At 38.7% G+C, this 288,358-nt stretch overlaps 3 protein-coding genes across 5 annotated transcripts; 2 read left to right on the top strand and 1 right to left on the bottom strand.

Moving 5' to 3' along the window:
- The first annotated feature begins 68,557 nt into the window (after positions 1 to 68,557).
- STT3B (STT3 oligosaccharyltransferase complex catalytic subunit B) lies at positions 68,558 to 121,148 on the top strand. The gene is made up of 16 exons (XM_050333877.1): positions 68,558 to 69,013; positions 91,798 to 91,906; positions 93,574 to 93,861; positions 95,538 to 95,603; positions 99,199 to 99,298; positions 103,689 to 103,787; positions 104,842 to 104,988; positions 108,170 to 108,218; positions 109,828 to 109,982; positions 111,435 to 111,646; positions 111,744 to 111,931; positions 112,447 to 112,618; positions 115,034 to 115,207; positions 116,182 to 116,295; positions 117,329 to 117,541; positions 119,480 to 121,148. Exons 1-16 carry the CDS (start codon positions 68,781 to 68,783, stop codon positions 119,558 to 119,560), a joined length of 2,400 nt encoding a protein of 799 aa, XP_050189834.1. The 5' UTR covers positions 68,558 to 68,780; the 3' UTR covers positions 119,561 to 121,148.
- A 2,064-nt stretch (positions 121,149 to 123,212) lies between these two features.
- On the bottom strand, positions 123,213 to 240,034 carry OSBPL10 (oxysterol binding protein like 10). Of its 2 annotated transcripts, XM_050333892.1 has the most exons (13): positions 239,715 to 240,034; positions 208,128 to 208,303; positions 206,290 to 206,369; positions 194,081 to 194,272; positions 174,658 to 174,691; positions 174,303 to 174,533; positions 165,113 to 165,267; positions 146,612 to 146,758; positions 139,299 to 139,782; positions 130,625 to 130,811; positions 129,028 to 129,210; positions 127,078 to 127,231; positions 123,213 to 126,317 (listed from the first exon to the last, which is right to left on the bottom strand). In XM_050333892.1, the coding sequence occupies exons 1-13, from the start codon at positions 240,017 to 240,019 to the stop codon at positions 126,273 to 126,275; spliced, it is 2,373 nt and encodes a 790-aa protein (XP_050189849.1). In that variant the 5' UTR covers positions 240,020 to 240,034; the 3' UTR covers positions 123,213 to 126,272. The 2 variants fall into 2 exon arrangements, with proteins under 2 accessions (XP_050189849.1, XP_050189857.1); XM_050333900.1 differs by lacking the exon at positions 174,658 to 174,691 and having other exon boundaries at positions 174,303 to 174,513.
- A 22,832-nt stretch (positions 240,035 to 262,866) lies between these two features.
- On the top strand, positions 262,867 to 287,735 carry GPD1L (glycerol-3-phosphate dehydrogenase 1 like). Of its 2 annotated transcripts, none has more exons than XM_050327190.1 (8): positions 262,867 to 262,980; positions 267,623 to 267,800; positions 268,612 to 268,752; positions 272,311 to 272,449; positions 273,628 to 273,740; positions 281,069 to 281,302; positions 281,663 to 281,769; positions 284,774 to 287,735. In XM_050327190.1, exons 1-8 carry the CDS (start codon positions 262,928 to 262,930, stop codon positions 284,868 to 284,870), a joined length of 1,062 nt encoding a protein of 353 aa, XP_050183147.1. In that variant the 5' UTR covers positions 262,867 to 262,927; the 3' UTR covers positions 284,871 to 287,735. The 2 variants fall into 2 exon arrangements, with proteins under 2 accessions (XP_050183147.1, XP_050183219.1); XM_050327262.1 differs by having other exon boundaries at positions 262,937 to 262,954.
- The last annotated feature ends 623 nt before the right edge of the window (positions 287,736 to 288,358 follow it).

The raw sequence follows: 288,358 nt of genomic DNA, 5'->3' as shown, positions 1-288,358 counted from the left end.
TTTTCACTCATAGTGGAAATGAGTAAGAACACGGTTTTACAATGAAGAAAAGCCGCTCCCCACCACCAGTAGACTATTCTTTTTGAGCACCCCGACAGGTCTACATACACTTTACACTTCAGCAATAACACAGCTGTTCCCCAAATATGTCCAACAACTGTTCTCTAATGCCATCAGTTTCACAGTGTAAATGGGTCCTAAAATAGCCAGAACATTATGTCCTTTACCATTAGATCTTCCCGCCTGGCTGCCAGATTGCTCTCTTTTCCTATTTTGATGGATTGAGTAGAACCACAGCAATTTGTTGATTTGAAAACTAAGCAATCTCTTTAAACTGTCTCTGTGCTCCTTCACTGCTGTCACTGACTCTACCTGAATTCATTTTGGAGCCTGTATTAAAAAAGCTTTATTCATGAGGGATTTGCATATGCAAGCAGGGTTGATTTATCCAATAAAATAGATTCATTCCGTATCTAGAGACATCTTTAAAGATTTACTTTCTGGCTCAGCTGCTGACACTGGTTCCCTTCAATTTTTCTTCTTACCTATCTTTTTAGGGGCATATGTTGACTCTGCATCATTTGGAAATGATGTCCTTTCACAGGTATCTCTCTCACTAGGCAGTGCAGAAATGCCAGCAATTATTCTACCTTTGCCCTCTTCCAAGCTTTGTCAGTAGAAACAGTACTCTATTCAAACACCAGTGTGATTTTTCTAGAAACCAGCAAGAAAAATACGCCTAATTCCATTGTCAGAAGCCAGGAACAAATTAATTAACAGGAGACTTGACATTAGAAATATATTCTGCTCTGTAATTTAAGAGCTACCTTCTCCATGGAGGGGTGAGTGGGACAACAGTAGAGCTGTTAAGGTTTGGCTATGACAGCTTTTCACTCAGAGGGCATAACTACAGTTATGTTGCATTCTCTCCCAGAGAAAGATGAAAAAAGCCCACTTTTGTTACCCCAAAACCTCAAAATGAGCAAATCTTTCACCCGTACGGTAGGTACCATCAGCAAGGTCAGATCACTCTGCCTCTTCCCCTCGTTCACCAATAGATGGTGGCAAAGGCCCCCTGTGAAGCTGCCACTGGACTTGTTACTGTTTTTTTAAATCCCGCTAATAACATAGAAAATGGGTAAGGCAGATGCAGGCGTCTCCTTTGCAACAATCACCTATAAACAATAATTTTTTTATTTCTAAAATACCTGTACATAATTACTCTGTTAATGCCATCTTTCTTTGTCTTCGGATATGAACGTATTTTTTTCTTCTTTTGTAAAGTAACAATGGTGTTTGGTTTTAATGTCAGGCAACAAAGCATTGAGAGGAATATCAAAGAAAGCTCTTCTAAAATAGGTTAAGAAATTATGCTTGTTCCTAAGAACTCAGCACACCTCTGCCTGAAAGAGAGGAGGGACCAGAGAAGAAAGGCTCATAGGAAGTGATTTCAAACTCACTGTTACATTATTTAGCATTTTGAAGAGTGGGCTGCTCTTTTCCGAATTGCCAATAATCACGGCAAATCCACATCATTTCAAGAGGCTCCACATAGCTGCCTGCCTCTATTCACCACCCGTGTCAGGCTCAGCAGGGTTTTGATGGCTAGGGGAGTGAAGTCTCAGTGCCTTGCTAGGCAGTATTTTGCAGTAAAATTAGCAAATATTAGTTATTTTCTATTCCAAGGCTTTTTAAGCATCATTCTCGTGTTTCAGGAAGTTGCGCAAGAAACCTACTTCTGCCTCACTCAGGAAAAGAGCAGTAGAAATAGAGTACTAACAGTGGTTGGATGTGTAAAAGAAGAGCTGTGGATGTTAGCAAAGAACCCACCAAAATACCATCTGAAGTAAACCAGACATGTTGGCCCAATTACATAGCACACAATCATATCCTGCCTATCCTAATATGACGTGGTTTGCAGTTCATGATGATATTCACCTCTTCATTTCATGTTCATGCCAGCAAATTTCATGCTGTCAGCAAATGACTGTCACATTCTACATCATCTGTGGAGAGACAGACAAGCTTTGTTTATCTTTTATTTGAGAACGAAGACTTTTGAGGTACTTAGGGTCAAATTTGTAAAAAAATATTATTTCAGTCTATTTGTTATCAGGTTCACCTGAGAGTTTCTTTAATCATGTACCTTTGCAGAGCACTTCACAAAGATTCTTTGTATTTATATAACTCACACAGATGCCTTATAATTCTTGGCTTTTTTGCAGTAACTCATCTCCAAACTAGGGATCTCTGGTCACCTTATTTGCTTATTTGTATAAGTACCTGTCTGTCAGTTTAAATCACCCACTGTGCATCAAGCTTTCTGTCTGGAAAATAAGAACAATGCAGTGTCATCTGCATTATGCCAAATGTTCATTCCATTCTGCCTCCTAAAAGGGTCTTGTTTCCTGATGGTATTGTGATTTAATAGCTAAGATTAAGTAAAAGTAGATACCATGGAGAAAACACATAGCACTCAGCAGTAACAAAATACAGCAGCAGGTTGTTATTTCCTGCCCATGTACTGCAAACTTGTGGATAACTCCATACTTGTTAAGCACCCTGGATTCAATTCACAGGGAAAAAGAGCCAAAGAAACCCACTGACTCAAGCTGTCTGGACAAGTAACACCTGCCACCTGCAATGGCACTGATTGTTTGCTTTTTAATTTTTGAATTTTCTGTTTACTTGAGGTGTAATACACCCAGACCTAACACCATTGTCTATAGGGGGGAGCATAGCACGAGCAGACAAGTAAATGAGAAATGCAGTTTACCAACCTGTCACTGCTGGACTAGACTACAAAATACAGATGGTTGCCAGTTCATTTACCTGCCATTGCACCACTGGAATAGAAATACTCAAAACTAAGCAGTCCTTCTGCAGCATGATGCCTCATAACAGCTAGAAAAAACCATTATTATTTCTTATAAATACAGAGAATTAGTAGGTCAACATTTCCAGATGCAGCTCTGTTACTTACAAGTCTGCATGCTGATGAATATTGTTTTCATTGAAACACAAAATGCAGTGTTTAAAAGGAAAACTTTGAACTGTAGGATAACAAGATTTTCAGAAACACTGACAGTGTTGCTGAAAATGAAACGTGGAAAATGAGAAAATTTCAGATAACACTGCCTTTCAGTTCCCCTGTGCTTCATGAGGCAACAGTGACTCATAGCACAATGACCTTAGTGATAACAGCACTCTGCTGACACAGCAGTATCATGATTCAAAAAATACACCATATCACCTAATTGGAAACTTAATAGCTTCTGGTACTGCCATAATGTCTCTATTCAGTGCTACCTGTGTTTCTGCCCTTGTTTTCTGCCCATGTGAGCTTGGAATAGTACTGCCAGATCAGTTCCCCTGCCCCAGCAGCAAAGAGCTGGAGGAACTGGGATGGCTCTGCCTCCCTGTTAGCTAGACACTCACCTTCCCCCACCCAGGATGAACACCAGTGCTGCCATCCTTGTGAACCTGGGAAGAGCTAAAGGTCTGGGGAAGAGAGGAGAGAAGGGAGAGATCTAACATTTGTGAATCTTGTAAGCTTCTGGTGTTCTATGAATTTCTCTGTTGACAAGTCCAAGCTCCCTAATTTTTCTCCCCAAGGCAACTAATTCCTAGACTGAAATCAACTGCATTGCAATAATTTGTGGCAGAATATTCTTTCTGTTATCAGTATCATTTTATTGTAAGTAGGCATTGCCCCCACTAAGCCAACTATCTACTTCCTATACCAGTAGCAAATGAAGAAAAATGTAGAGTACAGGACTCCGCCTCAGGAAGGGTGTTGGCAGGTGGGACACATGCAACACAAAACACCCTTTTTGTTATTCGTAAAAGAGAATACTAATTCATTTTTAATTAAATCGTGAGGCTTTCTACTTAACTGAATCACAGCTTTTTGCTGATGCTCTCACTACTCACCATGTCTAGAGTTTCTGATTTTCCATCTGGGTATTTAGCAAACAACATAATTTGCCTCATAAATCTTTGTTAAGATTTTTTGAATGCTGGCTACTTCCCTATGCACAGGCACACAAATGCACTCCCATTTTCACAGTAGAGCACCACATTTCACAGCAGGAGAATGAAGGGAAAGGAAACCAAGAAAGCAAAACCCAGCTGTAGCACAGTCTCGCGAAAACGAATGTTACCAAAGACTTCCCTTTAATTTTCTGATTTCTCGAAATGAAACCAGCTCTACCTCCCTTGTCAAGAAGTAAAGAATTCACGGCATTGCTCTTATTTACAAGCTGTTGCAAACTATTCCCGAACTGCATATATTTGCTCTCTTCCTCAATCCCACCCTTCCATGTTATCACTATTAAAATCAATCACGATGCACTCTCTTACCACAAAAGTTAAAATTGTGGCCTTCATGGTTTTCCCCACCAATGAGAGGCAGCCATAGTTTTTAGGCAAAACTCTCAGGGTGTGCTTACAATAGTACCTAAACAAACTAAGGATTACAAGCTCCTAATGAGGTCTTTGAGGCTTTAGAGATCAGGCATCTCAAATTGCTGTTCCCTGAACAAAGGAGTCTCTCTAATCATTGGATTTGTGTTTTACAATTTTGAGAAGATTGCAACATTGTTGAAATGATATTATCTGCTTTTAGATTTCTTTCTTAAGGAGCTTAACAGAACTATCTGTCCCTTCTCTTGGCTCCGATCCAGGAAAATATTTGGTCACATAGTAAGTCAGCTCTTATTCATAAATTCATAGGAATGAGTTTAAAAACATTGCATAGAAATCCCAATGGAGTTTCAGTATGCATTCTCTGAAAAGTAAATTTTCCCAAACAAAGCTTTGAGAATGGATTCAATGACTGAAAAAATGATTTTGTAGAATATGGAGAATTCTACCTGCGGGGTAGGCAGCTAAAAAGATGTTATTTCGAAGGGTTTGTCTTTCCCTATGTTTAGTTTCCTCCCCTGAGTTCAGATATGCTGAGGTAGCAGGTCTCTAACTTGCTGTCTAGAGAGCCAAAGAAATCTCTTATTCTTGCTCTGCTTTGACCTCATCTCATTTCATTTACATATTCTGCAGATTTTCAGCATGGTCTGTCAAATTTGCCTGATATATGACAAACTCTCATCCTGACTTCTCTTCCAAAGGTTTTATCATTCCTGTTTATTTCAGTGCACCTATTCTCAACAACAGTTTAGTTCTTATGCAGAAAAAGTCTGTTCTTTCCTTGCTTCTTCTCTTCGTCCCAGCTGCCCTCCATAGGCATGGGTGCTCACAATTGCATGTGAATTTGCCTTTCACCAGAGGAGGTTTCTTTACAACAAAAAACACCACAAAGTGTGAATCCAACCCGAAGGGTGTTTGGCTGAGAATTTAGAAACTTAAACTGATGAAATATGTAGTTTGTAATTAAAGTACTGAGAAAACCTTTACAGAAGAATCGCTAGAGCAACACTATAATTATACTGTCCTTCATATCCTGCCATTAACATTTCTAGAAGTGACATAATAATAATGTGGTCTTTTTTCTCTTTAAAAACTGTCAGCTCTCTTTACAGAATTCCAGTAAGTTTAGAAAGAATATAAAGTTCTTAAATGGAAAATGCAAATGATGATTTTTGTGTAAAAGACATGACAGTCATATTAGTAAGCTCATGAAATTCATGACCATATATGTTTCAAGTCAGTAGAGTAGAATACCTTTTTCCTTTTCCTTTCCCCCCCACCCCCACCTCTTCAGGGTTCAATAAAATAAAATAAATAAATTTTAAAAATATATCTCTTTTGAGCTCTCCTGTTAACTGCTCAAACCTCATATTTCTGTAGGAACACAGACTGCCTGTGCTTCCAGGAGCACACAGAGAGCCCATTAAATTCAATTAGAATCATTGCATTATCAAGCTTAGAAAAGACCACCTAAAATCATCCAGTTCAAGCATACGTAAGGGAGATTCCAATCCCAGACACCATAAAGACTCCTTGCAGGTAGCAACCAAGCTTGCAATAATAGATGCATTTTGGGAGATGTCCCAAGGACGTCTTTTAGGTTGCTGTTGTCAGCAATGTTTCTGCCCTGTAGCAAGGAAAACACTGCAGTACCAGCTGCAGCTACTGAGTGCCTGCAAGCCTAATTGGGCATGTATCCTCTGACAACTACATCCCTCACGAGATGTCATTTGATTGGCATTCTAACACGCTCAGAAGAGGTAAAAGGAAGTGTGTGGCTCTGTGTTACTACTTTGGGTATTCTAGTGACACCACTGATTCTGAAGGAGAGCTGACACACATTCAAAGCTCAAACTCTCAGGAGTTGTGGCTCACAACGGGACGAGAGGCCTTGGCAGCCAGTTCTGTTCTGTTGATTCTCAGTCAATCATAAGTGTTGAAAAATAGAGTTGAAATGAGATATTTCAATGCTTTAAATCTCTCGTGGAGTGTGGATGAGAAATAAGTGCTAAAACAAATATAAACTCATTCTCTAATTTCAATTACCAATCTCTAGATTTTAATTACTGACTGCTTGAAAACAGATTTTATTCAAAAATAAACTATTTGATATTTTGACAAAATTGCATTAAATTCTATGGTTAGGATATTTCAAGATCATCAAGTGTTACACTGAGAGCAAATAGATCTCCTTGTAACAATTATTTTCCACCTATTTCCAGATCCCACACTTCTAAGCCGCATTAGCTCTTACCCCTCAGCTGTCCTCTTTCATTTGACTGGCATCCAGGGCATACTCCTGCACCCCAAGTGCCCTGTGTAAGGCTTCATACTACAAAGCAACAGAGGATAAGTTCGAAACCTAAGGATCAGTTGTGGATTAATCAGACTTTGGTAAACCTTGGTACCTTCTGTTTCAAGTGCCAGGTAAAATCCTTTGATCTTTCCTTTTCTACATATTTACACTGAATCACGTAAATTGAAAGAGCAAACAAATAAATAAAATGCCTCAGGTCCACCAAAATAAGAGACCTAGCTGGACAAGTTTTTGCTCCTAGAAGGAGAATCTGAGAATAAGTATGTAACAGATACATAAGATATAGAGCTTTACGCACTAACAGAAGGTTCTCATGTGCCACGGGGATGAATCTACTCTAACAGCCTAGAGAAAATGGAATTTTCCTTAGTAGCACAACTGAAAAAGTTATCTTTTGACATATACTATAGGCATATACACTGTATATTTTATATTCATACATATATATGTCTGTTTCCTCCTTCTTCTGATTAAAGGTATGATTTTTCAAAATTGCCTCAGCGACTTTCCCACTTTAATTTAATTGAATTGCATAATTACTGAACCTGACAGTATAAGGCCAAATACTGCCCTTGAAATCATTCCCTTCTGTGGGAATTTTTTATGCCTAGAAGACCAAAGGCTTTTGCAGCAACTGAATCTGCAAACTGTGTAATCGTAGCAGCCTTGTCTGGCCTTTTTGGGATTGTCATTGGAATTATGCCTGCCCAGGGACTGTTGATAAAGACTTCAATATATACAGCATCTGAAAAAAAAATATCCTTAACAGAAATGGTCCATTCTTCTCCAGATACCTGTGCCAGGCTTTCCCCCAGCACTTCTCTGTCGTGAGTGCCATGAACTATTATAGGGCAGGTGTTCCTCTGAAAACCAGCTGAAATTCTTGATGCCTCTACCTTTCCTGTCACAGAAAATCCCAGTCAATGACACTGGAGAAAAACTGCCATGGTCTGTCACTGTTATATTTCTAAGAAAGATTACTGAGTATTTCCTTCTGACCATCCATTCAGGTGGCTTAAACAGGTTTCTATCCAGAAGGCTTTTTTGAGAAAAACGGATGCCTTGTGATAGCTGGATCAATTTTTTTCTGAAGTTGCTTTATTGAGTTGGGAAAAACTGGGTGGAAAACCATCAGCTTTGATTAGGAAAGGATAGTAATGCGGTCATGGTAACAGAATCCAACAGAAAGAGAGAAGCAAGCAGATTCTGCCTTGCTTGTGGAGGGTACCCTGTATCTATTTGTTTATACATTCTTTAACCTGCTTTGGCCACAATACCCACCTGAACATAAACAGTTTATGTCATAAATGTAGATAGACTGGGTTCATTTTGATAGAAGAGGGTCAGGCATTGCTGGTAGCCCCAAATGAGTGATACTGTCTCATACCACAAAGGGTGGCGATAAGCAGATGTGACATGAACTTCTGATGGTACCTGCTCCTTAATGCGAGCAGAACACAGCATTTCTCTGTAGGTTTCAGGGTTAACCTGTATAAAACTGGAAAAACAGCGATAATGATTTATTTTTTTAATGTGAAATGTCAGAGCACAAAACTGATGGCCACACTCTTGTAAGCCAGTGGTATTAGAATGAAGTGCAAATCCCCAGGTTATGTTACATTCTTATGTGCCACGAAGATGGGGAGAAGTGATTCCAGCTTCTGAAGCATCTGGTAATAGCATCTGTGGAGTTTGAATTGGGAACCAAATCCCAGCCTCCTTTACTCGTGTGAGTAGTTTTGTGCTGATCTATCCTTAAAATAATCATCAATTCCTGCTCAGCACTTTCGCCCATAAATTAGTTCCTATGATGTATAACAGCCACTGAAAGAAGAATTGAGCAGAGGAAATTAACTTGCTTTTCAGTAACAGAAATTTATCAAGGCCCCACTTTTTACTGGGACAAAAACAATTCATTTAAGCCTTGTCAAGATTTCTAATTAAAAATCCTCTACTCCTGATTGCAACTCACAAATACTGTGCTTAATTTTGGAAGTTAATAATATTTGTGTGCATTTCTGCTACATTCCACTATTGCAGCTATGACTCTAATCTGATAAAAAGAGCACTGTACCCAAGCCAGCAGTAAATGACTTTCCTTATTTCTGTGTAAAAACGAAGCTTTCTTTGTAGAAGGGGAATGGGGAGGTTTGACATCGTATTCATTGTCTGAATTTCTGCTTATTGTACGAGATAAGAAAGATTTTTCTCCTTTAGCTGTAGGTTAACACATCAGATGTTTGCAGGCCTAGGAAGTTTTGACTTTTCATTTTGAACCAATCAGCCACCTTCTGCCTGGCAGGTCCCTCCATCCATTGTGTGAACAGCTTGGACCACAGATCACACTAAAGGAAGACCAAGCCTTCAACCAACTAGCCCATGAGTAGAGCTCAACTCTGTTTTTCATTCGTGAGTTGGAAGAGGTCTCTTCCTTCAAAGACTTTGGTAATGTAGACGTTCAGCATGTCTAAGAACCAATTTTCTGTTCTAGCAGAATACAAGTAAGATTATTGTGTTCTGTGATTAGCAATTATGATTCCATAGGTAATATAATTTCACAGGTAATTCAAGCCTATAGTACTTTGAATGGAATTTTTTTTATGCTCAGTACCATACAAACTTGAAACAAAAGTAACTCTCAATCTTCACCAACACACAGCAGTTCATCTTCACCTACTTATAGAGGCCTACTACAACAAGAACTTGACATGTGACAAATCTCCAATAAGTCAAAACTCAATACTTCTCTCATATGTCCCAAAAATGTTTAACTTTGAAGCAATTCATATTCTGTCCTCACTATAAATGAGTAACATCATGTCCCTACACCATCTTATCATTGTTTACCAGTTGCATCCTTACTTACAGTCTGTGAGACAAGAATGTGCACAAGGATGTTTGCTGATCATACAGTGAGAGTTCCATACATTTATTTTTCTCTGCACTAGTTCATTACCTCGGTAGCCAGTACACTGCCAGAGCTTTTAGGGGATATTGCTTAAAAATAAACTCTTTTAAGGAGAGATCTGAGAGAAAAACAGTAGGTGTTTTCTGATATTTATTTGGAACAGTTTTCTAATCATCAGAAACAGAAACAACAGAAGCTGTGAATTTAAAAAGTCAGAGTAGATGTAAGGTAGGATGTGATTCCCGTGTTACCACAACGCCATCATAAAGTTTGACCTAAACCATATCTTCCAATATAACAACTGAAAAGCAGGTCTGACTTTCCCAACCTTAAAAAAAAGATGCATGAAAAAAACCTCTTAAAAGGTGGACCAGTCTTTCTGTTCTTGGTTTTATATAAGTTGGATATAAATATATGCAACAGTCAAAAAACAACTAAAGAAACAGCAGTATAAAGATTAAGGAAAAAAGCCCCAATACAAAGATTTTGTCCTGCTGTGGTTTTTTTAGACAAATTTAAATATTATCTGTCTTTGAAGTTTCAGAGGAATTTTATTGTACACCTCTCAGTCGAACCACCTTAAGAATCATTAAGAGCAAAAATCAAGGTAAAACTAGGTATTAGTGAGACATTTTTTTCTTTAATCATTGAAGTCTGGCATGGACACCAATTTGTGAACTCAGAGTTGCAATATACAAATCACCTGACAGACAGAGAAGCTAGGTCCTAGCTAATATTGTTAACTCTCTCTTTAAAAGTCATTAACAAGCAAGACAAGAAAACTGCTCCTCGTGTTGTTAGAATCTGGTCTGAAGCCATTAGAGCCAATATTAGTCTTTCCAACGGTTTCAGGTCAGGCTGTAAGTCCTGAGACAGCACCATCTCTTGAGTGTGATGAACTAGGATTCCTCAGCACTGGTGGCAACACACTGTCACTGGCAAGGTCACATCCACCAGGAACCCAGGTAGTGCTAGCAGTCAGCCTGCCTTTGGTGACATAAGAGAAAATACTATGGGCTATGTGTTTTTTCCTGTTATTAGTTTGCCCTTAAGGAACAGGGAAAGAGAGAAAAAAGAATAAGTCTCTGCTCTGATACTCTACCTGATACTCTCTGGCTTTTTTTTTCTCAAATTTAACTATAGTACACCTCATATGGCAGTTATTTTTTCTTATTCAAATTCTAAGATGCATTTTTTTCCCACTCTCTAAATGAAAAAAAAAAAGGTGTCCTCGCCTACTGAGCTGGTATTGCTTTTATAAATAGGCTGATGTCGGAAGACCACAGTTCAACATTCTGTATTGCTATGTTGTTCTTAGGGATGTAGCTTTGTTAGATAAAGCGAGTTAGACAGTTTTTATGAAAAAAAATTATTGCTGACAGAAATAGCAGAACTAACTTAGTGAAGAGTATTTACGTAGAAACTCACTAAAACACTGAAAGAGCAAAAGCTCACAACAGTCCTTCAGCCACGAAGTTCAAGGAATCTGGAATATGCTCTCCACCTCATAAAACTCATCCATGTCGGTCCAAAGAGGCTGCAGCACAACTCTGCCTCTGGGGATACCTGACCTTGGGGATTCAGATCATGCAGCCCAAACCGGCACACTTGGTGCTTTGCTCCTTCTCCTGGTATGGACAACTGCTGCTCAGGTGAGCAACTAAAGGGGAAGTAAAGGCAATGCCATTTCTGTTAACTTTGTAGTTTTCTAGTCATTAATAATCACTGTTTCAAAGAGACAATAAATATCCAAAGTTCTTCCTACAGATCTAATTATTGCATATGATTTGACAAGTGAGTTCCGTCCATCCTGACCTAAACCACAATCATAGGAAATGCATTTTGAAACTCAATAGTCTCACTGAATTCATATTAATCCTGAGGAACAGGAAAATAAGCAGGACTGCTGCATAAGGTTCAGAAAGTCTAGAAAGAATTTCATTATCATTAACAGCTATTGTAAAACATTAAATTAATAAATGCAAACCTTCTTCCTGCATATGAGATCACATTAAAAAGCTCTGAAAGTCACCACTTCCTCTCCTACTGCTGTTATGGGGCTGTCGTCACAAACGTGGTTTCTCTGGAGATACAGGTTTACCTTCTTGCCAGAGATGAAAGACTTATTGATACTGAAACAGATTTAAATAAAATAGTTTTGCTCAGAAATTATATTCAAACTTCCATGTATAAAACCAGCAAAAAGACCTAGTTGCCATAAATTTTGTGACAATAATAACAACAAAAATAATAATAAATTTTCTGCTTTTAGACTTAAATCTGTATCTAACCACTACTCAGGAGGGCACCTAATGGAAAGAACACATTAGCCTCATTTCTATATGAAGCAGGTGGTTTCTTCCACCTTTCCTCTGAAACATCTGGTGCTGGCTACATTCAGAGACAAGTTTGTAGTGCAGATTGATATGAAGTCTAATTTGATATGGCAAATCCTTCTGAGACAAATTCCACCATAGTGTGCAGATGTACCATGACTCTGAAGTCAACAATTTTGCATAATTTATATCATTATAGATTTTTCCCAGGTTGGTTGGTTATAGGTCTTGAGATTTTATTGGAGTCCTTCTTCACCTTTTTAAGCAGGACTTTAACGGACTTTAACAAAATAAAAAAAATATATATACACACAAAATTGTGTTTTCTTTAGTGCATTAACTCCTGAATATACAGAGGGGTTTTATGTAAAGATAGTGAATTCAAACAGGGAAAAAAGTCCCCTGTTTCCTCAGATGATCCCATTAGTCATGTTGAGCAGTATGAGGCAGTACGGTGCCAAGTGATCTTATATATACAAGTGCCTATTCTTTAGATCTAACTGCACAGTTGTTGCTCCTTCTCCACGTGCTGTCAGGATCTACAAACAAAACTGATCGTATTGTCTCCATCTCTATTACTCGACAAAAGGAACACTTCATCACTGAGTGCTTTTGACCACCTGCAGCAGTTCTTTTCCTTCCTTTCTTCCTTCACAAATGCATATATAAGTGAATTTTAAATCAGAAACAGACATTTTTTACCTGGAAACAATTTGAGAGCTTGTGACCCATGCATAGAAGTAACGCACAGATGGTCCAATAGGTCCTGGAAACAAAGGAAGAAATGAGAGGAATGAATAGCCTTGTCCCCATCCTCCTATTTTCTGCCTCTTCAGAAGATACCTGTAGACCATTTAATTTCTTTCCCAATGAGAAGTGATTTATTTTTACTCATTGCCTGCTAGAGAAGTTTGTTTTCATGTTAGAATTAGTGAATACTTCTTTTTCCATGAGAACTACAATCCTGTTTCTCACATTGTACTAAATAATATTTTTTCCAGAACCTGGGAAAGGATTAATGGTCACACAACTATTTTCTCTGCACGTCTTGGGTTATATGTACATCAGGCAATGACAACACCACAAAAAGGCTGTTGTACAAAGGTAAACCTAAAACATAAAATATCTGTAAAGTGGGTGACAGACCTCTCATAACTGATAGCAGGCCTCCATTAATTCAGTTGCAAGCTGTAGATACAATAACCTATATTTTACTTTTTTTTCTGGATTTAATATGGATTCCTCCACACATCCTGCATACAGCAAACACCAAGTGTTCATTACAATCAGTAGAGTGTATTTTATCATGACCTCTCGGCCGTATGAAGATCTTTCACCCAGCAGAAACCATTCCATGTGAAGGGCCCTTGAGCACAAATTAAATGAAAGTAGACTGCAATTGAGCGAAATTACAGTCATAACGGCTGTAGAAAGGAAGTCAACTCTTTCTCTGCATGATCACAGCAAACAGTGCAGATGCTCTCCGCTACCAGCATTGATGTAGGTGCCAACATTTCTTCCTGCTAAAAGAGTTTTAATAAAATGCCTTTATCCTAAAGGGATGTGTCATCACTACTACACAAAAACAAAGAAAAAAGCAACCCTTGAAAATACAGTAGGAGCCCAGGAACCAATTTGTTCTACTAGTGTTATTATAATATAAATGAGTCTAATGACAGATATTACACTTCAGTTGCAAATAAGAATCCATACATTGCCTGCCTAAGTGATACTTGTGAAGTTGTAACTAAGCACAGTTAAAGGTCCCCTGTCCCTAGAAGTTTGACAGAATCCCACTCCGAGAAAGCCAAAACATATACTTATTTAGGAATTGAATGTTTTCTTTCTCCTTCCAAGTGCTCCTTCAGCATAGATTTTACTGCATATAATTTTTTTCTCTACAAAGCTTATAAAAGCAAGTCATGGATCCTACAAAGTAGTAAATTACCAGAATCCAAGTTAGCTTGACAATAGCCAAAAAGTTAAGAACACATAATGGAATCTGCTTGTAAACAACTTCCAATTGAAAACACAAAATTTTATTATTTATGACCATATAAATCAGAGAGAACTCACTAGCTGGTAAAATGTACTACAGTCAATAAAGGTTCATAAAAAGGGCAGAGATATTGTTCTTTTGAGCAATTTTCAGACACCAATTTCAGGACTCTAAGCCTTTAAACAGAAGATCCAGTTTAGCACATATTTTGAGCAGTCTAGGAGAATAAATAGGCCTTTCATGAACACAGAAATCTCTCAGTTTTCCTTAATAAATGAATGCAAAACGCAAAATTCTCCTTTAGGACTCACAGGCATAAAGTATACATCCCTGAAGGAGCACAGGTCACTTTATTTCAAAGACACCCGTGAATAAGTTAAAAAAATGGTAGAAACTTTAGGAAATGGTGAAAAAATATTTAAGGATACTTCCTCTTTAAAAATATTTTTCACACAACGTATCAACTAAAAGAATCCTCCTTATAAATGGTTAAACTCCTAGTGTGTCTTAAATATTAATTTACAGGACTGACTTCTCAAAGAGAAAAATGCAAATAAAAACAAAACATGTTGTCTTAATTGAACTGCTTGCAGGAAACATACACATTTCCATCAATAAGAAACAGCATGCTCTGGGGATCAGGACAGATGGGTGACAGGCAAATGGTGAGAAGTCTGAAATGATCAGCTCTAACATCACTTTAGGATTCCCTTCTCTTTCCCCTCTGAAACTGTTAAAAGCTGAGAAGGGGGGGAAATAGCAGAGGAGGGGAAACACGTTTTTGCCTATGAAAAAATAAATGCCAAAACATACTATCTTTTTTATTTATGGCCTCAGCTATCTATTGATTCAGTAAATATTTGCATATATATAAATTTTTTCCCATTAAAGATTTTGGAAAAATGTAAAGGAAAGTCAAATTATTATTTATCTTATCCTGGCTGAGTCCCTTTCATAGAGAATCATCAATCTGCTGTAACTGGATCTAAGAGTTGCATCCCACACTTTTCCAAGCCAGTTGAATCTGGCAAGATTACAAATACTGTCTTTACTCTGGGTCTCTCCAGCAAATTTCTGGATATAGAAATCCTGCCTGAAACCCTCTGCAGGGGATTCTTTAGTCGTACTGCCCAGGGCCAGAAATCAGTGGTAAAACCTGAGTCAATTCTGCTGTTAGGTGCATTCTCCCAGAATTACCCCTTGCTGTAGCTGTTCTGCTTCATATTAAAACCCCAATCAGACATTCAATAGAATTTCGTACAAACATGCACTTTAATTTTAGCTAGTGCTAGGGCATTGCAATGTTTGTAAAAAAACCCATAAATAGCAGAAAAACATTTTCCTTTGGAGCACTGATGCCTTCTTTTCCAGAAGCAGGTTGGACATACCTCCTTTACTCTTACACATATTTCTCCTTTACAGTATTGGAGCACTATCCTTTTTCCTCTTCATCTACTTGAAATTTTCCCATGTCTGCCCCATCTCCCCTTCTTTATCAGCATCTTAGCAGGGATGGCATAAAAATCAGTGATTCTGCTAGTAGAAACCCTCTTATTCTACCACAGTGAAAGCGTCTGCTGAGACCTTGACTGGCCTCTTACTGCTTCCCAGGTGCATTCACCTCTACCATAAAATGGATATTCTTCTCTACACTGAAGGTCACAGTCAAAAACTATGTTCATAATACAAAGAAGAATTCTTGTCCTGGCAGGGGCATATTCCCCAGCCTGTCATGCTATTGCTCTTATCTTTATGTACCAGAGAATCAACAGACTCTGTTGAAGGAGAGCTACGGCAGCAGGGTATAAATAGGCTGCCTCGGCAGAGCCCAGACTGTGTGTTGTACTAATGCAACCAAGCTGCTCCCAGTCCTCGTGTTAGCGACCTGCGGTACACCTTGGTGATGCTGCCCTGGTGGATTCTGACCATCAAACCGCTGCTCCTCTTCGCTTTTGCTAATTGGCATTTATGTGAGCAGGATGTGTCGCTGAATGCAGTCACAGAAGCATCTCTACCTAAGGGCTTGCAATTTAAAACAATCAGGCTGTGCTAATGTTTCTTTACAAAGGGCCTCGTCACATACAACAGTTCATCAGCACAACAATATAAACATGAAATTAAGGCATTAGGAGCCTCTCTAACATAATGATCCATGAAGCAGATAACTTCACAAAATTTTGTTACAGGCTTTCAGATACTCCTTCTTAAAACAAGAAGTCAATACTTATCCTTAGGCTCTTCATTTATCAATTTCCTTCACAAATCTCTGTGCAGCCATAATGTGGGTCCAGGCTAATTTTAAAACATCTTGTAGACTAAAACTTGTCTCAAACTGAGCACTCCAGATTGGGCAGTGAGGTCAACTCACCAAACATGCAAGCCCCCAGCTATACAATCAATCAAGAAGTCAGGATTTCAGGCTGTGTGTATTTTAAAGTGTATTTTAAATAAAACAGTACTGAAACACTCTTAGCCACCTGACCTGTTGGTACTAATAATAAATAGATCCACTCAGCCAAACCCTGCTGTCACAAAGAGATTCATGTAAATTAAAATAACCCTTTCTTCCTCTTCTCGTCAGTAACCACCTAATAGATCAGCTTATAAGACATAAACCAAAGAGCAAGTCAGAAGCAATTAAGGAAGATGTTGTGCATGCTCAGAGGTGGTCACACATGAGATCTGAGAATAAAATTCTGAAAGACTGATTGCACCACAACTCAGGAAAGCTGTAATCTTAACATCATAATTTCTTTTCCCTCCCTACTAACACATCCGTTTCTTCAGATTAAGAATTAAATCTTTGTTTATGAATTACATAGAAAGAATTTGCACCCTCCGTGCATTATCTTCTGAGCTACACCTTTTCATTAGCTTCTTTCAGATTGCTCAATATTTGCACTGATTGCCTCCCTTCCCTGCTGCTGAGTCTCATGACACTTGCCATTAATTTGTTGCCTAAAGAAATCATTCTGGAAACCTCCTGAAATAACTCACTTGTTCAGTGCATAAAATTAGGCACTTCTACAATAAAGGCTGCAGCTTCATCAAACAGCCAAGTTCTAAACAGGATTACTTGAGACTTGATTTGATGCCTTTAGGCTCTACACTGTCATGTACAGGAATCATTAATAAAGCAAGTATAATTTTTACACCTAGAACAATTCACTCTTCAGTTGGGAAAAAGACATACCAATATTTGAGCTAAATTCCTAAGAATCCCTGAGAAAAAGGGCCAAGTAGCAAAAAAACCCCATTTCAGCACAAGACCAAAGAAAGTAAAGTAGAACAGGTTTTTGATCTTATCCTCTAGAAAACTGTTGACGTCCAGTAAAACAAATTATAATCACATCTAACTAATCAAATTGCTGCCTTTTGCATTCTTACTCTTTCTTTATCTATGGAAATAAAAGGAGTTGATGTAACATTGGATTCTTTATTGTGGTTACCTTATTCCACAAATTCAGAAAGAATACAACAACATTTTTTTCAAATGCAATTAACAAATCAATGTTATCTGGGAATAAATGTTTACCTTTACCTTAGGTCAGGAGAAATTTCATTCTACCTTGTCCACAACGGAGTTAGCAAATTCCTTCAGCTATCTGAGAAGCTTTGCTAGCTGAATAAAGGACAGTTTGCAATTTTCTTAAATGGAGTACAAACTTATTATGCAGTTTCTTTAGACTATCTATAATGTTAACAGACTACCAAGTAAATGCACTAATATGCCAAGTACTTCAATTTGGAAGATGGGGTATAGGAGGTGTCAGAGAGAAATTATATATATTCAGTTATTAGTATTTTTCATTCCAAGAAGCTGCTGAAAGGATCCTGTTAATATGTAAACATTTTTACTTGGAATGAATTTCAGCCTCTTCTCTCTCCTGAAGCACTGGGGTTTTTTTCTGGGGAATAGGAAGAAGAGGTCTATAAACGTCCTTCCAGGCTGAACAGCAAAAACAGCAGCTGCAGGAGGTATGAGTGGCTTTCTGGCAGAAAAGCATCAGACCCCCACACATTAGTAGCAGTGAGCACTGCTGCAGTCAGAATTAACTGTTATGCACAGGACTCAAGAATATTTTAGCTCCAGAGAATGAGACAGTATATGTATTTTTACATTAGAAGTAATGGTGGCATCAGCTTAGCTGCAATTCTAATTCTTTTGAGTAGCATGCAAAACTAATGCCCTCCTGCTAGCTTAGTTGAAGACTTCCAAAATATTAAATAGAAAATATAACACAGTATTGTAAAGGGATAAAATAAAGAAAAAGCTGGTGTGAAGAAAAAATAAAAAGCATCCTTATTTGGACCTGTTTCTGCACAGTACTGAGCACAGACTGAACATTAATATTTAGCATTACTAAGCATTAAGAATTCTCGTTACCATTCAGGTAACACCTAACAGAATCATGTCTTTTATGAGGAGATAGTAGCTACAGAAGAGGTCATAATAGCATTTTTAAACTGTACATCTCAAAGAACCACAGAAAAAAATGCTGGAGTCAATACACCTGCTTTACAGAGTAGGAGACTGATGCAAAAATGCTTAAAAAAAATCTTCATCGAGATTTGTTAAGCTACTATGAGAGCTAAAAACAGAATCCTGTTCTCTTAAATCCTCATCTAGTCTAGTCACGAGCTTACCAGGAGAAAAAATTGTTCTTGGACAATGATAAAGACCTGACTTTCCAGTGGTGCAGTCAGCAAGGGAAACAAACACTTAAAGCCTACAGAAAAAAAAACCTCCCTTCTTTAAGCCAACACAGTCACCAGATCAATAAGCAGCCTTGAGTGCTAACACCATGTTTCTTTGTCTGGTTTCAGATGGTATTCGGGACAAACAAATCCAGACAAACAAATTCTGGCAGAAAAGTTGTATGCACAGGAGAAGTTATAGGAGAAAGACATAATAGCAAGATGAATTATTAATTTCAAAATATTTAAAATTGCAACATCACTTTAAATATGAACAATTTCCTACATCGTCTTGACAGTACTCTCATTACATGCTAATAGATGTTTCCTTAATAAACAGAACCTTAAAAATTAATCACATTTATATACATTGAGAGTCATGAGTAACTGTTTTGCAAATTAGGAGTGAGGAGAATCTTTTTTCTATGTGGCATTGACATCTTCTTGGTGTTGAACAACACTTCATAATATCTTACATTATAAATTTTTTTATTTTGCATCAAAATTTGCAGCTATTCTATAAATTTCAAATGTTGTATAATTGTCTTTTATGAGGATGCAAGAAAGTGTCTTCAGATTCACCTTTTTTTAACATATGCAGAACAATTTGTGTGCCATAACAATGACAAACCTAAGATATTTTTCTTCAGAAATCAAAGTGATACAACAGTCCCCTCATTAGAAATGTAAACATTTCGATTGAAGAGAAGAACTATAATCAAGCAATGTTCTCAGAAGCTCATATTTCTCATTACTGTCTTATCCTTCTCTAGGTGCATAGACCATAATCTATTTCAAGCAAAGCTGCTGGGAATGTTGAACTGGTGGTTAATTAAATATGTTGTTCTAAAACATTTTGAGATCCTTCAGTTGGAGGCAACATGCAATTTCAAAAACTATTACATTCAGAAATCACAGTTTACAACTACTATAATAATATAAATTACAGTAATACAAGTGACAGGCCTACAGGTGGAAATAAACTTGGATATCAGAGGAGTCCTAAAATGAGATTGTGGGGTTGGGACAGAGGCAAATTACTCAGCCATTAAAAAGACAGTACTGTCTCAGGTATTTTTTTCTTTGGAACAAAACCTTGGAGCCACGCTATAGGGTACATCTCAATTCTGACACAAAAGAAACAAAGTCAACAACTGTTTTTCACTGCTATTCACACACTTCCAAGCTCATCATAGCCACTTGCTGGGGAAACCACATGATTTCTGCACATTCATGGTATTGGTATTCAAACTGGATATAATAGCAGGGTAAAACAAAAGGTCTGAAATCAGTTTTATATTTGGAAATACCACAGGAAAGAAAATGAGATGAGAACCAAGTTATTTACTTAGGTACAAAAGGATATGTGCAGAGATCCAATTTTGGCAATAAGGTAGGTTACTAACATTGGTTGTGAAAAAATGCAGAAAAGCATATCGTGTAAGCTCTGCAGTTTAGTGGCAATGTTGGTTTTAATGTAACAATGATTAATAACCTGATTTAATTATTAGTAGCTACTTTGAATGCAGGGCTACAGCACAAATATGAACCAGAGGACTAAAATCTCCAATTTCTTTATATCCACATGTTCTAAGTTTGTCTACTGTGGAGTTTTACACAGTTATGACACAAGTGTTATAGCTAGCTATGACAATAACTGGATCAAATTACTTATTTGTTTGCTCATCTAGATTTTAAGAACTGGCAAAACCCAAGTTTAATAATAACTATCAAATAAGGTACGTCAGTGTAAACTCCTAGATGTATGTGGGCACGCATTGTGGTGCAAAGCAAGGTATGTATTGAGAGGTGTACTAACCTGATAAAAGGATTAAAACAGTGTAACTTAATTTGGGTATGTGCATGTCAGCAGAGGAAAATAGCTCCCATTTAATTCAGGCTAAAATTTTAAAGTGATTTACTCAGGTACACAGAATAGTCTGCCTGGAAATTCTCAGAAACTGCCACACAGACAAATTACAATAAGGTAATAGGCTACTGCATATCAGCTGACCCATGGCTACAATCCATGTCAGCTTTCTTAAACTGTAGTAAGTAGTGAGATAATTAAAGTTAGCCTGGCCATCTTTCTATGAAGCCTAAACTAATTCACCTAATTTCTCATCTGCCTTGGAGAGATGCACAGTCACTGTGGATCAGCTGACTTGCAATATCTTGTAAAGGTGCAGCACTGGATAAGGAATCGGAGAAGAGAATAAAATTGGTCTGGCCTTGCACAAGAAAAATGGTTAAATGACGAAACTAAAATGGGATAAACTGCTTTTAGTTTCAATTGCTACATTTCTCAGGGACCTGTGTTGGCATAAACTAACTGGTACTGGAGCAAATTTTCTTCATCTCGATGGAAACTTAGAGAGACATCTATAAAACCAGTTTGAAAAAGTGTGCATTTAAAATTACTGAATGTAACTCTGTTCAAACATTTAAACTAGGTTTATTTTAATTTGCCTTAAATTGATTGGGAATGTGTTTAAATTAAACCAATGTATTCTTAAATCAGAATTCTGGATCAGAATACCACAGCTACACAGACCTTTTGAAATACTTTCTTACCCTCTCCTCAGACAGGCCAAAATTAATGCTGGTAAAGGTAGTGGAAGGTCCAGCTAAGACCTCCATTTATTGCCAAGTTCTCAACTGCATTAGTCTTTTGTAACTGCAAATGACCCAAAAGTGGAAATATTTGCATATGCAAGATTATTATCGATAACTGGCTGAACTTTAATTGTACGTGAGAAAATACTCTCAGGTAACCCAGAAAGAGTTAATTATCATCCTTGGAAGAAATTAAGCATTTCCTCCGCTTTAGCAATTCAAATTAGAAATATAAAACTTTTTGCTCCACAGACTCAAGAGCTAGAGCTAATTAGGCTGAATCATAATACTCCTTTAAAACCAATACATATTAAAAGAAGTGTATTTAAAAGACTAGGAAAAAAAACCAACATAAAGTAAGGAAATCTGTAAATTGTTCATAATTCTGCAAATCAGTATCAAAGGATTTACTGTCATCCTCTTTTAACGTCAAACTGTATAAAAGAGAATTTCTCTACGTGTTTTGACACTGGAACATCTCAAAAGAGATTTACCAGGTTTATTGCTTTGGTTGGAAGTGCCAAAACATACAGAAAAAATATTACTGTCCAAGATGTCCAATTCGATTTGTAAATAAAAGACCTAATAGCCTGAGCTTCATCCACTACAGGAATCCCAATGGTTTGGGAATCACTCACACTAAAACAACAGAGCAAAACATCTCAGCACACACACAACAAATAAACAAGGCCTTGATCCAGGAAACTGCTTCCTGTTGAGACTACTTGATATCAATTAGGATTGAAAAGGGACATGGCTTATTCAGAGAAGTTTGCCAGAGTCAGGCTAAAAATCTGAAATAAAACTAATAGAAATTCTTCTCACTGCCCCTTCTGCCTCTTTTTACTTTTCTGTTTTTGTTATTCCTTCTATTCAGTAAGGAATCTCAAAACAAATTTTATCTTAACATTTTTCTTTAGTAAAAAGGAATATTATAAAATTACAAAGACATTTGAAATAAATAATTTCCCATGTACTACTAATATTCAGCGATTACTTCATAGGATGACAAAATGTCTCTAAAGCTCTAAGAAATTTTGTGGGGAGGTATCCCCAAAGCCAGCTCATAAATTCCTCTCCTCTCCTACCGGCAAACTTCCAAACATCTTTCATTTTCATTAAAAAGTTTCTCAGCTCATCCTTGTGAGTATAGGTATTGTAAACCAGTAGTAATGGAGAAAGTTCATTCTGAACTGTTGTGATTCAAGCGCTGGCACTGGTTCTAAAATAAAGCAACCTTCTCAGTAGATGTGATAAAGACTGAAACTTCAACATTTCTGGTTTAGCTGATGCACAAGGTTAGTTATTCTCAGCATAATGCCCTTGGAAAATTTGGAAATAAAATTGAGATATGTCCCACTGTACTTAAAAATTCACAGTATATCTACAGTTTCAATCCATTAGCTCAATAAAATTTAATTTATTCCAAAGAAATCTGCTTCAGCATAGAGTTTGTATGATTCTCCTATTTTCACTGCATAAAGCAAAATGCAAAAGGCAGACACTTACCCCAGCAGGGAACACCACTGGGATATTTCATGGCTTTGTAAAGTTTTAGATCAAAGGAGACCATGAGACCATCCCATATGCTTAAGATACATCATAATCTATTATGTTTCATCTGGTCACCTCTGCACTGAGCCTCCTCTAACTGTGTTCATTGAATCCCTGTCTACCAAAGTAGACACCTGGGGTGCTGCTTCAGTCATTACTGGTTAAAGTGCGGCTCTGTGGCCCCTGCTGCAGCTGCAAATGAATCCTGGACATCCAAAACAGCAGAGTTTTGTGTGGCACTCTCTGCCAGGCACTTCACACATATCTCAATTCTGCATGTTCATGCGTGAAGGCAAAGTTGATGTAAGGATATTCCTCACAGTTCATGGCACTTGATGATTCTGACAGTAGGAGTGGCAGTTGTATTGTGGTGTCATGACAAAATCTGAAAAGACAGTTATTCTCCCTCTGCTGGTGTAGATGCCATTCTGGGTGACCGGCCACCAGACTCTTTCCTGAAAGACATGTATGAGGTGGTCCAGGACAGATGTCCAGAAAAAGAGTCCCATGTGATTCCTTCAACCAATGAAACCTTTCAGTCATAAGACAGACAATAGCAAAAAAGTAGAACCACCTTATAGTTTCACTTTCTAGTTCTCTTCTGCAACATGGTAACTGCACTGCCTGCAAACAAAACCAGGAGACCCTCTTCCTCTTTATTTTTTTCCTGTAGTCAGTCATTTCTCCCTTTCCTTGAGGTGCCACAGAATTCTAAATCTCAAGGAAGAATTCAGCCAGCATAAAAGAAAGAAGAGGGAAGAGAAGGCAAACAAGTCAAACCAAACAAGTGAAGGATTCTATTGCACCAATATCAAAGCAGCAAAAGCCACAATGGCTGAGAACCTGAGGCTGATGTGATTTACTTGCATGCCTTAGGACATTCCATTCCACATAATCCACTGTCAAAGTCAATTATATATATTACAGTATCTGCTACTGGAACGTATCCAATTCATTCAGAAGAAAATATCAAATGCTGCCTGTAAGGTACAGGAGCACTTAATGACAAGGATTTATACCAAGATACAATCAAAACGAACAAGTTGTACAGAAGAGTAAACCAAAGCTAGGCTGCTTGTGTCTCTCTGTTTTTAATATCTGCACTTGATTTCTCAAGGGATTATTTTAAACTAACTTTCCTCAAACATAACAGCATCAGGAAACAAAGGACCAAAGGTTTTTATTTTTTTTTAACACTAGCCCATAAAATTACTTTCCTAAGTCTATGCTAATATATCAAACCAGACACAATTATTAGATTTTTCACATACTCAGAGCCAGGCACCTTCTGCTGAAATCAGTAACACCATCTATCTCTCACCACATGACTTTACCACTACTGTGAGGATGATCCACTCTTGACTATGATGAAGTAATTCTATTTGGAGAAAGGAACTGTGCTGGTAGGAATAAGGAAATGATTTGAAGCATTTGAAATCAAAGCACAGTATCTTTTTGTCAAAGATATACCAGCAGAACTGTTTATTTAGGACTGGAACTGCTCCATGCATTTTTCCCTATTTTTAGGGCAGACAGTGAATAACAATTTTTACTATATCTGCTTGGTCAAAACCACCATCCCATTCTGGCAAAAGAGGACCTTGGCCACATTTATTTCTGTCTTTGACTTTGCTTGACTTCTGTGCAATCTCCATGTACTTCAGCATAAAGCCTCTAACATTTTTGAAAATCCAGCTAGCACAGAGCAGAGCAGAATGTGCCCTCTAAAACCCATGCTGCTGTAAGCACATCAAATCCATTCTCCTCAACTGAAAGTGGCTTCTCAACAGGCAACAAAAGAAATCCTAGTTCTACCAGATGTCAGGGTGTCTAAAAGATCAACAAAACCTCCAAAATTAACATTATGATCAACACAAACCCATGGTCCAAGACTGCACTCTGCGAGCAGTCCAAACCTCAACATACAAGTGCAAACTGACTTTGTCTCAACTTCTCTTCCTCTAGCATTAACACACAAGAGCAGGAATAATGTATATTTTAACCTTAAATTCTATTGCACATACTCTTCCTCAAGAAATAAGAGAATGTACCTGGTGCCTTGACATAGGACCAAGAGGCATAAATACCATACCGCATGGTGAAATGGAAAAGACTAGGGGATTGCTTAGCACACACTCATGTAGTGTGTAAACTCAACAGAAGTAAACAGAGGTAAAATGGTTGGACTTGATGGTCTGAAAGGTCTTTTCCAGCCTTAGATCTGATTCTATGACATTTGCTAGGAGGTGCACAGAAGTGCACTCATTAGAGAGAAGAATCATTCAACCCTACTGGAAAAATCAGAGGGTAAGACAGCAGACTGGATCAGATTTTCATTTCTAACTTCCAACACCTCAAGGAGCCAGGTCTGGACAATGATGATGCACTGCTGAAAGAGTAGCATGTGGGAAGCTGGTTTACCAGATACGCTTTATTAGGAGACAAACTGTGCTGTGGCACAGCCAGGCTTGGGGGAAACAAAGACCACAAGAACAGAGAGAATCCTCCAAAGTGATATTCCAATCAACTGTGGATATCCCTTATAAAGAAAAATTATGCTTTTACTCCTCTTATAGAAAACAGATGCAAGGTTTCCAGGCCTTTCATTTGCCTTCTCCTGAGTATGTCAATAACTTATTCCTGTGTTTCTCATTTCCCTTTAAAAGGAGGATTCCACTGAAAATTCTGGATAACACAAGAGAATAGTTTTAGTCCACCTTTTAGCACAAATCTTTCTATACTATGTAACTTCATTGGTACAATGAATCATCATAAAGTCAGCTGAAGTTCAAGATAACATATCTTAGGAACCTTAAAAGAGAAAAAAAAGGTATCTACCTAATTATACATCAAAGAGTACTTTTGGAATAAATTCTGTTATCTGCAATGTTAGATTTTTTTTTAAGTGTTCTACTTTAGTAATAAGACCAGTACTGCTTGAAATAACTATTCTGCATAACTGTGCTCAGATATCAGTGGTGTCCAAATTTACTTTTATATGTCCACTCTATTATTATCATTAGAGTTTCTCATTTCATATTTCCTACCAAAAAAAATTCAATTCCTAACGCAGAAGTACTTCTACTGTGGTCCTTTTTAATAACTTCAGTCTTGTCACAGTTCAGCATAATATTTTATAAAGCTTCCTTTTGAGTTAAAGGGCATGAAGTTCCAGTAATGCCAGTAATGTATATTGCATTTGTATTTCAGTTTTCAATTATTTTCACATTATTATCATTTTCTGCACAAAAATGTTTATATGGGGGCAGTCTCATTTTCCACACAAGAATATATCTAATTCTGACATCCATCTGTCTGGAAATTTTTTTTATTATATTTGTCACAGCATATTTAGAGGTAAACTTACTCTGTGACATTTCAAGATATAACAGCATTTTCTCATGCACACTAATGAAAGTCCTAAAAATCTCCTATACTATGCTGAAAATATGCCCCAAATCATAGATATTATGGGGTTTTTAAGGTATTTTGAATATTCATGCTCATTTTCATTTAAAACACTTCATCAGAATTGAGATTGGAAGGGGACTCTGGAGATTATCTTGTCCAAGTCCCTAAAACAAGCAGGGCCATCTAGAGTTTGTTGCCAAGAACCATATACAGGTGGCTTTTGACTATCTCCAAAGTGGGAGACTCCATAATTTCCCTGGGCAACCTGTGCCACTGCTCAGTCAGCCTCACTGAAAAAGGGCTTCCTGATGTTCAGAGGGAAACTCCAGTGTTTCAGTTTTTGCCCATCAACCCTGATCTTGTCATTGGGCATCACTGGAAAGGGCCTCTTTGCACTCTCCCCTCAGTTATTTGTATACACTGGTGAGATCCCCCTGAGCCTTCTCTTCTCTGGGCTGAACAGTGTCAGCTCTCTCAGTCTTTAATCATAGGGGAGATGCTCCATTCATTAATTGTTTTCATGGCACTTCGTTGGATTCTCCCCAGTATGTCCATGTCTCTCTTGTACTGGGGAGCCCGGGACTGGATGCACTGGTGTGTCCTCACCAGTGCTGAGTAGAGAGGAAGGATCACCTCCCTTGAGCAGCCTAATGCATCCCAACAATACACTGGCCTTTTTTCTGCTGCAAGGGCACATAGCTGGCTCATGTTTAATTTGGATACCACCAGAATTCCCAGGCCTTTTTCTCCCAAGCTGCTTTCCAGCTGGGTGGCCCCCAGCATTTTTTGGTTGTTCAGCTCCACATTCAAAATAAGCCAGAAGTGTGCCCTTGCAGAAAAAAAACCAAAACCCAAAAACCAACCAACCAAACAAAACAAAACAAAAAAACAACCACACTCCACAAACAAACAGAAAAACAAAACCACAGTTACAGTATCTTGTGCTGAATTAGTGTATTGCCAGCAGGTCAAGAGACAAATATAAACACCTGAACAGAGGGTATTGGATCCGGTATTAATTACTGGGGTACGTTACTTTTACTGTCCTCCAACTAGATCTTGTGCCACTGACCACAACATTCTGGGCTCAGCTCTTCACTCAGTTTTCAATCCCCCACATTGCCTGCTGGTTTAGCCCACACTTCATCTTCCCTGTGAGCGTCTTTGGGGAGGCAGTGCTGAATGCCTCACTGAAGTCAAGGTATACAATATCTGCCACTCTTAAGTTTACGGGATCCATGATTCCTCCCACATTCTTTTATTTTTTATTAATACATCAATATTCCTGATCTGCTGTGGTTAATATTTGTAATAGAGAGTAGGTTAGACATTTGGCATTTAACAGTTGGTTCGTTGCTCCTGAAATGAACAATACATTACTGCTTTCACACTTGACCAGGAATCGGCCTTTAATGCTGAGAAGAGAGAGCAAGTAAAACAGAGAAGAAACAAAGATAATGTTCTCTTTTTTGTTTCGTTAACCTTTTTACTTTCTAAATTCACTTCTTTGAGGTAGCCTTGAGAATGTGTCTGTGAGATGTCTGAAAGAACAGAGAATTATGGTCTCGTAATTGGAATAGAAGAATGTCCTGTACCCTCAGTCCTTGAAAAAAAAGGAAACAGAAGAGCAAGACATGAAAAGATAGAATCACTAATAGAACAATAGAAGGAGTGTTGACAGAATAGAAGACTATTCAGAGACAACAGACTCCATTGCACCTCAGCTTTGATTAAACCCCAGAGCAGACCAATCTTGTGCACTTAATGAACCAAGAGATCCTTTGGAAAAAAAAAATGGGAAAGCCTTGGTGACACAGAACTAATTAAAAACTAATGGAAATCATATATCAAATGAGAAATCATGAAGAACCACTTAAAATGAGAGATTCCTTTCACAGATTATCGCAGTGCAGTTTCCTTCTTGCAGACAAACTTCATATTTAAATTTATGTATGTTTCCAAATTATTCGCCTCTTTACATGCAACATCCAAAATCTTTTAAATAATCTCCCTTAAAAAAAAGAGTTAAATTCCTTCTTTTTTTAAGATGTTAATTATCAGAGCAGAGGTGTCACAGGAGACAATTATGAAATCTCAAAGTAAAATCCATTTTTCAAAGGGTAAAAAGTAGTACAGTTACATAATTCAAAAGGTAGAGTAATAAAATAATAATAACACCGGTAACTCCTTTCTAAAGATCTCAGAAAGCTGTACAAATATTGATGTAGATGTAAGCATTATAATTTATCTGGAAACTGGAAATAGTTCTGTTTCATTTCAGAAATAAAAAAGGCAAAAAAAGGTTAACTATTTAGCTCAGGGCCACTGTTTTAAAAATATAACTGAAAATTGTTCGAGTCACATGCCTGCTTTCTGGATTACATTCCGTTCAGGAGTACTATCTATTCAGAAAATAGATCACCTTGTACCTTACGCTGGCAAACAAAAGAAGTTACAGATCTGCCAATACAGTATCTCAGTAATCGAGCACATATAACAAACGAAAAGGCAAAGTTCACAAGATGGGGGGGGTGTTTCATTTTCTTACCCACTTTTATTACTGGAGACAAGTGTGAACAGGTGAAGAAAGACTAAATTATTTGAAGAAATGCAAAACCTGGATAAAATTAAATTCTAGTATAAAAATGTGACTGATAATGAAGTGGAAGGAAGAAGGTGCATGCTTACATGTACTCATTTTTCTTTTTTTTTTTTTTTTTGTCAGTGCAGGACTGAGACTAATCTACAGCATTACATCCCAAGGTGAGAAATAATCAAATTCCAATCCAGATCTCTAATAATGTGGTAATGTACACAAGGAGCAATATTGCAAAACAATAAGCGACATCCTATACTGGCTTCTCCAAAGAGGAACCATCAAGAATGTAATTCATTGGCATTATACTGAGATATTTCAACAGAATTTCACAAGAGAAATCAAATAAAAAATGAAAGGTGAAATTCTTGCTTGATACGGTATTAGTCACTGATTTTATCTTTGAAATAGGGAATAAGGGATGAGTATACCTAATGTTTAATAATCTGCTTGTTACCATTACACTGAATTTAACAGCCAAAGAAATTCAACGATCAAAGAATTTTAATCTCATTTGAATGTGACTCCTAAACCTAACCTGGTACTTGTAGGAATCCAATCTGTTGCTGAAGAAATACTGCCTGTTCAGGTGACATTTGGGTGGAAGTAGCTTTAAATTTGCAATTCTGCTATTTCCAAAATGTCATGTACTTCTAAGCAACAAGAAGAATACTAGCTCCAGGTAATTGTACATCTTTGCCCAATTACCAGACCAAAACACAGTGGGAAAGACAAGAGATGCTTGGGACAACCTGAACACTGAATATCCCAGGGCAATTCTGATTCTATTGCTTGAATGGTTTTACCTACCATCAATCAACACATCTTTCTAACCCTATATATCAAGATTCCTGGTTGCCATTTTGTATTGCCACAGGGCTAGATAGTATTAGATTGATTCAATGGAAAATGTTTTGATTTGTTTTACTGGTAATGTAAAGTTTTGACAGAACTCAAAATAAAAAGGGTCTATATTTTAAAAAGCTACACCAAATTTTTATTTGTACTAATGTCAGTTTGGTAATCTTTATATCAATTCTTCATTTCTGCAAAACATGCAGAAGATTAGCACACACACATACATTCCTTTCCTGTAATTTTTTAGCAGTCGCCTAACCAAAAGGACAGATCCTGAAGTGTACAATAGTTGGAATTCTATGGATCTTAAGACATCTAGAAGCATATTTTGATGGGCAAATAATATGAATAGGTAATAAGGAATTAGAAAACAGAACTATAAAGGCTATCAATGTAGACGTTTGAAAATGGAGAAGTTTTGTTAAGGCTTTATCTGGAACTATCTGATTATTTTTTTTTATTTTGCCCATACTAGAAGAGGTGAATTTGTATCTTTAAAAAATAAAAAACAATTCAAAGTGCATTTTCAAAGTTCATTACACTAAATATTTTCCTCAGTGTGTTCTAAATCCTGTACAGATTCCCCATTGTCCTGTGTTTTCTCAGTTCTCTTCTTTATTCCTCAGCAGAACAGTGTCAAGGCAAATCATATCAAGGCACTTCTACAGAAAAAAATACTAAGTATATTCAGAAGATATTAATAAATTTTGCAACCTTGATTTATAAAAGGCAGTGGCAGGGGTTTTTTACATTTTGCACACAAAATTGCAGTTTATTTTTAAAAGTCCAACTGCTTTTGATCTTATGACAGCAAAACCTTTCTCATCTTTTGAGTAAAATCTTAAAAAGATATCTCAATGTATTCCTTTTTATAAGCAGTTTATAATACTAAGGCAAGAATATTCTTATTTCATTACAATTCAAAAATAATTTGGATCATGTAGGACTCAAAACCCGCACAGTCTAGTAAGAGAAAAATCATATGAGAAAACATAAGATTGGAAACTTTATCAGAGCTAAAATAGGTGATCTTTAGAAACATAAAAAAATCAGGTGGTTTATCAGGTTTGGAATTCATGGAAGTGGATTTTTGTTCTGCGCAGGTTACATCATCACTAATTTACACAATATTCAGAAGCCAGTATACTGAAATGAAGTATGTAAGAACACTTTCCAGTCAACATCCTGCCAATGGAGGTAAGAGAACTTTTACCACAGCTTACAACTCTATAGAGCTGATAATTAAACCAAATTATGCCCCTGAACTGTTAGTCTTTCACATCTCAGATAAGTGCCAGCAACTGCATCACGATAGAAGAGCTAAGTCTTTGTCTCTGCACCTGGAAAGCTTTCACCCATCAGACATTTCATGAAAGTGAGTGCATTTCTACAGAAAATTTTAGTTTTACTAAGTGATCTTTTTTTTTCCAAAAGAATGTTTCATCAGAAAATTCATTATCTGAATTCTTGAGCATCCTCTTGGAGATGAATATATTTTTCTGATACCATTTTTCATTAGTTTCCTTCCACAGAAAGATTGTAATATATTCTTAATAAAACAATCACCCAAGAAAGTCAGAAAGACAGATACTTAAAGGATTATGAAAGCAGTGCACAAAGAGGACTTAAGAACCTCCTAAGGAATCTATATTGAGGAATAATCAATTATCCACGGTATGTATTGTCCACAGTCTGTAGAGTAGTGCTTGATTTTGTCATCTATGGTTCCAAACCAGAGCTCTCAGTTTTTTGAGTAGGTTGCACTGAAAAACAAGTCTGGCAGTCTTGAACGGTATGCACTGAATCTGTCATAACTTTCTCATTGTTAAAGGTCCACCATATGCGTCCAAATCCTTTTTTAGGCACCTAATCAGAATGGTTAAGAGTATAATGTTAATAAAACAGTCCAGAGATTATTCTCTGGCTGCACACCCCATAGCATTTGATTCTGAACCCTTTGGGCCCCATGGATTGCCCCTCTGACCACAAGACATAATTTTTTTTTACTGTGTTTTCTTTTCAATTCAAATCACCTGAAATAACATGTACAGCACCTCTAGCTTTGGTTATTCTCTGTCTGCATAGTTTTAAACCTAAAAGTAGGAACTTAAATACTCCTTCCATAATGATGACACTAAAACACCAGGCAAAAAAATGAGTATGTATTACCATATAGTACTGGTGTTACTGGTAGCTGTACTGTAATTAAAAATTGTTAATGGTTCTATTGTGTCTAATTCATAGATTTTATCATTTAGCCTTGAAAGATAATGGCTTCATTTTACTTCATTTACTTGAGTGAGTAATCCTGACTTGTGAAAAGACTCCTGTAGTGAGTCACATCAATAAAGATGCAGAATTGGTCCCAAAATGAGAATAACTTTTACAGTGTAAACTTTATTTGAAAGCTACATTTCTTTCTTTTCCTCCCTCTACCTCGAAACAAAAAGGAACAGCATCAGCCAAACCAAAATGAAAACATGTAGACATTTTCTGTTAACCCTGGATCCATTTTCAGAATGAAACAGAAAATGTATCAAGTGAGCAGTCATTCCAGGATTATGACTTCTTTTGAAAAAACTCTTTGAAATGCATTTCAGGTGCTTATCTTTGCTCACAATCAATGGTCAGGCTCTTCCAAAGCAAAATCCAGAGAGTCTTACTGCTAATCACTTATGAGATGCTGAGTTTATACTCACTTCACACACAGTACAAGCCCACAGTCACTTCAAATCCAGCAGTAATTAGTCAGATCCAAAAGAAATGCTTATTCTTGGATAATGTCTATGTATCATAACTTCTTGTTGGCAAATACAACGCTTTTATATGTCGTATGAATGTCTGTTTGACCACCTAAGATCTGGGGTTTTTTACCACAACTATCAGTCCATCTCAGTACAAAAAAAATTCAGTCATTTTGGTTGAGATCTTATCTGCATTTTTATGCAGTGTCTCTGTTGTGGAATTACTCAGATCCAGGAGTTACCCCTTGCAATTAACACTTCACATTCTGTAACACTATTTTTTTACCACAACATTATTATTTCAGTCACTGCGTCAAATGACGTGCCAGTGCACCAACAGAGATCCTGTATCACTTAGGATAACATCACACAGAAGAGTTAAATCACAGCGAAAAATGTTTCTTTGAGGGACATGAACTCCAGAGCTACCAAGGCAAATAAAACAACCCAGTTTCTCTTGCTAAGAATGAGAGATGTGAATGCATATAGCAGAAGCTAGGAAAAGTTTATGCATCAAAACTGGTGACACAAGAGCACAACATTCAAGGTACTAACGGTGTTGTAGGACTGATGCAAAGGCAGCCAAGCCAATGAGGATTTTGATGATTTATCTTTCATTTAACTGCTTATTTTAACAGGGATATTGAACTCATAAAACTAGAACAGGTTTTTAAAAGGCAAAGCGTGAGCCTGATGAGCTAAAATCCTGCTCATAAGACAGTCCCCCAGATCAGTCCTTTTAGTAGTGCAGGAAAATGCTCTTATCCACATACCAATTTCAAACCACAAAAAACTTTCAAGACAGAAGGTAAATATTAAAAACGCACAAGAAACTACAGATAACACCTCAGTAATAGAATACAATAAAAACAACATGAAGGAAAGTTTGACTTACAGCTCAGTGGAAGGGGCCAAGAGCAGAATGAACAAAAGTTCTTCAGTGTGCCAGCAGGTGAAGCTGTGTTCGAGACAGCAGCCATGGTTTAAAAAAAAAACTAGGTTAGGCATGTCTTTGAAAAGCACACCCATCTTTTAAATTCCAATAGGTGATTAAAAAAAAAAAAAATAAAATCAAGAGGCCTCTGCTGAGACTCACAGGAATTGAGGAATTAATTTTATTCATATATGCGTATACAGATATATGCACTGAGCACTTCAGAGGCCTTGACAAAAAGCTAAAGAGTGTTGGCTAGAATAACTGGAAATTATTCTTGGTGCAAAGATTTTCTTCCAAGCCTTCAATTACATGAAATGTTCTCAGAACTACCATATGATGAGACAATGCACCAGTGGGGTGGATCCTTTGGAACAGCTTTGAAAGTCCCAAAGGTTAGAAGCTTCCCTGATTTGTGGCATGAGTGAAAAAACAAGATGAGCAGGTCCAAAACTAAATTTATGCTTCCTCAGGCTACAGAAAGTTCAATAATTTTGACCTGGGAGCAAAGAAAAGCTGGATATTGGGAATGCAAGTGTGGGATAGTACTGACCGCAGAGGAGGTGGAAATAAAATTCAAGGGGCTTTCTAAAGTATCCATCAATTTTCAAGCTGGTATTCTGAAAAGCTTAGTGCATGTACTCATGTGAAAATACTTCTAATAAATGTCTCAAATTGTCATAAAAAGAGGTAGTAGCAATTATTGAGCTCGTGTTTATGAGGCAGTGAGACAAAAGAAGTGATCCAAATAGTTACTGCACTATTTGGACCTCAGAGGAACACAGTCCTTTCAAACTGATGATGCTGATAGACAGAAATAAATGCAAAATTAATTCAAAGGTAGATAAGTCCAGACTAAACTTGACAGCATTCTTTTTTAAAGAGAGTTGGCTTTAAAAGAAAATCCTTAGATGTCTTCTGTCCAGACTTCAGTAAAACAGCTGATACAGGGCTACATGGGAAGTTAATAAATAATGCTAGAGAATAAAGAGGTAAAAGAGGAACTGTTAGATGGAAAGGAAAAATGGAAATAGAGTGTTGGATAGCTGACAGTTTGAAAAGAGTAATTTGACAGTGGAGGGAGTTTAATGGTACTTACCGAAGGATCAGTGCTGGGGCCAATTCTTTTTAAATTTTCTTTCCTGGTCATGGTATAAAAATGAGTGGTATGATGACTCAAAGCAAAAAAGCATTGTCAATACAAAACAAGATCACTACAGAGAAAAAACTGGAATGATCTGAGGACCGGAATGATGGAAAGAAGAGTTTGAACTGTAATACTATTTACTTGGGGACCTAATTGAAAGCCTTTCTGCAGTAAATTTAGGTAATTACTAGTGCAAAATAACTGAAGAAAAGGACCTATCTTGGCTATGAGACACAGATTTACTAGGAAACCAGAATATCCTTCCTCTCTTGCACCACCATTTATCTGAGGATAAATGTATAAGTAGAGCACAAACTCTCACTGCACACGATGCAATTTCAGATATTCAGCTGCCTAGACTCCCAGTCTGTGACAAGGATGATGACAAAATCAGTGTGTATTTTTTTGAGGTATTTTCTGTCAACATAAAGAACCATGCGTGCCATTATAGAAGGCACTGGTAACCAGTGAAAATTCCAGATAGCCATGATATAAAAGGAAGACCAGATGGAGAGAGGCTGCTAGGAAAAATAAAAGAGTTATGGTTGGTGCAATAGCAGAGCTCTGAAGTTGCAGAAGATCTTACTGTGCACAGTGTGGTAGTTGGTAGATTTGCCAATTCCTTCCTATGGGGAGTTTAAAAACATTTCATTGTCTCGTGTAATAAACATGGGAATATACTTCTAAAACAATTCTGCACTGTAGGTGTCCTTTTCCTTGAAATATGTTATCAGTCTCCTATTTGCATGCTGCTAGACAATTTTCGTTTCTCTTTTCCATCAAGGACTTCATTGCTGTTCAACAGTGGGAGGTACAACCGCACTTGGACTACTAGAAATTCTAACAAATAACATACCATTGGAGGAGGGGTTCTTATGGACAATATGTACTCACTTCACTGACTTCAGAAAGGCTTTACTATTTTTCATGCTTGGTAGACACCCTTCTTATCAGCTTCAGCTCTCTGCTGGTACTACAATGCAGCTGGAATGTAATTGGTTGCCAGTCTAATAACATAGTTTCAAACATTATTTGACATGAATATATCATGCTAGTTTGGGGACCACTAACACGTGGCATACATCTCTTCTACAGGCTTCTTTTATTACCCATACTGCTGCTTACCACAAGGATGCTCGTTTCAGGTTTGGATCAGAAGTATTTCTGCTCCTTACAAATGCCCACAGACTGGACGCTTGTTTTTTCCGCCTTTCATACTATTTTCTAATGCAAGCTCTAAATGACAGCATCAGCTTCAATGTCTCCTAATTCCTCAGTTTCTTTACTGTGAGTCAGTAGATCAGTCTGGGCTTTTTTCCTAGTATCCACTACTACTTTGAGACCTTCCCAGGATAATGCAACAATCATGGTTAGTGGAAGCAATGCTGTTGCACTGGATGTATGCCTCTTGACAGTCTTTCCTGTGAGAAACTTGTCTGCCACATAAAAATCTGTCAAAACAAGGAATCTTTAATGTTTCCATAGTTTCTGGGGCTAAAGGAGTTCTCAGTTTTGTTATAATTATTTCCTCCTCTACTTGGCTCTAAGTACTAAAAAACAGCACAACAGCCTCCTGTCTGTGATCTCCTTCTGTGGGGTCATATTACTCAATAAGCATTTTTATCAGTCTTCCCAATGTTTGAGATACCACAGCATCTTATTTTCTTCCCTTATATCTTTCCCCAAAAGGATAGCAACAAAAACCTTTACTGTCATTTTCTCATCCTTATTTCTATGTGAATACACTCAATTATTTTTTTAACCACTTCCTTGTTTGTGTAGGATTTTTTCTGGAAATCCACCATCACATTTTTAAAAGTCCCTCCAGGCCATCTCTTTACTCATAACTTTATTTTCCATTTAATAATATTTGAAGGGGAAGGTGTGTCTCTCTGGAATTATTGTTGCTGACATGTCTCTGCACCATGTACTAGAAAATAATATAAGAAGACTACATGTTTATAACACTAACCTGGCCTCTTAATAAAGTGTTAGTGAAGATGTTGAGACTGCAATTAGCACCAAAGTCACGTGCAAGCAGATTAGCTTATGTGTGGTCTTTCTCCTTGCAACCTGTGTTCTTCCCCCTGGTTTCACACAGACTGCTGCACTCAATTTTTATTTACTTTTCCAGCCTGAGGAATTGTATGTGATTTAACAGCAGCTAGAGAAGTCAGATGCTGAGCACTGATCAGTAGTTGTGGCAGCTGTTAGTCCACTAAATCTGCCTTTTCCAGCTTGGTTCTATATTTAGGTACTCACTTAAACAAGACTGAAACTATGTTAAACAGAATTCCATTCAAACAAGGAAATTTTAAGTATTAGCTCTCACAACTTTATTTACTGAGAAAGCAAAATTTCTAAACTTTGGGCTCATGTTGCACATATAATGCAGACATACGCAAATAAAAGAAGTGATTTTGAAAACTGATGAGCTTTACTTAAATCCACCACTGCTCTTGTACATCTTATCACACTTGAACTGTGTCAACCATAGAGGATACCTGAAAAGACTGTGCTTAATAAAACAGTATATTATGCTGATAAAAAAACCTTTAGCATACTGAAATTTACTCTTTGATCATACACTATGTAGTATTGCCAAGAGAAGGATAAAACGAACATTTAAATTACTTTAGGTTAAATATTTAAACATTACTGTCTCTAAACTGAAGTGCATATAGAGATGTTCTGAAACATATGAGCTGCTAAAAATAAACTCTAAGCTCTTCCTATAGTTTTTTACTCAAGCAGCTAAACATGGCAAAACGTATCACAATATTTTGATAAGACATTAAAACATGACCATTAAAATGTGTTTTCTACTGTGGAGAGCTCTTTAGTCAATAACTCCTGTGTTAATCTAGAACATTCTGTAATAATTCAGGCAAACCTGAGAAATAAATGGCACTTCAGATGTTGTGCTTAAAACATTGTGTTCTTTAGTGTAAGCCAGCCATTGAAGATTAATTTCACATTTAAAAATTAAAGAAACCGTTATGAATACATTATATGGCACCAATTACAAAATAATAATAAATAATAATAAATAATAATAAACTGGCTTTAAGAAAATCCAGCTATTTTTCATTCATCCAAATATGTTACATCTTACATAAAAATTAATATCTATGTAGAGGCATATTGCATTTTCCAGGAGAAAAGACATAGTATATTTTCTTACTTCACATTGCAGTAGAAGTGGTCACATCTGCTCATCTCAGAGAGCATATGGATGTTCAAACACTGTATCAAGGTATATATTTCAAGGAGAAAATTTAACTGCCTGGGTGTCACACTTTAATTCAATATAGCTGAAGCAGGAAGATGAGAATTTTAAAAAAATTTCTGAGTTAATTGATTGATGAATAACAGCTTCCAAGAGCAGACCTTTTATTCATCTCATTTTATACACCCTGATCTGAAATTCACTCAGATTACCTCAGGTCATAAAAAAATGATAACTAAGGACACACTGAAGTGTGCACTGCACACTGCACACTTGCAGTTTCTATTTTCCAGCATTTTTCTGGGATTTTAATTTACTGGAGATACGTGATCAGAATACCTATTTCTGTAAAACTGCTTTTAGAACTTGAGTCAAGAAATATTAGGAGTAACTGCTTGCCCTCAGTGTTTCTGTGAAAGACAGTAATGACCTGGTACCATTTCCCTCTCTTAGGAGAAACTATTTACAACTCATTGCCATAAATAAACATGAAAGCTTCTCAGCTCCAATGATAAACTTTTTTATACAGATGGTTATTGATGCAAATGATTCCATGTTTTCTGACAGATTAGCTTTTCTGCCCGACATCTTATGCAATTGAAGAGGTGTTTGCTAAAATGATAGCTATATAGGTACAAACAACTTAACCATAAAAGAACACCAGCATGAAGTCTGAAACGTGAAATCTATACACATCATAAGTTATTGTGAATTTATCCAATTTTATCACTGTTGAATGGCTTTAAAACATTGAATTCCTTTCATTTGTGCAACTCCAGCAAGCATATAAATGTCAACTCTTCCAGTTATAGATACCTAACAGCAGGCAGCCAAATGGTTTAATAGTAAAAGGGAAATTTAAGAGATTTGGGTTTTGAGATAGCAAGAGTCAATTAGAAGCATAATAAAAAGCATAAAGCTTTGGAACACAGTTCAAAGTGTATCTTCTTAAAGAATGATCTATCAGGCATTGTATTCAGCAGTTCCATAGCTTGCAGTATACCTCGTCTGAACTGGGTACAGTCCTGTACAGAACATGAAAGTTTTTCATAGGGACGTACATGTTCCACACTGAAGAGGCATGACACACACTGACTACAGTTTGCCCTTCACTGGGCAATGAAGGGAAGACAAGGAAAAATTGCTTCCTAGTCACCCAGACCGGGTGAATGAACAAACATTCAATCTGAGAATAAGGAGAGGAAAAAGTAAAATTCATGGAAAACTTGGGGTTGTTTGTTTAGCGTAATGCTAAATTGTGTGCTGTCCATACAAATTTAGATCAAAAAACGAACATTTGTTCTTCAAAATAAATAAATGCTTTGCAATAGAACTCCATTATCTCCAGTGTTGGCCACAGTGGTTTCCTTTTGTCATGAGAATGAGCGAGTATGAGCAGTTATAAGCAGGCCATATCATGCCATTATTATCAACATCCATATATATTCAATAGGTAATTTTTCTTTCTCACTGATCCTGACTTCCATCAGCTCTATGAATAGGTAATTTTTTGTGTCTTCTGGAATGTCCATAATACTATTGGGAAATTGATTTCTTAATTATAAACAAGGTAGGATCATTTATAATAAATAGTAAGTTTTAAAAGCTCAGGTTTTTGGAAGTCAGTTTCTAACATTAATGGGAACTGTCTTGCAAGGGTTTTGCTGGGTACAGCTAGAGCAAACACGATGAGCAAAGTACAGAACAGTAACATCATAGAAGAAGACATTACTGAACAGAAGACAAAAAATGGAATGCCAAAAAGAATTATGGTGAGAGGAATCAGAAGGTTTAAAAAACTATGAACTTGAAAATTATTGTTTCGCTTATAGCTTGGTGCTGATAATATGTTGTCAAATAACTGGTATCGTCTGAACAAGTGGCTAGCTGAATTTATTAGCTGTGCATAGGCAACTGTGTAGAAACAGCCTAAAGCTCAGACTCAAGCTGAATTTGTCACTTCTTCACAGTACTTTTCTGCAAAAGCCTGCTCAAGGGTCAGCTCTAAAGCAACCCAGCTGGCTCACCTGGCAGAGAAACCCCGTGTACTTTTGAAACCACATAAGCTTATGCTTACTTGGTACAGGAATGTGCTGCAGGATACTGTGACTGATTTGCCCTCAGGATGCCTCACACCATAAGGTCAGCAAAATGAGGTGGCTGAAGGTTCTTCCTTCTGAGGCCCTCTGAGCCCTACTGCAAAAAGTTTGTGTGGGCTCAAGCTCCAGCTCAAGGAAAACTGCTTCTAACAGAGGCATACAGTTTCAAGGTTTTGAAGCATTTGGGGGACCATGCAGCTCACATGAAACGTGTAGGTACACCCAGGGGCTCTTAGCACTTGTAATATCTTTATATCTGCCTGCTAAGTTATAATAAGGTCACATGGCCAAACACCACTCACTTGTTCCAATGACTGTTACCCACACATTTGTCCTTCCTTAGCTTGTTGCTTTTCGATATTTAGGCCCAGTTTTGCAAAGAATTCTAGGGCCTTATTACGGGGATGCTAGTCAATACTCAAGATCTTATTTTCAAAACTGTTTGGAAAAGAGACTGTCTTGTGACACAGGTCTATAATAATGTCCAAGGTTTGAGGGTGCTTGAATTTGCTGAAATTAACAAACAAAAAAACCAACAAAAAAACCACCACCACAACAAAACAAACTACAAAAACACCCACAAAATAAAGCAACACAAAGCCAGTAGAAGGTTACATTGTCTACAGAAGATTACTTCCACGTATTAAACTAGTGAGATTACTTGGAATTAGCTGGTCTGTACCTCTAGCTCCTACTCTATTCCTTTATCCTGTTTTCTTCTTTGGAGTTGGGAAAGTGCTCAGAAATGAGCTCTTGCCCACTTTAATTACATCTTCACTTCAGAATCAACCAACACAGTCAGCACTATTGGCAAAGAAAAGAATATAACATTTCAAGAGAGAGCAATCTTAACTGCAAACCTTCATCAATCTCATTTCTGTTTCATTATTTTTTCTGTAAAAAATACTTTTTTGATTGCTTGCAGCAATCATCACTCTGAGAAGTCTTTATTTTTGTAAACCAATGCTTTTCATTCATAAATAAAAGTGGGATTGAATAAAAATTGCTGGCAAAGTTAGCAAAAAAAAAAAAAAGCCTTTGAAGTAAGAGCATTCTGGTCACTGTTATTTAAGACATGGTACTAAAGTCTTTCTCCTATATTCATCTTCACTGGACGCAAGAGGTAACTGCTTCCAGAGAGCAGCGGAAAGAAGGTGCCACAATATTAGCAGTATCACAGCAAGTAACAGACAGGCTCTGGTGTGACAAAATAATAACAGCAAATACATCGATTTCACAGAGGAAATACACAAATTTGTAGTCAACTCCACTCTGTGGAGAGATGCTGAAAACAACTCCTTAAACTGGCTTTCTAAGATGGTGTATTATTAGCTTACTGCTTTTCGCAAGAGAAACAAGTCCGCTACACAGAAGAATGATGAATGCTAGTTTTGGAAAATGGTATTTAACTATTTCTTCTAATACTAATACCACTAGGCTCTTCAGCTCACCTGCATCTCACAGCACTTTGTGAAAGTTGCATTTTATAGTCCCTTTCAGCAAGGGAATTCAAAACCTAAGCTTTTGCCAAAATGGGGATGCCTCTGAGGAACCACCACAGGAGGAAAAAGCACGCCCAAAGTGTTTCTCTTACTGCCAAGAACGCTGATCTCCTTCTTAGTCCACACTTGTAATAGGTTGCATACCGGAGTTATAGAGAGAAGGGCAAAGGCAAGCAAGCTGATTGGAAGGAAGTAGTGAGGGGAAAATAAGGAAAATCGTGGAGGAAATACAGTTTGATAGAACAGCAGGTGGAAATCTTGCACAGTTGGGAGGGCCTGGACCCAAGGGTAGAGAAAGTTCATTAACATTTACATTGCCTGTCAGCCACCTTGTGAAGAAGACCACAGATATGACAACCTGTATTGCACTACAAAGTTAGTTATAGTGGGGAATACTGCACAATGTTGCACAATGAGTAACATTTCACCACAACCTAGGGGACAAAATAAAGAAGTACCTAACTGAAGCGACTAGGAAATTTATTAGACAATGGATAATTCCCTACCCTACAGGCTGGGGTTTGCTTTTCCCACAACTGCTAAAGGAGAAAAGGCTCTATTAGGCTCCCAGTTAGTGGAAGAGTTGTGGTCCACCTGTTTATAAACAGAAGTGTATTTCCTTCCCTTATGTCATTATTTTTCTACAGAGGTCAAGGAATGCAAGAAAAATTCTCTGCTGTTCAATTCACTGCAGCAAATAGTTCCTCTTCCAAAACTCCTTTAAGCAACACCTTTGCTTTGTATCCATTGCTAGTAAAATCTATCATCTACCATATGGAACTCACAGTAGACACTGCATTGGCTCAATTCCAGCAGTTATCTGAAAAGCACTTTGTCGACACTAAATCAACTTAAAACCCCAAATAATTCTCACCAGTAAGCTATTGCACTCCTCAGTGTTTAGGCCTCATGGAAACAGTGATTGCATTTGTCACGCCAAAAAAGCTACTGACCCTTAGACAGTCCTTCACCATCCCTAGAGTCAGACTTAACACTTAAAATTCATCCGTCTGAATTTATAAAAGATTTTAAATATGGAACAGCTCCCCAGTTGTTGCTTATTTGGACCAGAATTCCTGTGAAACATAAATTACAGTGTTTGAGACAAAACCATTCATGAATGCTTATCTGTATCATCTGACTCATAGTTTTTCCACAGAATTTCATACTGCTGCTATGATACGTTTCATGGGAACCCTTTTAATACAATTTAACTTCTTGGCTACCACTTCTTTCATACCATGAAGAAAAAATGAAAAAGCTGAAAAAAAGGGTAGGGATCTTAGCAGTGCAATTTTCAGATAACCCTATTGTTTAAATGAACAATGATAAAAACATTTATTTCTAAGATCTTTAATTCTAACCATCCTTGAGCCTTTCAAAATAAATTGCACATTAGAGAGAATGCAAAATACAGTTGATCAGTTCACCTTTTCTATACTAGATCTCTATTCTGTGCACTGCTCCTGCCTGTTTAGTAATGTAGGAAGGAGTACCATTTCCTATTGTTTCAGTCCCAAGGAACACAAGCCCCTGCTAAGAAATGCAAATATCTGGCAAAAATCCCTGTAAGAAATATGACCTTTAGAGCAATGGTGTGCAACAGGCTTGAAGGGTTTAGTTACTGCTTAGCCATGTGGAACATAGCATATAACTTTGAAAACAGCCGTCTTTTCACAAGACATTAATCCTATCACCTTGTATTAATCCTATCACCACATATTTAACTCCATCTGTCCAGGCTTCCCTATGTCTTTTCCTTGCACAAGTATTTGCACTTATTCTAATTTGGAATAAAGACCACATAAGGTGGTCATTCAATGCTGATGGGACATATAGCATCTTATTTGCAATAGCACAAGATCCTCTGCATTAAAAAATTATTTAAAATAACCAAATTCTGAAATATTGGTAAATATCACAAAAACCTAGTTAGAGACAAATATTTTTGCCCCAGCAAACTGCAGATTTAATCTAGAAGAAGTATGAAGCTCATTGCTAAAAACAACATTTCCAGAACAGACATAAACATTCAAGTAAATTTCTCATTATTTTAGTATTGTTTAATCACTGTTGTCACCAAGAGCCACAGTCATGGGCCATGAAGTCACATCGCCTTAACTACTGAAAAATTTTTTTTACTATATATTTGAGCTTACTTGTACATTGTCAAAGGTAATTATTAAAAGCATTAAAGAAGCAAACTGAACACTTGATGTATCAAAAGTGAGATAAATATCTGGTGTCTGCCCATAATATAGTATAACTGTGCCATGCATCTGCAGTTAACAATTCTGTGAAGAAAGGAAACCATATTTCCCCTAGAATTGTGCTGTATCTCCCATATCATCACTTTCTTTCCTTGTTTGCACACTTCTGTTGCATTGTATAAATACATTATCTCTACATCTTTATTTTTCTAAGGAGAATACATTTGGGGTTTATTGCCTTCCCATCAGGTCTGAACAATCTTTGGTTTGGTAGAGTTAAGATGCATGTGTGGAAAAAAAAAAAAAAAGAAAAAATTAAAAAGAAAAGCCTCTACACTGTTCAACGGTGGTTTACAGGACTACAAAACTGGGAAAAAACCATATCTTTAAAGTACATGTGTTATCATACTGTGACATTATATTACCAGGTGGTGATAAAACATGACTCTATGTGAAATGATGATACACTTTTGTCAGAGAGAATTTAGCTGCTTTGGAACAGTATCACTTGCTGTTTTGAGAAAGAAAAAATCTAAGTTATCAGGAAACTTACAGGATGGCTGCATCCAACACTGAAGAAAATTACTTGAAAATAGTTTCAACTTCACTGCCCAGAGCATACATTAAATGCATTATCTGTATTGAGCTCTGCTGCAGCTCTAAATTTAGTGAAATGTGGTTTTCACTGAGGCTAATGAAACTGGTAATCCCTATGGAGAGTAAAATTTCAGCATTTTCCTTATTCAGTGGCTTCTCATTTTCCAGCTAGACCACCTCTGGCTATGATTTATCAGAGCTCAGAAGCTAAGGTTTGAGGGGCTTTTAAATATGTGGACAAGAAACCTTTTTGGAAAACCTGGTGTTGAAGGAAAGAACAACGATACTATTGCACTATTATAAACTCAGAACCAGTAGGTAACCAGCCACTGAAATTGCCTTCTTCTGACAAAGAAAGATCTAAAAGAAAAGTGTAATCATCAGAAGACTTTCAAAAGATTATTGGGGTAGAGGGGTTTTGGTTGTTTTTCTGGTTTGGTTTGGGTTTTTTTTCCACAAAAGGAACTGTCTGCATTCCTATTTCAGTCACCCCTAAAACTGGGGTGATACAGATTATCCATACCCAACTAGCATAATGTCAGCAGGAGCAAACCTACTCCACCAAAAAATTTCAGAGAAGTCTAACTTAGACATGTGAGTGGGGTTTTATCCTGTGGCCAGTGTGGCTTCCATCCAAGACCAGGAGTTCTAATGTGGGGTTTACTGCATCAACATGTTTGTAAAACATTATGAGGACAGGACTTACCTCTGGATTAAGATATCTAAAGATCTGATTATACATGTGAGCTAGATATTCTCACTGACACTGTAGCTAGTGGAGAATTGATCAATATAGTTGATAGAATCCAAAAGCAATTCAGCTCAAAAGTCTGTTCTGAATTTGGCAGCTCACAAGGTCAGCATTGTTAAGAGCATGGTTTCTGTGGCCAATTTTATACAAATGAATGATGCATCTGTCCACCCATTTCATTATGCTCAACTACTCAACCCAGATGACCAAGGACCCATGCTGTCATGGGGTGACCTCAGTCGGCAACTTACCCGCTTGTTCATTCCCCCCTTGTGGGATGGGGGAGAAAATCAGAGGAGTAGAAGTGAGAAAACCCATGGGCTGAGATAAAGACAGATTAGTAAGATAAAGCAAAACAGGGAATTCAATCACTGCTTTCCATAGAGAGGCAGGTGTTCCACCATCCCCAGGAAAGCAGGGCTCCATCACATCTAACATTTACTTGCGAAGACAAGTTCCATCACCCTAAATGTCTTCACCTTTCTTCTTCTTCCCTCAGGTTTATATGCTGAGTGTGATGCCATATGGCAGGGGGCAGCTGTCCCAGCTGTGCTCCCTCCCCACTTCTTGTGCACCCCAGCCTGCTTGCTGGCAGGACAGTACGAGAAGCAGAAATGGCCTTGACTTTGTACAAGCCCTGCTCAGCAATAACAAAAACGTCTCTATATTATCAACTCTCTTCTCATAGGAAATCCAAAAAGAGCCCCGTATTAGCACTGTAGGATCAATCATAGGGTTTGGTCACGAGGCTGAAAATCCCATCTCTACATACCATAAAGGCTACTCTAATTCCACAGTGTCATCACATTTGTGGGTCTTTGTGACATCTCTGGGTCTTTACTTAAAAGTTCCACCTATAAGCAAACAAATCAGAAGCCTAATGGTTCAGATTTGGTTTAATAACACAGTTCAAATGGGTGATTTCCTATCAGCATTAAGTCCTTTTGGAGAAATATATAACGGCATAGTCTGTGCAAAGCTCCCAAAATTACCTAACTGCCTGAGGTACTGAGCTTCCTGCTGAAAATATACTGATTTTATACATCTTCTAGGCAGCCTTTGCTGACTGATACCTCTGAAATCCAGTATGGAATTTAAATCTCCCCCTACATGGACTTCTCAAGCTCTGTACAACAATTGCACCTTGTCATTACAGCATTGTAATGACAATTACAATGTTCATTGCATCGAACATTGCATCCTTTCACACGTGACATTTATCTGAAAATGGCTCATCCTGCAGGGAAAGTCTGGATGAAGATGCTAAAGATATATCCTGCAGATCAGCTTAAAAGCTTTTTAGCTTGGATAATAGATGGAAGTCTAATTGTATTAGTATCAGCTAACTGATTTGGGGAACAAAAACATCTTACCTTAGGTTCAGCCTGCCTTGCAACTGTCCTGTAGTTTGCTGGTAAAATGAATAGTCAGAGGCTGAGTCTTACCAGACGCAGCAGAGACTGGAAATTGGATGCCTTCCAACACAGGAATTGGTACAGACACTATCTGGATTATGCAGTCCCCTATTAAGTAGTGTCAAGGATTAGCCAGAACTAAAAACACTTGTGGGATTAGGGATTTATTTATATGGGGACAATCCAGAAAGTGTATTAACTAAAAATGTTACTTTAAAGAGAAGCTGTAAAACTGCATTAAACACTAATGTGGAAGTTCTCCTTTAGAACTTCATTTGAATGATCTAACTTCACTGATGAAGTAAATTAAATTAAATTAGGACCACTTGAATTCTGGATAAGAAGGTCCTTAGGGGTTTTAATGATGTTTAACTGATCTATTTCTAAGTCACATCTTTAGTTGACTCACATTAATTTTCATGAATTGCTCCATGTAGATAAGTCTCAAGTTCTGAAATGAGGAAAACCCATAAAAAGAAAAGTGACTGTTAAATTAATGGCAACAAAACATTTCTAAAAACAGTTGCAACACAGCTTGTTCCTCTTTAAAGGCAATAGTAATCACAGTGACTCTGGATCTGCATGATGAAGGACAAGATTTAGTAACAGGCTCTCAAATAAGTCTTCCTGCGACAATGCCCAAGTGACACTCCTTCATTACTTCTCACATTGAAAACTGCTTGCTCTGCAATTGTTGTTTAGCCAGTCCTACACCAAAATTTTAGATTTTAGGAAACTCTAAACATTTTAGAAGGCATTTAGGCCAAAGTTAAAATTTATAATTAGAGCTTACTGATGTGTCAAGAGAGCAGCTTTTCTTCCTTTTGTTTTTTTTTTTTTTTTGTTCCAAGTTTAACTGCTGGAGGTAAAAAGAAGAAAAAACCCTTCAAAACTCTGTTCTTTTTTTTTCCCTATTTCTGTAATCTGTGTAATCCATGGTTGACAACTTCAATCTATTTCTTGTATGGTATTAGAAAGCCAATGGGACAAATGGCACTACTGACCTTTCTGCTTTTTGTTCAATATCCCATTTCCAGAGGGGAAGAAATTGTGTAGTTCTATAACATTACTGATATTTGAGGCAAATTGTGTAACAATTCCTTTGTTGTAAATTCAACTAATTTATCATTGTCATCCTACTGTGCATCTAGAGTTCTTTCTGTGATTTTTCTGCCTATGAAACAATTGCTATTACACAGATATTCATGTTCAGAGTGTGCATAAGACTTCATTCCCTCCTAGAAGGCTTCCTTTTCCTCAAGTGGGGTAATATAAGAACATGTAATTAAATTTTAATCCCAGGCATCATAAATAGTTTTTCCTTACAAAGACATAGTTTTTTGAATCCCTCTCATGACATGTGCAGTAATGAGCATCTTAACACTGTAGATGGGTTATAGTTATTGCTGTTCAGAGAGTATCTCTATACTTAAAGAGATAAAAATTGCTGTAACCAGGCTAAAATATGCTGAACCACTGGTTCCGTTTCTTTTGTCTTCACCACTGTCTGTAGCTAAAGGTAAAAACACCCATATTATGCCTCAAAAAAGCGAACTCACTGATTTTCCTTGTGCACGGGACAATCTGTGAAGGTCTGACCTTTGTAGCTAATAGCAAACACATGTTTAGATTAAAATGCAGGTCTTAAAATATCCTACTCTTGAACACATGCACTTACAAGGATGTTATGTCTAATTTTGGCCTTTTGGAAGGCTAACTGTTTTCAGAACACATTTTACTGAAGTCTCAGGATAGTTGCAGGAAGAAAGCACTACATGTTGATTCAGTAACAACTGTGTTTCAGAAATCAAGATTGATATGGTGCTTTCTCCTCACTTAATGAAAGAAAAAGATACTTAGCACCAAAACCCAAAGACCTTTAATTATTGTCATTAAGTATGATCTGAAAAAACATTCACCCTAACACAATTGTTAAAGGAGTAGAAAACCTGAAAAGCTATAGTAGCACTTTTAATTTTTTCTGGTTTGAGTTTAGAACTTTTAATTTTTTTCTGTTATGGGTTGAAGACTTCAGCATTTCAGTTAATAATTCCTGGTGTTTTACCCACTACATCATCATTTTCAATAGAAAGGAAATATAACGTGCCTATTACAGAGCACTGAAAAAAAAAAAAGAACATGGGGAAAAGGTTGTATTTACAAACAAGGTAGAGAATGCAATCTGTCTGAACTTTCTGGAAAACACAAGGGGCTAAAAGCAGAGAGATTAAGGGGAGGAAAGTTTGCCAGTTTTGAAACTGAAGGGGAAGTCAATTTAACCTTGACTTTGTCAGTGTTTGTGAAATCCTAGCATCCATGCAGACCTTTAAATAAAAAACCCAACACTCAGTTACTCAACTTCTCAATTACTCTGGGGTGACAGGGACTGCAGAAATACAGACAGCATCATTCCATGGTTCTGGTATGCTATTTTCCATAAAAATATCCTAGTTTTATTTTCCACTGGAAAAGATAATTAATTGTTTCATTTTGGTGCTTTGAACTAGTAATGGCTTAAGCACACAAGTAAATTCTTCTGATTTCTGAAATACCATATGTTTTTCAGGACTGTGATTGTCTCTTTTTATATTTTGTACACACTTTTCCAAGACAAATACAACAAGTAAAATTGCAAAAGCCTGCCTGGTTCAGGAAAAAACACTCTGTGTTTTGCTTACTTAATGAGCTGAACAAGTAATAGTAGCTATAAAAAAGAGGTTGGACCAAGAGGCAGAAGTAAGAGAGAGAGTGGAAGAGGAAGCAGGGGATAACAGAACCTGAAATCCTGCTTTTGGTAGTATCAAACTATTAGATGTGCTCAGAGATCTCAGCTCTTTGCAGGTTTACAGACCCAAGTACAAGATCTGAAAATAGGCAAGCCTCTCTGCCTTTTTCTCTTCCCTTGCTTCCCAGTTCTGCTAAATTTGCAAAAAGAGCTATTTGGTCTTACAAGATTTAACAAACCCTTATTTTTTGTTTTTAATTGATGTTCAAGCATTTCTAGTATCTCCAGTGCACTGAACGCAATCTTATAGGGAAAGATCTATCTACTTAATAATAACTGCAATGCTTTCTCATGCTAGTCAGGAGTAAGTCTTGATCTAAGTTCTGAGTCTCCAGACAAGATATTTCTATACTGTTTATCAAAAGCAAAATTTTTTTTCTGTAAAATTTTAAAACAATTTCTTTTCAGTTTCCATCCTCTCAAAAAACCAGTTTGTGCAGTTAAACTTGAGTCCTTTCCAAGTACCTTTTTTTGACTACACATCACACTTTAAAATTTAAAAGAGAAACATTTTCCTCTATGGAAGTCAACATTAAAAGCTTTTAATTAAAAAAATGTTTTACAACTTTAACCATAAAATTGCTACTGGAAGAAGTACATTCTCAACATGCAAAATATTTTTAGGGAGAGACACAGAAATTTATTTGGATTTTTCTGAATATAATTATCATCATACACTAGTAGACTGTGCTGGAATGCACAAAATGCAGTAAAAGAAAAAATGTTGCACTTTTCTATCTATATTTAAATTAGACCTTTGTTCAAAAGCCCATTTCAGATCAGATTTTTTTCTTCTTAAACCAATATTGGAAGAGATAAACTATTTTAAAAAAAAAGAAATTCCCCTAAATGAAAAAGAGGATTATCCAATTTTATGTTCTATCCAGATTTGATAAAACCTCAGTGATAAAAGCTCTCATATGTTATCCTACATAAAACATGCATATATAGGCAGCATGTGAAAAAAGCCTAAAAATACAAGAATCTTTTAATGTATATTAAATATCACACACTAAAGTCATCAGCCTTATAGTGTAAAATAATACAAGTACAGGGACCACAAAGTCCCACATGACAGTCTTTCATGCTGTCTTCTGCTCTTTTCCTAGACTAGAAATAATCTCATGGTAGGTTCTTTTACATAAACTTAAGATAAACAGATAAAATTGATGATATTTTCGGTTTCAATGTTGCATCTAGAGATCCACAAATATAACTGTAGTTTTATTTAAGCAGCTAAATCTTACTATTGATTGGAGAAAGGAAAACAGATGTGTGTGTGTGTGTGTAGAAAATGTAAGTGTAGGAGGGAAGGAAAGCAGAACCAAATGTGAACTCCTTGTATACAAAAGATGGTGGTAGAAAGTGTGGGGTGTAACATATGTTGGAACAATGCTCTTAATTTTAACATTCTTTTGGACCGGTAAATTCATCACAATTACGCCACTAAGATTCTTCAGCCATTTGCAAGCAAGGATAGGAATGTAAGAACAGAAGGAATGTGGTAAGAGAATGTGCAAGTAGAGAGAATGCATGGGCAAATCAGAAGATAACATGCAGGAATATCAAGATGATTGATTGATTGATGGAAAGTGAGAAGGAACAGTAGAGTGACTAAAGACTCTCTAGGGGCTGAGGTTTGCCTGCTGAGGTCTGCAGCGGTGGGACGGTGACCGCAAGACGGGCGGAGCATATGCTGGGTATGGTATGAAACAGCAGGAAACTGAAGGAAAGAATGCACTATGAGGAAATGCCACTTAAGTCAAACACAGACACCCTGTCAGTTATCCTCCTCGGTTCCTATTCTCAGAGTAATTATTGATTCCTCTGTTGAAGGTAACAGAAGAGACAGGTGTGCCACGAACCTTATACAAAAAAAGAATTCAAAGTGCAACAATTATGGATACTTTTCAAATGGTAGCTGTTAAAGATCTTCCATCTCAGGTTATTTCTAAAATGGAGATCTCTAGCTAGTCTACAGAAGATACTGAGTTGGTGGCAGCAAAGCTCTTTTTAATACATGGGGTACTATAAGTGTTAAGTATTATTATCATTACTACTACTAAGAAAAAACAATAAAACACAGTATTGAACAAAGGGCAACACACCGTAATATTGTTACATCCTGCTGTAAAATAGATATTTTTCTATCACTGGTAATAAAAATATACTATAAAAATGGAAACTTGTAAAAATAAATCTCAGATAAGCAATCTAAGGAGGGTGGGAGTAATACGAGAATTTGGCATTGGTTTGCTTGATTGCTTTTATGCTAAATGACTTGGGGATTGGGTTGAATACTCTAGATTGGAAGATTTCCTATTAAGGTTGGTTTGTTCAAATCTATTGCTCTTGTCAGAATTTGGTTATTTTTGCATCTGTTGGGGGGAGAAATCAAATGTTATAAACTCTCAAGGCAATGACTAAATCCTGTACTGTATTTTTTACAGTTTGAAGCTCCTGCAGACCACTTAGATGTTGCAAATCCCTTTATTCCCTCTGCAGGGGTCTGGACACTCTGACCTTTCTTTATCCTATGCAACTTTGAGCAAAATAATGAATATGCTGGTCTGCCACTAGGCAGGGTAGTTTGAGTGTACATATGCAAGTTCACTTAACTGAGTTTTTTTGGGGACCAACCTAAGTTCATCCCAAGGCAGGATGAGCCCAAATACATCAAACAGCCTAAATGGAATTCCAGGTCCTTGTCTGGCTACACTATGCTAGGCACCCCAGCTGGCAGTTTTAAAGCCAGCTCAGGTGTATCCTGAGGAGCTATAGCTGCACTGCTAGACTGCAGTGTAGATGTATGATATGAGAAATGACTGCAGATATTCATCAGCTTTACAAATAAAAAAATGATCAGGAAAAAAGCAGGAAAGAGACAAAGACAAATTTTTAAAGGAAATAAGATTTTACTTTCTGGAAATTGCATTTGGACATAAAACCTGATTATTGAAAATTTAGAAATTTTTTTAGAATCTAATCACATTTACTCAGAGAGGTTTTGGTTCTCACCAGTGCTGGTTATCCAGGAAACTCCTAATCAATGAAATACCTGATGTTTCTTCAGTTATCTGAAGCTTTGGTGGGAAAATTTCTTGCAAGAAACTGATACTAGTCCAAGAGGTTCCTTAGGAATGCAAAAATTCGGAAGATTTCTATTTTTAAGTTCCTGGGCAACAAGCTTGCTCATTTGCTTACTTTGCTCAGCAACTTCAACAACCAAAAGGAGCAAAAGCCTCCTCAGATGGGAGCACTACTTTCTTGTGGATTCATTTCTACCTCATTTCTTGGTTTTTTTTGAGCAAAGTATCTCCACAGGCATCCTATGTTTAAAGCTAAAATCCTTAGAAAAGAAGGCATACAAAATGCAGACACAACTTATTTTAAAGGTCATTAAGGCTTTAAACATTTTAGCATGGGCATAAGTCCAACAATATTTTTTGGGAAGGGAGAGCAACAGACCTGCTTCTTAAGACCTTACTTTTGAGGGAAAACATCAGAAACTTGCTGCGTGGAATTAAGGGATGAAGGCAACAGCGTTTCAAATCCCTTTTTTGGTCATGAACTAATCTACAGCTATATAGCAATCATGTTATTTCATTAAGATAGAATTCATTGAGGATCTTAAACTTGCCAAATTGTGTCCATGAATGATTCTATTACCAAGACTAGAAATATTGGAAGACCTTTGTCTATTTGAATTCTACTTATTCATAAAAGGAATAAAAATATTATTTAAAAACTTCAAATATTAAAGATAAATATAATTGTTAAATGAGAAAGAGTGTTAAATTAGAAAGAAGTTTGGTATGAGCTGCTTTAGGAAGCTATATTTTTAGGCTTATTTTCTTGAACTGACCTGTCTTCTGCTTTGAAATTCCTATTAATCATCCCCTCGTTGTACACTCTTACACTGTAAGTCATTGTTATCACATAAGTTTTCCCAAAGAGGTAACAAATCATTATACTTATGGACAAATAGACGTGCTACAAAAACACTTCTAGCAGGAACAGTTACAGTTTCATTAAAGGGTGAAGCAAAATGAAAGTGAACACTAGCTTTTTGTGTCTCTATAATGTTTTTCTTTACTTGATCTTTAATCTTTTAAGAGATTAAAAGAACAAGACCTATGCAATTTGTTTCAACAATAACACTGTTAGTTCAGAAGGAATGCCTACGAGGATCTGCAGTGCCTGGCAGGAAGAATTATTAAGGACAGTAGCAAAGACATGTAGTGCTGAATTTAAAATAAAGAGATATAATTTACAAATCTCATTTTGTTTACCTGTCATTGCAATTAGCAGTACACTAAATGGTTGTGATATGTAATCATGGCAACAGGGGACACTTTTTTTTGAAGTCAGGATGTATTTGAAAGTATTTTTTTCAATAGTATATCCTCTCTCTCTTCGGGGAACCCTTACTGCAACAAAATATATGTGAAAATGTATTTGCAAACCCTCAACATTTGCTAAGGTATTTGGGTATATATAGCATTGGACTGGAAAATACTTGAATATTTTTTTCTCTACCTAGCCCAGAAAATATCAGATAATAAATTGCTGTCTTTTGAAAGATACCTATATCCATCTACCTATCTATACATGTATGCTAAATATAAAGTAAAATATAATGAAATGGTTCGGGGGGAAAAAAAAAAAAAGTGTTCAACTTACCTAGGGAAGCAGTGAAAATCCTGTTATTTGCAGAGATATTTAAAACTAAATTGCCCAAAGCACTAGAAAAGTTTATGGTAGATAATCATTTTGCAGAGGCAAGGCAAGGGGCTACCTAAAGTAATAGGTCTTTCCTATCTCTAGATTCCACGATTCATATAGTACTTTTTTTTTTGTTAACTAATAAAACCAGCATCTTTTGAAAACACTGTCCTTCATTATTCTAGGAGATACTAGGGTTGAGAAGTCTGACAAGTCCACTAACAGTTCTAAAATTGCAAGAAAATAAAATCAATTATTTAGAATTAAGCAGCATTTCACAAGTACTGTATCATACTTAGGTTTCTCAAACATGATTCCTTCTGACACATTTACTTTTTACTGTGGTCCAAAACAACTTTCTGTGTATGCCCAGGGCAAAGTGAAACAGCAAAGACACACAGGTAAACAAAGGATACACAACAGGTATTTAAGACCAATTTGAGCTGTAAATCTACTAGTCAAGTTACAGCAATAAATGATTGATCACATCAGTGAGAATTCCTGAAATGACACAGTGGCCCAGAGTCTTTCCAGCCTCACTTGGGATATTTACCAAAATGACTAAAATTAACACTGTCACCTTGAGCTTCACCTACAGCCACTTATGAGGCAGCTGCTCTGCCATGCAATTCTGGCCACCTACATCGCAGAGGAAAAGGAGACTGAACAGGGAGCCTCAGTTACTGACCCCTGTTCCAAAAGGGAGTGCAGTCTGAATGACTCCTGAGGACCCAACTGCAAATCCTTCCACGGATATGTTAGCAGGTACTGATCTGCATGACCTCCTCTACTCAACTTTTGCAACAGAGAGCTACGACACTCGGACCCAGCTATTGCTTCCTCCTCTCCACAGGGAATGGAAGGATTGTATACTGGAACCATACAGTTTCCCATAGGACAGGAAGGGTAGTAACTGGGCTGTGCACTGGCTATGCCTATCAGCTACTCTTTATTACAGTTCGGTGAGCCTTGAGCAACCTTGGGTTCCTCACACACTCATCTCCCTCAGGATACATCCCATGCACCTGCTTGAGAGCATATACACCCCAGTCACCAAAAATAAAAATCTGAGATCCACTCCTCTGGGCTGATTCCTCCTAAACAAATTATGAATAACTCTTATTGACAACAGTGGTTTAATCCTCTTTTTAGAGTGATAACAGTTTTTTGAGCACAAAGATCAATATTATACTGGATTAGAGTAGAAGAGTGAGTGGTCTTGCACTTTCTCTGTGCTTAAGGAACAGTATGGAACAGTGCAAAAAAGTATCTTATCCAGAATTTTATAAATTCCTTATAAAATAGTAACATCAATATGTAGCAACTTTAGGAGAGGGAAGGAAGGAGGGAGGGAAGGGTAAGATATTAATGGCATGTTTCTTGCATCTGGGTTGCTGAATAGCAAAATCATATTCAAATTGCATTCAAGGGAAACTTAAAATAAGAAATACATATAGAAAGTAAAAATATTTCTACCAAACCTGGGAACAATGCTTATATATTTAGGTATATTTCTGTTTGCATGCATTAAATCCTCTAGGGACTTGATTCAGCAAAACACTTCAGCATAAGATTAGCTCTATGCACTTTAATGGGGTTATTCATGTGCTCAAAGAGAAATACTAGCTTAAGTGCTCAACTTAAGAAATACACATTGTAATGACTTTAAAGTTACAGTCTTTAAATAAAACATGCCAAAATAGATTTTATAAAAATAGATCCTAAAAAAATATTCCCAAATCACAAGCAACTTTTCTCCCATCATCCAGAATCTGCACTTATCCTCACCTCATCCATTGCTAGAGAGAATCCTCACATCTGTCTCTTTTGTTATATTCAGATAGATAACCAAAATGCTATTGTCCAAGTCATCCCAATCTCTAGAGTAACCACAGCAATTTTTTTCACAGTTCATCTGTTAAGTATCCTCGGTGGGGGAAACAAACAAACAAACAAAAAACATCCAAAAAATCAACCAAAACACAACCACTTAGAAAATTTTCAAGGAGGGTGCTTTCTTGACCCAATAACTAAACCAAAGTGCTTCTGCAAGAGGTTATCAGTCTGATCCTGGCCAATCGTCAGTAGCAGCAGCATCTTCCTGGCTTCTAGCAAGGACATGACATAGCAGACACAAGTCCAACACATACATCACCATAAGTGTGTTCTGGCAGCACTTCACCACACCTAGATAGAAATCTTCTGATTTTTCTCCTCTCATAGTCCAAGTTCTTCTGTCATGGATACAGCCTGGTCAGAATCCAAGCAACTCTATCTTCAAAAGAATTTGAAAACTCACAGAAGAAATGCTTAACTCTATTACTGTAGGCAAGTTCTTAGATTAACCAGGTAGCTAAGCATCAAGAATGCTCCTGTTAATTAGGATTTCATATGTGCACCTTAAGGCACAGGCATTTTTCTTTTCCCTTCACCACAGGCACAGGATAAAAGTTTTGGATTAAAAATATTTCTTACATTTCTCTACAACTGAAGTAAAGTCTTCCAAAGCTGTCATCATAGTTTTCTTCCTTTCTGTACAATCAGTACTCTTGCAACACATCTCAAGTGCAGGAAATTCAGGTCTATTTAGTATTAATGGTTTAAGAATAGAAATTCATCTCCCATCAAATTTTGCACATTTGTCAATCTGCAGCACTCTTCTTCAGAGCCCCAGATTTTACTAGGTTTAGGGACAGACATTTAAAACAGAGTCTAAAAAGCAGAATACCCTATCACATTCTTATGGTTCTTTGTGTGTAAATTCTATTCGTCAGCAGACACGACTGGGGCAGCTCCTTGCTCACAGTAGGGTACCCTGCACTAGACCAAGAGCATAAACATGGCAACAGAATAGCTGTTTTCAGTTCTTTTCATTGTTTGTTTTCCAATGAAGATGTGTTTCTCCAGTCTATCTAAGGTCATTGGTATTGGGCTTCCTTCTGCAAACTTTTGTAGGCAGCCATGATGAGGGGTCACTGACACACTTTGAAAACAGTAAACAGCATTGTTACCAAAAGAACTGACCTCTGTAACTATATTCCTCCAGTAGGAAAAGCTCTGCTACATGTAAGTTAGGCCTCAGAAACTGTATTTTTCCAAAAACTTAGAGTTGACTATATGTAGGTAGAAACACACAGAGTTTGTTTGCTCATGACATACATACGCTGATGAGTTTGTTTTGAACACTTACCACCTCAACTCTGCTACCAGTGTATTATTTATAACTCCAATCCTTGAAGATGGTTGAAAATAAGGACTACATAAGCATAGGAAAGAAGGCAATGCCAGTAACTACGTACTAAGAGGCTCAGAAGAGCCATTATACCATTCTGGTCTATTCAAATATTCATTCTTTCCTTGTTAACATAAAGCCTCTCTATGTTCAGCTTCTCAATTAAACAAGAGGAGAAGTGGTTTACATAGCAGTGCTTTAGTGAGATGAAATCTGATTACAGTTAATCTCCCAACACACAAAAGGGTGGTTTCCCAAGAGTTAATAAAAAGTGATGGTTCGGAATTATGAGAGTACTGCTTCCAAAATGAACTAAAGATCAAGCACAGGAATTGAGACATACTCATTTCTCAAGCATGGATAGGTGGAAAAAATTATGATTATATCTCTTATCCTCTACCATATACATTTCTTACAGACCTACCTTGCACTGGTGCTTAGGGAGCTGAATGTTTCTGCTTGCTTATGAAGAAATTAGGTGCTGTAATGTTGGGTGTATGAGCAAAAGGATGATAATACCATAGGGAAGCAGGGGAACTAAAATACTGATAGTTTGGTTTTTTCACCCTACTGGGCATCTGTCATTCTTCAGATTGTTCTGGTATGTAACAGACAGAGAAAACTTTTTGCCATCATAAATTTATATGAGTCAGGTTTGCACACCTAAAAGCACTCAGAGTTTGACCTTGCTTTTCTGAATTTTTAGGAGTCTCTATAGTACTCCAAAACATAACTGTGTTATGCTGACAGACAAGGCTTATAATACTCTGGAGACCCTGGCTGATATTCAGAAGCATATCTCATTCTCAACTAAAATGGAGAATTAAGTAAAATATGGCCAGTCTTCCTACTTAGTATTCACAGTTTTTCTAGTTTCTAGCTATGAGAACCAGTGCTGACTCTACTCATAAAAATTTTCTCCTATCACATTAGAAGAAACCACGTACAACTTTTACTTGACAGTGCAGGTTAAGACAGGGCACACTAAGATACAGGCCACAGTAGGGTGGCAGGACTACAATGAAATGATATTGCATTTTTCCCAAACCTGGCAGAATTACTTTTAATGCTGTTAAAAGAGCATTTCAAAACAGTCTTCTCCTTGTTGTTACCTAACATAATGAGTTAATGAAGAAAACAAGAAAGTCATAAATACAAGTTATATTTCTCTCCAGAAGAAGGATAATTGTTGCAGAAATAAGAAAAGATTAGCATAATTCAATACTAATAAATTAAATGCCAGTAATTAACACCTCAATAAAAATTGTCTAGGATTCCCACACAAATCTTGCCATCTGCCTGCAATAAAAACCATGAAGTGTATCTCTGCTTCAAGTGGAAGTCATATGAAGGAGATGTAAGTAGGACCAATTCAGCAAATTAAAGAACCTTGTAAATCAAGGTAAGGGGGTATTTTCTCTAAAAAAAAGGCCCATTATCTTAAAAGTTCCTGCCTTTATTATCAATATTAAGAAATAATACTGTCTCAGAAATTGTGTGACTCCATAAATACATACAGCCTCCAAATATAATATTCAATGTGTGACATATAAATAAGAACAGTGTGCAACAAAAAGACCTATGAGTAAAGTAAAAAATTCCTGGTAACCAGCAAAAAGATATCATGTTGCAGATAGCTCAGTCACATTCCCTATCCAGCTTGCCCATGTGGACTTGGAAATGTGTAGTGGGTATATGTGGGGAGACTGCAGGGGCAGCCTCTGTGAGAAGAGGTCAGGAGCTGCCCTATGCCAGTCACAAATTGTTTCAGGTGGCTTTGCACTTGATTCAGTGCAGGTCAAGGCTGAGCCCAACAGCCAAACTGAAACATGTCTAAGAAAGATGAGAAAACACCAGCTAGAGAAAGAAGGAGGGAAAGTCAGAAAAGAGAAACAACACAGGGTACACCAAGGTCTGAGGAGGAAGAAGGGGAAGAAGGGATCCATGACAGATACTCCTGCAGCCCATGAAATACTAACTTTATCATCATCATTATCATGGCTAGGCTTCGCGAACGAAGATTTGAGAAGGGCTCTACCCACGCTTGCTACAAGCGCGCTGATGGCTAAAAAGGCCAATGCGAGATAGACAAGTCCGGTTGCAGAAGGCACAGCAGAAAGACTCCCCAGGTGATACAGACGAGATGCAATTCTTTCTGCGTTGTCTTTTCTCCTCGAGACTGATCCTGCGTGTGTTCTCAAAAGCAGCAGCAGCGTTATAGATGGTGTGTCTCCAGGCCTCCCGATTGGAGGCCAGGGTAGACCAATGGTGGCGATCGATATGGCCAAGGCTGAGGGATTGTTTCAGACAGTCCTTGTATCTCCTCTTCGGGGCTCCTCTCTTGCAGTAGCCAGTGGCAAGTTCCCCATAGAGCACGATCTTAGGGAGGCGGTAGTCCTGCATCCTGGAGATGTGCCCTGCCCAGCGCAGCTGTGTTCTCAGCAGCATGGCCTCAATGCTCGTGACTGCTGCCTGTTCAAGGACAGACGTGTTGGTCACATATTCAGTCCAGTGGATGTTTAGAATTGTATGGAGGCAGCACTGATGGAAGTGTTCTAAGAGACGCAAGTGGTGCCGGTAAATGACCCATGATTCAGACCCATATAGAAGAGTAGACAGTACAACGGCTCTGTAAACGCTGATCTTTGTACTTTTCTTCAGGTGTTTGTTTTGCCACACTCTTTTATGGAGTTTACCGAAAGCTCTGTATGCCTTTGCTAACCTGTTGTCTATTTCTGCATCAATCTTACCGTCTGAGGAGATGATGCTACCCAGGTAACTAAACTGCTGGACTGATTTGAGTTCTGTTTCACCAATGGTGATATGGGGATGATGGGAGACTTCCTGAGGTGCAGGCTGATATAAAACTTCTGTCTTCTTCAAGCTGACTTCCAGTCCAAACAGCTCAGCAGCCTCTGCAAAGCAGGATGTTAGACGCTGCAGAGCTACTTCTGTGTGGGCAACGAGAGCGGCATCATCAGCGTAAAGCAGCTCACGGATAAGATAATTTAAGGTCTTAGTGTGGGCCTTCAGTCGCCTTAGGTTGAACAGGCTCCTGTCAGTACGATATCGAATGTAGACACTGTTTTCATCATCGAGGTCTGCCGTGGCCCTTTGGAGCATCATGCTGAAGAAGATTGTGAATAAAGTTGGTGCAAGAACGCAGCCTTGCTTCACACCATTGGCTATTGGAAACGGCTCAGAAAGTGCGTCACCATGTCTCACTTGGCCGCGCTGGTCCTCATGAAGCGAGATGATCATTTTGAGGAACTTGGGAGGACATCCTAAACGTTCCAAAATCTGCCACAGACCTTTTCTGCTCACAGTGTCGAAAGCCTTGGTGAGATCAACAAAGGTAACTAACTTTATACCACACTCTTGAAAGACTGAAACTACACTCACAAAACACGCCTCTCTCAAATTAATCTTGATAAACTCTTCATGACATTGTCTGTTTATTAGATGACAGAGGACAACAGCAGGCATGGAAGCTGCTGTAAAGTTTGGATGCCACTGCTATCCTATCCACACTCTCACCTCCACTCCCTCTTAACAGTGTATGTCTGATACAGCAGGTTACAGGACTGAAAAGTTCTCAGGATGAATCTTGAATACTGTACTTAATGCTCCACACTTTAGGCATCAGCACAGGAAACAGTTGGAAGATTTGTTCAATCTCTCACCGCTGTAATTTTGAAGGTCAATAGTTCGTCACAAAATCCATGGCACAAAGAAGCCAAAGCAATACTGACCAGAGTCCTTCATGTAAAACCAAAGTGTTCTAGTTCAGAAAAGAGAAATACTGAGATTAGGTCTACCACATAGTTCTTGGCAATTTTGGGTGATCTCAAGCAACACTGGCTCCATGCAAAAATGAAGTATAATAACAAACAGGGTGGGAGAAGGGAGGGGGCAGGCAGGTTGTATGCAATGTGTCAGGGGAGCAGAGTTATTAAATCAGCATTTGTAAGGCAATTTTGTATCTTTGTCTTAAAGACAACTTCATGCAACACCCCACCACCCAAGTGTTTTTAAGTGCAGAAGTACAGAGAGTATAAGAGGAAAAAATAAGAACAAGTTCTAGAGGACAGAATTCATACCAGAAAAAACAAAAAGAAGCTTTAAAAAGTTATGACATGGCTTGTTACATTAAAGGTATATTACTCTGGCTGATTGCCATATGAAGGAAAGAGAAGAGGGCATGTAATGGTCAAATAACCTGCCCAATATGCCCTGTCTTGAACAGTGGCCTGGGTGCTTTGGCAGAAGAGCCTGTCCTCTGGTCCTATTCTTGCAGTAGCATTTCAGCTATAGTCAAATAAGAAAAGAATCTTTATTTTTCCATCAGATTTATGTGGCTGCTTTCTTTTAGCAATTATAAATTATCTTTTAAGAAATTAATTTAAAATACTAACTGGGTTTTTTAAGTCTGGGGGCATGTATCAGTAACTAACTGGGAACATGTATCAGCAAATGGCATAGAGTATCAATTGGGATTACAACGTCCTAAGACATATAAAGTGAAACAAAAAAGGAGGGAAGCACAGAGAGGATTAATTACCGTGGGATCAGTTTCCTCAGGATAGGATTTTAAGCATTAAGATTCATTGTTTCAGAACACAAATGATAAGGAAAAGAAAAAACAAACACATGTACCAGAAATTCAGCTGGATAACAACTCTGGGATTCAAGTACTACAGTCATTTACAAAGCGAAATTCCTGGGATAAGAACTGAAGACCTACAGATCAGATATCACAGAACATGGTGTCTCAATTCACATGTGGACAGAAGGCAGTAAAAGCCTCTTAGTAACTTTGCTGCAATACAGCAGTTTTTCTCTTCTGAAGCCTCTAAACATTTGATCCACTGCAGCAGCCAAAATATTCAAGTCATATATAGTCAGAAAGTAGTCATTGCTGAATTCTCTTCTTGACGATGGAGTACTCACTTCAGATCTGTATGAGGGGATGGGTTGAAATTACACTACCCTAAAACACCCATAAGCTCCTGTTTTGTATTGAATCATGCATTTTGGCACAGTTTATTCCACAAAAAACTCACTTAAATTCTTTTGTAATTCTGATGCAGTTATTACCGCATCAGCTGACCAGAAGAATACCTATAAGTAGTCTAGAAAACAGCAAGGAGAGAATTAGACTGAATTGTTATCAAGAGAAAAGCACTAGAAAAAAATCCATTGTAAACTTTTCTTTCCTCAAGGCTATGCACATTTAGACTACAACCCAATTATGGAAAAATACTGCACAATACTTACAGTGAAATTTTCAGGCATGGAGAATTCTTTGCTGATATTGTACCACACGGCCTTTTTTTTTTTTTTCCACTGAATAAGTTAATACACTGAAGTATTCTTTGATTCTGTAGAACTTCCCAACTCAAACAAGATGTTCAAACTTATCAGTTGAACTACAACCAGAAGAGTTATTCTCTGATGAACTGTGGCAATAGACAATGTGCAAACAAAACCCTCTTCCCCTTCCCTACAATTGCTACCAGGAGCTGTGTGGAATGTTCTGGTGCAGGAAGCAATGAAGAAAAACACAACTCAAAGGTAATCAAAATCCCACCAAGAAAAAACTTCCACTGATTTCAACAGGCTTTAAACAACAACAAAACATAATTTTGTTTCCTCTCTGCCTCTCTGTTCTTTGCTGCTTCCACATATCTTACCTGATGCTGTAATAGCAGCTGGTGTTACAGCCAACAGCAAAATGCCTCTTTCCTGTATTCTGCTCTCTCCTCTCACTTCAATCTAGTGACAAAATTCACCTTAATTGCAACTAAGCAGCACAAGATTTCATATACTTAAAATGGATATAACTCTCTCTCTACTCCCCAGAGTTAGGCTTTACCCGCCAGCTGGTTCCCTTAGCAGCTTTGCTGTTCCAACAAAACATTTTAATAAGACCCAGTATCTACAACATCTAGGTACCTAGCATTTACATGTTAAACATCACACTTCAGATGCGCCATTTAATGGTCTCCCTGAAGAAAATGGCCTTTTTTAAAACTTAATTTTTTTTGGTTGATCATCCCCAAGGCAGCACTTTCCTTATTACCAGAAGGAATAAAATGAAAGTTTTGCAAAAACACTTGACTGCAGCATTTGCCAGGAACAACCAAGCTCTGCTTAAGGTGCTTCCTAACACTACATATGACAAAACACTCTTCAAGAAAGGTATTCTGGAGGTCCACGGGTTTTAAATGTTGCACAGTGCTTATGCACATGGGCTAGAAAATACACATGTAGAATGTTGAGTATGGCATTTTTTAATTTATTTAAAGAAAGGCCCAGTGTGTGCCTCTTCCTCAGCTTTTCTAACAAGAGATGAAGACATAGAAGGGCTGGCACCAGTCCACCAGATCAAAAAGCCCCATTTCTTCATAAGTAGAGACAGGCTGATGCAAAAGGTTACGGTGGCAAAAGAATATGCCAGGGATTGGCTTGGGAGAGAAAAAAGCATTGTGATTCCTGTCAGGCCCGTGCATGCAAACTGGAGTGATTTTTACTACTGTGCAGGTCATGGGAAAGGAAAATTAAGCAGGATAATTAAGACATGAGAAGCAGAAAAGCAACATCAACATATGTTTAAACTAGTGGAACAGAAGAGGAGAAATTACCAGTAGAACATTGTAAAGTTTATCCTCTACTGTTATTGAATTAAATGCTAGACGAAGGCCTTGTCTAAACACCCAAGTTGTGCCATTTCTGTTCAAATCAATCACAAACCTCATTGTAGTTACACAGGTGCAAAGCTCTTTGTAGACAATCTTTTATCAATTTACAACAGGCTAAAGTGATTTAAACACATACACAAAGGGTTGCAGCTGCTGAATTAAACCAATTAAAAATTATTTTAAACTCATGTCATTTTGTCTATACAGAGACTAATAGACAGTGAATTTTTAAATGTATTAAACCTCAGATTCCCAAAGATAATTATGGGCAATAGTGTTATGTTTTCTCTCATTTAAACATCATCACACATTTTTAAACAATGATCATCTGAGCACTGATAGCTGAAAACAAGCATCCTCCACCACTTCAAGTTATGACAGACTGTGCTACTCTAATATTCTTCAGTTCAGGAAGTATTTTATGGTTAATTTCCAAAGCCATCCTCAAAAAATCTTAATACAAAGCTTTATAACTTGCTGAGCTGCAGGACCACAAAGTTGGAAAGATTGTTTAAGAGACTTGTTTATTCACCTCAAACCTGAACTGCTCTTCAAATGGTTTTCTAAAAGAAGGTGTCTATTCCTGTTAATAAACACTGCTGAATTAGCGCTAATGAAGTTTGGTGAAAAGTATGAATTGTTCCCAACAACCACGACTTTGTACTTCTGATTAGTGATTTATTACCTGGGTGTGTCCACAAGCAAATTTTTCTGCAATAATTTTGTTTGCCATTATTTCAGTAGAAGACAGAACATCAGTGACGCGTGGTAGCTGTGTTGAGGAATGAGGAGCTTTCATCTGACATTTTGTTATATGCAGCTCACAACTTTCAAGATGTTCTAGTTTGTACAACCATAACATGAATTCTGCATTTGGAATTATCCCCTGTACAATTCCATTATTAAGGAATCTTGGAAGTGAATTTTTTTTTTCCTCAAGGCATTTGGCTATTATTTTACATGCTCAGAATGGGAAAGTGATTTTCTGTATGCAAAGTGATTCATAATCACTATGCAAAGTCAACTCCTCAGTCACTAACATGGACATTTTTGTGGGGTTTTGTGTTCAAAGAATGCACCAGCACACACAGTGGAACAAATCAAACTGAATTACCTTGAAACAAATCAAAGAACACAAGAGGATAGGATGGGGGGAGAGGGGAAAATAAATAATAAAATGAAATAAAATAAATAAAACAGGTGGAAAATGTCTTTCCTTGTCAAGTTATTAGTATGGGTTGAATGCAGTTTCCAGTAGGCACATTTTGCCTCTCCTCCACAGAAATGTACTTTCCCTTGCTGTCGTGGTAGTATTGTATCAAACCCACCAAATCCTTCCATCCAGCTATAGGAGTCTCTCATTTTCTTCCATCTGCGTGCATTTGTTTGACTGATTTTAAAGTAAGACTATTAAACCTTATTTTATATAAAAATTCAAACAATATATTTACAGAAACATTAATAAAAGCTGTTATTAGAACTGTGCTTTTGCTGCCACTAAATTTCATTGCCCAAGCTCTGAGATATTCAACAGTACAGACTTTTGAATGGTTTGAAAATGAATAGGTAAAAATATCATTTGTTACCAATGACAAAGAAACACTTTACCATTAGTCAGTGTTCAAATAAATCACATTGTCTGGGCTTGTCTATGCTCAAAAAATTGTCTGATCTAACTCTGACAGTATAGTCAGAATGATATAGCCTCCCTGTTGCAAGTAGAAGTTATAGCACAGAAATTTAAAGTAAACACCATATAACCTCATCCACACCATGACATGCAATAATTTTTAAATAAATCAGATTTCCAATCAAGGAAAGTTAACACTGGTAGTAAATTTTACATTAAAAGAAGCTCTGATGTACACATTTTTTTCCCAGCTAATATGAATCATCAGTCCCTTTTGGCTCTTTAACATGTAGAAAAATGGTCGCGGAGGGAGGAAAATACAAAGGTATTATATGTATCACACTGCCATTTAAAGCAGTTCCTATGCTGCATCATTAAGCTTGAACTGCTGTTACCAAAACCAAGATCCCAGGTGGGAGAATGGAAATTCAGAAAAGTAGACCAAGACTGACCCTGCTGTAAAATCAGCCAGTAGCTCTTAGAAAACACTTGATAGCTGCAAATTTCTGGTCACGTTTGCTCTGTGTTCATGAGCCAATTAAAAAAAAAATCCTTTATTTGAAATGTCAGTTGGTCAGCTCATTAAAAAAAGCTTCACTGACAATACTAGAAAAAGGGCAAATGCCTAACTTGGTCTATCTTAGAATACGAACACAGGTATTAAAAGCAACAACAACAAACAAACAAATCACAACCAACACAAACAAACACCCACCAAATAAAAATGTAGCCTTTTAAGAGCCACATTCAGCAAAACTGAATCTCAAAATGTGCTGCAAGATTTCCTAAGCCTCATGCTATAAGAGTATGTGAAATGGAGTCCTTTAGGAGCAACAATGCATCAAAATGTTCATATTAAAACACATGCACACACCTTACAATACAGTAGCTCTGCTTTCAAATAAAGTGACCAAGTCATAGATGTTGAGCAACGCAGGGACTGAGAAAAAAAGTTGCATTCTCTACAGATTGTTAAACAGAGCTTTCCACTAAAGCAATAAGTTTCATGGAGTGCTGCATCCAGCTGTGGGATCCCCAGCACAGGAAGGGCATTGACACGTTGGAAAGAGTCCAGAGGTGGGTCATGAAAATGATCAGAGGGCTGGAGCAGCTCTCCTGTGGAGACAGGCTGAGAGAGTCAGGGTTGTTCAGCCTGGAGAAGAGAAGGCTCTTCTCCTTATAGCACCTTCCTGTACGTAAAGGAGGCCTACAGAAAAGCTGGAGAGGGACTTTTTACATGGGTGTGGAGTGACAGGACAAGGAGTAATGGCTTCAGACTAACAGAAGGTAGGGTTATATTGGCTGTTAGGAGGAAATTCTTTGCTGTGAAGGTGGTGAGGCACTGGAACAGGTTGCTCAGGGAAGTTGTGGATGCCCCATCCCTGAAGGTGTCCAAGGTCCGGTTGGATGGGGTTTGGAGCAACCTGGTCTGGTGGAAGGATCCCTGTCCACGGCAGGAGGGTTTATCTTTAAGGTATCTTTCAACCCAAACCATTCTACAGTTCTCTAATAGAAAGGTTTCCACTTTGCTTACAAAGAAACATACTGTTTTCTTCCTCTGGCAAACAAAGTAAAACTCAGGACAACAGCAAGAACTAATTAGAAATATATTAGTCAACTAAGGCCCCGTGTAGTCCCAATCCATATTAGTGAAATTGAACTGCATGTCTTCAGGACCTCTGAAGAGCCACGTTTGTGTACCCAAGGGAGTGCCCAGACCTCAGACAACAAAACCCAAGCTATTTAATTTCAAAAATGCAGCCCTATATAAAAGCCACAAAATGAGCTGTTGGTGTAAACTGCACAAACAGCCAGGCACTTTTTTTTATTCTGCCTGTGATAGGTATCACACCTTTTCTAAAAGCAGGCTGTCCCCTGCCATCTCGGAGAAGAGGGAAGGTCAGCATGACCACTCAAACACACAAACAGTGCAACCTCTGTAGCCTTCAGTTTTCTCCACCCTCTTGTAACTGCAGGTTTTACAAAATATTTGAGGAAGTTATAAGCCTTCCAAATAGCACCTCAATGTGAAAACTCCTAAAAGAGAAGTAAATGGGAAAAAAAAAAAAAAAAATTGCCCCCTTGCACAAAAGCCAAGGTTTCCATGTGCTGGTCTCCATGCCTGACCAAGGCAATGGAGTCACTATCCCTGGAGTTGTTTAAGGAAAGCCTGGACACGGCACTCAGTGCCATGGTCCAGTTGACATGGTGGCGCTGGGTCACAGGTTGGACTCGATGATCTCAGAGCTATTTTCCAACCTAAGTGATTCGCTGATTGACTCTGTGAAAGCGCTCCCACCAGAGTCAGGTGGCGCACCCAGGGCTCTCTCCCTGACCTTGCCCTCAGCTACTCCGCCCAGCTGCCCGAGGGAGAAGCTCTCCCACGTTCCTTGGCGCCGCCAACGCGGTTTCCACCGGGACGGTCAAACATTCGCAACGAGCGGAGTCACCGCCAGCGCTCCGGGGCGCTCGCCACGCCCCCGCCCGGCGGACTACAGCTCCCGACGTGCCCTGGGGCGGCGCGGAACATGCCGGGAGCGGGAGCGGCACCGCCCCGCCGGCCCGCCGGCCCGCCAGCACCGCAGCGCCCTGGCGCGGCGCCGGGGGGGCGCCTGAGGGCGCCCACGTGACTCAGACGCCGCGCTCCGATTGGCGCAAGCAGCTGTCAGTCACTCAGCCAACGTCTGGCAACGGGTATAACGTCCCCCGGCGCGTGCTGCCGCGCCGCTCCGATTGGCTACTCGGGGCCGGCCCCGCCCCTTTTAAATACCTGTCGCTCCGTGACAGGCCGTCCCCGGAGTTCCTGTTAGAGGGGCGCTACTGGCAGGGTCCGGCCCTTCCCCTCGCCTTCTCATGGGAGCCCCGCCCTCCCCCTGTAACTCCTCCCACTCCGGTGAGGGGCGGCAATGTCAAACCTCCGGCTCGGGAGGGAGGGAAAGAGGCCCCGATCCGCCCCGGTCCCGTCCGGTGCCCCTCCCCTGCAGAGCCCCCCGCCCCGCCGCTCTGCCCCCGGGAGCCGCACGCGCCCGCCGCCTCCAGCCCCGCCCCTTCGCCTCCAGGCCCCGCCCCCCTGGTCACCGCTGGCCCCGCCCCCCGGGCTCGCGCGCGCCGCGCTGTGTTCCCGCCCGCGGCGGGGGATGGGGACGGTGGCGGCGGGAGGAGCGGGAGGAGGCAGAGCCCGGGTGCGCCAGGAGGCGGCGGGCAGTCCGTGAGGAGCGCCGAGAGAGAACGGGCGGGCTCCGCCCCTCACCGAGCCTCCCTCCCCCTGCCCTTCCTCCCTCCCTCCCCTCCCCTCCTCCGCCTCCTCCTCCCCGCACGCGCCGGGCGGAGGGAGAGGCTGCGAGGGAGCCCCGGGTACAACATGGCGGAGCACTCGGCCCCCGACCACAAGCACAGATCCGCCGCCAACTCCGCGGCGCCGCTCCACAGCCGCGCCGGGGCCGCCGGCGGCCTGTCGGGGGGCCTGTCGCAGCCGGCGGGCTGGCAGTCGCTGCTCTCCTTCACCATCCTCTTCCTGGCCTGGCTGGCCGGGTTCAGCTCCCGGCTCTTCGCCGTCATCCGCTTCGAGAGCATCATCCACGAGTTCGACCCCTGGTGAGTGCCCACCGCCGCCGCCGGGCGGGACGGGGCGGCGGGAAAGCGGCGCGCCATGAGCGGGGCGGGGGGGACATCCGCACCTTCCCCCGCCGCGGGCCCCTCCGCCCCCCGCTCCGCCAAGTTGCGCCCTGCGGAGGGAGCCGAGAGCCGCGGCCGCGCTGGGAGCCGGGAGGGAGGGAGGAGGGCAAGAGGGAGGAAGGGAGGCGGTGCGGACGGGACACGCTGTGGCAGGTCGGAGGGAGCGTGAGGGGTCGGCGCCGCGGGGCGGGAGAAGGGGAGCGGTGCCTGGCGCTTGGGTGTCCCCCGCGGCGGAGACCGCGGGAACGGGGAGGCGGCAGTTCCCTCCGGATCCCTCGGAGTTGCGGCAGGACTCTCCGAGGGGCGCGGGGAAAGTTGTGGCGCTGGCGGGGAATCGGGAGCAGGGCGGGAGTCGCGGGTTGGTGGCGGAGCAGTTGTGCCAGACGTGACCCGCGTCCCGGTCGCGGTCCTGCTGTCGCGGCGCCGGTCCCAGATGTGCCGTGCGGCTTCCCGGAGCGATCTTTCCTAGAGTCCTTGTCGGCCGGGGAGGGAGGAGGGTGAGGAATGCACTGCAGGAAGTAATCTTCATAAAAGTGACTTGAGGGATTACAGCGAAATGGGTGACATTGATTTACTGCCAGGTGTTTGGAAGCTGCGTTTCTGAGCCCAAGGACTTTTGCTCTTTCCCGCACATCTTAATTTTTCCAAAGATTACTTTGCCTCCTAAAGAATCTTTCTGTTCTCTTTCCCTGTTGAAGGGGATTGAAACCATTTTATATATGAGATCAAGAAATGCTCTACTCGTTCCTTGCAGCAAGGCGAAGTGAAAGATGACGAGACTTGTGGGGCAGGTTTTTTGGTGGTGTTTTTTTTTGTTTTTTTAGTGCAAAAACGTGACAATGAATTCTTATGCTAGTGGCTACTTCATCCTGGGAATCCGTGGGTTTTTTAGAACTTTAAGTAGGATAAGCGGCAAATAACTTCAGAATAATGAATTCTCAGGTTTTAATTTAAAATTTTATGTCTTGGGTGTTAATTGCATGAAGGAAGGAGATGCATCATTTTGCAATGCACGGTAGATACTCTGTGTTAAGCTTAATCCGAAATCGTTGCTGAAATGGTACTTCTCTGCAAAGCACGCACTCCACTTTCATAGTTTCAAAAGCACAACTTCCTCTTTTCTTGCTAGCTTTTCCCCTCTCGTTTCTCTTCTCCCCCGCCCCCCAGTGCAATCCATTCACAAATCATGGCTCAGAATAGTGGATAGGGAACAAGGAATTGCTTTGTTTTTAAATGCTGTCTGAAGTAATAAAGCTTTGTGATGTGAAAGCCAAGTATCTCAAAATATCTTCAAACTGTCAAGTAATTGCCCATGATTTAAGTGCTTTTCTGCAAACACAAATGAATAGAAGGAATGCAAATCTTCAGTTAAAGAAGTTAACAACGTGTGGGGGGGAGCATAAGTGAAACAAATCTACAGTGAGACTGTGAACCTGAGATTATATCCTGTGGACTGGTTCTCAGGCTCTTCTATCTAAATTTAAGCATAAAGACTTTCCTTTCTATCACAGAGGAAACTTTTAAGCATGCAACCTACGTTTTTGTGCAGCTTTATCAGATTTTTATAGGCAAAGCTCATTCTTGTTGGATAAATGGAAATTTTACAGTGTTGAGTTGCGTAACTTTAGTTATTAAGCCCTGAAGGACACTAAAATGGTGCTATGGAAGTTAAGTTCATAGTCATGATACGGCTGTAAAGATAAACTCCTGGTTTAAAGCAATGTGTAAATTGATGCAAAGTCATCTTCCTGAGTACACAAACAGAAGGCATTGCTGCCCGTGCTCCTCTGTGTACCTTTGTTAATTAGAGAATAGATGAAGTTGACAAAACTCATTGATTTTAATGCAGGTCTGTGAGAAGCAGTTGAAATGTCAAGACTCATGCCAGTGTTGTGTTGCTGCATGCCAGAAATGGTAGAGGCAAATGCACTTAAGTTAATTAGTAGGAAAGCAAACCTAAAATGGTAGAAACTGAGGGAAAACAAAGGGCTGTCTCTATTGCAGCAGCATTATTGGTGGAACGAGTAAAAAATTGTGATGCTCTCTTAAATAGTGGCAAGTAGCTAGGTAGGAATGGTTTTTCATAGTTGGAAGGATCTTACAAGTCTGAGTGTAATGTGGGAAAGGAGCTTATGAAAACAGATTAAAAGCAGTGCTCTATTTTCATTTTTTTAGCTGCTTCTTTAGCAGCTTCTCCAGGTAAAGTGGATTTTTTTTTTTCCAGGTCAGTGACTGTAGTCTTTCCTGGTAGAACAGTTTAATATTTTTCTCAATTCCTTTGGCTTTTTTTTGTCAAGCTTGCGTAGGATATCTTACAATGTGTTGATAAGTCAGTCACCTATTCTCTAGTATTCGTTTTGTGATCCAAAAGGATCACAAAAGGGAAGCTGAGGTGTATCTGGTAAAATGAGAAGCATTGGGCAAATCATTTATTCTTTTGAAAGGAAAAAAAATATTGTTGCCTCTAAGGTGTAGAAAGCATTCCCATTTACTTAGGTATCAGTTTTCTGGTATGGACATATGAAACAGGATGTCTGGGGTGGAAAGAAGGGCAGAATTGCCTTGGATTTTCCACATATTAATTGAATCAAATGTAACTTCCCCCCCCCCCCAACATCCCTTTCAAACTGTCTTTCTGACAAAAAAAATTAAGGTTTGATTTGGAGTGGAGGGGCGGTTTACTTGTTGTATAAAATCAGCCACTGAGACTCACTCAGGTTGGCATTTCTTCCAGAAATGACTCAAATGTAGTACAATAGGCCAAGGCAGTAGAGAGAGGACAGTTTTTGGTTTTGATCTCCATTAAAATACAATGCCTGTGCAAGGAAGAAACAAACTGGTTTAGAGGTCCCCATGCTGTCACTTAAGAAACTGTGACCTGTTCATCATGACCAGGATTACTATTTGTTTGAGTTTTTTTTCTCCCTACTGAATACCTCTTTCATGTAGTATGCCACTTTATTTTGGTTTATTTCTCATGTCTTGTTTACTTTCCATACCTGAGCTGGTCCAAAGACTTTTAAAAATGTGTGTGTTTTTTGGCAGCTTCTAGGTCAGGTGAGCTGATACATGAAGTCAGGCAGCAATGACATTAAGCTATGCCGTTGACAGGCCAAGAACTTGAAACATGGATAGTGATGGTACATTGGAATAGACGGGTTTTGTGTCTGAAATTTGGTTCATCTGTTGTCTGTTTTGGCAGCTGGATGGACCAGGAGCTTAATTTCTGTTATGTACGCACAAGTTCATAGTGAAAGCTTTTCATGAAAGTACAACAGTGTATTTAACTCAGTTGCCAAGTGAGAGCATTCCTTCTGTCAGATGTTGCCTTAAATGCCAGCATGGCTGCTGAACCAATGCAACCAAAATTACGGAACGCCAGCAGGGGCTACTTTCCATGTGCTGGTTTTCTAAAGTACAGCTCCAGCATGTCCATATGCTATTTCATTTGGCTGCTTGTATCATGTATATGTATATAGAATAATCTATATGTGTAGTATATGTGTACATATGACGTATATATATCTAGTGGGACTGTTACATTCTGATACTGCTACTCACTGAAATTGTAACAACTTTTAGTACATGAGTAGTCTTCAGGGAGTGCTGTCAAAATAGCAGCATTCATTCTGTTTACACAGTTCTTACCATTAAGTCACGCATGTGAGAACTGTATCTGAATCATTAATTTTATCCCATGACGTTAGACTTAACTTGTGTCTTTCCCTGAGAATTTTAACATCTTGCTAAAAGCCAGATTAATACCAGATACTTTAGGGAAAGTTTTCTTAAGCTGGACTGCAGAAGCTGGTATGTTTGAGCATGGGACCATCTCTCTACCGGTTTGCATGTGCAGGCAGGATGGCACACACCAGTGTGGCCTTTGTCAGTTACATTTGCCTACTTATTCCTGCCGGGAATGTTATCTCCTACTGCCCTGCCAGTTCCTGGCACTGAACAGCACTACTACATCTTTGCCTCTTCCAAACCAGCAGCATTGATTGCTCAAACCACCAGCTATTTACCTGCCATTAGGGTGACCACTGTTTATTGTACCTCACTGAGGTCATGTAATTGTGCTGGTGGCAAGTGTAGGGTTTAGGTATGATAGCAGTGCACTTCCTCGTCACTGATACCATCATCTACCGTTAGTGGGCTTTGCTGAATGGGGAGGAACTGGTGAAAATAAACATAAGGTCAGTGTCGTTGCTTGCATTTCAGAGGCAGACAGGTTAAAGGAAGTTGAGATTTTTATCTTAGGCACTGTCAGAAAGATAGGGTTTGCTGCGTTCAAATCATGTTTGCCAGATGGATTCTTGAGCTGTTATGAACTTCTTTCATTAATGAAAACATAATTTAACACCTATAAATATGACATGAGAGCTTCGTTAAAATACAAAGTGTGACTCGAGTGAACATTAGAAGTGGTATATGGAATTGATCGACCACTGGGGGTTGTGTGAATGTACTGTTGTAGCTGGGAAGAGAGTAAGGTTGTGGCTTTATGTTGTAGTTAGCTGATCTGATGGTTGCCTTCTGTAGTAGTTTTCCTCTGTCACCCACTGGGCAGTCCTGCTTTTTTCTTTGTGCTTTCTATAAAGAAGTCATAGTAAGTTGATTCAATGAGGTAAATTGTAAAAATACTGTAACATTTTAGTTCCCTGAGCTGTTCACCCCCAGTTTTTCATATTACAATTTAGCCTCTTATTTTTGAGAAAGCATACAAACGTTGGGAAGGAATGTAAATAGTGACTGACTTTAGAGGGTAAACTGGGATTCAGTGATAGAGTGAAGGAATGTATACTTAAAAAAACAGTGTATTAAGACACTGGAGCAACAGGAGTGATGAAAGAGGTGAATGAGAGTAGTTAAGCTGGTATTCATGAGGAGAGGGGGAACAATCATGTAAAGAGGATGATAGTGTTGATAATGTCAGTTAACAGTGCCCACCCAGATAATTCATCTGACCATTGCTTACCTGCTAATGACTCTTCTTGCTGGGCAAAGAGTCAGCAAGATTGTCTAGTAAATGTGTTCTTGAGGGGTGACAGCCATTTTTGTCTCTAAACTGCTGTCTTTCTGGAGCTTTCAACCCATCCCACAGTCCTGTTGAAGGGGAGTACATGAACGTGGATCTGTTTAGAAAGTATTTCCCACAGATTTTAAGATTCTTTTCCAAAACAATTCCCTTTGTTTATAATCTTAGACAACTTCCAGACCTCAGGAAAGCATTTGATTCCAATGCAGTTTGAATATAATCACTTTGAATTGATTTTGAGATGTTGCAAATGTCATGAGATTAATATTAAAAACTTACTATACTGTCTTCATTTACATTTTTTTGATTCTATGAAATAAAAAGTACTCTATTAGTATTTTATTGGAATATGTTTTTTAACAGAGTAGCTCAAACTAGTTTCTACCACTTTATTTTAGTAGGAAAAATATTCTAGCATAGTCTCCAAATCTGATTCGGCAGGGCCTGTGTGTTCATGGAAGGGAAGGTTGGAGATTTTTATGTGAAAATAGTCTGCCAGGTTTCACCCCCCACCACCACCCTTTAATGAGGAAGATCCAGATCAGGCATCTTTTTTGATCACTTATTGCAGTATGACATGGATTGAGAAACTCTGTTAGCACAGGTTAGTCTAGCTCTTGGGTTTCTAGATTGTAAGATATTGTTTAGCTACTTGGAGGGAGCTGGTTTGCAGCCAAGTAAATTTTTCTATAAGATTGATACAGCATTAACAGTCAAGATGATGCGCCGAACTTCTCTGCTGCTTGTGAAATTGGTAAATATTAGAAATTTAATGGAAGGAGGATAATATGGAAAAAGAACATTGGACAGAGTTGAAGGCACAGCTGAGACTGCTTTGTGAGTGGGGAGACCTCAGGCTAGATTTGTTCAGTTAGATTGATGTAGCTGAAAAGCAGTTCACTGTGTGGCCTCATAAAATAGCAGTCATGTACGAATCAAACCTCTGCTCTATATCTACTATTGTCTTCTGTCATCTTTATTTAGCAGGTAGTGTTTCTCTCCTCACTTGCACAACTTGTTATTGGGGTGAAAACCTCTTCAGATTTCATATGGGTGCAGTAATGGGGTTATGCAGGGCAGGTAGGAGAGGTGATGCTCATAAAACACATGCAGAGTATGGTTGAGTACAGAGACTGTCCCTAGTTTCTGTACAGTCTTCTTTTGGAAAACATAAGTGGTGAGATAAAATGCTTGCAAAGTGTTGACCCCTTTATTGATTTATGGATAGCGGTGTGAAACATGAAAAGGAAAAGATATCCAAATGTTTTATGTAGGCTGGGTTACCTGAACCATCAGATTTAGCTTTTAATGCCATGATTTTTTTTCCTAAATGGTCTTCAAACACTCACACTTGACTAACTAGAGCAAATGCTACAATGAAAATCCTTGAATGGGCTTTTTTTGGCAGATACCCTATGATTTGAACAGCTTAATATGTTCTTGTTTTAAAACAGAAATTTGATTTGATTACATAGGGTTAGGGTGGTTTATGAATGTTACCTTTTGCTTCCCATCATGACTCTCTCTCTAATAGTGTCTGTTTTTGGCAGCCTTTAATCCTAATACTCATGTTTTTAAATCTGTCTCATGTTGAACTGGTGGGGGAAGGGGAGAATAAAAATGTTGACCAGTAGAGTTATCAGGAAAATTCAAAATCGTGTAGGAATTAATAGGTTTTGAGTGGGTTGGGGCTAGACTGAGGTTAGGGAGGTGTCTTTGCTGTTCCACAAGAATCTCTGCTGATCTAGTCAGGTTATTTTCCATTTAATGTCTATCTGTATATGTGTTGCGGACTTTCCTCCTTATTTTTTGAAAATTCCCCTCTTTGAGCCCTTTGAGGTATATTTGTAGTGACATTTAGGGCTGATCCTGAGGGCTTCTTTCTACTTAGCAAAGCCATTAAAGCGGCTGCTTTTGGAGCCTGTGGAGCCTGGACCCTGTAGCAGGATGTGTGCTGATATTTTTATTATTATTAACTCTTTTAGCAGAACTTTTTCTAGCCATCAGTCTTACTACTTGCTTGGAGAACAAAGTGAACTTAGGACAAGTCTTGCTATTAGTCTTTTTATAGTTATGTCCGACACACAGACTTCATTTCTGGCCCCAGAGCTGAGCAGAGTTTGTGGTCTTCATCTGAGCTGTTACAGGGAATCAAACTGAGGTGCTTTTAATGTGGGTGCTGCTAGGCCTGGGCTTGAGGGGTACTCTAATGCTGCACCACCCCTTACATAAGTTGAAGCAGCCCAAGGAATGAATTTAAGGACATGGATACAAACAACATAGATCAGCTTCTGTATTTTGCAACTTAGTGCTGCTTTCCCAGGGTAAAAGCTAATTTGGCGTACAGAGAATTAAGTGCTTCCTATACTTCAAAAGTTCTTGCTGTTATGTGCAGCGGTATTCCTGTGATTCAGAAAAAGAATTAAACAAGGAATAACTGAGTGTTTTTCATGAGCACTTCTAAGAGCAGGATGTTTCCTGCTCTTCCTATATTTAAAATGTCTGTCTGCTATAGGACACCTAAGTCCAGTATCACGTGCTACATTTTTTAAGAGCCCATCTAACATAAATAACTGGAGTATGTGGACTGTAATGATAATTACTTCCAGGTGTTACAATGCTCATCGTATAATTTCCTATGGCAGTTGGTTTATATGGCTTATGTTAATTTGTTAGGTAAAGAGCACATTCATGTTCTCTTCAGTTGATAATCCACGAAGAATTGCAAAACACCTTTTCAAAATTCTCTCACTTAAGACAAACAAGCAAAATCCTTGGGGAAACTACATTGCAGTGGAGGATGTGAGTTTGACTTGATTATTGATTTTTGGTGGTGTTCTTAGTGAGATTGCTATTATCTTCTAGACTGTTTAATACAGTATTATTTACATTTATTTAAAATAATGGCTCACTGTATACATGGGCACCGTCTGTCCTGTTGTTTTAATATGGATTTTGCAGAAGGGAAAAATAGGATGTAATTATGTAATTTTAAACTGTTTAGCACATGTAGCCGGGCAGCCCACATTTTTTTGTGAGTTCTGCATTCTCTTTTTGTGACTATTATACATAAATATTAGCCAACTTATTTAAATCCAAGAAGTGTAACTTTATTAATTTTTATTCCTATTTTCCCAATAGATGGATATATTAAAAAATTCTAGGTATGGAAAGTACATTTTTGAGGATGCAGCTGACTGGGAGGAATACATGTGGAATAGAATATGTGTGTGCCATAGCCAAAGGATTTGAAAATACAGCAGTGCATTTTCTTGATTTAGAAGCAAAACAACAAAACAAGCCTTCTTGTCCAGAATACTTTTCTATATTTATCCAGGGGGGGTTTTTTGTGGTTTGTTTTTTTTTTTTTTTAATGATCTATTGCATATGTAGAATGTGTTTCCTTCATATTCTAAACTTATCCCAAGCAGCATTTGGGAACTCAGTTAAGTAACTTAGAATTTCATAAATATTGTTTGAAATATTTATCTTGTAAAAGGCAGCTTCATCTTCATGGTTGAAATATTTGAGGTTGATCATTAAAGTATTAAAGGTCTTTAAAATGTCTTTAATTCATTCTCTGGCAATAGATAAAATACCTAAAGTTGCAATTCTTCCAATTTAGAAGGACAACGAAACAAAATTGGAGCTTTGGCATTATATCGATGTTAACAATGTAAGTAAATGGGTGTCTCTTTGGCTCACTTTACTATAGAATGAGAGTCATGAAAGCCAATGCAGTGTTTGAGTTTTCCAAGAAGTTGTGTAATGCTACTGTGTTTTGACTATTTTATTCTTACTCAGATTATGAGAATGATTTATCTAATGTCAGATGTCTGAAGTAACATTTGAAAAACTATTGCATGTGTCTCACAATTCATTTTACTCTGTAAGAGTTTTAATCTTTCACTTGCCAAATATAAAATGGATTATGACCCTGGAGAGACTACCTTAAATATTTGCAATGGTGTCTTAATTTGTGATATCTCAGGTCATCTAGTGATAACAAATGTAATTATTCTCCTATGGCTAAACATGTTTAGGAGCCAAGGAATTTTTAGTGCTTTAGTTTTGTATTCTACCACTACTTCATCAACTCTCGCCCCACCCTCCCACGGTAAAGCCCAGTTTTTGCTTGGCAGAAGGCTGGGTGATTTGTTCTGCATGAAATACGTTGTGCTTGTAATAGTTTCATCACTGTTTTATATTCTAGCTTTTGCTTTTGTAAGCCAACTTCAGGGTCCTTTTATCTTTATACTTCCATTGTACTCTAGTTTCGACACAATATACTTGGCTGTGCTCATCGCAGTTTTGCTTTGTGAGAGTATGTTCCATACGGTACCATCTGCTGTCTTCTTTCGGGGCTACCTTCAAGCTGCAGAACAGCTTTAAATGTTAGCTGAAAGGTGCTTTCACCTGGGAAGTTAAGCAGGGTTGTCCTCTCTCTCATTACCTAATGTGCTGTGCTGGAGTACCCATGGGTATCATTTGTGCATTGGAAAACACATGGAAGATAATTCCACAGGTTCCTTTGAGAACCTCCAGAAAGCTGCTATGGCTGATAAGATGGGGGTTCAGAGTGTTTTGAGTCAAGACTAACTGAACAGCTACAGTACATCCAGGTGCTGCTGAGCTTGTCTTAACCAGTATAAATTTGCCATGTTTGCATCTAATCAAGAGAACCAGTTATCAGGAATTTCCCAGCATCTGTTGGCCATTTCCTGGGATAGTTTTCTGCTGCATTATCAAGTTAAGGCAACTTGCAGAATTCCGGTAAGCGCAAGTGTCAGATCTTCAACTGCAAGCAGGGAGAGGAGAAACTCCCCCTTTCCAATGGTATCGAGCTATTGTATTGGCACATCTTGTACCTTGATCCTATCTCAAGTATCCATGAGTTCTCTGACCAGCAGATCATGGGTTATTGAGGGGTGAACATATCAACAGTTTCTGCTAAAGCTCTTTACTGTGCTGTAAGTGTTCAAAAGTTTTGTTCAGCATTAAGACTTAAATAGTTGTATGGGATATTTGGGATCCAGAGCTGAATCCCTTTTCTCTACAGGAAGGCTAACTCTAGTTTTCTAATTTAAATGCACATTTGTGGAGAGAGTTGAGAGGACATACAATCTGGTGGGGATTGAAGCTTGAAAGGTCCTGGAACAGCCCAATTTAATTCATGTCTGGAGAACAAGGAGAGAGAAGATTTAGGATTATGTGACCTAATAACTGTCCCTCGAGAACTTCTGCTGGGCCCTTCCCAACAGCTCTCACACATCCTGTGCATTACACCACTTTCCAACCCCACCTGAACTGTAACCGAACCTCTTACTTTAGTATCCTCCTTCCCCCATTTTCATGGGCAACTAGGCATTCCTTTTACCTTATGCTGTTTCATGTGGCAATGGGGGAGCAGGGAAAGGCATGGTACCTCAAGTCATTACTTATGATTTAATAAAATGGCATTAGAAATGAAACTCATCCTTTTACTGTTAGAGAGGCTGTAGCTTGCGAACTGTATATACCTCTGTAGCAGGCTGGTCAAAGAGGTGATTTGGTTTTGAAAGGGCGTGTTTTTGGATGTGTGATAGAGGCAATGGTGGGTGTAGTCTGTGAATATTTCTATAATAACACTTGTGATAGCTTCAAAGCATATGTGTGGAAACTGAGAGGAGAACTCATTGCAGTCTACAACTTTCTTATGAGGGAAAGTGGAGGAGCAGACAGTGATCTCTTCTCGGAGATGACCAGTGACAGGACCCAAGGGAATGGTCTGAAGTTGAGTCATGGGAGGTTTAGGTTGGATATTAGTAAAAGGCTCTTCACACGCAGAGTGTGGTTGGGCATTGGAACAGGCTCCCCAGGGAAGTGGTCACAGCACCAAGCCTGACAGTTCAAGAAGCATTTCCGTGATACTCTCAGGCATGATACTTGGGGATGGTCCTGTGCAGGGCTAAGGGTTGGACTTGATGATCCTTGTGGGTCCCTTCCAACTCAGCATATTCTGTGATTCTGTGTGTAACAGTAAGCCTAGCTCATCTTGAGTGTTCTACCACCTTCACATTCTAAGGTCACTTCTAAACTTGAATTGGATTTTACTGAAGTGACAAAGGAGCACAGTGAGATAGTTCAATAGCTACAATATAGTAAGACTAAGCAATACTAGAAATTCCATCATGTAATGAGAAAATAAACATGTAACTTTAATTTCACATTGTACATGGCAGGAGTTTAGAGATACTATCTTAAATGCTTAGCACTGTAGTCATTGCAGTACAGTTAATCTTTAGCATTTCTGTGTGAATACCTAAAGAGCAAATAATGTTTTGTTATTGCACTTTTGTGTTTCTTGTGCATAGTTTTTAAGGAAGCACTGGTAACCATTAGGTACAATTGTTAACTGGTTGAATTAAATTCAGTGAAAACTTTGTTTGTTTGTTTTTAATTTGTAGTTACTTAAAACAGTATGAAAGATATAAAATAGAAGGAGTGGATAGCTGATTTTAAATTCTGCTTGCCACACTTATTTGATAATAAATCAGACATTGAAAGTGGATCAAGAAGACAAAATATTATTAGGAAAGTAAACTCCACTCTGTGTATTGTAGGGAAGAATGAAGGCCACTTTCTGTTTTCAGCTACTTTCCAGGTCTTTATTTATTTTATTGGTGACATCCTATTCCCACACCAATTTTCTTCAGTGTGAGTGGATATATAGTCACTTTGCAAACAACTGGAACTGTTTCTGCCCTCAGCTGGAGGCCAGCATCCCTTCAGTTGGATTGTATTAATAGATCATGTGGGTACTCTTAATCTGCTTCGGAGAAAAATCAGTTGAAATCGTTGAGATCATAGAATCATTTAGGTTGGAAAAGACCTCTACCGTTGTTGAGTCTAACCATTAACCCAGCACTGCCAACTCCAACACTAAAACATGTCCCTAAGTGCCACATCTACAGCTCTTTTAAATACTTCAGGGGTTAGTGAGTCAACCACTTCCCTGAGCAGCCTGTTCCAATGCTTAATAACCCTTTCAGTGAAGAAATTTTTTCATATACCTGATCTAAACCTCCCCTGGCGCAACTCAAGGCCATTTCCTCTTGTCCTATCACTTCTTACCTGGGAGAAGAGCCCAACCCCCAACCTCACTACAACCTTTTTTTTCAGGTAGTCGTAGAGAGCATTAAGTTTCCCCATGAGCTTCCTTTTCTCCAGAATAAACAACCTTCAGCTCCATTAAACTACTCCTCATCAGACTTGTGCTCCAGACTCTTCACCAGCTCTGTTGCCCTTCTCTGGACACGCTTCAGCACCTCAATGTCTTTCTTGCAGTGAGGGGTCCAAAACTGGACACAGGATTCGAGGTGCGGCCTCACCAGTGCCATGTACAGAGAGACAATCACTGCCCTGGTCCTGCTGGCCACACTATTCCTGATCCAAACCAGGATGCCATTGGCCTTCTTGGCCACCTGGACACACTGCTGGCTGTCAACCAGCACCCCCAGGTCCTTTACTACCAGGCAGCTTTCCAGCCACTCTTCCCCAAGCCTGTAGCACTGCATGGGGCTGCTGTGATCCAAGTGCAGGACCTGTCACTTCACCTTGTTGAACATCATACAATTGACCTTGGCCCTTTGATCCAGCCTGTCCACATCCCTCTGTAGAGTCTTCCTAAGCTCCAACAGTTCAAAACTCCCATCCAAATTGGTGTCATCTGCAACCTGGCTGAGGGTGCATTTGATCCCCTCATCCAGATCATCAATAAAGATATTAAACAGGACTGACCCCAGTGCTGATTCCTGAGGAACACCACTTTGTCTGCCATCAACTAGATGCAACTTCATTCACCACCACTCTCTGGGCTTGGCCGTCCAACCAGTTTTTTACCCAACAAAGAGTACACCTGTCCAGGCCATGAGAAGCCAGTTTCTCCTGGAGAATGCTGTGGGAAACAGTGTCAAAGGCTTTGTTAGAGCCCAGGTAGACAACATCCACAGCCTTTCTCTCGTCCACTAAGCAAGTCACCCTGTCATGGAAGAAGATCAGGTTGGACAAGTGGGATGTGCCTTTCATAAACCCATCCTGACTGGGTCTGATCCCCAGTTGTCCTGTATTTGCTGTAGGGTTTTGCTCTAGATGATCCCATGCAGCCCCATAGACTTGTGTGTGTTTCTAAGTGGTGTAATAGGTTGCTGACCATTTCCCCTTGGATTATGATGGCTTCTTTCTGCTCCCCATCCCAGTCTTCTTTCTGAGGGGGCTGGAACAACAGCTGGTGTTACTGTTAAGGACTGAGGCAAAGAAGGCATTAGGCACCTCATCTTTTGTCACTGCTTCCTCCTGGATGCAATGAAGGATAGAGGTTCTCCTTAGCCCTCCTTTATTGCTGATATATTTATAGAAGCATTTTTGTTGTCTTTTACAACATCTCTGGAGTGGTTTGCTTTTTAGCTGTGATTCAAGCTAATTTGTCTGATTTGCACAAAGAAGCGGATTAGGAGTACTTTGCACTCCTTTTACCTAGCAAAGGTTAGTTGAAGGATAACTCTCATAGTTAAATTTGTGACTGTGTAATTCAGTACAAGGCATCCTAGAGTTAGGAATACTTTTTTTTTTCCTTACCCATGCACTTTGAGTTGTATTCATGCCTTTTCCTTTCAGCTATAATTGATAATAATTTGATAATAATAAGGGCATAATTAGATCTATCTCTATGTCCCTGCAAACCCTGGTTGTATTGTTTGGTTTGTTCTGCAGGTAGCTCTATCTATATGTGTACATACCCACAGGTAAAAATTGCCCAATCCCTGCTACATTCCTGGTGAATGCAATACTTCATAGAATCATAGAATTAACTGGGTTGGAAGAGACCTCCGAGATCATCAAGTCCAACCCTTGATCCAACCCCACTGTGATTTCTAGATCATGGCACTCAGTGCCACATCCAGCCTCATCTTAAAAACCTCCAGGGACAGTGAATCCACCACCTCTCTGGGCAGACCATTCCAATGCCTGATCACTCTCTCTGTAAAGAACTTCTTTCTAATATCCAACCTAAACCTTCCCTGGCAGAGCTCAAACCCGTGTCTGTTTCTGCCAGGTTACTGAAGGGTTAAGCAGAATTTGAGCACGCATTTAATTTAGATAAAATTAGGTCTTTAACCTGTCTGGTGTTAATCACCGGGCAGAAATTGTTCAAGTTAGAATGTCTGTTCTGCTCTAATGATGCTTTGTATTATTCACTCTGAAACGTTAATTTTTATTTTCTCAGCAGTCACTGTAGTAAAAAGTCAGTAAGTCAGTATTGCAACAGATGGAGCTCAACAGGTGCTCTATGAGAGATCCAGCTTCTTGGACTAAACATGATCCAGATACAGAAAGAACAATTGAAAGAAAGCATAGTCAGGAAATTCAGGCAACAGAGGCCTGCAGGAGGAAAAATAGCAGGTGTGTTCAGAAATGCGCTAAAGAACAAGTATTTTGGGTGAAACGCTACCTTATTTTAACTTGCTAAACTGACTTAGATGTGCAATCACAACACGTAGATACTTTTAATTTCTGTGAGCTTAAAAAACCTATGTTGCCATGATTTATAGAGTGGTTTGATATCTAATGTCTGATTCTGGCTGGACTTACTCTGTGTCATGTTACACAGAAGTTCTGGTAATAGGCTCTTGGTTATTGAGGAGTGGACAAAATAATTTCTGCTAAAACTCTTCTGCAGTGCTGTTAAGTGTTTAAATGTTCTGCCTGAAATAAGATTGTCACTGCTTAAATATCATCTGTGATGTTGGGGATCTGGAGCCTTTTAAAGGGTCCTGTTTACTTTTTACCATGTCTTGTATTTTACAGAGTAGAAGTGGTCTGCCAGGCCACCTGGCATCCAGGCTGATTTCTTAAATTTCACTTAATGGGAAGTGATTGTGAAGTTGGTTCAACTGCATTTTGATGTAGATGGTACTTACTCAGCTGCCACTGCATTGTAGGATATAGGTGAACTTATTATGTAATAGAGATGAAGACTGTGCCACATACTCCCAAATAGTTAAAATATAATTAAAGTACCTGTAACAAATAATAAATTTCCTTTATTTTACTCTGTGTTTTGGGCTATTACAAAAATTAGTATTCTCTTCTGTGCACGTATTAGATCTTGCTGCAGGATAGCAGGTAGTATATTTGAGACCAGTTTAATAATAGTTGTTTAGGTGTTACACGTTGCTTTTCTATACTACAAGACCATGAAAAAAGTGGCTTGGGAGCTAGATGTCCTCTGTTCCCAGTCAATTCTTGTGAAGCAGTCATTTCACTTCATTGATTTCTCCTGTCAGATTTTTCACAGAAACAATACTTTACATGTTAAAATATATTGTTCATCTAATTGCCTTTTTAATTCCTTCCTACCAACCAGATCCTCATGTACCAGCCTTTAACTTAGAAGATCTTGAAGTTAACTGCCTCCATCATTTTAGAAACAAGTCTAGCACAAATCTGTTTGATCTGGAAGAAACATTGGTCTTGGAACATTGTCTTGAATTCTGTGCAAAAGCTTCAGAGTTGCAAGATTCAAGGCTAATTGCCACAGAGTAGCCCAATAGCACTTAGAAAGATACAGACATAGCACTGTGGGGCCTTTGGAGTTTGTGGTAGTTTATACTGTATTGAACAGAGACTTGATGCCTCTTGAGAACCTGATGCTGTCAGAAGATACAGACCCAATATTGCCATCCATATTGATGCTGGTTGTAGTGTAGTATCTGTTGTAAAGTGTCTGCCTGGTAGAAAAGAAAATGAGCATTCAGTTTTCCCCTGTAGCAATTTCAGATGGTTCTGTTTGCATCTTATCTTTGAAATCCCTTGGGAACTTTGACTGTTCCAAGAAAAATGTCATCATCACTTTCTTTTTAGGTCTAAAATGTTGTTAAATGTTATGAATGGCAAAATTCACTGGCAAAATATGCCTTTTAATATTGATAAAACTAACTCTTTTCATAATAATTTGCCTTGAGACATTGAATAGTTCAAAAGCAAGACAAAAAAAGTAATGAAAAAGCGAATAGGCATCAGAGGAAGTGTCTGATATACACCCACTACAGTGATGATGGGAAACATATCGTGGCTTCAGATGGTGGTATATTGTGTGAAAAAATATAAGTTGTGGTCATGGAGTGCTTTAAAAAGCTTGCAGTTCTTTAGCAAAAATATTGGAGATGCCCTGGGTTCTCTGAAGAAGTTAGTGACTGTATACTCCCTGTAGAATTTCATATCATTACGCCACTGGCAGCATGCAGTTCCCGATTTCAGCATTTGCTAAACGTGACATCTTATTGCAGGCGGTGAAAATAGCATGCCAAGTAGTGGCAGCAGGAATGCTGTAATCCTTCTTAAACACATTGGGGACATTCTGATATTCTTAATGATAATTCTTAATGGTTCTTCTATAACCATTCTTCAGGATTTCCATTGATCGTAGTTGAATGTTGGACCTGAAAAAATAGGTGCCCTGCCCTGCTGATTTTTTTTTTCTGCATCCAACTTTTTTTTCTGTCTTGGCTTTCTACTGTTTTACCCATCTGGGATCATTCTAATAGTATTGCAGAAAATGCTTGATATTAGTTGAGGCTTGTCTCAGAATGCAAAGAGTAATTACATATTCACATAGTGATATAAACAATCAAAAATTCTGTATTTAACCCCCAAAAACATCATAATTAGGACAATATTAAACTCCACATCTGTCAAAGCTTTTATCTTTTTTTTTTCTAATGGACTTTACTTAATAGTTGTCTTTCAATCAACTTTACTAAGAACTGTGCAAACATGTTCCATGTCCCTTGTGAAAGACTGGGTAGAGTTCCTGTGCTCATGACTCCTGGGTGTTTGTTGTCCAGTGAGGTGCAGAAGTTGAGTGTGCAAAGTGATAACAGCTTCTACATAAAACCGTGGTATCTGTGTACCTAGACAGATTCTAGAAGAAAGATTTGTGGACACTTAAGGACTTAAATTCTATATAAATGTGCTAATTAGGGACAAAATTCATGCAGTATATGTTTGTATTAGATTTAGGACCTAATAAAACCATTCCACTGACATGAGGTTAAGAAAGGAGATTACTCTGAAATAAAATTGCCTGGTTGCTCTTCCATTTTGCAGATTTATGTCAGTTTTGACTCAGATAAATTAATTCACCACCCTCCATCTCATGGGTTCTTACACAGGTAGATCTTGGTGTACGTTTTCTTCATTCTTACTGTGAGGTCTAACACCTTGGGTTTGGGTCACTAGGAAAGGCTCTTTACCTGTCATGAGTACTTTTGCCTGTAGATATTGCTGCTCCAAAATTCTGATCCTGATTAGTTGAAAGTGGCTTAAATGTCCATACATACTTACCAAGGTTATAGACACAACACAAGTAAGGATTTTCCTGATGAGAAATACTGCTGTAGTGTGTTGAATTCATTATGTGATTGATGGGGTACTATACTGCCATTTTAAAAACCAGAACTCATTGTGGTAATTGCTTATTCATAGATACAGAGTTCAGAATAAGACTTGCAGGATGTTGTAACCATAGTATAATATGTAGGCAAGCAGGTGCTTTAAAATTTAATATGGAATACTGTATATACTTTTCTTGGTTTCAATGGAAGCTACTGAAGTTTCTCATTAGATTTTCCATAGTGTTGCGCTGAATAAATTCTTCCTTTGGTTGCAAAGAATATGTCGGATATGGAGTCAATCCACAACAATCTTTTTCAAGAATCTAGACTTGCCGTCTCTAATTAGATACTGTATGGCAGAATTGATTCTGTAATCTACATTTGCATTAAAAACTGACTCCTAGAATTGCTCAGATAGCTTGTAACGTTCACAGTTTGTATCATGTCATTTTACTGAGTTTGCAGATGTGAAAATTTTGTGCATCTGCAGATGAAGACTTTTAGAGCACAGAAGCCTTTATAATTGCAGGCTTAGAAATTTTTCAACAGATTCTGCCTGTAAGGAGATTACATATTCTCAGATGGCTATAAAATGCTGGATAAAAACTCTAGATGATGGGGCAGTAATAGCATGAAATTGATTGGGGTTTAAACAGTCACCATTCCCACAAGAAGCAACACACTGATCTTGTGCTCTGTTGGAATAGAGGGGTTGAATGAATTCCATCGCTGTCAGTATAATTTACCTTAAGTGTTGTTAAAGTCTGGATGAAGTAACTGCTCTACATGTGCTCTTATTTTCTTTTCTCAGTAAGCTAAATTTTATTTTAATGTTTATCTTAAGTAGTACTTTGTCAAGGAAATACTTAGAACATCAAAACCAAAGATGTCTCTTTATAAATACAGCAGTAATTGTTGCTGTGAAGTGCTGGAGAATTCTGTAGCTCCTGGATAGAGAGTGATTGCTGTGACTAGCATTAAGTAATCATCTTACAGTATTACCTTGTGTCATCAAAAAAACAGTTCATAGGATGAAATAAAAATCAAACCTAAGCATGAACAGATAGTTAAGATTATGTATTAAGAGTACATAATGTATAAGTGAAAACTTTACAGGCTTTACTTTATAAGTTGCCTAGTTAAGCTTTCTAAATTAATGTTGCTACTAAAAAAAAATTATACCTCTGTTGAGTTACTTTGTTGTTGCTGCTTGTACTGTGTTCTCTGGTAAAATAAGCTTTAAAAATGAGAACCTCATCTTTATTAACTTATCTCCAGTTGTCTACTGAACTGACTATAACACAGGTATTTCCAGTAGTGCCACAAAATTAATGGTACCATGCATAGAGTGCATTTATGATCACTAGAGCATCTCCCCAAAGATTCAAACTATAATACCAGCCTAATTTGGCAACTGGGACTTAGAATTCTGACTTAAAAAAAAGACTTAAGAATGTTTGATTATTCCTCTAAAGCTTAGCTTGGAGGAGGAGACAGTTCAAACTACAGACCTGACAGAAAGAGGCAAGGAGAGCAACAGAACATCACTTCTCCTCATAGAATGTCAACTAAAATAAGAAACATCAACGCTTACTAATGTTAGTCTGGCCCTTACTTGAATATTGGCAAGTGTATCTTCTTCACAGCATGGGCTGAGAACTTGAGTATTTGTCTCAGTCTTGCTAGTTAAGTATTTAATTAGGCATGTGCTTCACATAATTTTGTTCTTTATTCTCAGGTCTGTCTCAAATTTATTTGCCTCAAAGGGATGAGGGAGGATAAAAAGGGAATCTTGGTAGATGGGTAAACTGTTCACATACCTCAAGATGAGATGGCTGTGAGGGTTGAGGGCGGGAGAAAAGGGATCCTTTTCTTCACTCTGGTTCTGTCACATAGTACTGCATACTATTTAGTCAGTGTAACCAGCAGTGTACTCCAGTACATTGGTTAAGGTATAGCAGGTCAGAAAAGGGACTAGATAAAAACCCTAAATATCACCTATTCTTGCTGCTGATGATGGTGGAAGAACAAGGGCAGGCAGTGACACCCAAGCCTGAAATGCAACCCCTACCCAGCACTGGTTGTTCTCGCCTCTGTTCCGATTCTCCCTCAGTTGCAGCCCCTAAATGTCCCAGTTGCAGGCATAGGCAAAGGTGGCAGTTTTTCTAATATTTTCCAGGGCTGTTTTGTACCCCTGTGAAACCTATAGATAGTTGCAGGTACTGTAGAAATACAACACCACAGTACTGTGTTTCAAGCATAGTTTGAAAAGTACCAAGGTAGTAAGAAGGTTGTGTGACTGTGGTTTGTGATGTGATACCGTTTGTTAGCAGCTATCTCCATTCTGACCAAAAAGGAAACAGCTTCTCAAGGTTCAGGCTTGTCCCTAACAAAGAGTACTATAAAGTGGATGATACCAGACGTAATACTGGCATCATCATGTGGTTGCCAGACCATACTCTTTTCTGATGCAGTGCCCATTGCTGCCACTTTTTCAGTGCCTGAAGATGGCTTTGATATGCAGTATCACTCATTAAGCTTCTTCTGATGGGCCTATATGTTTATATTGACATTTTAACAAAAATTTTGGTTACAGGTTACCTAGTGGGAGGTGAAATGGACTTTTTTTTTTTTTTTTGTTAATGTCAAAGTGAGGTGCTGAATTAAGCTTCTAAATAATTTTTTAGGGTTTTGTGTCCAGAAGGTTATTTCTTGTTGTCACTTACAGGTCTTCTCACATTGAAAAATTAATGTACCTATAATATTGCCAATAATTTGTACTGTAAAGACATTCCTAGTTGTCTCTGCATGCTTTCATTTGTGGCAAAAAATCAATTGCTTTTTTGAAAGAAGAGTTAATAGATTTGTATCTGTCTAAAAGTACACTAGGAGGGAAGATTAAATTCTTACCTCTCAAGTGGTAGAATTAAAGTGCTGTTATGTTCCATCTCAATTCTGAATTATTCTTATTAAAGACTTAATGGGATGCTGCCAAAGCACAGAAGAGTTGTTCACGTCCTTCTGAAGTCAGTTATGAAGCTTTACTGGTTCAAAACATGAGGAGAATGCCAGTATGTGTTCTTGGCTATTTAATTTGTTTAACTAATCTTTTAATGCTCTAAAAGTAAACATTAGTCATACTTTTGTAGCCTCTGAGTTTGAGTCATGATCTAAAAATTCAAAAGTAATCCATGTTAGTAAACATCTTTCATGTTTCCTTTTTAAAGTTCTAGGATGACAATATTGGCTGGGTTTTCAGTGTGTTTTATGTCTGGTCCATAGCTGGCTGGATCTTGTGCATCCTCTGCAATGTGAAACTCCTGATTTGTTTCACACTGTACTAAGATAAGAGGCTAATTTCACAGGTACACCATTTCATAAATCACACTATAGTTGACAGTTCAGAAATGGAGAATTAATTAATATTTAGAAATCTAGTCAAATGGGAATAGTTGTAGGCTTATTAGAAACCAATGTCACATTGCTGTTTGAATCAAAGATTTCTAGGTCAGAACGACTGATGTTCATATGAATTTCCTTACATAAACATGACTAATAACTCTTCAAAGTCCACAATTTTATCAGGTAATGTATCCTGTATAATTGCTTAGTTAACATGTAAGAGACTGCTCCTGAAAATACTTCACTGTATTTTTTATTTACTTATTTTTAATGTCACTTGACCGCTGCTGTTATAGTTCAGTCAGTTGAAATGTGCAAATTTGCTGACATCTGAACTTGAATTTCAATTCTTTTTGTTCTATCACTGTGTAGATGAATAAAACTGCTCATGACCTCAGTGTGGTTTTACTTCAGATATTAGACTTGTACTGATTAAACAGTTAGGAACTTGGTGGGTTTTGCAGTCTTGAATGACAGCAGCTTGATTCTGTTGATTTAGTTCAAGGTAAACCTGTAATGTTTTGGGAATCCTAAATATGCAAGAGAATTTGCTGTAACTGTAAAATCTGTGTTAGAAGTGATGCATGTTACTGATACAAGTGGAGGCTTTCATAAAATAGACAAAATGAAAAACACACCTAAGATTTTCTAGTTGTGAATACTAGCAGTGTCTATGGAAGTCTTTCATGGTGGTTTGGTCATCTAACCTGCTGTGGTATTCCATGTACTCACCTGAACTTCTACTTAAGTAATGAATATAATCTTTAATACTTCTTTAACTAATGAATTTCACATTGTTGACTGAATTGCAATTAGAGAATCTATTAGAAGGGTTGGCTTTGTGGATGTTGCTTGTTGCAGACCTTGTGTTCACCCAGGCACCTCTAAGCATAAACTTTCTCTGGAAAACTTCCCATTATCAACACTTGTAGCCCTTTTAGTTTGGCTTTTGAATGATCATGAAAGAGTTTGCTCTTTTGGGCTAACATGCATTGTAATTCTTTTCACAGCCTGATACCTAATTTCTACAATTAATGGACTTCTTAATAGTTGAGAAGTTTTGTTATCAGAAGTTTGGGATATATTGTGCTGGGAAAGTGAAAGATTAGTGCCATAATGGCTGTCTGTTGATGGTTTTTCATGGTTTGTAGACTGAACTGAAGGTATTCACGGGAGAGCTTTTGTTCTACCAGAAATTTTCTGCAGCAGAGAATGTACAAACTTTGAAGGTGAAACTTCATCTATAAAGAATCTGTATTGTATACATTCTTATTTGATTGAAGGGAAAGGGAATTGAAAGAAGGGAATATGTGAAGGCCATTAGTTTGATAGTGTGAATAATCAGACTGATTCCCATTGCATAGGACATTAGTCACCTCTCAATTTTACATGATAGAGCAGCCGCAAATGTACCCCATAACTGTCCTGTCTCAGAATGGGAGTCTTGCGTTGATTCTTCCATGATCTTAATTCTACCTAAGTGATGTTCTGGATGTGAGAGGCTATATTTGAAAATTAGTAGCTTTAAAAAGGAATACCAGAAATGACCAGAGTGTTTTTCAAAGTGATAGAAAACCTTTTAATGCTTACACACATAAAAACCTCCACCACAGACCATAACATATCATGCGTAAATACACTGGCTGTAGAAATGAAGAAAATATAGTCGTTAGTAACTGAGAACTTAATAATTTACTTTAGAATGCTATAGATTTAGAGAGGACCATTGTACTTCTATACTAAGTGAGACACTGAAGTTCTTGATTTCTATCTTAACAGGTTTTTGATTTTTATCTTACCCCCTCATCTTTTCTTCCGTTTCTTTCTAGGTTTAACTATAGATCAACACATCATCTTGCATCTCATGGGTTTTATGAATTTTTAAATTGGTTTGATGAAAGAGCATGGTATCCACTAGGAAGAATAGTAGGTGGAACTGTAAGTATTGTAATAATAACTTAAAGGTGACTTTGCAGTAAATTTTTTGAACTTTCAGTACAAAGTTGACATTGGTAAAAGGAGACTCTTAATAAAATATGCTTTTAGTTGTCAAATTGTTGCAGAGGGAATATCAAGATGTTTTTAATTTTTAGCTGCAGAAACTGAGAGTATGTCAACATGCTTTAGTTTTTAATCCAACACCATATTGTGAACAAGAAATACAGAGCTCCCTTACGTATGAAGTTCTTATGGTAATAAAAAAGGGTATTACTCCTGTCATTTTTGTACATGAAATCAAAAAAGGAAAACCAAAATTTTTTTTTTATTTTTTTTTTCAAAACTGTAAACTAAATCTCTTAAGGTACAAGTTTTAATCCAGTGGTATATGTTGAGTAGACTTCATGTATGTATGGAAAAAAGTTAGGATTTCCATGGGAAAAGACCTTGTGAAATTAAATCACTGATTTAATGAATGAATGTGTGAAGCATCAGGACTAGTTAAGATGGGTGTTGATGCTAGTTACAAGACAGGAAAGATGTACAAAACAATATTACCAAATCAGAATACAAATGTTGTTCATTGGAATACCTTTAGCAACACTTACGTTACTAACACAGATTAAAGCTTTTTAATTATAGTACATTCCAATTAAAGGCATTAACAAGGGTTTTTTGTAACACATCACCATTTGATTTGGTATCTTGGAGATACCAAAGTAAAGAAGGTAAAGTCTTGAGACTCCTTATGTAAGATAAATGTGTGTTTTCCATACCTATCTTATATGAAATAAAACCCCTTAGGAAAGAACATTGAAATATATGCAGGGGAACATTCTGTCATTTGTTAATTTAATTTCCTACAATGCCCTTCTTTGTTTTTGAAAGAAACTAAGGCAGGTGAAGTTCATATTAACTTTTCTAGTATGTATTGATTTTTCTAATGTTGATAAATGTGGGAAGGTAGAATTCCTATTAAGAATATTTTAAAGTTCTCCAATATTTTGTGATGGGTTCAATAGATTTCGTACTTTTCCTGGAGAGCATCTTAATTGAATTTTACAGGGCTTTATTTTAATCTTTCATATCCAAAGATCTCTACTGATGTCTTGCAAATATATAACACTCAACTGACTGACCATCAACTTTTCAACTTTAAAAAAATTAGTTTTTGTTGATGACCATTTTTTTCCCTATTGGTACCAAGAAGTGAAAGAAGGTCATGGTATGTTTTGAAGGAAAATGGATAGGGCTGGGAAATTTTGGATTTCTTCTTGTTGTCTTGGACTTTTTTTTTTAAAACTGTTAGCTTGCTTGAAATTCTATTGCAAACTTTAGCTTCTGCTTCCATACCTTAATGGCAAATTAACATTATATGTTAAATGTCAAACAAGGTAGGATATTACCTGTATGCTGCTTATTCATTTATTAAATAGATTATATGTTATTGTTAGCATTTGGATAAAATTTAAAGAACTCTTGTATTCAGTGATGTTGTCAAAACGTGATTAAAGTAGTATTAAAATAATTCTATTATCTTATGCTAATGTTCACTCCTTATATCAGCTTAAGAAATTACTATTTCATTGCAAATGATATGTAAACAAACCTACCGTAGTAGTTTTCTGCAATAATGTTTTGGTTTGTTCGGTTTTTTCTCCTTGTAGGTATACCCAGGACTGATGGTGACAGCAGGCCTTATACATTGGATTTTAAATATGCTTAATGTCACAGTCCATATAAGAGATGTATGTGTGTTTCTAGCACCAGTCTTCAGTGGCCTTACAGCTATTTCTACTTTCCTGCTCACCAGAGAACTGTGGAACCAGGGAGCAGGGCTTTTAGCTGCCTGTTTCATCGCCATAGTTCCAGGTTACATATCCCGATCAGTAGCAGGATCATTTGACAATGAAGGCATAGCTATTTTTGCACTGCAGTTCACATACTATTTATGGGTAAGTAATTGCTGAGTCTTTTGCTTTGGAAAGGCTTTTTGGTTCCTCCTCCAACCCAGTGACTGATTTTTCTTAGAATCCATTGAATTCTTATTTTCCTCCCTCTCATCCCTCTTCCCCTTGGCTCTTGATCAGGCAAGTACTGAGAAGTCACATGATCTGAACCACTCCACAATCATTCTCTTTAGTTCACTATGTAGAAGTACTGTTCTGCTGAAGTATGTGTGTCCTATAGTAATAATAAAAATTATGATGAGTCTATAAATTTAAACAAATAGAGGGATTGTTTTTCAGTGTGGAGGGATTAACATTATGTGTGCATCAAACTTTTAGCCTCCTTACATACCTGGTGAAAAGCAGTGGACTGAATATGGAGTGCTTTGAATTGTCTTCTGGAGAAGCTTTTGACTGTGTGGACTGTCAGGGCTTTGACTTAAGTATCCAAATTAAATACTTGAAGTTGTCTAGAGCAAGATATTAATGTTACTTGCCTGCTTAAAAAAATAGTCTTATGTCTTTTAATTAACCTGCTTGCTAAAACTGCTTGTCAGTCACTCCTTAATCTGTATGTGGAATTTCATCTGTAATGCAGTTTTGCATGAAGGAGTTTAGGCAAGCTGTATCTTTTCTGGACCATTAAATCTAGTTTGGAAATAGCACAAAGAGCATAACTATATTGTTAATTCAGCATAGACACTGTAGCGTAGTGTCCCTTGTGTGTTCCTGGAGTGCATATTCCTCTCAGTTTGAGTGTCTGCACATGAGTATGTGGTCATTACACCTTTTCTCATAATTTTGTATTCACAGATATTTTTAGCTTTAGAATGTGTCAAACTTGGGATGTGGTTGGTAGGAATATAATGGAGGGGAATTGAATTTTTTCATGACTGAGTGACTGGTGTTACTCTAAATGCAGGTTTTTTTAAATCTGGTCTTAAAATAAGCTGCAACTGTAAAGGTGTACTATGTTTGATAACAGTAATAGAATCAACCTACATTGTGATTTCAGAGTAACTGAGACATAATAGCAGTTCTGTTCCTAGGAAATTCATATTTAACTAAACTGCATATGCAGTAATATTTGCATGACCTCCTGTAGAATTATGTGTGAATCAAATATATTTTATTGAAAACTTTCTAGCTTTATTTAATGTCTTTTCTTCATTCCTATTTTCCCACACCACAGTCACCACCATCAGTTTCAGAGAAATTCATGCTACTGGGCAGTTTATGGATCCAGCTAAACCTTTGGTAGTATCTGGATGCTCTCATTAACACTGAGTTTGTCAAAATTACGGAATAGCTCTTATGTCTGTGATTGCAGAGTTGGGTCAGATGCCAGCCAAAGTAAGGCATGGATAGTCAACACTTAGAATTCTGAAGTGGTCTAATGTCTCAGAGAAAGTAGCACAGAGGTGTTGCTACTACCATTCTACATCAGATCATGAAGCAGAGAGTTGGGTCATATGCTGCCTCTGCTTTTGCTAGAGAAATACGTCTAAGCTCCTTTTCTGTGTGAAAGCATTGTGTTTGGGGTACGATTCTATGGACATCAATTCAGAAACATACAAATATAACTTGATGTGGGCTAAAGAACTCTTGACAGTTGTGTTGTAATGAGATCTTGGAATACTATCCTGTATTTGTCATTCATAAATATTTGGTTATTTTTCCAGGTGAAGTCTGTGAAAACTGGGTCAGTCTTTTGGACAATCTGCTGCTGTCTATCCTACTTTTACATGGTAAGGCTTTTATCTATATAATAGCTAAACTATTTGAGTAGGGATTACATAATCCATATGTTAATAAAGAACTGAATGATATTATAATCTTTGTTGAAGCCATAATATGAAGTTGTTGCTTCATATTTCTATTAAAACCTTAAATATATGACTAAAAGACGTAATAAATAATTGAAATTGAAAGTATTTAAATAAACACAAAAAAAATTTTTAAGTGTTGAAGTATAATAACTTATACATTTTTCCTGTGCTGTGAGTAGGTAGTCTGATTCAGTCAGGTTTTTATTTGGGTACGAGTAAATTAAGGTGTAATTTTAATATTCATGTGTCTGTTTGTCATTATTGTGAAAATGAAATAATCAGAATATTTAGAACGTAAGGACAAAGTTACATTTTTATAAGTTTGAAAACTATTTCTTTGGATATAATTATGCCATAAAACTTACCACTAGGGTTGATGAATGATTTCAATATCATAGTAAATAATCATAAATACTCTTTTCATTCTTGATCTGTGAAGATGGAGGTTATTGCAGAGATGTTCCTAAGGGCTAACAGAGGGGAAGAACTGTAGTAAAACTGAGGAGATAAAACTAATAGAAAAATTGAGGAAATTGGTTTTCACCCTCCTCCCATCTTCTGAAGCCTTAGACTTGAAGAATTTTCCTGTATGGATCAGTCAAAGGTCCTTTTTCTATGTGGCTATATAAAAATAAATTATCCTCAAAATAGGCAGTGGTGGGACCGCCAGGCTAATTGCTTGGTGACAGTTAAGATTGAGGTCTCAAATACTGCTTTTCTACCGTCAGGTAGGTTTGCAAGAAAAAGGAACTTATGGACTGGTTTATGTGCCTTAAAGTACAGGGTTAATTCAAAGGTTGTCTGCACGCTGCCTAGTTTTCCTCTAGCTTTAATGCGCATTTGGTTTCCTGGGAAACTTTTGCTGTTAATATAGGAAATAGTAGCCCTGTGTTTGTCATCAAAGAGGATAGGATAGCTAATTCTTGTTAAGAGCACATTTATTTCATCCCCTATTTATCCTCCCTTTGGCCAAGTCATTAAATAAACAGCTGCTTCTTTATGCACAGCATTGCTGTTTATAAAGCATGACAGTGAAGAGATCCTGCAGGTTTGGTACATGCTCTAGTGCAGTACAAAAGCAGGCAAGTAAGTTCTTGAGTTGTTATATTTGTACGCTGTAGTCTTTTTTATATTGTGCCAGTGTATTGGCAAGATTCTCTAAAAATGCTTTTCCTAAACATGCAGGTAACAAAAATAATACTTTCACAATTCTACTGCTGAAAAATCACACAATATCCACTTCTACTGTGTTGGTCTGTGGGACTGTGTGAGAGGGAGGGGATGTGATCCAGGGTGTGCAGGGTGACAGAGCTTATGGAATCAATGTCATCGTGACATTGAGTCCTTCAGTGAAAAAGTGGGATTTTTTATTTTCCTTTAAAGTGCTATCAGCTCGTGAAAGGTTAAGATTTGTCCATAGCTTAGCCTCAAATCTCAGTGATTAGGTAATAGAATGTTATTGCTTACAGAGTGCACATGCTTTATCCCAAGTAGGTGGTGGCTTTCCATGTATTGTATTTCCCTTTTGGAAAGAATTTTAAGATGCACTTATGGACATTTTGCCTAGGTAAATTTTTAGGACAAAGCGTAATTCTGCTATTTGTTACATAGTAATATTTTGTCATACTCTGATTAATTAGTTGCTTTCAGTGTAAGTTAAAAGTTAAATCACAGTTTTGAGGTAGTAAGAGTCAGTTCTTGCGTGGGAAATTTGGGGAACAGTTTCTTGAAAGGTGAATGGATATTGCATGAATTGACAAATTTTTCATGATCACTAAATCTGCTTAAAATATATACCTAATTCACTGTGGTAATTTGATTCATATCAGTGCATTCAATATAGAGAAGCAGTTTTTTCCTTGCATTTCTATTTTTAGCATTTATTTTACTTGAACAGCTTTTGCTTCATACAGCTTTTCATGACAGGGAGGTAAAATAAAACAAAGCTGTACGTTGAAGCAATCCTTGTAGCAGTAATAGCATGTTTTCACTCTTTTTGCCAAAATATGAGGATGCCTCAATTTTGTTTGAAAAGTTCCAATGTGCATCCATTTCAGTATAATCTTCAGTGCTTAGATTTGGTTTAATATTTTGGTAATTAGAGATGCAGGTGTCTGGTCCATACAAAGTGTTTGCTACCTGCTTCATTCAAACCTTTCCCTAAATATAATAGTGTTCTAACTGCACATTTGTACTTACTCTATTCTGTCTTACATGTCTTCATGTTTTCTCCCATTAAATAAACTTACCTGTGTAAACCATGATACTTCATGCTGTAACTTGGCAATAGGATCATGATAATCTGAAATGAGTTTCTAAAAAACTTACATGATTTCTATTCTACTTATTTCACACTGCCTGAATGGGTTACCCCAAGTTTTGAAATGCTGGGTTTTGTAATATTAGTGTCAAAACCCAGTAATGCTTGGCCTCATCCTTATTTTAGGATCTCTTCTATAGAACATAGTAATTTGGGTTTCTTTTGGAGTTCTAGGGCTTTAAAAATATCTACTTGAATCTCAACCCTAAAGTACAATTCAAGTGAAAACCACATTAGCTACTGCATTCTAAAAATGAAGACCTAGGATAGGCAATGGTGCATATGGGAGAAGTCTAGACTGTAATTTGACAAGAGGACGTTACAAAACAGATTGTCTAGTCAGCATTAGCCCTTTTAAATACATTAGAAATTTAGATAACACATGGTAATGATAGCTCATTAAATCCTTATCTGAACGAGCAATCAGTGATGTGTTAATACCATGGTAGTGTTTCAGTTCTAAGCACAACACAGTTATTCTTCTCAAGAGCTCTTGTTGCTACAGATTTGCAATATCCATGTATCATGGATATTGTTGTCTACCACTCCGTAGTGTTCAGTCCCGCTTGTGTGTGCATCCACAATCTTGCTTTTATTTCTTTCCTTACACGGCAACTTGTATCGGCTGCTCTGCCCAGCAGTTCTGCTCCTGGAGTTGTACGTTGCTCCCTTTCTCTTCTGTGCCAGGAGATAGTGTTCCCTGTCCTCAGCAAAAGGTGCAGAGCATGGTGCTAAATTTGTATATCAAAAGAAAATTTTGGGTCCTCCAGGGGATCATAGAATATCCCGAGTTGAAAGGGACCCACAAGTATCATCAAAGTCCAGCTTGTGGCCCTAGGGATCCTACTGCTGCCTTGTGCTGCAGCCTTCACCATGGGGAAAAGCTTTTCCCCAGCATCCCATTCATGTTTGGAAGTATGACCAGATTAGCTTGGAAGGAGGAGATTCAGGAAGGATGACCTTGAAAATCCATCAGTCCATTTCCAAATCCTTTGATACATGGGCTTTTGTTGTGTTTTTCTTTGATAATAATTATTGAGAAAGATTCTGGTGGTATTACTAGTAGTGCTCACTGCCTGTCTAGATGGACTTTGTGTTTTCTTATTAGACCATCACAATATTTAAATCCAGCATTTGCTATCTTAAGAATTCGCAGATAATTTCAGATCTAATTTCCTATTCCATTTGTCATAGGTCTCTGCATGGGGTGGTTATGTTTTCATCATCAACCTTATTCCACTGCATGTCTTTGTTCTGTTGCTGATGCAGAGATACAGCAGGAGGGTCTACATTGGTAAGTTTTTTTTTCACTGAACAGTCATTGTGAAATGCTTAAATGTGAGATACGAAGTTAACCGTGCTGATGTGTTTTGTATCAAGTGGGTATTAAGTAACTGCGTATCAGACTGAACTTTCTTCATTTGATTACTGATTATAGTCAGTTATTTTCTACAACATGTATTTTCTACTACATGTATGTAGCTGCTAATTAATTTTTTCCTTTCTAGTGTACGGCAAAAAAAATTGGATGGTTTGATATAGAAGAATTCTTGAAATATTTTTTAAATATATATTACATGTGTGCCTTTAGTAATGTGTCATATTTTTCTCCTTTCCTGGTATGCAAAACAACTGGCATTTTTAAAAGTTATACAGCAGAAATTGTGAAAAAATATAGTTAAAGACTTAGGAAATTTTAAGCAGCCATGTATGTTTTATATAATGGACTAGGACTGGATGCTCCATGTAAATTTGTTTAATTTTATTGGGCCAATTTTATTCAACCTTCCTTCAAGCTCCTGGAAAATGTGAATAGGGATATTAGGTTACTAACATTTTAGTTGATTTGCCTGACATTTAAATACTCTGTAAACTGTTTTTACAGACACTTTACCAATAAAATCAGTTGGCCATCATGTAGGTGTGAATGAAATAATTGATAAGCCATTTAGATATTCAAAGGTTTATAAGTTGGCTTCACATTAAAAGTGTTCTAGCTTTAACAGTAGGTAGTTGGAGAACATAATGTGAGCTGCAGTGTAATCATAAGGCATTTCCTATTTGTAAATATATTTTTGTTACTCATTTTAATACTGTTTTATCTTTATATTTTTAATTTTTTTAATGCCATTTTTAGTGCCTGCTAAAGAAATTACTGTATGTGCATGTCTAGATGAACTGATGTATGCTACAATAATTACTCAATTTAGTCAAGTTCAGTTTTGAATTTTTGTTATCAAAACTATAAATACTGGTTTCATATTGCTTTGTTATCCTATATATGTAAAAGAACTGGAAATTCTTCAAAAAAAAAGGGAAGGAAAAATCTCTAGCCCATTTTTAATTTTAAATGTTTGTATTTCTTAACTTCTTCATTAACTACTTCATAACTTAAGAGGAAAGTAATTTATCTCATTTTGCTTTTAAAATTGTTTTATTGAATATTTTCATTTTCCAATTTCTATGAGTTATGCAAGAGAAAATTAAACCAACTAATTATAAAATCCTGAAGCAGTGTGTGGCAGCCAGAAACAATAAAGAATAACTACTCTTGCTTCTTCCGCTTTCAATGAACTAGTCTTTGAAATTGTGTGGAGAATATAATACTGCAGGTTCGTGTGAGTTAAAGGTTTTGGCAGATGTTTGTTTTGCAAATTGCTGCAGTGTTTTGAAATGTTATTGCCCTTCAGCAGTGAGGGATATATACTGCCATGAAGTTGTCAGAATGAAAATGTGATCGCTGCTCTGCTGTTTCATTGCAACTGCTGGCTTAATTTAAGCTTTCATGGGAAGCCTTAGAGAAGTCTGTACCTCTCACATTACGATGTCATTTCTAGATTTGTTTAACAGGATGTTTTTGTGAAACAGGTAAGAGTGTTCAAGCACTTCTGAGAGGAAATTCAAGTATGCTTTACTTCCAAACTATTCAGATAGGGAGAGTAAAGATATTTGGGGAGTTTCTGTGAAATGCAGTTGCTGGTGTGCCTACTGCAGTCTCATAATTCTTAAAAAACTACCAGTGTACTGGTACTTCTGTAAAATATTGTCAGCTGACCATAGCTAGTAAAATCTGCATCCATTTTACTTATTATTGAGAATTTTGGGGGGTTTAATCTCTAGGTCAGTTGCTTAAGTTTATTTTAAGCTAGCATGAGCCATTTGGTGAAGGTTATTTTATGTTCAATCAAACATAGTAACATAAATGTAGAGGACAATATTTGGCAGCACCAAGTTTTTAGAAATAATGATTCTTTCCTGGTATATGTTTTTCATATGGACGTTCATACACCAAGGAAAAGATTAATGGAACATGATCTGATATACCTGGGAGTGTAATTCAGAACCATTTAATGAGTAAAAAAATTTCCCAGAATGTGAGGGTTTTGCCAATTTTAAAATATTTTAGGGCTTGCAGGCAGATGACTTTATCAGCCACATAGCTTCTGACCCACTTGGCATCGATGGTGATGATGCTACCTACATTTGAAAGCTCAAGCTGTGCTTTTATTTTTTCATTGTGACAGTGATCAGTACCTTTCAGTCAGATTCTACTAGTGTAATCATTACAAACAAGTGCTTACAACTGCAATGTATTAGCAGCACTTGTAGAAGTGAATAACCTCTTTATACAGATACAGCAACCATTGATACGATTTTCTATTGTTGTACTTAGTTTTTCTTTAAATCATGCTTGCACATGTGAAAGACTTGATAATTTTCACTTCAATTTTATTTTTTACCGTACAATTTTTTAAATTCTGTACACTTATCAGAATATTTAATAACAAAACACTTGAATATCTTCTAGAATTTAAAACTAAATTTCAATAATTCCTTGTTCTTTGTTTTGGATTTTGTAATTCAAACAGCGAACAGTTGATTTACATCAACTACTTCAATATTCTAAAACTTCAAATTGAATGTTTATTTCTAGTGATTGTAATCCATTAATTAAAAGTATGAGCATGTGGGCAAGTGTATGATCATACTCTCTGGAAAAACTTTTCAGTAAGTCTTTCCTATGTTTGTGGTGTATGGCAATGGCAGCTTAAATTGTTTGTAAAATTAGTTTATCCACAGTAGGACAGGATGTTTTTGTTCTGGACTTGGTCAAAGTTATAGCTGTGAGAGTAGCCTGCAGGAATCAAAATTAACTTCTTTTTGCAAAGACTGTGCAAACAGTAGACTGTAAAGGAACATGGAAAGTTTGTAATCATATATCAATCACCTTGATGTTTTAAAGTTCTTAGAAAAATTGTGTTGTTGTGTAAATTACTGTAAAATCTTTTCAGTACCAGGCAATATGTAGCTCTCTGGAAGAACTGGGAGTGAGGGATTGGGAGGTGGGGGACAGTGCATATAGAAAGTAAATCAGTTACAGGACTGGACTTAAAAACAATGACTTACAGTGGTCTAACAAATGTGAAATGTGGTGATTTATGCCAATCATTGAACTTCCACAGGATGGCAGTGTTGTAACAGTTGCTTGGTAGAGTAAATGATTTATGTTGTAGTGAATTCTTCAAAAATTGAGCTTCCTACAGGAAAAATGTATTTCAGTGACATAAGAGGGCATAGATCAGTAGCAAGGCCAAGTCGTGCAATACGAGTGCTTGAAAGAATACACCAAGTGCTTGGAAATACCATCACTGTCACTTCTGACCATTTTGGAACACATGCAGTACCCTGGGAGTGTGATCCCTCACTGAGACCACGCAGGTGCTGTGGAAACAATACTCCAATGGTGCACTCCCCAAAACTGATCTCATGCAGGTTAGTAAAGGATTATATGAGAACAGGGATCTCTTCATAAGATCCAAACCATAACAGACAGTGGTTTAGGATCTGTAGGAGTGTTTAAAGATCTGAAAGGTGCATTGTTACCACTGAAGGAGCAGAACTTCATTTGGTCTTTAAGCTGTCTGGTTAGTTCAAACGTAATCAGACTTGTGGCAGTTCAGAGTTGGTATTTTTTTTCTTCCCCTCCCATCTCTTTCTCATGCTGTAATACTGAGGATCAAAATCCCTTCCAAAATAAAGTATATGAATGGTAGCGCATGTGTAATAATAATTTATGTTTTTAATACTACTCTTAATATTAATTATGATCCTGTCCTCTATTTTCCGGATCCCTATGGTTGATACAGATCTATCAATAGATACACTTAATTTTTAATCCTATTGCTTTTAAGTTTCTTGGCATCCCTCTACTCTTGTGTTTAAAAAAAGAACAAGTGTAGCTCTTTGCATTTTTCTAAATATGTAGTGGACATGTTTTGATTTTTTGAGCTCTGATCCCTTCAGTTCCTCCTCATATAGAAAGCTTCTTTTGTCACTTTTTGTGAGAGAGCTCTTTCCCCATCCATGACCCTCAAAAACAGGGAAGCTAGAACATTTTAGATAGATGGCTTAATTCCCTAGGAGGAGAAGAACCAGTGCAATTAAGAATAACAGTACTCTGCTTCTTCCCCTAAAATTGGAAGCAATAGACAAGTTTATTCTAGTCAAAGGATGAAAAGTAATTAGGATGGCTGAAATATTCAGAATGATACAGTTCTGTTTCAGTGTCACTGAAATTAAGGGGAAAGATGGACTTCACTACAGAACCAATTCTTTTTCAAACGTATATTAATTTTGTTCTTGCCTTTCTCTTCTTCCCCTCTCCTCACATTTTTCTTTTCTAGCATATAGCACTTTCTACATTGTGGGGTTAATATTATCGATGCAGATACCTTTTGTGGGATTTCAGCCAATTAGGACAAGTGAACACATGGCAGCTGCAGGTAAGAAAATTAGACTTTTGCTTCCAAGAGGCTTCTTAGCACAAGAAAACCTCAAACCCTTGTGGCTTTGTTTCCTTGGATTAGAAAGAGCACATACTAACAAACCAAGTTGTTAAAGAAAAAGAGGTACAATTTACTGTCTGTAGGGAAGTTTTCTTTCTAATTGACACATTATCCTCTTTTTGTGTGAGCTAATGGAGGTAAAATGCCTCTATAACACTGGATCAATTAGCATTCTGACAAGCGCTTACTTTACACGTTGATTATCTCTCCTGTTTTGCAGTGCAACGTTGCCTTCAAGCATTGTACTATTGAAACATTCCTTACTGGTAACACAGTTTTTACTGAGCAATTTGGTTTTAGAGTTGATAGTATTCTGTAATTTTTCGAAGTGGGTTAAATACACATTACTTAAGTTACTAATCACAAGGCTGATTTTTAAATAACTGATTTCAATCTTGTTTCGGGATTTTTTTAAATTTTTGTTGATTTTCAGTAGTTATTGACAGTCAGATATCATGATTTCTTGAGAGCAAGAACCTCTGCTAACACTGAGTTTAACTGCATGTGCTGTTTGTCCAATGCAGTTTAGTTTGTTCAGTTCCTTAGGGTTTTTTCTTATGTGTAGTCACTTATCAAAATGTATTTGGGACAGTGATTGGAATATCATTAAAATTTAACACAAAAATACTTTTAAAATTGACACTTCTTTTTCAACAATCTGAGTGTAGTGGAAAAGAAAAAAATTATCAAAGCACATTTTGTTTCTGAAGAATTTTACATTTATTTAGTGAGTAGAATTGTCTTTCTCTAGAAGATTAGAACTAGTGAATTTCATTATGCACCTCAAATTCATTGTAATTTGAAGAAAGACTGGACACTTAAGCTTTATTTTATTCTTCTGCCAGCTACCAGTGAATTTTCGCTTTTGAATGGACTCATCACTGGATTGGTTTATTATTGTGTTTGTTTTTCTAATTTGAATATAGCCAAAGTATGTTGGTTGCTGTTACTGCTTTTGAGTATTTAAACAAAACCTTTCCTCTCTCTTTAGGTGTTTTTGCACTGTTGCAGGCATATGCATTTTTGCAGTATCTGAGAGACAGATTAACAAAGCAGGAATTTCAGACATTGTTCTTCTTGGGTGTCTCACTAGCTGCTGGTACTGTATTCCTCAGTGTCATCTATTTGACATACACAGGTAAATAAATGTGAAACTAATTTATCTTTAGAGCAGGTAAACCAGATGGTCAACATTTGATTTAGCCTCAAGTAGTTGTTGGCATTGTCACAGCAAACCAGTGCTCATGTTACTGTATGTTTCTTTGTGTTGGAATTCACTCTGCTTTCTGGGCTGCAGGGTCAAAAAATACAACTTTGTAGCATCATTCCAATATTTTGGGCTAATGTACTATACACATGATGATGTAAGAAATCAGAGTGGATGAGGAACATAACTATAACCAAAGCATGTTATGAAGATACATACAGCTAAGCTGTTCTGGGTAACATTGATAGGTCAAGGTCAAATTAATTCCTTTCTGAAATACTTGAGTCTGATTCCTGTTCAAGGCAGTTCTGCCTCATCTCACAAGACCAAGCTTGTCTTTGCTTAGTTTCCATCCTCAGATGCCTCACTGCAGCATTTTGATTCCATGACATACTTCCTTTGGTGATCTGATACCATACTTGCTTCCCCTGATGAAGAGAAGCAGTCTTATTTTCCTGTAATTATGTTACCCAGGCAAAAATTGACTTCTGTTTGGTTTAAATTCTATGATCTTAATATTACACCTCAAATACAGTTTTGTTTTGTCAAAGTTTTATTTCAAAAACAAAGAAAAAGAAACCAAAACAACCCCCCCACTTTCTTGAGATAAAACTTGTTTTTGTTTTAACTGATGTCTTTCTTGCACTTCTTTTTAGTGATGTTTTTGGCATAATTTTTTTTTATAACTGTTTAACATTTTGGACTATTTAATAGCAGTGTTATTTTTGTCAATTATGATACCATTATTCCAAAAGAATTCTTAACATCTCTATTTGTTTGAAAGTCTTGTAAAACTTGATAGTTTGATTTGCTTTTCAACGCCTATGAGCAGGTCCTTAGCAAAAGTTTTCTGACTGGCATATCAAAACAAAACTTGGCTTCTAATCTCAGTGTGCTGCAAAATATGTTTTCTGTTGCAATTCTTAGGAAGTGTTGGTTTTAACTTCTGAAATTCACTGATTAGTATCACTACTTCATCAGTTGGAACCACCCTCATTCCCTCAGCTTCTGATGTGCTGTGCTATGCGGACTCCTGACCACCTCACAGCACTCTAATCCCTCTCTATTTTCTTAACAAACCTCTTGCGGAAGGGTGCCTGCATATGGACCCCATATCCCAGGTGCAGCAACTGGAAGAAGGGGCTTCAGGTTTTGAAGTCCTGCCTGCCATGAGGCATGTCATCTGCTTTTTTCAATTTAGCGCAGTTCATTAGCCACCAACTGGATCCTGACCCACTGAGTACTACTTGGAGCTTGTCACGACAGCCAATTTTCAACCCATCAAATGGTCCGTTTGTCCAGCCCATTCTTCTTCAACTGTGAATGAGAAATGAGGAAAATGGTTCAGAAAACATGGAATAATGTATTTCAGGAAGCTGTGCTCCTCGATCCTTTCAGCAACTCAGGTTACTGGCCTGTAGCTTCCTGCACAGAACTTCTTGCCTTGCCCAGAGGTGTAGCATTAGCCATTTCCCAGGCATCAGGCACCCTTTATCCCCCAGATGAAAATGGGGGGTAGCTAACATGTGGACAAACTCTTTCAGCACCCTCAGGTGAATACTGTCTAATCCCATTTCTTGGATACATTCAGAGAAGATCACAATCAGTAATTCCCTATCTGCTGGTATCTCTTTCATGTATATGCAGTGGATTGGGAAAAAGCTTTTCATCTGAAGACTAAAGGGAAAAATATATCTTGTCATAGAACGTTAACCGCAGTATTTAAATGTCTAAACTAGATACTAAACTAAACATTTCAGTCAGATTATTATGCTAGTTTTAAATATCAGATAGAAGGAAGACTTACTGAGCCATGCACAAAGACTTAGGTAATAAATAAAAGGATAAATTGAGTATGAGTCAGCAGTGCCCTGGCAGCTAGGATAGCCAACGATGTCCTGGGGGTCATCAGACAAAGCATCTCCAGCCGGTCAAGGGAGGTGATTGTCCTGCTCTACTCTGCACTGGGACAACCTCACATTGAATTCTGTGTGCAGTTTGGGGTACACAATATGAAAAACATACTAAGCTATTAGAGAGTGTCCAGAGAAGGGCAACAAAGATGGTGCAGGGTCTGGAGGGGAAGCTGTATGAAGAGTGGCTGAGGTCACTTGGTTTGCTCAGCCTGGAGGAGACTGAGGGGAGACCTCATTGTGGTCTGCAACATCCCCACAAGGGGAAACGGATTTCTTCACTCTTGTAACCAGTGACAGGACCCGAGGCACTAGAACGGGCTCCCCAGGGAAGTGGTCACAGCACCAAGCCTGACAGAGTTAAAGAAGTGTTTGGACAGTGCTCTCAAGCACATGGTGTGATTCTTGGGGTGTCCTGGGCAGGACCAGGAGTTGGATTTTGATGATCTTGATGGGTCCCTTCCAACTCAGCATATTCTGTATTTAACTTTCTCTTTTTTACCTTGTCTGTATCTGTCTTCAGAAGGATCTGAAACAGTTGCAGGAAAAGTGGAAATAAAATTTAAGAAGAATCTTTCTAATAATTCTTAATAATAATTTTTATCTGTCATCTCATAATTATACTGTCTCTTTTCATCTTATGATATTCAAGTATCTAAAGGCCTTGTTTTAAAAAACAGTATGTAAAGCATATCTAGTGTCTAGTAGCAGCTTTTATATTCCATGCCCTATGTAGATCCATCAGCAAAGAAATAATAGGAAACCAGTGTTTCCTTGAGTGTTAGTGTTTTGGCTGTAGATCTTTCCCAGTTTCCTCTGGCATTTCAGAAAAATGAAATACTTTCTAATTAGTTATGTTTTGTTTTTCTTATACACCTTTACAGAGTATAGGTTGCTATCTGTCCTATTCTTTGAGAAATATTTATTATTGCACTGCTTTGACTTTTGGAGGTGTGCATGTCTTGATACTCACATTGTGCTCAACAGGTACAATATGATGTTGTAAATGTGTTCTGAAACTAGCTTGCTTCATGGTTGGTAGATTTTATAGCCTGCCTAATGCAGTAGGTCTGGTTCACATATATCACAAGTTCAGTGAAATTCATTTGGTTTTGAGCTATAACTTTAGGGAGTAGAATAATTATTGCATTTAAGTACTCAGGCAGCAAAAGGTTTTTTTCCTCCCTTCTCTTTTTCAGGTTATATTGCTCCTTGGAGTGGCAGATTTTATTCATTGTGGGACACTGGGTAAGTAAGGATATGAGATTTAGATATCAATAGCATTCTACTGAAAACTAATAATCATTTGCTCTCCTCATTCCCAAATCCATTTAGTATTTTAGTCAAGGAGAATATAGTGGGCTTAAATCAGTTGTCTAAAGAGAGCATTTGTAGTAACCGCCTCATGAGCTTTACAACCATTTCACTAATTTGTCTATTAAATTTCTTGCTTCTCTGGAAGTCTTTGAATATGTAATGGTGTGTTTTTTCTATATGAAACTGTAGTGTGTGTCAGCATAAAGTAACCAAAGCTGTACCAACACTTGAGTACACATTTAAAAATTACTAAGAGCCTTAGACTATTTTCATTGTGCAACATTGCACAAAATCACAAAGATGTTGCACATATGACCTTACATGTTACCTCAGTATTATGTCCATACATATGTTTTGTGTGTACAGATGTCTACTGTGAACAATTCTGGTTTATAAATGTGTTTTCACAGGTTAAAAACCTTGTTAGTATTTTGTTTTGGTTAACCTTTAAAGATGCAATGTTAGATTCTCTAGCCAGCCAGGAGAATAGGAATAAAATGGAAAGTATTTTTCTCAGGTAAATATTTTAAGGTGAAATTCAACTGGTAGATTTTTTTGAAGTTTAAAAGCAGGGATAGGAGAACTTCAAACTTTGTGCAGTTCAGGTTTTTTTCAGGCTCCAAAGTCCAGCTCTTACAGGGTTCTGTACCAACTCTGTAATAAAAGCAGTAGAACAGATGTCAGTAAAGAACCCTTAGATTTATTTGAAGAATATCTAGATGTTGTTCTTTGCCTATAATGAAGTGGTCTATATATACAAAGCATTAAACTTTTGAGGGCTTGTCTACATTAGAAAAACATACTGTGTTGTAACACACAGTGCAGTTTTGAATGAGAACTAGATCTCAGTGAAGAAAAGGACATGTGTTTGATACCTCACCATTCAATCATATAGCACCCTAGATTAGACCCATATGTATAGCTGTCTGTAATACAGAGCATGGTTTTGTCCTTGTCTGCACTGAGTGTTTGACACGTTGTTTAGATGACATGTGTTTCCAAGTGTAGACAAGGCCTGATTTTTTTTTTTTCAGCATCTAAAAGAATCTGGGTGCATCAGTAACTGATCTGGTATTTAATACTGTAACTTCCTTTACTAAGAAAATGAAGGTATTCTGTGTAGAGGAGAGTTCTTGAAGTACAGTGTAGAAAATTCAGGAGACTTACTGGCAGTGATGACAAACTCTTCAAAAATGTAACAATGGAGCTTCCATAGCTGTATGTTTTCATTTTGGTGAATTTGGCTTCATATGTAGCCATAAACAAACAAAACATCATCATTTTCATTGCCTTAAATAGTATGGAAATAATCTCTTATATTGTTGTTTTAAATTACTCTATATTCCAAATGCTTCCTAGATACAGTAAGACCTCGCGACTTTTTTGGTATAAAGGTTTCATCAGATTTCTGCTGAATAGAGCACTTGCCATTTTAAATTGAAATGCTTCCTTTGAAATGAAGTTCAGAATTCCTAATGTTTACAAGTTTTAATAATTTTATCTTTTCAAAATAATTTGAACTGAATTTTTTTTAAAAAAGGTATGCGAAAATTCACATCCCGATCATTGCCTCTGTGTCTGAGCATCAGCCTACAACATGGGTTTCCTTCTTTTTTGATCTGCATATTCTCGTGTGTACTTTCCCAGCAGGGCTGTGGTTCTGTATCAAAAACATCAATGATGAAAGAGTCTTTGGTAAGAGAAAATATTTAAAAATTATTTTGAAAAATCTTGCCTTCAACTTGATTCTGTTTTGGTTTTGTTTGCTCAAAGCTGATATATGGCTTGTTCTAAATAAAAGGTTTAAAAGTGACGTGTTTAAAGGTGATTAATAAAAGTTGCCTGCATACAGCAGTATTTAAAACTGTTTATAAAATTACAGAGGTTGCTGAGATGGTGATGGAATGTAGTTCCAAGAGGTGAGATTGAATTATGTGTCGCTACAGTTCAGTTCTGCACCAGGAGTTCCACGCTGCTCTCCAGGCTGATGTTTCACGCCTTGCGTCGGGGGCGCGGTTCCGCAGTGCGGGTCAGCCAGGGGAGCAGCTCAGTGTCAGTGGAGGAGGGAAGATCACTCAGGTCTTGGAGTTTTACATGAACAGGAGACTCCAGACTAATGTAGCTGCCTCTTAAATTAAATTACCTAGGAGGTGTGTGGGGCATTGGCAACGTTTACTGGGTTAAATCCAGTGACTCTGGGGTATTCTATGTTCTGTGGCTTACAATTAATCCTTGTCAAGACCAGTGCTGGGCAACTTGCTTTCAGCCTCCTACTGCTGCATCATCCGTTTAGGAGAGCTTAGAGAGACCTATGAGTGAGGGTGGAGAGCCATACTGCCTCAGTACAAAGTAGAAGATATTTGCATAAGATAATCTGATAAATTGGTGCCCCGTGATGATTTCTGTGGCAAATCTTTCACATAGACTAAACTGTTAAACTGTAGCAGACAAGGAATCCATCAGGAGGAAACCTCTGAGATGTTCCTGATCAGTGCATACAGCATTGTGTGGGTTTTTTTCCTTCCAAGGAAAGTGTTCTGAATATTCCTTACTATTCTGAAAACGTTGATTTGTGTTTTATGGGAGACAAAGTGGAGATAGTACTGTTCAGAAAAACTTCCTTCGGAATAGGGCTCACAACATATTATTCATCTGTAGGGAATTATAATGTAGACAAGCCCCCAATTTGTCCACAGATATCTCTAGCTTAAATTAGAATTTAATATTTACATTAAGTTGATACACTTCCTTTTGGTTTTTCAGTTCCAATAACTTCTTTGGTCTAGGGCTGTTTAACCTTTTTAATCAAATGAAGCTACATATTACTCTAGTAGTATTTTTGGTGTGTAATATTAAATTTCACTAATAATGTATGTTCTGACACATTATTAATGAGATGAAAATGGGGTTGTGTTATTGTTAACAGTTATCAAGGTGCACCTCAAGAAATATTTGAGGCTTAACAAGGGATAAGTGTTAATTCAACCGTATGTTGTAAATTAAAAAGCAATGAAATGCAAGATGCACACTTGAGTATATACACAGATGCTCAACTCACTTCCAGAAGTAGTTTTATGGAGAGCATGTATGTGTGCAGTCAGTGAGTATTATTTTCTAAGTGTCATCAGTAAGTTTGTTTCTTTGCAGTTGCTCTGTATGCAATCAGCGCCGTTTACTTTGCTGGAGTGATGGTTCGACTGATGCTCACTTTGACTCCAGTGGTCTGTATGCTGTCAGCAATCGCTTTCTCCAATGTCTTTGAGCGTTATTTGGGTGATGATATGAAGAGGGAAAACCCACCAATAGAGGATAGCAGTGATGAGGATGATAAAAGGAACCCTGGCAACCTGTATGATAAGGTGAGGGGAGAAAGCAAGAGTTAGAAGTCAGAAAACATGGGTTCCATTGTCAAGGGTGATAAAAGTTGCCATAACAGATAAATTTGTGTTTGTTTAGGCAGGCAAAGTGAGGAAACATGTATCTGAACAGGAAAAAACAGAAGAAGGACTGGGTCCCAATATCAAAAACATTGTGACTATGCTGATGCTGATGTTGTTGATGATGTTTGCCGTTCACTGTACCTGGGTAACCAGCAATGCATACTCCAGCCCCAGCGTGGTTCTTGCCTCCTATAACCATGATGGGTAAGTAAGGGCTGTGGGTCTGAAAGTGATTAAAGGGCAAAAACCTTTCTACTGCAGTTGCATTAACAATTTGCTTTACTTTCTTTAATCACTTCTTATTATATTAAGGCAGAATTGTCACCTAATAAAAAATTGTTAATACTCTAATTTTCAAAAAGATACAGCATTTTCTGAAATATTTAATGTCAATATATAAAAATAATCCCACCCAAAGCCAATAAAGATGATGGCTAAAAAAAAAAAACCCCAAAACCAACAGCTTTCAAGTCAGCTCGGAAAACCTGTTTAAGAATATATATTTGACTGGAAATGCACTTAGTCATGTCTTCAAAAGCAGTTCAGGTTCTGACCATTCAGCTGTCAGAGGGTTCAAACTTATGGCTGCTGGTGACCAAATCCCTCAAAGAGAGTTGAACTCATAAGAAAACCCTTATTTGTTAGCTGAGATTTATCGTGGTGCAGTTGGTTTGCTGCTAGTATTTGTTCTGATGATAAAAAAATAAACTGTTTTCTAGTACCCGAAATATCCTAGATGACTTCAGAGAAGCCTATTACTGGCTCAGACAAAACACAGACGAGCATGCCAGAGTGATGTCGTGGTGGGATTATGGTTATCAGATAGCAGGAATGGCCAACCGAACAACCTTGGTTGACAACAACACTTGGAACAACAGCCACATCGCCCTGGTAAGGATGGCAGTTTTCTGTGGAGTAGAAACACCAAAATGTTTCCATTTGCAGTCCAGTGTGAAATTGCAAATGTCTCCTGATAGGCGGTGTGATATTAAGGAGAAATTCCATAGAGTGGGAAACACAAATGTGGAAGGAACATATTTCTTTTGCATTTATTAGAACTCAAGTCTAGGGATCGATTTGTGCTTTGGAGTTTGTTTTGTTTACTTGGTGCTTCCAAAAATTCCTTTTCAGTTTCTCTTTTTTTCTTAATGGGAGGATAGACAAAACCTAATGTAATCATTTTCCTTGCGATTGGTGCTACAACAGCTTGCCTGGTACTGCTGCTTTACTGACCTGTCCAAGAAGGGGGTCTTTTCAGTTCAGCAGTGTCATTGCTGAGTGGATTTTTGGATGGCATGGGAAAACTGACCACAAAGATTAACAAATTGTCAGGCATCTTGGAAATGAGAGAAAGTTTGACAAGCAGTGGAATTGTAGCAGATTTGACGCAATTCTGTCTTCTTAAATTTGCAGTTATACAAAAGCTTCTGCACATTTAATTTCCTTCACTTCTGAAGAGTAAGCTTAAGCTTTATATGTACATGGGCTTAAGGCAGGATGTTAGCACTGCCTGTGGTTACAGGGGCACCGCCTTGGGCAGCTTACACTGTTTTCAGAAACCAAAGAAAGCTCCACATTGTAACTGGGTTGCAGCCTTACTAGGTGCTGTGTAATGACTCATCATCACTGTGTGGTGCCATCAGTCATCACTCAGTGCCTGTTTCTTCCCAGAATGTCATGCTAAAGGGACAGAGTGGAGGTAGGGCTTGAGGAATGTATTAGGATAGTTTCTTGTCTTGTGTCAGTAGCGAGTACAGCAATTGGACCAGATCTGCCAATAAGCAGCGTACAAAGGCAACAAATGAATGAAGTTGTGCTCTGAGCTTAGAGAGCCCTGAAAAAACGTGTACTGGGGAAGGGGAGAATCACATGTACATGCTTTTGACAGGGACAGGGAAGTCGCAGCAGCCTAAAGCAAGCTTGGGAAATTGTACTGTTGGTGCTAATATCAGTCAACAGGCATTGCCATGTACTCTGAGGCACTTTTAATTTGGTTGTTGACCTGACAGCATTAGTGTATCTTGATGGATATTGAGCTCTGGTAGCTCTATGTGCCTCCCTCTTCTCCAAGAGGTAGAGGTGAAGATACTATATCTAAACCCACAGATCCTTGAAGGACAAGGTGCATCATGTGAATAGAGAGACTGTGGAAGTCATCTCTATGGCCTAAGCACAGTAACCATCCACATTGCAGCAATTAGCAATGATGGTTTTCAATAAAGAATTCTCTCCAGTACTAGTGCTGGTGCTGTCAAGTTCCATTTCGGAATGAATGCTCCATAAAGGGGGACCCAAGCAATAAATGTGCATTGTGGCGAATACCTGATCTTGTGCTGTAAATGAGGCATGCCCCGGAGACATGTCCAGATGATTTCCTCCTGCACAGAGATGGAAATCTGCCAAATATCTTCACATTAATTAGGATAATGGCCAAGAAGCTGAGGTTCTTGATCTTTTTGACAGCTTGCAGCCAAAGCTTAGCATTCTCTAATTACAGTCTTAGCTGAATGTTACCAGTTTGGATGCAAAACTATTTATATTGTAGTTACTCCCTTTTACTACAATAAGTTATTATGTCCTAAGTACAGGAGCTTCAGCAGCAAAGCTGCTAAACTGAATTCCACTTGCTGACCAAAGGGAATTCTTTAAGTATGAGAAGTGACCAGGATGGAAGAGGTGCTGGATACAGCTTTAAAAAGTTTTATTCTGACATTTTGTCTGTGTAAATTTACCTTGACTTCAGTGCTGAGGGTGCCTGTGTGCTACTGAGTGCAGTGCAGCATGGCTGCTTCGTTAATGAAGGAGAGAGCTCAAGGGGAAAAAAAAAGAAATCACTAAGATTTCAAATAATTTACACACTTTGGCTTGTGTCCAAAGCTCTGAAAATTATTTGTAAGGAGGTATTTTCTGCAACACTAAGTTTTTGGCAATACAGCTATGAGTGGAAAAATCTGCAGGTGCCACAAAAGAAAAACTCTTGTTGCTACATTTTATACTCAAAACACTCCTTTCAACAGGCAGCACTCCTCTTACAGAGGAAAAAATAGTACAGTTTAGGTTGTGCTTTTGAGTTTCTAAATATTCTCAATGGGTTCTATTTATCTAGAATGAAAATGTCGGCTTTGGTTGGCAAGTATGTATTACAGAATCACAGAATGGGTCATCTGGTCCAAACTCCTTGCTCAGGCAGGGTCATCCTAGAGCACATTGCACAGGATTCTTGGGCTTTGGTCTGTCAATATTGATCTGTGGAGGTGTTTGATAGGCAGCTATGCAGATATTTAAGATATTTTTGCCATGATACAGGTGGGAAAGGCAATGTCATCAAATGAGTCAGCAGCATATGAGATCATGAGAAGCCTGGATGTGGATTATGTTTTGATTATTTTTGGTGGTGTGATTGGCTACTCTGGTGATGATATTAATAAGTTCTTGTGGATGGTGAGAATAGCAGAGGGGGAACATCCTAAAGATATTCGGGTAAGTGGAACTGCTACTTTTTTTTTTTTTTTACCTTTTATTTGTTATTACTTTTCTAGTATTGCTCTGTACAGTGGGGAGAAATCTCTACTGCTTATTGCAAATTTATTTGAAAAATGTGGTAGGGTTGTTTTCCTAGAACAGTAGGGGTGCAGAGGCCTGTAGCCTGGTTTCTTTCAATATTTATGATTTTGAAAGGTCAGTAACCTCAAAAGCTTTTAAATTTTTTACATGATGCTGAAAGTACAGGATCTCTTTTGTAGTTCTTGTGTGTCTGTCTCACTGTGCACCATCACATACTTAACAAAAAAATGAGTGTTCAGCCTGTTTAAATAGTCAGCTTTACAAATTTCTTCAGACTCTGTAATAGTAGGAGACAAGTGAAAGTGTTAATATTGACTCATGTAGAGTTTAAGCTGTTCAAACACCTCTGAGATTGCAGAAGTCTGTAGTAATATTTTCTTAAGCCTAACAAAAACTTTCAGATATTGAGCACAGGCTTAAGGGAGTAGTCCATGTGCATAGTTTCATCTTGTACTGGAGATGAAAATGGCAGAAATTATTTGTTTAAACACCGTGCACATATGAAGTTTTTGGTAACCTCGCAGACCTTGTATATTATCAATGCAGGGCTTTTTATCTTTCTGAAGAATAATTTTGATAGGTGCCCAACTAACTTTTACAGTTTGAGATCAGTTTTCCAGCACCACTTATTGTGAAGTGACATAAATTGTAGCAGCACAATAATAGGATTTAAGGAGACTGATCCTTTGAGGTCTGGGTTACAAGCAGGTAGTTTGTAGCTATTTTACCTTTAATGAACACCATCATTTTCATTTTACGGTTGCCTTAAATCAGCTTTTAAACTGTAAAAGTCAGTTGAGATTCTTAGGGGGTTTTTTGTGAAGAAGGGAATAAGAAATTACCTTGAGATTTTAGTTTATATTGACTCTTTGTATCTTTTCTTTTTAAAGGAAAGTGATTACTTCACCCCTCAGGGAGAATTCCGAGTAGACAAGGCAGGTTCTCCAACTTTGCTGAACTGCCTCATGTATAAGATGTCCTATTACAGATTTGGAGAGATGCAGGTTAGTGCTGCAACTTCTACGGAATCGTAATTGAAATGTGAAAAAGGAAATGTTATTTCGATGTATTTTCTATCTTTTAGATTAAGCATTGCTTGTAGTGGCAGAATCAGCAGTAAGAGTCAGCTTTACAAATTGAAACACATCCAGGCATGGTCTGCTAAATATAACTGTTAGCAGGAAGCATTTCTGCTGCTCACCTACATTTGTACTTTGCTGCCAACCTACACCTGTACTTAGTTTTTTTGCTGTCCTTCACATTGCCCCAGATGAGTATCCTGATTCCACTGTGCTGTGCACTCGCTAAAGCATTAGCTGTCACGTGTAGAGCTTTAGATTTGTTTCTTGTAATAGCAACACTCAAGTGGAACTGCTGACTATTTAATCAGAAACTACATGATTTCTGTCCAAGTCACATCAGTATATTAAGCGACACTACACTTTTATAGTAAAGGCAGCAGTTGTCACTCTGCTTTGGGAGCATCAAACACATGGATGTAACTAAACCTGTTTGGCTTTTTAGCTTCCCTTTCTTCCTTCCCTGCCCCCCCCAAACAACGGCCCTTCCTTCTGATGTGTTAGCACATGAATCCTTTATTCAGCAAATCTTATTTGTAACACCGGGGGGCCAGATTTAACTGATAATTGCCAACGATTTCCAAATCGTATGGAAAACCATGAAAGTGCAAATTACTGCACTAAAGGAGAGAGCACTATGCTGAAAACCCCTGTAGGCTGCCACACCTCTGACTGTCACTTGAGTTGTTTCATCTCTGAATGCAGACATGGTATTTTTGTTGAGATATTCAGTGCTGTCTGCCATGACATCGGTAGGAGTCAGAATGAACTTTTCCCTTTCACAGTTGTAAAAAGGATCTGAGAGTTTTTTCTGTGTAGCAATAACCAATGCAAGAGAAGTGTTGTCCTTTGACTGGGGCCAGCTGAAGAAGTGGCCTTGCAGTACGAAGTTCCACAGTTTGCAGTGACCAGTGTTTTGGGCTTTGTCTTGAACTAATATGAGCTTTAATTTTTATAGCTGGATTTTCGGACACCCCCAGGATTCGATCGTACACGCAATGCGGAGATAGGCAACAAAGACATTAAATTTAAACATCTGGAGGAAGCCTTTACCTCAGAGCACTGGCTTGTTAGAATATACAAGGTCAAACAACTAGACAACAGAGAGACATTGGATCATAAACCTAGAGTAACCAACATTGTACCGAAACAGAAGTATTTGTCAAAGAAGGTGGGTTCCTAGTGAAGTAACTGAAAGGGGGTTGGAGTTTATTTTTAAAAGTCAATCACAAAGCTGGTGAATTATGTATTTCCACTAGCCAGAATGTTACGGATACTGTTCATGTTAGTGTCCAATATCAGACCTGCCTGCTGGTAATAATTGTTTATTTACTGTTTGCTTAACTTAAAAGCATGTGAAGACACAAGGCTAGATTATTTTTAGGCAGAATGCTAACTGGAAATAGTGTGTCACTGGCTGTTACAACTCTTAAGTCTTCATGTAATTGGAAGTATAATCTCTAAAGTACATCAATTCATGTTTCAGTAACTGGCTCACTAAGTAAATAATGTGGAAGTTGCTTTCTGACTTTGTTTGAAAGTAGTGATGCCTAGAAGTTTAAAAATGGCAATTTTGTATGAAATAAATTAAATACGAAACTTTTGTTGATGGAACTTTAGTGTCTGTCTGCTTACTGTTTGAAGTCATCTTCATGGTTTTAAAAGTCTTTGTTGTGCTACTTTAGCCTGTTAAGAAAAATCTGATACCAGGGGAGCTGGGGAGACTCTTACAGCCCTCTCCTTCACAACATCAAATAGATGTTGCAAAAGGAATTCCAGAAGTTGGCCTAACAAACTAAATTAGTATAGGCAGTAAACTTACACTTCCAGGTTTCATGGAGATACAAGTAAAGAATATTCTCTACAAGTAGAGGATGTTAAATGTCAAGATGTTTATTTTTCTGATTTGATGAAAGTACATAAAATAAGGCATTTGGGAGTTGCCACTAAAGCTAGACATGTTGAAAGGAAATTATAAGCTTTATTGTGCCGATCATACACTTAAAACTAAGTTTTGATCTTAAGTGACAAGCAAAGCTATATTTATCCATGATAGATGCACTGACCCCACTTAAACCATAGATGGGTCAATTCTCTGTCTAAAGATGATGATAAAAGCTGATGCAATTTCTGATCCATCACCAACTCTTGCAGTACCAACAGGCTTTACTTCCCACTAAGAAATCAGAGAACCGGGGGAGAGCATGGAGCAAATGTCTAAACTAGGATTTCTTAAATGCATTCTGAGGGCTCCTTAGCAGCCAGTTTTTCAGCAGTTGCTTCCTTACTAGAAATTCAGTCCATCTCCTGTTACGTTAGGAATGACATTGCTCAAGCTCAGAGATGCAAACTAATGTGCAATTCTCAGACACGTATCTATCTCACCTTATCATAATAATGTTGTTGTTATTTTTAAAAATTGTATTTAATTGACACAGTAGAGCCTGCTGGTAAGCACAGCAAAGTGCAGCAGGTGTGGGAGCTGCCTCCTGGCAGGCACATTCAGTGTACAATTCTACCTGTCACAAACCTAACCATGTATACAAATTTGAAGTTAATTTCACCTATAAACAACATTAATGCTTCCCCCCATTATTACCTTAAAAAATATCTAAAACTTGCTAAGTACCCTACAAACCAGCAGCAGAGCACTGAAGACTTAAGTGAGATTATTCAGGGTTTTTTCTTTTTAAAAATGCTGCTTTGAGTAAATATTTCTACCTAACTTCCAAGAGAATCAAATAGTGCAAAATTTGCATAACGGTATTTCCAAATAAAACTAACACTCTACACCAATTGTGCTCTTTGGGCATATTAGAGTTTTATGATGTTGGTTAATTATTAATTCTGCCTCAGCACAAGCTTTGAAAACAATTCTACAGATCTGGTAGACAGGCCTTGCAAAAGCACATCTTGTGCAAAAGCAACTGTTGGGCAGGAATTAACAATCCTAACATCAAAAATAATAACTGGATAAACGTCCAGGTGAGGACTTAGCGTTTAAGCTCTTTAAAATCAACCTAAAGATCAGGCACTGAAATGCACATCATTAAACTGCGGTCAAGACTAAATCATTAACTAATTCATGTTATTCTGTTTTTCTTTTTAGACCTCCAAAAGGAAGCGTGGCTACATTAAGAATAAACTAATTTTAAAGAAAGGCAAGAGACCCAACAGGAAGACAGTTTAAATACACTGTTCTGATTGCTAATACGAAGCAGTTGTCCTTGAGATAACCAGTCTTTGCCTTTAGCTCAAATCATGTTTCACAGCAACATGAGGGTACAGAACCATCATTGGTCCAGATTATTGTACAAAATTTTCAGGCAATGTCTGATTAAAAATATTGGCTTATTGAGAACAGCTGTTTTAGATTTGTAATGTGAAGCAAGACAGAGCTGCTATCCAAGTCTAGCAGCAATTTTTTTTTTTATTGGTACATATTATCCTTCAAATCTGTTGAGAATTTGGACTGACTTTACCAAAGAACCCTGTAATTTGGTCCTTGGCACATGCATACTTGTCAATCTTTTTTGGACAACACTGTTCAGCTGAATAGCAGCAGTATATAAACTGGAATAGTGACATCTGACAATGACTCTTTTTTTTTTTTTCAACAAAAAAGAGGTGGCAGAGCTCTCTCAAATTCAACTTTTAAAACAAGTTACTCCCATGATTATTTTTCAATGGTTTCTTTCGATGTCCTTTTACTATTGCTGCAGGCTGGTTTTGAGCTGGAGTGTAAGAAGCAAAGCTGCAGTTTTCACAAGAGGAGACAGGACAGATTAATTGGACAAGCTGCTTTTGTTCAACACGGGATTGCAGTATTGCTGCCTTACACTGTCATTTCACAAGGTAGACAAGGCAAATCTTGCACACCATAGATACAAGGGCTAAATTTGTAACCTCCTGAACGATTCGAAACGACAGTAATGAATGCTATAGTAACACACAACTGAGCACTGTGTAGCAGCTGGTGCTTCAGAACAGAAATTAAACTACTCTAGGTGAATGTTTACATTGGTAAAAGAAGTACAGCCTGTTTATTGGGGGAAAGAAGGTTGACAGGTATACAAAACCCCTTTTCTGTGGCTATTGGAGGTAGAAGATTTGCAAACCTCTGCCCCCCCCTCGCTGCCTTTTTTGTGAGGGTAGAAGTTTTTCTGGAAATCTGTTTCTCTGCATTTTTATTTAGAGTGCTTATATCAACTGAAGAAATTCCTGCTATAGTGCTATTTGCTTTGTCTGTCTTTTATACTGTTTGTTTTTTGGTTTTTTTTTTAGTGGTGAAAACTGTCAGATTAAATGCACTAAAATATAAATGGAGACTGAACATGTTCACTTTCCAGCTCTTGGAGAACTTTATACAGACTTGAAAATTTTCTTTAATTAAAATGAAAGGGTTTTGCAGTTTTGTTTTCCTGCCACAGGTTGTAACTTTTTATAGAAACAAAATTTGCATCAATAACTTGATGTAAAATGCAGAATAGTATGTACCTTTCATGAAGAAAATGTAAATTTAAAGTGTTCTGTGAGAATGTTACTGCTGACTTCTTTCTCAAGGTGTAGAATATTTTTTTGATTTATGAACTCATTTTTGACTCTGATGGTTTATACAGACCAATATCACAGCTGCAACATTTTCACAAAGGTAATTAAATCTGGATTTCTGGCCCCCTGTCGTTTGGAGATTTCATTTTATTTTGTTGCTTTAAAGCTCAATGCAGACCAGTTGTTGACTGTAGGGGAAAATAAAGTTAATTCAAGTTTTGTGTTAAGGCTGTTGTGTCAGTTTTGTTGTGCTTAACTTTTTTTTTTGCTTACAGTCCTAGTCGTAAATTAAGTTATTGGAACTCCATAATGCAAATCTCCTGACTTCATGAAGCTGCTGAATGAAGCCACAACAGCTCCTTAATATCCCTCCAGCTTAAACTTACTCAGACAAATATAGGGCCTGTGCTGTGTTATATTTAAGGTGGCTGTTGTATTTTCAGGGAACAGCAGCCATTTTTCCCTACCACTCATGTTGCAGCAAATCCTTCCAGCATCTGGAGAAGCTCCAGCTGTTACAGCTGCTTACCCACCAGCAGAAGAGGTGATTATGTGATGCATGATTTCTCGTATCTTGCTGCTCCCAAATCTGGATCCTGCCCTGTCACCATTGGTCAAGAAATAAAGGGATCTAACATTTGGGAGAACACCTGAAAGGAAGCAGAACAGATCCTGCCAGTCAGGCTCCGGCTTGGCAGTAACTCAGCCTTGTTTTAAAAAAGAAAATACAACACTGCCCTCCCATCTTTAGGGATCTTTACAGTTCATCAGATTGTTTTCCACCTTAGCTGACAGTGTTCTCTTTAACAGCAAAAATAAGTGAATCCAAGTTACGTGAAATAAAAATAAACCAACTACAGGAATCCCAGCCAGCCTCGGGCTACAGTTGCCTACCACTTACCTGAGCTTTCTTAACTCTAACCTGACTTAAAGGCTTCTGCCAAGGTTCAGCAGTTAAAATGAAATGAAAGGGTGGAGTCATCGAGGTAGCCACTTAGAAAAAGCAACATTACAAAGAAGAATGGGCAGGCATTGTCTCACCTTCCTTGGTTCCTCAGGAATTCGCACACCATGTAGGTTTACACCTGCATCCAAGAACTACAGCAGTTAACTAACTCCTACCTCTTCTGGGGAGAACTGAACAGCACTTTTACCAGCAAAGACTACAGCCATATTGCATCATCATCATCCACTCCTCCATTGTTTATTTCCTTAGCTACAGCCATCCTTTTGCTGTTCTGCTAGGTCAAATTTTAAAGCATAATTGCCATAAACCAGTAAAATCTCAATTAAAAAAAAAAACTTATGCCAAGCTTGAATTGCTAAGGAACTAAAACTACAAGTGTCTACAAGCCAGTGTTGCGTAAGTTCTTTATCTGTTAATCATTACTGTTGAGAGCAGTGAGGCAGACAGTGCTGTTGGTAATCCCAGAAGAAATATTTTGACTTGTAGAAGTAATTTTGTAACAGAGGGGGAGAAAAGTCATTAATTAAACATCTTGATAGATTTACTTTTGAAAACACAGTTGAATGCTTTGACTGAGCCTTCTGTACATATCAGTCCCACTGAAAACAAATCATATTTGGCTGTGACTTAACCCAAGTGTATAAACTGCTCCAAGATGTGGCCTTGAAGCAATGCCATGGAAAGGCAAGGAACATGACTGGGTAGTTTTCCTGCCCTATTTACAGCCAGTTTTGTTTTCCATTTTGCATAAAAACAAAGTGTTCCAGCACAGGAGTTTCCAACATTGGACGAATGTTTAAAGAAAACCAGGAGGGCGTTAGATAACACTTGAAAAATGCTGACCAGGACCCATGTGAAGCCTCTAAGCATATTTTTCCTCCCATGGCAAGTGTCCAGTGCTGCAATAATGTAGAATTTTGGTTTAAGAGGTATCTAGTCCAGAATCTTTGTTAGTGACAAAGATTAAATGAAATAGGATTTTCAGAAACAAGGGGACACCTTAATATTTTTACTTGTCAAAATAAGGCATATGTTCCCCACCCCTTCTTAAAGCCATGATGCTGCCCAGTCCCGTTTTCCCTGGGGAGAGCTGTCCAGTTTCAACAACTTACCTACAGAGTGTCTGGCAGAATGAACAGGGCAGAAAACCCCTAGAACACACCAGGATTCAGCTGGCAAATCGCTTCTCTCAGAACCCTGCACCCTGCACAGGGGCCTGAGTGCTGTACACCTGTACTGGGTGCTGTACCGAGCTCCAGGACAGCTCAGTGACTGGAACTGCTTAACTAATGCTTCCGTGGAAAGAGAAAGGGCATCCCACTACTAAATGAAACAAATCTTTTATTCATGAGCATTCTCATTTTAAATTCACAAATTATGAAAGGAAGGCAAATCAGAAGAGACTGCCAGAGCATCTTTTAAATGATAAAGGTATAAATTTTCCTTCTGAACATTTCTAATTTAGGAAAGAAAAAGGTTGCATAGGCTTTCTACAGGTGTGCACACAAAAAAATTGAAGTACATGGAGGTTTTTACATTACAATTCAGTGTACATTGGCTACTTGAAAAGGAAAGTATTTACTTGCAATTCCAAGACAGCTATTGGAACAACCTACAGAATAAGGCTTATGAATATTTACTTTTCAGTCCTGTAAAATATACCAAACACGTAGCTATCAGAAAAATAAAATGACAGTTGTGAATCCTATTCTGGAATCTCTCGCTGATGGGATCTTTTCAGAAAGGACTGTTTTTATGTTTGTGTCTCCCAAGTTCTTTCTTTGGGAAATAAACAGGGGTAATGGCATCAGGGGACTCTCCACAGCATCAGAATGGAACAAAACATTGATCAGAGCACAAGTGGAATGTTCTTGGCATGCAGAAACAACCAACCATGCAGACAGAAAAAATCTTCAATAAATTACAAGCAGAAAATTACTCAGATTTCTCCTTAAAAGAAAGGCTACAGCATCTCTGTAGCCTCGACAGTCACACCATCAAAGCTGAAAGAGGTTACTCCTTCAGTGGCAAAGGCCTGCATGCCTGACACACAGAGGTTTGCAATGGCTATTTTAGTGAGTATGTGTCTTGTTCTTTGGTGTGTGAAAGAGTTTTGGGAGGATGTTCCATGTGTTTAATTCTGCTTTTTCGATTGTTCTTTGTGATATTACAAACTGTAGGAATACTTCTAGGTACTTATCAGACTAACCTCTAGAAAATGAGTGGATCCGTTACAAAGTGAATTCCTGCAGGTGATAAAGTACACATTTTCCTGATGATACTTGGTTCAGTAAATACTACAACAGCATCATTTTGGTTTTGTTACAGAAAACTATTACATCAACTATTCCTAAAAAATAATTTTTTTTCCTTTAAAAAAAAAGTGTCAGTTACAAAACCAAGCTCATACAGTCCACTTCTTTTAAAAAACAGGATTTAAATAATTTAGAACATGAGTTTTTCTAATGTGCAAAAAAAAAGGACAGACAAGCAGACAAAATAGGATTTAGGAGAAAAAAGTAGCCACACCTTCATTAAACAGGGATCTGAAGCTCAAATGTAAAGATCTATTACATATTATGTCCAAAGGAACAATTAATGGCATGTTTCCTTGTGTACACACCTCTGCTCAGCCTTTTGAGTCGCTCAAAGGATTTTGACATCTACCAAAAAACCAAAACGCAGGATGCACAAGGACAGATGTGAGCAGTGCTTTGACCTAAGTATCTTTGTGTAACACCTATAAAGCGTAAGTTAGTGTATTAAGAAAGCAGACAAAAGGCACAAAATCAATCAGTACTACAGACAGGTAGGCATCCATGCTACTGTGTGTTGGAAATACAGTGGTTTCTTTAGGGGCACTGTGGAAAGAAGCACTGAGCAGAAGTCAGCACATTGTACATGTGCCTTTTGCTGCCACCTCTCTCAAAAACATCTTCACTTTCAACAAATATGAACTAAAAATCAACAAAGCCTTAACAGACCTTTAGAACCCACTTTGTCAGTGTCACAGTGGTTACCTTACAAAGCAAGATCAAGCTACAGGATTTTTTTACCTTTTTGATCTACAAAACAAATTGTATTCCATTTGTTTAATTAAAAAAGTTATTGTCTCCGTGTAATAATGTACTAAATTGTTACTTTTTCATCAGAAAATCATTTCTCTGAGAAGGCTAGTTATATCATCTCATCCGAGTGTTTCATCCAGAAGCAATCCCCTGGGTTAAAAGCCAAAGAAACTGAAATATAGGGCTGCTTGGAGCCCTAAGAGGGTTTAAAGGCTCTGAGCAGAGCAGCTCTGTTTCTCCAGAGCAGTGAACAGAACCCACCTTGGGGCCGGTGGGGAAAGCTTATGCCCATCACAGCCACACACAAGGACAGGGCTCCTGCCTGCACAGCCCAGACATCAGCAGTGGTTTCACTGGAAAGGCAAAGGCTGTGACCAGGGTGTCCCCAGCAGAGCCCAGTGGTGTGCCAAGCCTCTCTTACAGGACGTGGAGAGCTGAGGCAAGAGTGAGCTGGAACACCGCAGTTACATCTGCCAGGAGGGATTTAGCGGAACATGTAAGCCAGAAGTGCTGGCATGACAGTGGCCAGAAAACATTACACAGCAAGATCAAAGTTACCAGAGCAGCTGGTCACGGGTGACCAGAGGTCAATTAAACAGCTGAAATACGAACAGACAAAAGAGTGAGGACACAACAGGTTAGTGCGAACAACGTTCTTGAGAAGGTATTGCTACTTCTTACAGGATGGCAGAAAATTCACACTGGTAAGTGACAGGAAACATGCCCTTAAATCGGCATCCCAGGGAGCGAACACACGGTCAGTGTATCATTCTTATGTCAAAGTGAGTTACTCGGTGACTTTAGACAGAACAACTGCCAGTAAGAGACACGTCACATTTTAAGTGCAAAACATTTTTGGCAAAAGTGAAAAATAGAAAAACCTTAACCAGTACTAAAAAAGTATTTTCTTAAATACTAGCATAGGGCCTGATCCTGCAAGCACACAACTCGGGGAACCCCAGCTGAGTCCAGCTGGAGTTCTGTGCCCTAACACTTAGAGGAAAAGGTCTTTGAATCGCTGTTAGTGTTTATACCTGTTTACATGTAGTGTAAATAATACACACACAAACACATACACACTGTGTGTACATACGTGTGTATTCATGGGTGTGTGCATGTGTGTCTGTGTATCCGTACACACAAAATGGCTCCTGAATAAACTCGAGCTCATGGTTATTTTGAGATGCATCATTCACAGTACATAGCTTCCTGTGGGGATCTTCTGATTACAGGACCTATCCAATGACATCCTGAAGCTACATACTGTAACATTTTAATGCCTTTCAGGTAAAGTTATGAGCAACTGCTCTCTGCCATCAATGGGTCTTCCAGAGAGGATTCAAGTACAGCCAGCCATCACCCTGCAAGAAAATTAAGGAGAGTTTACAAACAAGATTTATAAATACTGGATCTATGTACATCCATATAAAAGCTGAAATAAGACTAAACAACAAGAAGTCACCCCTGTCATCTGAAAATTCTGTGTTTAATGAATTGACAAGTAATCCGGGTGGGAAGGAAAAAAACTTCCAGGGGGAAAGAAAAGCAATGGGAAGGTATAACAGATGAACTGCTGGTTTAAATAACTGCACATACTGGCTAAGGTAACAATTCCCCCAGTCTGTTATTTCCCTTCTGCCTTTCCTGAAGAAAGGGCAAAGACGAACTTAGTAAAATGTGTTGCCTTTCACACAGATGAAACCCAAGACTGTGCTTAAGATGCCCATGCTGAGTTACACTGGATAAATATCCCTAGACTGTGTTCACTTTAGTGTGCTGAGATCAGGATTAGTAGGGGATGTGAGTACGTAGCATTTGTAAAGTACGGGTTGGATTGTACAGAAAAACACATTGCTTTAAGTGCCTAACATTAGGTACCAAAAATCCACATCAAAATAAATGTAACTGAAGAAAAGTGAACAAGTTTATAATATAGACATGAAAAAATCCCTTGCTCTCCTTCAAGAGCCAGACTCTGTCAAAAAGAGAATTTAAAGCACTGAGTGGTACACAACAACACTAGCCCACAGTAAAAGCCACAGACATTCGTACACTTGTACCAGCATCCTCCCCTGTGCAGAAACACACTAAAGGGTCCCTAAAACAAGAGACTCAAAGTACCTCTTTGACAAAATACTTGGGTTTCCAGGGTGTGGTGAGAGCCGCACGCTGCCTCTCCTCTGCCCGCTGCCTCTCTTCCAGGCGGTGCTTGTGTTCCGTGGCTGCATCGATGTTCCCTTCCTTCAGAGAGTTGGTGACGTTCTGCCACAGGCGCCTGGTGATGGAGGAGCACAAGCCACAGAATGAGAACACCTCTGCCACAGCCCAGTGCCGCTGGACACCAATCTGGTGAGCTGCTGCCGTGCTCTCCATGCTGTTCTTTCAGGTCACGCAGCTTGGGAGCCATCGCTGTCCTGGGACATTCATCACGTTTGTGGACCAGATTTTCAGATTTGCTCAACTCCCAGTATTTTGCCATGCAACCTAATTTTCTCACCAGTTTCTGTTTGTGTTCCTGACTCTTGACCATCTGAGCTTTTTTTCTCAAAGAATTTGAGGATTTATTGTATCGTTTCCGGTTCACAGTCTTTACTGATGATCCACCCCCAAATGACAGGCATTTATCCTGTGTTTATTTGTGGTTAAATTTTTCATTTTAAGGGAGTGTCAGCCAAAAGCTGAGAGTGTGTTCAGTTGGGACACTGACTGTTCCCACCAGGCCAGTAACAGAGGAACTGATGCACTGATTCCAGGGAGCCCTTCTAGGTCTTGCTCTACATTCCCAGTTACAATAATTATCAGTACATAGCCAAACGTATTTCTCACACGACTGACCACATTTGAATGCAATGCCTTTTATCAGCCTAGCAGAAACTTTGCCCAGAAAAACACTGAAAAGAATCACAGAATCATAGAATGGCCTGGGTTGGAAGAGGCCTTAAAGATCTCATCTAGTTCGAACTCCTCTACCTTAGGGAAGGACTCCTTTCACTAGACCAGGCTGCTCAGAGCCACATCCAACCTGGTCTTGAACACTTTCAGGGATGGAGCATCCACAGCTTTTCCAGGCAACCTGTTTCAGTGCCTCACCACCCTCACAGTAAAGAATTTTTTCCTAATATCCAATCTAGACCTGCTCTCTTTCTGAAACCAACCACAGTTTTCATAAATTTCCAGGAATGTTTAAATGCATTTCTGTTCACAGTCTGATAAGCTGCAAATCCTGCAGAAACACTGGATGGTTGCAATTTGCTTACTAGTATCTAAAAAATACAATAAATACACTGAAGAGCTACTCGGTTCTTTATCTACTACAATCTCTGTGTTCCAAACTACAGGGGGAAAATGAGTTTGCGGATAAGCAAGCAGTCTTAAAAGTAGAAAAACTATCTGGCCCTGCACAATGACTCAAGACACCTTTGTACAATAAAGAGAAAATATTTACAGATAATAAGTGTAACTCATGTTTTTAAATCCTCCAATAAAATGTTCCTAAATTCAATAAAAGTATTGATTTTTCTGAAGATAAACATTTACAGTTATTGACAGTGAATAACAGAATATGTTTCTTCCTAATGTACCTAGTCAGAGTTAGGCATATGATGTGGGTGCCAAGAGCTTTAAAACCATGAGTTTTTAGTATATTTATAGCTCACATTGCACCACATTTTACATACTTTTATACATATATATATACATATTCTAAAATACATAAAACATTAAATACCAGTTTAAATTGTATTATGCAACATTACTTGCAACAAACTGACTAATTTGCCTACCACGTTGCAATCACCCAAAGAAGCAGGTGAAAACACTGCATTACCACTTTCCAGATACTCATTAACAAATCTGTGCATCTTCCCCATCTATAAAATTTATGTACTCGTCGCTGCAGCGTAATTTATGCTCCGAGGAATCAACACACAGCTCCAGCTCTCTGTGCCCAGAGTAACGTGCTGTGGGAAGGGAGGCATTTTTGAACCACACCATTTATAACTGCAGTTTGCTTCCCTGCTCTGTTCCTGCCCGAGGGTCAGAAGCAGAACACTGTAGTGCCCCTCCCCTTACCTCGATTCCAGCGGGCCTTGCTTCGCGATCGGCCTGATCTTTTTCCTGACAACAGGCAGTTTGTTGGTGTCAATCACTTTGGTGTCTCCATTGCTGTAAGTAAATTCCAGTGTACCATTCCATTCTCCCTGTGCCTTGCACACAATGGTGTTTGTGGGATTGTGTTTCACTTCGGCTGTAACCCTAACTCAAGAGGAAAAAACACCACAGAAATAACTGGTACCATTTATTATCAGCACATGAAAGCGCTACCACAGCTAAGGTTACAAGCAGCTTTCTGCATTTACAAAGCAATTTCTCAAGCAAAGTAGTGACTCTGTCCCTAAAAATGAAAGCCTCATCCCAGGAAAGTTCTTCTAACACAGCAATAGCTTAGGGATGACATTCTCTTAAAGTACAGCAGTAACCCAGCTTAAAACTCTCATACTCTGCTTTAACCCAGAGATGGTTACCTCAGCGACCTGAAAAAAGGGCTCCTGACATTCATGTGATAATTTCAATACACGTTATTTTCACACCTGACCATAATGCTGTCAGAGATCAATGTCAAAGACTTCAGGTACCTTTGTTTTCCTCCTTAGCTCTGCTAGTTTACTTTTCAGCTGCTAAGAGGCAATGATTAAAACTACCTCAGTGGTCCAAGAATTGGTCTCAGAGTCAGCAAAATAGACAAGTAGGACTGGAAAACCAAAATGCAGGGAGTTTTGTATATATGTCTACAAACATGACACATGTGCTTTGGCAAGCCATGTCAAGTAATCTGTAAACTAAATTACCAAACTAACACCACACAACTTTCCCAAATTTTCACTCACCCTGATGGCATGAATTTACACCTTTTAGGAAAAAAAATCTGTCAAAAGAGTCCATGTGGAAATTTGGCTGAACACAACATTGAAATGGTAGACACATGCACAGAAGGATAATTAGACCAACTGAACTAATACAGGGGTAACCATTCAAATGCACAGTCTTCCCATGGACACTGCAGCAGTCCACAGCAGAACAAGAAAGGAGTCTGTGTATGTTAATGACTGGGACATCAACTTGAGCATGGAAGCAAGACAGGAAGCTGTCTTGCACGGTGCCTTTTCACACCCTTAATAAAGGGGAACAAAAGACACCTAAGTAACAGTTTCATCATCTGGAACTTCAGTGTATAAGTGGGAGTCCCCAGGAGGCAGCTACCACTGTGGGCAGTGACACTTTAGCTTCTCTCCAGGAGCTCCACCTGGAATACCAGTTCACCTACAATACTCACACAAAAGCAGCAGCTGATGTAGCAGAAATATCGCCTTTTCCACATGCATTTTTCTAATCCTGCACTTACAACAGCTTTTACAAGCAACAAAGCTTGGAGAGATACATTCACTTTATTTTAATGAGAGAAATACATCCCATTCAGTTAAACATCATAATACGTATAAGTACAATAAACTGTGCTGTAAAGCTGTAAGTCATCTCCAACACTAATAGGAAAAGAAAGTCAGATATCCTTCTATAAAATATTCCACCAGAGGATCTGAAAAGATGCCTTAGAGTCTTTGCATTGAAATCCAGTAGCAGGCAAACAAGAGTAAGACAGTAATTCCCGCACCTGTGGACCTTCCCTCCATAGAACGGCTTGGTGTGGAACGTGACAGTGGCAGAATAGCCTGTTCTGGCACAATTGATGTTGACTTTCCCTCCAAGCTCCACCCATGGGATGGTAAGTATTGAACGAGCATAGGCACTGGGCAGGGTGAAAACATACTCTTCTTCGTGTTCCAGCAAGTAAAGAACACCTGTGTGGGAAGAGGTTAAAAGTGAAGTGATAAACTGATAAAGACCTGACAGTCACTGACCAATTACTGTCATCAGAAGGCACATCCACAGAGAGCACAAGGTGCACCTCTCCTTGGAGGAGGGTAGTGCCTGCTAAGAAGGAAACTCTGCCCTCTGGAACAAACATTTTCCAACAAACTTTTTCAAAAGCATCCCATTTGAATGTGTGCCTTGGGGTCCCATGTGGTACCAAATGGCTTATCAGGAAATCTGGCTGGATCACTCGCTTTGTGTTACAGGCAAGCAATAAACTGTTAAAAGCTGGAAAAATGTAGCATTTTCATGCAAAAAGTCATAGTGAAAAATCAGATCCTCACACAGTGTCACATCATAATCTCTCTCCAGAAAAAAACACGGGCATGCCCAAAGGACTCTTCACTTCTCCATTCAGTTAGACACGACCATGTCCTCTCCATTAATTTCCTACTGATGCACTTGTGGGTGCGAGTGAAATTCTCTCCCTAGGTCTGCGTGGGAAACGTGCCATTTAGCAATTTCCCATTAAGGTTGCTCCCTAATTTTCGAATGTCTGGTCTCCCACACAGCCTTTGCAAAAATCTTACATAACCAAAGAGGGGCCCAACAGGGTCACTGCTCTACTACCACCAACACCAATGTCTCCATTGGGCACAGAAAATTACTGGCAATTCTATCTCATTCTGTAAAGGTTCCTCCATCCTCAGCACGATGAGACTGTAACTAAAAATAACGTGCAACAGCAATAACTTTTCAACGTTATTTGGAACCACAAAGAAAGTTGCGTGCCTTATCAGACCTTAGCTTCCCCTGGGGTTAAGGATACAACTCTATCCCTGCCATAACTGTAGTTTGGTCTTTATGAGGACAGGGCATTGGACCAGGTAAAGAGCACCATAAACCTTGCACACGGAATTAGATCATGCCAAATGTCTGTAGTGTATTTTTTATTAGAGTTTTATAGTCTTTTGTGTCCCATTTATTAAGTGCTTAAAGGCAAAAATGACAGCTTTGATAATATTTTTTCACAACAGGAGCTGAAAATAATCCATCACAGGAAGCACTCAGAACCCAGAAATATTTGAAAAAGAAGAGCAGGAAAGTTAGCTTGACAGAGTATCTGTTTTAGAAACAGGATGAGTTTGAGCCCATTTGCCTTCACCCTGGGGCAGATGGGAAAAACACATTGGTAGTGGTATTGATTAATCTATCTGTTTGAGGGAATAATGGTACTACTTTTCAAAGTGATCTCACATTTAATGATGAAAAAGCACTAAACAGGAACACTATACTACTACTGCCCACACGAAAATACGCCTTTAAAATGCTGTATAAAAACACAAACCTGAAAAAGACATTCAAAATGCAAAAGCACAGAGCTCTAACAGAACCATGATCTTAAATACTGGCTTCTGTTCACAAAACTTAATGCAGGCACTGGAAGGTCTGCAACTTGTCACTTCTGCCTTCTTAAATGGTTCCACAGGAAAACATTTGCAAACCAAGAATGGTTTTATGCAGTTGTTCTCAGAACTTCTGCAACCTCAGCCTGCCAGCAGTGACACAGCCAGCACTCCTACTCCAGCAAGTTCGACACAGATGAGCTGGGGAGCGCAAAAGCACAAACACAGAAAAGTCGTGTCTTAGAAGGACCTTGAATCATTTCACCTTGGCAAGTTACAAGTTCCTCGTGTCATGTGCTGAACCCTCACCAGCAGGGAACAGTCAGGAGGACACAGCTGGAACACACACACATTTTGCCTCAAGCTTCTTTGGCACCCTATCTGCAGGCAAATACAAGCTGAACACAATGCAGGAAGGCTGAACCACACAATTCCATCTGGATACCTTTCACTGGATCAGGTCGCTCAGAGCCACATCCAACCTAGCCTTGCACACTTCCAAGGACAGGGCATTCACAACTTCTCTGGGCAACCTGTTGCAGTGCCTCACCACCCTCACAGTAAAGAATTTTTTCCTAATATCCAATCTAAATCAGTTTTCTTCCATTTAAAGCCATTCCCCCTTGTCTTCTCACTACATGCCCTTGTAAAAGTTATCTTCTCATCTTTCTTGCAGGCTCCTTTCAGGTACTGCCTGTGGTGCCACCCATGAGGTCATGTCTCCCCAGTATTAATAGTTTGAGCACAGTCCTCACACCATGAAAAGTCACTGTCTGCCCAAAAGTATCAGCTTCTGACATGATGATTTTGTTGTTGCAACGTTTGTGTTTGTTGTTTTTTTAAAGACAAAAGGTCTAATAGCAGTGCTGTGGGCAAATGTGACACTCACTTCTGGGGGAGAACCTCACTGCATTTATGAACCACACTTTCACAGGAACTTCTCCAGAGCCTCCTACTTCCTTGGGCCCTGCCATCCTCCTCTGACCATCACTGCATGTCCCCACGTGAGAGGAGACCGGTATGATTAACACAATTTCCTTTTGGGTGAGTATAGGTTTGCTTTTGTCGCTCTGATGGGATCAATAGCTTTTTCCTCCCTACTTGAGTGGGAGGGATGCAGAGCTGTAATGTACACTGCCAAGCACATTAAAAGTGAAGAGCAAACAGCAGCAGTGACCTTCAATGTAAATATTTAACCACCACAGCAGGTTGGATATTAAAAACTGAATCCAGCTCTCTTGGCAGTATTTTTAGCACCTGGTGGCATATTTTTTTAATTCCTTAAACACCTGAATACATACATTTTTAAATGCAGTGCTATCTCACTTGAAATACGACTCCAGCTCAACAATTCTAATGAAAAAGAGATTAAAGGGCAGATATGAAATACCCACAACTTGCTAATACTTCTAGTATTAACCTGACTGTTAGCTTTGCATTCCACTGTTTGCAGAGTTCACATGCAAAACCCTCTTTAACTGAAGCACCATGAACACTGTGGCTGCACCACATTGTCTGAACGGTGACCTGTGGGGAAGAGGAAGCCAAATTCTCACTGAGAGGTAACACTTATAACCAGTGCCACAAGAATTCACACCCTACCCTGCTGCATTTTAATCTTTAGAATTTAAAAGCAGAAGAACTAAAACCTAACAGCTGCTTTAAAAAATGTCTAATTTTAACATCTGCTGCTAAGTGTCACTACATTGCAACTGTAGTCGCGATCTTTAAAAGTATCTGCTGGAAAATACACAGGCTCTTTTTTTCCCCTTTGCTTCCCTGTGGTAAGGGATTATTCATGTTTAGTTTAAAATTGGTTGTAAGTAAATACACGGAAAAAGTTGTAGAAGATTATCCCATTTTCAGTTTTCTCCTCTCACATTGAAGAATTCTTTGGAAATCTGCAAATTCTTTTAAAAAAATCTGAAGTATTTATAGGCAGCTATTATGCTTAGAAGAATGCACCAGATCAGTACTCTGGGAGGAACAGTGGATTTCATAGTCTAGTTTATTAGAAATAAATGCACAGAGAAGAGTGAATTTTTTATAAACAAGTGCAGATTTTGCATTTCCCCCTTGATATGTCCTCAACACTATTTACCCCTCCTTTTGAGGGGTGTGTATTCAGAGTCACACTCCTTTCCGTGACTCCTCAGCCTGCATTAAAGGAAGAGATGATCCCGGCATATCATTTTCCCAGTTTGACTCTTATATGTCCCTCAGTGATGCTGCAGCTTTGTGAATTGATTTTCCAGTAACACATATTGACAAAAAAAACCCAGAGGAGGCTCTGGGTCAATAAGCTGCAGAAGAGGCATGTGAAATTTAATGCTTCCCACTGACTGTATGGAGATCAATCCAAACAGCAAATAGTACGTGGGACAAAAACGGCCCAGGGCAGTTTCCTGATTTAAGAAGCTCTTCACTCTCTCTGCACTATTCATAGCAGGGCACTAAGAGGAGTAAGTTCCATTTGGGATGAGCCCCACATGGGAGCAGTGCATCACTCCTGTGCAGAGTCACATAGGAAAAAAGGAGATGCCAGAACTGGGCTCTTATCATCTCATAAACATTCCAGCCAGATGTGTTGCACTGCTCATTTGTCAAAGACTGGGGCCATTTGCTAAATTAAGTAATGAGGGTCATGCTATATGGAAACTGTTCTGAAACCACTGGCCTAAAAAATATTAACTCAAAAATGAGTACTTAGGGAAATAGCTCTAGTTGCACGGAGCAATTAATCTTTGGGACTGGTAAATTAAAAAGCCACTAATTTCTCAGGACTAGAAATTATAGACCTGTACATCTATGAATACATACATATCCATACATTTGTACAGAAGGGGAAAAAAAAGAAATAAAACCCCATACATTGCTTTCTTTGAGATTTGCCTTGTAAAGAGCATTGAAGCTTTTCCCTACCCATCAAATCTTTTCAGGGTTGATTTCAATTTAGAAAATAATTTTTAGAAGCCTATACCTCACTAGTTTTTAAAACATTTAAAATAGCAGGAGCAAAAACACCAGACATAACTGGTCACTTGATAATACAGAGCAATCCACTTAAATGTACTTTATGTTCTCTGCAAAATTAACCCATGAATCAAAGATGACACTTTTTGTTGGATTTTGCTGCTTTGGAACAAAACCGAAGAGCAGAAAAGGAACAGGCACAGCCCACACTGAGGTGTGCTCACCATGGTTGTTTCCAGTAAAGCATCCTTGCCCTACAACCACAGCATGTGTTTGAAGATTCTATGGAACACATAAAAAAACCTATTAAATATTTACATTGACTCTCCTATCCCTTGCTAATTTAAATCTTAATGTGATCCTATTCGTTACAGCCTCTTCTCCCCCCTCACACTCTCATTAGGATATAATTAACATTAACCAGAATTAGGGACTGTGCAGGCAACATGAAGTCTTTTATGCAAAATAACCCCTTTTCTATTCAGGGTAGCTTTCTCATGAGGAAACGCAGTGCTGACTGCTCTGAAGAATGGGGGTTTTGTTATATAGTGAAGAAAAAGTTGAGACATTTCATTAGCAAGCCAGATTTAGACCCCTCATAACCAGAGATGAAGAAAGGTTAGCATATAAATCAGCTAAAACATGGATTTCCAGCAGTGTTCTCCTACTCATTCTGCATCTCTGCAACTGATACTTATTCTGAATCAACAACAAAAAACAAGAAAGAAAAAAAAGGTGAGTCACTTTGAGGTACAATATACACAAAAAATCATATGAATAAGATACTGAGCTGTACCCTTTGTATGACAACACCATACTGTCCTTAAATACCCGAATTCTTTAAATTCCTTTAGAAATCTTTGTATTGCCATGACTCCCTATGTCAGCTTCCAGTAACAAAGCACAAAAAGCAACTTGCTCTATACGTCTAAGGACATTCTAAAAAAGTATCATTAAAAACCACTACAGAAACATTACCAGCATATTCCTTATACACTATGGGTCCAAAAATTCCATTCTACTTTATTTCTGTAAATAACCACCTGCAGCAGAAAAGGCTTCATTTAAATGTTTGAAGGACACACACATACACAACATTATTCAGTAGGGAGGAAAGTTTCAAAACACACCACAGTTGTTTGTACTCAGCATTAAGGTCACAATGAAGTTTCAGGTCATCATCACAGCATCATCATAGAATGGTTTGGGTTGGAAGGGACCTTAAAGATCACCTAGTTCCAACCCTGCTGCCATGGGCAGGGACACCTCCCACTAGAGCAGGTTGCTCAGAGCTTCATCCAGCCTGGCCTTGAACACTTCCAGGGATGAGGCACCCACAACCTCTCTGGGCAACCTAGTCAAACAAAATTGTTCTGATACATATCTGACTAGCAAAAGATGGTCACTCTCTAACACTGAATTATCCAAAACATTAGTTGCAGCTCTGTTTGGAAGGAATTTACCCAACAATAGCATATGACTAGTTTGGCCATCCAATGCACACTAGGCGGAGGAAAAAAAAAAAAAAAACAAATAAACAAAACCCAGGATTTTCTATGATTCATGAGATGTTACTTTGTCTCTTATCAAAAGCAGGATCAATCATACTTCATTCCCAGAAAACTCAATCTGCTTCTAACACTTTAAAGTAAGATTCTATAAGCTTACCACCCTACCTTGGTGTGAGAAAGTTTCTCCTAAGAGCTAACTTTAGTTTTTACCTACCTTAACCAGCTTCATATACCTTCTGACTCACAATGTGTCTTTCCACAGTCTAGATCACTAACTTTGGTAGACTAACTGACCCTACATGAAATGCTGCAAGCCTAAAGTGTCCCTAAATACAAGGAAAAATCTCCAAATTATATCTTCCATTAAAAAATTAGGCCTTGCATTACCCAACATGGTTTTCCACATTTTTAGTCTAGTAGTTACTTTTTTTCAGTTCAGCAATCTATTCTCCAGTACTGACGCTGACCTCAATCTACTACAGAATTTATACTTATGCAGCCCACGAAAAAGAAGCATCTGCAGTAGAGCCTAATTTTTGCACAGCTTGACAAATCTGCACACCAACTTAATTAGGAAGACTTCCGTGGGACTAAAATAAACAAACAAAAAAATTAAAGGAAGTGCAGTTTCAAGTGAAGAAACTGCACTGCAAAAGCAAGGATTTTGAACTGAGGCTGTCAGGCTTAGGCTGGTTGTTTTCAGATGATAGAAGAGCTTCAGCAGTACCACTTCTTGTTGCCCACTGCCAGTCCTCAACACACACCAAAAATGCTTGGGCTGCATTGGATTTTCTCCACCACTTCCCAGAAATGCTGTCATTGTGGAGTTGCATGCTTCTGTGCTGCTTCCATGAATAAAAAAGATGAATGATAACTACAAACTGGTGAACCCAAACTTCCTCCCAGAACGTCCATCATAAAGACAGCAGCAAACCTTGCAATAAAACAGTTCACCATTGCAGATGTTCCCCAAAGCCTGGCCTCCACTCCTGGGATATCTCCAGGATCAGGAAAAAAAAAAACCAAAAAGGGGGACAGGGAAGAACTTATTCTCACAAGCACACATTAAATAATCCTTGGTGTAGCAAAGTGGTTAATTCTTAGACCCTTTTTCTCTCAAAACTGGGACACATCAGGACTTTGAAGTCTTAAATAATCCCCACAGTAGACACCCTCAGTCCCAGGGAACTGTGTGTGCTAGCAGAGAGAAAAAGAAATTTCCCTACTCCTACATAATTATAAGTGACTTTATGTTTAATTTTATTTCCATTAAATAGTTCCCTTCACTGAGCACTAGCAAAAGAGTACTAGAAACGAACATGTAGCAGAAAAATGGAGCAAGCTAAGCCAATGACTCAGGCTGGCAGTAGTACAGATAGGAGACTGACAGAAAGACCAATTTCCTTTCTGACACTCCCTTTAACTCTGCATTAAATGCAAAATACCTAAATCACAGGAAGAAGGAAACAGCCATGCTATTACAGACTTTATCACAATTATATCAAATCCAGTAGTAGGGAAGTTTCATATCTCTTCTACAAAAAAGGGAGTATATTGCCATCAGGACAGAAACTACTGTCGTTCTTTTTGCTGTTTGAGTTTGTTCATTAGTTCTAGTTGGTAGAAACAGCAGAATATACCTGTATGTTTTCACCATAATTGTTTCGTTGTTATGAATCAGCAAAACCAAATCACTGCATTTTCCACTCACTTTTTTACTACCTTTTAAGATCATAGTATTTAGCATAATGGTGGCAAAAAGAAGCATTTACTGTAAGCTGTCCTTGTACTTCTGAGACTACAGCCTAAAAACTGATTAAGACAAAACAGCGAAAAACCACACATAGGATCTTACCCTCAAAGAGATTTAGTCTCTTAGCCAGAGACTAAATTGCCTAGAAACACATTCCTGCTGATGCATTAACAGTCAGTAAGGACACTAGTACAGGTGTGTTTATCAGTTCACATCATCCATTAAGTATTTGCTGATTCCCTGTATTTTTGAATTCAAGCTGAACAAGGACTTGTCACAAAGCAGAATAAATATGTGGGATACAGAAAATCACGATTGGGACATCTACTACCTGACTTTCCAGAAGGCTTGAAAGAATATCCTAACCTTGCAAACACTACAGCAATCATGATTCTTTGCTGAAACTATGAAAATGAATGCTAGGCTTATGTAAAAATGTGAGGTTTTCCCATTGGTTTGTTCCAGTTGGGAATACCAAATCCCATGTTATTTTAGAAGTAAGACAAATAAAAATATTCTTAGAGAATACACTGTCAGTAGCCATTTGCTACTGCAACTTAGTACAGCCATATATGTATAAATCCATTAACAGACTCATCAATATAAGCACACATTTATACACATAATGTGAAGTTCACATTCTGTCTGGATAGAATAAGGTTATATGAACCCTTTATGAAGTTTTAATTCCAAACTTCACAAAAGCAAACAGTCATAAGATTAAAATGAAAGGTCAGAGGGAGAGGAAGCAAGAAAACATATGGACTTGTGTGGTGTTGAAACCCATAATATCAGCTCAAAAAAAAAAAATAATAAAAGTACATTTCTTACCTTCACCTACCATAGAAACACCTATTGACATGCCCATAAACTTGCTTTTGGTCCATACGTGAGCATTCACACACATTTTCTTCTCTTTGCATTCACAATAAAAGCAAGATACCGGCGGATGATGGGACACTTGTTCAGCTACAAACCTCAGCTTGTAGCACGCGGACTGGTCCTGGCCAAACTCCTTGGTTGGGTCCTTAGAAACCGTGGAGGTACCATTAGTTCTGAATGCTTTCACTTTATCTTTAGGCACATCCCACGAGCAATGAAAGGTTTCACCAATTATAGGGTTATAGGGTTTCTTGGCAACTGCTCCCTTTCGGCCTTCGTGAAAAGCTGTTAGATAATACTCCACAAAGCAGATAATTCTTTCCTCGGGAGTGGTTCCAGCTGCAATTGACAAAAACAGGTCTGGATGGGCCATGAAATTTGCATACATCTCCAGCAGGGATCTTTTCTCCAAAATAAATGTTGGAAGCACTACCTGTATGCAAAGCAGACAAAGGCAGATATGATTTCCCCATCATCACACTACCAGGGGGGAAAGGGGGATAACAGTTAGGAGAGCTGCAAATTCTGGCCCTGCCACGTTTTGGGACAATGTATTTTCTTCCCATGCCACAGCAATTTAATTTCCTTTGCAGTGTAAATAATGAGTGAAGGAAAAAGCAGTGGCCTTGATACCCATGCAGGCTGCTTCCTATTTCATTATGATCTCAAGAGTAGCTCACACAACAGGGATGGGCTATTCCGCTCACATGGAAATCTGCCTTTTCCTCTCCTCTCAAGTGAACAAACCAGCCATTGTTTTCCTTGTTTACAGAACACAAAAACATACTTTGATATAAACTAATTTACTTCAAACATCAACAAAACAAACAAATCAGAACCCTCTGAAATAGGAGGGACACACCCTCCCAAACTAACAGAAGATTAGTATTTTACATAAACATGCACATCACCAACCTCTAAGTGGAGGAGAGTGTAAGGAGTACATCTATCCATTCTGTCTAACATTTGGGTTCCACATTTCACTCCTGGGTCCCTGACTACCCACTACATACGTATTAGGTCCCTTCCAGCCTAACTAACAAACCAAGCCAAGGAGATCCAACCAAAACCAAATCTCAACTGTATTTCCAAGGATAAAACCATTCCAAGGAACCTTCCCAAGAGGCTACTACAGGCAAGAAAATGCTGCCCTTTCAACTCCCTCTGCCCTACACTGTCATGCCTCCTCTCCAAGTCAAATTCCCTGTCACCCCTAAGGTCTCCTGTCACCCCCAGGCCCACCGCACATCCCCTCAGTCTGAGATGGTATCATGTTACTGTGGTAGGCCCCTGCATGGCTTCCTCTTATTTCAGACAAGTTGAAACAAAACCTGCACAAACTGTTACATTCATATCCTGGTACTAGAGAGGCTCCAGAGGGCCCAGAAAAAAAACAGGGACTGAGCACACTATTCAGCCTGCCCTGGAGGACGCCGGCCCCAAGTGACTTGGAGTCTGGAGTGCCTCCTCTGGCAACGCAGATGTTGCCAAAGTCACTCACTTGACAATAACACTTTGTTAGCAGTTTCCAGCGAAACATCCTGGAGGGCACTGCAAGACAAACAAGGGCTACAGGACACAATTTATTTCTCTCCCATGCCTCACACTTTATGCAGGACTGTCCCAGGGGAACTGAGTGGCTGCTGCCACTGGCAGCACTGCATGGTAAGATACACAGGCATCCCCAGAAATGCTAAGGCAGTGGAGAGAATTCAAAAAAAGTTTATTTAGAAGGCCAGAACAAAAAACCTACTGCGGTCTGCACACCGGGCCTCGGGGAACGAAAGGCAAGCTCCCACCCCCTCAGGGCCCTTTTTATCCTGTTTCTCCCTTGCCTTCCCAAGGCCTCGGTGTATGTCTGTTAGGGCTATCTCTGTCTTCTCATGTACCAGAGTGCAAAGCTGTGCAGGGGTGGGGGGGAAGGCATTGAAAGTCCCTTTAAGAAAGAGTAACCATTTAGGCAGAAAGCCTTCCTAGCGAAAATCGAGTTCTACCTTTCTGTTCTAAATTTTTCCAAAATTGTATCTATTCCCACACACACACAAATTTATCTTTAATCAAAGTGGTTCAATGATGACAGATGCAGACCAACAGTTATCCTCTATTAAAGCAGTTCTTCTGCTTTCCTCTTTAATTCTTCATTGCATTTACTTTTTCCCTTTCCCAAAAGCAAGGGTTTTTTTACAGCAGGCAGGGAGCCACCCTTCACTACAAACACATTTGCTTTCCCCCTTGCTGTCCCAGCTTGCTATTCTAAGCGGGACCAAAGCACAGATCAGTCCTTTTGGATCCTGTGGATCATGAAATAGAAGCTGTCAAACTTTTATTAATCATTCAGTTCTTTTCAAAGAGAACTCAAACACTGAAAAAGAATTCCAGTCACAACAGCTTGAACACAGACTTTACAGCTACACAGTAAGTCACTGTACCTCCAGTGCAAAGAGAGAACTGCTCTGTTTGGTAACATACAGAGAGAGCTCATTCGCTCTCTCCTTCTGTATATTATATTTACACACAGTCTTTTATAGGCTAATAATTTTTTACAAGTTTAGACATAAATCAAGCAATGTTCCATCTGTAATATTCCTCTGACTCTACTCTGTAAGCCTTAAGGACTCTACATTGTTTCTGCTACCAACCTAATGAGGCCTCAGAAGATGGAAGATCTTAATTTTACACTACATGTGGCAAATTACTGAGTGCCAAAGACAGCCTACAGTCCTTAGGGTGGTGTGACAGCAAGGGGCCAAGGAGATTGGTTTTTAGGAGTGAGATCCAAAACTCTGGAAGGCAAAGCAGAAAGACAGTAGTTTTTCTTATTTTTAGCACTTTAAACAATTCCATCTTATTTGCAGCATTCTCATTCTGACCAAATATTCATTACCCAATATAATCTTCGAAAAAATGCAATTCAGCAATTGAGATCCTCAATTCAGCATCTCATTTTAATATAAATTGTACACTAAAAGATCAGGTTATCAGAGGGGAAAGTGACAGCAAAACATGTAAAGAACTCCCCATCACTTCTGTCTAGAAATACCAGTAGTGCCTATCATGAGTTCACGGCAGAGACTTGAAAGGGCAAACTCATTTGAATAAACAGCACTCTGCATCTCGTTATGTCCAAGTGCCTCTCCCTAAAGACAGTGACCTTTATTAGCACAAAGAGAAGAAAACTGCAGACCATACTTAAGATTATGCAAATGTTACGGTACAACATCAAGACTGCTGTGGTTTCATCCTGTTGACTTGGTCACAGAGTCTTAGTATCTACTCTCTCAAGTCCTAGCTGTGTGCTTTGCAGTTAAGTGCTTAACACAGCTACACCAACACAGTCACTAAATCAGACATTACAAATCACTAGACTTTTATTATTGAGTTTCAAGAATCTATTTAAAATCTGAATAAAGCTTGAATCCAGCTCAAATGATCTTGTCTTAAAAGCCCAATGTAGCTGGAAACTACATGCTTAATTGTAATGGGAAAGGACTGAATTGTTTCCACACACAGAGGTAGAACTACACATTAAAAATACTTGAGTTTTAAAGCTTACACAACTCCAGTATTCCAAAATATGCCTACAAAACTCTGCCTTTTACTGAATAACTGATAGCCTCAAAGTTTCAGTGTGCAACACCATCACTCAATAACATACTAAAACCCTAAAAAAACCTACTCCAGTCTTTTTTAATTGGCCCTATCTTGATTTCTGCAGAAATAAGAAAGCTGGAAATAAACAAATTTGGAAGTATACAGCATTATTCTTGCCAGCACTGGACTCCCATGCACTTGTGCTAGCACTTCAGCTTCCAAAGGCATGAGGTTTTCAACTCTTTTGCAGCCAGACAGAATTCACTGTCCAGAAAAATACACTTAGGACCTATATTCTTTATACAGGCTTTGGACTGGACTAAAAATTTTTTTTTTTTTGTAACTGCATAAGAAGTCAGAAGTGCCTAATATTTTCCTCTGAGAAAAAGCCAGCATGACAATCAATGGGGAAAAAAACCCTCTCTACAATAAATATCAAGTTGCTGAGCTCTGAAGCAAAAAATCTCCTGACTGCATTTTAAAATTTTAGAATAATCTCTGTTCATATTATTTCTCAGGCTTCAGGTGAAAAGGAAGCAGTTTAAGAGGCATTCCTCTGTTTTCATTGAGGTTAAGAAGGTGATATTGGCTCAAAACTTGACTATACCTCCTAGGTTTGAATTCACCTATACTTAATTAGGTCTGAATGCAACTGAGAAAAAGAGCACTACTTCTTACGAACAGAGATATTTATCCCCACTGCCATTTACCGTGAGGTAAAACCTGGGTGTCAGCACCACTCCCTACCCTTTTCAGAAATCTGACCAAGGTACCTCATGCTGAGATATTCTCTTGGAAGTATAAAAGCTTTCCACTGTCATCTGTGTCACTGTGGGAATAAAATAAGCTATTTTCACGATACTTATATTTTTAAATTACAAGGTAAAAGTATATTAGCAAGCAAAGTAAAAACTTCTGACATCACGAACATACTACAGTGTTAACAGTAGTTGATATTCTGCAGAATTACTGGCAGCCCTTTTAGACAGAACGGTAACCCTTTATTTTTAGCACATATTAACTGCGTAGGGAAGGTGAGAGAATGCAGGGAAGTGATCATCCATCTGTACAAACTGTTAGCATTAACTGCAATCCATTAGATGCCATTTGCCAACAAATCTATTAGGCTGTTAGTGGGTTTTGGTATTACTTTCCATTTTTTAGAAGTCTTAAGAATAAATCACTTAAAAACTTAAATTTTTTCCCCAGCAATTCCAATTTTAAATGAGGTTTAAAGTCCTAGCCTAGTCCGAGGCATCTGTTCTGTACTACGTTCTGTTGCTGTGAACTGTTCCCCCACCCAACTCTCTCTAGCAGCTGTTGACGTCTATTTGGCCACACAGATTTGATACTTCATTGCAAGTGTTTTCCTTCACAGTAGTTTTTACTGTTTAACTCCTCATTAAAAGGTGCAGTAGCATGACATATTCCAGAAGTGAAGCACCTCCACAACACTAAATGTGGCTCTCATCACTGGGAAACTGCCGTCAGCAGAGGCAGGACCAAGGCCAACATGAGCCATCACCCTGTTGGAAATGGAAAAGATGCCATTTCCTCTGATACAGAACATGAAGGTAATGATCCTGCCTGCATCCAGAACTCAAAGCTACCAAGGGCTCAGAAAGGCAGTTCATTTATTCATCACGTAGCAATCCACAGCTCACAAAATCACCCAAAGAAAGAGCCCTAAGGAAGAAGGCAAAGGAAAACGGAAACATGTAAAACATCCTCTGATACTAGGTAAGCACTGTGCTACAACCACTTCCAGCAGAAGCTGATGAGCATCAAGGTGATCTAAAATCTGACTTTCAGAGGAATAATGAAAAAATGAGGAGAGGTGCAGCCAACAAACCCAGCTTTATCGTCACATGTCTGTGGCCCTAAGGGCCTCATGCCAGTAAGCAAAGTTGATAAAAAAAAGCAGCCAGCTGTCCTGTATTTTTTTTTTAATCCTCAAAATGGGCAGAAAAGTGATGTGCACATGTGACATGTCTCATTAATACTTATCATATGTGTATTCGTGCATCACCCAGACTACAGATAGATCTAACTCCGCCATATGCCTGTTTCACTTTTCAGAGTGTGGATATTATACACAGACATTTATGCATGCTAATATTCTGCCACACTGTGCATCTAATAACATTTACCACTATCCTTAAAAACTGTGCTCTAAGAACACTATATAAGAAATAGGTTATCATATATATATTTACATTAACTCTGTGCCTTTGGGGTTTTTGTGACAAAAGGATGACATTGGAAATCAGGAAAGAAAAAACTTGTTCATTACCAAAGACAAAATGTTTTGAAGACACAAGAACTATGGATAAGAAATCTTGGTCTAGTTTGAACATTATGGACTCAGACAGCCTTAGCAAACCAACACAGAAAAGAGGGACAGCTAAGAAAAACAAAACCAAAAATGAACAGTATATAACCCCAGACATACTAAGTGACAGGTATATGAACAAGTGAAATTATGAAATTTATGTTCTATTTAGGACAAAACATTAATTTCTGTGCAGCTGTTCGATAGCTATACTTAGCAAGAGAACAAGGGATTGCTCAGTCTTAAAAATTTAGGTATTTTTAAACACCGTCAATTGTTCCAGAGGAAGACTATATTGAGAAAACCTTATTTTGTAAGAAAGTTATAGTAAAAATAGATTTTGAATAATATGGAAGATGAAAAGGAAAGCAGATGAACTCTTTGGAATATCAAAACGCCCATGAGAACAACTTCCTGCAAAGCTACTTCATGTGCAAGGGAAATTCTCTGGTCATTCCAAAACATTATATTATTTGTGGAGAGTGTGTCAGAATCAACTCTTCTTCTTTGTGCCAAGTGGGTTATAGAAGTTTTATCTGGGGGTTTTTAAGTAGAAAACCCTTGTGGAAGGAAAGGGTATTCCATATCTGTACAAAAATCCACTTGATTATTTTTTAAGCCCATGAGATTTCACCGGAATGCAGGACTATTCAAAAAGAAGCATCCTCTACTTTCAGAACATCTACCTTATTTCCAAAACTTTAAGGACTTCAGGGAAAATTTTTCAGACACTGTAACTTCTCTGATCACATTACTATGGATAAGCTCATGACAAAACTGGTTCCAGGACCAGGGGGATGTACAGAAGGGTTAACTAGTGAGCTACTTAGCACAGACAAAAACAGTGACAGACTGGAGACAGTAATTTCTTTACCATCATGTGGGGTTTTTTTGAAGCTGACATGTAATTAAATGGAATCCAATCCACAAAACAATAACATAAGCACGTATCTCCTTCATCCATACAACTGCCATAATTGTTCCTCAAACCCTCAGTGCACCCTGACTTAACACACATGTGGGATATATACATGACATACGGTTGCTCTGAAAGACTTGCAAAATAATAAGCAGGAGTCTGAGAGGTTTTTTAATTCTTCTTTTTTTCTTTCCCTCACCCTTCATCTCTAAACATTTGATGTGGTCACTTTATGTAAAAGCCTGCCTTGGAAGAGACAGCACTCCAAAGCTCTCTGGAACCACAGATTTATAAAGGTGAAATTCCTCATCCATAGGGGCAAAACACTCTCACAGGAACTGGACATGCACACACACACAGAAGGACGAGAAGAAGAAATAATACTAATAAACAAACATAAGAGAGATACAGTGTTCGTACCCTGGTAAGGTCCATGCCAAGTTTGAGCTGAGAGATAAGATGGAGAATTACACTGCGTTGATCATCCATGACTCCTAAATCCTCCTCTTCATTATCTTCAGTATCTGTCATTTCATCTTCAACTAGGATCAACTCAGAAGCTGAATGCTGAAATGAAAAGAAACGTCACAATCTGCACAAAATGATACAGATGAGGGTTTTCCCCCACTACATATGTTTAAAAATGGACCTGTCTCAATGGAACTAAAGGCAGCCCCTGTTAAAACCAAGAAAACATACAAATTCAAAATAAACAAAAAAATCCAGTGATAGCTTCATAAAGCATTTTGACCCTTTCTTCAGAATGAGACTAGTAAATGGCCAGTCTTCGCGAGCGAAGATCCAGGGAAGGTCTTTACACCTTCCAGCCTGCGCATTGGATTTTTTAGGTGAGACACAGTGTGCGCGGAACTGAGCCCACCCTTTAATCCTAAGGTTCATCTGCTGGGGCCAGGTGAGCTTGGACGGTGGCAGCGAGGTCCTTAGGACGTAGGTGGGTTGCCTACAGGGCTAATGAGCTCCATCTGCCCGGGAGTGGCCCTGAACGGGAATCGAACCCGGGTCTCGGCAGTGACAGCGCCGCGCCCTTACCACTAGACCACCAGGGGCTCCATGAGAGTAGTATCAGATGCTAATTTACACATTATCTTCTCATATTTATATTGCAGTGATGCCTGATAAAAAGCATAGCATATAAAAGTAATGAGTCTTTTTATTAAACAGAAGTACACAGCTGAAAATGAGTTTCCAAGTTTGTTTCATAAATCTCTCCAGCAAATATCTGCATGTCATACATAGATGTTGCATGACCTGATTTCACACTTTTTTTTTTAATTTTCTCTATCCAACTTACAAGTTAGATATCTAAGAAAGTCGAGACTATTAACTGAAGGAAATAAAAAGACAACTATAATCAAAGAACACACCTTTGCAAAAAACCCAAAGACATTAGATTTTGGGGGGATAGGGCAATGCTATAAGCCTTTATGACATTCTCAACGCTTTGCCACTTCACAGCACAGCGCCAATACTGTCAAGTTTCCAGAAATACAAGGTGAAGATCAAGAGAGAGATACACTATGTCATCCCCTTCAGGAGGAGTTTTATAGCAGAAAGGGATCATAACTTGTGATATTTTCATTTTCCTCAGGTTTTACAAAGCATTACTAAGAATAATCCGAACAGGTGGTAGTTACTTTGTTCAATCCATTGAAACCATTCTGCAAGCCTTCCAGCTATGTATTCAAGTAAGCTTCTTGTACTTCAAGGGGAAAAAAAAAAAAAGTTGGGTTATGTAGCTGAAAAATTACAGCCTGGCATTTCATTATCGCCCAAGGATTCCGTGCTGCAAATGAGACAACAGTCCCTGCAAAAGTTAGCATTCTGTCATGCTGAACAGCGTTTCTGCAGAAACAGCCAGTTCATTACATAAAATGACAAATTTTTCATCTCGCTGAGAAAGTCCACGCAACTGAAAAGTTTCACTAAAACCGGCTGATACCCAGAACTAGGTTTTAAAGAAATATTTCTGAATGGTCACATTAAAGACTCTTACACAGCAGCTTTTGTAAGGAGAGTTTCTCTGAAATTTAGTTACTACAGATGTTTCCAAGATTTGAATGAAGTATTTTCTTTCTCTCCTTTTTTTTTTTTTTTTAATTACATAAAGGTTTAGGTAGCTATTCCCAAAAGAATAGCTATTTGGTGAAACTCAAGGACATCTGCAAGATACTTTGCAGTTGCTTTATTTAGAAAATAGAATATGTAGATTACATAAAACAGAATCTGGTGAGCTGTAACCTCAACAGCTTGGAGCTTTTCAAAAGGACAAAACCCCACTTTCTTCTTCCCACTCCCTCAGAAAATAAAAGGAGAGAACGATAAGCCCTTTTCTCCCAAAATGCACAGCATTATTATCCAAGTGACGCCTCACTGACAAGTTCAATTAGCATAAAACCTGACAACCTCGTACAAAACTATCAGTCAGGGAGGCATAAGGCACCGAAGCCTGGCTCAGTCGTACATTCATTTGGAGGGAGCGTGGAAAAAGAAGTATCAGAACTTACAGTAGATGCTTCCACAGGAGGCTTCCCTTTGATCCAGCTTGACCTCATTGAGAGCACTGAGCTACCGAATAAGCTCTACTGCTTCTGCTACTGCCATGAACTGAGCTTGCGGCAAACAAGCTCCAGCAGGAATTAACAGCGCTAGGAAAAAAAAAAAAGCCAGGGAACCTCCCCTTCTCATTCCCACCCCCTCTTTTTTTTTTTTTTTTTTCCCTTTTTTTGCTATCCAACGGGTTGGAGAGTGTGCACCAGATAGCAATCTGCTCCTTGAATTTCCAGTCACATGGCATTGAGATCAGTGAGCTTAACTGCACACAGCTCCAACTGGGAAATGGTGCTGCTGTTCCCAGAGGATATCCTGGTCAGCTGTTCTCCGGGAGGGAGGGGAAGGCGCAGGAGTGTGCATGAGTGTGCACAAGTGTGAGAATGAAAGAGAACGTGCTAGCGGGTAACATACTTTACAGCAAACATATAACGGTTGCATAACCTTTAGTTGTTAATAGCTTCAGAAAACAAACAAATCACCCATTCACAAGTCTGCAAAATACATCATATACTGAAAATTTTCTTTTTTGCCTCAAGACTGCATAGTCACCCAGGGACAGAAAATCTTTCTTTCCTGCTAAAATAGGTATTAGATTTTCCTTTCAAATGTTACTAACAAAACAGCAACTGCCTCTCATTGCTACCCTACAAAAGGTCCATGGTCAGGGCAAGCCATCCTTTAAACAGTTTAGGAACAGCTCAGGAAAGTAGCATTTGCATTGTTGTAAATGAAAGACTTTCTGCTGATCAGGGAGGATTAAGTACAATGTAACATTAGACTCAATCATGTATAATGACCATACTACCAGGACTAAAATTTTAATTACCTTTACTATCCCTATTTTAAGGACATGTGCAAGGGCACCCAAAAACCCACAAGTCTACTGTTATATAGTGTGTTATCAACATTCGAGTGACCTTCAGTGAACGACAGCAGTTGTCTGCATATTTTAACACTTCACAAGAAAAAGAATTTAAAGAAGCAGTTTACAATTTATGCCACAGGAACTGAAGAGTCATCTTCAGCAAGCAATATCCTTTCTGCATTTTCCTCTCTCCTCATTAGTTTTTCTAGGTAACTACTAAAATGCTTTTTAGGAGCACATACAATACATTTCTTTAACTAACACATATTTTCTTTAAAAAAAACCCAAACATGTAAGCAACACATGGGGTGAGGTGACATACAGTCACAAAATACAAACCTAGTGTACCTTTAAAGTGTCATAAAAGTCTTTAATTCTTTTTCTTTCTATGAAAATAGCGCGCAGTTTAGTAGTATCCAGTGCGTAAGCATTCAACAGAATGTAAAAGATTACATGGAGTGATTATCCTTTAATGGCAGCTTTTCTGAATTATCAGACACAAACATACTTTTTTTTTTTCTCCCCTGTTCCTGTAGAACACAATTGCAAAACCGACCTAGGAAAGCAGCGATCTGCTCCATTCCTGCATGGTCAGAGCATAATGCAAAAGCCATTGAGCTGCCCAGCCTGGGAATGAACAGCACGGCCTCGCTTAGGTGCTGACCCTGAGAAATCCAATACTGACCCAGTTACAAACAAGCACCAAAAAGGGGTTTACATTTAAAATCATTTTTATCAAAATCAGTTTGCAATACTGGGCTGGAGCACCAGGATTTTTCAGAAAAATCTGAATAGAAAACAAAGGATAATTTCTAGAAATGCCACGAAGGAATGCACTTCAAAGTTTAAATGCCAAAGATGCTGGCAGAGAGCTATTTTAAACAGGTCACCTCATTAGAACCAGGATCGATGAATTTAGAGAGGTCATCTGCTGGGATACAAAACGGATGTTCTAGTCAGCAGTCTCCATCAGAAAACATGCTGATTCTTTTTTAACAGATGAAACCTGTAAGGGAAAGAAACTGTTTCCGAAGCAAACATTCTGCATTTTAAAAAAAAATGTCTTCAAGAAAATGATACTTGGACAAGCCTGGGACAGAATCACAGAGTTAAAAGCTACGCTCCTGCAAAATATGCCTCTGCTCTTCTAAAGCCTCTTCCAGAAGTTAATTTTCAAATTAACTGCTGTAGTGGATATTAACTTTTAGGTAATTAATACACATATATGGGTCAGAGCTTGGTTTTCCAACATACTTCACAAACCATATCATGGAATAATACTGTAAAGAATAACTGGATCTCATCACTTATTTGCTGGGGGGAGAGAAAGGAACACACAGTCTCATTTAGGTTGGAACAGAACTCTTGCGATCATCTTGTCCCACACCCTGCTTAAGCAGACACACGTAGAAACAGTTGCCCAGGATTGTGTCCAGCTAAGTTTGAATATCTCCAAGGATGGAGATTCCACAACTTATCTGGGCAACCCATGCCAGTGTTCAACTATCTTCACAGCAAAAGCACATTTTCTGATGTTCAGATTGACTTTCATGTGTCCCCTGCCTCCTGTCCTGTCACAGGGCACTACTGAGAAAAATCTGCCTTCACCCCAGGAGTGCATCGATGGCTCATGGTCAGCTTCTTGTCCCCCCAAATCCCAAGGTCTTGTTCCCTGCAGAACTGCTTTCCAGTCAGATGGCCTGCACTCTGTACTGGTGCAGAGGGGCTTACCCTCAGATATCCCTGGACATAGGACTTGGCATTTCTCTGTGCTGAACTTGACATGATTCCTATCTGTCCAGATTGTCAGGGTCCCTCTTATGGCAGCCCAACCCTCTGGCTCATCAGCCACTCCTCACAGGTTTTTCATCACCTACAAACTTGTCAAAGGTGCACTCTGCCCCATCATCCAGGTCATTAATAAAGATGCTGAACAGCCAGCCACAGTGTTGACCCTGGGGTGCACCACCAGTGACTGGCCTCCACTGGACCTTGTACCACTGATCACAACCCTCTGGGCCTGGTCGTTCAAACAGTTTTTAATCCATCTCACTGCCCAGTGATCTAATCCATACCCTGCCAGTTTGTCTATTAGGATGTTAAGGAAGACAGGGTCAAAAGCCTTACCAAGGTCAAAGCAAACAACATCCACTACTTTCCCCACATGCACCGAGCTAGTCGCTTCATTGTAGAGGGCTACCATGTCAGTTAAGCATGACTTCCCTTGTAAATCCATTATGACTTCTGATTGCTTTCTTGTCCTTCATGTGTTTGGAAATGCTTTCCAGAGTTAGTTGCTCCTCCAACTTCCCAGGGACTGAGGAAAGGCTGACAAACCTGCAGCTGCCCAGAGGTTACCAGAGCATCCGTAGATGTTCCTTCTTGAAGACAGGAGTGACATTCACTTTCCTCTAGCCTTCATGAACCCCTCCCAAACTCCATAACTCTTTACAGACAGTATATGGTCAGTTTGCAGTGACACTGGCAATAACTCCCTCCATGCTCATAGGTGTATCCCATTAAGCCTCCTGAAGTTATGCATGCACAGCTTAAGTGCTGCCTAATCTGTTTCTCCTCCACCTAGAGTCAGTCCTCCTCCAGACTTTTCCTCTGATCTTAGAGGTCTGGGATTCCTGATGGCTGCTGTTAGCAGTAAAGACCGAGGTAAAGAAGTCATTAAATAGCTCAGACTTTTCTCCATTGTAGTAGTAAGCAGAGACCATGTATACACTGATAGTGACACACTGAGGACTTGTATAGAACTCATAAGCCAATTTCTCATATAATTACACAATAATGCTCTAAGAATCTTCATTCAGGCATGAAAAAGTTTTTATGTATTACAAAGGGGATTATAGTCAGGATCAAGAGGATGAATCTTAGGAACTTAAAACATCAACGTAAAAATACATCATTTTATAATATTCCAAGGAAAATATACTATATATAGTCCTTCTACACTCAAAAAATTGCAAAAGTTTGTAAAAAAAAACCAACAAAAAAACCAACAAACCATTGTGTGAAACATTTCTGCATCAAGAGGAAGAGTTAAATTAAGTTAGAAGCAATATTAAAGAGAATTAGCATTTTCAGACTAGGCAAGGATTGTCATATTTTCTGTAGAGTCCTCTAATTATCATTGGCTCTACTAGTCCACATAAAAGTCAAAGGCTTCATTTTGATTTTCAGATTCCCTTCAATAATGATATAGGTTTGCAAGCATCATTTACACTTGCATTTGTGCAACTTGAGAGCTTGCAAACAGGTTTTCCGTGGGTGTAAGATTAAATATAACTCTGTAAGGTCAGGGAGCTTTAGCACATTTATAGTACTGTGAGAAACTGGTCCCATAAGATTTTCTGCAGTTTCAATACCAAAGTTAGAATTCTTTTTGTAAAGCAGATACAGTAAGAATATCCAAAAGTAGTAACATATAATTAGCTGTTAGCTGCTTGCAGGGCTTGTTACTGTAACAGAACTGACAAAATTGCACTAACTTGAGAGCGCCACTTGTCCTCCCATCAGGTACACACAAATATTTAACTGCACTTACTACCAGCTGTAGCACGCACCTAATAGAAAAGCACACAAGCTTACTGCACCCATCCCTCATTAGCAGTGATTTGACTCTCAAATGTAGTTTGTCCAATAGGTTGTACTTACGTTAAACCGTTTTATACAAAGACATATTAACATGCTGTTGTGGTGGGCTGACCTTGGCTGGGAGGTAGATGCCCACCAAAGCTGCTCTATCACTGCCCTCCTCAGCTGGACAGGACAGAGAAAATATAATGGAAGGTTCATGAGTCAAGTTAAGGAAGAGATCACTCACCCATTACCTCACAGCCAACACAGACTCAACTTGAGGAAACTAGTTTATTACCAATCAAATCAAACTAGCGTAACGAGAACATAAAATCAAATCTTAAAAACACCATCCCCCCTCCTCACCCTTTATTTCCAGGTTTAATTTTACTACCTCCTACACCTTGCCCACAGTGGTGCAGGTGGACACGGAATCAGTTGCAGTCAGTACTTCACACCTTGCCTCTGTTGCTTCTTCCTCCTCAGAGGAGCAACAACTCAAGACTCTTCCCCTGCTTCAGCATGGGGTCAGTCCCACAGGGGACAGTCATCCACTAACTTCTCCAGTGTGAGTCCTACCCCTGGGCTGCAGTTCTTCACAAACTACTCCTCCCTGGGTCCCTTCCACAGGGTGCAGTCCTTCAGAAACAGACTGCTCCAGCACAGGTCCCCTGTGGGGTCACAGGTCCTGCCAGCAAACCTGCTCCATCATGAGGCTCCTCTCTGCACTGGTCCACTGGTACCAGGAACCTACTCTAGTGTGGGTTTCCACAAGGTCATAACCTTCTGCTCCAGCACGGGATCCTCCACAGGCTTCACTGTGGACCTCCACAGGCTACAAGGGGACAGTCTGACTCACCATGGTCTGCACCACGAGCTGCAGGGGAATCTGTGCTCCAGTGCCTGAAGAACCTCCTCCCTCTCCTTCTTCACTGACCTTGGTGTCTGCAGTTGCTTCCTCACATAGTCTCAACTCCTCCCTCTGCTGCTATTCTGCAGGTTTGGCTTTTCTTTTCCCCTTCTGAAATCTGTTATTCCAGAGGCACTACTGCCACTGCTGACGGGCTTGGCCATGGCCAGCAGAAGGTCCATCCTGGAGCCAGCTGGCTTTGGCTCTGTAGAACACTGAGGAAGCTTCCAGAAGCTTCTCATAGAAACCACCCCTGTAGCCCTCCCACTACCAAAATCTGGCCACGCTAGCTAAATTTTGAAACATAACAAACAAAAACTGAAACACATTTACTTCAAACCCACCCACTTTAAAGACGGATATCTGAAATCATCATCATCCATGCATCATCCATCTCTAACTTCCAAATGCATTGACATTTACTTATTATTGACCTTAAACTTAACTGTAAGGTACTAACACTTTTTTATATCCAACAAGATACTGTATCTCTTCATATAAGGTTTTCTACTCTTCAAGAAAAGTTCAAATAAAACAAAATAGAAAATAGTCTTCTCAATATTTACCACCACACAATGTAAGCAGCGGAAAGACAAAAATAGAGTAGGACAACCAGTGGTGGAATGAACACAGGTCTTTACTTGAGCCCTGGCCTCTATCTTGCTGTAGTTTCATTTATGTTTTGCTCCTGGTGGCCCTGTGACTGATCACTGCAAAGAATAAGATTAAAGACAAAACCTCACACACAACAACATACCATATGCCATGGTATGCCACCTGGACACCAAAGTTATAACAAGAATTAAGGTGTTAAGCCCAGTGTTCAAGGTTTGATGTTTTTTAAAGACACCTAATGAGCTCAGAACCAAAGCAGAGTTTAAATGGAGAATAAACAGAGCAAAGCTTATCACCCCTGCCCACCTCCATTTCATCCTGAAAAAGGTTTCTTAAAGGTAACAAAATAGGCAAGCTCAGCTCAGCTGCATTTGTTTCATTTACTCTGGACATTTCATAGAACTGTTTCCTCTACTGCTTTTGTCAGTAGCTTTTGCTTTAATTGCTGAGAAAAATTTTGCCATGGTATTAACATGAAAAAAGCCTGCCAACCTCAAGGGGCAATCCAGGCCCCTGAAACCCCAAAACACACCCACAGTGACCCTTCTCCTAGCATTCAGTTGTTATAGTTTACATACAAAAATGATGAACCAAAATTAGAGTTGACTTTTAAAACATCAAAGCCAGTACCAGGAAACGACAACCAAAGGAGAAGGATTTTACAATTAAAAAGTGAACACACTATAACTTACAGACAACCAAGCTATGGCAAGCAAAAATATCACTGTCTTTTTGTTATCTACATACAGAACCAATTGGCAAGACAACTACTTTCTCCTTCAGACAACTGGATGAAGGAAAAATGGCATAATAGGAAGATTTTCTACTTACCTTAAACTATGCACACCAAGAAAAACAATCCAGGCATATATATCTGGATAGACAAGTGACTGCTGCATCTGAATTCATGTTCTGACAGTGTGGGGTCAAAGCTTTTATGTAATCCTAGATACATCATTCAGCACTGACAGGTCAAACCAGATATTATTTGGTAGAAAAAGCTTATGTCAGGAAAGAAGGTCTACAGAGTGCCCAGAAATTAATTTCTGACCAAATCTGTTATTTATGTTTGGTAATTCAGGTCTCCAGAGAAAATAAAATTCTTCAAACTAGGACTATCAATGATTAAAACATCCCCTTTTTGTGTGTGTGTGTGTGTATAATTTGTGCTTTGTGGCTTGTAGCTTGTTCCTTTTTCACTGAATATGCTAAAAACACTTGATGTTCAGAAGATCTCTCCAGTTGGGGACAAGTGCAAGGATCAAAGTGTAGCAATGTGAGCAATCTGTCTATCACACAACATTAATTGGATACAGCATGTAATAGCAGAGACATCCACTGAACCAAGAAATACCTACCCCTCCTTTAAGAGACAATTCCATCACTGCAAAGCAACCAAGCAAAATAGAAACACATCTTGATACCAATACTGTGTAAATATAGACAGGCTGACATACAGACAATGCAAGCAAAGAAAATGATCACAAACCATGTACCTTAGGTGACAAATAGGTCTGCAATCTTCTTCCTTCTCAACAAAAACAATCTGCCAGGCATCTGGAGGCAAGCACATTATCTAGATGCTCACCATTTAGAGAGCTCTACTAATGCCTTTTTGTTCCTATTTTGCAGTAGTATCTCTGGGAACAGAAATCTTTTCATCATTAAAGAGCAAGCTCAGAAAGCTTCCTTTTCCTACACTGCAGATGTGTTTCACTCTGATCTGTGACCATATTTAGCAATAACATAACAATACAGCAGTGATGAGGACCAGATAACCTAAGAGATGTCAAAAGAAAAAGGGCTGGTTTCTTGTTTAAAGAATAGGAACAAATGCGTGTAACATGAAACAAAGAGCATCTCTGTTTACGTTGCAGTATAGCCTGTGCAAGGCTATTCAGAAAATAAATATTTGAAATTAACTGTGAAAGTGATTATGTTTAAAAATAAAGGATCAATCAATGACTAGACAATCCTGTTAAACAGAGATCTTCATCTGGGTTACCTACAGCATTGTAATCCTGTTACACACCAAATAATGTTTGCTGGACAACTTTTTTGCTACACATCCATCTCTTCTTCACAAAAAAATTCCTCTCGCTAAAAAACACTTTTCATAAACTTAACACAGTCAGTTCTGAAAACAGGTTGAAAAGCAGCTGATTCCCAAGCACAGACTCCACAGGAAAAGATTAGGTACCAAGTACTAGTCCACACATCCTGTGAGCACCTTTCATAAAATGAGGGATACTGAAGTACAGCACTGTTTAATCTGAATCCTAAAACACAAGAGGACTCTGCAGTATTGCATAAATTCAATAAGAACTAGGAATAAATATATTTTATCATCACACAGGAAAAAAAAAATCCTGCACAGAGAAAAGCCCCATGGACTTGTCCTAAATTGAAGCAAAAAAAACCTTGCAGGCTATCATAAATCACCACCATAAAATACTTAGTATCACATCATAAAAAATTTTAATAAAACCTATTCCTAATGCACTACAGATACTAGTGAAGAAAAATTTCCTTAAAAGACATTCAGTTTTATTTGGAGAATTAAATTTTTTAGAAGCAAGATGGCTATAAATACAGCATCTGACACTATCCAAAATAAGTTACTTGGAATGTACAAGCTTACAAACCACACGGTGTAGCAGGACAAGTTCCAGTCACTGGCCAGGCACCACTTCAGAGACTACAAGGGGTCTGAAAGTCACAATGCTTATAACTTTTGGGGAGCCAAAGACAGAAGACTGCACTGAGCTGCAGGTTGGTGAGAGGACTAACGTGGGGGAAAGGATGGCAGGCATCCCCCTGTATTAAAAGGCATCCTCTCTAGCATGTAATCCTTGGGGAGAAACCTGAAGAACTAGGTTCTTCAGGCCTCATATTCCCACAAAGGCAAAGATAAACACTTTTTGGAAAGGGAACTAGAAGGTGGGTCTCTTTTAGTCACTCATCAGACAGTACAGCACACTGACAAGAAAAGGCATCCTACTCAAACAGACCTTTGCTCCCATTGACAAAATCCCTAGAGAAACTGTAATACTTTGTGCAGGGAGTTTGTGGGACCTCCACTGTTGGAGGTGTTCAAGATTTGACTGAACATGATTCCTGAGCAAGCTGACCTGATTAGCTCTGCTTTGGGCACAGTGCTGAGGTGCAGGACCTTCAGAGGTCCCTTCCAACCCAGAGTATTCTGTGATTCCATTATGATTTTGCTTGCAAAGCCCAGTAACTAAAAAGTTTGGAAGTAACAGAGTTTAAGTCATTCAGCCAGCTGTAATTCTCTTTTATGTCACTTTGGATGTCAGCTAAGGAAATTTATGGCAGAAAACTACTGCCACATTAGTCAATAATATACCATTCACGTCTGCAAAGAGGGTACAAAAAGATGGACAACTACAAATTTAACCTTTACAATCTTCTGGTCCTGCAATACTAATCTATATGTAAATCCAGTTCGCACAGTGCTATTTCTTGTATGCAATATCATGTCAGCATATTTATAAGAGGACAGAAATGGTAAAGACACGTTAGTACAGGCAGTATTAACAATCTTTCCTCGAGACAACACATTTATTAAACCACCCTGATTCTTTCTACAATTTCTTGTCTCATCCACGATACACATTCACATTGCTGCAACAAAACAAAATTTTAAAAAAAAAAAGGTTCAGATTTGCTAAAAGAAAACCAGATCATTACAAACCATACCAAGAGAAGATTTCATGTACATGTGAAACAAAGTGAGCTTAGAAGACTGTCATCTTTTATACAGTTAACCAGAGGCTAGTGGAACTCTGCTTGAAAAGCTTCTAGGAATCATTTTCAGTCTGATGAATCGCTTGGTCCATCTCAGACTGTGAAGACAACTGTGTACATTCCCTACACTACAGTGTAGAAATCCCACCTCTTTCATCTTCTCCTTCCAACTCCTTCCTCTGAAGCAAAGTTCTATAACTATATACTTTTGTCCCAGCTGTCTCCACACTTGCAGTTTTTCAAATAAGGAAATCCCTAGAATACATCACCACAAGCTGAAAACCATATTTTTTTCCTAGCAAGACCAGATGGAACAGCTGAAGCCAGTTTGGATGACGCTTCACTCAGCAAGATAAACCTGAGCTAAACACTCGCTGTAGAAGAGTTTCAGCCCAACTTACTGAAGTCTGGTTAAGCAACTGACAGTCCTAACGAGATGGGTAAGCTTACCAATGGGCAGTACTGCCAAACCCACACATATAAAAACACACTAAGAAATAAAACTAAGAGCACAAGACAAATCAACTGGCACATAACAAATCAGCACACAATCCTGAAATAAAATTAACCTTGGCTTCAGAGTTCCTTTTGCAGAGGGTACAGGTTTTATAATGAACAGAGTAAGCAACTGATCCATTTTAATTTTTAAGCCTTACTGCAAGGGTTCCCAAGTTCTTTATATTGCAATGATTAGTTTTCACTGACTTTCACTAGTAATTATGGAATGCCACATGAATCAGAGCCTCATGTTTATTCAAATTAGATGCAATTTTATATTAAAGCTTCATATTTTTATTTTACATAAAACATTACTCTCAATTATATAGATAGCAGCTGGAAAACATGCATTTTGGAGGTGGGAGTGACTCAACAATATGCAGTGGTTTTGACTGGAGGCAAATTTTCATTAATTATTTGCATAAACAGTTTTACTAGAGGACTGTTTGCTGACACAGTAGCTATTGCAGAAGGCTAGCAAAAAAAATAAAATCAACATTAGCTGGATTATCTTAGTCATTGTCAGGGCTGCTGTAGCAGGTTTAGGGTCATTTAATTCTACTTTTAGTGTAATTGTACATTTAATCCCTAAATATACGTTCCCTTGATTATCCTCAAATATACCTTCAATTGATTACCTCAGATTTCATTTTTTAGATGGTCTGCGTAGTGAATGGATTAACTGGTACCATCTCTGCCTAGAGATTAATTTAGGTATCTAAGTCATCACAGGGCATCCACTGTGTTCTTCGGCCTAAAAAACACTTAATCATGCACAGGACAAAAAGCAGAGCACATGCAGAAATCCTGTAATGCCTGTACAGTGAAATGGGACTCTCTGTAATACTGCAAATGTTACTTTCCCATCCTGATCTGTTCTCTTTCCAATGCTGCATTTGTGGCTAGCACTGTATGTTCAGGGCTAAGCTCATCTCACAGCATCAATTATGTAGATTTATGGTAAGTACAAAAAGGAACTAGGAAACACTAGGAACAGATTATACAGACCTGGGCAAGACACAAATAAATAGAGAATTAAATAAATAAATACTGAATTAGAGATAATTTCTTTCATCTAGCTTAGTTTCTAAAATTACGGGAGCATTTTTAAAATATTTTTTTTTAGCATCTCTAACATATTCTGTAACAGCCCTAAAGTCCAAAAGTCTAAACTCATATTAGGATATATACTAACCTAGAGATAAAAAACAGCTTGAAAGAAAGTACCACCTGAAGAAATGGAACAAAACCACGAACTTTTAAAATTAAAAACGTAACAGTACAGCACCTCCTTTAAATAGCACAGTTCCCTCTTGCAGTTGAAAACATCAAGGTTCAGATCATCTAGGGCACCAAAATATCTTTAATAACCTGGACTTGACTGCCCTTGCGATCGCTATCACAATTAAAACCTGGTTTAGCAGTTAGATAATCAGAGCTAAAGGCTCCTACAGAGCTAAAACTTCAATCCTATTAAAAGGACACTTTGATACGGAGCACGCGTACAGCTGCTCACGCAACACAGGCAAGGGAAAGTTCGGAAAGCAGAGAAACTGCACAGATACCAGATCCACAGGATGGAAAGAATCAGCTGGTATGGTATTTTAAGGCATAAAAATCACATGAAAAGAGCTATACTGTAGATGTAGCTAAAGCACAATTTTTTTTTTAATAATTCTTAACTAAATTGATAGATACAAAGAAAATGATTCCTTCCCTTTCAGACCTCACATAAGAACAGCCTGTTATCCATTTATATTTAGCTGTCAGGGGAAGCATTTGGCCTGCAGCTACATTCTGTCAGCTCAAAGTGGGAATTCTGACACCTAAAATGATAATTCGTGGAATTGAAACAGTAGCTCACACATGGAAGCGATTCACACCTTTATTCTACTTTGGCACTGAGTTTATTACAACTGAATTTACTATGAGATTCAAACTAATCAATTTCAGCATTTCCTGAAAGGAATTTCAAAAGTATTAACCCTTAAATGAAGGAAGCAAAGTCTCTTTTATGGCAGACCAAACAGAGACCAAATTCACATCATACACACTGAAGAGTGTACCCTGGTATATTCCACAGCAGTTTTGTCCTGCTCCGCTTTAAGGGAAAACCCTAAAAAATAACTTGAAATTATAATTACAGCTTATGCCAAAAAGTCCAAAGCGGTTCACTATTGGATGCACAGAAGAATTTTATATCGATTTGGGCTTATAACAATTTTTTTTAAAAGTATAGAAAATAAAACACAAAAGTTCTTGATCTGGCTGGGTTGTTTCTTTCAGTGAGGATAACAGCCTAGAACCTCATGCTGCCCTATATCACAGCCCTAAAAGAAAAGTGATCTGGGCAAATGAAGCAGCAACATCAAGAAAGTACATGGTAAAATAGGCAAGGAGCACATAAGAAAATAATCTCTGCCACAAAATCTTCTCTTTTCTGAACTAGTTAAAACAATATTTCTAATGATATTCCTGCATTTGGAAGCCAGAAACAACCTAAATAACCAAAGCAAGTAAACACCAACATATTATTTAAAGATAGTCATTACCTGCTATCTTATCTCACCAGGGAAGAAACTCTGCATTCCTGAAACCCTAACAATATGACAGACCAAAAAGAAAGGTTTTACTTTAGTTACCTACAGCATCAAAACTCAGCTCCAGAACTTACCACATCTCTCAAGAATGCTTGAGCATTCAAAGCAAACTGCATTAGGTGAACCTTCTTATTTCAGAGGAGAATTGCAAAGATCCACACTTCTTCACAAACATATAAAAACCACGGCAGAAAACAAGTCATGGGTTTGTTAATGATGCCGCTCAACACGCAGCCGCAAAGTGTCTGGATGTTGTGCTGAGAACTGGCACAGTTACCACCAACCACACTCAGCCACCTGGTCATGCTGCCAGGAAACCACTGCCACTGGCAGCTGGCTATGAAGGAGAGATTCCTCAGCAGTCACCCACAACCCCCAGCTTTGCCCCAGCACAACATCTCTGTTTTCTTTTTAAAATCACTCCTGATCCACATACCTAAAATTACCTTTTACTCAGAAATAACATTCCTTAATGTAAACAGCCGAGCCTATTGCTCCTCAAGGGTAACCATTTAATGGCTTTTTCTATTTCAGACTACAGGTCAGTTCACAATTTGTTTGGTCTGTACATCTACTACACTGCATTGAGAGTTAGTGGTTCTCTCCTACTTCTTTGGGTAATAGCTTCTGACCAAGAGGTTATATCACAAAAAGTACAGATTTTTTAAAATAAAAACCTAGGCCTGCTCAAAGAAGATACTTTGATAGCACTGATCCAGGAACTAGCACTCTCTTCACATAACTTCTGCAAAAGCAAGGTTCATTTGTTTCGGCAGGTACATTTTGAAAGTTGAGCCCCATTAATGCACCATCAGCTTCTACAAGAAATAAGATTATCTAGTGCCTAGAAAATCATTAAGAGAAATAAGCTTTTGAGTGTATTCCTCTTTTTTCCTACATCTAAAAGAAGCTACCAGATAAATAAAAAAGAAATAGGGGCCTTCAATGTCAAAAAAAAGTCAACCAACAGCATCTAGAAGCATTTCCTCATTCTCTGCTGATGCCACCACTCTTACTTACAACAAAGTATCGGGACTACAAAATAAGCACAGTCAGTGCCTTTCATACCTTTGAAAATGAACTAGCTACTCAGTGCCAGGACACACTGAAGGTCATAATATATTTAAAAACATCATTAAATCCTGCACACAGGATTGCTAAAGTGTGTTGAGTCAAACACCTCTGACAACTTTGGGGGTGTCAGACATCATCTTCTAGGTGACTACCTGGCTCAGGGAGCATCCTTAGCAGGGTAACAGTTAAGTTTCTCAAAAACATTTCTCCTCTTGAAAACCTGTTCTCCCACTCTCTTTTCTCTAGTCACAGCAACAAGAAGCTCCAGCTTCCTGTTCCGCTCAGACAGCTGGGTAAAACCTACAGCACTGTAGGAAAACTTCAGGTCCTCTCCTAGAAAAGAATCTGAGGTGTAGCCTCTTTAAGAGAGCATGACAACTTGCTTGATCTGAACACGAGTATAAAAACACAAAAGCTCCAATTTGTGTTCGATGTAACTGTTCATATCTTCCATAATACTGGTTTTGTGCCTCCCAACAGAGCACTGGTATCTTGGTCAAAATGATCAAAACTGAGAAATATATCAGCTACATTCAAAAAAGCACTTCAAACTCTGAGCCAACAGTATCAAACTCGGACATCACACACTCAGAGACCCGGTGTAAGGGAAGATGCAGATCTGGAAAGAGCTTCCAGGAATGAGTCTCAATTTAGGCCACTTTCTTCAGGCTAAACCGAATTCCTGCTTAATAAACTGTAGTACTATATAACAAAAACTACACACCTGAGTTCAACTGTTTCTCACTGCTCCATCAATCCACAAACTTCAACTTACTGCTTCTACCAAAAACACCATCTTGAGTTGAGATTTTTGTAACTCAAAAATCTTACTCTCTTTCTTCTCCCCCTCCCCCCCCCCATTTTTTTCTTCTTTTTTAAGGGCTAGTGTCCCAAAGCTTCTAAATGCAGGCTGCTGATTTCAGGAAGATTGTCCACAAAGCACTGAGGATTCTGTACTACAGTGTGCTAAATTTCCTTGCTTATAAGTTCCACAAGTAAAGCAGTACTCAAGCCACACACACAACTCAGTGTCTTTCATCAGCAAGTGAAGGGGAGGAGATTGGACTTGAAAAAACAATGGTCATTTAAAACAAGTCACAAATGCAACTGTAAAATGATATCTTGACACAAGTCAAATCAGCTGCTCCTCTTTATGTTCTTGCTGCAAAGCCCATGCCTCTACATCCCATTTGGCTTTACTGGGTAATCAAGAACAAAAGAAAAAAAAAAAAAAAAACTGAAACAAATTTCAATGGTTCAGTAACTCCCAAAACAACACTCTTAAATAGCTCATCTTAGAAACACACTACAAAAACTACAGTTGGCTTATCTGAAAAAGAAATTAGACAACTTCCTAATAAAAATCAATTACAGGTAACTTACACATTATGATTAACAGACAGTAGGAGTAACAGAATTTGAAATTACTTTGTAAGGAAGAGGACCACAGTAACATGTAATAGTAAAAAAAGAGAGATCTGGTTTATCCTTGAATTTTTTTGAGCTATATTCAACTCACAATACCACAAAAGAGCTGGAAAAACAGCTTTATTGATGTTCTCAGCCATTACATATTTTATTAAAGGCCATATAATTTAACTTAAGCCATTCCAGTTGCCAAGGGCACTCATTAGTAGAAAAGGGTTTCTTCAGCTCTTTCAAAAACTTCTTCCCAGTTCTCCAGGTCTCACGAGCTCCAGTCACCCTATAATCTGTAGGGTCTCAGAGAGAAATGTTTTCCTGGTGGGCAGCACTGGTAACCGAAGCTGAAGAAGCTTGTCATGGTGAGAGATTTTCAGTGCATGAGATGTCTGACACGCAGCTGTGAGTCTCCTCAAAGAGTCGAAGCTTCAGAACTGCCCTTTACCAAGTAAACGCCACAAAAGCGCAAATCAATTTGCTAGTGCAGGATGATGTGAGTAAGTTCTGCCTGTAATCACTTAACAGGAAAAGGTATCAGAAAATAATATAGTTCTTCAAAAAAACCTCAAAAAATAATAGTTTTTCAACTCAAAGAATCTCTACACTCAAGAGATGCCCAAGAGCAACCTGGAAGAACAAGTAGCAAGCAAATGTCATGGTCCTAGTGCCTCCTATCTATCTCAAACCAGGACGGAAAGCAAACAGCTTTTTTTTGCCACCAGTAGAAAGAAATGTGTCCCAACAATCTGTTGACTGCTTTTACAACTAGGAAAGAAACTGTACACTTGCCAAAGTTCACTGACCTAAGTACCTCAGAGAAGCAAAAGCCCAGAGCAATATTGTCAAATAACACATTTCAAGTGCGCTTTTGCACGAAACTTCACATTTTCACAACTAATTTCAAACAAAGAGGATACTACAAAGACAAAAGTACAATAATTAATTATAAAAGTATCCACCATTATACACGGTTTCCATCTAACTAATGACCCACAGAGGCCAAGCATGCTTACCTCTGTATTTGGTTGTAGCGCCTGTCCGTCCTGGGAGGCAGATGGTACTATTGCCCATGTAATGTTGGCACTGGCAGATGATAAGGAGCTGAGGGCACCATTTTTCAGTTGCTCTTGGGAGTGTGACTTGGGCCCAGGCCATCCCAGGATACCTTCTGAAGCAGAAAAGAGGTGTCAGCTTACAAGAGACAGATTACAGATTTCTTCCATTCACATAATCATTCTACTAATCTAAATGAACTGTTTTCTCTGCTTCCAGGCACAGTTTTACTTCAGTAACAAAAAATCATGCACTTACTGAATTAGCTTAAGGAATTTCTCAAATGATACCCCTGCATTTGGAAGCAAGAAACACCATAAATAACCAAAGTAAGCATCTCATACGCCAACTTAAATGTGATTATTTTTTAAAAGTCAATTAATGTTCCTCCTCCCACCAGACTGTATAACCCTTACGTATAATTCTATCTTGCAAACCTTGGTAATTAAGCAAGTATTCTCTACCTGCTATTTTCATAGATATGAAGTTAATCCAAGTAACCCCTCCATTTTTTTCTGCCTGAAATCAGAGTTTTAAGCCTAGCAGCTGTATTTTATTTCTGTCTGTACTACTAAAAGCTTTTGCTAGATTAAGTACTAAAGTGCTTCAGTGGTCCCAAGACGAAGAGATCTCACTAGAAAGATGCACATTAAATATGAATCAAACAGAACTTGACATCAGAACAACCCTTATTTCTGGGGGCACTTGATTTCCCAGATGGCTCTGTATTTAAGGATGCCATGACTGAAAGAAACATCAGCCAAGGCAACTGTACAGTTGTTCCTTCCTTACTGCTCTAAAATATAGGATCAACAGTCAAATCAGTAGCCCTCAGCACAGGACTCAAATTTCAGCTATTAATTACACGCTGCTATAAAATGCACAGATATGGACAAAAAAAAATTGCAGCTCTTCAGTCATTACCATAATTTGTATATGAATTAGTGCCACAGGGAGGATCTCCTCTCATCACTGACAAGTTTACAAGATGACACAAAGCGACACTAAGCACATTAAAGAACACGCGATTTCTCTTCTCCGTATCACCAGGGTTACCAGAGATTGCCTCCTAACTAAAGTAAATGGTTTGATATGGTGAGGCAATGCCATGCAGTATTACATTAACACTTCCATTATTAAAAAAATGGGCCACGAATCCTACAGCTGAACTCTTAGCAAATTCTAAAGATAAAACAGTTACAGAACATTCCTCTCATCTAAAAGGGCACTGAGTTATGATGACACGACAAAACTTCAGATCTACTTGCTTAGCATGCTTTTGTGGCACCATCTTTTGCTGAAGAAAGCATGAAGAAAGTATAAGTAAATAGTTAAGTATAAAATGATTTTCAAAGATCTAAATAATCAACAGGGAAAAACATCCAGCTTTTTTTTTTTTTTTTAAATGTATATTTCATACAATTACAAAAATCTCCCCTTGCCAAAAGAACATTTCTGTGGCTCTGCTGTCAGGAGATATCATCCATGTGAGAGAAAATGAAAGTATCAAAACAAAAGGTCATTTTCTTGGATTGACTCTACGTATCGGTCTACCCATGAGGAAGCCAACACATGCCCCCATTCCAAAGGTGGGAGATAAATCACTACTTGATGTTGGTATACACAGCAAAGAACGAAGACCACAGTAGTCATAGTATCCTCAGGAGTCATTGTTTCTCAGGTCTTGAGTAGTTTGCTGCTAGGGACAAAGGATAAACCCATATCCCTCAACACAAGCTATGACTGAGAGGATAATTTGAAGGTTGTTTTGGCAGATCCAAAATGGGCTCTCACTGCATGGGAAGAAGGAAGCTTTCCATCAGCATTAAAAGTCAACTGGAGAAATTAAAATAAAAATGTTGGTTTCTTGGAAGAAATTCACCTATCTGAAAACCATTAAATTTTTTTACTCTGTTTCATGTTAATTAGTACAGATTTCAAAGAGGAAAAAAGCAAATTAAAATAAATTCTTTTCACTTTTGAATAGCCCCAGTTTTATGGAGCGTGCCTATGCTTCTCCACACTTCATTACTTTGCAGTAACAGATCTCTATCAATTTTTCTGTTTCTCCCTGTCAAGCAAACAGCTTAATATTGGACTACTGCTGCTATTCTTGAATTAGAAAAACACTAAGAACAATTGAACTGATTTCTCTTTATGCCAGCCTTTGAAAATTTGATCACTTTCTTAGGTTATCCATTTTCTCTTTGCATACACAATGTATTTGGCCTTCACTGTAAACAGCTGCTTTTAAATTTTTTTTAATCTAATTTATGTAAATAAACACAATAAAAAGCTCCCATTTGAATAAATACCTTGCTTCAGGTGAAATTTTTAAGTGTGAACATTTACTTCACCATCACTTACATGTTTTTAAAAACACTATCCTAGTTTTCCTCTTCAGTACAAACACACTGTAAAAAAACCTAATTGCTTCATCTTTCTCTGCACACTTTAGAGTATCTTAGAGAAACAGAAACTTAGAATTAGGCAAGCATGTTTTTCCTCCTGTCCCAAGGGCAATGCTGCCCCCATAAAATAAGAAATCCTGTCAGCTTAATCAATTGTTAAACAGATCTTAAAAACACATTATGACCTAGTCAACACCAGCAGGATGCCAAGAGTTAAGGTATAAAGGATAATAAAACACATGTGTTCCCTGAACACCTCTCCATATCAGAAAAACTGTTTTGTTAAACTGTCTGCCTGGAACATGACTTCTTTGCAGAAGAGAAATATGCAGTAAAAGGTGTTAGTCATAGACCACAGGAATCTAAATAAATAAAAACTCATCTCTCTGAACAAGTTGATAAAATTCATGCCTAGTTTCAGAGGCCCATCAGGGAACCTTTGATGATCTTTAATCTACAAGTCTTACTCTGAGATGTCACCTTTCTTGTATCATCCCATGGGAGGTGCCATATACCTACTATAGCAGCCAACTTTTCAGGCAAAAGCAATGTATGATGAGAGAACTCATCAGAAATAATCTTAAAATCAACTAAGACTGAAAAACAATCTCTGTGTAGAAAGTGAAAGGCCACAACAACATGGCTCCCACTTCACTTACATTAGCAGTTTTCTAAAACATTTCAGTACAGTTTCTCAGCCTTTTTTTTTCAGTACATCCAAAATGTTCTTATCTCCACTAGTACAAATTATTCTTACCACAAAATAGTATGGGCAGCTGTTGTCCCTGCCAGATCAAATCAAATTCTTTTATTGGAATTTACTTTCCGCAGACTAAGTTGCCATCTGTAAATCCACTCTAATGGAGTTGCCATCTTTGCCAGTTTGTGGGACTCAAAAATTCCTATCACAAGTTCAATCCCTGTTCTTATAAAAACTTCAAGAAAAAAATATATAAAAACTAAACATATTATGAGAAAGTTTATCTTCAGAGTTGGATAAGAATAAAAAGAAACTGCTGTCATGCTTTTTTTTTAAGCCAGACTTTTTTTCCTCTGTTCTGAATCATAGCCAAAGACAGTTGACAGAAAGATAAATTCAAATCTATTTTGACACATTTCAGAGTTCTAAACGAATTCTCCAAAAAGGCAGTCACAAATGATACAAAAGCATTCACAGCTACATAGCTACTTTACTATTTGCTTTAAGCCTATGCAAAGCACTACACTAACTAAAACAAAACATCTGTTTCTGCAGTAAATGATGTAAATTCAGAAAGGACCTACCAAATACACAACTAGTAAAATCAGCCAGATCTCTTCTACCTGCACGGTGCTGGTTCTGTAGTTCCAGAAGTGAAAACTCAGGTCTGATTCCTCTGAAAGTTCAGTGCATATGTACATACAAAACAAAAGCTCTTATAGAAAATACCCAAAAATTAGATTCTTTCCCTCTTTCCCTCAACATAAATTTCCACTGTGACAAGCATGCAGCAGACAAATCCAAGGCACATGAGGATGCTTCTACATAAACAAAGTACAAACCCCAAACACAACCTACTATCCTTTCCCTACAGCAATGCTGTAGTTCACAAACACCTATTTCAGAGAGCACAACAGGCTGTATCCTGCATAAGTGCCCTCAGGAGCAATGTGTTTCCCTTCTACAGGTGCACACCACAGGAGGGAGGGAAATTCTCTCCAAAGAGAAGGCTTACAGGACATTTTTCCATTAGGCAATCTTGATAATCTTCTTTTGTTGGTCCTGATTTTCTAGGTACCTGATATACCTTCAAACTCACTCTTGCATGATAATTGATGCATGAAATATGCTTAATACCTACCTAAATTCTATAACAAAAACTTTTCTAATTTTAAGTCCTCTGATCTTGATTTACAGACTACCAAAAAAAAAATTCTGCTGGTACAATGGCAAACTAATGTCTATTGATAACACTCTTACAATATAGTGTAATTATATTCTAACAAATATCCCCTTAACAGTGCAATGGTATCCCTTGAATTAGTATTAGGTCTGGATTTCTTCCCCTGCTGGGGATGGATGCGACAGTTTAGTCTCTCCGCTGAATCCCTAAGGCACACTGAACCAGCAACAGCAAGTGGCAGCTGCCTATGTGCTTTTCAGATTAGAAAGACAACATTATATTTGCTAATGCTGTGCGGGGGCTAGAAAGTAATGTTATCTTCAAGTGGAAGAAGAACATGTAAGGAATAATGTATTTGCCTTTAGACAGAAGAGCAAATTGTTCTGGTTATTCTGGTGATGCAATTAAGGGAGAACTGACTGACCATGCCAAATTTAGTAAAATACACCAGTAACAACGAGTACGTTTTTCCCTGTCTTCTTTCCTCACAGCATTCGGAGGGCAGGAGATGGTTAAGCACAAACAAGGACTTATCTGCTCATTTTTCTCTCTTGTCATCTCAGCTGCAAGAGAATTTCTAGTTGTCATCTGTCACCAAATGGAAAGCATCTAGACTGTCTTTCCTGTCCATTTATTTTCTCAAAAAAGGCAGCAGTAGAGAATATAAAGTTCAAGTCTATCCCCCCACACACCTTCAGAATCATCTTCAATCCATTTGCCGCCACTGGAGCAAAAATTAGTAGCATTTGCATGTTCAAACAAACTTCAGAAAATCCATAGTAAGGATCAGTTTGGCTTTTGTTTTTAAAAATCTTCAGAAAAATGAAACATTCTATTCTATACTTTGGAAAAGTGGGCAAGGGAGAAACAGAAAAATATAGGAGGGAATTCCTATCAGGGAGATATTTATCCAGTAAATAAATGGCTAATGTGAAGCACAGGCTAAAAGAATGGATTGATCTGTGCATGCTACTACTACAAGAGAGAATTCTGTCTGCCAAAACACTAAAATAAAAAACCAGACTTAAAACTCAACATAAGCTGGTAAAGCTACATTAAAACAAAGATTCAAGTTTGCTCTGTTCACAGTTGGAAGGAAGAATGTTAACCACAGCAGTCAACAGGTTCTGGAGATAACTCCTCTGCCAAAGGCTACAGAGGTGGAAAAAAAATCACACCAGAACTTTTAAAGGCTGAAGTGAAGACAAAAGTTTCTTCTCCACATTTTTATTTTAGAAGGCACCTGCTACCTGTCTGCATGCCAAATGAACTCAAGCTCGTCACAAGGCACTAAATGCTGATCAGCAGATGTACGTGTACTGAAGTGGTGACATTCTTGGCCAAAAAAGTAAATCCTTGATGTTTTTCTCCCTCCTACGGAACAACCAAAATTCTAAAACCCAAAGAAACCTGTATGCAATTCCTCATCCTCAATTCACACACTATGGGTAACCAACACTTCCAGCTAATAATACACTTCTCCAGTATCTTTTTCAATGAAAGAAAAAAAAATTACAAAGAATTTAGCCAGTGATCAATGCACATACCTTTAATAATGACAGCTAGAAATTAATTTGGCATTATTTGACATTCTTTTGACTCAAAAGCAGAAACACAGACAGGATTTTGCTTCACTAACTGTTCTTGTTGATGGACTTCCAAAATTAAGCTTTAATAAAAAAGACAATGACAAAAACTCTTCTGTGAAGCTCTAGAGTAGAAGTAAAACACGTATCGACTAGACTTCAAAACAAGACTGAAGCCTTCAGTTTAATCTTCATGTCTGCTTGTAGGCTTGAGGTCTAAGACTGACAACTCGTGAGAAACATGAAGTGGAAAAATCGTGTCATCCTTAAATTATTCCATTACAAAGGATGCTATAAAAATATTTTAAGTCATGACCTACACAATTGCAGATCCTGGACAAGATTTCACTAGAGTGAATGCCAAGCTGCTTTCTTTCTACTCAAGTTACTGGAAAACAAAGCAATAAAAACATTTACATCAAAGAAAGGAGATGGGTTTTTTCCTGTTTAAAATAATAAAGGTCTGTAAATCTGTTTAAAATAGATGCTATTTAATTATAATTTCCATAAGTACATTCCATAAGTACTAGGTCAGAATTCTCAGTTGCATTAAGTCCTTGCTCTAGAAGTAGTAAGGTTGTGAGGCCTTCAGTGCACAGGGAAGTCAGCAAAACTTGTGTAATCAGCCAAAGACCTCAAGGACACAACCAGAGCAAAGGTACAGAGAACACAGAGAAAGCAGATATAGGTCTACTTTTAAAGCAGTTCTTTCTCTTTATGGCATAATAGTGAGAGCTTTTGATGCTGAAGGAAAGCAAACTCAACGCTAAGTCCAAACCACTCAAGCTAAGCCATTGATTGTTTCTCACTACCCTCATGAGCAGGATTGTGCTGCCTGGCTGCACCAGGCTGCTTTCATGAAGCATAGGCTAGAACCCACAGAGCAAGTTACTAAATTCCTATCTTGTCTCTCTCTTTAAAATTCTGTGGATCCTGGCCCACAATGCCTACTAGCATCTTTACACCATGCAGCAGATAATGAGACAGCACTAGGATGGAAGCATTAGGCAATAAATTGCACAGAGCCATGACATCTCACAGGAAAGGTGTTTGAGACTTTCTGCCAGAGGAGTATATGGCTTTTAAACTAACAGGAGTCATTTCCACCTGACAATGATAGTAAAGGTCATCTTTTGTTTGCACCTTCTGCGTACGAAATTAAAAAAATTCACCTGGAGGACACAGTCAAAATGAAATATATCATCTCTCAGAATTAAGAGTTTGCTAGAGGATTACTTAAAGGCATTAGCCTGAATAGGTATGAGTTTACGCAGCTTTGATGACTCTGAATCTCTTCCGACTCAGTAGAAACGTTAAGTCTATCAAAGTATGCCTGGAAAAGATTAAGTGTGTAAGAAAATCAGTAATCAAGACTTGTAGGCCAGGTTCTTTCAGGCAACTGTGTTGCATAACAAGGCCTAGGGAAAAAAAATCGTTTCACAGACTTTCAGTCAGGGAGAAGAGACTAAATATTTCAGCAGCTTTTAGTTCCCTTCTTATTTCTGTTTGTTTGGGTTTTTTTAACTTCTATACCAAAGAATAAGACCATGTACACACTAAAGAATTAACTGCTTGCATTCAGATTCTCACAGTTACACAAAAGATGCTGGTGTAAACCAGCAAAATTCAGTGCTACTGAATTTTGATTCCTGAAAGAATTCTTGTACAAGTCTGCCGTCTTAGAAGGAACAAACAAAAACACTTACTAAGTTTTATTAAGTATCTCAGTCTTGACTTTCCTTTCTTGTTTTTTTTTTATTCCTCCAAAAGACTGGGGATTCCCTTCCAGCAATTCCTAATGCTATATTTCCTTTTCTCTGTTCTTGTCCACATATCCTCAAAAATCATTACCAAGTCAAAATAGAGACACTAGTTTAACAGATTACTTGGACACAGATTCAAGGACAGGTACAACTCATCTATGTCTTGACAGTTTGCTTAGAACACATAGATGTGAGGAACAACCTTCAGGGACTTTGAAACTAGAAAGTGACTTTTCTTTGAAGGATGCTTTTCATCTTTGTTCCAAACCATTCTCTTTTGGAATGAAATTATATTAAAGAATTTAATTAAATGCACTTTATCATTAATATTTAGATAAGTGCAAGGGTTTTTTTCATTTTATACAAGAAAAACCAAAATACAGAAAACAAGACCTTTTTTAAAATTATGTTCCTTCATGAAACATCAAAATCTGGATGTGGGAAAGTCACAATATACCATAGCATAGGTGTCAAAAGTTTAAACACTGTTTTTTCCCAGAACCATTTTTACACCATTTGCCTACTTCTCAGCTAACCCTCTCACATTTGTCTTCTCTTCACAATGGGGATTGTGAGGAGGGTGTCTAACCTAGCAGTCTCAGCAGCCCTGAGGACATATCCTGCCCTGTAGTAAACCTACTGCAAGTAAAGACAGGTCAGGGTTTGCTGTGGAAGCACCTGAAATAAAACACAAAAACCACCCTATACCCAGAGTTCTATTGCTGCTGTTTTACTTACATCAACTCCTGCTCCTATTCTTAGGACCTGGTAGTGTAGATTATGCATGGGAAAATGCTAACCACCATTTCAGAAAACTAAAGGTCCAGCTTCCAATATTACAGACAGATGTAGGACTGGATGGACTGAAAAAATAGGGACTACATAGGGACTCAGAGGTTCATGCCTGCAGAGGTCAATGCAGAATCACACTGACATTTCAGGCTCATAAAAATTTGCCACAGGTTTGTTTTTTTTAAATAGCAGCATGGAAAACTCTTTGCTGATTTAAAGAAAACCACAGACTCAAATAAATCTACCTCAGTAGCATCCTTCCACATAGAAAACTAAAAAAACTACTTTCACTATAGCACTGCATAATATTACATGTATTTTTATCAAACAAATCTGTATTGAGATTTCAATCAAGAAAAAAGAAGGGGGAGGGTAAACTAGGGGAAGCAAAACAATCAAGACAGTTCCACACTGCCATTAAGAATATTGGTTAATCTACCTCTTCTTGATGCCAGCTTCTTTTTTGTGCTGCTCTCTTCAGGACCTGATTTCTCAAAGAAGATACAGGACAAGATCTTTTCCTTCTCTCTTCTGATTTTAATACATTTTGCATCTCTTTTTTTTAAGCAAAGAGTTATGATGCTTGACGCTGTAGCAGCTCACAAGTTGCTCACCTCAACCTGTCTCCCTGAGGAATGGGTAATTTTGCCCGCTTCAAATCATAATATAAAACCTCAAGATATATAAAATAATACCCAAGAGAGCTTGTGCTCACCTGATGACAGTGTTCTATTATGATGATGGCCCACTTGATGCATGCTTTGCTGTAATAGACTCAGGCATTCTCCAAGGCAGCTCAGGGTGGCAGCAGAGGTAGCTTTTAAAAGTAGCAAGTCCTGATCCAAGGCAGAAAGGGGCCCAGAACTTGGGAGAGCTTCAATGGCTTGTACAAGGTTCTTTTGTTGTCCTTCAACTTGGCTCATTATCTGTAAAGGTCCAAAAACATCTGCTGTCATAGGAAATATCACTGTGCAGCTGCTGAACTCTTATGGATTGAAATAGTGACTAAATGTGAAGAACTACCACAAATGGATGTTTAATGTTCTGATCCAAACACACCATATACTTACCCACAAAAACGATGGGCTTGAGACTACCAAAGGCCTGTAAAAATGTCAAGACTATGTTAGAGAAAATTGTCTCTTAAAATAGTAGGTTCACAGTAGGTTTAATAGTGACTCATACTTTCTGAAAGTCTTCATAGGGAAAAGTGTGAAAATTCTACTTCCTTCTCCATTATTAATTTAGGTTTAGATTTTCTTGCCTTTGTATGTGATCTGAGACACCCAAAGAAGTTACAGTGTCTCTCCTTCTTCCTTCCTACATGAAATATCTAATCACAGTTTATGAACAGACATCATTCCTTTCTCAAGCATCAGTAAGGAACTGTTTTTTACAAAATAGATAATTTGTACATTTACAGACATTACATAGGATGCAACTTAGAGTAGTTATTTAATATCAGATATGAATACCAGAGGGAGAAAGTTAACCTGTTTCTAGATTTGGACCATTCAGATGAAATTGGAGCTTGTATAGCAGACAAAAGCATTATTTGAGCAGGTTGCTCTTTAAGGAAATTGGCAAGTTTTCAAAATCCTAAAGCCAAAAGAAAAAGGAGATGTTCAAAACTTCTCTCTTCGTTTTTACAGCTTGTAGGAAATTGTACATGCACATGAGAAGCCTCTTATACTTACCTTGAAAAAACTTCCTGCAAAAAACTTACAAGTTTATACTTGAGGTATCCAAAGCTTTCAGAAAAATATATCTGAAGACATCATAATAAACAAAGATCCAAGCTCCATTTGCCCACATTACTATACTGTAAAAATGTATTATGAACTTCATGCCGTTTTTATTATCATTTTTATATTTTCAAAGTATAGTGTGCTTCCTGTAGCCTCCCTACTCTGTCATCAACAGACTGATTAAAAAAGTATATGTTGAGTGCACTGAAAAGCTACAAAGGAAGTTGAACTCAGAGATGCAAATAACCATTCTTGCAAAAAAAAGAGTAGAATTACATGAAAAGCTGTTGTTGCAGTTCATAAGGAAATCTAGACAAATGCCTTGAAGGTTACAATGACATTTTAATAGTCAACATTTAAAACAGAGGCCAAAGCTTCAATAGAAGCCACAGACAATTTCAATTCCCTTTGACAGAAAACAAGATCAGTCAGAAGGTGACACAGATGCCCTCAATAAGCAGCTTTAGGGAACCACTAGAATCCCAGGCAATGCTGTTTTCAAAAGTCACACACTGTACCTGAGCTCCACAGCATGGAAAGGGAGTTGCTTCAAAGCTAAAACAAAACCAAAAGCACCACAGACACACACTCATGCAAATATTCCTCCCTCAGGAAAAGAGAACAAGGAGGTAAATTGACAAAACAACTAGGAGAAAAAAGATGACCATCTCCCTGTAAGATTAAATAATATAATTCTATGGGAAACTGCTTCTCTCCTTTTCCTATCCTGCATAAGAGTGTGACATTGAAAAGCTGTCACTCATGTTTCACAGCAACAGAAATTTTCTGTTTTCATTTCTAAGTGACTATTTCCCTACTTTCCTTTTTTTTTTTTTTTTTTTTTCTTGTGAGAAACAGCCTATATTTTCAAGATTTGCTTCCACAGGAAATAAAATCAAAGATAAAATTTCCAAAACTTCAAATATTTCAATTATCCCCTCCCCCTTAATAAAGGACAACTATATTCTTCTGCAGATAAGACAGGAGAATAAGATAAACTGGTCAGAGAACTGGGGAAACATTTGGAAAATTAACTGAATGTTTGCCCTTATCACCTAGCCCAAAACTTTACAAGCTTTTATCAGCCATATTTTTCCTGAATTAGGTGAAATTTCAATAAAATCAATGATTTATTCAAACCAAGGTGTTGCTCTGAGCCTTACTGCTCTGTAGCTGACCTGAGGCAGCTTTAAAGCAGCCTTTTGATTTATCCTTTCCAGGCTACTTCGTTTCATGTTACAGCTGTGATACCAGCAGCTGTTCTACAGACCTGACACAGCAGAAGACAAGGCAAATTCTGTGTAGCATTCAAATTATTAGAACTTGCTGAACATTTATTGCTCAAGCACTGATCAAAACCATACTGTTTAAGGTGCTGAATGACCAGAACAAAGATGAAGAATAACCCCTATTCTAGAGAGTGACAGAACAACTCTGTGGTCAAAAGAGTAAAGATATAACATATATTACTGAAATAACTGGATGACAGCTCAAACGAGTGCCTCCTTTGGGCATCCATTTGCTCTGCATAGGGTCCTCCATGGGCTGCAGGTGGATATCTGCTTATTGTAGACTTCAGTGGACTGTACGAGGACCAGCCTGCCTCACCACAGTCTTCACCATGGGCTGCAGGGGAATCTCTGCTCCACCATCTGGAGTACCACCTTCCCCTCCTTCTTCACTGACCTTGGTGTCTGCAGTTGCTTCTCTCACATATTCTCACTCCTCTCTTCTCTGGCTTCCATTGAGCAGCAGTTATCTCCCCCTTCTTAAATCTGTTATCCCAGAGCCACTACCACCATGACTGATGGGCTCGGCCTCGGCCAGCAGCAGATCTTGGAGCTGGCTGGCATTGGTGCTGTCAGACATAGGGAAGCTTCTGGCAGCTTCTCACAGAAGCCACCTCTGTAGCCTTTCTGCTGCCAAAACCTTCCTGTGCAAACCCAATACAATTCTTCTGAATGACACTACACTCAAAGAAACCTGTCATCCAATGACACCTTCACAAGTGATTGAATGCAACAGGAAACATCTCTGATGTTTTCCTTGGTAGGTCACCCTCTCCCTACCACTTGCTCCAAACCAGTCAATTCACAGCTTCCGTTGCTGCCTGCTTCCTCCTCTTCCAAGTTATCCTGAAATCCTGGGTGATTGCTTTCCCTACTTGCCACAGCAACTGCTAACTACTCCTTCACAGGTGGATCTTCATATTGTGATCCTGGATCTTCCTATTGTGAACACAGAGCCAACCACTATGGAAGAGACCAAACACTTACGAGACAAGATCCCAATGAAAAGGTAAGTAGAAACTACTCCAACTCTCAGAGTCACGGCCACAGTATGTGGAAGATTAGCAGAAAAAGCCATGAGATACTTTAGGTTTGCAAAGAAATGTTTCAGACATAATAAAAAGAAAGAACATCCTTTCATACAGTAAATAAACTAAAATTTTTTCTTACAAAATAATTTAGCTAGTAATAATGAAAAATTGACGTGCTGTTTTCTGTGCTAAGAGAAAAAAATACAGTAATTCAATATTTTTTTTAAGTACTAAATGATATATTAATCTTTTCCATGTGGAGAAACCATTTACAAAACCTGAATGTCATTTTTGATTTAAGGATTCAATTTGTTGCTGAGACTCCCAATTATTAAATATAATAAGCTCTCTATTCAAGATTTTTCCTCCCATCTTTCAACAAAAATAAATAGAAACTTCAAAGGAAGAAAACTGAATAGCCATACCTGAATGTAAGAGCACACAACTGCTCTTGACATGATTTTACTTTAAATGCTCTTGTTATCCAGACTCCAGGACTAACGGCCCTAAGTCTGTTTGTCAAGGCCAGGTGTGTATTATGATAACCAGAACATCTTTCTAGAATTATTGATCCTACAGTATTTCACCCAATTAACACAGTGCATCACAACAACCTAAAGCAAACACCAACTTCATGCCTTCTATACAACTACCCAAACCACAGCTGCCTCAGGGACATCTCCCGAGACAATGACTTCAAGTTCCCCAAAGCAAAGGAAGAACCATATCAGCCACATTAACTCAAAGGGTAAACAGACATTCTTCCCTTTGTCACACAGGTCATGTGGAGCTGGCCGAGAAAATAAGTAGTGTCACCAATCCTTCTATACAATGATTTAAATAATTCAGATAATCCTACCCTTCTTTTAGAATATAAAATGTGAAGATTTTCCAGACCGCCCCAGCCACAACCTGATGCATACATGAGCAATTTCAATTTTAATTTAGTTTGAATTTTAGTATTGATCACATGTATTGAATCCTTTTATAGTCGGCATTAAGATATGCCTACCCATGTGTACAAAAAAAATCCAAAACACTCCAGAGAAAAAGGAAAACGTGCTTTTAGCACTGAAAACCTACAGAAATTCTGTATCATCAAGCTCTCTGTGATGTGCTAGCAATCATTTATCAAGGGGACATTTTGCTTTATCAGTTAACTCTTTTTCGCTACGGTAGTGATCTCTGCATACAAGCAGTAGCAGCACATTGTCGGATGACTTATCTCTAGGCAATTCCTCTGGAAGATTTAATGGAGTGATTTTTACTTCTAAATCCTTTTCATTACTGACTGCATGCAAGTTGAAAACAATTATTTAAAACGGGAAAATAAACAACACAATAAAAAATGCTTATATGAAAAAAATAGAGCATCTGTGAAAATAAACAGTTGGGTGGAAAAATCTTTTAAAAATTTAAATAGTAATAGAAAGGTAACATGCATCACTTCCTTGCAACTAAGTCAAGCTGTTCTTGTGAGAAGTTTACTGCTTTCAAAGGCTGGGAAAGAGCCAATTTACTGCTTCGTGCTTTTTTGGCAGGATTTGGTTAATTGGTTGCTTTGTTTGGGTTTTTTTTAATGAAGTGTAATATGAAAACACAGTCTCTCTCTCACACACGGAGGCACACACACACACATTTTCTGGAAATACTAGTTTCTTGCTTTTTAGGCAATCGTACTAGAAAAAAAACATTTCACAAAGCACTGGGAGAGAACAGGAGGTGAGACCAGCTTTTCAAACTACCCTAGAGTAATATCACAAGTGATATGTATGAGGATCTTGGCTCTCATTGTTAAACATGCATATACCACAGGGGGTTGGGTTTTTTTCTTTTATTTAATATAAAGCACTGCTTTTCTTAAAAGTAAAAGCAAATGAAGGACAGAAGAGAAAAAGTGCACACACAAAAAATAAAAAACCTTCTAAGCCATTGTAAACCCGATACACTGGGTTGCCAATGTGAACCTAATACACTCATCAATTCTGACCTTGAGCAAGAACTCCTCCTGCAATTTTGACCTGTATTTCATCAACACCACAAACTGTCATATCGTAAATATCAAAAGTTAAAACAGACAACCAGTATATGTAGAAGTAAAATGCACACACACACACATATACATATACACACACACATAGGGACAATATATCGAAATGCAAGATATCAATACTTGGAACTCCAATGTCACTAAGGCAATCACACCAGTCACTAACTGGACTCATTAGCTACCTATTAAGCTCAAGTTCACAATTCCATTAAAATTTTCCACTTTCAACTACTTATTCTGAAAAAGGAAAGAGTATATCCATGCATGCAAAATGACTACCGTAAACGCTGTTAATCACAAGTTCAAAGGATATACCTCACCTGACAAGTCTGACAAACTAAGGTAACTTCTACAAATGCAGTGAAAGTGTGTGGGGGTTCCTATTTAATGCATTTTTGCATTCACTCACTGCAGAGTGAGTGAACTTTTGCCTTGACTTAACTTCTGAAAAGCATTCTCAGACTACTCAAGGTCACTTGCTATGTGCATCTTACTACTTGATGAAAGTCCTTCTGACAAGGATTTATAGACTTCTCTCTTTTCCTCTGTAAAGTCACGTAATAGATCTTTTAAGGAAATTCCATCCATATTATGGATGGAAGGCAAAATTACAACTTAATATGTAACTAAAGTGAAAGAGCTATATATAGAGATTGCTGTGGAAGTTCTGTAATATCTAACAAAAGTCTCTTACCATGACAATTTTGCATTTCAGCTTTAAAACTGTCTAGTGTACAAGACCAGATAACTACAAACATGCTTAATTTCCACAAGCAACATATCTGTACACTTTACTTAAAATAATACCTGAGCTCTGGACCAAAAAGAGCCTCCTTGAGCTGCAAACAGGAGAGAATTCTACCCACAAAGCTTAAATCTGGATGAAGACTTGCAGTAGCCTCTGCAAATATTACTATGCTAATGAGAGAAAATATTTTAAGAAAGGATTTGAGTGAAATACAAAAACATCTTGGAAAGATGGAACCAGATAATGACACCCGTATCAGCTGTCTTTTCTTGATTACTCCTTCCCTCCCAATACAGAGAATAAGCACTAAATTCTCCATTATTGTCACCTCAGGGTAGCAGTCAGCTTGACCTCAATTATCTTAACTAAGCAAACAATGAACAGTAAAATTGGAATGACTTGTTATATAATAGTTATTAAGGCTTAGACACATACATCCTATCAATAAAGCTTTAAAGGAGCAAGTTAATTTTCACTTGGCATGTAATTTGCAGACAGAGACACAAAAAATGACAGAAAAACCAGAACTATACCTCTGACAATCAGGATGGAAGTTAATCACCAGGGCATGCTTCTTCTTTTCAGTCCTTGCCTCTACTTTTGTAATTCAATTTCTTTCCTCAAAGGAGAATGAAAACAAGCTCCCCGCACCCCCATCCATTATTTTGTTCTCTTTTCTCTAACCAGGAATCCACATAATCTCTGTTACAGGAAAAATTGAGAAGCCAGTTGCTGCATATCTTTATTGTCTCATCTAACAAAACATTATTTCCTTTGGGGTTTTGTTTTGGCTTTCTGTGCTCTGCCTTCTCACCACTTGCTCAGTAGGATAGCTCCTTGCAAGGAAAGCCTTACAAAGATCAAATGGCATTAGGACCGAGTCTAAAAGCCAAGTCTAAGATAACCAGGAAAACAAGGAATGGAGGAGGCAGACCAGCTCAATTGTTTCCTGTTCTTAGCTACTCTTTGCAACATGCTGCTTCCACTGACACTGCTGCTGTTCCACTGGTCACCATCAGCACCTCCAGGGACCTCACTACACGATTTACTCTTCAGGGAGTCGCTGTTATTTACCTAATCTTGTCACAAACTTTTAAAATTGGCTAGTTAATTTATTCATATACTAAACATGATCCTATGCTCCAGACTTTACACATTCAATTCCTATTTTATATCTTCAAATTCTGTAACTCAGACACTTGCTGCATATCCTTACAACATAGAATCATAGAATCATAGAATAGATTGGGTTGGAAAAGACCTCCAAGATCATCAAGTCCAACCCCTGATCCAACTCTAATTACTATATCATGGCACTAAGGGCCATGTCCAATCTCTTTTTAAAAACTTCCAGGGATGGTGAATCCACCACCTCTCTGGGCAGGCCGTTCCAATGCCTGATCACCCTCTCTGTAAAGAATTTCTTCCTAACATCTAACCTAAACTTCCCCTGGCAGAGCTTGAGCCCATGTCCCCTTGTCCTGTTGTTGGTTGCCTGGGAGAAGAGACCAACCCCCATCTGGCTATAACTTCCCTTCAGGTAGTTGAAGAGAGTGATGAGGTCACCTCTAAGCCTTCTCTTCTCTAGACTAAACAATCCCAGCTCCCTCAGCCTCTCCTCATAGGACTTGTGCTCAAGTCCCTTCACCAGCCTGGTTGCTCTTCTCTGGACCCGCTCCAGCACCTCAATGTCCTTCCTGAACTGAGGGGCCCAGAGCTGAACACAATACTCAAGGTGCGGCCTCACCAACGCAGAGTACAGGGGAAGGATCACTTCCCTGCTCCTGCTGGCCACACTGTTCTTGATGCAGGCCAGGATGCCATTGGCCTTCTTGGCCACCTGGGCACACTGCTGGCTCATGTTCAGCTTCCTGTTGATCAGCACCCCCAGGTCCCTTTCCACCTGGCTGCTCTCCAGCCACTCTGTCCCCAGCCTGTAGCGCTGCAGGGTTGTTGTGGCCAAAGTGCAGGACCCGGCACTTGGCCTTGTTGAACTTCATCCCATTGGAGTCAGCCCATCTCTCCAGTCTATCCAGATCCCTCTGTGGAGCCCTCCTGCCTTCTGGTAGGTTGACACTCCCTCCCAACTTGGTGTCATCAGCAAATTTGCTGATGATGGACTCAATCCCCTCATCTAGATCATCGATAAAGATGTTAAACAGGACTGGGCCCATGCTGATCCCTGGGGGACACCACTGGTGACCGGCCGCCAGCTGGAGGCAGCCCCGTTCACCAGCACTCTCTGGGCCCGGCCCTCCAGCCAGTTCTTAACCCAGCAAAGAGTGCCTCTGTCCAAGCCATGAGCTGCCAGCTTTTCCAGGAGTATATTATGGGAGACAGTGTCAAAGGCTTTGCTGAAGTCCAGATAGACCACATCCACAGCCTTCCCCTCATCCACCAGGTGAGTCACCTGATCGTAAAAAGAGATCAGGTTGGTCAAACAGGATCTGCCTCTCCTAAACCCGTGCTGGCTGGGTCTGATCCCTTGTCCATCCTGTAGCTGCTGTGTGATTGCACACAGGATGATCTGCTCCATAACTCTGCCAGGCACCGAGGTCAGGCTGACAGGCCTGTAGTTACCAGGGTCAGCCTTGCAGCCTTTTTTATGGATTGGGGTGATATTTGCCAACTTCCAATCATGTGGGACCTCCCCAGTGAGCCAGGACTGTTGGAACATACTATCATTCTATTTTGTGAAGACAACATTCATAATTCATTTGATTAATTACAGGTTCCTGCTCACTAGCCTACAATCCAGTAGCTTATTCATCACATTCCAAGCTCCCTTGCTATTAGTTGTACAGTTAAAATAATCAGACTTTGTATTTTCTAGGTCTGCATACTATTGCTTTAATTCACAAGGTTGCTGGACTTGTAAGGAAGGAAGAAAAAGGGGAGACAGGTGGTTTTTTGCTGAGGGTTCTGGAAGCCTTAAACACTCCTTGCAGTAGCAGAGGAAGAAAATTAATCTACCTTTCAAAGAAATTCTTAGTTTGTTGCAACTCAGGTATATGAGAGGAAGGTCCTCCTTTCCTTCAACGCTTTAAAAGATGCAGAAGCTCAGCAAGAAAACAAGCCGACCTAACTACCTGTTTTACAAAAGCATATCTCTGCTCAGAAGAATGAAAGACAAGATACACTTAGAAGATCTATCTTTAAATACCAAAGAGTGTATGACGTCTGAGAGTCAACGTTCTCCAGAACTTTATGCACTTTATTTGTATGCAAAACACTCCCAAGGACAACCTGAGTGTTCTCTGTGGGTTTCTAGAGAACTCTGCTTTTTACATCAGGAAATAGAGACACCAGAGAGAACTTCACAGCCTTTGCAACACATATGCCAGTTACTAAAGAGGATTTAAGCAGTTCTGGTAGGATCCCTGAGAATGTCTCCAGAAATCTCCACAAAACAGCTCACCTGCTTTAGGCCAAAACAAACCAGAAGCTTCCCTTCACTACTTCACAACAACTCCTTATCTGACTTCCTTATGACCATAGTTCCAGACTTAAGGTTAAATGCATGCTTTCTATATTCAATCTATTTCTCCTCACCTAAGAAATGAGCTACTGAATGACAAACACAGCTGGGGGCAAGGATGAGGAAAACACCTTTGTGTCCACACAGACTATGCTAAAAGGTCAAATTTTGCCAGAGAATTTTTCAGCAGACAATCTTGAATTTTCTAAACTAGAGTATGTTAGTAATTGCAATCAATACTCTGAGATATTCAGCTTCCCTTGAATGCCTTCATATTTATAGCTAGGGGGAAAAAAATGGGGGGGGGGGGGCCCACAGACGACACACACACTTTTCCTGTCATACTCCCAAAATCTGCTAGTTATTCTGAGGATCCCTGCTTTTTCCCTCCCAAACCAACAAAAACTTCATGTTCTTTTCCCTGTGGAAGAGGAAGATTTACAAACAAAGCAAAGTACTACAGCTCAAATAGTGTCAGCTCTCTTAAGAATGCTTCATGGAGCTACTCCACAAGACTTTGAGAAGTGAAATCTTTTTTAGTAAGAGCTGCCTGCCATAATAAATACACAAGTAAAAGGACATGATTCAGACAAATTGTATCAATGAGCACTGATTCTCTCCACAAATCAGAGTGAGTGGGCTATTCTTCTGCAAAATTATCAGTATCAGGCTACCACTGGTCACTTTGCCACTGGAGTGAGGTGTCTGGGAATCAGGGCATATTGCAGGAGACATTATAGGTTTTCTTTTTTGCCTGTTGTGTTAGAGCTCCCTGCAAATATTCCACACATCTAAGGTAACACATGACATTTGCTACCAGTTTGTATAAAAACACAACTACTAAGCGCTGGGTTCCCCCACTGTGATCCTTTTTCTTGAGTATTTCCTAATCTACCTGCTATGTTAACCACATACTACTAATAGTCACCTATTGAGATTTACCATTTACTGTCAAAGACAACTTAAAGAGAACACTGTTGGGATCTTGAGGAAAAACTACAGAGAAGAGAAAAAGCAGACAGTTGCCCCCAAGGTCATTCCTCCACCTCAAGTTGCTTTTAGTGATCCAGAACCAAAAATCAGAGAAGAAAACAGAAGAAGTCTACAAGTTCAAGTAAATCTTCGATGGCAACTGGCTGCCATCTAGACAAGCAGGAAGTACACTCTTCTATTTTAATCACAGAATGCAGCACTGAGAGCACGGTTTATAAAAAGCACCTTGTGGGAAATTACTCTTACGCAATTTTACCATAAAAGTTACCTTGCTAAGTCATTATTTTTAGTGATTAAACGTTACTCATGAGCAGATGTTATTCTATGGGCTCTTCTGAGTAGCAGTTTTTCTTACACAGTTCAGAAGGATCACTTTGCTGAAGTCACCAGCTACAGCACAGAGCTGGAAAGTATATTTTGATTACCAGCAATTAAGGCACATTTGTGAATTTCAAGCATTCCAAAGAGTACTAAAAAGGTTGCTGCTAGCCATTAAGTCAACATCAGCAATCACAAGAAAATTCTATTAGTTTACCACTTTATAGCATATTATCTGGACTTTAAGTGAAATTAGTCTTCAGAAGAGAAAAGGCCATGTTGAACATAAATTATACATTTCATCATGAGTAGCTTCAAAGATTATGAGGTTTCTCTCAGAACACTTGGTGATAGAAAATGTAACTCTGAACCTTTTAAAATTTTTATTATTATTCCATTCCAGCTGGGAATACATAAACACACATACTCAGGGTAGTCCAAAATCCCATACAGTATTTATGCACATTTCTGATGGACAATTCCAGTGCTTCTTCCCTTTCCCAAGACTGCTTATATATGCTTTCACCTCTCCTCCCAATTAGCCACCTAGCTTGTAGTGTCCAAGCACAAAATAAAATTTTGTTTCTGACACTTAAAAAACTCTCATGTGCGCATATAGACTGGAATAACTTCCGAAATACATACTCCTTCCCCATCTTATAGTCAACTCACCTCATGTTTTCTGAAAAGCAAGTGAGCTGACATTATCAAGGCTATCTAATCTTGCCATTCCTGAGTCTTGAATAAAGTGTACCTCTACAGCCTGTGACAAAGCATCCCAAATCCATACTTCTGACTTTCCAACACCGTCCCAAAGTTAACTGTCAACTGGTTTAAGCTGACATCATTAACTTTACAGCACCGAAGTGATTCAACATACACTACTATAATTTTGAGTAGCCAATTTGTGACATACTGTAATATGGTTGAAGGACCTTTATACAGCAACTTTCCCACAAATCCATGTGTTTTGTGTCTGCCAGCCTAGACATACCAAGCAGACTGCAGTTGGATAACTGGGGTTCTCTGAGAAAAACTGCAAGCAGTTATCCCAGAACACAGTCAACGCCACCAGAAAAATATGTTAAGAAATCTGTGCAAGAACATAAGACTATGCTTCCTGGGAAGCAGGAAAGGGAAAAGACAAATACATGAACAATAATAAAAAATAAAAATAAGTCCTCAATTACAGGTATATATATGTCTAGAACCTATAATTCCAAGCTGCTTTAAAGCATATGTCAGATTCAGGCAGACATAACTCTGGTTTGCTCATTGGATGAGATGTTCCCAGCCATTATCTTCTTAGCCTATTTTCAAAGCATATTGTTAGAAGTCAGAATTGTACCCAAGAAGCAGGTAAGCAGCTGCTCAAAAGCACATATGTAATACAGTTTCCAAAGCATTCAAAACCTGCAAGCCAAGCATTACATAAGAACGTGTAGCAAAAGCTCTTAGAGATCAGGTCTTTATTAAATACCTGAGAGCTACAGCGCTTACTATTCATGTTTGTTGTAAACGCAAAAGGTTTCCCGAGTTTCTTAGCGCAGCATACAGCACTTCAGGTGTCACACAAGGAACTGAAGATTATAGTAAGCCCTCCAATAAAAGTATATAATAATGTAAACTTAATGGTACGCTTAAAATATATGTGCCATTTCTATGGTTACTTTCTCCTTGAGGGTATTTATGTAAGTACTTTCTGTACTTACTATCTGAAACTTGGCTAGCCACCTAATATTACATTGTCATCCATTACCGCTGAGAACATTCAAAAATATCTTCTACTTAATTTAATAAAAATAGCATGTAAGTGTGGGCTAACAAAATAGTCCATGTATCTTGGAAGCAGTAATTTGCATTACAAACAGAGCTGCAGAAGGTGCCCCTTGTCACGTTCAGGGTTTGCTGTGATAGTCACTGCTGCAGCAGCCAGCCACCCAGAAATCTACACTGAAAGGAAGGTCATGAGATGTGATACACTAATCTGAGAAAACATTTACTAAAGTGTGTTTTCTTTGAAGCTTCACTTTCAAAATGTGAACTCTAACTTGAAACTACTGCAAAATTTGTGCTTTAATTGTGAATGAAAACAGCCCTGTAGTTTTCCAAAAATGCAGGTACATGTATAGATACTCTATGTTGTTTTAAATGTAAGACAGAACAGTTGAATTTTTTTAAGTAAAACAGAATTCAGTGACAGTTTTGAAAGCACACAAAAGATGGAGACTGTATTTCCTTCAAATCTGATTTCTCTCAAGCTCCCTTGGAAACCTACCATTTACTTGAAATTGAATGAAATGTTTTAATAACTGTAAAGAGTAATCTTAGCTTCTCTGTAATTGCTTAAGAAAATGAATGCTTCAGCAATCTCCGAACATAGTTATCATACACACTGTATTATCCCTAATTTATAAATTGCCATTTATTAAATGATTGAAAATTATCATCTTTGCTCATGCTCAATTACTACTAAACTATGGGTTGAAAAAAAAAAATGAAAAGAAGCCATGTTTGTATTATCTGTACTTTTCAGATTTGGATGGGGGGACAGCAGGGGGGAAATCTCACAAATAATGAGCCAGGTTCACTCTTGACATAACCTGTATGGACGAACAGTGTAATTTTAGTGGAACATTTGCTCTAGGATTCCCATAGCAACCTTAATTCTCCCTGCCTGGGTATCTGGAATCCAGGATGACTCACCCTTTTGAATACAAAATCAAGTGCACAAAACAAGGTGTAGTTTAGGAAGGTGTAACTTATGTGCACTTTTAGTGTCCTCAAACATATTGTAAATGCAAGCTAAAGGTTCAGAGATCACTAAATTATTCAGCTCATGTTTATGTGATAATAACTATTGGTTTATAGTATTAGAATAATTTACATCTCCTCATCCCCAAAGTGAGACAGTTAATGCTACTTACTGAATAATTTTTGTAAGCACATGCACAGTTACTACTCTGGGAGGTACTAGACTGACACTGTCAGAGATTTAAGCGTTCCATTTCCTCCCCGAGGAGACATGTTTCCATTGACCTTAGCAGTACTAACTGCAGGTAGAATAAACAGACACAGGAGATGAGATATCTATAGACAAGTCAAATAGTCTCCAAGCAAAATGCCACAGAAGGCACCAAATAACTGCATCTGTTCTACGTGCTCTCAAATCGCTTTAGACAAAGAACAGGCAATCACTCAAACATCGCTGTACAGCCAGAAGAACATTTCTCTATGCTGCACAGGGACCCCATGGTTCTAGAACTGAGGCCACGACCAATTCAGAAGAAAGTGCAATGGTGACGCTTGCAGCTGTCCTTTTTCAGACCTCACGTTAGGTTTGAAACCGGTTTTTACTTTTACAGGTTTAATGTCCCTAAACAAATTATAATGGCTCCAGTTAAAATACAGTTGGGAACAACCCTTTTAGTATCAGCCAGCTCAGCTACAACTAAGTTGTTAAACATACCCACAACACAAATTTGTATTGCAGTACTTCTCAATTCAAAAAGTGTGTCTAACACAGTTAAACAGTACTAGCTGTAGTATAACCTACACTAGCATGTCATATGCCAAATAAATATCAACTGCTGAATTAAGGCTTAAGGCCTCATTCACTTTCCATTGACTTTTTCTGAGAAACAGCTGGGTTTGGTTTGAGTTTTTTGCAAGCACTTTCATATTGCCTGTTTTAGATAATTAAAATGAAACGACAGTGAGTTTGCGAACAAATGAACATGCCATACAATACGTATAAAGTATAGTTGTAGTGTTATTAAGATACAACTTATTAAGTAACATATCTCATTTTCTGACCAGCATCCATCTATAGTTATAGACTACTTATTTTGATATGATATACTGAGATATATATATCTTATACTATATGATATACTTGATGAAAGATGATCAATAGGATGAGCCTTTATGAGTAATTTATTATGTATGGTGGGGGGTGGAAGGTATTTTGCATACAAGTCTAAGAAAAAATGAAAAGCTATAACTAAAAAAGGTTACTCCTCTGTGTTCTTTCCCCTCCCTTTCCAAAATTGCCACTCACTGTACCACCATATTATTTTCCCAAATTAACAGAAAACAGGACACTCCGATTTCAAAAGTGAAACAGTATAAACACTTTCTGCAGTATCTATTAAAGATGAAATGCTTTGGTCAGTCTAACTGAGAAATCTGTGTAGAAGGTGTTTAGTACACTAGTTTTGAAGTGCAGGAAAACTAGTTAACAGAATCAGCCACAGACTGCCACAAAGAAAACATCACAAAGCCACCTTTTATACTAAAACATGTCTGGAAAGAAAAATGGTCGTGATTTTAGGTGACTAGTTCTAAATCTGACTAGCAAAGGCACAGCAGCACAGACTTCAGCAGCGCTATTGCAGATACAGTCCTTGGCTATCATTCTCCACTGATGAGGCACCTAGATCACTAGGCCAGAAAGACTGAAGGTAACACAGTTTAGCACTTCATGTTACATTCACACCTTAGGTCAACATGATGAAACCATTTTCATCTCCCGGAAGCAAATATTTGATTTATTACTCATGCAGGCCTGAAGGTCACTTTTGTCACAAAGCTAGCTCTCATCTTCCTACGCTCCAAAATCAAGGTGAGAACTGCCAGTGAAAGCAATGATCTAATATACAGCACTTCTCCCTATTTACACAGAAACAGTTATACACAAAATTAGACATATACTTTCAAAAACACTTCAATTATTAGCAGGATTTTTTAAATGTCCTTTGTGCATACTTTACACTGTTTATGCATGATGTCCTGTTCAAGGAGTTGAATCAACCTTTTTTCATGTGCCCTTATTGCACAACCTTGCAGAACCTCAACACTGTGCCAAACATCTAGACCTACAGCATTCTTTTTGCTAGAACTCACACTAGATTGACCTTATCCACTGACCCGAAATAAAAAGCAAAACTTGACTTTTTCAGTACCAGTTTAAACACTGACTACAAAGCTTTAACACCAAAATACAGCTTAGTGTATGCGTTTGCGTGTTCACATATGTGGAAATCCCACAAGTGGAATGCCTCCTCAAGTGATTTAAGTGCTGCATCTCCTTTTTCATCTACAATGCTGCCTGTGCAGTGCTATAATTCTTCCACAGAACAAACAGTTCTCCACAGACAACAGCCTTTTTTGCTAACAGTAGCTAATCATAGTACCTAATTTTGCCATCCAAATACTACAGTGACCTGAAGACATTCACTTCTCACTTGTTTTAGAATCATCTCTTTCTCCTAGTAACCACATAAAACTGGACACTTGCAGCCCAAACAAAATTGCTGGTGAACTTCACTCCAGGAAGCCCTAGGTGCAAGTCCTAGATTTTCCTACATTGTGAGGGAGGAAGCAAAGAACTATCACCTGGCTGTATAATTCCTGCAGGAATCAAATGGTAACCATATTTATATACGGAAAAGGACATGCAAGAAGTAGTAGGACTGTCAAGTTCTGGAACTGCCCACTGTCACATAAAATAGATGTCACACCACATTTCAAAGGGATCAGAAATTCCTTCATTGACTTTTTAAAATTGTGGGAAGAAATATTTCTCTGGACTTCTTTTAGTTAACTCCACTTAATTGCTCCAGAGTTCTGTAAATAATTAATATAATTTGCTACAAAATCTTCACACACTGCAATTCCTGGTTCTTTGACAACAATGGTAACACTGGCAGAGGTCATACAATAGTCAGACACCCTCAGCCAAAATAAACACCATACCAAGATGAAGCGCACCACTATTATTTAGTGCAGTGACAGTTAAAATTTAATAAGAACTGTGATGTGGAAGATTGGTTTAACGTTCCAGTTAATTTTTAACAGTCTATAGCAAATAAATCTGCAAGCATAACTCTTATCATAAATTTCTAAGAGAATAATAATATGCATGGTTTAAAAAACAGAATTCAATTTTAAGACCACAGAGACTTAGGTTACCATAAAATCACTTACTAAAAAATTAGTTGAAAGCACTGCTTTAATGCTAATTTATGGTCCAAATAAAGAGGCAGGATCTCTAATAATTCTGCATAAAGTACAACTTGTTGCAGATCAGCTCTCCCAAAATTAATGTACATTGAAATTTAGTTTTGATGTAACATTCCATATATTAGTATGGACCAGACTTTTAACATCACATTAATATAAGCAAAAACCTGATTTAAGAGAACAATATTATTTTAAACAGCAAAGAATTTACATTACAATGCTCCTGAGATCATTTTCAATTCAACACCACACAAAAGTAGTTTGAATATCAAAACACACATTTTTATAGCAGTCAAAAGCTCCATATTTATGCTCAATTTTAACTTACCAAAATGTTGAGAAAAGGTACAATTCTAATTTCTCAACAGAAACACTTATTACATGTGTCATTTTGCAGCCTTACACAGTTGCATTTACTACATTTAGATAATTCTGCACAATAGTTTGGTGCTAAACAGACAACTTTGCTACAATTTGTTTTACACTAAAATTCTCTACGCTGTTAAAAATAAAATTAAATCAGCCAGAACAAATCACAGAAAGAAACAATGTGTTGTTTATTCTTACTATGAAAGGAAAATTTGAAACACACATGCTTCCTCTGATTTTCCAAAGTGTATCAACTCTTTCCATTGATTTGACTACTGTATTTTACAAGATGGAAATCAGTTAGCATAGTCCTATTTATAGTATCATAAAAGAAAGCTTATTTGCATGTCAAAGCTTTAGTGACTTCATTCTATCAGGGGAATACTAATACTGATCCATAATCCTTTTGCAGTCTCTTCCCTTCATCCAAATCATACCAAACAACTTTCAAATGAAAAGCAAAGATTTGGGTGTTGAGGAAGGGATTAACTCTACCTTTTTGTACTTTTAGTTTTTATTTCTCCTCACTTCAGGCTAAAAAACAGGACTACAACTGATTTAAGTGCACTTTAAGCAAAGGACTCTGGACCCACCTCTTTATTCATAAATTTAACACACGAGGGTAGATACAAGAGTCACCAATTGACTCAAATAAGGAACATGAATATTCCATTAAAAAACAGGTAGCACATACCCAAGTCTATTGCATTCACTCCAGAAAAAGCGGGGGAAGGAAATGCACAGAGCATGCCATTGAAATAAAATCTACTTCCTTAATCTGGAAAAATCACACTTATTCCTTCACAAGATGGAAATAACATCAAGCAGTCAAGCAACCGCTTTTTACAGAACACTGGAAAAGAGGGCAGAAGGTCTGCCTTTTACACTGTTATGCTCTTCTTTAAGAAGTAGCTCACCACAAAAAAAAAAATCCAATACACAAAAAGGTAAACTTCACATATCGCCTTATAAAATTTTCTTATGCATCGTTTATCTTAGTACCATTTTCCACTCCCTGAAAAGCACTCATTTCTTTTCACCTTCAACCATTACGGCAACTTCAATGCCTAAGATTTTTTTGGTTTTTTATTGCAGCCCTCCAACAGGAACTGGTGCTGCATGTGAAGTATCACTCATATCAAGCACAACAAAATAATTACCTTTCATCATTACAGATTAAAGCCCTGTAATATTTACCTTTTTGGAATGACATCACTGCAATGCAATACACTGCAGGCAGATGAGTCAGCACTGCACAAGCATGATACCTGGTCACTTATTCATTGTTTTACTATAGGTTAGTATTTATTTCTTCCAAGTGTAGTTCTCTGGAAATGATTTTTCCCCTTCCCCACTTATTATGATCAGCACATATATTAACACTCTCTTTTCAGTTCCCTTCAGTCTTACACAGTTTCATTTGACAAAGCTGCAACAGCTCCCACTGTTTATTAATAGTTTTAAGGTGCACTCTGAATACAGCCTGAGAGTAAATATACTTAGTATGCTAGAAATAACTTGGGGGAGATGACTAGTAGACAAAGACAGGATACTTTCATTAAAAAACAAAGATGTGTGTATTTTATAATGGAAAGAAAATGTGGGTGACATTCAGACAATGAGCTCTTCACTTTTAATGTTAACGAGAATAAAAACAAGCATTCTTCATCAGGATGCACGATCTCAGTCTTCATTATCAGCACATACCAAGAATTTATTCAAATTCTTAACATGAAAGACAAACAAAGAAATAATAAGGAATGAAAGATGAAAGTGAGTTCTGTGAAAATCTACCATACTATTTAAGCTTAAAACTCTGTACTATTTTTGTTGTCTGGAAGACAGACTTAAATTGGTATACAAGTTATACTTCTTAAAACACTGGTAAACAGCCTTTGAAATAAACATGCTTTCTTGTTTGGTTTTCGTGCATTTGATACAGACAAAGCATTCCTCCATCACAAGACCAGCAATATAAACTTGACAATAAAGTTAAGACTACAGGTATATAGGAACAAACTGCTGAGTGCGGGGAACTATGCCTTCGTTCACACATTCATCAGACTTAAAGTACTTTTTTCCAATTATATTTAAATGCTTCAGGGCCCACTTTCCAATCTGAAAGGTTTTGCTGCACGCAGCTTCAAAGAGATGTTCCTCCAGTAGTGTAACACTACTGCAAAGTCTGGGAGCTGTAGCCAATCTACTTCATTTTTTAAACATGTGTGCATACTAATTTTAACATCAGCATAAAAAAGTCTGGATACACCTGACCTGAAGCTGAACCAGAACTAAAGGCCACCTCTTGCTGGGGGGAAGGGATCAAAACGATGCAATCAAACAAAGTAGGAAACAGAATCGTTGGCTTGTCAGACTCCATTTCTTACTCTAAAGCAAAGTAAGCACTTCAGAGTTATAGCCAAACAGTAGATTTTTCTCTCTTACCTCTTTGACTTCATTGAGTTGACCAGATCGCTGGTTCTTTGCTCTTCGAGCGGCTGCAGGTGATTTGTGATGTGTGATGGTGACAACGGTTGGCCCACTTTGACTCATGTGTTTCTGGCCACTGGGAGATGCAGAATTAACTGTTCCAGGAGGCAGCAGAGATGAGCTTCTACTTCGTGATGATGAAATGTTCTAGAATAAGCAATGGGATGGTAATGTTACCAACCTTTACACAAGTAGTCATGTACAATTCAGGCTACAGATCTGTGTTGCTGCACTTTCCTCACAAACCTAAATTTGGAGGTGTAACTGCTTTATTCTTTCTGAACCCTCTGCATTTCTCAGCAGAGATGTTCTTGGAAACATCAGAGCTATTGCCTTTGTTTCTTGGCTTGCCTGAAATTGGCCTTCACAAAAAACTTCACAGATTCTTACATAATAACATGCCGCTAAGTTCTTACAATCCTACTTTTTAGGAAAGCTCAGGAAGGATTTTGCAGGCAATACTAACAGTACCAGCACAAATATTTTTTATGAAAACACTGACCTACAATTCACCAAACTGTTGTGAACAGCAAGAAAGAAAAAATTTTAAGGCTTTCATCTGATGAACATCTGAAACGGTGGAATGTTTGTTGTTTTTAACATCAGAGGTGCAATTCTGGCAAGGCACAACAATTAAACATTAACATTTTAAACAAAAAATAGCTTAAAAATGTCAACACATTTTCGAGTAAGCTTGGGATAAACCCTATATACAAAAAAGGCCAGAAATAAATCTCCAACAGTATCTGTAGTATGAATACTTCTAACATACAACCTATAAAAATCAATCAGAACATTCAAGAACTTTTTTTGTTATCTGTTTTTCAGTGTTGTTATCTCAGTTTGTTCTCTGTAGACCTCAAACACAACTTTTCCTGGAGGTCTACAGGATAGTAATTCTCAGTCAAGCACAGATGGGCACTAGAGCAACATGGGACATCATATATAAAAGTGCAACATAAAAGAGCTTTTTGCTTCTATTTGAACTGTTGATCACATCTGTGAAGTTAAAACTCAGAGTAACTTTTACCTTACCAAACACATATCAGTTTAGACATTTAGTAGCACTTTAAGACAGTGAAGTAAATCTAAAGCCTCATGGGTGAAACACTGTTTCACCACTCCTACAAACCTTGCACAAGTAATGATGGCAGCTTACAACATTGCTAAACCAGTTACCATCAACATGAGATCTGCTGGCAAGTGCACTAAAGTATTCCTTGGGTATAAATCTCTCTTCTGATCCCTTACGGGTCAATATTCACAATTTGGTGGTAATTCCATTAAAAGACTTTAAATCTAAGGTGGACAGGTGGAATTAAAGTCAGGCCTCATGTTACCTCTACACTGCCTGTAAAGGACAAGGCCGATTATTTGGCACTGCCAAAGAGGAAGAGAAAAATAAGTTACACAGTCCCTCTGCTACCCCCACACAAAACTAGACTTTAGCTTTTCTGAGATATCGAAAGGTTTAAAAAAATGGGTTATCACATTCTCATTGTGAAAAGAGTAGCTAATCTCACAGAAAAAAATATTATTCCATTGGTCTCGACTTAACATTTTACAAACACTTCCAAGAATGATGGTCTGACTGGTTTTGAAATTTAATATATTCTTTGCTACCGTGGCCAATAAGATCATAATAATAAGCATCTGTTCAAAAATTACCCATCCAAGATGATAAGTCACAGTTGCACTAAAACTGAATTTGATGCTAAGGCAAAAAAGCAGCACGGGTTGTAATTTGTCAGAAGGGCACAGAAGGTTGCCAGGTTTATAATTCATCTTCCATTTGAAAGAGCATTGCTTAGACATAACTATGATTAAAATAAGAGCCAGAGGAAAAGGTATTTGGAAGAAAGAATGGGATGAGGGAAACTGGGTGTGACTGAATTTCCTTTTCAAATACAAGTTTCACAGAAAAAGGGTATTCCTAGTATATAATAGCAGAATATACTTTACTGATGTTTGTTTTTAAACTGACTATGATCAGAATACTTCTAAACTAAATTAGGGTGCAAAGAAAGAACAACATAACTTAATTTTTTTATTATAAAATCAACTTCTCTTCCAGATTAATAAAAAGTTATTTTGTTTTTAAAATTAAATCTTTTGAGAATCACTGACATTCTACTATCATGGAATCACAATATTAAAAATACATCGTTGCTACTTGCACATAGCTAGACAGATCCTAAAACTATGATAAACAGCAGCAATGTAAAATGGTGAGTTTAGCCATTAGTTTTGCTTACAAGAAAATCAATATTCTGTGAGAAGTGAAGTTTTATTATGTTTTGATTTTCCTGGGGGAGACTTTTAGATCTGCAGATAACAAAATAACATGAAACTAATACAGAAAAATCCAGGCACTGTTTCAGTTTAAATACAGACTCAGGAAAGAATTCTAGGAAACAGTCAGCTTTCAAAAAAAGCAGCTGCCAAAACAATCTCATTTAACATGAACACTCCGAGAGATATGTTCATAAATTGAAATGCACATATATTCTAAAGCCAATATCTATATCAATGATATTATTTGGCAGTGCAATGCTATTTTTCCTCAAGACAGTGTTTCAAACTGCAGTGAACTATCTGCAGTTAATCCATGGATCACAACAGACACCTTTACTGCAGCTCACACCACACATTTTGTCCCACGTCAACTAACATGATATGCCTTTCAACAAACCCCACTTAGGTTTGGGAGTCATAAATTTGATAGTGAACTATTAGTACAAAAGCTGCTGGCTAGTTGCAATTTTTTTAACTGATTTTGTATCACAAGTAATGAACACATTTCCAAAAAATAGATATGCTCATCATTTTGGGAGTCTCTTAATCCTAATTAGGTTTTTTTCCACACAAAATTTTCTCTAGTTCATATCACAACTCACTGGGCTACATCAATCATCGACACTCATAAACTGTGACTAGAGGCAGAATATTCAGTCTGTGGGACCACAGTGCATTTAAGATGGCTTTTCATTAAGTTTTGCAAAGGCATTTGGAGCCCACAGCAACTCTTGGTAGACAGTCACTTAGGGCATGGAGTTGGGGGATCAGTGAAGCAGAAGAGAAAAATCAGAAAAAACAGCACATGGGCAGTGGGTGGTGTTCAAGAAGGCTGTCTCTACAGGGACACAAGGTGTATGCAGACAAATCTCTACATACATAAGTACATAGCCTAGCAAGGGCTGACCATATCCCACTGTCTGGTGTGCCTGACATTCAGCTCCATGCCTTGCCCTACAATAGGGCTATGGGATCTCCAGGGAGAGGACATCAGCAGTGAACCTCTTCTGGAGTCCTCTCCTGCTCTCAGCCCAAGATAGTTATCAATCCTATGCAGTTCATCCAGTCAGGAAGATTGGCAATCCTGAATTTGCACATACAGCCACATTCTGTGCCAAGTATCAGAGTCAAATACATTGGTCTGTGATCAGCTCACACAGGTCTATAAGCAAGTTTTCCTCACCTCCTCATTTTCTGTCCCTTTATACCCCTCATCCATCTAATGACCCAACATCTCCAACCAACATGCCAGAAAACTCCACCAACCCTCAACACAAATCCTCTGTCACCTAACTTGGGATTATTTTCTAGAGGACATCTATCACACAAACCTCAGATGAGCTCAGTACCAGAACCTCTGGTTACCCATGAAACTACCTCTAGGCAAGGCCCCATGATAACTGCCAAAATTTCCAACTTACAACTTGCAAAAACAGTCACACAAAGTGCAGGTGAACATCTGCAGGAGGCAGTTTTCACAACCACTCAAAAGAGTTTGAATTTGGACTCCACTCCTGCATTGCCACAGAGAACAGCAGTAGAGCACTGTGCCTGCTCAATCCAAGGAGACGGGGGCGGCATCCAATTCCTTCTGACAGCTTCTTCCTGTCATTGTCAGAAGAAGACTCTCCAAGAACTGCACACTCAGCCCCTTAGGCAGTTTTGAATTTTTACAGCACATTGTCAACACCTATGTCCCAGCCAAACACTTTTTTTGCAGAATTTCGACACATGGAATGACAAGCATCCCTTCTGCACTGACATACAGCTGCGCAAAAATCAAAATTTCCATTTTTGTTAAAATGTTCAAACTTACGTGAAGTTTTTCACTGCTAAAAACACTCTAATTACACATCACACTACAACAGTCATCAAAGTCACTCTCGCAGGAAATCAAACCAATGACAGTAACTGACGGATCTTTATTCCTAATTCCCTGCTCTTCCCCCTAGTGCTGCTTGTATGACTGATCTGGTTCTTCAATCATTACCATATATCATTTTCTTTGGTCTCACTGTTTTCTGGCTTGCAAATAAATAAATAAATAAAAAGATAGAGAAAAGGCTGATGAAAGAAAGCCATAAGCTCTTCAACAATTAGTAATGCATGGTTCCAATAATGAGTCAAGAAAACCACAGGATGAAGCATCCCAAAAGGATTACAAAGATTCTTCCTTGAGGCTACACTTTACTATTGCTTTAACAGTTTGCCTGCTAATAAAATGAAACCAATAAAAGAATAATAAAAAAGCTAATAAAAGATTAATTTGTAATGTGTGTTCATCTTGGTTTTATGACCTAAAACTAGCTAAAGTATGCTTAGTTAATACAGATTTGGGTTAAGATTTTTATTTTAGTGGACTGTCCACCCCTCAGACAAAAAAGTAGATAATGAAGGCTTCCACTAGGATATCAAAAATCCTAACAATTAAAATAACTGTACTGTTTTCATGACTCATTTTCCCTAGAGACTGCCCTTCTTGTTCACAAAGAAGCTGAAGTGTTTTTCCCCATTTACCAGAAGCAAACAATTTTGTTTATTTTGGAAAGTAAATGCAATGTTGCAGAGATCAATAGAATAATTTCTGAAGTGAACTGTCATATCTGTTTATGGTTGATAATCATCATTTTCACAGGCACTGTGCCACAGATGTTTTCCTCAGAATAATAAATACTGAAATGACATTCCTTTACTCCTCTGCATATACACAGCACAGAACCAATCCCTGCATGCAGCTTTAGAGCTATGAGAAGTCACACACTATCAGAAAGTAATTACAATTTTGAGACACCACCATTCAGTATTTTAATTCCCATCTACTTCTTTTCCAATGCATCCTAAGTAAACAAACACTGATAAAAGACAAATACGGACAGAGTTCTGTTTCATTTACATTATAATCATTCACAAATATTAAAATGCAAATGACTGAATCTACATAACATCCAAACTTCAGCACTGCAAAGGGACTGCATATTCTTGTGCTTCATCATCTTCAGTAAGGCAATCTCTTTTTCACAAAGAGACTATGATAATAATTCCATCATAAAATTTTTCTTCATCAAGAATCATTTGAGCAAGCACATGTTCAGTCCTAAATAGATTTTCTTCCATTTCTGTAGAAGAATTTTAGAAGCAGAGATCTGTGAGTAACTCTTATCTTCATGCAGCTTCCAAAGGGAGAAAAAAAGATCTCAAATACACACCTATCTACAGCCAAGTGCTGCTTCCTTCTCAGCTTCACAACTCTAAGAATTTCAAAGCATGCTTTAATTAGAAGTGCCATTCTTTAGTTGACTTCTATAGGTCAGTGATGAGAAGAGGAAGCAGACAAGCATAGCAACAGAGTGAAGAGTGAAGCTCAAAAGGAAAAGAGGTTTGATGTGCATGGAAGAACCAAGTAACACTCTCAGAGTCTGGAAATTTTCACTAATGTAGCTTTATGAAAACAGTTATCACACAAATGTTAAAAATACCCAGTCAGTAATCCACTTAGAAATGTGAAAATAACTCTGCGGCCATTCATTAATAAGGCAAGAAGAAACCCAGTAGAAACCAAAGATCTATGATAACCATTCTTCCAACTGTTGAGAAAAATTACACATCTGCCTCATAAGGATTTGATAAAAGTGTTAACCTCAAACATTCAGGCATTACTGCAGGTGCTGTTACACATTACAGCTAAACTTCTACCGCAGTTGGCACTTAAAGGGGCAGGTTTGGCTCTTTTTCTCCACCATTTTTCTGTGCTGGCTCTGAGGCCCATTAGACCTCATGGAGAGCCACTCCAGGGAGTTAAACCAGTACAGAACCAGAGATGGAGACACACATTTCCCTGGTCAGAGAGCTAAGTCCTTTTTAGTAGGATGCCACTTTTTCTGTTTCTGATGCCCAAACCAACACAGACACAGAAACATAGCAAAGCCCACACAAAGGGTGGCAGCAAAAGAAAGGGAATTGGGCTGCAGCTTTTACAGCTGCAGGCAGTCAGCAAATGAGTTCAGCTTAAAAATGAATCCACACCATCCCATTTCTAACAGCTAGCTCACTGGGCAGCTCTAAACCAGAAGATGGAAAAAGGCAGAGTCTATCTCCTTATTCTAGCACAGATTTAAGCTGAAAGTTACCACCTGAGCACAATTTAAGACAGAAGCTACTTCACAAGATAAAGGCTTCTGTTGCCTGTCATGTTTCTGATACGTACACACTGAGTTATAAAAGGGTTATATGCAAATCCAGCAGCTGATCCACATGCTGGAATTAAGAGGTGGTAAAACCCCTGTGTGTTTGTTTTTAGTAGTGCTTTTACAGCCACCATCATTATACAGTCAAGAAAAAAGAGATATGAAACAGAAGAACTAACAAGCTTCTGACAATTTATGGATACAAAATTATTCTTGGAAGTTACCACAGAAATTATGCATGAGCCTACTCCTTCTTGAAAGCATTTTACATCACTGAATTCAAATTTGACTAATGTTTTAATTAAAACTTGTACAAAATATTCACTTAGAATAGTCTAAAAAAACCCAGCAATCCTACCCAGAGATACAAGATTTCTTCCAATACAGTGTGATTTGGCACCTGTGGAGGTTGAGCAATCTGTAATTAAGTGAAATGAGATTTTTATGGGAATACCAAGAACACTAAGAACTATCTGACAACATGGGAATTATTTGCCAGAGAACACTATCCTTTTACTGCTTTTTTATCATCAACATGTAAAATTTATTTAAAACAAAGTTACAGACTTAGCTTGTGTTACATGCACTTGTTAGCTGTATAGCTCAACTTTGGACCAATCATTAAGATGCAACTAAATTTAGTCATTAGTATACAACCTTTTTTTTCCTTTTTTTTTTTAATCACTTCTGTGTTTAATTTCCTCTACCACTCCAGTCCTCAGCTGAACCTTTAACAACAGCAAGGACAGAAAGTCATTAGGTAGCATTTTGAAGCAGGCAGTAGCTCTGAAAAAGAAAGGAAACTACTGCTGATAGAGATACAGTGCAGGAAGAAGGAATGCTCTTCTATGAATATAGAACGGTCACAGGAACAGCGACACAGCTTCAGTTTGAAAAACATCCTCCAAATTATCACATTTTCCTATGATTTTCCTTCTATTAATATCTATTCAAGATTTTAAAAATGTGTTCTCTCTCCAATACGAAAGACCTAACGCTAAGAGCTGCTTCACTGGCATTCCTGGGAACCTTCCCACTGTTTGCCTGGTTATCCCATTGTTTTTTTCACACTTAAACTGTATCACACTTGCACAAAATAAAACACTGCATATTTTTCACTTCCCATTCCATCTCCTTCTCAAGTGTATGACTCCTAAAGAACCTCTAGAAATTTCTGCCTCAGTCTTCCTGCAAAAAACGTGAGTTTAAGTTGTAGAAGAAACTGGGAACAGACAGTCTCCAACCTTCCAGATGCTGTTCCCAGCAGAGATAGAGCTTGGATTCCGTTCAAACTCCAGAAGGCTAAAACACCGAGTATCTACCTGCCTGTCCATAACAGCACCATGAGAGACTGACTTTGCAGTTACCACTTACTACAGCCCTCACGGCATGGGGAGAGGGAGTAATAAGGAGATCCAGCCCTGCTGCCAGTCAAATCACAACATTCCTGTCAATGGTAGAGCTATTTTAACAAAATCCAAAAATACAGAATTTTTGTTAAGTCCTCCATTATGCAAAAGGAAGTCAAACATGTACCCTTATCTGTATCATTACAGACTTTTTGATGTAATTCCAGTCCCTAAACCCAACAGAAAAGAAACGGTAAGGTGGCTAAAAATAGTAGAACGCTACTTTATGTAAATTTAAACTATTTTAAAGAGCATGTTTCCACTCCCATGCTAATAATCATTATACTAAAGTACCTTCATCTATAAGAGAAAGAAAAAAAACATGAAGAAATGAAGCCATTCTTGCTTCTCTTACCTCCTACCAGGCAGTGGCTTTGAAGTAAGAAACTCTGAGGAGTTAATACTCTAATGCTGAGAAAACAGGAGGGGGGAAAGGAAGAAAGTATATTGAAAAAGAGATAAATCTTATCAAAAGAAAGGTTCCTAGAAACAGGTAAGCACAATGTTGCTTCAAGTACAGTCCATTTCTGGAGTGAGAAGCAGAGGCATGAGTGGTCTTGCCTGAAATGCACAAATACCCAACATTTTATTTTCTGGACATTTAAAAATACAGAATACATAAATTTTCTGTTTGCTCTGTGGCTTACAATAGTAGAAAATAAAGACTGCTTCACTAACAAACATTTCAAGTGAAAAGTGATCTAATCTGATTTTAGATGTAGATTTGCAACACAGAACAAAGAAATATATTTTAGTTTTCTTCAACAGTTCTATTTTATACTCAGCAGAATCAAGCCAATTAAAATGTATCTATACCAAAACACATCCGTCAACCAAAACACATCTACACTCCAGGCTTCCTATACCAAGTTTCTCGAACTCATCAGTCTTCTAAGAAAAATGCAAGAACCCTCTTCCTGCTGTCTAAAATAATCTTTCATTTAGTTCCTCGGTTATATATGTCCACCACCCCTCAGTCAAGGAACTCCTTTTATTTTCTTGGACAATGAGCCTATGAACCAGAAAAAAAAAAAAAAAAACCACACAGCACTTGTAGGTCCCTATGCAAGAGTACAAGAAGTAGTCCAGAGAGATGCTCCCCATTAGAAGCTCTTCCTGTTTCTAAAAGTTGTGTCTTAGACCTTCTGTGACAGATGCTGTCTTTGTACTTCATTTAACAGCCTCCCACTCATTTAGTCAAGACTCTCAAAAAACATTTTGTCTTTCAAATGCTTCTCAAATCTATATACAATTCTGGCATGCAAAGCATCCCAAAATAATCTCCAGTTTTCATTCATCTCCTTTTATTCTGAACCTTTTTTTCAGCTCCCTTTCTTTGAGGTTCCCCATGCTGACATTATTATTAGCAGCTAGGAAATACTTCCTATTCAGGCACTGCAGAGCACTTACTAACACTATACTTCCCTGATTTGCCCTTTCCCTTCCCATCATCAGAAAAAAAAGAGTATAATGAAGTTAAATTTCATCACAGAGTTCATCCTGTACAGAAGAATAATAAATGTGATGAAAAGTACTTTCCCTCACTACAACTTTCCATTTCAGAAATGGAAGGGGACTGATAAAAGTATTCATGACAAGTATTTGACAGTTAGAACAACCTAAGTATTATCCCTTTTGTTCCCTGTTCATTTCCTGATAATTTCTAAAATTCTATTTTCTTCCACTACTAATTGCTACTTATTTTCACTGTTATGACACCAAGAATTTTCTCTTGACATACTAATTTAGAACACATCAAAATATGCAGATACTACTACTGTAGGAGCTCAATATGGACAGGCAGTATGAAGATTTCTGAACATAAATTAGTAATAAGCGCAACAGTTTTCACCTAAGGAGGAAAAATGATCCAAACTTCACTTAAACATATGTCATAGTTCTGATTTTAGCAAAGAATTTTTTCTTTCCTTTCCCCCTGCCGTGTGTGTGTGTGTGTGTGTGTGTGTGTGTGTGTGTGTGTGTGTGTGTGTGTGCTCTGTATATTGCCCATTAGGTGAACAAAAGAATCGGCCTGGCCCAGTAATAGCCGAGAGATTAGTCTCCTTGACAACGAAGGGGGAAGAGTTGAGGGGGAGCTGGTGAGGTGTGTGTGTGCCAGTGAGGTGAGGACCTGCTGTAAGCTGCAGAGCTGCCTGGTTTGCTTCTTTTCTTCCTGTCGGAGTGGAGTTTGTTGCTGTTCTCTTCTCAGCTGTTGCTGGCTGCAGGCCCTACTTAACACTAATCCTAATCAGCTGAAGTTCGTGAGTTTTCTTCCATTGGGAGAACTTTCTGTTTTATTGCTGATTTTTTTTCCTTCCCCCTTCCCCCCCCAGTCCCTCTCTCTCTCTCCTTCCCCAGTGTGGGAAGGGAAGGGGAACTGAGTTTTTTTTTTTGGTTTTTGGTTTGTACCTGGAGAGTACTGTTTTGTTTTTTTCCCCATCCCACGGGGCAGTGACTAGGGATTCCATAGCGCCGCCTGGTGACGGGCACTGGACATTACAAGTTCTGCTCCTCCAGTGATCCAACAGCGTCACCTGGTGACTACAATAGGACACTACAGGTTTTTGCACCTTCATTGACCCAACAGCGCCACCTGGTGAATGATACAGGACATTACAAATTTTGCATCTCCAGTGACCCGACGGCACCCCCTGCTGGCTGTGGTTGGGACTGCATCAAAGGGTGCAAAAAATTGAACTGTTTGATTTTCTTCTTGCCGGTTTTTTTGGTTTTGTTCCCAAAGGGGATTATTGGTGGATATAGGAGTATTGTTTAGTTATTTTACTTGGGTTTTTTCGTGTTCCTGTTAATACACACATACCTTTAATAAAGGGCTGTTATTTTCCCTTTTCCATAATTTGTTTTCCTTCAATTGAAGCCTCTTAATTTTGGATTTATAATTGCTTGGAAAGAGAAGTTTGGGTCTTTTCCTCCTAATCCATCCTCAGCAAAAGACCCTTGTCTCATTTAAACTGGGACAACATAGATCAGCTTCAACTCAATTATTGCCACTCTAGAATGAGACTGTGCTGTTAAAATAGACACCTCTTCAGAATTATTTTTCAGGATCAGGCAAAAGGATAAAAACAAACTCAGTATTAAGAAATATTACAGAAATTAATAGAGAGTAGAAGAATTGGTATGCCATTACACAAGTCTCCGATATCATATACACTGAACAGCACTTCTACTACCTCATTACAGTACCCTGCAGATGCTAAACATTTAAATGGGTTCAAGAAGTGACCAGACAACTTACTGAGGAATAATTTGTTGATGGCAACTGAGTATAAAAAGTTACCATCTCTATCTAGCACAGGAGCTGCAAATCAACAGCAACTGTAAGAGTATCCCAATCAAGTAGATTTGCATCTTTCTGTGTAGTACTGGGTCACATCTATATAAAAAACCATCTTAAATTGCCATGCATAAGAATTTTAAAAGTACTGAAATACTTAAGGTATTTAAGTCTCCTTCAAAAAGGGTTTTACTTTTACCACATTTGCTTCCTGACAGGTCCACATCACTCAAAAGGAACAACAAAAGGTTGACTTTACTTCACTCACTTCAATAAATGGCAGTCTCCTCAAAATCCCCTTCATCTTCTCAAAGTCCAGCTTTCAAAGATACTCAGGATCACAACTCTGACTGAAGCTAACATAACACTGATATTCTCAACATCTTGGAACCGGGAGAAATCCTTTCAACTTGCTGTTATATGCATTTTTCTTTTTAATATACCAAACAATTACTCATGAGAAAAGCAATCATTTTCATTCTCATAAGAATATCAACAGATATGCTTCAAGGACTGGAGAACAGGAATTTGTGTGTGTGACACTTCATATGAACCCCAAAACCATCATCATATGATGATCTCTTTCAGATTTAGTGAAGAAAACAAAGACTGACCACTGCTAATATCTATCTAAAGCTTCAATAATAAAAGTCACTAAACCTTATAAAATTAAATAAAACTAATACCAGTTAATACTTTTAAATACTAATCAGGACATCACACAGGTATTTATTAATAAACTATTTATCCAGCCACTGAATTAACCATCCCTTTATTAATTTCTCATAAACAGGACAATGCTTATTTATTAAGATTGCCCAACTAACTTAAGTCTGCTCCAGTTAGTGACAAAGGACAACTTGCTTTTATTTAAAACCCTTTAAATATCAACCCATTAACTACTGCATCCAGATCGTGCTATTCTTCACCTACACCACTTTAAAACATAATAGTTACTTCTTCCTCTCAATTATTTACCTTAGAATTACCTTCCTTGTGATGTTTGGCACAGGATCGAAGCTGAGTTATCCAGTATTGTTTCTCCTTTGCATCAGCAGCTAAAATAGAAACAAGAAAATGCAGGGCATCACACATAAATCAATACTCTTTTTTAGCACAAAAAGTGATGGAGCAGGGCAGAGGGGGTAAAGATTATTTATTGATTAGAATGCAGTAGAAATGCTAACTTATGCTACTTAACTATGCTCAGGTTTTTCAATACAAGACATCCAAGCCTGAACTTAAGAGGCTGTGACCAGGTGGAAGAGATGAACTTACGAGTCTTCTTCACAGTTAACCCCCCGTCAAGTGTTAGTAAAAGCAGAACTACCTCTAGATGACTTTTTTGGTTTAGATTTTTTCATCCACTTTTGTTTTACTTGTCTCTTTTTGTGAAGGACAAGGGCCACACCACAGTATTTAAATCAGTAAAAGCATCACACTCAGGCTGTCAATCAGCTACCAGACAAGCTACCAGTTCCCCAGATATTCAAATACTTCTCTTTATTAATAGAGTTCAACTAAATCTCTCTCAAAACCTATGTTATTCAAGTGCAACTTAAAGACACGAGAATGAAAATCACAATTTTCCCCTTACATCTTTAAAAAACAACTTTAAAATTATTGAAGTTTGTCTGCAGTCTATATCAGGTATCTTCTGTGTAATATTAGTAAGTCTTTTTAGGAAAGAGATCTGGTTTTGTCTTAAACAAACCACTACTACAGTAATCCTGATTAAGAATGGCAATACAGGCTTGATAATATCAGTAAATATTTTCTCTTACTTCCTCTGCTATTAAGTATCTCAATGATTATTGACTCAGCATAGAAATTATTTACTAATTAGAAACAAATTCATAGACCTCATTAAACTAAAAGCAGCACATTGTAAGCATTCGATAATCTCAAGGGTTTGGAAAAGCACGATAATGAAAATCATGGAAGTGTTCATGATTTCTAGCTGTGCAAATTCCAACATTTTTTAACAGAAATGCTCCTTGGTTGTTCCTGTGTCTCAGTTCTATGTATAAAGTGGCAACACACTGTACCACAGAGGACTTCTGCATGCTCAGTCCCACTAGACAACTGATAAACTGCAGTCAGAATAAAACTAAGAATACTTTTGTTACACTGTATTACATGTCACTTTTTTTAATAACATTTTATTTTTTATAAATTAGTTTGATATAAAAGCATCATGATCAATTAACCATACTGAAAATATCTTAGAATCAGAACATTGCCTTTTTTTTTAGTATTCCAGAGTAACTCCTACATACTCTCAATTTTCTTTCCTATATTTGGGAGAATGGGAAGAGAAGATTTTATGTTACAGGTGCATTCAATTACTGCAAGACTGATAAGCACATAATATCTTAATAGCCTCCCATTAGCATTTTTCCTTTCTCTGACCCATTGTCAGATTTATTATTGCACATTATCTGCAGGACTGTAGCAGAGGAGAACAATACTAGAAATTAAATGTTATGCTGTGGACAGCAACGAAAGCAGCGTTTTCTTCCTTTGGAAGCAAATAAGACACACCACGCAGTCAAAATGCCACAGCAACAGATTACAGAAAGCACCATGAAGTATCTTCCAGCCCTGAAAGCCTATACATTGTGAAGTTATATGCATTTAACTCTAGATTACTCTTCCACTGTGTCTTATAACACAGGACATAATGATATAGTGTATAACCACTACTATCTGACAGCATAGGGAAGTAAAGGAGAAAGGAGATATGAGAGAAGAGATGCAGAAGTGGGAAAGGGAGAGAAGAACAACTCAGTTGGCACCTCTAAGCAGCACTGTACCTTTTAACTTATACATCTCTCCATTAGCAGAGTAGACCACCAACATGTGTGGCACTTCATCACTGGGCGATATTATAGCTCCAGCTAAAGACAAGGCTCCTCTTGGCTTCTGGTTTTTACTTTGTTCATTCACGAAATACTGCAGAATCCCCGTCTCAAAGTCCAGCACAAAGTACCTGTTGAAATAAACTACAATTATATAGTATTTCTGCTGAAGTTTTTCATGTATTTACTCAAAGAAGAGCACAGATTAATCTTAAATCAAGATCATAAATAAACAAATGAGATTAAACTAATTTTTGCAATAACTCCAATTTATAAGGTGCTGTTATTTTGATCATTAGGCTTGATTTTTCAGGGGCATGTGATCTATTCTTTTATTCACAACCCAAAGCATTTCACAATAAACCAAGTTCCAGGACTGCAAGATCATACAAACAAAAAGTAAACTAACCGCATTGCTTAAGTGAAGTAAATGAAAGCAAAGATATTTCAAACTAAAGTGTGTCAGTCTCAAGAACTGGAAATGTACCTTTTTTTTTCCCCCCACAATTAAACCTATTTTTCACAACAGCACAGATCTTAAATTCCATTTCCTTGTGGAAGTCACCTATGCTATTACACAGAACAACTATTTAACACTTTAACTCTTTGCCAAAAGGGGAGGGAGAGTAAACCACCTGGCTCAAATGAAGGAGCTACCAACCCTCAACAGACTGGAGTGAAGATCACAGGAATGCAGATTACTGCCTCAGCTTCTTCTTAAAAAACACCCCTACCAATCTGGCTAAGGCCATTAACATTGGCATTTTCAACACATGCTATTTCTACTGTTCCTCTAGATGAGATTAGCATAGCTCATATGAATTTGTGTATGGTATTTCAGAAACTGTGATTATTCAGACTTCTGTAGCTTTGTATATCCCAAATTTACTCACTTTCTTTTGAAAGTGGTATTTTGGCATAGCCCTTTAGCAATAACCCCATAGGCAGAACACCTCTAACCTTTCCCATCACAGAATATTTCCAGGATTGTCTTCACAGCCAACTGAAGTTATGGGTGATGATCTGCCCATCTCTTCAGTCAAGGTAAATAAGCCTGGACATTATGCAAGGAATCATTACCTAAGATTTACAGAGCTTCAGACATTTTGCTTGGGCAACCTTCCTTTGCCATAGTTATGCATAACTCTCTACTGCCACCATCTTCACATCAGAAAAAGATCAAACTCTCTTCAAATTATTACAGATTAGCAACCCTGTCCCAAAGAATTTTAAGCTAGTGCATCACTACACCACTCACTTCTGCCCTGACTCCATCTCCCACATCTCTCATAAGCACCTCTGCATCCCTTTCCTCATGAAACAAATGGAAAGCCTCACTCTTGTAATCATGAAGCACATCCCTTCACAGGATACGGGACTATGGGAATGGCAAGCTCATTGCCAACCACCACCACGTTTCCAATAGTACTGTTAAAAATAAGAATGTCCTAAATTGCCAACATTTCAGATTACCTTATTGACTTATATTGCACCCATCCATTACCTTCCTATTTTGTTTGACCTTTACATGATTCTACAGTACTACTCGCCCACTTATAAAGCATTTTATCTCTTCAGGTTGCTTAGTAGGGAAAAATAGATGCACTTAACTGCAGGGGAAAACAGCAGAATTGGAAAATGTACAATAAAAGTCAAACTTGCATATTTCGTAGTAAATTTTAATTTTGTTCATTCTCAGTTTTCCTTGTCCATTTCAGAAATATCTGCTACATACTCAGGAGAAAAAGCAGAGAACTAGACAGAAAGGATACCATGCCCCTGAGAAGATTACATAGTAGCTTGACCCTAGAGCTAGTGCTTCTCTGGGTTCAGCAAACAAGTCTAGACTTTATATACAACAATGTCCATTCTGAGCCTGTGCCATCCTCATTATAATTTCATTGTCCTTCTATTGCTCAGGTACAAATAATTTATTCCGGCCTTCGTTATTTGGCCATTTTTTATTGAGTACTACCTTGGAAATCACCACTGTGGTTCCTGAACTAGAGCTCTACAACTAACAGAAGGAGGAAAAACAGCTAAAGAACTAAAAAAAGGAAAGAAAAAGAGAGGCAAGAAAAACAGTTGTTCCTTCTCCTATCAAGATCAAAGGATTTAGGGAAAAATGTTCCTCTGAGTCTATTAGAACAGAATCTATTAAGTTACATAAACACCACAAGCACTTCAGCTCAGAAATCTTTGCATGTGAGATCAGCAAAGCACTCCCAGAGTGACTGTAACCACCACAAAGATGGGCTTTGCATTGCCATAAAGCTACCCTAGGGAAGGAAACAGCCATTCGAGTACAGAATATACCTTTACCAGCATAATGACAACCGAGAGCAGCGACTTCTGCAAATTCCTAAATGCAGAGACAACATCCTTCCACACCCTTGTTATCACAGCTAGAGCAGTAGTGTTACCTGGACCTTCTAGCCAACCGCAACCTATTTTGTGTACAGTCTCAAAAAAACCAGGACATTAGCACTGGCCTTGTACAGTATTTGTGATGATATCTCGGATACCTGTAAGAGCATTCAACGTTTCCAACAGAAATCAAGCACTAATCTTGTAACCAGTTCTCACAAGCCTTCACATCCCCTTCAGCAAGTATCCTGCCTTCTTCCTTGTCCCAGAAGAACCAGGAACTTTTCATAGGCATCTTGGCCATGACACTGTTCACATCACACAGAATCAAGTATTTCCTTTTCAAGGGTTATGGTTTGATGTGCAATTCCCCTCTTCACCTTTCACACAGCAGTATCACAGAAAAAGATAGACAGGAACAAACTGCACAGACAACTAGAGAAGCAGGGGGATAATGCACTTTGAAAACTGCTAAAAGGATAGAAAAAGCCAGAAGAAGGAATAAGGAATTAAATGTCAAAGCAAGCAGTGCAAGGCTTTGTACAAAGGAGATGGGGAGGAAGAACATAAAGGTATAGAAAAAACAGAAGCAGCTTTCAAAAACATTTCCTTGCATCTCAGACCAAATGATGACCCAGTTCATACCATCACAAAAACACAGAAGAAATGGAGACCAGATTCTTTCATTAACTGAGGATGGAAAAGCATTACACATATAAAGCAGAAAAGAAGAGAACAGTACATGTCACCTCTTAGAAGTGCTGTGTAACTGTATCAAAAAGACAGGGATGTCTTTTAGCTTCAGTTCTAAAAGTCATTTGTTCTTCCTACAGGGAAATAACAGCACTAGCTTCTCTACAACTGATTCATCTTGCCACCTAATCCTGCATTTCTCTACTGGCCCTGCTCACACCTTTGCCTAGGATGTCGTATTTCTGTAATTAAATTACAGATTAACAGTAATGAAAACACATACTCCTTAGAGAACAGTCAGGCAGGAAGTAGCAGAGTTATGTACTAAACACACAAAAAATGAGTGTTAAACAGAAACTACGAAATAACTGTTACTGACAGACACTTTCAAAAGACAGCTAAATTTTTCTGTTATTCCAAAATTGGAGTAACATCTTTTTTTTTTAATTAGTAGTCATTAAGAGTCCTTCTAAAGGTAAGCTAGAAAATAACCACTTTAACACATTTTAAGCAGTTTTAACTGCGTAAGCACAAGTCAAAGTAGACATGTAAAATTACAGGAAAGAATAAGCAGGCTATTTCACAAAAGAAAAGCCAATGGATTTCTCACTTTAAATTCAAATCCGTTCAGAGACTAGAGGCTTCCCGCTCCTCTGGCCCAGTTTCCCTCAGGCTCCTGGGATTCACCAGGATACTCCCACTCTGCCATTCCTAACAAATGCAGATGAATTACCAGCTGATATCAATCACAAGAGAAAACACTCACCACACTCAGCAAATTACAAGTCTGACATTACCAGAATTGTTACTTTTTAAGTCACTCATGAGTTTGTCAGTGTAGCCTGACGACACCTCATTTCTTTTTCCCTTCCCGCATTTCAAAATCAGTGCCCTCTCTGAATAAATCCTAAGTCTCATAAATTCTGCAACTGTCTTAATTAAATGCTCATGGTGTTTCACTATGCCCTTTACCCATTCCCTCATTCATTCATAGCCATTTCAAATTAAAAAAAAAAAAGTCAAGCAGAACAAACATGACATACTAGGAAACGCAACTACATTGTCTTCTGAATTCATAAAAAGGAAGGGTCAAACACAGTACCAATAAACTATTTCATCTGGATTTGCATTCACTGATAAGAGCATTTATTATAGTAAAAAATATAACATGTTCATATAATTATATAGCAGTATAATAATTTATTATTAGTTCCCTATTCAAGACTTTAAGAAAATTGCTGGTAGTAGAGCAGAGAAGAAAGTGGTCCACCATTAGAGCCTGTCAACAAAGAACAGCAACTATGCCAGTGTTCCATGAAAAAATTAGGCATTTTGACAACACAAAATACACAAAGATATCAGAAGCACATGATAAGAACGTTCCCATTGTAATTTATTCACCTCACTGGATTTAAGAATTTTCATTTTCCCATTTCCAGTCAAATTAAGCATTTCCATATTATCCAGTGGAAAGGCATACTTTAACAAGTAAATAATAAATAAATAAACTACAACATTTCTAGGTATTGCATCATTCAGTTGTACATCCATAACATGGTGCACTACTCATTGAAGCTGTCACTCAGATGCAAATCTACAATGCACCTAAATGTGTGTCCCAGAAGAAAAAAACACTTCTTAAAATAAATTCCTTTTCTCCCTTTACTCTGAACACATCCCAGAAACCAACCATCTGAACCCAAGTTTTCACTATTCTGTAATCCAAAGAAGTTTTCAACGTAGGATTGCTAAATCTTTCTACTCTGTAATGTATTCCTAAGAATTTGAATTCTCCTCACACCCTTCTTTCCCAATTAAGTCAGTTTTCTTGACCAGATTTTATACAGCTTCTAGTTTGAATTCATAATGAGACATTTTCATATAGACACTTGGAGCTGGACAACTGTAGTCCCAGTCAAATCTTCAATTTTTGATTCAATGTTCAAAAAACAAAAAAACTCACTTCTTTTGGAAAGCAGCATCATCCTTGGGTTCATAAACTAGCCTCCACTGGAGTCCATGCTTCGTAGTTGGACTGTGTCTAATTCCAGACTTTATGTTTAAAATTGGTACGGATGCCTGAATACTGCACAGGGGCATAGATAAATCCTTTTGACTAAAGACAAAAATGTTCCAATTTCTCATAATCTCCAAACAATAAAATGGTTTTCATTATATGATGACCTGACACAGCAAGTAATTCTGGATAGAGAGGGATACTGGGTTGTTTCTACAGCAGGCTAGCCTTGTTTCACCTTTTTGGAGATTTTTTTTTTCCCAGTTATTTTCTCATTGATGGAAGAGGAGCTTTTCTCTCTAAAACACCACTTTAGCTCTTTCACAGATACCTATTTTCCTAGGCCAGTCTCACAAAATGTACTTTATGATCTACTTTTTATTTTGTTTTAACCATGAAAATGCAAATTTTTGAAATAAAATACATTTATTTGAAACAGGGCAATCTTCACGTTGATTTAAAACATTATTAGGCAGCACCTCCTTCCCTTTCATATTAGAAAAGTAACAATTCATGTATTTTCCCTTCTCAGACTGCTGAATTCATCATTCCAGACAACGTGACAAAAACTATGCTCTACTACATACTTCAGCATCAAATTAACCCAAGAACAGAAGCAGCTCACAGCAGAAGGATTTCACTACCTTCTCCTTCAAACACTTTGTTTTCAACATTTCTGACTTTCCAAACATACATTTTCCTTATATTCCATTCCAATTTCCCCCCAGTCATTGTCAGCACATGTTCCTCAGTGATTCCATAATCCTCTAAAGGAGGATTTTCAAGAATAAGGAGTCAAACTATTCTATAATTCTCTCTTTTAAGTAGTTTAAAAACAGATAAGAATTATGGGATAGAAAGTAAATTACTGTGTCAAAGAAAAGCAAAGTTTATGGCTGCAGTAAATGAATGAGATGTGACATAGAAATATTTCATTTTTAGGAAACTGTATCTTACTAGGCCATCCTGGACACCACATTTATGCAATTGCTTAATTCTTTTTTTTTTCCTTTAATCTTGAGCCATAAGATTAATGGAATTATTTATGCCAAAAAAGATAAAGCATGGCACATACACATTTGACAGTCAAGAACTTGATTATTAAAAATTATCTCTAAAGTTGTCATTTAAAGACAGATGATTAGGAGAACGTGCTTACATTTCAGTAACTCTAACATCCTTTAAGCACTGAGATTCCTCAACTTCTTCCTCATTTTCTAAAATAAGAAAGCACAGGAACCACAGTATTCACTAAAAGCTTCACTGACTTTGAGCATCTGTGTATGAAAAATGAATTTTTAGAACAGTAATTTCTCTGCATTATTGTAATTGCACATCAGTCAAGATGAACTACAATTTGCTGGATACTTTGAGAGGTGTTCCACATCTAAAATGGAGATAAGAAATAGTGGAAGTATTACCCACAGCTTGGTTTTGATGATCATGCCCTCCATGATTTTAACATCCACAGAATTCTCACACAAACAAAATATTAAGATAAATTTCTTTTCCTGTATTCTTATGTCCCAGGAAGCTCTCTTTATGAACCAAAATGTCACTTCTTTCTCAGTAGCTACAGAAACCACAGTTGCTACTGACCAGCTGATCAGGTCATCACCTTCTACTTGCAATGCCAATTATTTTCAACTGTCTGAAATTCTCTGTAGTCAGCAACAGATTTTAAGGAAAAAGAGACTACAATAACAATAAATAGTAAGAGCTGCCTAGGGGTTGCTTTTTAGGAAGGAAGGAGGAAGAATCAGCCTAAAAATAACGCATCCATTTCTAACCACCAGGCTTTGAATTCATACAGAATTGTGGAAAAGTACATTCATCCTATAATCCATGCTTCAGTACAGCATGGTCAGGCTGAGGGGTAGCAATTACAATTTAGGGGCAAACAAATAAACAAAAGGCACACAGTTGAGTTTGATACCATAAACAGCACTTACTGCTCACAGCCCATCACACTGGCTGGATACCCAATGCTACTTTGTGGCATTTAGCAGTCCTTACCACCTGCCTTCTACTTGCTCTAACTTCACAACTATTTAACAATTAAGCAGACTCGAAAAGGCTAGCATTGACATAACTGGGGGAATAAATGGGCTGCTGCAATTTTAACTCTGTGAATGTTATTATCCAGCTTGATTCAGGTCACAGATTAAAAACAGAGCTTCCAGGCACGAAAATATGTTTTCCTTCATAAGAAAAACAACAAAGATCTAAAATAAAACAAGAACAGAGTACTTACATGTCACTTCTAATGATCTGCATGTAATGAAAGGATGTAAACCTTTAGAAAAATACACTTCTATGTGACTCTAAAACAAGATACAGGAAATATGCAGGAAAGGATTAGTCACACACACACACCCCAACTCCATTCCCCATGTGAGGGACACACACACAGGGCCCTGTAGTTAAATTGGTTCTCACTGAAGCCAGGTCCACAAGAGTCATTTGCAATCATCTGGATGCAAAAACAAAGGAAGCTGTCTGGTTTATCCTCTCTCACCCCACCTTTCCACCTTATCCAGGAGCAAGACTTTGCACCTTTGATAGAGTAAAATTAGAGACCTACTTTGGAGCCTGTATGAACAACTGCTTCAAGACGTTGTGCAGTATTGTTGGATCAAGGGTTGGACTTGATGATCTCAGAGGTCTCTTCCAACCCAGTTAATGATTCTATGATTGTTCTGTTCCAAGCAGCAATAAAAATCCCACCAATAAACAAGGTAGCTATCTGAAATCAGTGCTTCACTTTCCTCTGTTATCTAACGTGGGGTTTACATTTAGAAGTTTAATTTCATCCAGTCATCCTCAAGAGGGTGCAAAGCAGCAGAATGCATGTAATTAGCCAAGGAATATTCTAGTTGGAAAGTACTTTAAGACTATCCAGAGAAACAACTGTTAGGAGTACCTATTACCAAACTTTGTGAGAATCAGTAAGTAAATGGGAAAAAAACCCAGAAAACACCTAAATGGGGCTGGGGTGGGGGGGGAGGGGAGCTGGAAGAAGGACACACATGCTAAAAATTAGGTGAAATCTGTTTTTCTTGCCCAAAATAAAGAATTATATATAGAGAGAGACAGAATCACAGAATATGCTGAGTTGGAAGGGACCCACAAAGATCACTGAGTCCAATCGAGACAATCAATCATGTCTATCTTGTGAAAAAAAGCTTTTACATACTAATATTTGTCATTCTCTCTACTCACATTAGCAGTTATCAAAACTGCTGCTGAGTAAACAGCTGCATCATCACACAGTTTTAAATGTTTCCCAAAATTACAGCAGCCATGCTAGGAATCTTATTCCTTATTCTTTTCTGTATCACAAACCCCCGCTAACATTGTAAGCAATACAGAAATATTTGACCTTGAACAAAAACATGTCACTTTTTTGCTTGACACTTTCTGTAATAAGTTCCAAAAGATCTGACAAGTTTGGCAAGCACATCAAAAATTGCCTAGTGCCTCGCATCAACTCATCTTTCACAAAGTACTTTTAAAACACAGAATGAAATAAATAGCTTAGAAGGTGGCCTAACATACCAAAAATACAACTCTCCAAAAAGCTACATAACCAACTCCAGAACCCTGAAAAGCTGAACCAAAGGCTCTGCAATGTAGATTAAACACACTAAGAAAATGTAAGCATCCACAGACCTATTTGAAGCAAAGTAATCACAAAGAAGGCAGCTGCTCAGAGCGCTAATGAGTCCAACAGTGACTGACAGTACTATACATTATTCTTTCAATAGTCTCTGCTTTAAGTAGGGATATGCACACACACACAGAGAACACATTGCCAGGACAGTAATATATGAAGACAGATCAATAATGAAGTCAGATTTGATCAAGGGCAGTGTTTTATCAGGATTTCTCTCTGCTACTTGCCACATTCTGCAGGAGGCTTCCTGGATTGAAAAGAGATGATGTGACCTTTGCTTGGTCTTTCTGCTACTTGCTATCACAACATCCACAAATGCATCAAATATATCCATTTGGCAGCCTGTTTATCACAAAACATAATGAGAGACAAGCAGCAAATTCAATCACCTAATACAATGTCTCAACAACGCACACTGGGAGCCTGCAATTGCTGGTTTTGTATCAGCATTACCACACAAGAGCATTTAAAGAAAATCACATCCCACTGAATTTGTGTGAGTCAGCCAGGTCTAAATCACAATTTTATCTCAGAATACTATCATCTATAATCCAAATTCCCTACAATTTGCAGCTACTTAATTTCGGCAATCCCAAACATAAACACCCCCGAAAAAGGTTGCTGAAGAAAAAAAACATGTATTCAATTGAAATATCCCCACAACCCTCTCCTTTACCTTCACCAACTAGTGTCTGCCCTCTGAATGACACTATTAGAAAGTCATTAAATGTATGAAGGAAAGAGTAAACCCTCACACAGTCACCCAACCTGTATCTAATACACAATATCTTCTGCTGGTGCCATTCTAAACTTTATTATCATTTCCCTCTTATGTGAGGGAAATGAATCAAATCCCTGTTAGCAGAGGCAGAGCTGATTTCTCTCACTTATGCCTCCCTCTTCTGCAACAACTTGAATTTCTCACTGGTAAGGATTAACCCAGCACTACTGTTACTCGATATTATATCCCATCTAGGGAAGGTACCTTCATACATCAGACATCTGTAGATTTTCAGAGCTCCCTTTTGCTGCCAAGAATTACCAACCGTATACAAAAAAGCACTCAGCTATGAGACAACTAACATGACCCTGAGTTTTTATGCCTGATGTTAGTTAGGATTCCATCTAGAGATAAAATACTTCCAGAGACTGAAATATTACTGAAACAAATAACAAAGGCACAGAGAGCGATCCTGAACAAAACGCTGAAGCTGAGAAGGGGACAACCACTTGATGACAAACCGAGAGGTGGCCTAACACCTCCAGGCATGAGTATCAGGCAAACTGTTCAGGTAATCAGACCACAAAACAGACTGCAAAGAGACTGCAAACAGAAGTAGCTCAAATTACAAGGCTAGTCTACCTTCAATTAGAGCAGCTGTAGAGTAGTTCAGCTACTTTCAAGTACTGCTTTTTGCTCAATTTAACAATGAGAGTAAGGAAATTAAGAGTATCATTCAAGTCACATCTTGACTCAATTACACAGACAAAAGGAGTCTGTTATCTCAGCCCAAAAGTATTCGGCCTGCATGTCTCCAAGTTAAAAGCCAGGGAAATTATCTATGCAGGTGAACCCTAATGAATCTGTTCCTCAGAGGTGAATATGGTCACATATTCAACAATAACAGCCTGCAGTGGTAAGTCAGGAAACTTCAGGGAGCTGACCTGCATATAAACAAGAGTAAATGTCAATGCAAGCAAATGGACCATTGGACTTCTTTCCAATTCATTTTTACAGCTTACTGGAAACCACTGCTGCTTTAAGACACACTGTAAAAAGCCCTAAATCACAGGGAAGACATGCAACTGTATTGTAAATTCTATTCTAACAACTGTACTATTTTGTATACAGTAATTATTGAATAAAACTGCTGAATCACTGAACTATCTTCACTGTTACTTGTCTCTTTTAAAATTTTTATTACTGAACATGAAACATAAAAGATTAGATTGGATTCATAAACCCTTAATAAAAAGATGTCACAAACCTAAAAGTTTTCAATAGAAAGATGTTGCTAAAAATTAATTAGAACAGTCACGTCATGGTTTATTGAGACAGAACATGAGTTTTATTACAACCACTCTGCTGCCAACAAGAGAGAGACAATTTGCAGAGGAAATGGAGGCATGAAGGAGTAGACAAGCAGAACAGTTTGGCAACAGCATGTGCCAAAAGGTTTTCATTATATCTACCTAAAACTGAATAAACAGAAATCTGAAAAGTCATTTGACACTACAGTCTGAAAAGCACTCTGCTAGCTAGACTTCCAGCCACACGCAGAACAAAACACTCCCCTGCACTGGATTGTATGTGCATTAGGCTAATTATTAGATTAGAGAAGATTGAGGTTTTTTTTCAACTTCTCACCAACTTCAGAGATATTTAATTCTATTTAGGTTACTGTTATGAGATTCTAAAGAACACGGCATTCCCCTGGAAACTAAAATCCTTCAAAAAACGTATTTAATCTGATCTACATTTTATGTATTTCCATGGATAAAGACTTAGAAAATCAGCACAGATATCCTCTTTTCATTGTTTGTAATCTATGTGAACAATTCCATTCCAAAACTACTTTACTGAAGAAAATAAAGTAGCTTTGGTATTTCTCAATATATACAATTCTTTTATGATCAGTTAACTAAAATGAATGGGAAAAAAAGGTTATACATAAGGTATAAACCTAGTTCAGCTGAACTAGTCTTCCCTTACTTGGTGTTAAGTCAGACCTACTGCTCTGTCATCCTTCATTTCTTTGTTCCCATCACTGGCCTGTAGCAGTACACAGCACCTGGTCCCTGTACAGCCAATACAATAATAAGAGTTGGAGTTAGCTAAAGAATAACACAGCCAGCTCAGTCTTTGGATAGAAGAGGAACTTTGTGGAGTCATTGATACAGCAGGAAAGAAATCCAACTCTTCCACAACTACATGCATCACATAGAAACCACTGGCCAGTATTTTCAGCTGCAGGTCTGTGCTGGATATGCATGACCCCAGGCCACAACTTCGCTCAGGCTGACTAAGGAGCAACAGGTCTCAGGCTGTGGGCTGAACCTGAGAGCTGAAAAGCTCCCGCCTCATGTACAAGGGAGTGAAGGTGCCTCAGAAAAAGTATTTCAGAAGGTGGTTTCAAAACCCAAAAATGCAAGGTGACCAAAGCACAGAACAAGGAAACAACTAAAATGAAGACATCTATCTTATTTACACTACCATGAGCAGCCAACTACTTCGTTCCATAAATATTACCATCAAGATGGATCCAACTGGAGCTCTCCCTGAACTGCAGCTGGACTGCATGCCAGATGACTTTCCCCATGAGCAGGGATGCCTCCCAAAATTTGAGATTCCTTATCTGAGACCAAGAGATCCTTCCTTACCCTAAGCAGAGAGAGCCCTTACCTGTGACAGATCCTTGGGAACAAACTGAGAGCATGCTGAATTAATACTAACGAAATATTGCTAATCCACATAGCTGCTTATTACAAACACTGTATATTAGACATAAGCTATTGTCCAAGTCTGAGACTAAGACTGGATCCAGCCACACATACTGTCCTTAAGGAGTTAAGAAAGCAAAGGGGTCCACTCTGAACCTTGTGACTTAACACGAGGGTCCTCCTTACTCTTATCTCCAGTCCATGTGTGAATCATTCTAACTTGATTTCAATTTTCCTGTGCATGTTTCTTCCATTCAGTAATTAATGAGGTGAACCTTGCCATCAAGCTTATTCAACCTTGTTAAACCATTGCTAAACGTTTTTTAATTCCATCAAATTTACTGAACTGTCAATTTATTATTATACCTCAATAAAACATACTTTGCACCACTTAACACCAACAGTCCCACCGAATTGGTTTCCACTAATGTACTCACATTTTAAAATTACAAAACTCTTTTTTCTATATTACATTGTGTATGTTTCTGTCAAATCCCCTGCTGTAACTCACTGAATTACTGAGAAGAGTCATATTGGCTGATCAGCTGGCAAGTAGATACTTTCAAATAAAATTTGACGTCATTCTTAATACAAAAGCAATCAGTCTGCTCTACAAAAAGACATAAACCCCACCAGATCACTGACATTCACTAGCAACTTTTTAAAAGCTTAACATAATTTCCGCTGTCATTGTTATAGTCAGAATTACACTGGTTATAAAAACAATTTGGAAATTGCTCATCTAATCTACCCTCCCACACAAATCAACTCCTTTGCCATAACTGAAATTATGAACTTTTGAGCTATGAACAGCTACGAACCAACAACTTCAAAAGAGAAGTTTAAATTCTTCACTTTTGCAATAAACTGGTACATGGGTATTAAAGAAATCATGCCAATAATGAAATGTTATAGCAAAACCAATTTCTTTTAATCATGCTGACAATGTCCCTACTTATCAATGGTATAAAACAGAATCATCTGCCTGTAAAAGATAACGCTATGGCACAATGAACTAAATCAACAAGAGAAATAAAACAACTTCAGATTTTTACAGATTGTCTCGGGTCAGATTTGTGCTCTCCTCTTTAAGGTAAAGGTAAAACTAGCATTAAATATACTATAGTAAAGCAGCAGGCATTTTTCCACATGCCAGGAAGCAACATCAAGTTGTGAAATATCTATTAAACTTGAAATTTAATGGTTCTAGCAACAGCTGGGACCCCAAATCTTATTTTTAGTGCATGAACATCTAGGCTACATTACGAACATCCTCATCAACCTCCATATTCGTAATAACTCAATGCTACAGGGAAATTTGGAAGAAGGAAATACCAAGTTTTTATAGCTTAACCATTTCCTCAACCAGCAGTTATAAGTAGTATATTTTCCTTCAGTTATCAAAAGTCTGCAGCTTTAAAAAATCAGAAGCAAGCAAAATTACTCTACCACATTAAATTCGCTTCAGTAATGACTTAGAATTTATTTTAATGTCTTTTGTGTTAGTGCAGTTGAAAGAGTTCTTCCATCTAGATTTTCTCCTGGTCCCCAGTTATGATTTAAAAAAAAAAAAAAAAAGAAATGAATGGTGCGGTAAGTACTTCTCTATTTCTCCACTTGTTTGTAGTGTTCTTTTAGTTTATTCTCAAATGTTATCAACTGTTTGTAAATAGTCTTAATAGATGCTGTTACTTAGCTGATAGTTTCTCTTATCTGGCACCACAAATAGACAATGTATGATTCCATTTCTCCCCTCCCCCCCAGCAAAATAACTCCTCTCACTCCCTGTATCTGAGACACCCAAATTACAATCAGAAATACTCAAGCAAAGAAATAGGGAGAAGGGAAAAATCCAAAAAGAAATGTTAGTGCCAACTGCAAACTGAAACTAAGGAGAAATGAATTTTTTTAACAGCCATTTCAAAAACCTTACTATTTCTCAAAAGAAAACATTGTAAAAGAAATATTACTCAGTCACTTTAGGGAGCACAAACTGTTAAGTCCTGTTTTCTAATACAGATTTGACATTTGAAGGTTACTCCTGCTCTGCAGTGTTCTCTGGTACCCTGCTACCTGCCTTCACCACGCTCCTCAGTACTCACATTGGTTCTGCACTGCAGCGCTGGACAAGGCACCCTTCTCTGCTTTTCGTTTAATTTCGAGCAGTGCCAAGCAGATGGTATGATAAAGGAACAGGAGAAAAGAAACAAAAATAAAAAAGGCACAACCCACTTGGAGGAAAGTCCTTAATAACAGACTAAACCACCAGCAATAATTTTAAGCATTACCCTAGACTGCTCTAGTAAACCCCATGCTTGCTGTTAGAACTGCAGCAGCCACCTTGCCTACTATGCGGTCCCTGGAAGAATGACAGAGCAGGAAACGATGCACAAGAAGAATTTCAGGAAGAAATTCAATAGCAGAGGTTTCAAGAAACAGAACTTTTTTCCTGTGAAGGGAACGACATAAGGTGGTCATTTTTTCCTTCAGCAGTATAAACATGCCATAACTTAACTAAACCTCTGAACCCACTGCTGGCAAATGCACACAGAAAGAAGGTGGGAGGAGGTGGCATAAACCAAATCCCAAGTATAAAATACTCTTTAAAACAGAAGAGACCCACCACAATAAGTTCAAGGACCTAAGAGAAGACAATGCAACCAGCAAACCAAAAACATAAGCACAGAACAAGTCGAGCTGATAAATAAGTAAACTGCCAGAGCAGAGATACAGTAGTTTTCGCATTTCCAGAAAGAAGTTAGTTTCATAATTTTATTATTTTTTTTCTTTTAAAAAACATGCAATTCATCATTCCAATAATTAAATCCAGTTGAGGGTATTATTTAATGGAAGTTAAAACTCAACATGAGTAAAGTATTTTCAGTCTCTCAGACATCTGTTCCTGATGGCCTGACACCATCTCAAGGAAAAAAATCTGTGAGAAACTGCACTATATTTTTTCCTATACCACCTGCTTTCCCTATTACTACTGACAGTTCCACTAAGCTTTCCAGCTCCCTCAGTTGAGACACCTATTCCACACCACTTGTGCTCAATCTGCTCAAGCATCACTTCTGAAAAACCAATTTTTAAGCTCAAGGGGAATAAAACCCGCAGGAGGCTTCGCGTCATTAACCTCCTCTCCGGAACCTGAGGTTACAGCTCATCTACCTCTAATTTTTAGCACTTGTAACATTTTCATATCTGATCTCCTCGCTTTCAAGTGTTCTTTTCAGTTCGTCTACTACAGCACTATCCCCCCCTACACTTTCTGTTACAGTATCAAAAGCAAGATCAAATAAACGGGAAAGAGAGAGATCCTTAGAACATGCAAAAGACAACAGGTACGATTTATCTGATCCTATAGAAAAGCTTCATATCCAACTGCCAACTTGTTTGTTCAGAGCAAGAAGGAGCAAGATTGTATCTCATAGCTGCTCAGCCCTTCTCCTCAAGGCTTCAAGTCTTCCATTTAAAAACCAGCATAGAGAAAAGATAAGAATCTAAGATATGAGCACCTGTGATCAGCTATGGTCTGCTTAGAAAGTCCAGCTATTTTCTGCAGCTCATCCCTCAACTCTGGGATTCCCATCAGAACCCCTGTGCCCAAGGAGCAGCCACCTAAGCCTCCTACCAGCTTTTACAGCCCTGACCCCTCTACAAAAGGTCAGTACACAAGGAGACACTTCCAATACTTTTCCCACACTGTCAGGAAAACAGTCTGCTACAGGAAGCCCCAAGCTCCAGCTTTGAATGATCTGCCAGCCTTTAGTCCACAGCACAGCAAAAATACAAGCATCCATTACAGGATTTCTTTTGGCCAACAACACTTAAACCATTGAATGAAGTAAGCTATGCCATGCCCACAGCCCTTGGGCCCAGGGGCTGTGAACCAGTTCACTACAGTTCAACAACTATCACCAGTCTGAGTCCAGGGGGGCAGATGAACCCCAGGCCATGTAGAGCTGAGCACACCAAAGCTGGGCTTGGGCAGCTGTCACAAACCACCACAGAAAAACATTCTTGAGTGGCATCACCTGTCTACACCCCCTAAGCAGCACAGGGCACGCAAGGACATACAGGCTGGAAAAGCACTGGATTACTGGAAAGCTGCAAAATGAAACCAGCAATTTGAACCTCTGAGCCCCTGGCAAGGACAGAGCAGCTGAACAAGACTGTCACAACTCACAGGTTATCAATTGCTCACTGCAACTGATTCTCACATTTGCACACTCATTCGAGAGCTTTGCTTTAAGATACTAGCTGTTCTCACAACTCCTTACAACTATTAAGTCTAAATTAGTGTCTTAATTAGAAAAGAAGGAAAATGAGTGCCAGTGCTTTTTCCAGCTTAATTACATTTTCACTGGGGTTTTTACTATCAAAATATAACAACTGGGAGGAAAACTAGCAGTCCTGATAGCAAGTTATTTAATGACAGAAGAAAGCCAAGGAATTAGAGGTTTCTGGTACTTCCGCCTCTGGTTGTATTTTTCTCACCCAGAAGCAAAGAGACCCAGACAGACAGAACTATTCCCAGACCAAGTGCCCCACCTTTCACTTCTTGGAAAAATTACCAACTTTCCCCTAACCAGTGCAATCTGGGACTTGGAAGGAGAAGAGGATATTCTGAATTAAGCCTCAATAGCATGTTTAGATTAAAGTGTCCTCCCAGAAGAGAGAGAGAAAAGAAGGAAAGGAAAAGAAAAATATGAGCCACATATTTTATCAGCAATCTCTAGATCCCTTGCACTATATATCACGCTGATGATGAATTTGCTTGGCCCACTAAACTACATTCCTTACTGGGTGTGAAACAATTACAGATGTACTGTATGAAGCATGGTAAGTATTAAAGAGAATGTATATATAGACTTCACTGGACAGGAATGGGATCAATTATAACTGTAGTTTTTACAAACAGAATACAGAACTACATAAAGGCCCTGGGACATCCGAAACATCTTGAACAAAACAAACAGAACAGTTAATGGCAACAGAGAGGTGGAGATGGAATGGAAGAACAGTATGGTGAATTTCAAATAAATTCACTGAATTTCACAGAGTGATCTTCTACAACAGGAAGTAACTGTATTAATAAAGATTATCATACTACATAAGAATTTTGTTTTTACTCAGGACTGGCAAGTATAAGTAGTTTGTATTATCATTATATGTTTAAAAAAAATGGCAGAAAAAGTTTCAAGTATATTCAAAACTACTCCTAGTTTATTTTTAGATCAACCAGATTTCAGGTTGACATCTTTTCAGTATTCAGAAGCTACTTTGTTAAAGCCAACTTTTTAAGAACACGAACCTATCAAAGAAAGGTACTGACTGTGCTGTATTTCAATAATGCAATCCAACAAGATTCAAAGCAAAACCACATCCTATTGATGGATATTATTGCATAAATTTTCAATTAGCTGCCTTGAGTCAGCAAAGTTTTATAGAGGTTGTGTCACAGTTCACTGATTTCTTTGCCAGACCTTCACAGTTCATCCTTGTTTTGCAATGCCCTGTCCTCAGCAAGAATCATTGCCAGGAGCCAGAAACTTCACTGTTACTTTCTAGTCCACAGTTAAAACCATTAAGGCATAAGAGACCTCAAGAAATAATAACCTTCCTGTAAACTGAAAAAGTAATGTTTAGATTTGAAAACTGTCTTGTAATCAATTAAAGTCACCTGCAGACCTCAGCTTTACACCAAGAAAAGCAAAACAATATATATTTAAATTGGTGATGACTTAATGATGTGCTGTTAAGAGATCCAGTACCTCTTCTTCTAACTTCACTAGTGTTCAGCATTACATCTTATGTTTGTTAAAATTTTGTGAAGTACCCAAGGTATTTTCAGATGAAAAATCTTTTTTTTTAAAGAGAGTTTTATGAAAACACTATCTCCACAAATACGGTATTAAAAGTTTAAAAAATAGAATAGTTGCGCAACAACCCAGTTTAAATATTTTATTCTTACTGAGTAAGGCATTACAATACTGCAGTACTGACAAGGATGCAAACTCATGGATGCAAATTTTTTTGGGTTTTCCCATTATTATGGTGTGTTCAAAGTATTAAGCACATTTCTAACAAAACAGACAAGCAAAACAGTTTGAAACAACTTTTCATCTGAAGTGTGCTTTGTCTTCCTCAGTCTAGGTAATCGGTTATAAAGCCAATACAAAGCTTCTGTATTCAAGAATCTGGCTTTCTGATACCTGCCTCACGTTCATCTAGTGATTTCTGGCTTGTGGACATAACTACACTCCTCATATAATTCATGTGCAAGAAACTTATAATAACAACAGCTGATTACCACCTGTGAAAGGAAAACAAAGATTTTAAAGGTGATTTCCATGTAGAAAAAGTCCTCAAACCAATTAATTCTTCATTCCTCCCTCATTCCACACTGTACTTCTTATACAATTCACTGAGGGTATATTCCTATAGCTGTTCTAGACATAAAGTATTCTGATATATTCAAAGTGAATACATGAACTGCCAGATACTTTCTAGCAGGCAAATGCTTTCTGAACACAGCTGTTTGGACAGTAATTTTTGTGCAAATTGAGAGAATAAAACATCTGTTTTTAAACTTGTTCTGTGTTTTTACTGCAGTGCCTACAGCAGCTGTTATTTTCACTTTCAAAATGCAGATAATTTATCATCTAGGTTCGCAAAATTGAAACACATGAATGCTGGCATTTCTCCCAACTGCAAGTTTAATTTAAAATATTATTTCACTGACAGAACCTGTTCAACAAGTAACATTCACTCCACTCATATATAAAGGGCTGAGAACTCACCTATGTTATGCTAATGCGATTTTTTTGAGCTGCATATATTTTAAATACATACATAGATACAGAAGGGGGTATCAGAAAACAAGTTAAGGTCTTGCTTTGGAAATTTTTTAAGTTCTCAATTTTACGTCTTCTTTTCTGCTTGTTCTTCCTAATATTTTTTTCTTTTTATCCATAGTCTAAAATGTTCCAGGTTAGGAAGAACAAATATCCAATGCAGTATTTTCTTTACACATCACATGGAAGAAAATATAATATACAAAGTAAGGATCTTGACAGCAAGATCAGCACGCTGGTTCATTCCCAGCTAGTTCGAACAAAGCTTTGCAGAAACCAGACCTTTCCTGCATGGTGCATCATCTTAGGATAGTTGGAACTTTCCAGCTCTCTGTGACAATACTTAACAATAGTTTTTCCCTTGCCTTTACTCTTAGGACTATAAATTCATTGACTGAAATGAGAAGTTTAAGTTTCTATGTTTGGTCTTTATCCTGACAGTTGATATGCAGCCATCCTTACAACCAAGTATCTTGTCAACACTGTTTCTTAGAAACATATGTATTGAGTCCAAAGAATCCATGAGAGGATTGATTTCATTGATATGTTCTGAGATATGCAGTGCATTAGCCGTGATCCTTCTGAAAAAAGAGTATTCAGACTTGTGAGGAACAAGTACTTCTATAGACCTTTATGCATTAGGTTGCTGCTTTGTATATGTACAAAAATCCAGATCACTGAATCAAAAATGAAGAAACAATACTTATAACCTTCAATAAGAAAACAGTTTCATCATCACAAATGCTTGAATTCCCACATAAAGAATATTGTGTTTACAAGGGCAAAGGTAAGCCTGGCATGTTAATAGATATCCAGGTGGACACTGTCAGTAGCTTCCTCTGGTTGCAATTCATATCAGTTCTCTATTTGCCTGAAATAAGTTCTGCTATGGAAGGCAGTGAAGGGAAGAAAGAAAAACCAGAAAAATTCTCACTGTACCACACATTCTGCAATTTAGAAAATACTAATTTTTTCACTACTTCACGTGTGCCATTCTTAATGACACTATTCATCTCACTTGGATTTTCAAGACATAATTCCGAATTCACATTATAACATTTTCAGACTTTTTTTTTTAAAAAAAGAGGTAAAGGTCTAGCTTTGTGCTGTCTTCAGTATCTACTTCCTTCTCATCTGTTTCTCCTCTTTCATAGAACCATAGAATAGAATCATAGAATGGTCATGGGCAGGGATACCTTTCACTAGACCAGGTTGCTCAGAACACCATCTAATCTTGGAACACTTCCAGGGATGGGGCATCCACAGCTTCTCTGGGCAACCAGTTCCAGTGTTCCACCACTCTTACAATAAAAAATATCTTCCTAACATTTAATCTAAACCTACCCTCTTTTAGTTTGAAGCCATTCCCCCTTGTTCTGTCACTTAAATGTGTTTTATCTCCATAAGTCCTCCTCCAGAGACTTTAACTCCTTCTCTAAACCTCTCCAACCATTCAATATCTTTTTCTGCTTACCTTGTTCTATTGTCAAACTACCATTTCTTTGTACTGGCATAATAAAAATAGGATTAAGTTTGATACACAAACCCAACAGCGTAGCGGGTTTCTGTGGCTGGATTTTGGTAGAGGGGCGGGGGGGTTCAGTGGTTGCTTCTGTTTCAAGCTGTTAGAAGCTTTCCCTGTCCCATGGAGCCAATGCCAGCCGGCTCCAGGACAGACTTCCTGCCGCTGGCCAAGGCCAAGCCAATCAGGAGTAAAAGTAATGCCTCTGTGATAACATATTTAAGAACAGAAGATTGTGGCACAGAAGAGATTCCAGCCAGGGAAGAGTAGAGTGAGACCATGGGAACAACAATACAGACACCAGGGTCAGTGCAGAAGGAGGGGCAGAAGGTGCTCCAGGCGCCAGAGTTGAGGCCCCTGCTGCCCATGGTGCAGACCATGGTGGAGCAGCTGTGCCCCTGCAGCCCAGGGAGGACCATCAGGGTGCAGAGACCCACCTGCAGCCCACATAGAAGCCCATGCTGGAGCAGGTGCCCAAAGGAAGCTGTGACCCTATGGGAGGCCCAAGATGGAGTGGGGTCCTGCTAGAGACCAGCAGCCCCTGAAGAGGGAAGCCCATGCTGGAGCAGGTTTTTCCCAGGTAGGACTTGTTGTCACTATAGCTCATTCATGAAGGACTGCACCCCATGGAGGAGTGACCCACAGGACAGTAGTTTGGGAAGAACTGTTGCCCATGGGATGGACTCACACCAGAGAGGTCTGTGAAGGAATGTCTCCCATAGGAGGGACCCCATGGGAGCAGGGGAAGGACTCTTCTCCTTGAGCAGCGGCAGAAACACCACCTGACTGTAACCCTCATTCCCTGCCCCCCTGCACCGCTGAGGGGAAGAGGGAGAACATGAAAGGAAGGAGGGGTGGGGGGAAGCTGTATTCCTCCATCATTCCCAGACAGTTCTCCAGAAGATAACTCCCCCAGCATAACAATGCCATTAGTGTAAAAGCAAAGCACGGAGCCATTGTTTATATTGGTATGTTCCCAAAACTTAGCAAAACAAAGTGATACGCAGTGCAGCCAGTAAACTCCGTGTCCCGCACAGGAGCTTGCTATTCACTAGCTACTATTACTATAGCATGCAACATATACATACAATTGTCTTTATCTCGCCCCACGTTGGGCGCCAAAAAGGATAAGGATAAGGTGCAAAAGATAGCAGAGTTTATTTTCTGCTTCCCATGAGCAGCGATGGTCAGCCACTTTCAAGAAGCAGGGCTTCAGCATGCATGACGGTTTCTCCGCAGGCAGCCACTTTCTCCAATGGCCACGTTATATTGCGCTTTGCTTTTGCGCGCGCAGGCTTCCACTTTACTTTCTGCTTTAAATAAACTGCCTTATCCCAACCCACAAGTCCGTCTTTCCACCTTACTCTCTCCCCTGTCCAGTTGGGAAGGGGAGTGATAGAGCGGTTGTGTGGGCACCTGGTGAACAGCCAAGGTCAACCCACCACAAACAGTCACAAAACAAAGTCCACCAAGCAGGTAAGATAAAACACAGGTGAAAAGCAGAGAGGACAAGAGAGGACAAAGCCCACACTACACTTTAGAGAGTGGAAAGCAAACCTTTCAAGAAAAAAAAAAAAGGAGAAGCGGGGAGAGATATTGCTTTATTCCATTTTCAAGAGCAGGAGACTGTGCCACTGCAAAATGTCAAATATTTGCAGCAATGAACAACACGTTTTGCTTCTCCACTGTGCTGGTTTGGGCTGGGATAGAGTTAATTTGCCTACAGTTTGGAGTCTTCATTATCAAGTTCATTGTCTTCCACCATGACAAAAGCAGTGCAGAGAAACCTGACACAACTCCAAATAATGGCAATAGAAAAGAAATTGGTAATTTCCCCTCATCTTCCCTTTTCTCTATTTTTTTTTTTTTTAATTTCATAAATTCAAGCACAAAAATAGCAGAATACCTGGTCTTGCCTGCATTTGCTTAAACTAGTCTCCTTTTACCAGGAAGGTTTTCTTCGTATTTCAAAGCTAGAAAAACACATACATCCCTCCTCCTAGTGAGGTTAAACATACTACTCTTTCTGCAGTGCACAGATCTTCCCAGAGTTGTGTGTCCCTTACATAAAAGTATTATCCTCTCTCAATAAAAGATGTATCAGCCAACATAGCTGTAAGTGGGTGCGGTTCACAATTCTGTATATAAGATAAACACTGAAGCTTTATCAACACAAAATCCCAACTTACATTTATGTACTTCTTTAAGATAAGCTGTTGAATGACTTAGACAAGTTGTCCCATCACAATTCTTAACTGTGCTCCAAGTCCATTTTCGAGCAAACCAAATAATCATTGACTTGTTTTGTAAAAAAGTATTGGGAACATGATTAAAGGAAGCTGTGTAAGTCACAGCTCTTAATACTGCAACAGACAACCTCTAAAAGGTTGTGCAGTTGAAAAACAGCAATTTCCTATGTCACTGAGAAATATGTACTTGATATATGATCTTGTAGTAGTAATTTATTCAAAACAAAAGAAAAAAAAGTAATTTAGGAATTTCGACTTATAAACATCCAACTGATAACCTAAGATCTTCTCAGTCAAGAGCCTTAACACACCTGCAAATGCTGTACAACACTTGTGATACCCAACAGCAACCACATTTAGCGTACAGGAGGGTCCTGACAAGCACCAAGCAATTAATACTACACATCAGTGTAGCCCTGTCTTTTATTTTGAAGACTCGTAGTCCAAACTTCAAACTGTAATTTTATCAGGAAGACATCCCTTACAAAATTGTTAGGTTTTCCCAAGTACATAGTGAATGATCCAAAAAGGTTAAGGTTGGACAATACTTTTTCATAGAATCATAGAATATTAAGAGGTTGGAATGGACCCTAAAGATCATTTAATCCCAACACCCCCTGCCATAGGCAGGGACACCTCCCACCAGACCAGGTTGCTCAAGGCCTCATCCAACCTGGCTTTCACCCCAAAATGGATGAAACTACACATTAAATGCACTGAAAAACAGTTAAAAGATGGCGTTAGCCTCCAAATATAACTAAATGAGGTTATTTGAGTGAATGTATTTCTAATAGGGTTCCTTGGCAATCAGTTCTTGACTTAGGAGTGCTTAGCAATAACCTAGATGAAGGGACAAAAATCATCAGCAAACATCATGCTTTCCAATGCTGTCAAATTATACATCTAGTGACAAAAGTCATAACTACAAGATAGAGGATTCACATGGAAAAGCACTGACTCATAAAAACTCAGAGTCAAGAAATTCTACTGATTATTTTGTCCAAGTATTCTTCTAACTAATAATAACTTTCCTCAACTGTATTTTAAAATAATTATTTGTTTACAGAAGACAAAATACTATTTTTACCCCCTCAAAAAACAGGGCCTACATACACCATGAGAAAGCCCAAGAAGGATCACTGGGAAAATGCAAAAACATCTTAACCATGAAGAGAACACACTGCAGGGAGACAGCTCCCACAGCAATCCTTTCCAACACCTTCCCAGGGAAAAAGAAAAAAAGTTAGTGTAGTGTTACCCTTCATTTTGACACTTCTGGCACTCACTGTGGTAGTACTACACCATATGTTACTCACTGGATCAAGAAATATATTGGGTACCAGGAGAAAATGGAATGACAAGCACCTGGATGTTGCAGCTTAAGTAAGTAGGAAATCACAAGGGTGTGAGTATGGAGATGCCTGTCTGGAGAACCCAAGCAGCACCAGGGAACATGAGATCTCAGTGTTGTGTGTAACCAGACTAACAGTTTAACTCAAGAAGCAAAGTTAACAGACTAGTTTTTAAAAAAATAACTGGTTGAGACCTAAAAAGCTAAAGGTCTTTTAATTTTTTAAGAAGGGAATAAATATTGATTTGAAGGAAACAGGATGCCTTACCCCTGTATTTGACCCCCAGTGCAACCACAGCTGAAATTGTACACATTTCTGATGCCCACATGCGAACAAAAACTTTGAAACCCGAATAATAATCAGGACTATCATAAATTATTAAAATTACTGGGAGAGCTAACTTGCACCAAGAAAATTCCATTGGTCTAGATACTCCAAATACAGACAAAAGATAACCACACAGCCTGTTCAAAAAGACTGCACATAGAGCTTAAATTATAAGAGATATATTCAGTCCAGCATAATGAGATTCAGTGAAGAGTCAGTGGCTGATACACACTAAGTAAAGCCAGCATTTTTTTAAGCAGTGATTAACTCTGGGTAAATTGTTGCCATAGCTAGAGTAAAGAATCCTCTATCACCAGAAGATAAACTCTCACATCAATATCCAAAGAGAAATATAAATCTAGACAGAAGACAAACTATGGCAAATTCTAGGGCCTGTGCTGCACAACTGAGTAGTGGAGAATCTACATTCTTCTACTTTAAATTACCTACTAATTAAATGCCATCTTGGAAAGTGAAGTGCAGTAGCATTTAGAGAACATTCACTGAATCATTTTTATGTGCAACAGTTAAATACTAAACAAACTTTGTCTCCCTGCATGAGGTTCCAAAAAGCAAGCAAACATCTCAGTAAGAAAACCACAGAAGCCTATATGACCTAAAGCATAATGCCAAGATATTTGAAAATAAGGTTGTATAAGTGTATTGGGACTACGGAAACAAACTCCGCATTTTTTGATGAACCAAATTCACTACTTTTTGTTTCATCGTTCATTATAATACATATTTAACAAATATAGTTGTACATTAAAAACCAATATTATGGCAATTTTTAGCAACCTTTTCATTTAGACGGTTCAGCCTTCTAAATACATCATAAAGAACGAAGTAGGAATATTTGGAGAAGCTAAGGCAAAAAGACATTATTTTTACTAAACAACTGCTTTAAATATAAAGTGACTGGGGAAAACTTTTGAATACGTATATACTTATGAGATGACTCCAGGCACACAGCTTAGCAACTTACTGTCACTTCTCCTGCATGAACAAAATCCATATTCATAAACTGGTGGGACTTTTTAAATAAGCCAGGAAGTGCATGTGTGCTCCCTCTAACCACATTTATCACTGCCTTGCTAAGCACGGAAATCATCATCCAAAAAGCTAGCAGCGATATGAGCCAGTAATAACAAAACCCAGATAAGGGCAAGTGCCTGTTTCAGTGTCAGTGCCAACTGCTACCTCTTTTCACTGTCTGAGAGCTAAGTGTGACATCTGGGCTGAAGGAAGAGCACACTCTATTTTGACTGTCACTTCATTCCCTCTGGTACAAGACTGCTGCTCAGCTCTGAAGTGCACTTGCAAATCCCAAATATAATGCCTGAGTGAAAATGCACAAGTCTCATCTGTCTTAAACAGATTTTTTCCCCACATTATTAACAAGCCTCTTAAGCATTATAAGAGTTTATCCTCTGCATAGGCATAAGCAGCCCTGACACCTTTTGACACAAGCAGCTGAGGAATGAAGAACTTGGGTTACCTGCCTGGGGACAAGAGAAATGTCTGTGGCAGTTCTCCAACCAGAGTCACAACTCCACAGTGCAAATCAACTCCTTAATCACAAGACCATCCTTTTCAATTTCAGCCTGAGGTTCAAAGTTGTCTTCTTCCAAATGTTACTTGCAAGCATCACCGGAGGGCAGGGAATGGTGGATTTCTCAGCCTCCCTCTATCGTTGTTAGAATTTCTTCTCTGACTCTGCTGTTTGAATTGCCTTCTCCACTCTCCCAAAAGAGCTGGTTTAGAGGCAACAGTAAAAGCTATTCAAACTAAATCGACCAGTTGGTCACTAAACCAATTAGGTTTAATCAACCACTAACTAAACAAAGAAAAAATACTTCTTAACTGAAATTTTCCTACAAAGAAATTAGGGATATACATTTAAAAGGATTGATTTATTTCTTTTTACTTTTTGTTGGTTTTTCTTTTTTTTTAAATGAGCATTAATGATACTTAAGGGAGAAATGTTTCAACAGCAAAAAGTAAAGGAAGAGGAAAAAAAGAAAACTTACATTTGAATGTGATTATTTACAGAATTTACTACTAACTTACTTTCTGACATTTTAATTTCCAAGTTTATTTAAAATTAATTACATACATCTTAATTTCAGTAATGTAAGTATGCAAGTGCTGCGTGTTCAGCACAGGAAATATCACTTACTCAAGAGAACTAAAATAAGTTGGGTTTAAGTAGTTTTCTTCCTTTTCACCTTGTCTCCTACTACAAACAGAACCTACAAGTGAAGAGAAAACACATTTTCTAGCAAAATCTTTTCTGCAAGTAAAATCTTTAATAGAATGTTAGTGCAATATTATAAAAATCCCTTGAAAATTTAAGGCTTCCACAATTCCTAATGAATTATAAACAAAGTTCCAAAACCTTAGGAGCAGATTTCCAACAACAGAAGGAACAGAGAAGGTTGCATTTCCAGCTCCTTAAAACAGAGTCCTTCCCTTCACAAATAAAACCTGGAAGGTTAAAACCTGTATAGATATGCCACAGAATCACACTAAGATGAAAAGATAAGCAATGGAAGGGTTGATGTTAATTTGAATCTAGGAAGAGCAGAAAAAATTCCCTTTTCAGCAAACCTTACAAACATTAAGTAAGTGCATGGCTATTCTTCTCAGATACTGTCTACTGATAGAATCGTGACACTGTGTTTTATTCTTATATTAAAAAATAGTTTATTTCTCCAGGACAGACTCTGCTTCCAGCAGCTATACTGGTATATCTATACGACTATAGTCATATAGTTTGGTTTACTAAACATCTACTAATTTTTGCTTCACCAGAGAAAGGCCACAATTCATTGCTAGAGCTAATACCACCGAAGAATTGGCAAATATTAGAAGTGCTAACTAGCCTAAAACTCCACAGCAGAAGTATCTAATTCAAAGGGAATTGTGTTTGAAGACACCTTCATCAATTCTCTTTCCAAGAGGTCACAATCTTTTTCTCCAAGATACATATAAGAAGTTTAAAAAATGAAAGTTGCACATAGATATTTGTGCTACAGCACAATACGGTATTGACATATTTTGTCAACACACTTAAAAAAACCCTCCCGTAACAGCTATAGTCAAGAGCAGCACAACCTCTGGGAGCCAACAAAGTCAGCCCTTAAAGTCTGCTGGCTCTTCTGGTGGTATCCTGTCTGCTGCTCAGGACACTGGGAATAAATTGCAAGGGTCTTTCTGCGGTGGCAGCACTCAAATTGCAAATGTTCTCTGCAACTACACAAGGAAAGAAATTACACCATAGCACTGCAAAGCCAAATAAAGACCCTGAGAGCAAAAAATTCCAAAATTGCCTCAAATGTACACTTTTTGTTGACATACAGGGAATGCAGTTAAGTCCCAGAAGAAGTCTGGTGGTGCTCAGGAATAAGAACTATGGGCTGGTAACACCATGTATTTCTCAACTGAGAAGAGAAACAGGAAAAGGGCAAAGAAATGCTTTAGAAAACACCTAGGCTACAGAACAACCTACACAGAGCAGTTCAGCTCAGAAAAGCAACAACATCCATCAGCTAGGGCTCCATTTATTGTTGTTACAAACACAAATTGAAGTCCCAGCTCAAATTCAGGTGATCCAGAGCTTTATATATTCTTGCAGGACAAAGCCCTAGAAGTTTAAGTACTAAAAACATTTTCAAGTAAAAAGCAGAGAGAAGGAGGCAGACCACACGAAAATTTCCAACTACCTTGGGTAAACAGGAGTTTTAAAACTTTTTACAACATTTTACCAATCTGTTAAAAAAAACCAGGATAATAATGTCACAGGCAATAAGTGTTTCATAAATATCAAATTAATTCACGAGTAATAGGTTTCGTGTGACATGATACGATGCTACACAGACGTATTTGTTCATCAAACTCACACAACTCCCATTTAAAATACAAGCTACTACACTCCCATACACATATAACAAGTAAATCCCAATAGAAATTATTCATAATAGTGCTTCAATTGAGAACACAATTATTTGTAATTTCATAGTAAAGACAACCAGATGCCCCAATGTCTCAGACCAGACACAGATGTTCTTATGTCAAAGTGTCTGTTTTAGCTTAAGCTCTGCTCTCCATATCCACACTTTAAAAAGTCCACAGAAAGTTATAGACTTTAGTAGAGATGCTCTAGATACCTGCATCACACAACAAACTCCCTCAAACCAACCAAAACACCCTGGAGTTCTGTTCTGCTTGTCATAAAGGTGAGGAATCACCTCGTTGACTTCCAGATCAGGTTGTTTCTTACATACTAGAAGAGAACAAATAGATTTCTCTAGTAACAAACAACAAACCCTCAGAAATTCCTAAAATAAGAAGTAAAACACCTATCTAGATTGACTGAATTTGAGGCCTTCAGTTACTTCAGTTAGTGCTTATAAACGAGGTATTATGCTTCCATAATGATACCCAGTTGCCTCATCCAAAATCAGACTACCTTGCATATGCCTGCTAAAGGAAGATTTATTTAAAAGTGATACTTCTTTATTTTAATTCAAATTACAGTAATTTCTTCAGACTTGCAGAGGCTACTCTGCACACTAAGTGTTGGATAACCTAGGAAGACCTTTCAACTTCAATACCACATGGCATGAGCCAACATTAAATACATTTAAATTATTTAGGCTAATGGATAAAAAGCTTTAAAGAAGAGCATTCCAAATCCCTGATAAATGAACTCTGTCAGTTTTTGCTTTATTTTTCCATTTTATTTATATTCACGCCATCTGGCTGTATTGATCATGCAGTTAAACAATCTTGTGTTTTTTCAGATGAAGTAAATTCAAAACTAATTTGTATGATCATTCAGTAACACACATGCTCTTGAGTGATTCGCAGGTGTCAGCTATGAAGTCACTTACTGACTCTTGTAGACTGAGCTCCGATTTACAGAAAACACGTTCTGGAACAACTATCCAGGAGGCCAAACAGACAACCACGCCCAAGTCCATGGATCTCTACTCATTTATTGGACTTTATATAATATGCCTAATTTCTGCAAGCCTCAAGTTTCAACTGATCTGTTTAGAATTTGTATCAGATTCCACATCCCAAACCACAGAGACACACACCAACAGAATGGAGTAAGTGAACAAACTAAAAAAGTTACTTATGCTAAAAGTTCTATATCATCATAAACCACTTGCTCAAAAGGCCAGATTTATAGGAAATAAAATCGGCAACTGACAAAGCATGATAAAGCAACATTAAAAAAGACTGCTAAAAATAAACAGCCATTAATTTCCAAGTGCTATGGTAGAACTGTTTAAGTGACAATAATCTTTTTTCCATGTTTTCAGATAAATTTTAATGGGCATACACAGATCATACATGCTATTTCCAGCCTCCAGCCTTATTAAAGATTCAATCTGTTCCTTAATACAACCAACAGGTAGCTCTAGATCCAAAGCTTTATAAACAATTACCTTTATTTTGTAATTTCACCAGATTTTGACCCTTAAAGTCACACACAGTAAAATGAGCTACTGTTTTTACAAGAAGAGATGGAGGTGTCAGGGTAAAAAAAAGGGGAGGTGAGACTTTTAATTTTTAGTCATAGATTTTAATCCACCATTTTAGGCATCAAAATGTGTTTTTTCTTTTTTAAAACAAAACTACAGGAGAACTGATAAACCAACAAACAGATGAAAGTGTGATGGGAATCTAGAACAGAACTGCAGTAACCAAATGACAGTAAAAGGCCTTCTCTATATCTAAATCTATTCTGCAGTCAAGTTTTATGTGTATCCAATTCATACCATATTCATTATCATTTATAGCTGGCACACCTATGCATGGCCTCCAGTGTTTGGAATTAGACCAGCTCCTGAAACTCTTCAAGAAGTACTGCTACAGTTCCTACCACTGATTGAGCCATACATGAGTCACCACCACAACATCACGGGCATTTGTGCAACTCCGTCACTTATAAATACTTTAAAATTACTATCAGAATATCAAGGTCCCAGTCATTCCCATGTTCTTACTGCTTGTGATCACCTAATATCAGCAACAGTAGGTTTGGGACGGGGGGGGGGGGGAGGCGGGAATGTTGGTTTGCTTTTTAAAGGTTTGTGCAACGGTTTATAACTAGTTCTGTACACGTCCTCTCTAAAGCATCATCTTCTCTTCAAAACGACCACTGTGATGCCTTATATTGAAAGTCAAGTTTTAGATACTCATCTTCATCCATCCCCTAAGAGGACAAGGTTGAATAACAAAAAGTAAAATACTAATACGAAATCTTCTCTCTTGCTTTCAACAGATCCCTGTACAGCATTATTAACACCACGGTCTGGCTTCAACTCCGTAAAAAATTTTGCCCTACAACTAGATCAAAACCAGACCTTCCTCGGGACTTCCACAGATGCATGTCAGCCTGTCCACACCCAACAAATTGCAGGACCTGGGCCTGTCACCGTATCAGCATAAATTAGGACTTGTCAAACAGGTAGGACATAGCAACAGAACATATTTTATGAGCATAAAGGTAACTGTTTCCACTGTCCCACTCCACAACGAAAGAAAATAATAGTAATAATCACAAGCATGCCATTTTCCCCCCCCTTTATTTTGGGAGGCTCTCAGCCGGCTTTTCATTCTTTAGACATCCAAGGTAACTTCACAGAAGACAGAGACTAACGTGATAGAGGAAGGAGCTTAGAAGCGGGACCTGTCAGGCAGGGACAGCAGCATGTGCCGCGTCAGCCCTCCCCTGCCCCCGCCCGCACCTGCGGCGGCCGCGCCGGGGGCACCGCTGCGACCCCGCACCGGGCCGCCTCCCCGCCCATTCCTACGCCAAACTCGGCTGGGGAAATAACCAAGTGAAACAAAAGGAAGGAGAGTTGGCACGGAGGGGAAAAGAGCCTGGCCCGGGGCCGCGGCGGCCGGGGAGGGGTCGGGTCGGGCGGCAGCGCCGGTTACCCGGGCACCATCTTGGGGGCGGCGGGGGGTGAGTGAGGACGCGGCCCCGCAGCGCCGCCGGGGGCCGGCCCGGCGCTTTACCTGCTCTGCCAGCCCTGCAGGAGGTTGGTGTATTTGCTGAGCGTCCCTTCCAGCACCGGCTCCCGCCGCCTGCCGCCGCTGCCGGGCGCCTGCGCGCCCCCCGGGCTGGCCGCCGCCGAGCCGGGGCTGCTGCTGCCGCCGCCGGCCCCCCCGCCTCCATCCAGCCTCCCCGCGGCCGCCACCCGGCCCGGGAGCCCGCGGCTGGCGGAGGAGGACGAGGGGGACGAGCCCGCCGACGTGGGGCGGCTGCTGCTGCGGCTGCTGCTGTTGCTGCCGCCGCCCTCGCTCGCCGCCGCTTTCTCCATGGAGCCCCGCGGCGGAGGCTTCCCGCCCGCTCCGGCCGCGGTTGCCGCCCGTGCCCGGCAAAGCCCTGACTCACAGGCGGCGCGGAGAGGGGCGGCGCCCGGGGGAGAAGGGGCCGGGCCGCGCCGGGCGAGGGAACCGCCGCACCGCCTCCTCGCCGGGCGGTGCGGGGAGTTGGGCGGCGGTCGGTGGCCCGCGGCTCCGCGGGGTCCCGCCCGCCGCCCCCCGGAGCGCCCCGCCCGCCCGGACCGGAGGCAGGGCGCTGCTGCGGCGCCGGGGGCCGCGCAGGGGCGGGGGCCGCACACGCGGAGGCACAAGGCGAACGGGGAGAGGCACAGCACGCACGCCGACTGCATGGTGCCCGCGGCCGGCACACGCCGTGCGACGCGGAGGGGCGACCCCGAAGGACACGGTGCCCGGGTGCGGGGCGGGCATGCAGACCCACGGCGTGGCAGGCGCAGAGCACACACCGACACCGCCTCCGGCCCCGGCGGCGGCACCGCGCCCCCCGTGACGCGCCCGCCACATGACACGCACTCACCCGAGGAGCGGCGGGATGAGCGCCGGGACACCGCCGGGGAGCGGGGTGCCGGGGCCATAAAGCGTGCCACTGACTGATACTCAACAAAAGCTGTGCCCACCGGAGCACAAAGCGGAGCGCCCGAGGTGGGGGTGCTTGGTACTGGCGGGTGCACATCAGTACCCCTCACCGTGGAGCGTGACACCAGGGAGGTGGCTGTCCGTGCTGCAGTAACCCAGCAGCACGGCTGTGTCCGCATACATGAGGTAGGTGGTATGCCCAGCAGTCAGGAACCCAATATTCTTGCTCAACCCACAGCGGATAATGTGTATCAACAGACCATATATAATCCATCCAGACTTTGCAAAACAAACATTATTGTAAAGCCACATTTCCTGAAAACAGAGGATTTAACCTCAAGATGACTATTAAAAAGCTAAGCAGGTCCTTGTACAGTCGGCTTTGTACAAAGCTATGGGGTTACATACCCTCAAATTACTTCTATGGCTATCCTTGCTGCATCCATTGCAAGTGCCTCCGTTACAACGTGTATCTTCAGAGCACATCAGAGATGTAAGTATTCTTCTTGACCTTTAATACTGGAGAATTAAATATAGGGGAGACTCAGAGAGTCTATGAAAAGTATAAATTTAGCTCCTGTGCTTTAACCCTGTGGAAAGTTTAGCAGTCCTGTGCAGTAGAGACTTGTTGAGTGTAGTATCATGTGCGCCCTGTGTGATCACCTCAGAAGATAGTCAAACCATCTGAATCCACACACAGATGTCTACATTCCCTATAAAAATCAGCATGGAGTGGTGGGATCCTAACTTAGATTCTCCCAGTTTTCTCTCTGGAAAATCCTACCATATGTGTTGTGGTTGGGTAGCTGAAGTGTTGGGCAATCTGATCCTGAATTTTGGGTGGTTAAACTTCTCATGTTGTAGCTAAATACTGGAAACTTGAATTTTGATATTTCTTTGGTGAAACATTTAATGCACATCTCTTACAGTACAGACAAAGATTAGGAATTCAGTTAATTTTTAAAACAAAATATTTTAGAGTAAATATTTTCTCAAGTCAGAGCTGTTGATCGCGATGTTCATGTAAAATTACCCAATCATTGTTACTATGTAAAGAAACCTTCTTACCACACCCTGAAAATCCTCATTCTTAGGCTCAACTCTTCTTCTGATGACCACACTGTTCAGAAGACATTGGATGAACAAGGCATGTTTCTTCAGGAAGCTCAGATCCTGCTCGCATGGGTTGAGGACAAGATGCCTTCATTTGTCCTCATAATGTTACAATGGCAGCCCAAAACTGTGGAAACAATATGCTTTAATGAGGTAACTATGTCACCACATCAGCTACTGCAGCACATTACCTACCTGTGTTCTACATTATAGGTGATGAATGTAATATTTTCTGCCTTCCACAGAATCTGTTGGGAGATAATTCTGTCAGGAAAAGAAGCCGCCTGACACACGAATAGAGATTCTTCTCATACTTTTCCAAACAATAAAGCTCAAGTAATAATGATGTGCTTGTCAGGGAGTTTCTGAAATAAAAGGGATAATAGTCTTTAAGTATATTATATACTCATGAGAGTTTTTCAGAGTCATAAAACATGCTTTCATGCTTCTAGAAGGATTGCTGTGATGTGATAACATAGAAAGTCCTCCTACAAGTTATAAACTAGTTAATAGATGGCAAACAAAACACATGAATAAATGGCCACTTTTCAAATAGAGGGTAACCACTAGGAGTTACTCAGTTACTCAGTAACCCCTCTGTTACTCAGTATCTTCTTAAATCAGAGTTAAAACTAAAATCAAATGCAAAAAAAAATAGCAGAAGGATCTAACAGTAGTGACTAAATCACTGATAAAATAGCAACTGAAATTTAATGTTGCTAGAAACCAAAGTAAAGCACATGCGGAGAAAATAGTTTTTACTATGCATGCATTATGATCTATAAATTAGCTATAGCCTCTTAGGCAAGAGATCTTGTAGACATTTTAAATAGTCCTCTGAAAACCCCATCTCAGTGTTCAAGGGTAATCAAACAAACAGCTGTGATGAGCTCGTTAGGAAAGACAGAAATAACAGCTTGCTGCTATATAAATCCGTAGTACAGCCAGTATCTGGATACTCTGCATTTATAATCTTCCTTCAAAAGGGACAGAGTAAAAAGAGAAAATGTGTAAATGCCAGCTTTTTTATGAGGAGAGAGCTCACTGAGCAGGGTTTTCAGTTGAAAAAGAAACAATCAGTGTACAAAATTATATTCAGATTAATAGGAGTGATTCTTCACAGTTTCTCATGAAACAAGAACTATGGAGGAACTGGTTTAAAACAAGTACAAGAAACTACTTTCTCACATGGTTTATACTCATAAAACTTATTGTTGTGAGATGGTTTTGGATGCCAAACATCTAGAAAGATTAAAAAAGCAATTGTTTTTAAGAACCTTTAAACAAGGTTGACCAAAGTGTTTTGGATATATTTGAAGTTCAGAAAGGCTCTAAATTTCTGACTCCTTGAAGACTATTTACTTTATAGTAAATAGATTAAATAATCCCTGTCCTGTTCTTTCTCTAGATCTTTATCTAAACACATACTTACGGAAGGAATAAAGTACTGGACTAGAGGGACCTTTAGTTTAATCTATGGTATAACTTTTCATATAAATATGAATATATAAATACATAAATATGAAGGAATGCTAAGGATTCCTTCTTCTTGGTTAACCAAAGGTCCTTTTGAAGCACACATTTGCACTGTATGCAGCTTTTATATTGTATAGATGGCATTATGTTGTAGAATGTGTCATTCCTCTCATCCCTTTTCCCTTCCCAATTTCTACCTATCATTGCAATCCAACAGAGCTGGACAACCTTTCATAGCAATTTTGATATCAGTGAGCCCCTAGCCCCATTTATTTGAAGTTATTAACGTTCTTCAAAATGTCCAAACCTGCACTTATTTTACTAGCTAATTGTCTGTCCCAGTAGAGTTAGACTTCAGGGTGATACACACTGACTTGGTCTGATGCAACATTGCATGATGTATGCTTTGTCACAAGTATTCCTAATTAGCTATTTATTAATGCAACCTGCCTTATGAAGGTTCATACTGTTTCCAAGGTAACACAGCTGCTATGTTACAGTCCTCCTTTAGAATGTTCCTTTCACTCTCCAACCAAACCAAAATTTTGCTTCTTTCATTGAGAATGCAAAAGAATCAAAATAACTCATTATTTATCCCACCTTTTAGAAAGCAACTGTTTGTCTTTGTCAGGAAACAGAGGCATTTCTCTATCCTATGCTAAGCTACACAGTTTTAGCTTCTAGAACAAAGTCAGCTCTTAATCCATTTGCTAATTTATATTTCCTGGACATCTTGGCTTGGATTTCTCTACCTTTTTAGTACCCTCTTAGCAAACAGTTTTCATGAAGGACTTTGCAATTTCTTTTTACCTCCTCCCTCCACCAGATTTCAACTCAATTTCTCTCCATCGTAATCCTATGGAGGAATTAAGCCAAATGGTCTACAGAAACTACTTCTGTCCAGGCTACAGTCAGACACTGAACATATTACATGGAAATACCCCAAGGCTTGCTCAGTTTTACCATCTCCTCCTTCTTGCCCTCCTCCTGAGACACTGCTTTATTTCTCATGGGCTTTGGAGACTAAATCCATCTGTCACTAAACTTAAGGCAATACTTAGGGCAAAAACATACCTCTATGCACTTCTATCAGCACTGTCTATAGATGACAGCACCATAATGACTCTTAAATGATCCCTAAAGTTCAGCTCATGCCACGGTGATGCCATCTGCACCAAGCCTGCTGTCATTAATATTTCCCCAATGGTCTACAGTGACTGGCAGAGAGTGAATGGAGCAGGTGGCACAACGTGCAGCAGCGGCATGTCCTCCAGTCCTTCCTTAGATCCAGTGCTGTAGATTACTGAATTTGAAAGGTTAAAAGAGGCAGTGACTCCTCTAATCTGACCTTTTTAATAACTTAGTATGAGAATTGTAGTGTTCTGTCTTACATGATTGTTTCACTTAGATTTAACCAGCTCATCATCCATGAGTAACACTTCTGACCTGAGAATTTCAAGAACACAAAGAAACTGCCACTAAGTTTGCAGTCTGCCAACTTTAGGATTAGCTTTGCTGAACCAGTGTGCATTGTATCCTCCCTCCCTGGTGCCTGTAAGCCTGCAATGTATGATAGACATGCTGCTTTGCCACACTTCATGCTGTTGTCAGCAGCTTCTCATCCACCAACCATCCTCCAAACCTCACCTAACTCAAAGCCAGTGACAGGGAAAGCCAAGAGAGATACGGCATATGGAAAGAGTACCCAAACTACCTTTGCTGCCAGAAACAACTGAGACCAGGAAACAGATACTTGTGTACAGGTTAATTTACTCTATCATGAGGCCTTGCAAATTCATGTGGACTGAGGTTTGTGCTGCCACAGCTAGACCATCATAGCTTATTAATTCAGCTATAGTATAATGCTCTGTAATATGAAGGTTAGACCAGTTGAAACAAAACTGGATCAAAATGTCTGAACCTCTGAAATACAAACTTTGGGATGGTTATCTGGAGAAAATACTAGTTTATATCATGCATATTATATATGTATTTGCATTGGATGTCATTAAGTGTGCATGAGGAAGTGATGTCTATGACAACCATGAAAGGTATTTTCTGCATAGCTAGAATCAACCCTTTGAACTGCAACTGGAAACAAATAGGAAGACAGTGCATAAAGAAACTGAGTAAGCATAAGAAGCTAAGTGAGCACAAATATCACTGACGCTATATATTGCGTATTTTAGCTAGTGTAACAGCCATATTCTGTGCCAGTGAATGTTTGAACAGTTTTTATAGATAGTCACAAATACAGTTCTTTAAAATAAGTTCATTCATAGAGTGAGGCCAGAAGAAAACACTGAGATTATCTTGCATAACCAGCTGGATAACAGAAACCCTTTTTGGTTTGATGTGGAATTACAGATAAATGTCAATATAACAAATCTTAACAATGCGCAGGCATTTTTACCATCCATTTTTGTATCTCTGTAGTTAAACATTTAGGGATTTGAAAAGTAAACTAGCCCAGTAAAGGTCAAGTTCAGATTCAAGACCAGACTGAGTTTACTCAGTGCCTCTCTCATAACTTACACCAGTGCTCAAGCTCTCTTTTATCCCCCCTTTTTGGAGAGCTGAGTGGTTCCAGTGGAATCTGCCAGATTTCAACATTTATTATTCATAAGGCATGAGGCTGTATATCACTGTAACAACACCCAGCTTGGTGTCCATCCACTTCCTAAATGAAACATCTATGCACCTGTAATCTTATGCCTAATCTGCAAAACCATTTGCACATCCAAAAAGTATTTCTATAGAGCACTTATAGTGCAGAGTATATATGTATTGATAAAATAATGCTGGTTTATGCTACTTGGACTCTGACCTCATACTCCACCACCATTTAGTATAGTTGTTTGATAAGAGCGTCCAATATCTTACATCTTAAGAACCAGTCTCTTTCAAATTGGACCTGTCTCTAAGCCCCCTTACTTACCTATAACCGAGCTCTATTTCACATCTTTAAAAATGCTATTTAGGTAAGATTAAAAGCCACCACACAATGGGATGACACTTAAATTTAAAAAAAAAAAAAATTAAAAAAAAGGGAAAGAACTATGCACTAGAAATCAAAAACAAAACACTAACTTTTAAGATGTTCTGGCGCTGAGAAAAGAAGAAAAATTCAGTTAATAAAACTTTCTAACAACTACTTATGCAGAAAGTACTTCTGATTACTAATTTCAATCTCCATTTTGCAAGCAGCTTGATCTACACAGAAACCTAATTGAAACAAATGCAAGATTCTAATGCAACATGATTTCCTCCTTTTTTACCTACAAATATGTATTAAAGATACTGGTTATGTATTTCAATATGTGTGATTGAAATATATAGACATGACAAATGACAGAGTATGACTTTCCAAAACTGCAGAACCTCGTACTAAAACACGCATAATGTTCACTCAACTTCTCATGACAATGTTTTAGAAGCTGTGCTGATTATAGAGGTTTCCTAGTTTTTTTAATCAGTAATGTAAACACACAAAATAAAGCAAGAACCTTAGAGCAAAACATGACACCTCTATTTTAACTGCCTTTACTATTAAAAGAAATCTCTTGTAAATTCAATGAACTACTGAAATACGTTTTGTCACTCAGCTCTAAATTTTAGCTCCCACTAATAAAAGCTAATAAGCATGTAAAAGGGAGTAAAAGGCAGTAAAGCTTGGGGTATTTTTACAGTTCAAGAGTTTATAGTCTTGGGGATCATACTTTAATTAACTCTAGAATGTGTGATGTGGGTAATTATCCCAAGCTAGGGATGACTTTTTTTTTGCCAGGGTTCACCACTGAGTGATTTTAAATTTGGTTGATAACAGACAAATTATAATAGCTTGTGAAAAACACATGAACCAAAATTTTCTTACATGTTACAATAAAGAAAATTAGTTCCAGAAAAAAACCCAAAACAACCATAAAAGTGGTGTACTGTATATTGCCCAACTCATGCAAATGGTGGGCTAATACTTTTGTGGTGTGTAGGTTTAATGCTGATACAACAGGAACCATTCCATTCAGCAGGACCCCACAGCACAGAATTGACTGTTATCTTCACGGATTCTGAAGAACAATATAAACTGCATTTTATAAAAGCCTGACAGTATCACTTATCTAATCCTCTTCTGGTTACTGAACAGAAAATGACAGCCATATTTTTTTCTCCCTCTTCTCTGGTGAATTTGCTTGTAATACTTGCTCTCTCATATCACACTCAGCCTTGACAGGAGTATCCAGTGGAGATAACCTCAAATATGCAAAGAGCTGAATTATGATTCCATCCCTCTGGTTTCCAAAACTCAGCTGTCAGCTTTGATCTTTGACTTTTGAGAGCCTCTTCTGCAAAACAGAATGTACATTCATATATGGTTTGATGAAATAGTATTTGTCATGATTTCAAAGGCAGAAACAAATGCTAATTTTTTAGAATAAGCATAGTACAAGTTCAGGAAGCTGACAGTTTTCAGTTTAACTTTTCCTGACCTTGGTTTTTTCCATAGAGAGTACCTAGAACAGGCACTCCTTGGCTGCAGTTTCACAAATTCAGACATTCTAAACTCTGAGCTCTGTCAGCTTCAATCAGTCAAAACCTTCCCCCTACTATACTGTGTTACAGCCTAAAAATAGGGCTATGCTTTCAGCAAATGAGATAGCATTAAAGTTATGAAAGTTGATAAAACAGGCTCCAGATGCTAACAACCTGGAATGACAGTGAGAGGAAGAATCTAGGGGTGTGCACACAAACAATTTTCTTCCTTCTTTATAAGCTTCACAGAAGACTGAAGAAATTTGTTTTATTTTTTCTGGCAACCCATTTCTATGAAATGAAGAACTAATGTTTAATCTTACTATCCTATTGCAGAAAAATAGGAAACAATTCAGGGGGACCTTGAAATCCTGATTAGGAGAGGTCAACCCCTAACTGACAAGAAAGGCATTGGATCTCTAAAATAAGATCTCCTCACAAATATTCAAAACTGTCATTGGAAATGAAAATTTAAACAAACAATGTAACAAATCTTTGAATGGTCTCAACAAAAACTTTTTCCATTCAAATTAAGCTTCACTTAATCTGATGTCAGATTTTAAAACTCTCTAAGTTCTTCACATACTTTTCAAAACAGTTAATGAAAAACAAGTAGAAAGGATCTGAGGTTTTAGTATAAATATCAAATGGAACACGAAAGGTCTTCAAAAGATCATTCACCTCTTTTTTTTTTTTTTTTAGAAAACTGCTTGAACAAAATCATCATCTAAAAGCTATAAATAAACTCATACACAGCATGTGCTTCATAAACCAGAATATAGTCTTATTACGGGAAAACACAACCTCTATACTAATTTAATCTTATCCCAGATTCCTTCATGTCAGAAATCAAATTCATATTGCTTTTAGTAGAGAAAGGCATAGAATTCTGTTGCTGACAGGGGAAAAATGGGATTTATGGGCAGAAACAAAGACAAAAATCAGTTTGACAGAGTTTAGACATTTCTCTTTTTTTGCTAACAACAATGAGGACTGTCACACCACATTCAGAACACCAGCGAGGTCTTTGGCAGTTGTTATCGCCTTATTTTTGCCAGGAAGTTCTGTCCTGACCAAGTTTAGACAACACTTTCATAGCAACAAAAGCGGCTGGTCTACTTTAGAAATCCCAGTGGAGATGGAGCTGCTCCAGTGTCTGCCTAAGAGTGTAATGGGGAGTTTGCCAAAAAAGGCTAGGTTAGATGCAGTCTTCAGAGGCTACAAGTAAACCAAATGTGTCAAAATCCTGGCAGTTAACTGGCAGGAAGTTCATAACCCAGGGAGAAAGAGAAGACAGGTCTCCTGACATAACCACAGCATTTTCTCACTCTCATAGAGTTTTCAGAAGGAAAACTGATGTTGCTTGATGATGCAGTGCACCAGAAATAAGTCAGAGGCCATCACCCACAGACAAGCATTTCAGGGTAATTTGAATCTTAGGAAAATATTACAAAGAGAAAGCAAGCCAACACAAGCCATGGCACAGAAAAGAGAAGGTTTTAAGGAAAAAAAAAAGTATTTTCTGCATGAAAGTAAACTGATGTCCTGATGCCATGGGTTTTAAGATTATTTTTCTGTAGTAGTTTTGAGGGAAAATACCACTCCTATCTACAGAAATTTTATGCATAACACTTCTGACACATTCCTTGCACTCAAGCAAATTTTCTTCACAGAGAATAGGAACCGTGTTTGTGCATTCAGAGGTACTAATGGCCTTATTAATTAATAAATGTGGGAAGAAATGCATGAAGCAATAGTTTTTTCCTACCATTTCCCTAAGGTAAAACTAGCACAATATTATGAAGTTGTTTAAATATAGTACGGGTCATTCAGCTGTGAGTCTCGATAAAAGAAAAAAAATGAAGTGAAGAAAAGGTAGAAAAATCCTCTTGTATCAGCCTCTTTCTCAGGAAAATTCACCACTTTAATTCAAGTCAAAGGAGCTAAGGTTACCAACTGTTTATTTGGCCAAGAGCTGTTTGCTTCAACCATGACCAGGGAGATAGATAAACAGCAAAGCATTCTACAGTATCAGTTTACAGAAAAAGGATGAATATCCATGTGTAACATGGAACCAAGGCAGTACTTTTTTCCATTTACAATCTGTAATACAATGCAATTAATGCTACTCTCTTGGAGACTCAACTTCTTTTTTTCTTGTGAATGCTGCTCTTAGATAGCCAGGAACGCACATGTGGACGGACTGACCAGGAAGCACAAAGCTTCCTGTTTCACTGGCTACTGAACTTCCTGTGCATTCCCTGTACTGTTAGTGGCACTCTTTGGGAAGAGCTGTACCTCTGAGAAATTTGTACTATATAAAGGAGAAGATGAAGAAATTCAAACCCAACTGGAGTCAAAGGATTTAACATAGTTGATCTCTGCTATGTGTCCTGTTTCCCAGAGTCTACTTAATGTCATATAACATCAGAAAAAAATTTAGAATATGTATTCTAAAGGCTTAATCACAGCTCTTACTCTCTAGAAATACATCAGACAATGGAAGGAAGTTCAAACCCTGGTATACAGTGTACACAAAAGCAATAGGTATCATAAAAGTAAAAATGACATTGAGAAGGTCACTTTTTTACAGTGACTGGTGCTGAAATGCTTGGTATGTTTAGGCATCTCTTGTTAATATAAATCAAAGGAAGAAGTGAAACTGCAGCATAGAACTGTAAGAAGTACAATAGCTCTGCAACAAACTGAAACACAAAAGTGTGGTTTTATCTAGGGTATAAGAGTACATTAGAGTATCTGTGGCTGAATGAAAACTGAAGAATCAAATTTGCTTTCTCATGAAGGAAAAGAATATTGAAATGCAGGACACAACTAAAAAGCTTCAGAAAACACTTAGAAGACTGGCAGGTTTAGAATTAAATCTGGGCATATTATTTAGACCTACTTCACCATCTACTCAGTCCAGAGCAAGGCTTCTAGAAGATGGATGGCAATCTAACTCAGCAGACATGACTGAAAATTCAAAATGTCAGTAAAAAGGACGACTCTGGTATGAAGCTCAACTCCTCAGGGTACTAAGGAATGTGCATACAAAGCTCAAAATCAAAGTCAAGCAAAATATCACATGAAGCCTTACATTCTGTGATAGCCAGCACAATCCAGGAAAGCATGTCACAAAATACATGTAGGAAGAAGCAAAAAATCTAATATATTTTGTCATTTTGCAAGGGTGCACCAGCAGAGTGCATAACATCAAAAAGAAGACAATGAGGGCCTCATTAAACCTGATTAATTCCTCACAGGAGTTCTATCAGGAGATGAATGGACTGCCAGCTAGAAGGCAAATGAGAAATGTATTGCTTTGTGCACCAGCGTCCAGCTTAAAACTGATGTATTGCCAGAAATGCAGAGTTTCCAAAAAAAAGCCACTAATCATAGAAGATAAGCAATAGGACCTAGATTTCACAGTGGTTAGCTTTTCCCACAGACATAATATAATAATTAGGCTATATCTCTGTAAGTTATAACTGTGTCAGAGGGAAAAAAAGCCCCAACTTTTGGATTTAAAGTAATTATTATCCTTAGTCTTACTAAGATGGCTACACTCAGAGGCAAAGGGAAAGTAAAATAATTCAGGTTATTATGAAGACATCTTCCTAGAAAATACAAAAGTCCTCACAGAGTCTTGAGAAGAGGTGGAGAAGTTCAAGCACTTCACATTTCATTACTCCGAGAAAGTTCACCTTGGCCTAACATAGCATGAGAAGAGAACCTGAATGCATTAATTTGGGAGTCACAGAGCAAACAGAAGAACCAAAAGAGCAAAGGGGTTTCAACATCATAGGAAAAAACATTCCACTTAGGCTTGGATTCCAAAGTATTCAGCAAATATTTTAAAAGGAAACATGTTCCATTTCCTCAAAAGGAAGGAACACTCAGGGAATGTGGCTGATGCCAAGGATTTTTCTTCACTGAATACATTCTCAAAATCTCTTGGATACATCTGCAATAGCCTATGGATTTCACTTTTGCTTTTGAGAAAAAGCTAAATTGTATTTTTCTTTAATCCAATATTTTAATTAAATCCTCAATGTTTAAAGGTGCAAGGCATTGCCCTGTTAATGTGGTAATTAATGACTACAAAGCCAATTTTCCGTTTCATTATAATTTGGACAACTCATACACTTCAGAAGACTTTAATTGTATTACTGATGATGCACGTTGAATGGTCAAAGCTTGTGTGTGTTGCGTACATTTTAGTGCCCTCAAGGCCAATGCACTAAACAATTTAAAACTTTTGAATAAATACTCCTGCAAATTTGAAAGCTAAGCCATGAACTACTAAGTTCACTGTTATTACAGCAGATTAATTAGTCATGCCATGGAGTTCATAGGTGCACAGACAAAAAAAGAGACAAGGTATCATCTCTACTAGCAGGAAATATGAGGATCTGAATGTATAAGAGATCTAATAATATTTGTTCTGAAAGATGCAGCAAGTTTTATAGCAGTTACAAAAATAGATACAAACAAGAGGTTTCATTATCTACAGTGTTAATTTATTCTTCAATGCAAAGGTTTTCTACACCATTTTGGTATTCATTGTTATGTATCAAGTATAAACTAGAATACCAGAGCAAAGGAGACAAGTTTGCAGAGATGGAGATAACTACAGGGAGGATAATCTCTCTATGCTAATAATTGTAAAGAATTTCCTTTTTAAACAAATAGATACAAAATAGGCTATCAAAGAGTGTTAGACCTTCTCCTCTACATAAAAATACAGGCATTTTCTTTTGAGACAGTACTTCATGGTATACTATTGATTCTCAAGGTAGATTTATGTAAACAAAAGTGGATTTATCCCTTATTCATATTCAAAATTCTATCAAATGCAAAACATTTCTATTCAAAATTAAAGAACAGGTTGCCCGGGAAAGTGGTGAAGTCACTATCCCTGCAGGTGCAATGCTTAAGGACATTGCTTAGGGTAGACTTGGCAGTGTTGGGTTAATGGTTGAACTCAATGATTTTAGAGGTCTTTTCCAACATACAATTATATGAAAGTTAAAACTAATGATGAAATTGTTAACATCACCGTAGTTCATGGTTATTTTTGTAAACACTTGCACAGATCTTTTTTTTTTCTGTTGCTTCTCCCCCACCCAAGTAACCAACTGAGGCATCACTCATGAATTTGGAATTCAGAGCTCTCCTGGAAATATCTCTGTTGAGCAGTGACCTAAGTTAGCTGCTAAAACCAATGAAGCTATCTGTAAATTACAGATTTTTAGATTCTAGATTTTGCTAATGAAAAATATCCCACTCTTTCTTAAATAGAAAAGGTGGAGATTTAGATTAAGTCCAAAGTGGAATATTAATTCAACTCATTTACTAACTTTAAGAATAAAAAAAAAAAGTGATGTGTTTAGTGGCTATAAACTTTTCTTTGTGCCACATCTTGTTCAGAAATGTTCAGTCTAATGCTTCCTTTGTCATTGTCTTGGTCTTTCGCTCAGTCAGTTTACATACAAGCTTTGTAAACCAATAAAGTCCCCATGTGTTTGAACTTCAGCTGCGTTGGACAGGTTTATTGTCAGGAAACAGCAACTCCCTCTAGTGTCAAAGGAGCTTCCTCCTTTACAGCACACTAAATTAATCTGCAGTGAAAGTCATTCTTCGCTACTTAATGTCATGTTCTCGTTATAAAGTTGCATTCAGGAGTCTTTTCTCCTGTTACTGTGTTTTGTTGTATCTGCTGACACAAGTGTTAACAGGCACTAAAGTTAAATAGAAAAAAAATTTCTGTGCTTGCAAATTAGGATGCTGTTGGGCATTGATGATTTTTTTTTCTTTGAAACACATGATATTAAGCACACTGAAAAGCTTTGCTTTATATACTCAGACCCTATCAGAATGGCATTAAAGCTGGCTCATTGCCATCTTTGAAGGCTGTTTCAGAACCCTATGCCCTTTTATGATTTATGGCAAGTGTATGATTCCCAACTAAACAAACCAACAAACAAATTGGAATCAGTCACAGTTACTCTGGATGCTAAAGTTGTCCTAGGTGTCAATACTCAGCAAGTTAATATGTATAGAATCTACCAATTAATAACAAACCAGAAAGTTGCAACACCCTCATGGGAGTTTTTATCCTCTGGAGATAAGATAAATAAAAGCCCTACGCCCTTGAATTACAAACCAGCTGTGGCAGTTCAGTTCCACGCAGGGCATTCCATGCTGACTTGGTATGCTGATAAGAGGGTCTGGATGCTGCTGGTACCATTAGACTGTGTACAGAATTATACTGTATACAAAGGTTACTGAGGTTGTCACACTCGGTGCAGAGAGGCTTTGTGTACACTGGGATTACACAGCTTGCATTGTTTCCTAGTGCACAGCAATGGAACAGCATGAAACTAGGTGGTAAAGGCAAAAAAAACCAGCCCACTGCTGGTGAGAAATAAGATTACATTTCATTAAAAGCAACCAGAGGCATCAGGGAAGCTGTCCTACCTCCATCACAGAGTGGGGACTAGCCTGCAATGCTAGACCTGCCCTCCATCCTGCGCTAAGCACTGTGGGTGGAAAAGAATAGGAAATGGGGTCTATAGAAAAGATCTCACTTGAAACTCCTGCTACTATGCTCTAAAATTAGATAATGATCTGATGTCCAAAAATACGTGGGTTTAAACCTTTGTAGGATCACTTATTATGACCTAATATATAGAGAAAGGATGAACACAGGCAACAAGAAGCTGCCCTGCTGTCTTAAGGTCAGAAGCTGAGGTACAAGCTGTGTGTGGTGGCCACTTACAAAGCAGACAAGTACTGGGCTGTACAGATGCCCCGTACAGATCGATAGCAGCAAGGTCTGTCTCTGTGTCTCTTCGTGCTGCAATGTGGCAGAGTTCTACAGTGCACCAGCTTAAACAGCACAAAGTCAGCATAGCGCAGATAGAAGAGGTGAAGACAGTGAGGCCAAGAAATGACATGTCTATCCCAGTGCAACTCTCACATAGAACTTGACTTTCTTACTCCTGTAGCTTTTTTTTCCCCCTTTTTTTTTTTTTTCCTTTCCTGACATCACTGGCACCCTGTGAGTCCCACATAGTAGATTGTTTGGCTTTACACAACTGATGGCCCCCAACCTGATCTTCATCAACCATCTTGGTTTGATACTCAGCTCAAAGGCTCACAAATTTCCTTCCTGCTATAAAGAACCTCCTGTTAAGAGAATGTTACCTGAGATTTAACTAAGTAACCACCTTGACTGCCCAGGTGGATAAGGTGATTCTCATAAGTCTCTCAAGAATCTCTTAAGGCAGTGTTTCTATATCTATTAGGTATTTTGTGGATAATGAAACATTGGCTGGCATAATTGCTGGAGTTTTTATATTTTGCATGAAGAGTTACTAAGCTGCTTTTTACTAAATACCATATACAACAGTATAGATACAGATTTTGTTTATCCTACCTGATTTCTTTTCAGTTTGATCTCACATAATCATAGCACAACAAGGGAATAAGATGTTTTCACTTCCAGTCTTAAATAGTTTTGTAATCTGGAATAATGTGCGTACCTTCCTTGCGTGAATGACTCATGTATTCATTATTACTTCATACGGCCCTAGTCCCTAATCCTGCATGACTTTACTCAAATAAATTGGCTATGTGGTTGCTTAAATGAGAAAAGACAGTCAGGAATACAAATAAATTGCCTTCCTGTGCAGCTGATTTTTTCTGTTGTTAGTCTTATTCCTACTCTCAGTGATGCAGGATCAGCACAGATGCATCCACATAACAGCAAGGCCTGAGCTGAAATGCAGCTCCTGAGCCAAGGGGTGGAGTGTGCATGGATGGAAATGTGCATCCAAGTCCCATCTGAGGATTCTTGCCATTTTCTCCTGGCCTAGCTCTTTACAGTCTGATCCAACATTACACAGTTGCAACCATAGTTGCCTGTGAACAGAAGTAGCCAAATCTTGGAAGATGAGGACGAGATTAAGAGAAGACATCTGAAAAATTATGATTACAGCCTGCAGGCCCACTGAAGGCCCTGGCAGCAGCTCAGTTAAAATGTTTTGTAAAGACTTTTTAAACTATTAATTTCTGCTTAAAAGTGGAGTCCCCTTCTCATATTTCTTTCTCCTTGCCACATCAAATAGTCACTAGTCCAGGCACACCGAGGCTGCCATTTTGCTTAAAATGAACCTACAGTTACTTTCTGATTTTAGTACTTCGTATTGACTGTTTCATAGTGAATTAATATTATCTATAGTTGCACAATGTTTATGTGACAGAAAACATGTTCCATGGTTCTCAGTTCAGTTTCTCTTGATAGAAATGACAGTTCATAAATTTGCTCCAAAAAATGGCAATGGCATATAATCAAATTTGAATGCAACAAAAAAAAAAATCAATTATGGAATTGCATACAATTTCACTTAGTCTGTGCCAAGAAAAGCTATTAAACAGCAACAAACTGACTTTCAGGCACAGCTGTTGAGAATGTCAGCTAAACATATTATTGATCTAGCAGGGATTGCTGGGCAGAATTATTTCTAAAAAGTCAGTCAATACATCTTTGTACAATAACTTTATCTGAATGTTTTCTTCAGACTGCATATGGCTGAATATTTGATCTATGAAGAGAAATGAAGACATATATATCTAAGTCAAAATTCACTATGTTAATGGAAGTGCCTTCACTGTCTCAATCCTTATTTTGGAAGTCCTAAACTTCACAACTTGTGTTACTAAAAACTTTCAGTGAAAGCACTGAGACTGCCTTTCCAGAAACCTGGAAGTTCAGTTTCATGCAGTTAAAATTCATTCTGGGTGTACTAAGAGTCACTGGAGCACAGTAGAAAAGAGATTCTAAGAGATCTATTCTGATTCCAGATCACTGGGACAGCACATCAGGTCCCATCATGGAGGAGAGAACCATGCGGTCACTTATCTGCACTTCCCATCATGTGAATGTTGGTTACATCCATGAACTTACACTTCCAAAACTCAGCTGGCCAAACAGCCATTTTACATCTTGACCAGCTAGAAATAGTTTTCACTTCAGGTTCCAGACACTTCTTTAATCTCAGATCCTTCACTGCAACGATGTGTTGGTGCCAAGTCCCCCTCCAGAGCTGCTCAGTGTGATGCTAGAGCACAGCACCGCACCTAACAATCCAAGAAACCAGTGATAGTAAAGCACAACACTACGAAAATCCTGACTATTTTTTGTTGAGCTTGCAAGCCCACTTAAAATTCTCTTACATTAAAATGTGGAGGCAACTATGCCAATGAATGTGCAGCAGATTCGCAGCCATCTGTGGCATCACAGTCATAAATGAAGAGGTACAAACCATTCCACTCCAGTTAAAGCAGAGTTTTTCTAGTTGCAGCATTCCATGAGATAATAGTATATGATGAGAGAGACCTAGTACCTTTTCTTGATTCCGGATGAGAACAGTTATGCTACATTAGCCAGTGCAGTTTACCTATAGACCCAGATTTTAATTATTTGTGCTTTTTTTCCCCTCCCTCAATAATCACTTTGTAGTCAACAGACTACAGGAGAAAAAACCCACACGATTAAAACCTGTTTTGATTAATAACTTTGCCAAAATTCCATCTAGAATTACTTTGGAATAGGGATAAACAGTAAATATTTTGAATTCACTCCTCCTAAACTTCATTTATACTCTGTATGTGCTTGATAATAGCTCTGTGCAGTTATAGGAACACAGTTCCATGGATGGGGCTACGCAGTAGTGGGAGGCTCATTGAGAGTTTGGTAAGAGATCCAGTCACTGCACTGTCTGGAAGGCAGGGAAACTGTGTGAGCAAGAGTTATCCGCAGAGCAGAATCCAGGGGTGAGAGCAGAACATGGTTACAATAAGCACCAGAGTAGAGGCACAGGTTAGTCTCTAGCAGCTGTAAGGGTCATATCAGAGATACTGATTTATGCTTTGCAAATTGAACACTCTATTAAAGCTGACTGTTAAGCAGCAGGGACCTAGGACTATATTCTTAAACCATCACCATTTTCCTCACTTCCAAAGACAAAGGCTTTGTTATTGTGTGTTTTGCAGAGGAAAGGTCAGGAAGAAAACATTCCCTGTGTGCCACCAGAATAGTTCAGTGAGAAAGACGAGATGAAGACTAGTTCAATTTCAAGAAGATAGGAGTGGAAGACAGAAAAGAAAGGAATGATTTGAAGTCTGCTGCCCTCCAATAAAAGGGGAAAAAATGCACATCTGAAGAGCAAAATTCATCTTTATTTTTCCTTTTGTAAAGAATAGATTTTATTGCTGTTTATATATAGTACAGAGCAATGACAAGTAAATCTCCTAAAGGTAGTTTTCCACTGCCTAATGTTTGAATGCAAGAAATACTTACCTGGCAGACACCCGTATTTCCAAAGATCACTTTTGTGTATTTTCCTCAGCCCACATAATTCTGTCTCTGTTTTATATTTAGACTCTGTATTCCAGAATACAAATCTAATAACACTAAACTGCTTAGTCAGACATTTGACTTCTTCTGCTATGGGTCGAGACAGCTGTTCAACAGTTTAAGCCAGAAAAAGCAGATAAACACAGCTAATTCTCCTTTTTGATTTACAGCATGGTTGGCACAAATGACAACTTGTGTCTCAACAAGGTGGGGGAAGAAAGTGCAGAAAGGGGAATGGGTAGCTGGGGGAGGATGGCCTTTTTACCGACTGAAAAGGTTTATCATGCTATGACCCAATTAATAGAGTTGTTACACAGAAGTTTAATGGAATAACTTGCAAAAAATTACCATCAGTAATAGCTTACCTGAAAGAAGTATACCATCTTGTGCAGGCAGAGGGAAAAACAGTACCAGTATAAACTGTAACATAAAGAGAGAAGGTCTTTATGAAGCTAAAATCAGGCCTTTATTTTCCAGATTTCTCCTTATTTATTAAGCTTTATAATCTGTGCTTAACCTAGGTGCCCAGATGCAATAAAATTGTATTTATCTTGTAAGGCCTGACAAAATGCAATATGATCTCCAAGAAAAGTCGAAAACCATCTTTCTTCTTTGAGAATAGAGAGGTGAAATATTTGGAAGACTGACTTATTTGAAGGTGCCTGTCAAGCTTGCCTGAGGTAGGTAGTTCCCTAAATACGAAGTACCTGTCCTGCAATATATATAAAATGACTTCTAACCCTCAAGACAACTTTCTTTCCTCATTATCTTTTTATCCTCAAAAATGTAGAATAGTCAGTCAAAATAGAACAGGACTGGAGAGAGAAACATTTGAATAAAGGTGTGGAGAGCTGACAAAATAAGCGTAGGTAAGAGGAGGGAAAACAGGTTGTGTGAAGAAAGAATGAATAGGGAGTGAAGGTGAAGGGGAGGGAAGGTAAAATATTTTTGCTTCTTGGCATTTGCTGACCCTCATGTGCATTTCTTTTTGCAGGACTTTAAAACTACAAGCCAAACCCAATTCCTTCTCATTCTGTACACCCTCAAAAGAGTCAAAGACTGTGTGACATGAAGAGCACTTTCTTAATTCTATTATTCACTTACATTTATGTTTGTTTAATCTAGGCAGGGCCTCATTCTCATGTCTGTATTTAAGACACCTTAGAAACTGAAATCTCTTATGAAAATACTAACTATTATATCTTAATTTTCTTCCCCTTGAAGTCACCTACTCAGGGAGGCTGAGCTGTGCTGCCTAATCCATATCCTTAGTTAGGAGTTTGTAGTACTAAAGAAGTCGCAGAGTTTGTCAGTCCCACACCCTCACAATATGATGTATATAAAATAAATTCCTATAAAATCACCAGAATTTAAAATTACTTGAATTGTGTTTTAAGACATTAATATGTTCTGGTGAAATAATTATCTAATTATATATAAATCAGATCCTTATCTTTTGTACAGAACACTAAGAATAAACTAAAAAGAAACCGCTATTTGATGGTTTTAAATATATCCTAAGAAAACCCTTTTTTTTAATAACGATATATTCAATGAGAAAATTAGCATATTTAATGGAAATTTTCCAAGTAGGTAATCAGGACTTCTTTTCAGGAACTTGAAATTGAAGCTAGATATTTTATATCGTTGTAGCTCTTCCATATTTTCTAGTTGCCAGATACTTCTGCTTTGTACAGGATTCTTTGCAACTGTAGATTATCACTGATGTATTTTATTATCTCGGGGTACTGAGTTTTGAAAGGAGTTTGTCATGTTTTAATAAATAAAGACAAATAGAGAACAAGGCTGGATGTGGCACTGAGTGCCATGATCTTGTAATTACAGTGGGGTTGGATTAAGGGTTGGACTTGATGATCTCGGAGGTCTCTTCCAACCCAGTTAATTCTATGATTCTATGATTCTATGAACTCCCTAGAAAAAGAGGAATAGGCATCCCAGCAATATCTCGAGTAGTTAAAATAGATCAATATATTAAACTGTAAGTGCAGTGACTCTGCATATGAGTAGTCTAGAACACGCAGCTAGAGAACATCAAAGTTTTATACTGCCCTTTTATGAGTTGCTTTTTTAATTTTAATGGCTCCCTAATCCGTGCTGTCTTTTTCATCACCATGTGTAAAGTCAAATGAAGCACTGAAGAAAAGAAATAGATCTATCTCTGTTGACATTGGACCAACAAACCACTTAAACAGAGAAAAACTGGAAAACAGGAATACTCATTGAGTATTACTTTCTGCCCCATCCAAAATGTATTTTTATTTTATCAGTCATTTTTTTCTGCAACCTAATTATGCTACCAAGCTATCTACTTTCTAATATGTACTAAATAAAATTAATATTAACATAGTCCTTTGAGGTGTTGACAGATCCGATCTGTCATATCTTAGTGATGGTTTAATAAACCCAGTTCTCTGCTTCACCTGTCAGCGGAGCACATCCTGCTACCATAGCAAAACTGGCTTAAGGGAGCATGTACTCTTGCCTCAGCTGCTTCCATGCAAACCCAGAATCTGAGGGCCTTAACAGCTATAATTCAGGCCAACAGTTGTCTGGCTTGATCTATTAGAATCCAGAGCTGTATGTCACTTCCCTTTGGCCGTTGCTGTATAAGGTTTAGGAGAATGGAATGTGCACGTGAGTATCTGTGACTGCAATTCTTTGATTATACCTGGACTGTCAAGGATACACCGTCACGATGTGCTTTTTTATGAAAGAGGTCGCTTGTCTAATTTTCCTGGGATTATCTTTCAGATTGCCTTTACTCCTGATCCTTCCCATTAGCAATTTAAGGCAAGATGTCAGACTCTGAACTCAAACTACCAACATGCAAAAAGTAATTTTTTCTGCCAACCTTGAGAAATCTCCAGTTGAGGTTGGTTTGGTCTGCTAGGATGGGAGGATAGTGTCTTCAGTCAGTACAGCTGGATTGCCTGAACACATCTGTTTGAGTCTGCACATGAGGCATAAAGGAAAATCTTGTGTTCTTGCTAACATTAATGATTGGATAGCATTTGTTTTAACAGTAGAAAGGTTCTTCCTTGCCCTTTCTTCTCCATTGTCTGCAATGTTTTTATTTAAAAGCTTGGCTACTTCTTAGCTCAGATGCAGCTTAAATTAATCATAGTCTACAAAATGCCCTGGCAGCCAAGAGGGCAAACCACATTCTGGGGTGCGTTAAGCACACTCTACCCAGCTGGTAAAAAGAAGTGATTATTCTGCTGTATTCAGCATTAGTGCAACCTCATCTGGAGTACTGTCTCCAGTTCTGGGCCCCACATTTTAAGAACGATATGAACGTCCTTGAATGTATCCAGTGGAGGGCTGGAAGGAATGTCCTGTGAGGAACAGCTAAGGACTTGGGGTTTGTCTAGTTTGGAGAAAAGGAGGCTGAGTGGTAACCTCATTGCTCTCTACAGTTTCCTGGGGAGAGGAAGTGGAGGTGCTGACATCCCTGGAATCCAGTGACAGAATAGTTCAAAGCTATGCCAGAAAAGGTTTTGGACATTAGGAAGCATTTCTTTACCAAGAGGGTAGTCAAACACTGGAATAGGCTTCCTGGAAAGGTGGTCAGTGCCAGTCAGTGGTTAAAAGGCATTTGGACAGTGCCCTTAATAACATGCAGGTCAGCCCTGTACTGGTCAGGGACTTGGACTAGATGGTTGTTGTAGTTGCCTTCCAACTAAAATATCCTAGTCTAGTCTAGTCTAGTCTATTCTGTAAAAGTCTCTATTTAGAATGGCATGGGTAAGCCTGCACAGTGTACTTCTGCAATGCATCTGAGGATTCTTCAAGATGAATACATGTTTACATTTTGGCTGTCTTTCAAGTTTGTATAAACTTGAACTGTTTAACTAGACTGTGGTTTAGTTCATGGTGAAAATGTATGTTAAAGTCCAGATTGCAGGCTGCCAGTGAGACAATGACAATTCTGTGTAAAACACAGAAGTACATATACAGCCTCATAAAATGCTGCAGACTGCAGACAGTCTAACCTTCTAGACTGCTGAAGAACTGTCAACTTTATGTGTCCTGTTCTGGGCTGCTCAATTCAGGAAGGACATTGAGGAGCTGGAGCAAGTCCAGAGAAGGGCGACAAAGTGGGTGAAGGGTACGGAGCACAAGTCCTGTGAGAAGCAGCTGAGAGAGCTGGGGTTGTCTAGCCTGGAGAAGAGGGAGCTCAGGGCTGACCTTATCACTCTCTACAACTACCTGAAAGGAGTTGTAACTTGGGAGGGGGGGATGTCAGTCTCTTCTCCCAAGTAACAACTGATAGGACAAGAAGACATAGCCTTAAAATGCGCCAGAGGAGGTTCAGGTTGGACATTAGGAAGAATTTCTTCACAGAAAGGGTGATTAGGCATTGGAGTGGGCTGCCCAGGGAGGCAGCGGAGTTACTGTCCCGGGAGGTGTCTGAGGGCAGACTGCACGTGGCACTTCATGCCCTGGTCTAATTGACGTGGTGGTGTTTAGTCATAGGCTGGACTTGATGATCTCAGAGGTCTTTCCCAACCTAATTGTGGTTCTGTGCTATGGCACAGTGCCTGCGGGACTGCCTGTTGTGGCCGAGGGCTCCGCTCAGCCTCGTCCTTCGCGGCAGACACGGCGGGGAGATGGAACTACAGCTCCCGGCACGCCGCAGGGGCGGAGGGAGGCGCGGGCGAGCCCTGGCGGCTGAGGCGGGAGCGGGGGGCGGTCGCCTCTCGGAGCTCATCGGCGCGGCCGCCGGCGGGGCGCGGGCGGTGTTGCCATGGCCCTGCCCGCCGGCCCCCTCAAGGTCTGCATCGTGGGCTCGGGAAACTGGTGAGTGCGGCATCCCCTGGGAGGGCGGACACCTGGGCGGCCGCCTCGGCACGGCCTTCCCTGCGGCTGTGCCCGCCCGGGCCTTGCTGTCGCTTGGCGCCCGCAGCCGGAGGGTTTGGCGCCGTGGCCGCGCTGCCCTCCGGGGTGATGGCGCTGAGGGCTCCCGGTGCCGGCGGTGCAGGCCGTGTCCCCGCTCTGTGGCGGGCCCTGGGGCCGTGCGGGTGGGCTCGTCCTGCCCCCGGGCTCCCTCGGAGTTCGGAGCGGAGGCGATGCCCTGGTATGCTCGGAGGAAGAAGCGGCAGAGTCGAGCTTGTAACGATTGCCTGTAAAACACCCGCCTGTTCTGCGAAGAAATTGGTTTAAGATATTTTTAACGTGGTATTATTTGTTGTGTGCTTTGTCCGATGTCAGATGACGTAGACATTAGAGATGCTGAACGTTATTTTATTATTTTTTTTCTAACTACGTGCTGCCTGTAGGGCTTCGGCAACAATCCCACTTGTCTACAAAGGTGGTTCGGGATTTCCTATGTTCCTGTTTTCCTATGTTCCTGTTTTCCACATCAGTTCAAAGAAGAATTGCCAGACGCTAGGTTATTTGAAATGTCTTCTTTTTCTTTTTTTTCTTTTAAATTGATTATGCTGAGGCACACTGAGAGCTCGAGACAAAGTTTTATTGCTGCCTCTATTGCTAGTTTAAACTTGCTGCTGTGTCTACTGAAGGCAGTAGATTTACTTCAAATCATTCCTTAAAAGGAGTATCATGTTAATAGTCCTTTGTGTCTACTGAAGGCAGTAGATTTACTTCAAATCATTCCTCAAAAGGAGTATCATGTTAATAGTCCTTTGTTTGGTTTCTTTACCTATTTCTTTGGCTTCTTTACCTATTTCTTTGGCTTCTTTACCTATTTCCCTACCATTCCTGATCACAGTTTTTACACCAGGTCCTTATTTATAGCGAATAAGTTAAGTACAACGTGTTATATAAATATAACTTCACAGTTTGTCACTTCAATTACTAATGCTAAGCACACATTATTTCTGATAACATTGGGTTTTAAGACATTAAATCTAATCTCAGAGGAGTTCAGTGTAGAGCAAGGTGCTGCGTTTTATTGAACCAAACTTGCCAGTCTTTTTTCAGTGTGATCTTAGACTTGTTGCTCAGACCCTGCCCATTCCGTGAAGTTGACTTTTGCTGCTGTTAAAAATATCAGCAGCTGCCAAGTTGTGTTTTCCTTTGTCGAGGGAATGGCTGACATTCCAGTGCAGCATGTCCTGCTTTCCTTGCACGAGCTTGTAAGATGACTGTGGAGGTACTGAGTACTGCTGTATATGTCAGAAGGAAATATGCAGTGAGACCTAATCTTTTAGGAGTATTGTTGCTGTTGTTCCGTACTTGAAACCTAGGGAAAAAAAGTTTTGCAGGAAGTTTGACTGCATTTATATTTGATTCACTGTGAAGCACACTTGCAGAAGCAAAAGGATTTGCAGATATTGCCTACTAGTTTTAACCACGTGCACATATATTTTGTTTTCACCTCATTGGATCAGCTTAATAGTAAGAAAATCGCCTACCTAATAGGATGAGTCAGTGGCAAAATGCCCGTATCTCCTACGCTGAGAGAAAGAGAGAATGCTATTACCAGGCATCAGCTTTTTCCTTTCTTTTCAGGATAAATGTGTGCAAATAACTTGTAGCTTATTTCATATGTGATGGCGGGGGGCGGGGATTGCATCAGGAAAGCAGAAACCAAAGTAACCAAAAATTGAAAACAATAATTCTTGGAGAGATGAGTTGTTTCTTCCTCAAAGTCCGTGGGGTGACAGGCACCAAACCCTGACTACAAAGAGCACTGTGATTCAATAATATGTGCAACCACTGAACTAATTCGGACTTAATTTTAGTTGTGTACCTGTGTGTTTGTGTCCTTTTTGAACTGGGGCCTGTGGTCCTAAAGTGGAAGCATTTAATGGTTAAAAGCAGGTGACTAGAGAGAAATGGATGTATTTATAAACATCTGATCATTGATATTTGGGGATTACATAGTTTTGAAGCCTGGATTACAGGAGGGTGTGACTGGTGGTGCCTAAAATGTAAGCACGTGAGCAGTTGATCAAAGCATGGTTTGGTGTCTCTAGTAGTTTGGAGACTGTGGGTTTTGGGGTTCTCTGGGACATGATTGTGTTGGACAAGTGCCAGTAACTGTATGGAAGTCTTTGCCTTCTCACAGCCCTTTGACCTATATCTGGGATGAAAAAAAAACAACCCTAAAAGAGATCGGTGGGACAGTAACCATTTAGAAAGGTTGAGCCAGTCACCTTGGATGATAAACTACTTCCAGTCAGACTTGTTCGGTCGGTTTGCTAGAGAAAGGTCACCTTAACAATGAAGTTGACTTGGCAGGGGTCACTCGACACCTGATGGAAGATCATGGGACAGAACAGATGGCTCACAAGGCGCAGAAGAGCAGGAGCTGTTGCATTTGCTGGCCTTGCCCTTTTAGGGTTGCTCAGCTGGTAGATAAGTGATTGCGTTAGGATCTTTCTGATAGGGGATAAAGTAAACTCTCTTCAGTGTGGATGGAGTACACCTTGGAAATGTGCCTTGGGATTCAAGGAGCTGCCAACTGCAAGAGCTGCTTCGGTCATGTACTGTAGCCTGCTCTTCTGATAATACTTCCAGGGCAGGTTAATGAGGTGTGCACAGTCAGAATTTATCCTCCTCTGTTTTGTTAGAACCAGTTGTTAATTAGCCTGATTGCCCAACTTGAACAGAAACTGTGGATTTGAGGAAGAGGTGGGAAGTTACCGGACACAGGGACTCCTGTAGCTGGGAACTTGCTGTAGAAAAATGTGAGGAAAAATTATAACTGAGATGATTTTTCAGGGACAATGGTAGAGCTAGAGTTAATAATGTCATGTGCACTTGTATATTATGACCTCCACTGCTGCTGCTGACAGGGCAACTTCAGGAGTTTGTGGGTTTTGTGCTTTACTTTCAAAGTGATAAGTGGAAAGCAGATCAACTGTAAAATGGTCCTAAAACAGTGGTTGCAGTATAATAGGAAATGGGGAACCGGAGAAACCAGTCAGGAGAATCTTCTTGAATTTAGAAACTAAGACTAGGCAAATCTTCATTTTTTAATACTGCATTCAAAGGCTGAAAAAAAGAGACAGCTAAGGCATTTAAGTGTTAAATAGTAATGGAATTAATGTCTCACTCAAGCAGTATACACTGCCAGACTTGATGCTGGCAGACTGAAAATCCCAGTTGGAGAGTTGCTGAATCAGTTATTTCTGCCTTGCTCTGTCACCAGCAAGCACAAAAAATGTGTAGGGAAGTTCAAAAGTGAAGGCTGTGGATTTGCCAGGATCCAGACTTTGTCTACAAATCTATAGTAGTAAATGTGCCTTTGTTAAAGGAACTCAGTGCACTGCCTGAGAAACACATACCTGTGTGGTGTTTACTGTGATTCACGCTGTTTGCGTGGATCTGAAATTTGGGGTTTTTGCTGGTGAGCTGTATGGCATCGCAGCGGAAACCACGTTGTGTGTGTGCAGACACAGAATACGAGCCTGATAAGAGGTGGCTTACAATTGTGCCTTCTGTATCACGTCCTGAACCCAGGGGAGCTTTTAGTGTGTGAAGCGCCATTAGAGAAGTAAATTCCATTATTTTAAGACATACAGGTTTATGGTTTCACTGAAAAAGGCCTACTTAGGACACTATAATTTTTCTCTGCCACTGCCTATAATGTGATCTTAGCCCTGTGATAGCACACATCTTTAATACAGTGAAGTGAGTTGTGCCATATGAAAAGCTCTCGAAGCAGAATGAATCTTTTTAAATTTTTCTTGTGTGTGCTTAGTAGGTTATCAGTAATTATGAAGCTGCCTCCTTATCCTGGGAAAGGAAGTTAGGTTAACAGGTTTCATAAAGTTGCATCTTTCTCTTCCATATAGCATTTGTGCTAGGAATGAAAGGGAAGGTTGTGTTTGTTCCTCCTCTTGTAATTCTGATTAATTTCATTATCGCTTAAAGATTTGAGAAGTAACATTGATGACCGTCCTACAGGTTTCACTGTGTGCTGCTCTTGGGGAGAATATGGGGCTAACAGTAATGGAATTGTCTGCCTGCAAATTCAGAGGATGCTGTTGCAATAGTTGAATTCTGTGAGGTTGGCTGCATAACCATAAAGCTTATAACTTCTGGAACATATAAATGCTTGTTATACAACAATTGATGGGTCAGTCATCTTTGCAAAGAAGTTTCCCATCTCTTAAGGTGAAAATGACCTGTTTTAAAAAATTTAGTGTGTCACTTTTACCTCTACTTTGAAGATATAATCATTTTAATTTTGGGGAAATACAGTAACCTAAACTCTCACTGGATAGCCAATAAGCAGAGAACATAAATAAGGATGTTTTCAGTAAATGCGTCAGTCGAACTGGCTGTGGATACATTTGAGAGAAAGCAGCCAGTGTGAAGGACTAGTGTATTTTTCCATTTGTTTTACTAGTTCTGCATGGTAACTGCTCAAACAATCTGTGCATTTCTGATTATTTTAAAGGCAATCTCTTCTTTTTTTTTAGAGCAAAATCATAATTTTTAAAGATTATTTTTGTTTTCTTTCCTGCAGGGGTTCTGCGGTTGCCAAAATAGTAGGCAATAATGTAAAAAAATTGCAGAAGTTTGCTTCCACAGTGAAGATGTGGGTCTTCGAGGAGAATATTAATGGGAGAAAACTGTCAGATATCATAAATAGAGAACATGAAAATGTTAAGTATCTCCCTGGACACAAGCTGCCAGATAATGTGGTAAGACTCAGAAGCTAAATTATAGTTATGGAGCAGAGGGAATATTGCTTATGCTGTGAATGGACGTAAAAAATTGTTTTGTTAACACCTTTAAGGTTTATAATATTTCAGACTATATGCTATTTTACTGATGACTTCAGATATTTGACTCAGTAAAATTATGTAACTGTGGAGTTAAGTAAATCCAATGCACTCTACTCTCTCTTTTTTTTTTGGTCTCACTATTGTCTTTATATTACTTCAGCTTTTGTATAAAGAAGCAAATGTGAAAACAAGGGCAAAAGTAACAGCTTTGACCATACCCATTAAAAAAAAAAAAATTGGTCTCAACTTTGGAAGGGAACTGGCTGGTCAGTGAGAACTGAAGTGATGTCAGGTGTCCTGAAACTCTTTAAAAGTATCGATGAGAATCAGAGTGTTTCTCAAGCAAACTTCAAGGTGTTTGCAGTTTATTTGGTTCTCAGTTGTGTTTCAACCACGCGCAGCCAGGTCAGCATGTTAGATGTAGCATTGCCAGGGCAGAACAGTGGGACTCCACGTGTGTTCTCTGTTGGTGTAACATGCAGGTGGTGACTCCTGCCCCAAAAACATCATAGGAAGAGGCTGCAGCAGCTGACAGTTCAGTAGAGCTTTTGAGCAGGAAAAAACATGACTTGCTGTGCATTGTAGTTTTCTCTTCAACAATAATGCTGAAATCCCATTTCCCCAGCCTTCAGCAACGGTAGTGGGTTTTTATCTTTATCAGATACCACTTGTGTCTAGTGTTAATTTTGAGAAGTTATGAGGTCTTTTCTCTCCCATAACTACACAGGTTGCTATCCCAAACCTTAATGAAGCTGTACAGGATGCAGACTTGCTGGTTTTTGTCATTCCTCATCAGTTCATTCATAAAGTCTGCGATGAAATCACAGGACGAGTGCCCAAGAAAGCGCTCGGCATAACTCTCATAAAGGTATGATAAATATTATGTGTTAGTAACCAAGAACGTGTTAGGGAATCTTCTAAAACAGTATGGCTTGATATTTTGATATGAAAAGTCTCTGTGCATTATTCACTTGATTGTTCCATTAAACCTTTCCAGGTGTAAGATTAGAATTTGTCTTGGTCATTAGTGGATTGTTATGCAGTGTTTTGTTTTAGGTTAATGCTTGCAGGAAGAGGAAAATGAGGCTGGTAACAAGACTTTTAGAAAGAAAGAGGGAGTCAATATGTTTTGCACCACTAAGCTTTCCAGTCTTTTATTTGTTGTTTCCAAAAGCATCATTAAATGAAGAACAGAGCACAAGCATAATGCTTTGATTGTTAATGCACATCCCACATGCTGAGTTGATGATTTTAAGAACTGCTGAGAGAATTTCATGTGACTGAGAGGATAGTGCTCTTGTTCATGTCAAATATTATGTTGCAACAAGAGTGTCTGTTCAGCATTACCTGAAAAGACAGTTTAAGCACAGGAAATAGGAGGGGGCAGAGGTACAGGAAGTGTTTTCACTGGAGTATTTGTAATTTTGCTGGCAGGAAAATTTTAAAATGTGGATTAGCTTATTTTCGGGGTTGTTTTTTGGGTGAGTGGGCTTTTTTCCCCTGTGTGTTTAGCTGCAAATAATAAGCCATTCCCACAAGGTTTGGAAGATTCTGGTTTGTTGTTGCTTTGTTGAGAATAGGCCATTTTCTCAACACACATTCACTTGTTTACTGTCATTTCTGGAAAATGATACATTTATGGATCTGTGCTCAAAAAGAACAAAAAACCCCTATCACTGCTTACTGCAAGCTTGTCTTTTTAGTTTGTCTAACTAAGCCCATCAAATCTGTATTGTTTTGTCAGTGTTGACCTGTTGTATTGCTGAGATGTATGAAAAAGTAATGCTTCCCGAGTGCTCTTGCTGCATTTTGTAAAAAAACTCTTCATATCTTAGAAGGATAAAATAAGGCACTATTAAAAGGTTTGAATGCATAGCTCAAAATAAATATTCTCCTTTAATTTGCTAAATGTGATTTTTGTTCTCTTGTCTATAGTGATAGGAGTAACTAATGAATTGGTGGAGTAAATGAGGATTTATGTCAACATAGCTGAAGTTAGGGTCCCGGGCCTATATTCCCTTGGAATTATTGTTCTGGATATCACTACTCCTATGGAGTGTTGATTAATGGCTATGTTTAAAAAAACAAGCATGTGGGGAAATACTTATCTTTAAAAAAAAAAAAAATAATCCAAACCCCAAATAAACAAAAAAAGACCCCAACAGAACAAAAAGCCCGTGCTTAGTGTAGTGGAAGTGAAATAGTGGCACCTGCCATGCAAAGCAGAATTGGTTACTTGGCAGCTTCCCACTGTCACATTGCAACGCTGCATCCATAGGCAACCTTTCCAAAGAAGGTCTGTGAGGCCCCTTAATATTTTGTGGGCGAATGCAAAGTACATGTCAGATTTTATGAAAAGTCGTAACTGTGCATCATTAAAAGTATCATTTAAAAAGAAATTGGTGGAGATTTAACACAACAATGAAACTAAGCAATAGAAGCAGGAATGCATTCTTTCCTCTACTTTTGCATCTTCTTTATGCAGGCTGTTTGCATCAAAGTCATATTTTTGTCTATTATGCTCAGTGCTAATGCTGTTAAAGTGGCTTGTGTTACTTTGGCAGTTAAAAGTGCAGTTCCGCTCTGAAAAATACCATTAGTGGGGTATCTTGTTTCTGTGCTTTCTAAATTGTTTGACAACTTAGCAGTGTGTCATCTTGTCATCTTTTAGTCTTTTTTTCTGTTTGTTTTTTTTTTTTCTTTCTTTTTCTGGACAGACTAATCTTCAAGCAGAGCCTAACATCTGACAATATAACTAGTCTTTGGGAAATAAGGATATTTTGCTGCTGGGTAATACACATTTCCATTGAAACATTTGCATCTGTGTTGCTTTACATAAGTTCTGTGTCTATGAAAACCTAACAAATCACTGTGTGGGTATGGGGGGAGGAATCTTATACAACTTACAGCAAGTTGTACAGCAGTGAGCACAGGAAGCAGGTTAGGTGAAAGGCATTCAAAATGCTCCTCAGGCAACCTCAACATCAGTCTCATTTTCATTTACCTACTATAGGCCCCAGGGATTGCTCTGACAGGTGTGTTAGGATGCAAATGATATGCTCACAGAGTTGGACTTGCATTGCCTGGGGACTATTGTTGTCCAGTGAAAATACCCATGTTAGAGCCTTGTTTTTTGGAGGGGAAGAAGATGTTTGGGTTTTGTTCTATCATCTATCATTCAGTATCGGATTTCATTCTACAAGAAACAGGTACAGCTCTCCTTGACTTTGTCAGAAGATGCCTCTGTTTCATAGTAGAGCAGAATTTGGCACCTAAGCCTTTCTGACCTCCTTTTTTTGCATGAATAATTGTTATGTAGGTATTCACATTTTTGGAGTTGTTCCCAATATGTGTGCTTAGGGAGAAGGGCCTTACAGTTATTTTGTGGGGTCATTTTTGACACTGTGAGGGGAAAAATACAACATATATATGTGTACTTACTTTCAGATTGTTTCTGTATGGCTCATTAAAGATGAGAAAGCAGATTTGTGCACTAAGTGATATAGATTGAAAAATAAAGCAGAAATGCAAGCACTATCTTAATTGGCAGGTTTTATACAGGCATTTCTGCATGTCTCTTGATTGCACCGTGTTATTTAAGGAACAGCACCTCTTATCTGTGGAAATGCAAATTACTACCTGTCTGAAATGTCACCACTGGCAGCATACAAGTGTATGTGTGTCTATGTATATCTGGAATTAGTAGAGAATCACACTTTTTGCCTCTAAGTCATAATTAAAAGTTACCAATCCCCAAAAGTATCAAATCTCCAACATTAAAAAATAGTACTGCACGAAAGGTGGGAATGAATGAGCATTTTAATAGCTTGTCTGCCATGTTCCTGTTTAAAAAACTGCATTTAGCAGGCTGGGAGGGAAGGTTTTGTGAGAAGAAAGTGGTCTCATTTGGAGTTCTTGGTCCAGGCAAGCAGAGTTTCTGCTACTAGAGAATGAGCATGAGGGAATCTGCCTCTGATAGTTCAGATGCCTCTTCACAAAACAAGTTATTCAGATGCCATTTTGTGAGTTTTGGTGCAATTTCAAGTCCAAGTGCAGGCCTGATTCATAATGGATGGATTGGTTACGCTTCACAGATTGTATTAAGAATACAATTGATGATAAGTAGCTGAGATTCTGAACTAACAGCATTGAATATTCAGCACTTCTTAGAATCAGGTCCTTGAGCATGGAATAAAAACTGTTATCATCATCTAGAGCTTAGTCCTTATTCTTAAGGTGCTACCTCCCCTTATTCTAAGAGGTCACAATAGCAGAAGTTTCCCTGGTAGTACATCTGTCATCTCTAGTCTCTCTCTGAGTAGGCCTTGTTTCACTTCTCACCCGTGGACAAGACTTATTGTGTGCTTGCTTCTCTGCTGTGCCTAATGAATGACTTGTTAGTAATTCCTTTTCATGTTGGCTGCAGGGAATAGATGAAGGCCCGGAGGGACTCAAACTGATCTCTGACATTATTCGAGAGAAGATGGGAATAGACATCAGTGTGCTGATGGGAGCTAACCTTGCCAATGAGGTGGCAGCAGAGAAATTCTGTGAAACCACAATAGGTATTGTTCCAAGTTGTAAGAATATTTAACACATGCTCCTGTCCTCACTGTTGCACACCAAATAGCTCAAATTTCACTGTTTTTGACATTAGCTGGCTATTGTCAGAGCTGTTGATTGAATTTTGTAAAATGTTTACACTTTAAAAAGTACTAGGAAAATACTGGGAATGTAGGGAGAGAGAGGAGCACAATTTTACCCATTCTCACTTGGGTTGTGACTTAGCATGTGAAATACAAGCATGCTTTTTATCACCCCACAGAGCAAACTGCTTGATTTTATTACTCTGTTTAAGATTTCCTTGGTCTGCATGGCTTTATGTGGATAAACAATTATATTTTCTGTGTTCCAGCTCAGATGTTATGGTCACAGATAGTACCTTTATGCATGTTTGTTTTGGTTTGATTTTTTGTTTGTTGTTTTAAGGTATCAATGTCTTGTTTTAATTTCTCAAAACACTTTTTTTGCCCAAAAGCTAGAAATTGTTTTATAAATTGTTTTAGAAATTGTCTGCACACCTTTGCAGCACGAAGATGTGCCTAGGCTTGAATTTTACTGTTTCTAGACAGGCATATATGTTTGTGTATGCATACAGGTACACATAATTACTCAGAGTTCATGTTATTTTTTTTTCAGTGTTAATTTCTACAGTTTTATGCATTGTTAGCTTTGTAACAGCTCATTCACAACTTTTGCATTGAACTTGACTTTGAATGGTTGAATAACCTCTTAGTGTTTAAAAACAGTTGTCAGTGGCAGCATGCTCAATTAATAAAACATCCTTGACATGCATTTATCAGTAGGTATTTTTCTGGAATGCAGGCTTTAAAATAATTGATAGAATTGCTCCTGCTATATTCTTAATTCACTTTTTTTTTATTAACTGGTTTTTTTAAAGAGAATGATCAAATAATGGAGAGTTTATAGAGTATTCATGAAATTGTTATTTAGAATCTGTTGCTGAGCAGAGAGTTAATTATGAAGAAGTTCAGAGTAACTCAGTGCAGAACTTTTAAATGCAATGTAGACATGTCCTTGGTCCCTTAGAACAGGAATCTGTTTAGGATGGAGCTAGAACAAACTTATCTCTGCTTTTAAGTGTTTTGACTTGTGCAGGAAAGCTAAGTAACATATAAATAAATTATTCATTTTTTTAACTTTCCTTTGTCTCTCTCAACAGGCAGCAAAATCTTGGAAAATGGCCTTCTCTTCAAAGAACTCCTGCAGACTCCAAACTTCCGAATAACTGTAGTAGACGATGCAGATACAGTTGAGCTTTGTGGTGCTCTGAAGGTAAGATTAACTGGCTGCAGATGGTACACAGATGAAAGTGATCCTTGTAGAAAAAAAAGAGGCTATTTCCATTTAAGGAATTAAACTTATTGTGCTTTGTATAATATATAAAACTGTTACATAACATTTCCAGAAGAACCAGATGGGAAATTGGGGAGCAGCATGTTCTGAGAGCCGCCTTTTAGACCCATGTCTCACCATCTCCCAAGTTCTCTTTCTACATCTTTCCCCGAGCAGTCATGAACAAGTATTGGTACCCTCTAACTGGTCGATGTATTTCTAAATCTGTTTTAGTTCCCTTCTTCTTTTTTTGCAACAGTGTGTTCACAAGAAGAAAGGGAAAAAGAATTTGGCATTAATCTTTTGTGTCTGTTGACAAAACTATTCCTCCCTTTGTTGGCTTGAACAATGTGAGCATTCTTACGTTTTATATTTTGTGGACATAGACTGCATAAGGTTTGTGTGGATGACCAAATCCAGAAATGACCTGAATAAGAAAAGCATTATTTCGACAGTTAACTCATCCAAAATTTTTTTGGTAACAAAACTGATGCTGTCAGGAAGAAAAGGCTAACTTAAATGTACTCTAATTGCTATTCCTTCAGGTTAATTTACAGGCCATTTGTGAAGGGAAGGCATTAGTTTCTTGACACTGTGGGCAACAGTACCATGGTTCACATCATCTGATACCTATTGTGAATCATTTTTGATGGGTGTAATGGTTTACTAGATAATTTGGGTTACTTTTTTATTTTTTATGTTTTGGATAATTACTTGTCTTGCTTTGTTTTTGCTGATGAATTTTTGTGTAAACTGCATCATTCGTTTGCAAAGCTATCACGCTAAGCAGTGATGTCTTTAAGATGAAGTAGAGGAAGTAGATTGATAGCTATAATAGCATATTTTTTAGCATACTAGTTTTCTTGATGATTCTGTCCTGACAACTGTCATGCTTGAAGTTCTGAGAAAGGAGGAAGTTATAGGTCTGTGCGTTGTTGGGATTAGGTGTTTTGGTGCAACATGTTTTGAAGTTACTGTATATATAACAATTTCTCAATTTGACTCTGTAGCCATTGCGTTTAAATACTCTGGTTATGTGGGGGGTTAGCAGAAAAGAAATCCCTGTGCAAAACCCCCTGAAATTAGTAAAGAAGTTTTACAGATTTATCTTCCTTTCCAATCTGCTCAGCAGCATGTTTTCTTACTTTCATGTTTGATAGAAGAGTTCTGTCTCAGGAACTTTTTTTTATTCCAGACAAATCTTTTGAAAGGGTGCTAGAGATGAGCCCATCAAACTAAGCAGGTAGTCAGCAGACACTCAAAACTCCACTGTAAAGGTCCAAGTCAGGCAAAATGCAAAACTCAGATGTGAATAGCATTTTTCTTAGAAGTTGTATATACTTATTTTGAGGAGAATTGTTTGCTAAGGGTAACAACAAGAATGTTTCTTTTTTAATATTAATGTGAGTCCTTATAATAAGAATGTGAAAAGTAAGCATCTTTTCATATGCTTGTTTTTAGGGGAAAATCTCATGTAGCTTCAGTCAGTTGACTGTTACATTCTTAAATACGGAAAGTTACTTCATGAAAAAATAGTAAAAATTAATGTTATTTAACTGGAAGGAGGAAATTCCTATTTCACAAGATGACAGTGTCATGTGTTAAGGTACAGGTATAAAAAAAGAGGTTTTGCTCTATCTACAGCAGTGCCAATTCAAAATGTCAGTAATGTCACTGCAAACTACAGCTAGGAGGACAGAGGTAAGCAGGCAAATGTCTTTTTGGATGTGGAAATAGTAAAAGCAACTCATGTATTGGTATTTAAAGCATGAGAAATAGTACCCTATGAAAAACAGTACATTCTCCCAGCTTCTACATTTTTCTGTAAATGGCAGCTTAGGAAAAGAAGACTTTTCTGGTATTACTGGCATAATGGACTAGAATGTTAAAAGCCTATACTTTACCTCACTTTTTATTTCTGCAAGCCTTTCTAAACAGGGAAGATTTTCAATGTGGGTAGTTGCCTAAAGGTTGGGAAAAAATACAGAAGGGTAACAAAGAACGCTCTGAGCACAGCTTTCCCTTACAATGATAATTTTAGGTTTGAAATTTGTTTTTTGAAGCCTGTTTGAATTCAGACTGTAATAATAGGTATTGCTGCTCGGTGGTCATGAGAGGACATGTGCCTGATCGCTATTTATATACATATATATATGGAATATCCACTTCATTTACTGTATTTAGATTTGTGACAATGGGCTGATGGAGATACAGTGAAGTATGGAAATCATTGCAGTGAAACTGCAGTCTTGAGTCAGCTTGGAGACTGGCTGAATAGACAGTGGCAGTGACTTTACAAAATCTGATGATACTCAGGAGGAACAGCTGTCTACAGTATCTTGTTGGCTGTTGAAACAAAAAGTGCTTGGCATCCTCTCCTCCGTGATAACTTTTTTTCTTATGAAGACTGATGCATGTTTCCCATTTGTTTGGTGACCTTTTCTAAGTGTTGAGGTCAGGAATTAACAAACTTCAGATATTTGATAGTTGTTTCAAGGTGTCCAGTTGGCTTTACAAGTGGCCTGACTCAAAGCTACCCACAAGTTCCTCTGCCTTTGCCAGAGGATGAATGGGCCTCCCTAGGAAATGCTTAAAGGTTATGACACCGCTGTAAGAGCGGTGTGTGCAGCTGTGCATACATAGAGATGTGATTCTGGTTGCTGATGGATGTGATACTGCAGAGTAGCACAGACCCAAGGCTGTCACCTCTGAGGTGTCCTTACAGTCCTTACTGCCTGTGCCAGGGTCTTACAGGCAGCACAGCTGTGAGGCCAGACCGTGCTGGTGTGCGATCCCAGCAGCATAGTCGAGAGGCAATGTAAACGCTGGTACCTGCGCTCCTGGGGGTAAACTGTAACCCAAATCACTTACCCAGTGCAACAGTGCCAGGGGTGAGTGTGAGAGAAGGAGGAGTGGCAAAACGGCTGTGCTCCAGCTGCCTTAAGTTCAGGGATCTGGAGAGTTAAAAACCCTCAAGTGGCAGCAGCCAAAGAACAAGACAGATGTGACAGTTCCTGTAGGAAGGAGAAGGAGTAGCAGCTGTCATTGTCTTTCAGGTTCCTTCAGGTCCAACTCTAAATCTTATGGCTCCAGCGTAGCCTTAAGTAAAGAAGTAAGAAATACAGTGATGATTTATTGTTTACCAGGTTGTGTAACCCAGCATTGTTACTTGCAAAGGTGGTCTTGCAAAGTGTGTTTAGGGCAGTCACTGTTGGATGGTCAGTCTAGGTACCGTAGAATTCAACTGTGATAGTTTTTTGCTTTTGCCTGAGCTTAAGTAGAAATGAAATTCAAGTTTGCCAGGAGGAAGCAAACAGTTTATGCTTAACCTCTCTGGCAGTCCTGCTGATGTTGTCTTTGATTTTTTGAGACTTCATTTGACCTCTCTCAACCATCACGTGAAGCAAGGAGCTTCTCCAAGTTCATGTGTAAGCAGAGGGAAAGCAGGCTGTGCTGAGCTGTGATGCTATTTCAAGGAAGGCTGGATGTCCCAGGTGAAATAATGTTTCTGCTTAGTTCTCTTATTGATCCATTTAATTATGGAGAGGTAATGGTTGCCTCAGAAATGGCTGCTGAAGCTGTCTTCATGAGCTCTCCATAAACGTTCTGTGAACTGGAAGCTTGATAGTTCTGAGCACTGACTGTGTAAGAGAACCTGTTGGCAAACTTATTGTCGTTTTCTTGGTTATCTGTTGACCTTGCATTTGTGACCTCTGGCATGTTTGCAGCAGGTCACGTGCAAGTAAGAGGCACTTCTTCTCATTTGTTCTGACACATACTGTGAGCACTGCTTGGCATCAGCGTTTCTTTTCCAGACCATAGCTTCACTATCCAGTGATAAAGTAACTGAATCCATTCCTTGCTCATGTTCTGGAATAAGTAGGACTAGGGCTAGCTCCAGCTTCTGGACCAGACCATCTAAGGACTCACCTGTTAAGGCAGAGTTTTTAGTACCTTAAAACCATATGCAGTATAAAACCACCCTGTGTATCTTGCTTACAGGATGAATGCTTTAATGTAAAAAGCTGTTAATACCAAGATAGGGGAAATGTGTTTGCTCAAGCGTGTGGTGAGTTTAAGAGCTCTGAATCCCTCAGGCCAAGAGGAACACTGTGTTGCAGTAATTTTGGGGTTATATTGTGGCAGTATTTTTGAACCTTTGGAACAACAGGTGGGCCCTTGCTTATTGGGCTCTCAGACTCCCATGTGTGTATGCAAATACTGTCAGTTTTTATGCTTATGGAAACACTGACTCTCCCTACCTGCAATTATACACCCATTGCATTTGCAGGAATTCTTGTAACTTCAGGAGATGGTTTAATCCCAGCTGGCAGCTATGTGTGTACCATACAGCTGTTTTCTCATCCCCTCCCAACTCACTGGGACAGGGAGGAGAGCCAAGGGAAAAAAAAATTAAAATTGGAGGGTTGAGATAAGAACAGTTTAATAACTGAAATACAGTAAAATATGGTAACAATAACAACAATAGTAATAGTAGTTGTAAGGAAAAGGAGAGAGAGAAAACCCAAGAAAAAAACAAGCAATGCACACGAGAGTTGTTCACCACCCACTGTCCCTGAGCAGTTGGTGGCTCCTGGCCAACTGCTCCCTGTTGATATGCTGGGTTCTATGGTATGGAATATCTCTTTGGCCAGTTCAGATCAGCTGATCTGAACCCCCAGCTTCCTGTGCACCTCCTCACTGACAGAGCATGAGGCACTGAAAAGTCCTTGACTTAGAGCAAACACTGCTCAGCAACAGCCAAAACCATCTGCATGTTATCAATGTTATTCTGGATTCAAAACACAGCACTGTACCAGCTACTAAGAAGAAAATGAACTCCATTCCTACTGAATAGGACGCTTCAGGTGTAGGCTTTGGCAGTGGCAGCATTCTGGATCAACCATGTGAGACACAGAAATGCTTTTGCCAGATATTAACATGGTTCTGCCCCCCACAGAGTGCTTCTCAGAGCATCACTGTAGTGCTAGTGCCATTAGGCTCCTGTGTGTCAAATTGTCTTTTGCTTATGCATCTTCCTGAAACAAACTCAGCTTACTGCCTGCACTCAGAGATTTCAAGTACCAAAACTGCCTGTTTTGGTCTTGTTTTGGACTGAAGGATGATTCAGTCGAAAGTTTCGTGAGATTTTTGTGGTTGTTGTTTTGTTTTTAAAAGGAGTGGCTCATCTTGGAGTAAGGTGTAACTTTCAGTGTGGTATAATTAGTTTTCTACAGTATGTTAGACACGAGACAGTTGTCAGAGATTCTTCAAAGTTTCAAATGAAACCAGATGGTAGACCTTGTAAATTCATAGTTGTGGCCTGAGGGTTATGTAGACCAGGATATAAGAGTCTCCTAGGCATGGGTGTGTGTTTTAGAGCATAATCAGTTGTCTTGTTTCCTCATTATTTGCAAACTGCATTAAGAACATACAATGGGGACACTGTACAAAACAAGGAGCTTAGTGTTTTAGAGTTGAACTCACAGCTTCCTTTGTTCCCTACACCATTTCCTCTGAAGTAACTAGCCTTGGTACGACTTGCTTAAAAGAGTATTTCTGTTGCTCCAAAGACAAACATTGCAAAAGGTGGAAGTAGACAACGAAATACCATGGCCAAATTGTATTGTTTATTATGACCAGGTAGGCTGCTTTAAAGTGGAGGGGAAAGTCAAGGAGACAAAGTTGGAGGGAATGGGAAACTTTAGTATTGAAGTGTTCAAGAAGTATATGGAAAAAGCTCAGAGGTTGCTCAAATATGTTTTTGTTTTTATCTAAGCATGCAGACATCACCTATGTAAAATGCATTTAAATGGCCTATCCACTCTGAAAACTTCTTAAATATCTGTTTGACTTCCTCTTGCTCTGCCACCAAATGAACAAATATTGGAGGTTGCTCTGCAAGAGGTATCTGATGAAAACATACCTTGACTGAATCACCACAGCCAATATTTAAGCCAAGGTGATCTAAAGTACCAGTTTTAAAAGCTGACTGTCTTTGGCTGCTTCAGTTTTGATGCTGAGAGATCTGTCTGCAACTTTTAGGGTCACCTTTAGGCCTCAGCTAGCTGCTCAAAAAGCAGTGACTGATGCTCTGACCTCATTTGATTCGGAGTCACCTCGCCATGACTGGCCACACAGCTCTGCAGCTGTCTGGCATTTGTGGTTCTTACAGTCCAAAAAAACCAAACCAGTTGTTAAATGGTTGGTTGCTTTTGTTAGCAACTTCTGGCTGTTGCTCTTTCTTCATCAACAGTTAAAGTTGGTTTGGTTGGTTGATTTTATTTTTTCCCTGCATCAGGTGCTACATTAGGTGCCATAATGTTCATTCTCCTGTGCTTTCTGTTGAGGTCACTGCTGCTGTTGCATGCAAAAAGATATTACTACATCCATTACTTCCTTGTTTACTTTGTCAGAATGCCAGAACACTATCTTTTTGGGGGAGTTTGGTACAGTTTGTTGTGGGGTTTGGGTTTTTTTTGGTTGGGGCAATGGAACTATGGCTAGTCTCTGCTCTGACTCCCAGGCTAGAAAATAGTTTTTATAGTCACTTCACTCAAATGTCTCTCATCTAATCCTTATGTTCTTAAACCAAAGAAGAGATCATATATCTGATTGTTCATGAATAAACAGCACATTCTTTATAGAATGCTGTCAGCAGGTCTAAGGAAAAAAACACTTTTTTTGCTAAGAAAGTTTATCCTGCATCATGAATCTTCTGGGAATCCTTGATTAACTATTACTGTTACAGGAACTCTGCATACTTGAAAAGGCTGGATACTATTGGCTTGGCTGAATTTGGTCCCTTAGGATGTCAGTGTTCTGTTTATGTAGTGTTACTTAATCATAAAGAAAATCTGGATAAAAAGACTATGGGATGTCAGTCTAACTTTACTCCCACCTTGGGGCAAGAATAGCTCAATCTAGCTAAAACCTTGTTCGGGTGTAGTACAACCTGTTCTTAGATATAGTCAATAATAATAGCTCCACAGCCTTGGGGGCAACTTGTGCCAGAGCTTTAACTATGCTTTTATCCTTGGAAATACTTAGTAATGTAAGGCTTGACATGTTTTTTTCTTCTTTTTTTTTTATTTTTTAAAGGTTATCCCACAGACATCAAAATCCCCAAACCAAAATAGCCCAAAGCAACCTAGTCTTTCACTAGTAAAGTGTTCACAGTTCTTAAAGACATCTGCACTCTGTCTTTTGGTATCTTCTAGGATTCTGTAAATGATAATTGACTCATTTCCCCTTTCTCCTCTCATTAGAATATCGTAGCAGTAGGAGCTGGGTTCTGTGATGGTCTTTGCTGTGGTGACAATACCAAAGCTGCCATTATTCGCCTTGGCCTCATGGAGATGATCGCCTTTGCCAGAATATTTTGCAAAGGACAGGTGTCTACTGCCACTTTCCTGGAGAGCTGTGGAGTTGCTGATCTCATCACAACGTGTTATGGTGGCCGGAATCGACGTGTAGCAGAAGCATTTGTTAAAACTGGAAAGGTACCTTATTCACTGGGTGAAATCTGTGGTTGCATTCCTGGTTTGTTGGGGCAATGGTAGAGGTATCTGAATCATGCTAGCTCTACTGAGTGTGTGTTACAAGGCTAGAATGAGTGTAAAGGTGTTAAAAAGGGCGGGGGTGATTTAAAAAAAGGTCAAGACTTAAGATGTTGGGCGATGCAGATTTAAGAAGGAGAATATTGACAAACAAGAATATAGGAGAATATTATATGAATATAGGAGAATATTATATACGGTCAATCAAGGTCACTTTTTAGAAAGAAAAAATGATGTCAAGCTTCTGAAAATTTCATCATAGCTCTCCTGTTTTTTTCTTTCCTTCTCCCCTCTGTTGATTAGTCTATTGAAGAATTAGAGAAAGAAATGTTGAATGGTCAGAAACTGCAAGGACCACAGACTTCTGCAGAAGTGCATCGCATCCTGAAGCAGAAAGGAATGCTGGAGCAGTAAGAACAGATAAAACAACTTCCACATACCCCTTTTTTATATCCATAATTCTTTCTGCATATTCGTTTTTTTATATCTTCATAAATTTAATAGCCAAAAATAAAAGCATTGCAATAAGAGCAGCTTAATCCCCGGTTAAAATCAGAGAGAGAAGTGAATAGAACCTCAAAATATCTACTGGTGTAAATAGAGCTATTAGTGGGACGTTAAATTTGTGAATGTCCTTCTTTTGCAGAATGTATTATTGCCTTCTGCTACTACAGAAAAGCACAGCAAGTGTGTTCTAACATGTCAAAAGAATAAAATGCATGAAAACAGAAGCAGAGCTTCCTGAAGAGACTTGTGAAAAGGCTCTAGAGCTCATTTCATAGTAGGAAATTCATTACTTACCTCCAAGGAGAGGAGCTTTGTTATGAAGAATCTGTTATAGGTGATCATCTGAATAGAGTGGCTGATTCTACCACATGGATTTTAGCTTAGACACCACAGTTCTCTTTCCTAATGTGATTTCCAGTTTGCTATAGTTTAACACCTGCCATCTGCTTCTGTAGGTCAGGGCTTTTTTGTGGTATGAAATCAAGCAGTTTGTCCTGGCTTTGTTCTTTTGTATTCGAGTCAGAACAAGTATGGTTCTTAGAGGCACACACACAGTTGTCTCTTTATGAGATTAAGGGATGCATTTATCTGTTGCTGTCTGTAGAAGAGGCAAAATCAGGAAATAAATAACTACCAGTTAGAAGACCAAGCCTTGTTACTTCTTTTTCCAAAGCAGTTTTTAAAGTCTAGTTTTAATGGATCAGCTACATTAAATGGTTAAATTTTTAATATTGTCTTTGGTGTAAGGCACCTAAATCTGTTTCCTCAGTGTACAGTAGTTAAGCTAACTGTAGAAAAAATGTAACTAAAATGATGGCTTCATTCCTTGCTGTTTATACTTTCCTAAATGAGACAGGATGCTGTGTTTGAGGAGTTTTTAGTTTGGTTGTTTTATATCCTGTTCTACCTTACAACAAATAGAGTGCATTAGAGAAGAGTTCAAGTTGTGTTTTTTAATGAAAGACATGAAAACAGAGTGTTGCTAATTTCTTTCTGGGATGCCAACATACATGTGTCATTTCTTCATAAAAAGTCTCATTCAGTAAGGCTTTTGAAAGCAACTTTCAATGTGTTTTTCAAAAACTCCTGCTTTAAAACACAAAACACAGTGAAGCAGCCACAGTTCCAAAGTGAAGAGGCAACAGTGTAGTAAGGGTAAAATTTCGTACTCTCTTCCTAGCAAAGGAGTCCCAAGGCTGCACAGAAATACGCCGAAGTTCAACAGAAGAACCTTGGTGGCAGGGTTGATGCCTGTTGATATCAGCAGCGCAACCACTTCTTTTCATTTCAACAGTTGTAGACCTCACCCTCTCGATGTGCTTAGGCATAAAGATGCATTTGGGGTTTTGTTGGCCCTGAGCCTGCAGTCGGCCTTGGCACTGGTCTCCCTGTGTGACGTGGGGCAGACCTGTGCACAGCAACGCGCTCTGTGATAAGCAGCAGGGCTTCTGTTGTGGTTTCTGGTGCCGGTGCTTCTTCACTGAGAAGTAACTGCCAGTACCGTATCTCAAGCTGTGGGAAGCTTTCTTTTGCTTCAGAAGGTTCACATGTTGCGTGGCCACCTCTCACATAGGCATAGCAAATTTTATTGGTGCCTACATTTAATGGTAACAGCTATTGCTATTTTTGTCTCTTTTCCACAAAAATAAGTCAGAAGAAATGGACATGCATTTTGCAGTAGAACATTAAAATGTTTCAGGTGAAAATTAAGTTCTACATTTTGAGTTAAACACTTGTAAAAAAGCCATAGAAATGATGGGCTGAATTCACATGCATGTCCATTCCCCCACTTTTTTCCCCAGTAATGGGGAAATATTGCATTGAGCCAAGTACAAATCCTGTATGTGCCCCTGAGAATACAGCAGTCACCATGGTGTGATGGCACTCCTGGATGGTTTATGGCTTCACTTGTGACCTCTGGCTCACTTTGAGGAGTCTAGTTCGGAGTGATGTGCTGACACCAGGGTTGCTGCAGTAACAAGTGACAGCAGAGTGTATGGGCAAGCATATGTGGTGCTCAGTACTGGCTGGGGATTCTTCTCGATGCTGAAATGTGCATTACATAAAGCTTTAGAGTGACTGATGGGACAGCTTTTCTAAGGAGAAAGTTCTAGTCCAGATGTATTCTGAATCACTCAGAAATTAACTATTTCACTATCTCCAGTGCTCCTTATAAAAGGCCACACTGAAATGGCTTATGTATTTGAACAGGTAATTAATCCCTAAAATTCATCAGGCTTTGTATGGAAATGGGACTCATCCAGCTGTCACTGTCCAGGAAGTACAGAAAGCAAATGCAAATTTCTGTGAAGTGTCTATGCTGTAAGAAGCCTTCATATTATCAGAGAAGCCTAAATAATTTGGGGATTGTTTGGAAACGTGGCCAATTTTTAAAAAAAAAAAAAGAAGAAAAAAGTAGATAGGGAATTTTAGTGTTTCAAAATCCAGGTTTCATTTTGGGTTCTTATTAAAAACTTGACCTTCAATGTCTTCTTGGGTCTCTTTCTGTCATATTCTGTATTATCAAATTATTGCTCAGAAGTAATGCATAACTGATGTACCAGTCGTCCTTTTTTAACCATAGATGAGTACAGCTGTAAGAACAGCCAGGAAAGATATGAGTGTTTGTAATTTATTTTTTAGATCACTTAATGGTTGTGCCATTCATAATGAATGTTGCAGGCTCCATTACAGCTAGCTGGGCTTCTGGGAGTGACTCATGTAGGTTCTGTATTTATCCAGTGCTTTTCAGCCCAGTGTTATCACTTGACAAATAGAAAAAAAAAAAAAATGTTTTTTTCTATCTCTCCTCTCTGCCCTCCCTCTTCTCACCCCATTTTATTTCCCTCATTTAAGAAAATGTTACAGAATAAACTTACGCTGCCTTTGTTTCCTCTGTTTCCTCAGGTTTCCGCTATTCACGGTTGTGTATCAAATCTGCTATGAAGGGAGGCCTGTCAGGGAGATGATAACCTGCCTTCAAAGTCATCCAGAGCACATGTAAAATCAATCAGGCTGTTGAAATAACACAGCTTGCTGCCTTTCAAATTTATGTCTGGGTTCAAGTGGATGTATCTATCATTAAGCTTCGTTCAAAGCCGCTCACTAGGCAACAGTAACAACATGAATGTCTCTGAAGAGGTGTTGTTTTGTCCTATACAGCCTAGTTTGGCACAGCATGCAGTGTTGGCTTGGTGATTGTCGTTCCACTGGCTAAAATGCAACTGGTTTAAGATACGCAGTACGGAAGTTGCACTACAAACCTGGTTTATATACACAAGTGTACTTTGAGTGTGTTCCTACGCCATAAAACACAAGGGGTTGTTGTCTCTTATTAAGGCCTAATCCAAAATCCACTGGACGCTGTGGGAAGAATCCCACTGGTTTTGATCAGAGACTGAATCAAGCCTGTAACCTTGAAATATTAGGAATGTTTCTATTAGAACTTGGTTTGATTTGTATATGCAGTTAAATTTTAACATTTTGCATGCTTATGATTATATTGATTTAAGCAATGTTAGTACAAAACAAGTGGTAGCAGTTATTCAGGGGGCTACAGGGATATTTTAATGAAATCAAATGAAGAATATTTTGATTTTTGAAAGTTGTTAAAACTGTCAGGTTATTTTAAAACCAATTTCTAAGTGAATTTAAAGGTTTTAATTACACTGTTTTAAAGGGAATATTCTAGAGGGGGATCATTATCTCCCCTTCTGTTTTTTAATCCTTACATTTTTATATTTCTCAGTTTTTCCCTTACTGTTCCTAGGTGTTAGGCTCTTCTACAATGCCATTCCCCAAAGCAAGCCAGAGATGTTGACCTGGGGGTCCTGAACCCTGGAGCCCATGGTTCATTTTAGTGTTGTACCTGTGGTTGTTCTTCACTGGTGTTGTCGGGAGGGAGGGGAAGGATACTCTTGGGTATCCACTGCTCAGAATTGTTCTGCTGTGTTTCTAGCTAAGCTGCAAAGTGTTACACTCCACACAACACTCCAAGGAATGCTAGAGGGATTCCATGGTAGGTCATGCTTGTGTTGTCAGAAGGGTTGTGTGCCAGTAGGATGACTGCATTCATTTCAGTGCCTGCCAGTGACTGGCATGTCAACTGGACTGAAGTCCCGATCCAGCCTCCCCAGTTCTGAAGTTACTCTTTCACTGGATGAAACTTCAGTGGGTGCTGAAATCCTTTATGACCCATCTCCCAGAATCTGTCTCTTTTATTCCCCAGGTACCTCAACTAGTTTTTTTTCAGACACCTTTGCTGTATCAGGGAGGATCATTTTGGTTTTGGAAAATTTGTGATTTTTATGGAGTTTAGGGGTGGAGTTGGCTTGGTTGGTCTTTTTTTTTTTTTTTTCCTTTTAAGGTTGATACAAGACAAGATAGATAAATAAAACCTGTTTTGCTTTCCTTGTGTACTAAAGTGTGGGTTGTTTTTTTTTTTTTTGGTGAAACATATACTAGGTACATAAAGAGAGGACTCACTCTTCCCGCTGGGAGAAAAGGGTTGACATCAGGATTTACAGAACAAGAATGTCTGTCTGCTCTGAATATCCACTCCTAACCTCTGAGCAGCATCACAACTGTTTTTCATTGTTCTCAGTGGCATTTTTAGACCAGAAATCATGAGCACAAACCCATCCTGAAGCTTTAAGTTGTCGTTCAAAACTTGCTAAAACACGGGGGATGCCTGGGAATAATTGTCATACTTGGGTAGCCTGGATTACTCTGAACAAGGCAGGCATTAGGGCAGTTTTGTGTAGACAGGAAGATGCTTCAGCTCAGGGGTACCATTTTTGTGCTCCTGTGTTGTTTTGCATTAATTTTTGGGAGATCTCATGAATGTCCTCAGATATTCAGGGATGTCAAAAGTTCTTTTGCCTTACTTCTGATTTAGTGCTAAATATAACAGATGGCCAGAAGTTAAGTAACACCAGATATTTGTGGCAGTGGGGAACACCACTGGTAGAGCTGACTTGGAGCAAGCACTCTGCTTAGGCATTTAAGAGGAAGTTCTGAAGTTGGAAGCACTGTTATACTAACGCACACGTGGAGCACACACTCCTCATTACTGCATAACTTTCAGTGTGTTTTCTTATGATTTGTTTTGTTTGGTTTTTTTTTTTAATACCAAATTCATTGGCTTTTCCTTTATATGTGTACATATACATTATATATATATACAAACTTTTTTTTTACAGGCAGTATATAGAACAGTAGCATTTTGTAAGATACATAAAGGGCTATATAAGCTAAATGCGGTAAATTAATATATATTTTTAAATTATTTCTTTATTATTCCAATACTACTTCTACCACTGAACCCCCCAAATCTTAACTGTTCTTGTTTTGTACAGAAGCCTATATTCTAAGGCAAATCCAGAGAAAAGGTTTTTATGGAATTCTTTCCTCCAGTCTGTTACGATATTCTTGGTTTTTTTCAGACAAAAAGTGAGGTTTCAGTAACTAAAATAGTTTGTTTAAATTTCTATAGATAGTTCACCGTTTGCATTTGCTCTTTAGTGCTTGAGAATGCTCAGCTTGGCACTAGGTATTTTTCCCCCACTAATACTTACTGTTCATTAAAAAACTGTGATATGGTACTGGAACTGAATGATTAGAGTCCTGTCTTGCAAACACTCTGTTTTGCCTAGTACTGGGATAGTCATACTGAAAACATTAACCCCTGTGCAAGGGGTCATAAATTTGTAACTAATTCTTGGTTTATGAACATTAATTATTAAGGAAGGCATTATATTCTAATGATACTTACTCAGCTTGCCCTAGACATATGTACTGATCTTGTTTAAAGATGTTGAATGTATACTTGTTTGGAGAGTACAAATAAACATTTTTGTCTTGGGAATCACTTTGGTTTTTGTTGTCTCATTTTACATGGTTTGAGATTAATATTTTATTCACTTGATGGAAGGTAGGTTTTTGTGGATATGGGATGTAATGATAGCAGATATGAGGCCACCATGCAAGAACGTGAATTTTAAAAAGAGTTATTTGGCATCCAGATGTCAGCATTTCGTTTCTGTCCGTTAGGGATACCATTACAGTGCCTTTGACCTCTGAAAACAGGTTCTTTTCTTCAGTTTCTTGAGATGCTGTGGGAGCCACTGGAGGGCACTGGTCGGTAAGTGACCGATTCTGCCTGCTCTTTTCTTCTCGTTTATTTCTGAATTTCCTGAGGTTCCTATATGATTGCACCTGTCTTACGCTGTATTCCTTGTGTTTGGAGATGGTTCTAGTTGAGCACCAGATGCATGTGTTGTAGATCACTGGAATTGAGAGAAGGGGCTTGCTATAAAATGCCCAACATCTCTGCTCACAGCCCTGGCTTGCCTGTTGTGTAAGACCATCCCCGTACAGGGCAACAGCCACTACCTCAGCTCTTGGACAGTATGGTCTGTGAGATCTTGGGTTTCCTGTATTGTGTGTCCAGCAGTGTTTGTTTCTGTTGTATGTTGAAGTTGAAAGACCTTG

The sequence above is a fragment of the Myiozetetes cayanensis genome, unplaced genomic scaffold (genome assembly GCF_022539395.1).
Source record: "Myiozetetes cayanensis isolate MyiCay16 unplaced genomic scaffold, myiCay2020 scf1, whole genome shotgun sequence".
In the NCBI taxonomy this organism is placed as follows: Eukaryota; Metazoa; Chordata; class Aves; order Passeriformes; family Tyrannidae; genus Myiozetetes; species Myiozetetes cayanensis.
Note: the sequence above shows the minus strand (reverse complement) of the source record. Positions and strands in the feature narration are given on the sequence as shown.

What these genes read in the sequence shown, in the direction of transcription:
- GPD1L (XM_050327190.1), top strand. Translation starts at nt 262,928, where the DNA reads ATGGCCCTGCCCGCCGGCCCCCTCAAGGTCTGCATCGTGGGCTCGGGA. An exon ending in TCGGCATAACTCTCATAAAG is followed by an intron (nt 268,753 to 272,310) that starts GTATGATAAATA and finishes TGTTGGCTGCAG; the next exon opens with GGAATAGATGAAGGCCCGGA. An exon ending in CAGAAAGGAATGCTGGAGCA is followed by an intron (nt 281,770 to 284,773) that starts GTAAGAACAGAT and finishes CTGTTTCCTCAG; the next exon opens with GTTTCCGCTATTCACGGTTG.
- OSBPL10 (XM_050333892.1), bottom strand. Translation starts at nt 240,019, where the DNA reads ATGGAGAAAGCGGCGGCGAGCGAGGGCGGCGGCAGCAACAGCAGCAGC. An exon ending in CAAGCCCATCGTTTTTGTGG is followed by an intron (nt 174,534 to 174,657) that starts GTAAGTATATGG and finishes CTATGACAGCAG; the next exon opens with ATGTTTTTGGACCTTTACAG. An exon ending in CGCTACAACCAAATACAGAG is followed by an intron (nt 146,759 to 165,112) that starts GTAAGCATGCTT and finishes TTTTCATTTCAG; the next exon opens with CATTCAGCTTCTGAGTTGAT.
- STT3B (XM_050333877.1), top strand. Translation starts at nt 68,781, where the DNA reads ATGGCGGAGCACTCGGCCCCCGACCACAAGCACAGATCCGCCGCCAAC. An exon ending in CATCTATTTGACATACACAG is followed by an intron (nt 104,989 to 108,169) that starts GTAAATAAATGT and finishes TCTCTTTTTCAG; the next exon opens with GTTATATTGCTCCTTGGAGT. An exon ending in ACAGATTTGGAGAGATGCAG is followed by an intron (nt 116,296 to 117,328) that starts GTTAGTGCTGCA and finishes TAATTTTTATAG; the next exon opens with CTGGATTTTCGGACACCCCC.